Source organism: Grampus griseus (assembly GCF_964374135.1).
Source record: "Grampus griseus genome assembly, chromosome: 18".
Classification (NCBI taxonomy): Eukaryota; Metazoa; Chordata; class Mammalia; order Artiodactyla; family Delphinidae; genus Grampus; species Grampus griseus.
In genome coordinates, this window is record NC_139012.1 from 28,039,952 (window position 1) to 28,328,309 (window position 288,358).

General features: G+C 39.1%; 2 protein-coding genes across 3 annotated transcripts; both read right to left on the reverse strand.

The window, feature by feature from the left end:
* Window positions 1–25,243: 25,243 nt before the first annotated feature.
* Window positions 25,244–85,575, reverse strand: SLAIN1 (SLAIN motif family member 1; the record flags this gene model as incomplete). Of its 2 annotated transcripts, XM_082675909.1 has the most annotated exons (8): window positions 25,244–26,244; window positions 27,462–27,744; window positions 38,622–38,777; window positions 43,194–43,535; window positions 46,169–46,318; window positions 47,557–47,706; window positions 71,093–71,232; window positions 84,962–85,575. In XM_082675909.1, the coding sequence occupies 8 exons, from the start codon at window positions 85,573–85,575 to the stop codon at window positions 26,169–26,171; spliced, it is 1,911 nt and encodes a 636-aa protein (XP_082532035.1). In that variant the 3' UTR covers window positions 25,244–26,168. The 2 variants fall into 2 exon arrangements, with proteins under 2 accessions (XP_082532035.1, XP_082532036.1); XM_082675910.1 differs by lacking the exon at window positions 47,557–47,706.
* A 24,191-nt stretch (window positions 85,576–109,766) lies between these two features.
* SCEL (sciellin) lies at window positions 109,767–240,732 on the reverse strand. Its single transcript, XM_082675543.1, has 29 exons — window positions 240,594–240,732; window positions 225,006–225,123; window positions 217,365–217,424; window positions 213,787–213,855; window positions 208,543–208,611; window positions 207,571–207,609; window positions 206,468–206,548; window positions 197,113–197,178; window positions 180,805–180,885; window positions 178,480–178,545; window positions 176,649–176,708; window positions 165,571–165,615; window positions 164,090–164,149; window positions 157,013–157,072; window positions 155,781–155,840; window positions 151,582–151,641; window positions 149,901–149,960; window positions 147,330–147,380; window positions 146,327–146,389; window positions 142,639–142,698; window positions 142,433–142,492; window positions 142,235–142,291; window positions 127,644–127,706; window positions 122,692–122,784; window positions 121,895–121,966; window positions 120,016–120,090; window positions 115,959–116,067; window positions 113,599–113,701; window positions 109,767–112,138 (listed from the first exon to the last, which is right to left on the reverse strand). Exons 2-29 carry the CDS (start codon window positions 225,119–225,121, stop codon window positions 112,122–112,124), a joined length of 1,875 nt encoding a protein of 624 aa, XP_082531669.1. The 5' UTR covers window positions 225,122–225,123; window positions 240,594–240,732; the 3' UTR covers window positions 109,767–112,121.
* Between the last annotated feature and the right edge of the window lie 47,626 nt (window positions 240,733–288,358).

Genomic DNA, 288,358 nt, shown 5'->3' on the forward strand with positions numbered 1-288,358 from the left:
CTTAGTTCTCCAGTTGATTTTGTAGTTCTTCCTTGTTCATTTCTTCTTTTTGGTTTTCCTTTTGTAGTTTGATGGTTTTCTTTTATATTTTGCTTGAGTTCCTCTTTTGTAGTTTTTGCAGATCTATTTTTTGTTTTGTTTTGTGGTTACACTGGTTTTCAAGTATGTTAACCCATGACTATATCTACTTGCTTTAGACAGTTTGTCAAACAAGTTCAAACACATTCTAAAATATCTACATTATTTTTTACTCCCCTCTCCCATATTCTGTGATTTTGATGTCCTATTTTACATCTCCATGTTTATCTTTTTGCTACTAATTGTAGTCATAATCACTTTTACAAAATATTTTGATTTTTTATTCTATGTACTGGCTTATTTACGTGATCTTCTGTCCTTTTATATATTTGCCTTTTCTACTGATTTTCCCCTTTAGTATAGATTTTTATTTCTTTTCTACTTAAAGAAATATTGAAAGGTCTTCTCTAGGTGAGGTTTAGTATTGCTGTATTCTTTTAGTTTTTGCTTGTCTGAGAAATTCTTTAACTTTCTTTCTATTCTAAATGACAACATTGCTGGGTAGAATATCCGAGGTTGCAGGTTTTTCCCTTTCAGGACTTTGAATATATTATGCCACTCCACTCCAACCTACAGAGTTCCTGTAGAGAAAATCAGCTGACTTGCCTTATGGGTGTTCCCTTGTAACTGACTCTTTATTTTTCTTTTGCTGCCTTTGGAATCCTCTGTTTACCTTTAATTTTTGCCATTTTAATTATGATACATCTTGGTGAGGGTCTGTTTCAGTTCATCTTGTTTGGGACCCTCTGTGCTTCCTGTACCTGATATCTGTTTTCTTCTTTTAGTTTGGGAAGTATTCAGCCATAATTTCTTATATATTTTCAATCCCCTTCTCTCTTTCTTCTTATGGAACCCCTATTATGCACAGGTTGGCACACTTTATATTAGCCCACAGATCTTGTATGTTGTGTTCATTTTTTAAAATTTGTCTTTCTGTCTGCTGTTCTCATTGGGTGATTTCTATATTCTATCTTCCAGATCACTTATTCACTTTTCTACATAGTCTGCTATTCATTGCTTTTAGATTGGTTTTTATCTTGGCAATTGAGTTGTCTAATTTTGATTAGTTCCTTTTTATAGTTTATAGTTCCTTGTTACAGTGATATGCATTTCTATCAATAATCTTTCTTAATTCCTTCAGCATTTTTATTAACCTCCTTTTGAACTCATGGTCTAGTACACTAGAGAGGTCTGTTTCATTCTTCTTTCAGGGGATTTCTCTTATTCTTTTAATTGGTAGTGGTTCCTCTGCTTTTTCATTTTACTTAGATTTCTCTGTCTCTATGAATTTAGGAAAAATGGTTGTCTACTGTGGTCTTGAAGGGCTGTTTTTATGTGGGCGGTTTCCTTGTATACTGTGTAAGTCCAATATTTTTGGTGTGAGGGCTGTTTTTGGTATGGATGCCTGCCATGTCTTCCCTCAGAGTGTGCTGGCCATTTTCCCCTGATGGTTGTGTGGTTGGTGCTGTAGTGTCCAGAAACTACACTGGTTGTTAGGTGGGGCCTCCTCTTTGTTCCATGGCTGTCACAGCCTTGTTGGGGGGTTGGGTCTGCTCCCCAGTTGTTGGAGTAAAACCCTGAGGGTCAGGCTTAATAAGACTCAATTGCCCTTAGGTGTGTGCTCCGTCCCCAAGGAGGTGAGCACTGAAGCAAGTGAGGCCCATGTGGTCATGGTGAACATATGTGCCACCTGTGCAGGTGTCTGCAGTTTTGCCCAGAAGCAGCCCAAGGTTGTGTTCCTTCCCCCTTGTGTTTGTCCCAGACCTAGTTCTAGGCTGGTGGTTGGGGTCCTGGTGTTGTGGCTGCAGTAATCGAGGTGGTTGTGCTGCTGCCACCTGGGACCTGGGCTGCCTCTATGGTAAGCCTCTCCCGGGACCTGTCTGCCCCATGTCCAGCTCCAAGCTGTGGTGTAATGTGAGCAGTACTGGAGCGCTCCCACTGGGAAAGGAACCACTGTGTACTCCTCCCCAGGGGCTGTCCACCAGGGACGTGTGATTCTGTGATGGCACCTGCCACCAAGAGTGTGTGCTAACAAAGTACGCCACTGTCAGACCCTCCCCCACTGTGGGAGTGCTGATAATGGGCTCAGATATCAGCCCTGTGCCCTGCTGTGTGCATGCTGACAACGGGGCTCCATCAGAGGACCTGTGCCCTGCCCTGTGCTATGCTGGTAATAGGGCTCCAATGGTGAACCTATGCCCCATACCATGCGAGCTAACAATGGCAGCCTGGACCACACTCCAGGCTCTCCAGGCTGTCTCCACACACCTTGACTGGGTCCTCTCCCAGGGTCCCTCTGCCTGAGTTAGCACCTAGCTGCTACACATACTAGCAGCCCCATCCAGCACATGTTTTGGGCTGGAAATTATGGCAAGGGGGCAGCCATCAGCACTGGTTTCACTCTGTCCTGATCCTTTTTTTTTCTTCTTGCTTCTCTGACTGGGTAATTTCTAATGCCCTATCCTCCATACTGCTAATTATTTCTTCTGCATGTTGAATCTACTTTTGAAGCTCTCTATTGAGTCTTCAATTATTGTATTCAACTCTAAGATTTCTGTTTGCTTCTTTTTTATGCTTGCTATTTTCTTGTCAAACTTTTCATTTTGTTCATGCATTGTGTTTTTTTTTATTGTTCGCTAAACTTAGGAGGATTATTCTGAATTCTTTGTATAAAACTTTATAGATCTCCATTTTGTTAGGGTGAGTTATGAGAGCTTTATTAGTTTCTTTTAGTGTTGTCATATTTACCTGATTTTTTTGTGATCCTTGATTTCTTACACTGGTATCTGTACTTGAGTAATTGGTCTCCTCTTCTATACTTTACAGGTTTGCTTTGGTAGAGACAGATTTTCACCAGTCAGCTCAGTTTGGGTTTCTGGATATGTCTGTTGGTAATGTCTTTGGGCAAGTTGCACCTGATATTATGGTCTATTTTTGAGCAAGGCATATGTTCAAGCTCTGAGGATGGAGCTTGGGGGTGTGCCTCTGGCTGACTACAGTGAGATAGGACTTTGACCTTGGTTTCCTACCCAAGGGAGGCTGTAGGATGGTCTCTGCAGTTGCCCAGATTCTCTGGGTAGGCTTACTAAGTGCTTGGGAATGGATACCATATTCAGTCATAGATGGGACTGTCTATAAATTAACTTACCTGCCCTGGAAAGGCAGCACCGCCAACCCAGCACTCATACAGCTCATTGTCTGGGGACTTGAGTCAGGCCAGAGTGTACACAGAATTCCCTGATCACCAGATTTGCTCTGCAGATGGGAGAAATCATAGGCTATGCTCTCTATTCAAGTACCACTAAACAAAGGGCTATTAAATGGGCTAAACAGCTTCACATGTGCTTTGGTTAGGTTCCCTAGTTAGACAGGCTGAAGGCTGTATTCAGTGATATGAGTGTGGCTACAAAATCGATTTCCCTGCCTGGGTGCATGGGGAGAAGCAGTTCTAAAGCTGGTAAAGATCTTTGTTTGTTGTCTTAATTCAAGCCAACCTGCACCCAAAGTTCCCTGGCCAAACAGGGCCACGGGCTTTACTTTGCAGACTATTGGCTCTGCCTGTCCTTCTATAGGCTCCAGTACCACTGGGTCCCACAGCTTCCAGAAGTTGTCACCAGCCCTTCTGGTCAGATGGGGCTGGAAGATACTCTCCATAGTGAGTGGAGCTTTGTCTCAGCTGTCTTGCCAGGACAGGAAGGGGAGGGGCAGCTCCAGGCTACTCTCAGTTTCCCAAACATACTCTCCTATTGGGAAGAGTCAGGAGCTGCCCTCAGTCTTGGCTGTAAATTAATCTCCCTGCCCGTGTGTAGCATGGAAACCCTCCACACTCCATACTGGCTTTGCTCTGGGGGCAGTCAGCTCTGCTCACCCACCTCTTGGTTGGAGCACCATTGTGCCACACAGCTTCCAGAAGTTGTTGTCAGCCCTTCTGGGGCCAGAAGACAGTCTCTACAGCAGGTGGGGCTGTGAATCCATTCCTTGCACAGGAATGGGCAAACCTGACTCTAGGGCCAGCAAACGTCTTCATTTGAGTATGCAAATCAGACAGATCTGCACCCCACCAAGTTCTGTAATCAGAGTGGATCCCTGACTTGGTTCTACTGGTAAGCAAAGCCACTGGTTGTGATTATGACTTTGACACTGCCGGTATGAACTTGGTCTGCCAAGATTCATATGCTGGTTGTTGAAAGTCCCTCCCCCGTCTCTACTAAAGTCAGTTTCCCAGTGGTCCTACAGATTCCCCTGCAGTCCCTTTGGAGTGAGATGAGAGTAGTAGCTCCCACAAATAGACCCCAGTGCTGATGGGGCCCATTGTCAGGAATGACTTATTTCACCATCTTGGTGAGGTTTGTGAATATTTCATTGAGGATTTTGGCATCTATATTCACCAGGGATGTTGACCTGTAATTTTATTTTCCTGTGACATCCTTGTCTGGTTTTGGTATTAGGGTAATGCTGGCCTCGTGAATTTGGAAGAGTTCCCTCCTCTTCTATTTTTTGGAAGAGTTAAGAAGGATTAACCTTAATTCTTCTTTGAATGTTAGGTAGAATTCACCAGTGAAGCCATCTGGTCCTGGACTTTTGTTTGAGGGGTTTTTGATTCTGATTTGACCTCCCTACCCGTAATTTGTCTGTTCAGATTTTCTATTTCTTCTATTTCAGGCTTGGTATGTTGTGTATTTCTAGAAAATTTTCTGTTTCTTCTAGGTTGTCAAATTTGTTGGCATATAATCGTTCATAGTAGTCTCTTATGATCCTTTGTATTTCTGTGGTGTAAATTGTAATACTACTCTTTCATTCCTTATTTGTTTGAATCTTTCCTTTTTTTTCATGGTGAATCTAGCTAAAGGTTCATCAATTTTGTTTATTTTTTCAAAGAGCCAGCTCTTAGTTTCATTGATATTTACTATTGCCTTGTTAGTCTTTATTATTTGTTTATTTATTTATTTATTTATGGCTGCACTGGGTCTTCGTTACTGCACACAGGCTTTCTCTAGTTGCGGTGAGCAGGGGCTACTCTTGGTGGCTATGTGTGGGCTTCTCATTGCGGTGGCGTCTCTTTTTGCAGAGCACAGGCTCTAGGCTCATGGGCTTCAGTAGTTGTGGCATGCGGGCTCGGTAGTTGTGGCTCACAGGCTCTAGAGCGCAGACTCAGTAGTTGTGGCACATGGGCTTAGTTGCTCTGCGGCATGTGGGAGCTTCCCAGACCAGGGCTCAAACTCGTGTCCCCTGCATTGGCCAGCAGATTCTTAACCACTGTGCCGCCAGGAAAGTCCTGTCTTGTTCGTCTTTATTTCACTTATTTCTGCTCTAATCTTTGTTACTTCCTTCCTTTTAATAACTTTGGGTTTCGTTTATTCTTTTAGTTCCTTAAGGTGTAAAGTTAGGATGTTTATTTGAGACTTTCTTGTTTCTTGAGGTAATCACTCATCACTATGAACTTCCCTGTTAAAAATGCTTTAGTTGCATTGCATACATCTTGATATTTCATATTTTTATTTTCATTTGTTTCAAAGTATTCTTTTTATAGCTTTTTTTTTTTTTTCTGGGGCCACACTGTGTGGCATGCAGGATCTTAGTTCCCCAACAAGGGATCAAACCCATTCCCCTGCAGTGGAAGCTCAGAGCCTTAACCACTGGACAACCAGGGAAGCCCCTTCAAAGTATTCTTTTATTTCTGTTCAGTTTCTAAAATGTGTCCATCTCAATGTACCTTCTTATCTTTTTTTTTATTGAGGTATAGTTGATTTACAATATTAAATTAGTTTCAGGTGTACAACATAGTGATTCAAAATTTGTATAGATTATACTACAAAGTTATTATAAAATACTGTCTATATTCCCTGTGCTCTACAATAGGTCCTTGTAGCTTATTTATTTTATACATAGTAGTTTGTACCTGGTATACCCTTACCACTATACACCCCTTCCCTATCTCTAGTTTGTTTATATTTGAGTCTGTTATATTCATTTGTTTTGTTATATTCATTTGTTTGTTTAATTTTTTAGATTCCACATACCAGTGACTGAGTTATTCCACTAAGCATAATACCCTCCAGGTCCATCAATGTTGATGGAAATAGCAAAATTTCATGCTTTCTGATGGCTGAGTTATATTCCATTGTGTACATATATTGGGTTGTCCAAAAAGTTCATTTGGGTTTTTCTGTAAGAGCATACGAAAAACCCAAATGAACTTGGTGGACAGCCCAATATATATATGACTTTATCTACTCATCTGTTGATGGACTCTTAGGTTGCTTCCATATCTTAGCTATTGTAAATAATGCTACTATAAACATTGGAGTCCATGTATCTTTTTTTTGTGTGTGTGTGTGGTACACGGGCCTCCCACTGTTGTGGCCTCTCCCGTTGCGGAGCACAGTCTCTGGACGCGCAGGTTCAGTGGCCATGGCTCATGGGCCCAGCCGCTCTGCAGCATGTGGGATCTTCCCAGACCGGGGCACGAACCCGCATCCCCTGCATTGGCAGGTGGACTCTCAACCACTGCACCACCAGGGAAGCCCCCATGTTTCTTTTTGAATTAGTTATTTCATTTTCTTCAGAGACATGCACAGGAATGGAATTGCTGGATCATAAAATAGTTTTATTTATACTTTTTGAGGAACCTCCACACTGTTTTCCATAATGGCTGCACTAATTTACATTCCCACCAACATTGTACAAGGGTTCCCTTTTCTCCACATCCTTGCAAACATTTGTTATTTGTGGTATTTTTGACGACAGCCATTCTGACAGGTGTGAGGCAATATCTCATTTTGGTTTTGATTTGTGTTTCTCTGATTAATGTTGAGCATCTTTTCATGTGCCTGTTGGCCATCTGTATGTCTTTCTTGGGAAAATATCCATTCAGGTCTTCTGCCCATTTTTTTAATCGTTTTTTTTTTTATATTGACTTATTTGAGCTGTTTATATACTTTGGATATTAACCCCTTATTGGTCATATCACTTGCAAATATTTTCTCCCATTCCATAGGTTATCTTCTGGTTTGTTGAAGGTTTCCTTTGTTGTGAAAAAGCTTTTAACTTCAATTAGGTCAAATTTGTTTATTTTTAATTTTGTTTCTTTTGCCTTAGGAGACAGATCCAGAAAAATATTGCTACAATTTATGTCAAGGAGTGTTCTGCCTAGGTTTCCTTCTAGGAGTTTTGTGGTTTCAGCTCTTATGTTTAGGTCTTTAATCCATCTAGAATGTGTTCTGTATTTGGTGTGAGAAAATGTTCTAACTTCATTCTTTTACATGTAACTGTCTAGTTTTCCCAGAACCATTTATTGACAAGACTGGCTTTTCCCCATTGTATATCCTTGCCTCCTTTGTCATAGAGTAATTGACTGTAAGTGTGTGAGTTTATTTCTGGGATCTCTATTCCATTCCATTGATTTCTGTGTCTGTTTTTGTGCCACTACCATACTCTTTTGATTGCTGTAGCTTTGTAGTATAGTCTGAAATCAGGGAGCATGATACTTCCAGTTCTGTTCTTTCTTAAGATTGTTTTGGCAATTTGGGGTCTTTTGTGTCTCCATACAAATTTTAACATTATTTGTTCTAGTCCTTTGAAAAATACCATTGCTATTTTGAGAGAGATTGCACTGAATCTGTAGATTGCCTTGGGTATTATGGTCATTTTAACTATGTTAATTCTTCTAATCCATGAACATTGTCTATCTTTCCATCTGTATGTGTCATCATCAATTTCTTTCATCAGTGTCTTATAGTTTTCCAAGTACAGGTCTTTCACATCCTTAGATTTATTCCTAGGTATTTTATTCTTTATGATGTGATTGTAAATGAGATTGTTTCCTTAATTTCTCTTCTGATAGTTCATTATTAGTGTATAGAAATGTAATAGATTTCTGTATATTAATTTTGTATCCTGCAGTCTTACCTAACTCACTGAGGAGCTCTAGTAGCTTTTTGGTGGTGTCTTTAAGATTTTCTATGTATAGCATTGTGTCATATGCAGGCAGTTTTACTTCTTCCTTTCCAATATAGATTCCTTTTATTTCCTTTTCTTGTCTGATTGCTGTGGCTAGGACTTCCAATAATATGTTGCATAAAAGTAGCAAGAGTAGGCATTCTTGTCTTTTTCCTGATCTTAGAGAAAATGCTTTTAGTTTTTTACCACTGAGAATAATGTTAGCTGTGGGCTTATCATATATGGTATTTATTATATTGAGGTATGTTTCCTCTATACCCACTTTGTGGAAAGTTTTTATCATAAATGGATATTGAATTTCATCACAAACTTCTTCTTCTATTGAGATGATCATATGATTTTTATTCAGTTTGTTAATGTGGTGTATCATATTGATTGATTTATGAATATTGAACTATCCTTGCATCCCTAAGTAAATCTCACTTGATCATGGTGTATGATCCTTTTTATATATTCATTGAATTCTGTTTGTTAATATTTTGTTGAGGAGTTTTGCATCTATATTCATCAGATATATTAGCCTGTAACTAACTTTATTTATTTATTTATTTTGTAGTGTCTTTGTCTGATTTTGGTATCAGGGTAATGGTGAACTTGTAGAATAAACTTGGGAGTATTCCCTCCTCTTCAGTTTTTATAATAGTTTGAGAAGGATACGTATTAGCTATTCTTTGGTAGAAGTCCCCTGTGAAGCCATTAGGTCCTAGAATTTGTTTGCTGAGAGTTTATTACTAATTCAATTTCACTGCTAGTGATTGGTCTTTTCAGATGGTGAATTTCTTCCTGGTTCAGTCTCAGAAGATTGTTTATAGAAATTTGTTCATTTTTTCCTATGTTTTCCAATTTGTTGGCATATAACTCTCCATAGTATCCTCTTCTGATTTTTTTTGGGGGGGGGTATCTCTGTGATATTGGTTGTTATTTCTTCTCTTTCATTTCTTATTTTGTTTATTTGGGTCATCTTTTTTCCTTCATGAGCCTGGCTAAACGCACATCACTTTTGTTTATCTTTTCAAACGCACATCAATTTTGTTTATCTTTTAAAAAAACAGCTCTTGATTTCATTGATTTTTTTCTATTGTGTTTTTTTCTCTATTTTATTTATTTCCTCTCTGATCATTATTATTTCCTTCCTTCCGCTGATTCTTCTTTTTCTAATTACTAGATGGTAAGTTAGGTTGTTTGAGATTTTTCTTGTTTCTTGAGGTAAGCCTGTCTCACTATTTACCTCCCTCTTAGAACTGGTTTTGCTGCATCCCATAAATTTTGGAAAGTTTTTTTTTTTTTCTTATTTTTCTTGAGGTATTTTCTGATTTTCATTTTGATTTCTTCATTGATGCATTGGTTGTTTAGTAGCATGTTGTTTATTCTCCACTTGTGTCTTTGCAATTTTTCTTCCTGTAATTCTAGTTTTATATCATTGTGGTTGGGAAAAAATGCATGATATAATTTCTGTCCTCTTAAATTTGTTGAGACTTGTTTTGTGTCTAGCATTTGATCTACCCTGGAGTACATTCCATGTGGACTTGAAAATAATGTTTTCTTCTGTCTTTGGATGGAATGTCCTGTAGATATTAAGTCCAAATGGTCTAATGTGTTATTTAAGACTACTGTTTCCTTATTGATTTTCTCTCTGGATGATCTGTCCATTGATTAAGTGGGGTGTTAAAGTCCCTTAGTAATATTGTATTATTGTAAATTTCTCTCTTTATGTCAGATAGTATTTGCTTTGGATATTTAGGTGCTCTTGTATTAGGTGCATATATGTCAATGAGTGTTATATCCTCTTCTTGTATTGAAACATTTATCATTGTATAATACCCTCCTTTGTCTTTTGTTGTAGATCTTGTCTGTTTTGTCTGGTGTAAGTATTCCTACCTCAGCTTTCTTGTCATTTCCATTTGCATGAAATATCTTTTTCCATCTTCTCACTGTCAGTCTGTGTATCTTTAGCTCTAAAGGGAGTTTCTTGTAACCAACACATAGATGGATCTTTTTTTAAATCCAGTCAGCCACCGTATATCTTTTTTTTTTTTGGCTTTTTTTAAATATAGTTGATCTAGTTGATTTACAATGTTGTGTTAGTTTCAGGTACCCAGCAAAGTGAATCAGTTGACCCCACAACTTTTGATTAGAGAATTTAGTCTATTGACTTTTCAACTAGTTTTTGGTAGGTATGTACTTATTGCCATTGTGTTACTTTTCTGCTGGTTTTTGTAGTTCTTCTGGTTTTTTTCTTCTTTATTTAGCTTCTTCCCTTATGGTTTGATGATTTTCTTTAGTGGTATGCTTGTGTTCCTTTCTCTCTAGTTTTTGTGTATCTATTATAGGTTTTTGATTTGTGGTTACCATGGGTTCATATATGTTGACCTATGTCTGTTTGTTTTAAACTGACAGTCACTTAAGTTCAAACACTTTCTCCGTTTTTTATGCCCCTCCCTCATGTGTTGTGTTTTCGATGTCATATTTTACATCTTCATGTTTATCCCTTCACTGTTTTTTGTAGTTATAATTGATTTTACAATTTTTTTCTTTCAGTCTTCATACTAGTTTATTTAAGTGGTTTATCTACAGCCTTTACTATACATCTGCCTTTACTAGTGGTCTTTTTCCTTCCCTATACTTACTTCTGTTGTGGCCTTTTCTTTTCTACTTAAAGAAGCTCCTTTAACATTTATTTTAGGGTAGGTTTAGTATTGATGAACTCTTTTAGTTTGGGGTTGCCTGAGAAGTTCTTTATCTCTCCTTGAATTCTAAATGATATTCTTTCTGGGTAGAGTATCGTAGGTTGCAGGCTTTTCCCTTTCAGCAGTTTAAATATATTGTGCCACTCTCTTCTGGCCTACAAAGTTTCTTCAGAGAAATCAGCTGATAGCTTTATGGAGATTCCCTTGTATGTGATTCTTTGTTTTTTTCTTAATGCCTGTTTCTTAATCTTTAACTTTTGCCATTTTAATTATGATATGTTTTGGTGTGGGTCTGTTTTGCTTCATCTTATTTGGGACTCTCTGTGCTGCCTGGAACTGGATATGTTTCCTTCTTCAGATTTAGGAAGTTTTCAGCCATAACTTCATCAAATACATTTTTGCTTCTTTTCTTTCTCTCTTCTCCTTCTGAGACCCCTATAATGAGAATGTTGGTACACTTTGATGTTGCCTTAGAGGTCCATAAACTGTTCTCATTTTTTAAATTTCTTTTTTCTCTTTGCTGTTCTGATTGGGTGATTTCCATTATTCTGTCTTCCAGATCACTTTGGCCTTCTTCTGTATCACCTAGTCTGCTGTTAATTCCTTCTAGTGTGTTTTTTTAATTTCAGTTATTGTATTCTTCATTCTGGTTACTTATATTTTCTAGATCCTTGTTAAAATTCTCACTGTGTTCATGTATTCTTTTCTGTAATTCAATTAGCATTCTTGGTAGTAATGCTTTGAACTCTTTTTCTGGTAAATTATCTATTTCTGTTTATTAGTGTTTTTTTTCAGGTGTTTTCCCTTGTTCTTTCATTTGAAATAAATCCCTCTGTCTTCTCATTTTGCTTAACTTTTTGTCTCCTTTCTCTGACTCATGAAGTGGTGTCCTTGTGTGGGACCATTCCTATTTAGTCTGCATGTGCCCAGTGGCTTCAGTGTGAGCTGGACCTTCTCCTCTGCTCAGTGACCAATAATGCCCTACTGGGGGGCAGTGTTTGGTTTGAACTTGCTGGAACAGAAGCCCTGAGTGTTGGGACCAATCTGGCTCTGTGCCCTTTATGTGTGTGGTCTGTCCCCTCCTAGCATTGGCACCTTTCCCTCAGAGGAGAGCAGTGCTGGAGCAGAGGGGCAGCAGTAGGTGCTTAGTATGGGTTGAGGTATGGGCTGTGGTGGTCCTGGCACCAGAGTCCCAGACTTCTCTTGCACCCTTGCCTTCTTGGGTGCTAGCAATGGCTGCCATTGCTCTGTTCAAATGCTGTTCTGGGTCCAAGCCAGTTCTGTCACAACCTCACATTCCTCTCAGTTGCATCAGCCCTCACCCTAGTGTGGAGCTGGGCCATGGAGCAAGAGGGGTGAGAGCAGGTGCTTGGAGTGGGTCAGGGCACAGGCTGTGTTAATCCCAGCACCAGTCAGTGTCCCTGACCCCTCTTGATCTGTTGTCTCCTTAGGTGCCGGCAATGGTCACCCTTGCCCCATTCAGATGTTCTGGGTCAAATTTGGCTCTGTTCCTCATAACCATTCACTCCTCTCAGCCACAGCAGCCCTTATCCTAGTGCAGAGCTGCACCATGGAATGAGAGCGGTCGGGGGTGAACTCGGCTCGGGTTGGGGCACCTGCCGGGGTTGCAGGAAACTGGTCAGAGGCCTGGGCAGTTTCAATCTGCTTCCTCCACCTTGTTTTGGGAGTGAGCAAGTGTGTTTGTACTCTTCACAAGTGGAGTCTAGGTTTCTATGGCCTCACCATCAGTCCCACTCTTTTTTAAACCAGCTAAGGGGACTTGATTTCCCAGTGTCAGATCCAAGGGCTGGGGTGCCCAATAGGTGGCTCGCACTACTCCCCAAGAAGTATCTCCACACCCATGGAATTCCCCTCTACTCTGTGTTCCATCCCAGGGGTGCAGATCCCAACCTGATCACATCTCTTCCCTTCCTACCCAATTCCATGTGGATTTTTCTTACAGCCTTCTTTTTTTTTTTTTTTTTTATTTTCGGTACGTGGGCCTCTCACTGTTGTGGTCTCTCCCATTGTGGAGCAACAGGCTCCGGACGCGCAGGCTCAGCGGTCATGGCTCACGGGCACAGCTGCTCCGCGGCATGTGGGATCCTCTCAGACTGGGGCACAAACCTGTGTCCCCTGCATCGGCAGGTGGACTCGCAACCACTGCGCCACCAGGGAAGCCCCAGCCTTCTTTGTATAAGAGTCTTTCTGCCAGTCTCCAGTTTGTTTTCAGTGAGAATTGCTCTATATGTAGAAATATTTTTGATGTGTTCATGGGAAGAGGTTAGCTCTGTGTCCTCCTACTCCATCTTTATCCCTGTCCTGTGTCCTTCAATTCTGAATGTCAGCTTTGCTGGGTATTCTCGGTTGGAAGGTTAAGTGAGTGTCATGATATATTCAGTGTCTTCTAAAATGCTGCTGATAGTCTTATGGAGGTTCCCTTGTATATAACAAGTTATTTTTCTCTGGCTGGTTTTAAGATTCTTTCCTTGTCTTTAACTTTAGACATTTTAATCATAATATGTCTTGACGTGGGCCTTTTGGGGTCATCTGATTTGGAACTCTATGGCTGTCCTGGATCTGAATGTCTATTTCCCTCAGTCATTATTTTTTCAAGTATGTTTTCTGCCCCTTTGTCTCTTCCTTCTCCCTGTGGGACCCCTTTAATGTGAATGGTGGTCTGCTTGATGTTGTCCCTTAAGCTATCTTCACCTTTCTTTTTTTTTTTTTTCTTTTTTAGCTTCTCTAATTGCTGAGTTCCACTGCCCTGTCTTCAGGTTCACTGATCCTTTCTTTGCGTCGTCATCTAGTCTGCTTTTGAGCCCCTTTAGTGTATTTTTCAGTGCAGTTATTGTATTCTTCAGTTCTATGACTATTTGGTACCTGTGTTTTCTGTCTCTTTGAAGTTTTCACTGGGTCCCTCCATTCTTCAAAGTTCAGTGAGAATCTTTACGATTGTTTTTTTTAACTCTTGATCAGGTATCTCACTTACCTCCATTTCCTTAAGGACTTTTTCTGAGGCTTTACCTTGTTCTGTGTTTAAAAACTATTCCTCTGTTTCTTCGTTTTGCTTGACTGTGTTTGTTTCTGTGCATTAGATAAAACAGCCATCTCTTCCAGTCTTGAAAGAATGGCCTTGTATAGGAGAGGAAACTTTTTGCTCAACCCTGCCCTAGCTCTAGGTTGTCACTCAAACCTTTGTGATTGTCCAAGCCGCCTATTTTATTTTTAGCAGCTCCCAGTAGTTATGGGTCATCAATGTCCCAAAGAAGAGGATCTAAGTTAGGACCTCAGTTCAAGCTGATTGAAAGCTAGACCCTCAGGCAGCAGCTTTTAAAGTATGGAAATATATACAGTTCTCTGGGATCACAAGCGTTAAGTCCTACTGGCCACCAGAGCCTGGTGACCTAGAAGTGTCCCCTGGGGGCAGCCACAAGAACCAGGGTGCCAGAGGAATGTACAAGCTCCTTACTGGAGATACTGGCAAGCTGAAGTAAGGCAGAGGAGGAGTGCAAAGATGCTTTCCATCAGCCTTTATTTCCTGAGTACCTCAGTAGGCTGTTTGATATGTGCCTGCACCTCATACCAAAGCTCCAGGACGAACAAATAAGCCTCTTTCACAGAAAGACTGGGGGTGTATTTCACTTGCCTGTGTAGTGCCCTGAGGGTGGTAACTGGCCAAGAACTATGTCTCTGATTGTTACAGTCCCATGGGATCCAGGAATGCAAGCCCTCCAGCCAGCAGAGCTAGGTGATCAAGGGCATCCCCTAGGTGGCATCCATAAAAGCTGTGGCACCAGACCTAAAAACCAGGGCACCAGGCACGTGTAAAATCTTCCCTCTGGAAGATACTGGCACTCTGGAGCACAGTAGAGGGAAGAGTGTGAAGATGGTACCCAACAGCCTCCTTCCCCAGAGAATACCCCAGCAGGCCCCCAAATGTGTGTTAAATTAGATGCCTGCCCCTCAAGCTGATGATTTAAGATAAGCAAATAAGCCTCTTTCACGCAAGGTCTGTGCACCTCTCGGCCAGCTGCTCTCACACTGCTTCCTGGGGCAAGTCAGTCTGAGCACGTGAGCCCTTTAAGAGCCACTTCTCAGTGCACTGTAGCCTTTTGGGTCTCGTGGACATAAGCCCCATTGGTTTTCAAAACTGGTATTTCGGGGGGTTTTCTCTGAAGTCCAGGTCTTAAGAGTATGGGTGCCCAATGTAGAGTTCAAACCTTTTTTTCCTCAGAGAGAAGCTCCCCAGCCACTGCTGACCACCATCCTCCTTTCTGTCTCGATGTATGTGACTAATCTAGGCATCTCATATAAGTAGAATCATACAGTATTTGTCCTTTTATGTCTGGCTTATTTCACTTAGTATAATGACCTCAAAGTTTATCCATGTTGTAGAATGTGTCAGAATTACCTTTCTTTTTAAGGCTGAATTCCACTGTATGGAATTTTATTTATCTCCAGATGACCACTTGGGTTGCTTTCACTTTTTGGCTATTGTGAATAAAGGTGCTATGAACATGGGTATACAAATAACCTGATCGAGTCCCTGCTTTCACTTCTTTTGGGAATATACCTAGAGGTGGCATTGCTGGATGTATGATAATTTTATTTTTAATTTTTGGAGGAACCTCCATAATGTTTTCCATAGCAGCTGCACCATTTTACATTCCCATCAGCAGTGCGTAAGAGTTCCAATTTCCCCACATCCTTGCCAACACTTGTTTCATTTTGTGTTGTTTTTATTTATTTTATAAAAGCCATCCTAATGGATGTGAAGTGCTATCTCATAGCTTTGATTTTCATTTCCCTAATGATTAGTGATGTTGAGCATCTTTTCGTGTGGAAGAGGCTCCAGAAGAAAAATGTCTTCAGGGAAAATGAAGAAAAAATGGGATTAATAGATGCCTGATAGATTTGACTATGTGGGAGAAAAGTATTTACAGAGCTCTGTGGACTATAAAACACTTAGCCACAGGTTCGAAGAACTCTAAGAAATTTTTGTTTTAAATGAAGCAGTTGTTAACTCCAGGAAAATATAATATATGAAGTCAATAAATATTGTTTAGATTAAAAACTTGTTTAATTATATTGGGAAAATGGAGGGAAGATGCGAAAGAGCGCTGGTAGCTGTGAGCAGTGTTCACCAATGTTCCCAAATCTCTTCCACTTCTTGGACTCAGAATAGCATGTTTCATGCTTCCTGTGCAGCTAGAGAGGCCGTGCGGGCAGCTCTGGTCATATTCTGAGGAGATGGCACGTGCCCCTCTCAGTGTGGAGCACTGAAGTCTTGGTCTCTGGTTCTCAGTTCTCTCTCCCTGCTGTGATGAGCTCTGGCGCCCCCTGTTGACATGGCCGTGTTATAAGAAGGGGCAGAGTGACTACCTTTGTAGCAAAACCCTCCTCTGACTCCATTGGACCCTAGAGTGCACAGGAGTAGTCTGAGATGTGGGGATTCTTTGCTACTGCAAGATAATCTACGTCAGGGGCTAGGAAACTTTCTGTAAGGTGTCACAAAGTTAATATTTTAGGCGTTGCCACACATAATCTGTTACACACGCTCTTGTTTTTTTAAACAACTCTAAAAATGTAAAAATCATTATTAGCTCATAAGCTGTATGAAGATTGTACGAAGATGGGCTGTGGGCCAGGTTTGGTAGTTTTCAGACCCTGATCTAGATGACTGTAGTGGGTACCGACCGCAGATCGGCTGGGTCTTTGATGCTGGGGAAGACAGCTATGTCGCCCAACACAGAAGGCCAGGAAGTCTGGGGACTTAACACCCACTGACTGATGGGAGCTGGTGAATAAATATCTCAGCTCTGTGTGGGAGACCCTAAGGAGTGTGTTCACACTATTTCCTAGAATATCCTTATGGGCTTAAGTTCCAGCAACGGGCCAAATAAATCCCCTTTAGTGCTTGCTTTCCCGGTTCTTCCCTGATTCCACTCACCTACAGCATGTCCTGTACCTCCCAGTTAAACTGCTGACTTTTGTCTAGAATCCGCCTCTGGGGAAAGTCAAATGAATATATCTAACCCTAGTAGCACAGCTATTAGTGCAGGCATGTAGTGCTTCTGTGCCACAGGCTTAAGAGTCAAGCAGTGAAAGATGAGGAAATGGCATCGGAGTGAGAAAAGTGGTGACCCGTGTCTTGCCCATGTTACGGCAACACATCTGTGATAGCTTCTTGGCTAGGAGGCTGTGGAGAGCGGACCACAGCCCTCACTTGCCTCTAATCATTGGATGCTATGTTCCCTAAAGTGAATCTGCCAAGTGCATGTGCTAAATTGGCTTAGCTCTGTTTAAAGTCTTTTTAGTAAGTGACCAAGCCCTGCCTATCAGCTTCTCCACGTCTCCCATGTCTTTCCCTTCCGGTCTGTCCGATGTCCACGGGGCAAATACAGTCGTCTCCCGGGTGGATGTGAATATGGTGCTCCGTTGCGGGAAGCTCCCTATACTGCAGAGGACAGAAAGCTAAAACCCTCAAACCTCAGGCTTTCTTGCTGCGAGAATTCCAGATGCAGTCAGGGGCCCACTGATCAGATGCTCTTGCAGGGAAGGGTGACAGTTCGGGAACGTCTGACATTTTGTGGGCAAGCTGTGGAGGCACTGGCTTTATTCTGTGGCAGCGTTAGCAGAAGTCCCTTATCTGGTCACTACTTTCATGTGTGGGACACATGGGGACCCCTGTGGTCCATCTGCCTTTTGTTGGTACAGACCTGGAGGGCATGGTGACACAGCCTGGATGCAGCGTCCTGGTCTCTGCAAGGGCAGCGTGTTAGTGGAGCTAAGGGTTCCGGGGCAGCTTCTCATTCCCCTCTGCCCCATCTCTGGCAACGTTAGCCCATCTTCTGGTCTGCGATGCTGTGTGACGAGCTGTTCTCAGAGGCCTATCCTGGGCTGGCCCACCTGTCTTGCCAATTGTCTTATAGGCACTAATTTCTTCCATCAAATCCCTTCTGCTTCAACACAGCTAGGGTAGTTTGTGCCTCGCACTGAACCGGGGCTAACACGGTCTGAGATGGCATTCTTGCCTTCCAGTCTTCCCTTGGAGAGAGCCCGCATCCCCGCCCTGTTCTTACTTTGCATGGGCTAGAAGGCCCTCCCCACATTAGCTCCGGCCCACGCCTTCAGCTTAGTTCCCTCCGGCACTCCCTTGCACCCTGCAGGCAGCTGAAAGAAACAGTTCACCAGATTGGCCATGCAAGTTAACACCTGTTCCTTGCACACTCCGTTTCCTCGCACATCTTGCCCCCTCTACCAGGAACGCCCACCCCAGCTTTGTGCTTGCTTCCACCCTTGGCTCTCTTTAGTCCTTTCTCCATAGACCATGAGTTTTAACTTCACATTTATTCAAGTTATCTTTTGGTTCAAAGCCAGGGTCCAAATCCCAGCTCTGGCCCCTAATAGCTCTGTGACCGTGGGCAAGTTGTTTAACCTCTCTGTTCCTGAGTTTCCTCATTTTCAAAATGGGGATAATAGAAAGACAGATACCATATGAGCTCACATATATGTGGAATCTAAAAACCAACCACAAAAATGAGCTCACAGATACAGAGAACAAACTGGTGGTTACCAGGGGCGTGGCGGGGGGAGTGGGTAAAATGGGGTCAAAGGGTACAAGTTTCCAGGTATAACATAAATCCTGGGGATGTAGAAGAAATAAATGGGGATGATAACAGTGCTTCCTTCCGTGGGCGTTTTAGCTGCGCTTAGATTTGTTTTGTCTGTCTGGCAGCTCTTCATCACAGGGCCACAAACTACCTACCGAAGTGCTGACCTCTTCCCTGTGAGTCGGCCTGCGTGTGCAGACCGGCTGATCCAAGGCCAAGTCCCCCACCCACTTCTTATCCAGTTCTCACACACCCAAGCAATATTCCCCCTGCCCTAAATCACCCTAGGACCAAGTACTAGGCAACTGAAGACCACCCCTATAGCTCGAAGCCCCCTGGAATTATTCAGATCAGCCAATCCTAGACTGTTTACTCTGCCTTGCGTTGCCTTTCCTGCAGAAACCCCAGCAAAGGCTCTGGCCTAGACTTCCACCTCCTGACCAAAACCTGCCTCTGTGTGCTGTGACCTGCCCCTTCCTTTCAGGAAACATGAGTAATAAAAGTCTTCTTTCAGTGGCATCGACCTCTTGATGTCATCACTCAGTCACTTCCACAAATTAAAATCCCACAGGTGTAATTTTAGAACAATAAGATCGTGTGAGGATTAAATTAGTAAAAACTTCTAAAGAACTTAGTTGAGTGTCCGGCACATAGGAAGAGAAGCATGAGTGTTAGTGTTACTATTAATAAACAGCTTCCCATTGAACTTGGAATAAAATTCAAAGCCCTTCCTTACTTGAGGTTCCACGGGCTCATGCCCCTCCCTCTCCCGTGGTCCTGGGACCTGTGCAGTGGCACGTAGGCCTGTGCTCAGAAGGGCCCTGTGATTTGGTTTAATGCTGGACTGTTGCCATCCTGAAATTCTTAGTATGTTCTCAAAGTTCATTTCGTACTGGACCCCACAAAGCGTGGAGCCAGCTGAGCCACCAGCACACTAAGATCCAGCCCCACCAGCCTTCTTTTGGCCCTTTATACACTCCGAATTCTTCCCTCTCTCTACCTGAAATAATCTGTCCCTTTCTCTTCGTTTGATGAATTCCCATACATCCTCAGCTTAAATGTCCTCTTCTCAGACAGGCCTTTCTGGAGCATCCTTGCCCCCCCTGCTCCCATCCCGTTATTCTGTATCTTAGCTCCTTGCTTCTTCCTTTATAGGAAGGACATGGCATTTGTTAGATGTGAACCTGTCTCTCTTACTAGAATCAAGAATGTCACTTCCATGAAGGTAGAACCACATCTGACTTGTTGGCTGTGATATCCTCTGTGTTTAGCACAAAGCCTGACTAATAGTAGGCTCTCAATATTTGTTGGATGAGTGAACGCGGGACCTGCTTTAAGATCAAATTGCTGACCTCACCAAAGCTGATCATTCCCTTGGTCCCATCACCACTCTTTCTCTAAACGTCTTTTAGCACAGTGTTGCACTGTTTACATGGCTAATTCTGATTTCTCTAAATTTTAGACAGCCCAAAAATCTATATATGGTCATTTCTCCCTAATCCCTGGCTGAATCATGAATTTAAGGATTAGATGTAGGGAGATTTGGGGCTCCTTCTGTTACCTACAAGGATGATAAAGGTAGATTATTCTTTGACAGGTTAAGGATGCAAATTGTCATTTCTCGGGTAACCACTAAAAGAATAGCAAAGGAGGATTAGGGTATAATTTTCAAACTAATAGGAGAGAAAAGCAGAATTAAAAAAAACAATCTAAAGGAAGACAAAAATGGGGGGAAAAGGAACAGATGTAACAAACGAAGCTCATAAGAAGGTGGTAGATTTATATCTAAATATGTCAGTAATTATTTTATATACAATGGCTTAAATGATCAAGTTCAAGGGCAAAGATTTTCATACTAGGTTTAAAAAACCCTGAACTGTATGTTGTTTAACACAAGAATAAAATTTGAAAGCAAAGGTTTAAAAATATGTATCATATAAACACTAAAAGAAATATGTAGCTATTTAATATCTGAAAAATAGATTTTTTAAGACATTAAAAAGAAAGATAAAGAAGACTAGTTCCATGATAACAGGTTCACTTTGCCAGGAAGATAAAAGATATTTAAATATGTATACACCAAATCATGTGGCCTAAAAAGACAACACAAAATTTGATAGAACTACGAAGAGTAGAGGAGTGTATAGATAAGCCACCAATAAAGCAGGAGGTTTAATCATGCTTTTGGAAGCAGAATAAACACAACATCAGATTTTAAAAACATGACTTGACTGGACTCCAGGCCCCAGTGGCTTTACCAGTGAGATTTATCACATATTTAAGGGAGAAATAACTCCAATATTACATAAATCCTCCCAGCTAGAAAAACACATAGCACTCCCCAATTCATTTTATGAGACTAATACTGTCTTCATTCCAAAACCTAATAGGGACAGTTTGAGAAAGAAAAATTATAAACCAATTTTATTCAAAAATTGGACAAAACTCCTAAATAAAATATTAGTAAATGAAATCAATCTATTTTAGAAAGGAGTAATGCAACATGACCAAATTGGATTTATCTCAATAATTCAAGATTGAGTCAACATTAGAAAAATCCATTATAAAGTCAGCATATTAACAGATTAAATGAGATAGTCTTATTTTAATAGATGCAGAAAGTTTGTTTAAAATTCATTCTTTTATGATAAAATACTGTTAGCAAATTTGAAACCTAATGGTAAGAAAAGAGAAAGCTTTCCTTTTGAATTAGCAAAGAGATAGATATCTATTCTCATTTATATTTACTACTGCATTGAAGACCATAGGCAAGAAAAAGATATAGGAAAGAAAGAAATCTAACATTCATACATTTTGACTGTGTATATAAAGATTCTAAGTATAAATTAACATAACTAACATAAATTTAAGGTGGTTGAATAAAACATTTGAAATGAAATTTTAAAAATATCATAAGTATCACATAGCATAAAAAAGTATCACATACCTAGAAATTAATCTTGCAAAAGGCATTTCAGTCCTCTGGGAAGAACTTGCACAATTTTATTGAGAGAGATTAAAGAATACCTCAATCAATAAAAGAAGAGGTAGACCATGTTCATGGATTTTTAAGACTCAGTATGTAAACAGTCAATTTCCAACATATTGAATTATAAATTCAATGCAATCCAATCAAAATTCCAACAGGATGTTTTTCTGCCTAGTTTGTTTAAAAATACATGTGGAAATGCAAAGGGACAAGAATATCCATGACACACTTGAAGGAAAAGATAGTAAAACTACTCTATTTAGCAAAATGTAATTATAAGTCTATAGAGATTAAAACAGTATGGTTCTGGTACAGGAATAGACAGTTCTGAAATAGACACACACACACACAAAGACATCTGATTATGACAAAGAACAGTGAGGTAAGGACAAAGTTTTCAGTAAGTGTTACTAGGACAACTATAAATCCACATGAACAATATAAAATATAGGTGAAAAGCAAAATAATAAAACGTTGAGAATACAGGAGATTATATTCACGATTCCAGGGTCAGGAAATACTCTTTAAACAAGACACAAAACGGCTAATCTTTAAAAAAATGGTAAATATGTACTATGTTAAAATTAATAATTCTATCAGAATACCTCATTAAAAGAATTAAAAGGTAAGCTACACAGTGTGAAGATATAGTTTTAACACATATAACTGACAAAAGGTTTGTAGCAGACTATATAAATAACTATTACAAATCAGTAAGGAAACCCCAATAGAAAAATGGACAAAAGACCTGAACAGGAACCCATAAAAGATGATACGCAAATGTTCAATAAACAAATGCAAAGGTATTCTATCTCACTACAACCAAGGAAATGAAAATTAAGACCATGAGACACAACTAGATACCCACAGACTTAAAAGTTAAAGATGTTTTAACAATACCAAATATGTGTAGTAACAGGAATTCTCATAGCCTCCTGGCAAACATGTACAGTAGTAATACAACTAATGGGAAATTAGATTGCATTATCTGGTAAAGTGGTTGGCAGTGTTTTGCAGGCAGCTTCTAGGATGGCCCCAATGACCTTTGTCTCCTGGTATTAACATTTTTGTGTAATCCCCTCCCCTTAAATGAGGGCTGGACATAGTGACTTGCTTCCAATGAATAAAACATGGCAAAAACGATGGGCTGTCACTTCTAAAAATTAAGTTACAACAGAAAAATTTCCAGCTTTCTGGCTCACGCGCTCTCGCACGCTCTCTCTCTCTCTCTCTCTCTCTCTCTCTCTCTCTCTCGTGCTCATTCTGATGAAGCAAGCCACTATGTTGTAAGCTGCCCAAGGAGAGGTCCATGTGGCAAGAAAGCAATGGTACCTTCTAGTCAATAGCACAAAAGGAAATGAATCGTCCCAACAATCACGTGAATGATCTTGGAAGCAGATTCTTCCCTAGTTGAGTCTCAGGATGACTGCAGCCTTGTGAGAAACCCTGAGCCAGAGGACCCAGCTAGGCTGTGGCCAGGTTCCAGACCCACAGAAACTGAGATAATGTTTTAAGCCACTTAGTTTTGTAGTAACTTGTTATGCAGCAATAGCTAACTAATACAAATGTCAGCCAGGGAAGACTGTCTGTGTTAACTCAGCACCATAGCTCCCTTTCATGTTGCAGAACTAAGCATCTCAGGATCCCTTTTCCTGTATGAGTCCTGGTTTGTTACAGTCTGAGGAATGCACATGAGATACAGGGCGTAACTTTTTTTTTTTGGAATGTGTCACATGGCTTATGCGATCCTAGTTCCCTGACCAGGGATCGAACCCAGGCCCCGGCAGTGAAAGCACCGAGTCCTAGCCACTGGACTGCCAGGGAACTCCCTAGAGAGCATAACTGAGCTCAGCCAGAATCATGGTTTTCCAGCCTACTCCACCCACAGCTTCCCCGTCTCTGTTGGAGGAACTCCATCCTTTTAGTTGCCAGCCCAAAACACCTGGAGTTTTTCTTTTGGTCTCTAACACAGTATATCCAATCCATAAAGAAATCCTGATAGCTGTAGTTTTAGAAGACAGCCTGAATCTGACCATTTCTATCTCCTCCATTGCTATCCTGTCACCTTCACGGCATCTTCATTTCTTAAGAGTCTAGTCTCACCAAATGCGAGTGATGCTTTTAAAAAGTCAAATCATAAACTCTGCTGCTCAAAACCATGAATAGCTCCCATTTCCAGAGTAAAATCAAAGCCTTATTGTGGCCCACATGCCCTACGTGATCTTTCCCTGTCTCCCTTCGGACCTCATCTCTACTGCTTCCCTCCTTGTTCCCTCTGCTTGCAGCCACAATGGCCTCCTTGCTCTTCCTCAAACACCCCAGGCACGCTCTGCCCTAAGCCGTTGCCTAGGCTGCTCCCTCCTTTCCAGCAGCTTTCCTCAAAGGGGGCTCTGTAAATCACCTAGATGGCTGATTCAATAGGTGTGGGGTGAGCCTGAGGAGCTGAATTTTCTAGTAAGTTTCCAAGAGATGCTGCTGCTGCTGATGTGCGGACCATACCCTAGGGCATCTCTTGATGCAATATATTAAATTCTCTCCTATGCATCTAGAATAAATGTTACTACCATCCTGGGGAGAACTGTGAAAATAATCGCCAACACCATTTTGTCTTTGTTCAGGTGTCACCTTCTTAGTGAGATCTACCCAGATGATCCTACTTAATACTGTGATCTCTCCCCATCTCCATTTTCTCACCTCCTCCCTTACTTTCATCCCTTTTCTTTTTTCTGCCATAGCACTTAAGACCTGTACTGTGATTTACTTACTTGTATGTGGTTTACTGTTGCTCTACTAACTAGAATGTAAATTCCAAGATACAGGGATCTTTGGTTTTTATTCCAAGGGCTGAACAGACTTTTTTGAATATAAATGAAATACTTGATTTGCAAATGAGTTGAATCCTTTCACCTTCTCAGAATATAAACTCATTTTTAAAAAATGTACTAACTGAACTACATATGTTCATAGGAAGAGCACAGTCGTGGCAAAAACAGACTTTTGAGATCAGATACACCTGGATTCAAAAGTCAGCTTCACTATTTACTAGCTAGATGTTTACACTAGGTTAATGTCACATCCCTTGGGCTCAGGGTCTTTACTTTTTAAATGGTGGTAATAGGAGGTGATTGTTAAAAATTAGACAAATATATAAAAAATTTCTAGCACAGTCACTAGCAAAGTGACTAAGAAAGTGCTTGTCACTAACAAAGTGCTCAATAAGTATCACTTCTCCTTTGATACCTCACCTCCTCTAGCCCACATTTCATTTAAAGGACAGGCTAATTAAAAGCCAGTCTTTTAGTTCCCCATGGAACTATGTAGAAAGGCACATTTCTTAAAAATAAAAATCCCTAATGACCTTCAGGAGAACTCTGTTTTAAAACTTAACATTGACACCTTTTACCTAACCTTTCCATAGCAACTTGAGGTGAAAAGTTTTCCAGTGTACATCAACTATAGTGTAGACTAATGATAATACTTCTGACACTGGGAAAAGAAATACTTCAAGTTCAACCCCCCCAAAATATTGGAATCTCCACTGACAGTATTCATCCACAAATGGGTTTCTGGGCAAGAGGCTCCTTGGGTTCTAGTGACCATCCTAAGTGGTACCGAAACCCCACTGCAGAACTAAAACCTCACATCTCTTCTCCCAAGCATTTTAGAGAGAGAGAATTGTTTACAAATGTGAACATTCTGCCTACCCGCCTCAGGTATAAATGCTCTGTACGAGAGCATAACAACAATGACAATACTTTCACAGTCGTGGTGAAACGGAGGCGTGGTATTCGTACTGTTTATGCTGCACATTCATGCGTGACCTGATACTGCTGAAATAGTCTTTATTTCTGAACATTCCAAAACAGCAGTGTACACAGTAACAAATATGAAGTCATATACCATAAGAAAGCATTCATTAGTGCAAATGGATTTTGTAAAAGGTCTATCAAAAAGATTTATTTGCTTTAAAATGCGTTCATTTCCAGAAGCATTATTAATAAAATGTTACAGTTTCATCTTCTGTAAAAGTATTGAAAATCAATTGTAGTACAGTAGCAAACATTGCAGGTATTAAGTGCAATGAGCTTGTGATGCCATTATAAATGGGAAACCCACGTATGACAATAAATTAACAATGAAAACAACAAGACCATCTCACTCTGTTGTCTGGCTGGCTCAGTGTTCAATGCTTCAGATTACATTGTGCTCATTCAACATAATTTTATGTCTCTCAAATTGTTATGATGGATTTTTGCTGATATATCCCTAGAGCTAAAAAAATAGTACCTTACCACAAAAATATTTTTATGGCACAAAATTTAAGTTGTTCCACAGTGGTTCACGTAGGTGTAAAAAGAAATAGGCACAAAAAATAAAATTCCTGTAAACTATAAAAAAGTGAATTTCAAAGCATACGTTATAGAACCTGGTTGTAAAGATGCAGTGTATTAAAATACAGAACATGTAATGGGAAGATGTTTAGAACATGTAAGTAAATTGAACAAGTTACTTTAAGAAACTCAGATGGCAAAGAAAGCATTATGGATACATCTCAATTCTCTCAAAAAGGATTCAGGTACATATCAGTTCTACAAAAACTTCCTAGCTCTAAGTGTCACAATACTGCAACCATGGATTTGTGAACGCTGCAGTATCTCAGGCAAATATTTAAGTGCAATAATTAGTCTCTGGTGATTGGTCCATTGAAAAACAATGCAGTAAATATGTTAAAACGCAGAAGGGAAAGAATATCCCGACACCCGCTGTTACCCAGCCAGCTAGGTAACACGACCCTCATTTCCACTTCTTTCCAGCTGTTCAAACGTACATAGAACTGCATCAGTAGCAACCATCTCTCCAGTTTCCATCCCTCAGAGTGCTGAGTGAAGACAGAGGCTTTGGAGGCTGAAGGAAACTATAAAGGAATGAAAAAAGGACACGGCTTGTAAGTAATCCCACGAGTCCCATCACTTACTTTGATCTACTCTCCGCCACTCCAGCAGTGACAACGTGCTGGCACCTTCCCAAGTGTGCCTTGTATTTCTGGGCCTTCAACATGCTCATCTGATGGAAAGCCCAGTTCTCGGCACGTTGCCACGCATGTTGTATGTGCACAAGCAGATTTGCAACCTAAGCGGAAAATGATCAATACCCTTAGTGTATAAAGAATATTTTAAAATCAGAAACAGATAAACTCAGGAGAAAAATGGCCCAAAAACATAAGTGGTTACTTCACTGAATACAAATTGAAAATTTCTTCATGTTATTCTGTCTTACAAATAATCAAAGATTTGCCTATTATATTGGCTGAGAATTTGAAAAGAATGATAATACCCAATGTTTGCCTAAGTTTGTGGAAACAGACCCTCTCATTGTCTGGCAGTGACAGCCCTTCCAAGAGGTTAGTTTGAAGACATATATCTAAGGATAAATGGACTGTCCACAATGACCTACATATATCAAATTATGTGATTCTATTCAGTCACAACTGCAACACAGCCTGGCATTGAACAAACATGCACCAAAATGATTTCTACCTGGAGAGTAGGATTATTTACTTTTCTGTGTTTGTTTTACAATAGTTTCTGAATTTATTTTTGATCTGAGCACCTATTTATCGGAAAGGAAAAACTATTTATAGCTACCCGATGCATAAAGAAAAATTACTTGTTCTCACATCCTGCCTCTTCTACTCTGTCCTCAACTTGCTTTTATGGAATTGTTTTTAACCATAAGACACTCCAGGAGATCCAGTTCAAGAAGGGCACGTCACAACCATAAGATCATTGAACAGGTGCCCTGCAAGCAGGCTGGAATGTTGAAAGAAAAAAAAAAATTCTACCTGGAACATACCAAACTTACACCAACATAAGCTAATAAAGCCCCAGTTAAATATCACTAAGATGCTTTTAAAATCACGACTGTTGGGGGAGGGTGTGTATGTGCCTAACGACATTTTTGCCCATTTTGATTACAAATTGATTAAAAAGGTATTAAACGCAGAGGCAGGAGGTCACGAGTCAGGCCAGAAGGCGCAGAGTGACCTCCCAGGGTTAGACAAAGGCAAAGTCAGGATGGTTCCCAGAGCAGTTTCTAAGTGCAGACTGCACATGAACGAGCAAAGGTTCTTACCTTCTGACAGGCTGTGCAATTTTGCTTCGAGGCAGGTTACTCCCGTTTATTGCCAATGAAGGTCTTGGGAGTGCGCTGCGGCCCACTATCCCAGAAGCTGCAGCTTTGTTGGGGGCAGGGATCCCCGTGTTGGAGTATAACTGTAAGCCGTTGGATAAAGGCATGTTACTGCTGCCTTGAACGGTTGGACTCACGTAGGCTGTGGCTTTAAGAGGCTGCCGGACAGACACTGGGAAATGTCCCACGCTGTGGATTCTGTGTTGAAGCTGCCCCGGTGACGGAACTAGAAGAACAAAGGACGCTCACGTGAGAGAACGCCTACCACTATGTACACGTGTGTTATGTTCAAAGCAGCTGATACTGTTGAAAGGGTTTTACATGTATAGAAATTTATCTACATATATGCATGTAGATAAATGAAACACGAGTTCCAGACTGCATTTAGTATTGGAAAATTCTACTTCGTGACAAGCGTCTCCTTCTCTGTCAATCAGCAGCAACATTTTTGAGTGCCTGACTATATTTAGAAGCCAGCTGGAACAACAACCTTCTTTCCTTTAACAAATTTGAGCATCTCTGAGTTCTCACAGGATTTCTTCCTTGCTTGCTTGCTTGCTTGCTTGCAAGACATTAGGATTTCTTGATGGTTGCACCGGGGATGGTTTCATGAGGATAAAACAGGGGACAGGGCTTCCCTGGTGGCACAGTGGTTGAGAGTCCGCCTGCCGATGCAGGGGACACGGGTTCGTGCCCCGGTCCGGGAAGATCCCACATGCCGCGGAGCGGTTGTGCCCATGAGCCATGGCCGATGAGCCTGCGCATCCAGAGCCTGTGCTCCGCAACAGGAGATGCCACAACAGTGAGAGGCCCACGTACCACAAAAAGAAAAAAACAAGGGGACAATTTAATAGCATTAATTATAGAAGGGTAGACAGGTGGCATTGGTAGGCACAAACAGCTTATTACAGACTTTTTTTTTTTTTTTTTTTGCAGTACACGGGCCTCTCACTGTTGTGGCCTCTCCCGTGGCGGAGCACAGGCTCTGGACGCACAGACTCAGCGGCCATGGCTCACGGGCCCAGCCACTCCGCAGCATGTGGGATCTTCCCGGACCGGGGCACGAACCCATGTCCCCTGATCGGCAGGCAGACTCTCAACCGCTGCGCCACCAGGGAAGCCCATACAGACATATTTCTTAAATAATTTTCATCATGACATTTATCTCATAGGGTTGGTGGGAAGACTAAATGAGTTAATCCACATAAAGCCTTACAATGGCTGAGTAACCACTCAGCAAGTACTACCTTGATAACAGCAGCAGAATCTGTGAAATGAAGGGAGCTCTCTGGGTAAGAACCCTTAAGAACTTTATCAATATACTGGCCCATCATTGTGCACTATTTCACATTAAAAAACAATGAACTGTTTGGCAGAAATTTTAAAATTTTATAAATCCTTTTCTCCAAGGAAAAAACTGAATCACAAATTTAACATAAACTTATACATACAACATTACCTGTTGTTTACTAACCACTCTAGCCTCTGCTGCCTAGTACACCTGTGATGCGGTTAACACAAACAGACCCTGTTTTCTAAAACAGTTTAACTGATTTTGAACTTAAGCACAGAATATACAACAGATATCTCTGATAAAAAGTGAGGAGAAAGACAAAAAAGTCTGTTTTTTTTAATATCTCTTGAAAGTATTTCCTTAAATTAGCTTTGTTCAAGTATACATTAGTGAAATCTATATGTAGGAATGCTGATGTATGTGTATGGTAGCCAAAAAATTCGATGAAAAGTGAGGTCTCTAAGATTCTGCTATAGTTCTGTTTCCATCAAGCTTTAGGGACACAGTAAACTTGTGTTGGCTGGCAAATCATCTCTAAGATCCTTTCCAACCAATTCTGCAATTCCTTAATTTAGTAGCATCTAACTGTGAATGTTCCAACATATTGGCTTATCAACTGTAACAAACATACCCCACTACTGCAAGATGTTAATAACAGAGGAAACTGGAGGAGGGGAAGGGGGACATGCGGGGATATATGGGAACTCTGTACTTCTTGCTCAATTTTTTTGTAAACCTCAAACTGCTCAAAAACAAAGTCTTAATTTTTTAAAAAAACTCAACAGGTGAATTCGGCCCAATTTCTTCTGAAACACAATATACATAAAGTACCTAAACGTTAAGCCTAGAGCAGAATGAAATTCTGAAGTGAACACATGCGTGTAACCATATCCACAACAAGACGTGAAACACTGCCAGCACCACAGCAGGCTCTCACATACCCTCTCCCAGGCAGCACTCCCCCAAAGTCACTGTTATTTGCACTTTTATCACCACAGACTAGTTATTCCTATGTTGAACTTCATGGAAATGGAATTATATAGTATGTTCTCTTCTTTGGCTCAATATTATGTTTTTGAGATTCATCCATATTTGCATTGCTATGGGTATTCCATTGAATGAATGTCAAAATCCATTCTTCTGATGATGAAAAGCTTGGTTATTTCTAAGTTTGGGGTTTTATGAACATTCTTGAATATGCGTTGGTGTTCAGATGCATTATGTTATGGGTATATTCCAAATTTATAACTATTAGGATAAATGAAGTTATTAGCAAAGCTGCTGAATACAACATCAAAATACACAAATCAACTGTATTTCTAAACACCAGCCAACTAGTAGAAACTAAAATTTGAAAAAGATACTATTTATAAAAAACATTTTAAAGGCCTGTGTCCTTGCCACTGAGCCACAGCCACCCCTGCCGCCACAGAGGACCCTCCTAAACTAGTAGATACAATTCAAGACTGAGTGAAAGATCAAGTGGCAACAAAATCTGAACTTGCCGTGTGGATGAAAGGCTCTTGGTGCTGCAGCCAGGAATCAGTGCTGTGCCTCTGAGGTGGGAGAGCCAACTTCAGGACACTGGTCCACAAGAGACCTCCCAGCTCCACATAATATCAAACAGCGAAATCTCCCAGATATCTCCATCTCAACACCAGCACCCAGCTTCACTCAACGACCAGCAAGCTACAGTGCTGGACACCCTATGCCAAACAACTAGCAAAACAGGAACACAACCCCAGCCATTAACACAGAGACTGCCTAAAATCATAAGTCCACAGACACCCCAAAACACACCACCAGACGTAGACCTGCCCACCAGAGAGACAAGATCCAGCCTAATCCACCAGAACACAGGCACTAGTCCCCTCCACCAGGAAGCCTACACAACCCACTGAACCAACCTTAGCCACTGGGGACAGACACCAAAAACAATGGGAACTATGAACCTGCAGCCTGTGAAAAGGAAACACCAAACACAGTAAGATAAGCAAAATGAGAAGACAGAGAAACACACAGCAGATGAAGGAGCAATATAAAAACCCACCAGACCTAACAAATGAAGAGGAAACAGGCAGTCTACCTGAAAAAGAATTCAGAATAATGATAGTAAAGATGATCCAAAATCTTGGAAATAGAATAGACAAAATGCAAGAAACATTTAACAAAGACCTAGAAGAACTAAAGATGAAACAAACAACGATGAACAACACAATAAATGAAATGAAAAATTCTCTACATGGGATCAATAGCAGAATAACTGAGACAGAAGAACAGATAAGTGACCTGGAAGATAAAATAGTGGAAATAACTACTGCAGCTCAGAGACCTCTGGGACAACATTAAACGCACCAACATTCGAATTATAGGGGTTCCAGAAGAAGAAGAGGAAAAGAAAGGGACTGAGAAAATATTTGAAGAGATTATAGTTGAAAACTTCCCTAATATGGGAAAGGAAATAGTTAATCAAGTCCAGGAAGCACAGAGAGTCCCATACAGGATAAATCCAAGGAGAAATACACCAAGACACATATTAATCAAACTGTAAAAAATTAAATACAAAGAAAGCATATTAAAAGCAGCAAGGGAGAAACAACAAATAACACACAAGGGAATCCCCATAAGGTTAACAGCTGATCTTTCAGCAGAAACTCTGCAAGCCAGAAGGGAGTGGCAGGACATATTTAAAGTGATGAAGGAGAAAAACCTGCAACCAAGATTACTCTACCCAGCAAGCATCTCATTCAGATTTGATGGAGAAATTAAAACCTTTACAGACAAGCAAAAGCTGAGAGAGTTCAGCACCACCAAACCAGCTTTACAACAAATGCTAAAAGAACTTCTCTAGGCAAGAAACACAAGAGAAGGAAAAGACCTACAATAACAAACCCAAAACAATTTAGAAAAAGGGAATAGGAACATACATATCGATAATTACCTTAAATGTAAATGGACTAAATGCTCCCACCAAAAGACACAGATTGGCTGAATGGATACAAAAACAAGACCCATATATATGCTGTCTACAAGAGACCCACTTCAGACCTAGAGACACATACAGACTGAAAGTAAGGGGATGGAAAAAGATATTCCATGCAAATGGAAACCAAAAGAAAGCTGGAGTAGCAATTCCCATATCAGACAAAATAGACTTTAAAATAAAGACTATTAGAAGAGACAAAGAAGGACACTACATAATGATCAAGGGATTGATCCAAGAAGAAGATATAACAATTGTAAATATTTATGCACCCAACATAGGAGCACCTCAATACCTAAGGCAAATACTAACAGCCATAAAAGGGGAAATCAACAGTAACACATTCATAGTAGGGGACTTAACACCCCACTTTCACCAATGGACAGATCATCCAAAATGAAAATAAATAAGGAAACACAAGCTTTAAATGATACATTAAACAAGATGGACTTAATTGATATTTATAGGACACTCCATCCAAAAACAACAGAATACACATTTTTCTCAAGTGCTCATGGAACATTCTCCAGGATAGATCATATCTTGGGGCACAAATCAAGCCTTGGTATATTTAAGAAAACTGAAATTGTATCAAGTATCTTTTCCGACCACAACTCTACGAGACTAGATATCAATTACAGGAAAAGATCTGTAAAAAAATACAAACACATGGAGGCTAAACAATACACTACTTAATAACGAAGTGATCACTGAAGAGATCAAAGAGGAAATTAAAAAATACCTAGAAACAAATGACAATGGAGACACGACGACCCAAAACCTATGGGATGCAGCAAAAGCAGTTCTAAGAAGGAAGTTTATAGCAATACAAGCTCACCTTAAGAAACAGGAAACATCTCGAATAAACAACCTAACCTTGCACCTAAAGCAATTAGAGAAAGAAGAGCAAAAAATGCCCAAAATTAGCAGAAGGAAAGAAATCATAAAAATCAGATCAGAAATAAATGAGAAAGAAATGAAGGAAACGATAGCAAAGATCAATAAAACTAAAAGCGGGTTCTTTGAGAAGATAAACAAAATAGATAAACCATTAGCCGGACTCATCAAGAAAAAAAGCGAGAAGACTCAAATCAATAGAATTAGAAATGAAAAAGGAGAAGTAACAACTGACACTGTAGAAATACAAAGGATCATGAGAGATTACTACAAGCAACTCTATGCCAATAAAATGGACAACCTGGAAGAAATGGACGAATTCTTAGAAATGCACAACCTGCCAAGACTGAATCAGGAAGAAAGAGAAAATATGAACAGACCAATCACAAGCACTGAAATGGAAACTGCGATTAAAAATTTTCCAACAAAGAAAAGCCCAGGACCAGATGGCTTCACAGGCGAATTCTATCAAACATTTAGAGAAGAGCTAACACCTATCCTTCTCAAACTCTTCCAAAATACAGCAGAGGGAGGAACACTCCCAAATACATTCTACGAGGCCACCATCACCTTGATACCAAAACCAGACAAGGATGTCACAAAGAAAGAAAACTACGGGCCAATATCACTGATGAACATAGATGCAAAAATCCTCAACAAAATACTAGCAAACAGAATCCAACAGCACATTAAAAGGATCATACACCATGATCAAGTGGTGTATGATCCTTTTAATACACCACTTGCACTACTCCAGGAATGCAAGGATTCTTCAATATACGCAAATCTATCAATGTGATAAACCATATTAACAAATTGAAGGAGAAAAACCATATGATCATCTCAATAGATGCAGAGAAAGCTTTTGACAAAATTCAACACCATTTATGATAAAAACCCTGCAGAAAGTAGGCATAGAGGGAACTTTCCTCAACATAATAAAGGCCATATATGACAAACCCACAGCCAACATCATCCTCAATGGTGAAAAACTGAAAGTATTTCCACTAAGATCAGGAACAAGACAAGGTTGCCCACTCTCACCACTCTTATTCAACATAGTTTTGGAAGTTTTAGCCACAGCAATCAGAGAAGAAAAGGAAATAAAAGGAATCCAGATCGGAAAAGAAGAAGTAAAGCTGTCACTGTTTGCAGATGACATGATACTATACATAGAGAATCCTAAAGATGCTACCAGAAAACTACTAGAGCTAATCAATGAATTTGGTAAAGCAGCCAGAAACAAAATTAATGCACAGAAATCTCTGGCATTCCTATACACTAATGATGAAAAATCTGAAAGTGAAATCAAGAAAACACTCCCATTTACCACTGCAACAAAAAGAATAAAATATCTAGGAATAAACCTACCTAAGGAGACAAAAGACCTGTATGCAGAAAATTATAAGACACTGATGAAAGAAATTAAAGATGATACAAATAGATGGAGAGATATACCATGTTCTTGGATTGGAAGAATCAACATTGTGAAAATGACTCTACTACCCAAAGCAATCTACAGATTCAATGCAATCCCTATCAAACTACCACTGGCATTTTTCACAGAACAAAAAACTTCACAATTTGTATGGAAACACAAAAGACCCCGAATAGCCAAAGCAATCTTGAGAACGAAAAATGGAGCTGGGGAGGAATCAGGCTCCCTGACTTCAGACTATATTACAAAGCTACAGTAATCAAGACAGTATGGTAGTGGCACAAACACAGAAATGTAGATCAATGGAACAGGATAGAAAGCCCAGAGATAAACCCACGCACATATGGTCACCTTATCTTTGATAAAGGAGGCAGGAATGTACAGTGGAGAAAGGACAGACCTCTTCAATAAGTGGTGCTGGGAAAACTGGACAGGTACATGTAAAAGTATGAGATTAGATCACTCCCTAACACCATACACAAAAATAAGCTCAAAATGGATTAAAGACCTAAATGTAAGGCCAGAAACTATCAAACTCTTAGAGGAAAACATAGGCAGAACACTCTATGACAAAATTCACAGCAAGTTCCTTTTTGACCCACCTCCTAGAGAAATGGAAATAAAAACAAAAATAAACAAATGGGGCCTAATGAAACTTCAAAGCTTTTGCACAGCAAAGGAAACCATAAACAAGACCAAAAGACAACCCTCAGAATGGGAGAAAATATTTGCAAATGAAGCAACTGACAAAGGATTAATTTCCAAAATTTACAAGCAGCTCATGCAGCTCAATAAGAAAAAAACAAACAACGCAATCTAAAAATGGGCAGAAGACCTAAATAGACATTTCTCCAAAGAAGATATACAGACTGCCAAGAAACACATGAAAGAATGCTCAACTTCATTAATCATTAGAGAAATGCAAATCAAAACTACAATGAGATATCATCTCACACCAGTCAGAATGGCCATCAACAAAAAATCTAGAAACAATAAATGCTGGAGAGGGTGTGGAGAAAAGGGAACACTCTTGCACTGTTGGTGGGAATGTGAATTGGTACAGCCACTATGGAGAACAGTATGGAGGTTCCGTAAAAAACTACAAATAGAACTTCCATATGACCCAGCAATCCCACTACTGGGCATATACCCTGAGAAAACCATAATTCAAAAAGACTCATGTACCAAAATGTTCATTGCAGCTCTATTTACAACAGCCCAGAGATGGAAACAACCTAAGTGCCCATCATCGGATGAATGGATAAAGAAGATGTGGCACATATATACAATGGAATATTAGCCATAAAAAGAAACGAAATTGAGCTATTTGTCATGAGGTGGATAGACCTAGAGTCTGTCATACAGAGTGAAGTAAGTCAGAAAGAGAGAGACAAATACTGTAAGCTAACACATATATATGGAATTTAAGAAAAAAAATATGTCATGAAGAACCTAGGGGTAAGACAGGAATAAAGACACAGACCTACTAGAGAACGGACCTGAGGATCTGGGGAGGGGGAAGGGTGAGCTGTGACAAAGCGAGAGAGAGGCATGGACATATATACACTACCAAACATAAGGTAGATAGCTAGTGGGAAGCAGCCGCATAGCACAGGGAGATCAGCTTGGTGCTTTGTGACCGCCTGGAGGGGTGGGATAGGGAGGGTGGGAGGGAGGGAGACGCAAGAGGGAAGAGATATGGGAACATATGTATATGTATAATTGATTCACTTTGTTATAAAGCAGAAACTAACACACTATTGTAAAGCAATTATACCCCAATAAAGATGTTAAAAAAATTTTTTTTAAATAAAATACTTAGGAATAAATTATAGATGTATTAACCTCTATATAGAAAGCTATAGAACTTTGACAAGATGATCTAAATAAATGAAAGAATGTTCCATGTTAACGCATTAGAAAACTAATATTTTTAAGATACCAATTCTAAAATTTATCTACAGATTCAATAAAATTTCAAAATCATTTGAAATGAAATTATTCATGAAGATACTCCCATTAATTCTCCTACACACAAGATAGATAACCACCCTTGAGTTTAAAAAAATAACAAAGAGAAACTAGTTAAGATCAATAGACAGAATCCTAATTTTACAAATGAGAAAACAAGAATCAGAAAGGATATGGAGCTTTCCCATGAACTTATGATTAAGAAAAGACCCAGGGACTTCCCTGGTGGCACAGTGGTTAAGAATCTGCCTGCCAATGCAGGGGACACAGGTTCGAGCCCTGGTCCAGGAAGATCCCACATGCCGCAGAGCAGCTAAGCCCGTGCGCTACAACTACTGAGCCTGCACTCTAGAGCCCTCAAGCCACAACTACTGAGCTCGCATGCCACAACTACTGAAGCCCGCGTGCCTAGAGCCCGTGTTCTGCAACGAAAGAAGCCACCACAGTGAGAGGCCCGCGCACTGGAAGGAAGAGTAGCTCCCGCTCACTGCAGCTAGAGAAAGCCCGTGCACGGCAACAAAGACCCAAAGCAGCCAAAAATAAATAAAATAAAATAAATTAAAAACAAAAACACCCAAACTCAAGTATTTGACTGCTAACCCAGTGTCTTCCTTCTATATCAGGCTGCCTCTCCAACTTTCTGTATCCTACCTTTGTTAACTCCAGAAAGTAGAATGGCCCAGAACTAGGAATCTTCATGATACACACTTAGAATGTACAAAGAATATTCTCTTACAATGCTTAGGAATAAAAGTCAATGAGAGCAGAGTCCTGAGATCTGAAACAAGTTCATGACTGACCTCCTCTTACACATGAACATTGTTCTCAGGTTTTTTTGTTTTCTCTCATTATTATGCTTGACTTACAATGGTTTTTCTATTTTCTTCACTTCTCTTGTGTATCAATTGCAATTCTTTTATAAAGAAGAATTTCCCCTCTTCTCCATTTATTTTATTCAATTAAGTATGGACCCACAGTTAAATAACCTATGGGTTATAATCCTTTAATATAAATATTTATTCTGCGGCTCAAACTGTCCCAGATTTGGTCTCTGGGAGTTTCTTCAAGTTGTTTCCTATATCCTTTTGACATGTTCCCGTCATTTCTTAAGCACTTCCGTCAAAACCTGCCATGGTTTGTAGTGTATGTTCTATTCTATTTTGGGTTACGTGCATTTTTCTGGCACTCGAATCGTGCTATTAACCCACACTGAATTAGAGTTCACAAAAACTCCTAATCATTACCCTATTTACTACCATCACAACTGTATTTTCCCTTCTATGCTTATACTATTGACTTTTGTACTGAAGTGTAGAATTTTTATCTCAGTTAAATTTCATCATGATATATTTGGCCAATTGTCCTAACCTCCTGACATAAAATTAGTAGTCTTCTCAGTTTCTCACCATTAGTTCACAGGTTGTCTTCTCTGTCTTTAAACAAGCCATTAATTCAAATATTAACAGATCAAGCCCTAAGATACAGCCCTATGGCATTCATTTATACATTCGTTCAAACATTTACTGAGAGTTCAATGTACCCGGCAGCATGCCAGGTGCTGGGGACAGAAAATCAGATGCACTATGGTCCAAGCCCAGAGGGAGCCAGTAGGCTAGTATGGAAGACGACATAATGACAGTAAAGTGTAACACTTTACTGAATGACAGAGGTAGGCACCAAAAATCTAACCCATTCTAGACATGTGTTGGAGGTACACAGGGTAGTCTGTTAGGGCCACCAGGGAGTCTTCTGGGTGCAGACTTAAGACATCTGGCTGATGGCGCTTGGCCACACACTGAACACACTTCAGGCCTCCCGGGTTTGGGCATATCAATACTGGGACTGTGACCTTGGATCTGCCACCCAGGGGTCAGCCTCAGACTTAACCCCAACTACCCCTACAGACAGCATGAGTAGGAGGTGGGGGGGCGCCCTGGAGCCAGCACATCCCCACACAAAGCGAACACACACACACACACACACACACACACTAGATTTTACTTTCACCGTGCTGCTCATCACTGGGTAAACTGTACAGAGGATGAATGACACACTGTGGGGCAAACTGAAATGAAGTAGATGGATCCTACTTTAGACACACTAAAATAGAACTTCATTTGCCAGGGGAAAGCTCTGGACTGGTGAAAAATAAGACCAAAGTAACAGCTAGACAGAGTAAGTGTGCTTTCCTCAAAGTAAATAGATCAAGTACACAGCTAAAAAGAGGCAGATCTGCAAAGAAAACATTTTTGTATGATGAGTAAACAAATCAATCACCATTTAGTGCTTCTACTGCTATCCCTGGGTATAAAGGATTGCATATAATTTACTAATTATTAATTGGTGACATAGGCACCAGTGAAAATACCACTCAATTATCATGGTGAAAGACAAAAAAGTGTCACAAGGAGAAAAGTTTCCTGTAGTGTTCTTAAGAGAAAGAAAGAAATGAAATAGTAAGATTTTCCTAATGGTGTTACAACTAATTAAAATTACATATAAAAATACTGTCATACTTACTACAAGACTGTATTCTTGAAATTCCATTTGCAGCTCCATGCAAGCTTGAGTCAAAACTCTGACTATTCCGCACGGTGACTGGAGAACTACCATTGCTACTAACAGCGGTTGTACTTGGCATCCGAGCTAGATTAGGCATACTTCTTCGGAGCTTATCTAGAAAGGAATTTTACTAAGTTAAAAATCACAACTTTTATGCCAATTAAAACACTAGCTTTCAAAATTAAATACAAATAGAAATTATATTTTGTTCAATGACAAACAGAAATTATCACGTGTGTTATGAACTCTAGCAAGCTAATTAATTATCCCCAGTAGAGACAAACACACTCCATGTCTCCAGAAAGGTTCCACCAAAGAGACTGCTAAAGTAAAGCACTTGTTCTATAAAAAGAGGGAGGAGTTAGGTAATCAATTAGCTGTTTGTTTCTATACAATAAGTGGATAAAACTGAATCGAAGTGAGGATAGAAAATAATCTTACAGTTTAAAAGGAAAAAAAAAAGCTAGGAATTGTTACGTGTTAATAATAATAAAAAAACCTAGAAGTGTCAAACCAGCAATTACTGAATCTTTTGCTAGCATATCAAAAGAGGAAGAAATTCTTAAAATTCTAACTTGAGATGTTTTGACATATCCACTCATCACATCAACATGACCACATTAACTTCTGGAAAGTTTTAAGGGGCATGAGTACACCACCAAACCTTTGGAGACTTGAACAAATGCTTCCCTTTCTTTTTCCTTGCTGAGAACATCTTCCGCCACTAAGGGGCAGCAGAGAGTCAGTCACGCACAGACCTCAGTGCTGCTGAGATTTGAATTCAGCCACAAGAGGGCAACTCTACAATGTAGACAGTTTTCTCTTTAATACACACCCCGCCAAAACTAAAGTACACATATCAGGTCACTCAAGCTCAGAAAACACAGGATACATCTGAATACTCAGTAAAAACCCATTCAATTACAAAACCAGATTCATTTTTCTCCCCTTCACACACAGCTCCTTCTGCATCACTTAGATCCCTTGATTATAGCCCTACTCATCAAGTCACCTAATCCAAAAAGCGGCGGAATCTTCCAAATCTCACCTCCCTTCTTCACCTTCAACTCCCAAGTCCTCTCAATTCTGCCTCATAAATATTTAACAAATCTCCCACTACCACCTAGTTTAGACCTCATTATTTGTCATCCACATTTTCACAAAATTTTCCTCTTAACTGGTCTCTGTACACCCTGTCTTGTTCCTCCCCATCTTCCATACAGCCAGTGACTTCTAGCCAGCCACTTGCTAAAAACCCTCCAGTCACTGTCCCTCCCCTTCCTCTGAAAGCCCAAGCTCCTGGACTGAGACAAGATCCTTCTAAGATACAGGCTCTGCAGCCATCTCTAGACTCATCTCCTGCTGCCCTCGCCACACAGCCTACTTGCCAACCACAGTGGAGAACGGAATTTCCAAATACTTCACACTCTCTTGTACCCGTGAGCGTGCTGGTCCTTTCACTTGGACACCCTTCCCCACTTTGTGGAAGGAATGAATGAATGAACGAGTATTTCCTGTGTATATATACTATACAGTGTGTTAGACAAGGGAGTTCCCGACTCTCAGTTGGGGTTATAGTCTAGACCATTGTTTCTCTATCTTTTCTTCTGCTATCAATCTTTAGGAATCCTTTAAGGAATAAAGGCAGCAGCCAGCTACCCACCAAACATCTAAATCTAGCCTTGCAGTAAGTACAGGGTTCAGGGGAGGTCCCCAGGCTAACACTGATTACACCATGCCACTGATAACCCCTGCCATAGCCTAAAAATCACAGTTAGCAAATGTTCTGCAAGCTTTAAGCACTTATCATACCTGGCAAATTATTCAAATACAGTAGCCCTACCCTGCCCCACCTTATGGGCAGGGGATACGTTCCAAGACCCTCAGCGGGTGCCTGTAGCTGCCCATAGTACAGAACCTTATATATACGATGTTCTTCCTATACAGGTGCTGACAGGCAGGAAGCACACACAGCGTGGATACACAGGACAAAGGGATGATTCACGTCCCAGGTGGGACAGAGCAGGAAGGCACAAGATTTCCTCATACTACTCACGACAATGCACAGTTTAAAACTTACGAATTGTTTATTTCTGTAATTTTCCATTTAACATTTTCAGACTGCAGTTGGCCATGGGTAACTGAAGTCACAGGTAAGAGTGGACTGCTAGGGGCTTCCCTGGTGGCGCAGTGGTTGAGAGTCCGCCTGCCGATGCAGGGGACACGGGTTCGTGCCCCGGTCCGGGAAGATCCCACATGCCGCGGAGCGGCTGGACTGGTGAGCTGTGGCCGCTGAGCCTGTGCGTCCGGAGCCTGTGCTCCGCAATGGGAGAGGCTGCAACAGTGGGAGGCCCGCGTACCACCAAAAAAAAAAAAAAAAAAAAAGAGTGGACTGCTGTCTGCTCCTTTTAATCCTATGATCCCCAGAAATATACCAAGAACTTTCAAGAGCCATCCCTTTGGAAACCAGGCAATGTAGGAGCTATGGAAGTAGGAAATATTAACACACACTTCTATTTATAATTATTTTCTTTTATCCATATTATTTTAATAATTTAGAAAAATATTTGAGAGATTGGTTTCAAAGTTACGCCTCTCATTCCACAATTTTGTTCAAATAATCCTCTGGTAACAAATGAAGGCTCAGATATCTGAGCCACATTAATAAAAGTTTAAAAAAACAGTGGGGCTGGGGAGACCACCTTTACTTTTTCAGCACTTTGAACTTTTCCAGCGTTTTTATTCCAGGCAATGGAATGGTCATTATTTCATTTATTCCTTATGACAAACTTAGGTTAAAGGATTACATGTTACATAAAGGAGAGTGTACCAGATGATCTGATGTCCAATTATACCTAAGTTTTCTAAGAAAGGGATGTTATTTGTTTACATTTTGTAGCCAAATAAGTGAGAGCTCAGAGGCATGAGAAGCCTGGGAAAGGTGTAAGTGGTAGGCCAGGAGGGGAACTCAGCTCGTACTGGCCTTCAGAGCCTGTGTACTCAGCCATTAAATTGATTAGTCAGAAGTCCAATCCAGAGAACTGCTGTTGTATTCCATTTTCCTTTACGTGTGCAGACCAGACCTTTTAGAGAAATAAAACTACCACAGTCAGACACCAGGCTGAGAAATATTTCCACTCTCCTAACAGGAACCATCATAACACAGATTTAGGGACACCTAACCCTTTTCATAATGGTGTTGCATATAAGTTAACACCACTTTTCTAAGGTAGGACAATGATCCCATTGACAGCTAATCAAGATGCAGAGGGAGCATCTGCTTGACAGGCAGGATGTGATGCTCTAAGACACTTGACAAAAAAAGCCTTTGCAGAAACAACTCTGTGCCCTCTCCCGCAGTTTTAATGATGCTGTAATTTTCGTTAAGCACATAAAATACTGTCTTCGATATTATGGGCTTTAATAAATTACTCACTAGTGGCAGTCACTTTACCTGCCACTGTTTTCTGTTAAATTTGAAATCTGAAGGTATTAAAAAAGAGAGACTATAAAACCTTAAATATTTTCAAATGGTCTCTCAATTAGCATGAATAATACAAGTGCAGAGGAAGAAAAAGTAAACACTAAGTACATGATAGCAGGTGATGACTAGTATGATTTGTATTTGGCCTTGCAATATTTTTAAATAATTTGTTGGATCATTTCTGGGCCCAGGTTTGAGAAATGCTGCTGTATAATAATTAACAGCTATAACTCTATAAATATCGTTGGTTTCTCCACACTCTACAGGATTTGTGTGTGAGGGTCAGACGGATCATCAGTGCAAAAACATACCAGGCTTAGAATATCACATGATTATTCTCCCTATAGTTCTTGTAAGTCAAGATCTATAACTCCTGGGAGTGGGGAAGGAAGATAAATGATGAAGAGGGAAATAGAAAAAATTACAAAAAAAGAACGACACATATTCCAACCCACCGTGCTGCCATCAGGACAAATCAACTTGCCGTTACCACGCCAAACATCAGCTTCCATAGCCCCACTGCTGCACAGATCTTAATTCTAGATGTCAGGACACCAGAGGGAAAGACACATCCCAAACTTCCCCTAAATCTCGATGTGCACAGCAGCATCCTCTCCAAGCACCACGGTCCACACTTCCCATCCATCACTGTGGGCTAGGAGCAGGCCGTCAGAGATGGGGGGTCTTAAGAAAGATGAGAGAAGATGCGGCTCCGTGCCTCCGACTCCATGGAACTAGGAACTCCTCAACTTCCACAGCCCTGCTCTCCTACAGCTTTACCAGCCACAACACGAAGATACTCCCCCATTTTTGACTCAGTCTGGTACCTCACAACGGTTTTCCTGAAGCTATAAATCTGGGACACATAATCAGAAGCTGGTCAATTATAGATTTAAATGTACACCAACCAAACTGATAAGGTCTTAAGGATGTACTTAATAAGTCTTGGAAACATTTACCAGTTATTAATATTGACCTTGAAACCATTTCTTGACCACGTATGAAAGATCCAAGCACATCGAACACCAACGGCGCGTACAACTTACCTCCGTTGGTCCTATTTGGTTGCTGATCTGGAGTTTGGGCTTGAGGTGAATAATACTGTTGCTGCTGGTAATTATTCGAAGGAAAATACTGGGACCCGGGGCTCCTCCTACACTCCCGAATGCTGGAGAAAGTCTGTGAATGGGGGATTCCTCTTTGGAAAGGTGAGCATCTTGGAAGACGAGGCTGAGGTGGTGGCAGGTGATCAAATTCCTCCTCGTCCTCCAGGCTGAATCGATCGTATTCTTGATCACTGCATGTCCCTTTTTTTCCTGAATTCAGTGACACACTGGAACTAGGTCTCGACACAGATGCTGAAGTAGAAGCATAATCTTGCCTGAGACCTACGGAACAACAGGGACTGGTATTTTATCTTACAAGGCATTTCAATCTGGCTTAATTATTAAGTTCCAATTCATCAAATATTTGAGGAAAATTTGTGTCAAGCAAGTGATTCAAGTGGAGACCCACTATCTTGTTCTTAGTTTATTAAATCCCAAGAAAACAGACAAGCTTACCTACCAAACAGACAGCTAATACTGGACTATTCTGTTCTGGAAAAAGATTGCCCCAATTCCAGTGAAGATGAAATATACCGCTACAGTTCATCTATCAGTATCTGTCGATTTCCCCGAGCCATTCCTTCTGGAATCTGGAGAGATACTTAGGAAGGCTACTTAGGAGACACTATTCATCATCATCTGGAAGTTTCTCGTTATCTCGTTGCCAACCCACACCTTTTTTTTTTTTTTTTTTTTTTGCAGTACGCAGGCCTCTTCACCGTTGTGGCCTCTCCCATTGCGGAGCACAGGCTCCGGACGCGCAGGCTCAGAGGCCATGGCTCACGGGCACAGCCGCTCCGCGGCATGTGGGATCCTCCCGGACCGGAGCACGAACCCGTGTCCCCTGCATCAGCAGGCAGACTCTCAACCACCGTGCCACCAGGGAAGCCCAACTCACAACTTTTTTTTAAAGTAGTCTATGCCTGACTGACTGCTTAACTTCCGAGACTGACATCCAATCTTTCAGCCATACGTTTTTTTAGAAAGAGTTACTGTTACTGTACTGTTACTAAATAACAACATAAAATAATCGTTTTTCCTCTCAAAATGTATCTTATTAAATCTTGCATAAGCATTACAATCTTTCTCATAGTAGCCTTGCCCAATTCTGAAAGCAGGAAATTGTTATGCTTAAATGATACTTGGCTGTTTCTACTTATGTTGGCCTCAGAAGATAATTCCAAAATAAGCTTAGCCCAGGTCTGTGATCTACATCTTCTTTTGCCTTTTGATACCATTAATAACCTTGAAGTAGTTCACTCTCAGATTAACTGTTGTAACCTTATTGCAGAACCAATAACTCAATGTTATTGGAAATAACATTTCCAATTATCTCTCCTGCAATAATTATGTATCTTGAAAAGTACAATTTTTATGGAAGTATAGTTGACTTAAAATGTTTTGTTAATTTCTGCTGTACAGCAGTTATTCAGTTATACATATATATATATACACATAATTTTTTATATTCTTTTCCATTATGGTTTGTCTCAGGATACTAAATATAGTTCCCTGTGCTATACAGTAGAACCTTGTTGTTTAACCATTCTATATATAATAATTTGCATCTGAGAATGCATTAATGCATGTTTAATTGAATTTTTATTAAGATAAGTACACACTCACATGCAGTTCTGGGAATAATAGAGATCTTTTGTGTACTCTGTCCAGTTTCCCTTGATGGTATCATTTTGCAAAATCATAGAATAATAGGACAACTATGATATCGCCACTTATATAAACCCATCTGATTTAGATTCTCCAGTATTACTTTTATATGTGTACATGTGTTAGTATTAAATTCTATACAATTTTATCACCTGTAGGATCATATAGCTATCACCACAGTCAAAAACAGAGCAGCTCCCTAAATCCCTCATGTTGCACTTTTATAACCACATCTACCTCCCTCCTGAGAGCCCACGCCATATCCCCAAGCCCCGGCAACCACTAATCTGTCCTCCATTTCTAAAATGTTGTCATTCCAAAATGTTATATAAATGGAATTATACAGTATGAAATCTCCTGAGATCATCTTTTTCACTCAGCATAATTCCCTGGAGATTCATCCAAGGTGGTAATGTCTATCAAAATTTATTCTTTTTTCTTGCTGAGTAGTACTCCACAGTATGGAGGTACCCCCAGCTTAATTAACCACTCACCTACTGAAGGACATCTGAGCTCATTCTGGTTTTTGGCTATTATTATAAATAAAGTGCTATGAACATTCATATACAGGTTTCTGTGTTTCTGAACACAAGTTTCCATTGCCCTGGGATAAATGCCCAAGAATACAATGTGCTGGGTCTTATGGAAACCGCATGTTTAGTTCTCTGAGAAACTGGCAAACTGTTTCCACAGTGGCTACACTGGTGATGTTTTACATCAATGTATTTTGCCCAGAGTATGTGCTAATATTTTACAATGGTCATGAGACTGTGAGAAGCATTTAATTGCGCCACCTACAAAGTAGGATGGGAGGAGAGAACAAATAGAATTGTTTGCCCATTACCTGGGGAGAAATCCCTGAAACCTCCCCACCCCCTTAGAGTTCAAGTAGAAGCCTCTAGTTTAAAACGTTTTCTAGTTTAAAAAGAGGAACCGGGGCTTTCCTGGTGGCGCAGTGGTTGAGAATCTGCCTGCCAATGCAGGGGACACGGGTTCGAGCCCTGGTCTGGAAAGATCCCACATGCCGCGGAGCAACTGGGCCCGTGAGCCACAACTACTGAGCCTGCGCGTCTGGAGCCTGTGCTCTGCAACAAGAGAGGCTGCGACAGTGAGAGGCCCACGCACCGCAATGAAGAGTGGCCCCCGCTCGCCGCAACTAGAGAAAGCCCTCGCACAGAAACGAAGACCCAACACAGCCAAAAATAAATAAATTAATTAATTTAAAAAAAAAAAAAAGAGGAACCTACTTTCTTCTTGCAGACGAGCCATGATCTGAACATCAGTGAGGTCCTGTAACTTATATCCCATGGAGATAGAATCATCCTCCAGCTCTGAAGTACTCAGCTCACTGTCTATGGATGACTGGGGACTGAGAGGGGAGCCCCTGGATGTGTAACCTAAAAACAAGGGAAACGTGTTTGTTACTTAGTCTAAAGAACTGCTATCTGCATGTGCTTTACAGTTCACATATCAACAGTCAGCACTTCAAGGCATTCTCCAATCAAAAGGCACAGAGTGGCTGAATGGATTAAAAAAAAAAAACAAGACCCATCTATATTTTTCCTGTTTTCATTAAGTCACCAAAAAACAACCAACACACCACTATGACAGGAGAACGGCAAGACAGTATGCACCTCTTCACGTGTTCATAATTCATATATACAAAACCACTTGTTTTGTTTTCTCAAATTCAGTTTTCATAATTCAAAAATCCACTCTGTGCTGTACACTAAAAAAAATTGTTGAAAAGGTAGATTTCAGTAGATTTCATGTTATATGTTTTTTTTACCACCGTAAGACAAGAAAAATCAATAATGCTAAATCTGCATCCCATTAGCTTAGGTATATATCTAAAGGCATGGTATAAGAATACATATCCTGCACACTTTCAATGCAGAATCAGACATGCTTGTCTCTGGTAGTAATGGAGTATATATTTGAAACTAAATTTTAATCTGGTCCATTTTTTAAACAGGTACAAACAGCAGTGCTATACATGGATAAGAATATCACACATAAACGGCACACGTCCATACAGGGAAGCACATACAAAACCTTCATAATTTAGAACCGTCACAGGAGACTTGTAGTCACTCATGAAAGTGAGAAAGTAATGGCTGGAGATAGGAGAACCAAGGAAGAAAGGGCTGAAGGGAGAAAACTATAGGGATGGAATCACCAATGCTGAGACAACTATGAGACCGTCATCTCATAAAAAGCTACTATGACTATTCTTTCTACACAGCCCTGACTTAATAAAAAGCACCAACAATTTTTTAAACAGCAAGATATAATAAAAGTCTGATAATCTTCAATCATAATGAAAATCATAAAGACCTTTATTTTGTTCAACATTTAATTTTAAAAGCACATTATGCATTTGGAAACACATAATTATATATATATGCATTTGATAGAGTGAAGGCTGCCTACTGTACACAATTGAGAGCAGATTAATGACGTTAAAGTACAAATTAACCCTCGCCTTTGTCATTACCCAAAGTAAGCGTGCAGCAGACTCCCCATTGTGATAAGTAAGATTACCCCCAAGCTTTTCAATGAAAGGTGGATATTTAAGCTGTGTTTAGTGACTGATTTACAAAGCAAGCCGCTAGACGAGAAGTTGAAATATTACCTGTTCTTTCAGGTGTTAGTATTGCTTTATTTGAGGTTTTAGAGAAGCTGGGAGTATTAATGCCATTGCTATAAGGGCTGAGTCTTGCCACAGGGCTATAAGGAAAAGCCAGTGAGACATTTGAAGGGAAGAGACTCCGCCATCGGCTAGCTGTCACAGAAGCAGAAAATAAACAGCAGCGGTTAGCTATACAGAAGCAGACGTTGACTTGTCAGAGGGAGAAAGGGAAGAGGTTAACAAAATGAAGAGACAAAGCAACTTTTCATTCTTAACTGGCTCTCACTTATCTAAGGGAAAACATATGTAAAAGCGGGCTATTTGTGAAGCAGGGCCCTATTTCTACCTTCATTAAGAACCATTCAATCAGTGCCACCTTGATTACAGTCAGTATGTCTATATAACAGTGAAAAGTTGTTTTTAATTTCCTCATTACGAATATTTTCTATTTCTGCACAAAAATTTAACTGTTTTAATAATATAAAATGTTAATGTCAAAAGAAAAACTCAAGGAAACTTATCTTTAGAATTATGGGAAATAGTTCTTAATATTAACTGTTCATAGTCCTATTTTTTTCCCTACGTTTTATTTTCAACCCATTTAATATTAATAAATGTTGACCAAAGAATTATTATGGAAACTTGTTCTTGGATTATGGAAGAAACTTAAAACGACTACTGTATCTTACTGCATCTCTGCTTGAGTCCAAAACAAGCTTTATGGAAAAATGATCTACAAAAATCACAGAAGGGTATATATACACCAAAACTTAGTGATAGTTATTTCAGGTGGCAGGCATAGAGGTAACTGATAATCTGCTGGATTTTTTCTTTATAAAAAATGTTTTCCACATTTTCTGCATTGAACATGTGTTATTTAGGTAACTTTTAATGGTAGGATTATACCTATTATTAATTTAATACTATAAAATAAGGAACAAAAAGGAATTTTACCTGCATTGGCAGATGATCTAATTGCACATTATCTCTCCTGTCCTAATTAACATATTTCCCTCCTCCAGAATTACCAGCCCCTTGGATCTTGGGATATAAAAAGACCCTAAATTGTAAACAAAACAAAACAAAACAAAACTTCAAGTCACACCTAAAATCACTTCCTCTCTCTTCATGGCATACAAATTACTGTGCTGTCAAAATCCACTTTTCTAAAAAGCAATGTACTAAAGCAGGACAGGAGGGAATAGATGAAAAGTATAAATTAGGTTAAGTTTCACTTTGAGCAATAACTTCGTTACGTTTGCTGGAAATTCGACAAAACTTGAAGAAACAAGTATAAAAGGAACTGCTTTGAAATGCACTCCCAGGACACTTTTAATGAGAGATGCTAATGAGCAAATAGCTAAAAAGTGTTCAAAGATGGGCAGTGGGGTTGGAGAGGAAGAAACTGTGGGCTGTGGGCAGGCAAAAAAGTAACAAGCTCCAATCCTGAGACTGGTAAGGTAAGGTCCTTGCATATTAGCACCACGGTTATTTATAAGAGCAAATGTTTCCTGTTACTTCAGCAAGAATTCTTGAGAAACAGCACCATCCCATTCAAACAACTACTGAAGAAATAACCTTTTCCTTACGCAGATGGAAGAACTAGTTGAGGAAACTACATTCACAGTGATTCTGCTTTCAGAATCCACAAGTTTCACGAAGGGGTCACTGCCAGGAAGCCTCGTTCCTAGTTGACACCAGTCACGTCACTTATCCAACATGCAATTCCCAATCTGTGCCAGAGCAGAGACGTGCAGAGCTGGCACTCCCTTCCCTAAACCACCAGATATGTAAACCCGATCCCAAAACACACTGAGAAGTAGGGGTTAATATGCAACACACACCAGGTAGCTCTTCTCACATCTTCAATCTCTATAACTCAAAGTTTCTCATTAAAAATTCTATATTAAAAAAAAAAACCAATAGTTCTTTGTGACAGCTGACTTGCTTAACAGTTGACGTTATGTTACACCAATATGATCACTCGCCAGGCAAATTACAGTGACTGCGTGTTCTCACCCACAGATGCAGGCGACAACACATCACCACTAACGAGCATTCATTACTCTGCACAATAACTACTGTGACCCGGGCCTCCCAACACGATGGCACAGCGACTGTGGCTATGACAGCAAGATCCCAACGAAGAACACAATTAGCATCTATTGCAAGAAAGAATGCTTTGCATTGTCCTTTGGCATGGAGGCTTTTAAGAAGAGGGAGGAGAATTATTGCAGAGGCAAGCTAACAAAATAACGATGTTATATTAGTGCCCGAGGTTGTGGTGGAGAAGGAGAGTGGAGGGGAGCGGAAGCCACCGCATCCTAGTTATTCTTCAGTGTGTAGCTAAAGAATTGTAAGAACTGCAACAGGAAGCATTTCCTTAGAGGATAAAAACAAACACAAAGAACTTTTCATAGGGCAATTTTGTTTTTTCCATTTAATTAATTTAATGGACTTTCTGTATACACGAGGATGTCAAATTTTTTGAGAGGCTTGATGATGATCAAAATGACGCTAAGAAAGGAGCAAGACAGCTTCTGATAAAGGAGAAAATGGGTGATGAACTTCTGAACAGCTAAGCTTTCCTATCCTCCTACTCTAAAGTTCTATCGGTAAGTACAGGGCTTCTCCAACTTGGATCAAACGTATCATACTTGGCAGGGCTTTCATTCCCAAATACCTAAGTTAAACTCTCTCCCAGAACACTTCTGTCTGCACACTCTCTGTGGTCCTACTGCCACTTCCTTCATCAAGACCTCGCCATCTCTCACTAGATTATCGCAATCTATTCTTCAGCCAAGTTCCGGCCACCAACACTGCCCTCAGAAAGCTTGCTCTGAGCATCGCTACCAAGCTTGTGTTGGTCATTGATTATTTTAACTGTGTTGCTCTCTTCCTTTCTAAAGTAGCACAGTGGCTTTTCACCCAATACTAGATCTCAGGGACTCCAGATCACCTCACTAGGACCCTTACCCAATGCCCTATACCTCACTTCCCACATCTAGAGTGTTTCTAAAGCTTCCTTGTTAAGAATACAATTGGTATTGGTTAAACTTTCGACTTTGCCACCTTCTGTCTGGTAAGCATTTTCTATTGAAATTAATGTGACAAAGTACTAAGTTGTGGACAGATACCTCATCTTTCGGCAAGAAACTAGTTTGAGTGTCCAATGGTCTACTAGGTTATTTTTTTTGTACACCTTCAAAGTTGTCTAACTTAAAAAATAAATAACACTATATCTGTGAAGCTATTTTTTGTACATTAGGCAAAGTATAACCCCCCTGCAAAAATCAATTTGATAAATGCTCCAGTGATGATAATATCAAGAAAAATCATAAAGGATAGGTAATGGGATAGGTTTAAGAAAGAATCTAATTTTTTAAAATTTTCCACACTAAAAATTATTCCTAACAAAAAAGTTCCCAGAAACCATGACCCTCCTCCCATGCCTTGATCATCTTTGCCTACACTCATAGTATATATAGTAAATATTCAAATTTTTGTTGAATATATATATCCATGCATATAATCAAAATCTAATTTAAGAATGCAGTATGGCTTAATTCACATAAAATGAAAAAGAGTAACTGATCTAATATGTAAACCTTAGTGATAATCCTCAAAAGGACAGTACTGCATCTACCTAAGAGTTCAAAATAAAGCAACACTCTATTCTGGAAATAATCATTTTCACACTTTCCCCTTGTTATAGACAGAGCCAGTTGAGTACCCAATACAATGTCTGGCACATAGTATATAATCGATAAATGTTGAATGTGGTCAAAATCTTGGCAGGTTCACTAATACTCCCCTATTTCAAACCATTCTACCATTCCTACCTTGACATCTAAATGATTTTGCCAAATTTCTTAAACTTAATATAACTATAATTTAGTATATCTTTGAAGACAAAGGTGAGTCTAGACACTTCAGCCTAGCTTGAGGCCCAGTGAAGAAATATACCTGTAGCAGCACTTCGTTAATACTTCCCAGTAACCGCTAAATTGTTGAACTTTATGTGTGTGAATCTTCTGGTTTCGAGCTAAATGATTTTATATCACTAACGGCCAGGTCCTGTGCGGAGTAACTGATGCATCCGGAGTAAACAGGCTTCAGCCTAGATGAGCTAGTTCCTACAATGCACAGTTAAAGTGAAGGATTGTGCCAGGAACACTAGTTGGCAGTAAACCGTGCAAGAAGGCTACAAAGCTTCCTCAAATTCTTGAGATGCCAACATTTCTTAAAATCAAAGAAACCATATACAAAAGAGCTGAAAGTGTGTTCAGTGGAATTTCTGTACACCCCACTATCAGCGTAGCATCTGAGTTGGGTGAGTCCTGGACTCTTACTCTGTCTAGTGGCTTCTACCAGTACAGACACACTTCTAACCAGGTGCTGTGGTCTGATTTTTTTGTGTCCCCCTAACATTCATACGTTGAAATGCTAAACCCCAAAGATGATGGTATTAGTAGGTGCGGCCTTTGGGAGGTGCTTAAGTCCTGGGGGTGGAGCCCTGAATGGGAGTAGTGCCTTATAAAGAGGCTCCAGAGAGATGTGCCATGTGAAGATACAGGGAGGAATCTGCAACCTGGAGAGGGCCTTCACCAGACCACGCTAGCACCTGACCTCGGATGTCCGGCCACCAGAGTTGTGAGCAATAAATTTCTGCCATGTACAAGCCACCCAGTCTGTGGTATTCTGTTACAGAGCAGCCTGAACAGACTAAGGCATGGGAAGTTATCCTAAAAACAAGCCCTACTCTACTTCTCCCATCTTTTTTCTTTCTTTCTTTCTCATCCAAGAATAAGACTTTAAAAGTCAAAACTGCAGTTTGCAGAGCCCATGGCTCACTAATTTCCCACATCCTGTTACTTGTCTCTCTCACAAAGCAGGTGATCTGGAACACCACTCCAGAAGGTTGGAATGATCCCAGCAGTGTGAGGAAATCAGTCTAAAGCAGCCCTAGAAATGTTTTCTTTCTGCAGTTTTTAATAAGCCTGATGAAAACTCATTGACAGCAAATCTGAGTTCTGTTTTACTAAAATTCACAGAACTGCCTTCTACATTAAGTCATATTTTTGCATCTCCTTGCTCGTGGCTCTTCTCAGCTACCCAAATTTATATTCTCCATCATTCCCTAAACCAGGAGCTGCTTGAGGCCAACTATCTGTGTACTCCTGAGCCAAAAAAAAAAAAAAAGTCTAGTGCTCCAGAATAATTCAGACACCAACATTTACAGACCACACCCAGAGTCCGTCCTTTATTCAACATTTACCAACAGATACCAAAAAAATAAAGGTCCGTCTCCTGGAGCGATCTCTTCCATAGGTACACACAGCACAGAGTTCTTTTCCTGCTCAATTCCCAGTCATTCTGGGAAATCTGCCTGGCCCCTATGCTCCCACCTGCTTTTCTAAAATTCATTTTTCTATTCATTTGAGTAGGCACCCACCATGGTGGCTCTCCAGTGCCAGATGCTACAGATACTGAGCTGTGTAAAATATGGTTACTGTTCTCCCGTCCTTCCCACTTCAATTTCTAAAGACCAGTAGTGCAAAAGACAGGCAAGTAACAAGAGTACAAGCGCCATGACAGCACCATGAAGTGCACGCAAAGTGAGGAAAATGGTCACCTTTGAGGGAATCTAAAGACTTCACCAGAAGACATGATGTTTAACATGGCCCTTGAAGGTTGAGGAGCTTATCTCCCAGGGTACAATGCCATTCTACATATTCATTCTGGATAACACATGTGAAGTCATGGAGGCGTGAACAAGCAGGGCATATTCAGGGAATGGCTGACGTTAGGACTGAAGCATAGGGTATATGTGGAGAAGTGTTAGGGCTGGAGAGCTTGGGAGGATCCGTTTCTGCACTGTCATGTATAAGTAGAGGCTTTAATATTCAAGTACTGTCTTGACTTTGAGAAGGAGAAAGTCATGATCAGATATGTATTTTCTGACGACATATAGAATGATGGACTAATTGGGTAGAGATTGATGATTGGGGGACCAGTTAGGAGGCTTCACAGTGCAGCTGGTGAGACACCACAAGGTACCAAACTAAAGTACTGGCAGAACATTTGGTGAAAACACGTTAAGCCACATCTGAGCTGAAGTGGAAATATCTGGTGAGCCAATGAACACAGGGAGTGGACAAAAGGAGTAAGGCAAAGCTGACACCATGGATTCTAAGACACAGATGCCATCCGCTAAGACGGGAAACATGAGATAAGCATGCTTAAGAAAAAAATGAATTAAATTCGAGATACTTGTAGGACATGCCTATGTGCTCGTGTCCAGTAAGGAGTCAGAATTCAGGAAAGAGGGCAAGAGACAAAGAGATCAGGGTACATCAACAAGTAAGTGTTAGATGAAACCGCAGGCATGAGTGAAATCACCCAAGCAGAATATAAAGAAGGAAAAGAGAAGAGGCCTAAGGAAGGAACGTTTAAGAGTGGGTATGGGGAGGATCAGTGGAGGTGGCGGGAGATGAAGGTGGGTTTTGTGGCCTCTTACCTGTAGATCAGAAGGCAATAAACATGCTGAGAAGGCAGAGGCTGGAATAGAGAACCTGGCAAGTATTAACAGTAATGACCAGCCCACCACTAAGACAAGCACAGATTATTACCTAGGTGAGTCTGGAGAGCATATCTCCGTGATGATACTAATCTCAACAGGCAAGCCTAAACAAAACACCTGAAGATGTTAGCAAGTGTCCTTTTTATGATTCTCTAAAGGGCATTTATGTCCTACTGGTTTAGGTTTAGATAGCTGAAGTGTGGTGGCCATATTACTCACGGAAATGTCAAAGTGACACCACCTGTGTCATAAATAAGGGGAAAAAAAGCCCTAGTGATTGAAGGTTATTTGCCACTGGGGAATTTTAGAGATCTAGGGTAAGATCTTGGTAAGAAGAGTTAGATGTGGGTCTGGAAGGGCTAGGTGGCTGTATTCAATGCCTATGAAAGTCAGAGATGAAAGTCACAGCAACAGGCCAACACAAGAGTTGGCAAACATTTTCTGTAAAGGGCCAGGCAGTGAACATTTTAGGCTTTGTTGTCATATGGTCTCTGCTGCCACCACTCAACTCCGCCAACTCTGCCATCACAGCATTAAAGCAACCACAGACAATACCTGCATGAATGAATATGGCTATGCCCCAACAAAACTTTATTTATATATATACCAAGAGCTGAATATCATAGAAATTATGGGTCATGAAATATTACTGTTCTTTAATTTTTTTCAACCGTTTAAAAATGTGAAAGAGGCCATATAAGAACAGGCAGAAGGCCAGGTATGGCCATAACTTGCCAACCCTTGGACTACTATACATACAGGTTTTGTAATATTCCCTCTGATAAATGCACAGGATTCTATTGCAAGGGTATGTCAAGGGTTAAGACATAACGATAGCCAATAGCATTCTTCTCTACTGTCACTTTTCATAACATACTGTAATAAAGACCAACAAAAGACTAAAAAGACATTGGACACCAGAGTTCCAGTCTCCATCCTGCCACATGCTAGTTCTCAGATCTGGGGCAGATCAATGTAACATCCTTGTGTTGCAGCGTTCTCATCGGAAGAGAAGGTATGTTTGTCAGAGGGTAATAAGCAGGGCTGTGGCGAGTATAAGACAAAAGTTTACACCATGTATTCACAAACTACAAAGCTTTTTTTTTTTTTTTTTTGCGGTACGCGGGCCTCTCACTGTTGTGGCCTCTCCCGTTGCGGAGCACAGGCTCCGGACGCGCAGGCTCAGCGGCCATGGCTCACGGGCCCAGCCGCTCCGCGGCATGTGGGATCTTCCCGGACGGGGGCACGAACCCGTGTCCCCTGCATCGGCAGGCGGACTCTCAACCACTGCGCCACCAGGGAAGCCCCAAAGCATTTTTTAAGGAAAACTAGTGAAAAGTTACAGCAAGTTGGGGCAAAAACGTCTTCTAAATTCTGACGGAAAATGTTCTGGAAGCTAGGTGGGAGAAAGGAGAGTGCAGAAATGATCCGCTCTTCCACTCTTCCTAATACTCAGGCCGTTTAACCTGCCTTCTCAAAATGACGGGCATGCTTTTTACGTTCTAGCTCATCTAGACAATTTCACAGGCTTAATCTTTCCTCAGCTGTTAGCAACTCAGAAGCAAAGTACTGAACCTTGAACTTTCAACAGTTTGACCAGGATGGGTCAACAGTTCTCACTTATTTACCCAAAGGCTATCTCAGAGGAAACAAACGTCCCAAATGACACATTTTTAAGAAATATGGTTTCTTCAAAACCACAAGCTTCTAAGTCATATCTCTGAGTCTTAAACAATGATGTTCTTTACCACAGAGTCCCGGAAAGTAAAGGAAAAGGAAGCAAGGAGAGATTAACAATCATTCAATTCTTCCGCTTTTATTCTTTCTTTTATACAACAGGTAGGCAGGCAGGCCTCAGTTCCAAGCCAAATGATTAGAGGAATTCAACTACGTGGCCCTTTACTAACACCAGGTACAGAGTGGTTTAGGATCAGCGAAGGACAGGCGACATCAGCTCTTTTAATACTTTCTGTTCTCCTTATATTGGCAGGAAGCTGTATCCAGACCACAGCATTTTGCTCTAAGCCCACAAACCACCGGGGCAGGAAGAACTCCATTTTCACAAACCATCCTCTCCAGAATAAACTTCCTAGGTGATTATGTTACAGCTTTACATACCTACAGCCTACAGAAATGCTTGGACTAAGCTTAAACGGGGGAATTAAGAACCCTAGGAAAGACAGTATTTTATTGGTTCACTCTTACAAACTCTGACTGCACAGACTGAGGTAAAGGTTTTCTGGAATAAGTTCACAGGAAGTAATAAGCACTGCTGACTTGGCTCCAACCCGCGCCAGCCCCCTGAAGTAGTAACATATGGTTTGCAGCTTATCTGATCCACTATTTTTACTGGGTGAACCTGAGCAGCATTAATTTCTCCACAGCTCTCCCCGGCCTGATAAATAAGCATATGGGATCTAGGAGGTCCTTCTACTGCTCTGAAACAGGTGGTCATACTGCTCTTTCCAGACATACAAAAAGTAAAGAGGATTCAACTATTATGCACACGCCAGTGCACTGATATAAGGAGAAAGGCTAAAGAACTAGCAGATGAGGGCCTTAATTGGTGTAACTGGTATTCTTAGGGGCTTCTTTTTTTTTTTTCTTTTTTCTTTTTTTTGCAGTACGCAGGCCTCTCACTGCTGCGGCCTCTCCCGTCGCGGAGCACAGGCTCCAGACGCGCAGGCTCAGCGGCCATGGCTCACGGGCCCAGCTGCTCCGCGGCATGTGGGATCTTCCCGGACCGGGACATGAACCTGCGTCCCCTGCATTGGCAGGCGGACTCTCAACCACTGCGCCACCAGGGAAGCCCTCTTAGGAGCTATTTAATCAGAGTAAGTTACTCATCACCCCCAAGTCTCTCAATCTTCAAATTACAGCTAGAAAAACCTACTAAGTTAATTTGAATCTTTTCCCACAGGTTCAGTCCATTCAACCTACAATGACAAATGTAATGATTTAAAATTATATGTTTTATATATATATGATACATATACACCTATGATCCCGGAACATTGTAGATACTCAGTATTTAAACTTCCAGTTATATTCAAAATGTAATAATTTATAAAAACATGACTTACATACCACCTTCAAAAAACATCTAATAAAACAGTTCATTTACGCATATAAATAATACCTAGAGCTAATCAAGAAAGTCACTTTCAATATTAGGATTAAGTTTAATATATTAGGTTTGAAAGTAACTAAAAGATGGTGTATACCCTCAATGATTGGCATATAAATGTTTAATATTTGTTGAACGAGAGTTACAAAATTTCACCACGAAGGAGTGTTACTTGATAACATTTATTCCACAGGGATCAGAGTTTTATAATTATTCTTGATCTGAATTTCATCGTTAAAGTAATCTAGCTGGTTAAAGTATCTCATCATCATGAGTAAGGCACTAGACCTTTTCTACTTCTCAGACCCTAACCAGTCCCGAGACCACACGCCGAATGCTCTTCTCTCCCAGCCACTACTGGATCCTTCTCCGGTCTTCTCTAACCAGGACAATGGTCTAAAAGTAAAGCTGGAAAATGAGACTTGGGAAGGGAAATTCTGTGGACTGTCCACTTGTTTCCACTTAATCACTGGTCAAAACTGAAGATAAGCTGTCAGCTTTAGGCACACATGGACCAAATCCAGTGTTATCCGGGACTGGAGTGACCTCTATGACTTCACAAGTCACCATCGTCATCAGACTTCCCATCTGCAATTAACAGGGGAGGTTAAAAATAAATCTAACTTCAGTAGTAATTAGACTTCAAAGGCATGTTTAAAAATTCCCTTGTACAGAAGTCATTTCTCCCTTGGGCCTGACTGCTATGGCTTACAGCAAATTTAAGGACAGTGAAAATGGCCACAGAACGTGAGAAGAGGGCCCATGTGAAAGTAATAATGTAACCTGCAAAGAACAAGGGAAAAGAGTGACCTAAGAATCTGTCAACCATGCGATGTTGTCATGCGGATTGCAGACGGCTGCTCTCAAGTTAGACTACAGCCACAACGCAAGCCGTGACAGCCGGCTGGAACAACTTCCACGTTCGACACGGCAATAATGAGAGAAGGAAGATGCTACAGAATCCAATTCTATGAAGAAATAGGCTAGACGATCTTGACCTTTGAATATAGTGGCTTCCCCCCAGCGAACTCTAAGGATAGACTAGATCACCAATAAGAGTCCCCCTGCCCTTGAACATGTACAGTGTGGTAAGAATCCAAGCCCAGTAGGCTAACAGAAAGCACTAGAAGCTCCTGAATAGAAGAGTGATGGAAATGGAATTTGAACCATCCTTCCTTTTAGCATCTCCTGCGCTAGGGTACTCTTCTGCCAGTAAGGGACACAATGTGTGTGGCCTACATTCCAGTGGCAGAAAAGGCCTCTGACCTACCAGTCTTGAGTGGTAGTAGAAAGTAAACATACCAATATAAATAGCTTTGACAAAGCAAAAACTTTTTTTGGCCCTAAAACTAACCACTTCCATGATTTTATTAAAATACCTGCACGTAGAAGAACATTCAAATACACATAAAGGTTATAACAACCAGATCCATTTGGCAGGAGTTTTGCTTTGGAATTTGGGGACAATTATATAATTCGTATAAAAGCGCAACTTTAAGTAGACAAACCAGCACCAGCTTGTTGGTGCCTGACTCCCCGTGGTGAACAGGTTAGACATTTCGTGCATGCTCCCCCTCTCGTACCTTCCACCTCGGTTTGACGGTTCTATCTGGACACTGTCAAGGTTTATTGTATTTTCGTTCTGTGCAATAGCTGTGCTTCGGACAAGCTTTAAGGTGATCACTGGATGTCAAGCCACATAAACGTGGCATTTCAGTGTTTTGGTGTAGTAAGTACAATTAACTGGAGAACTGAGCATTGTGAAAGGACAGCAGCCGAGAAAAGTAACTGGACTAGACCCCAACAACTAGGGGAAGGACATCGTAAGCCCTCAGAGTCAAATCACTTTCTTATTGTATCTTTCTTGGTTTCTCCTAGGTCATCTTGGTGACCTAGGGTTTGTAGATCTCATGGATCTCTCTCCTGGTACTTTTCCCGCCATTAAACTAGGGTGCATAAAGTAAAATTTTCTAAATCTTTGCAGATCCAAAACCCTCTCCCACTTGTCTCCACAATTTACTATTTGCCTGGGTACGAAATCACAGTTTGAAAATAACTTCCCCTCAAAACTTTAAAGACAATATTGCCCATCTAGCATCCAATATTACTTATGAAATATCTGAGGTCTGTTACTGTTGTAGATAACCTATTTCTTCCTTTGAACATTTTTAGGATATTATCCTAAGCCCTGGAAAATCTGAATTAAACCAGGATGTCTAGGTGTAGGTCACTTTTCATCTATCCCAGTTCATGCTGAGGGCGTGTCTTTCTTCAGCTCAAAGAGATCTTCTTCCGTAATTAACTGATTCTTTCTTCCTCTAAACTATCTGTTCCAGCTTCTAAAACTTAAAGATCAGAGGTTGCAGATCTGTCCTCCAAGTGCCCTAACTTCTCTCAATTTTCTCTCTTTTGGGGCAATTCCTTTGTCTAATTCAGATAAGCAGCTTGGTTCTTAGCCCTGTCCATTTTTATTTCAGTGCTTCCAAGAAATTAAAAATGACTAAAAGTAGTAATCATTTGACTACTGCTCTTCCTAGCAATCTGTTCTTGTTTTAAAATTGTATTACTACTCTCTTGAATCTGAGCACACTGAGCTCTCTATTCCCCTAGTTACTTCTTTCCTACAAAGTCAGCTGACCTTTTTATTTTGTTCATGCTATTAGTTTTCTCAAAAAGCAAGTGAGACTTGGTTGCTGGTTCGTATTTATGAATAAAGGCTAAGTTCATCTGAATACAGGTAACTGGCGTTGAGTTTCTTTTGCACCAGTGTAGGTATTACACCAACAGGCCTCTAAGGAAACTAACAACAGACAGTATGTAAACAGGTGGATTATTTCATAAGCAAGTTCTCCATACGTGCCTGGACATGCAGCAGTAGAGTGGCTGAGATCCCAACAGCACAAAGGAAGGAGGTCTCTATCTTAGGGTGGAAGGTAGCAGGCTTCCAAAGTTCATCTAATACTCCTCCCACTCTCTGCTCAGTCTAATGTGGATACCTGAAGTCACCTCGAGCTCTGCTTCTCAATCAGATCTCTCTGCCATCTTTAAAGATAGGTATCTGGGGGCTTCCCTGGTGGCGCAGCGGTTGAGAGTCCGCCTGCCAATGCAGGGGACACGGGTTCGTGCCCTGGTCCGGGAAGATCCCATATGCCGCGGAGCGGCTGGGCCCGTGAGCCATGGCCGCTGAGCCTGCGCGTCCGGAGCCTGTGCTCTGCAACGGGAGCGGCCACAGCAGTGAGAGGCCCGCGTACCACAAAAAAATAAAAAAAATAAAAATAAAAATAAAAATAGGTATCTGGTTTGACCCTGAAGATTAGACATCCCCACCACTTGCAGTCATCATCTTTAGCACATGCCAGCAACTCCTACTGCTAGAGTATCCTTTTCCTGATCCCACTTTCCTTATTTAAAAATGCTATGAAAATGGAAAATCACACACGATTACACTGCATGTGCATATATACACATGTATATGAATACACAGGCACGCACACTAAAACCTGAATTTCAAAAACTGATACTTTTACACACACACCCCGTTCACTGAAATATATCTTACAAGTGGAAAAATATTAAACTCACAGGTACAAAATGACAAGAGCTCCAAAATTCAAACACATGAAACTTGTCATTATATAAAAGTATAAAGCTCCATGTATTATAAATAAATGAGACTATCAAAGCCTTATTATTTTCAAAGTAAATTAAGCACCATGAAGTTTGGCCACATTTTAAACTACTGCTTCCCATAGGCGGTCACGCAAGAAATTCAGGATATTAATGAGAGAAGCAGGAGAAAACATTTCCAAGTCTAACTAAGTTAAAGAATCATCCTAAAAAATGCTAAAGCCCAACTGCAACATCCCAAAGAATTTCTAAAATCACTATTTCAACTCTCCAAATTTTGCCAGATTTCAAAAAAGGGTCAGTCTTGTAAGACAACCCTGTAGCTTTCCTGTCCAAAGTCATGTCACTCCTTTGCTTAAAACTATTCAAAGGTTTCCCAACCATCTCAATAGAAAGTCCAGAGTCCTTAACTCTAGTTTCCTTTAGAATCACTCAGCTCAGGTTTTCTCCCTGCCAGTGGTCTGCCAGTTGGTCTCACTTCACGAGTCTCCTCCCATCTCAGGGCCTTTCCACATGCTGCTCCTATGGTCTGAGCTGCTCCCCTGCCCTCCTCTGCTACAGAGTTACCTGCTGAACTTTTGCTGACTCTTCAATATGTCACATCCTCAGGAAAGCATTTCCTGGCCATACCCCTCAGACTCAGGTCCATGAACATCATCATGCTTGTTTTAAGGGAAAGGAAGAAAAAAGAACAAGAGCTGCCATCTGTGTCATCTGTTCCCTGTACTAGACTGCTTGCTCCAAAGGCCAGATGCTGAGTTCATCTTGCCACTGTACCCTTAGTCCTTAGCACTGAGCGCTAGCAAGTGCTCAATACACATTTACTTCATGGTTTAGCATCTGAATCATCTCTCTGGTCAAGGCCCAGTGTCTCAGGAAAGGTTGTCTACAAATTCTTGCAGAAATTGACTGTTTGGTAGAGGTCCCAAGAAACAGGTAAAATAAAATTTTACTGCCATAAAGGCAAGTGTAATCAATCATCAGAGTAGTGTGAAAGCAGGAAACAACTGCTTTGGGAGAATCTCTATCATTTCTTCTCATTGGGGTGGGTAACAAAATAGCATGCCAATTATGTGTTCATTATAACAAACATTATGCACTATCATAAGTTATTGCTTATTTTGATAAACACCTTTCTAATCATGGTGGAAATGCAAAAGAAAAAACAAATAGAAACACATGCATAATTGGCAAAAGAAAGGAAAGGACAATTGTTTAGGAATATCTGGCAAATACATATCTATGTTTGTTGGCTATAATGGTATAGAAACTGTGAATTTCATGGGAACACAATCCCTAATTATGTGTTACTTTACTGTACTCAACACCATTCCTAATAATGAAGCAAATACACTGATGCTATTCGGAGCCTAAGAGCAAAGCAAGGATGTGATGGAAGCACACAGACGTGATGTATCTTCAACTTCCAGCGCACAGAGATAATAGCAAATGTCAAGAAACCCTGTTTCTGCACAAAAATTTCAGTGTGATTCCAGATTACTTTTCCAATGAGAAAGGGAATCCTTTACAGAGCTTACCTAAAATGAACCGCACAGACTAAGTTTTAATTTTGTGTTCCAAATGTGACAGAGCACCTCAAGACTGGAAACACGAGCTGGCGGAGATAGCATCTTGGGCCCCGCAAGGAGAGACTGGGCAGGCTCCAGGAGACAAGACACTCGATAAGCTTCTTAATGTCTCAGTTCAATCTGTGTGGCTTTTGCAAATGAAAAAGGCCACCTTCAGAGCCCTGGGTTAGTCGACAACTTTCTTCTTCATTGGCTAAATTTAGAGAGAAACACTCCATCATAACAACTGAGACAAGAATGGGAACTGGTGTCATATGAAGATAAGAGAAAAACTCAGCTAAGAGGTAACAGCTATTCACATTTGCTTAGTATATAATCCCAGAGGAAATGAGAGATGGTCCCAGGGAAACATGACCCAAGATAGCTAAGTGTGCAGAGCTACACTATTGGTGCAAACTATACCCACACTCCTCAAATGTGACCTGTCCTGATTCAATAGTTATGGACATTCAAGAATCTTAAGGCAAGATAAGCTTTTATTAACTGGCCCCAAATTAACTGAGCCACATATTGGGTGTTTCAAATTACTTAGATAAGCTTTTGGATCATTATTTGGTTATCTAACATCCCAGCCTCATGACATGGACTTAACAAAAGAGTCTAGATTAGCCTTATTCCAATTTAGAATATCATGTGAGTTAATGCTACCCATGAAAGTTCTATGGGTATTTGTTATTTACATTCTAAAGGGGTGGAGGAAGTGGGGAAGAAGAAAGAAAAGCATGTCAGAAATGAAATATTAATACATATAGATCCGAGAAGCAGCAGGAGAAAAAGAATAGACCACAGAGGTCCTCTTGAATTTTCTACTATTCTTGAATAAACTACACTCATAAAACTTCAATTTGAGATCCCTAACTCTACCAAGTATCTTTATTTATAGGGAGAGAAAACAGACCCACTCCCCCAAAGAAAAAAATACTCTTCGCTTTCTATAAATAGCCGAACTAAGAGGATTCCCTGTATTTTTTTGGGTTCAATCTCTGAATAAAGAACTGTGTATTAGGAACGTGTCCCTGTATTTACATGACACTTCACGTTTTTCAGACTAATTTCACATTCAGCATTTCCTGAAATCTTTGTAACAGCCCTGTGAAATCTGTTAAACGTCCCCACTCATAAGCAAGACATTGGAAACAAGTGATGTGCTCTTAACCAGAGTCAAGTAGGGCTGAGGCACTAGATCTAACTACTAGATCAAAAACCCTTCCCCCATGGGGCTTCCCTGGTGGCGCAGTGGTTGAGAATCTGCCTGCCAATGCAGGGGACACGGGTTCGAGCCCTGGTCTGGGAAGATCCCACATGCCGTGGAGCAACTGGGCCCGTGAGCCACAACTACTGAGCCTGCGCGTCTGGAGCCTGTGCTCCGCAACAAGAGAGGCCGCGACAGTGAGAGGCCCGCGCACCGCGATGAAGAGTGGCCCCCGCTTGCCACAACTAGAGAAAGCCCTCGCACAGAAACAAAGACCCAACACAGCCAAAAAGAATAAATTAATTAACTAAAAAAAAAAACCCTTCCTCCAAATTCATTCATTCAACTATCAGCATTTAACGCCTACCAGGTGACATTCCAGGCACTGGGAGGGTGACAGCAGGGAACGAAACAGACTCAAATCTCTATCCTCAGAGCTAACACTGTAATGAATATGACTACATAATTATTTTGTGTGTGGCTTTGGCTAACCGGATGCCATTTACAACACCAAATGTTCAATTAGTTTCTTTGCTCTAAGGAATTTAAATGTACTCAAATTAATACATCACAGAAACCAACCATTCAGAGCTTAAAACTTAGTAATAAGCACTGGCAATTCAAAAGGAAACTGAGGTACAGGTCCCCCTAGCCTCAGATGCTTAATCTATGTGAAAAAAAGGGATACACATGTTAAAAATTCAATTAAAAGATGTTCACAAAACAGGGTGCTTCCAAATGTAACATAACAAACATTGTTAGGAGCATTTTCAAAAAGGAAAAACCAACCAAGAAAAAGAGGAAATATTAGTTTAGGCTTTCTGAATTTTATACGAATAGATTGTAGATTTAGAAGTACTGAAAGATTTAACTTTCAGCAATTAGTTATTTTATTTCTATCATTACTTTCTGTACATTATCCAAAAAAGTCATTTATGTTATTCCAATATATTAGGAAAGAGACTGAATATTTAAGCCTTTATTATGTCTCCTTCACAAACATCGTTATTTAACCCCTTATAGCAACTCTATAAAATAAACGTAAATGTAGAAGAGGCTGAGAAAGCTTAAGTAACTTGCCTTGCTGACTACTTGATACATAAGACTTTACAAATTATACAATTTGAATAGTAAGACCAGTTTGGAAAAGGGAAAAATAAGTTTCAGGAGCCACAATAAAGTTGCAATTAATTTAATTAATATTCAGTTAAAATATTAGTTAATATTTTAATTAAAGTCAATTTATATTCCCTATGAGAATATAAGAGTATTGGATACATATTGATCATCTGTAATATATATACCCTACACCAAAAATAATTATCCTATTGTATTTTGAGTGCACTTAACCAATTAGCAAAATTATAGCTGTGACAACAAAGGTTTTCTTTTAGCAATATCTTACAAGCAGTCATAATGTGGGTGCTCACTCCCTATAAAATTAAATCATATAAAACATTTCTTTTCCATCATTTTCTTCAGAAAAACAAACCTTCTTCAAAGGGCAAGATCTTAATAAGCCTGTTCTCACAACCTCAAGGCAAGACTTGAACACCTCCCATATATTCTCCCAAAATCTACCAAGTTTTGTAATCTAGAACCAGGGTCACAAAGTTGTCAGATACGAATGAAGGTTATTAGAGGACCCTCCCAAATCGAGAAGGTAGGCAACAAGAAGAGAGTTAGGCCCTTCAAGAAGTTATAATCCAAACGAGCTCGTTAGCAACTACACAATTAGAGACAATTCTAAGAGAAATGCTACTCCGTGTACCTGCAGAAACAGAGGTTGACAAACCCTTACTCAGATGTGCTCGGGGATGTGTGGGCCTTAAGCAGAGAAGACAGCTAATTTGCAACTGAGAAAATAGCACAGGCTAAGTTCCTAGGGTATAAGAGGGAATGAGAAAGAAGAGATGTAAGACCAAGGGGCCCAAGGGGACATAAGGCCCAGCCACTAGATAGACTCTGGCTCCTCATAACTATGGCCCTCTTCACATGTTCTCAGGGAATTCATCTTTAATTGCTGAGCAATTTTCTTCCCCAAAACATCAGGGTCAGGAAATAAAAACCAAATATCTAAAATACTTGTTCTCTAATAAGCAGCATCTTATCTGAAGTTGCAGGCTGACGTTAAAGAACATTTACCTATCCCTTGGTAAAAGAGAGAGAGAGAGAGAGAGAGAGACAGAGAGGATAACTTTACCTTTCTTCAAAGCTCATCTCTAACTGCTCCTTTTCATGGCAGTGGATGGTCTAACTGAACAGTCTTGGGTGGGGGAATGGCTGGGAGAAGCATGTACAACCACTAATCATTTTGCAACAAAATGCAGTAAGGTAAGTAAAAACCAATTATTTTAAAGTAAACATGCTTGTGAATGGAAAAGCAATGCTGCAAGTTGATACTTCAAGTGACGCCAGTCTTTCTTCTGAAAGAAAGAGATGGCTGGTAAGGAAAGTGGTGCAAAGACTTCACCCCATCTTGAAATATTCAAAAGCAAAACTGAAATTATAACAGTAGTAATTGTGACATTGGGTTCATAAAGAATTAAACAAAAATTCATTTATTTTAGCAACAGTGTCTAATACATGTCAGGTTCCCTTCTGCAGCTGGTGTGATCAACAAAAAAAAGTCCCTGTCCTTGGGCAATTTATATTCAAATGAAGACACAACCCTGGTCTCAAAGAAAATGCTCAATGATGTCTGTTACTTGAAGATGCTGATTGTTCCAGAGAAATGAAGTCTAAACAAAAACAAAATACTTTATTAGGGAGTTACTTGAAACTTCTAAAATACGTGACACACATTATTCCAATTAAACATTTATGCTATATAATGAATAAACTTTAAGTTAAAACTGTAATTAGGGGCTTCCCTGGTGGCGCAGTGGTTGGGGGTCCGCCTGCCAATGCAGGGGGCGCGGGTTCATGCCCCGGTCCGGGGGGATCCTGCGTGCTGTGGGGCGGCTGGGCCTGTGGGCCGTGGCCACTGGGTCTGCACGTCCGGAGCTTGTGCTCCGCGGCAGGAGAGGCCACGGCAGTGGGAGGCCCGCGTACCGCAAAAAAAACCAAAAGAAACTGTAATTAACTGATACCAGTTAATTAGCTGTCACTGACAAAGAATCCCTTAACTGGAATCCAGTAAGAATTCTTTGCTATAGAGGACTAACTATGATTTCTTCTCTCATTTCTACAAAACCACACTAGAATGACAGCTAACTCAGGTCTTCTAAACCTACATGGAATATCAAACAGGAGAGGAGATACTATCAGACTAAGAAGAGTCATTTTATTTAGAAATGAAAAAACAGATAAACATTAGGTGATGGACCCAGTTGGGTTTTGATATTCTCTGCTCTGAGGGTCCACAGTGGGAATAGGTGAACAAAGACCTGGAAAAGCTCTGAAACTGATGGTACAGACACCACAGAGGGTAGGGAGTTCTATGGTGAAACGAACACAAGATGACTGCTGCAAAGTCTATGGGAAGAGTACCAAAACCCTTGGGCTCCCTCCCCAGCCCAAGCAGCTGCTCCTCTCGTGCTTTACCAAAGACAGATTTCATCACTTAAACTGAAGCAGAAAGCTGCTAGATTTAAGATATCTCACACATACAAGGGTATCTTACAAAAAACAGAAGGATTAAGTGAAAGTTTGCAAACTACATGGTAAACTCAATGAGGGCAGGGACTGTTTTGGTTACTGCTGGATCCCCGTTACCTACCATGGTTCCTGACACATAGCAGGTACTTAATAAATATGCAGCAAGAGTTTAGCAGACGAGTTTTTTAATCTCCAAGAAAGCAGAATGTTCAAAAAAAAATCAAGAATAAACAAAAGAAGAGAAAAATATAAAATGTGAACATCAATCCAGGAAATTCAGCATCTGACTAAAAGGAGTACCTAGAAAGAAAGAATAGAGAGAACTGGAGGGGAGGGGTGGTTACAAAGAAATAATGCATGAAATTTTGCAGAGCTAAAGTTTCCAGGCTGGAAGTACCCACTGTCTAACACACACACACACACACAAATGCAATTTCAAAATACCAGGAAGAAAAGATTCTAAAATATCCAGTGTATTTTACGCAGAAAGATCAAAAATGAGAATGGTACAGGATTTCAACAGCAATCCTCAAGCTAAAATATAATGCAACACTGCCTTCTAAACTCTGCTGGAAATGGTTTCTAAACTAGAATTCTACATGTAGCCCGAAGAACAATCAAGTGTAAGAGCAAAGGTACGATAAAGACATTTTCAGACATATGACGTTCTCACCACTGACCTCCCACATATCCTCTTTCCACTTCTACTCCCCACAAAAAGCAACAGGAGAACGTATTCTGCTAAACTAGGGAATAAGGAAAAGGAAGTCTCTGCATTTAGGACACGAGCGATACAATGCAGAAGACAGGATGCGGAATTCCTAGGATGAGAGCAAAAAGGCCATGACAGCTGCGCACAGGCCTACAGAGAACAAGGTACGACTGCAGTAAGAATAGAAGGCACTACCAGGAGGAATGGTTAAACTAAATAAATAAAAACCCTTGGTGGGTGTCTATGTCTAACCATACTGAGGATGTTTCATTTGGAGAGTCTAAGGGTAAATTAATGACAAGGATCAAGAAAAATGTCTTTTTACAATTAACTCAAGGAAAAGCATAGTTAAATGAAAAAAGAAACATAATGACAAAATACTGCATGGCTTCGATGTGAGTCTTGCTATCATAATCCATACTGATGTATCCTAAAATTGGTAAAAAGCTACATGACGGAATATGCGGAGAAAAAGTATAGTGGGGGGAGGAAGTTAAAAATGAAACCTTCACCACCCAAAGTAGAAAGCCAACCGGTAATGATTAAAATTGATAACTCAGGCAATAGCCATACAAGCCTGGAATTTATAAAGGGAGGGTAGACAAACAAAACCAGAACAAATAGTTTTTGTTAAGTAACTGCATCTGGGTAATAAAATGGGCATGAGAGAATGGGGTAGGAATTTGCCCTTTTCCTTATAATGTCTGTAAGACTAATGCTTGCTAAACTATAGATGTACTGCTTTATAAAACATGTTAAGTTTCAAAAAAATTTTTTTCACCCATTGAACAACCTATTCTAATCCATTACTTCTTATCTCAGAATGGGATTATGGATTATGGATCTTTGGAACAAAAGCATTTAGCCTCACAGCAAAAGAGGATTTAGATTTACATACAAATTTAGTAAAAGACTAATTTTGAATTTGAAACGCTAGTTCTCTGCTCTAACTCTTTTATATTAAATTTAAATAAATTACACTATGAATAAAACTGCAATTCATGTCCTCATGACCTCACAGTTTTGCTTTAGCCCCTTGCCAATGAAAGGAAAATTAGGCACTTAGTCTAGAATCTCAAAAGCAACCACCAACTATGATTATTTTTAAATTACATTTATGTTACATTGCGTTAAAGTAACATAGCCTCTCCTCTATTTTTTAAACCAACCTTGTATGTAGATCTACCTTGTGTGCAAATGAACTATAAAGCAGGGGTCAGCAAACCTATGACCTGAGTGGCCCAAATCCAACCTGCCCCTGTTTTTATAATACCCACCAACTATGAATATTTTAACCACTTTCAAAAAAAGGTAAAAACCAAAATTAAAAATAGGAATATATTTCTTGACACATGAAAAAAAAAGTCACATGAAATTCAAATCTCTGTCCACAGATAAAGATTTACTGGCACACGGCCTTGTTCATTAATGTTTGCATCTATGGCTGCTTTCTAGTGATGGCAGAGATTGGATGGCCCACAAAGCCTAAAATATTTACTATCTGATCCCTTTCATATTGTTGACCCTTGAACTAAAGGATTCTAATTCCATTTGAATTTTATTTTTATTTTATTTCAAATGAAATTGAGCAAAATTCATATATAAAAATATACATATAAAAAGTCCTTGAATCAGAGGTATTTGAATAAGAAAACTTAGGGATGGCCTACACAACCTTTGAAAGAGAAAATAACGGTCTGCTTAGGGCCACTCAGGGAAATGGGCCCAGAAACAGGACCAGAGTCTTGGCTCTGAGATGGCTGTCCTCTTAGACATGCATCTGTCACCAAAGTTTTAACCCTAGTATGCCTCTGTTCCTACTCCACTCTTCAACTTGCTATTACTACATCACTTATTTCATTTTAGTTAAAATGCTAATAAAACACGCTAATTTTTAGTTTGGCCTTCCCCACATATTTAAAACAGATTTCTGTTCATATTTACTGTTGACTGTGTCAATAAAGCAGGATGGAATACTGGTTAAGGACAGTCTCTGGTGTCAGGGAGACCCAGGCCCTGGCTCTGCTCTCAAGGACCACTCTGCCCTCATAATCCTCTCAACTTCTCTAAACTTCACTTTTCTCACCTTTAAAAGTGAGTGTAGTACCTACCTCAGATGAGCAGTTAGAACACAATGAAAAATGTCAAGAACTTAATGTTCTGACTGTCAGAATTAAGAGCTCGAGAAACGGTTCCTATTACACTTTGTCTTGTCATGTCCAAGTATTTGATAAGCATTCATTACCCTTGAAGAGTTTCATAGGCAGTGTTCTCAAACCTCAGTGTGCATAAGAATCACACTGGTGACCTTGCCAATGCAGATTCCCTTAGCCCTACTCTCAGCTACCCTGATTCTTTCATCTGGAGGGTTAAGGTTAACCCTTAACCCCATTTTCGAGCTCAAGTGTGATTTGGATGCGAGTGATCCATGGAGTAAAGTGTACCTAGATAATGAAACCGATACCAAGAGGTTAAGAGACAAGCAAAAGCCTAAATAATTACAGCCTTAAGTACTAGTCTACTTTATCAAAATAGCAAGGAGCTGAGTACTACTCATTCCTTTTGCTTTTTTTTTCCCCTGCTACAACTATCCTAATTATTATTATTTTTTTTTACTTAAACTTATGTTGGGCTCCATAATTAAATGTTACATACAATATGAAGATTATCTCCTAGTTTGTAAAGGTTAGGACTTCCAGTTATACATCCAAATAAACAGTTAGGGAAGGCAAAAGGTCAGTGCCCAGGTCCCAGTGGAATCCCAGTTCACTATCTTGGAATTCAGCGACACAACCTTGTAACCATCCCCAGAGAATGTAAAACTGGCCCATTTTATGTATTGGTACATTCATAAACAGAAAGAAAAAATAGAAAAATAATATGTATTCCTACAACACTAAAAGAAGCTGAAAATCTGGCTAAAAACAAGCACAAATCTAAATATATTCTATACCGAGAAACCCTGATGTGTAAACATATGAAGTGAATCACATGCAACAGCTGCACCTTAGGGTAAAGTTTTTCAATTAAGTGTCTATTCCAAAACCAGCAACAAAACAGTGGACAGTGGCAGGAGTTTGAGGATGCAGGTGTACGGGTTCGCGGTTACCTTGCTCCAGTCTAAAGCACAGGGAACGCCTTGCTGCTTCCATCTCCGGAGTCGGATTATCTAGGACATGTCTACACCACTGCAAAGGGCTCAGGGATTTCTCTGATGACGGGAATGTCTTTGAAGAGCCAACGTATAACCTTAAAAAAAGAAATCTACATTATAGGGATTATATAGCTACATAGAGATTACCTCGCTTGTACTTGAGAAAACAACATGTATTTAACAGTTTCTATCAAAACAGAACTCACATTTGATTACTTCAAACACCAAAATCATTTTTAACAGATAAATACCCCCGGTAGAATATGACACATTCTGTAGCTTGGTGGCAAGGAGGACTTCAAAAAACTATGGAACAATGTCTCAGAGAGTCAAAGATCTGGGGCTTTGGCTACTGAACTGACCTGGGGCACCGTGATGATCTGATCAGCTCACTTATATTTCTAGAAGTGAACATTTTCATCTCTCTTTGACAACAGAATCTTATGTGAACTTGGGCTAATATACATAAACATGATGTGGCAAACAAGGCAAGTCTTATTTGCATTTAACAAAAGTAAGTCTAAAAACAAGTCAGCTGTTTGATTTTCTCAACCCTTAAATAATCAGATATTTCCTGTCTTAAATCTATACCAAATTTGATATGTGCTTCTTTCTCATTAAAGCCAAACAGCTTTCAAAGATATGTTTTAGGAAGAGTTCACTTTCAGCATCTTCACCATTGCACAATAGTTGGCAGGATTCAAAATAACCACCCTGGGGCACTACAAGTCATAACAAAGGTTTTCTCTCATTGATGTACTGTTTTAAGGTAGGTTTTAGAATATTTTCAGTGATAGGGTTATACAAAAAGATTTACCTTGAGAATTAACCAACAGTTGACAGAAAAAAGAAAGAAAATTATAATCACAGGCTCTAGTAACTGACCTTGCTATATAAAGCTTTATTCTAATTACAAATCTCATTAAAGTAATACTACTTCAAGCAAAGTTACCATAATTCTAAGGGGCAGGTATTCTTGAACTAACATACTTCATTATTCACTTTTACTGTTATCGTCCAGCCCACCACCTATTCGAGTAATCTATCCCAGAGGGCTGGGGAATGTAGTATTTAGCAAATTATTCTTATAGTTCGGGGTTGGCAAGCTTTTTCTATAAGGGCCAGCTAGTAAACATACAGGCTTTGTGGCCACATAGTCTCTGTCATAACTACTCAACTCTGCCTCTGCAGCCCCAAAGTTATCACCGACGATAAATAATAAGTACGGCTGTGTTCCTATAAACTTTATTTATAGATACTGAAAGTCGAATTTCCCATAATTTTCACGTGTCAAAATAGCATTCTTTTGATTTTTTCAATCATTTAAAAATGTAAAAATCTAAGCTGATCAGCTACATAAACCAGGCAGTGGGCCCAATATGCCCACAAGACACAGTTTGCTGACTCCTGTCAGGAGATGAAGATTCTAAAATCTCTCTCCTAATCAACTTGACAGTAATCCTAATATGTCATTCTTCCCTTAGAGTGTGGACAACACTCTAAGAGAGTATGTTGGTTAGTTAAAAATTCTTATTCCTAGGTCCCACCCTGGCCTACTGTGTCAAGATTATCACCAATCTATGTAGATCCTTCCCTTTTGCCCTTCCTTGCTGTCAGACCTCTGCACTGTTACTGTGTAGCTCTCTCTAGACCCCTGTCCAGGACTGGGTAGCTCACTCTAGACCCCCAACTAAAGGTTAGTCTAAGCCAGTTGTTCTCAATCTTTGACGTATTAAAATCTCTCAGAGGATTTGTTAAAACACAAATTGCTAACACCTGATTGCAGGCAGCTCTAACCTACCTGATTCAGTAGGTTTCGGGTAAGACCAAACAATGTGAATGTCTAACAAGTTCCCAGGTGATGCTGATACTGCTACGTGGAGACCACGCCTTGAGAGGCATGCACTGTGCTGAGCCAACGGTGCCAGTTCCATTAATCCCATTTGCCCAATGACTGGTTTAGGCACAAGCCTTGGACACAGTCCTAGACAATAAAAACTGAGGGGAAATATTCTGATGGGCATGTGAGCAAGTTTCTCCTCATGTTTAAAGGGGTCACGAAAGACCCAATTATATGTTGCCTACAACATGGGTACTTTAAATATACACACACGGGTTAAAAGTAAAAGGACAGACCATTGCAAAGACAAATGAGCAAAACCTACCCACAAAGAAAACCCCAGGCCTAGAAGGTTTCACTACCAAATTCTACCAGATATTTAAAGAAGAATACCAATCTTCACGAATTCTTCCAAAAAAATAGAAGAGGAGGGAGCACATCGCAACATGGTCTATGAGACCAATATAGCTATGAAACCTGATACCCAAACCAGACACAGACATTACAAGGTAAGAAACTAAATACCAACACCCCTCATGAACACAGAAGCAAAAGGTCTAAATGTTTTAGCAAATTTGGTGCGACCATATATAAAAGGGATACTTCGTCATTACCAAGTGAGGTTTATCCCAGGGATGAGAGGTTGCCTTAACATTCAAATACCAGTGTAACTTATCACATATACTAAAATAGAAACACCATATGATAATCTCAATATACAAAGAAAAAAAACATATGACATCCATTCCTGATAAAAACTCTCAGCAAATTAAAAAAGGGAGGAAACATCCTCAATCTTATTAAAGGCATCTACAAAAAAGGATCCTTAACAGTGAAAGACTGAACACTTTTCCCCTGTCAAGAGCAATACAAGGCCTGCAGGTTTTAGCTAGCACAATCAGGCAATAAAAACATTTGGATTGAAAAGAAACAACTCTGTCTTTATTCACAGAAGACATGATTGTCTATGTAAAAAAATCGTCTATGTATAAAGGAATATACAAAAAAAGATACTAGAATGAGTTTAGCAGCAAGACTGTAGGATACCAAATCAAAGTACAAAAGTATTTCTATATTAGCAACAACCAGTATTTTTGAAATTTCACTTCCCATTTACAACAGTATAAGAAAAACCATAAGATGCCTAAGGATAATTCTGACAAAAGATGTCAAAAACCTGTACACTGAAAACTACAAAACATTCTGAGAGAAATTTAAAGAGAAACGGACCATGTACATGGGTCAGAAAACTAAATATTGTTAAGATGTCAATTTCCCTAAATTGATCTATTTAACAAAATTCCAACCAAAATCTCAGCATGCTTTTTGTAGAACGTAAAAGCTAAAATTCATATGGAAATGCAAAGATCCTAGAATAGCCAAAACAATGAAGTTGGAGAGCTACCGCTAACTGATTAAGACTTATTCCAAAGCTACAGTAATAAAGACAATTTAGGATGGCATGAAAATAAATAGATCAATGAAAAACAATAGATGGTCCAGATACAGAAATACTAACATGTGGAATACTGATTTTTTTGACAAAGTACAGAGACAATTCAATGAAGAAAAGATAGTCTTTTGAACAAACGGTGCTGGAACAAATGGATACACATATACAAAAAGTGAACCTTGATCCATACTTTACACACTATCCAAAGTGAACTCAAAACAGATCACAAAAATATGAAACCTAAACTGTAAAACTTTTAGAAGAAACTACAGATGAAAAACTTTGTGTCCTTGGGTTGGCAGTATTTCTTAGATACATATTTTTAGACTCAAAGCATGATCCATAAAAGAAAAAAAATGTACCAACTGGACTTCATCGAAACTAAAAGCCTTGCTCTTTGAAAGACTGTTAAGAGAATAAATGACAAACCATGGATTGGGAGAAAATATTTGCAAATCATTTATCTGATAAAGAAACTTATAAGTGGAATATATAAGAAATTCTGCAAACTTAATAAGCAACCCAGTTTTAAAAAACTGGTAAAAGATTTAAACAGATAGTTCACCAAAGATGAACTATGGATGGTAAACAGGTGTATGAAAAGAGGCTAATCATTAGCCATTCGGGAAATGCAAACTAGAACGCCAGCGAGATACTATCACACAGCTGTTAGAATGCCTGGATTAGCCATAGCAAGCCTTCCGGACGACATCGTGCAACTGAAACTCCTAAACTGCCAGCAGAAACGTAAAATGCACAACCACTTTGGAAACGATTTTGGCAGCTTCTTTAAAAATTAACGTACACCTACTTTCTGTTACAGCCACTCAAAAGTCATGACGTATTTACCTGAAAGACACAAATGCCATGTGTCTATGCAAAGACTTACCTGTAATAGTCCGAAACTGAAAACAACTGAAATGTTCATGAAAAGATGAATGGATAAAACAAACGATCGTTGTGTCCTTACAATCTAAAACCTTCACGATAAAAAGAAATGAACTACTGATTCATGTAACAACAGAGGTGGATTTCAAAATAATTATCTTGATTGAAAGAAGCCAGACCAAACCAAACCAATGAAAAAGAGTACCTACTATATGATTTCACTGATACAAAAGTATAGAAAACACAAACTAATCTAGATTGACAGAAAACAGATCAGTGGGTGCCTGAGCTGGACGTAGGCAGGATCAGGACAGGAGGAGATACAAGGGGCCACAAGGAAGCTTAAAGCATTGGGCCATCTCCACTACCTTGACTGTGATGATGGTTTTATGGGTTATACATGGGCCCAAATCTATCAAACAGTACATTTTAAATATTTGCAATTTATATTGCACTTATACCGTAATGAAGCTTTACGAAAAACTCACAAGACAGTAAGCAACTGACTTCCCGCCCTTCAGTGAGCCTGGAGCTGCCATCCACCAGGCAGCTGAATCACAGAAGCAGGTGCCACAGCCCTGACAGAAAGGAGCCACAACACTAGGCAACTGTGCAACCTCCTTATCTTTCAGCTTCTTTTAAATTAATACATTTTCCTCACTGTTTAATACACACACAGGTTCATGCACTCTCTGAGCATCTGCTTGTTTGCAAACCTCTCTCAGCTGCCATGTGAAGCACTGCTCTGCCCATCACCTCCAGCATCCCATGGGATGACCGCTGCTTTCTCCTGCCGCTAGGAACCTCCACCAAGCAGCTTGCCTGGGGATTTCACACACTCCCACCAGTTTGGGGGTTTTTCTGGTAGAGCGTTTTGCTTTCTGCTTGCAGGGAACCCCTCAGGAAGATGTCCTTAATCTATTAGGGCCTAAGTAATATGGTTCTCTCGTTTGACCACGCAGCCTCACAGCACATTCAAAAGCAGCTTCCCAGAGGAACATGTAATGGCTCTGGGACCCACTCTGCCATATTCACGTACAGGGACTTCTCTCTTTTCTCCTCCGCTGTCCACGTGCTATCTGCTACTGTGGCTCACCCCGACCCTGCAGTTCACAGAATATGGGGGTGATCATGCGACTGAAAGCAGGGAATTCGGCTGAAAGCCTGCGTGAGGAATAGGTGGGACCCCAGATCGCCTCCTCTACTCCACACTGCCCATCCCACCACCCCTCCTCTGCCACAATCTAGGACCAGAGGCTTACTACTGACACGTGCATAAGGCTGACCCAGAGAAGCTCTGACTTCAGGCACACAGAACTCAGCTGAAAGACAGATGAAGTACCCGCACTGAACCAGAGAGGCCGACCAAAAGTCTACTTGCTGAATGGTTAGCACCCTAGCCCCATTTTCCCCTTTACATTCCGAGAATCGACTGCCTTAACTCCTATCTCCCAGAAGGTTTATGTCTGGAGACACAGATGAACCCAAGAGAAGACCTAAAGATACTGAAACCTGAGCTGGCCACCCACCCAATCTCTGGTAAAGTCTACCAGCCAGAGTTCCACCCATGCAGAGGCCTTAGATCAACTTCGATATCGCCTTTGGGTATGAACAGACAACCCACGACACCAGATATCTGGAATAATCCTTTTAAATAAAACCCTGAGACTAAAAGTATTGATAGAAGGGAAAAAAGAACTGAGGAGGAAAAACAATGCAGGGAACAGATGAAAAATCCAAGACAATTATAACTGATACCATCTGAGAGAAAATGTTGTATTCACAAGACAAAAACAGGATATTTAAATGGGACAGCTTCTTCTTTCTTGGCAAGTGAAACAATTAAACTGTTATAGAAGAAACAAAAAATTCAATAAGTGAGTTTGGAAGATCAAGCTGAAGAAGTCTTCCAGGAAGGAGCAAAACACAGACAAAGATTAACAACCAGAAGAGAGGGATAAGAAAATTAAATGACTGTACCAGCAGGCCTCCATCTCATTATTATAAGTTCTAAAACACACATGAAAGTGAAGAGAAAGTTATTTGTTTTAAAGGCAAAAAATTTTCCAAAGTTGAAGGCAGGCCACCAGGTTCTAGAGTGAGGCACCCACAAATGCTCAGTGCAACAAACAGACAGGTCCATACAAGGTACAACATGACATTTAAGAACCCTAGGGATAAAGAAAGAAACCTAAAGAAAAAGTCACAAATGCCCTCTAACAGGGAAAAATAACTTAGACTTTTATACCCAGACCAACCATGAATCTTGTATGAGGATAGAATAAGGACATTTTCAAATACACAGGATTTCAAAGTGTACTTCTCATCCATGTCCCCTTTCTCAGAAAGCTAACTGAGGCTGCATCCCACCCACAAGAATAAATGAAATTCCAAGACAAAGGATTTATGAAATAGGAGATCCAATATTGGCAAGAAACCCGAAGGAATTCCCATGGTAACAGCATTGTGCATCCAGCCTAAGGAGCGACAGTAAAGACTGGAGCAATGGGATTAAGCATTCTAGAACGGATGGCAGGACAAAACAAATTTTTAAAAACAGATTTAAGAGATTATCAAATACGTTTGACCTTCTTGAGAGATGTTATGGCTCCAGTATTTACAGAGATAATTAGTAATAAGGGATTAAAGAAAGTGAAGGGGGAAGAGAGAGGCCATTATTGACTCTTGGAGGAACAAGGAGATTAGAGAAAACAAATGTAACATACAATTAACAGGACTCAGCTAATAACAGTGATAACCATGACACAGGTCATTACGATGATTTAAGAGAAAAGTTATAAAAACCATTACGAGAAGGGAAAGAAGATATGGTAGCTGGAGGATGAAGGGAAGAGGCCTTAGTCCTCATTTTCCAAAACAAGTCTATATCTGTTTAAGATCATGTAGTATAAAGACTGTTTAGAAATAAAGAACAAAAGAAACTGCCAAAGGAGTATAAAGTAATATCTATGTGGAGGACTCAGAGGCAGGAAAGAGTTGGGAGAACTGCTGCTTTCTGTAGTAAGCCTTGGTATAGAAGAGTTTTTGAACCATTTACATCCTACTTATTGTATTACCTTGATAGAACTTTGGAAGTACTAAGCAAATATGTGGAATTAAGATAGAAGGGATCATTTTTAAAGTCAGTCTCCAAACAATGTTCCCAGGATAGTTTTGAGCCTACTACTTCTCTGGGTAGGCCTAGAACTGGATTTAAAGAGAGAAAAAGGGCAGTGAGTTATGAAGATCACGTAGCTACAAACTCCCTGAGTATAACATGTCTCCAAAATTAGATTAGCAAGGTAAAACCTGTATTTCTCCTAAATGGCTCTTATCTTCTAAAAAGTCATAAAAATCACCTCTTTCATTGTCATTACAATGCCAGCAACATTTACAATATCCTAGTTTGCCATTGTTAATACACATACCTCCTACTAACTGCTCTTTCAACTTCTACCTTTCGTTGACAATATATTAGAATATGGCAAGAATATGTGAAAAGCCTTAGTCTAAAACTTGAGAAGCCTTCAAATAGAAAAGCTATCATTTAAAATGTCACACTTTAATTTTCCTTCACTTCTCTTCAAAACTTCCAAAAGCACATGACTAGAAACTATTGTCCTTCTCACAGAATCTTTTCTTTTTCATACACTTCATTTTCTGGACCCCCTGACTGCATACACGCACTAACACTGGGAGGCTGGAAATAATACAAAGTCCATCATAATAACCCTGAATGCTTCAAATGAAGTATTTCAAAATGTCTAGAAAAATATCTTGGTTATTCTCAACGTTTGGTTCTAAAGCCATCCTTCTGCAGATAATTCAAAAATAATTACAGTAAGTCCCCTACATACGAATGAGTTCCATTCCAACAGCACGTTCATAGGTCCAATTTGTTCGTAAGTCCAACAAAGTTAGCCTCCGTTCCCAACTAACACAATCGGCTATATAGTACTGTACTGTAATAGCTTTATAATACTTTTCACACAAATAATACATAAAAAACAAACAAAAAATAAAGAAAACATTTGAAAAGTACTGTACAGTACCAGCCACATCACTGCCGCTTTTACGCTTGCTTCTGGACATCCTGGGATTGATTGAAATAAAGATGCTGTACTATTGGACTCTATATAGTATTGTACAGTAAAGTACACAAAAGCACAACCACTTGTAGAGGATGCATGCACATGACAAGGTACACCAGACAAGTGAACTAACTTACGCGATTGGACATGTGAACACACATTCCCATCTTTGAAAGTTCACAACTTTGTTTCGTTTGTAGGGTACTTACTGTACATGTATATCATAGACCTGTCACTGAAAAGTAATGTGTCAATTTTCAAACAAGCCATTTTAAGAGTCTTAAATCACCATAAGTTTTATTTTAAGGAAAGGTAAAACACCAGCACTGATTAGCACAATCAATCAATCTTAGTCAGCTTAGATTCACTAGCATCTGCTAGGGTCAAGCTGGTTAGCCACTGCAAAAGAAACTTACCCCCAATAAGCTATTTAAAAGGATACATTAAGTCTAAATTTTAGTTACTGAAGGTCCCATAGCAGACTCTTCCCCCTCCCTCCACATTTATATCTAAACTCTATTTCAGTGTCTCACTGCAGTGTTTCAAATTTACTCATTTGAAAGACACATCAGCATAGGCTTCAGTCAACTCCACTTGCTCCTAGAAAACACTGTGCATTTTCGATCAGTACTGTCAGAAAGTGAAGCACCCTCTGGTCTTTCCACTGAAAATCAATTATGCAAAAAAACAGCCTAGGTGGTCTAATTTAGCTGTGCCATATGTATAGTACAAGGTGTTCAACAGCTCTGATGAAAAATTGGCAATGACTTTAGCCAGCTGTCCAGGGTCTTGGTGTTACACATGGAAGATGAATATCTCATTCATTAAATTTTCCTTAATTTGTAGATATCACCATTTTCCCCTTGTATCATTAAGAAATTTTCTCCTAGAATGGCCTGGACTAATATATACACTACCAAACGGAAAACAGATAGCTAGTGGGAAGCAGCCACATAGCACAGGAAAATCAGCTCGGTGCTGGTGCTTTGTGACCACCTAGAGGGGTGGGATAGGGAGGGTGGGAGGGAGGCAATATGGGGATATATGTATACGTATAGCTGATTCACTTTGTTATAGAGCAGAAACTAACACACCATTGTAAAGCAATTATACTCCAATAAAGATGTTTAAAAAAAAAAAGAACATTTCTCCTGTCCTTTCCAGTTGGGCAAGTTAAAGTCCCTGCCACATCTCTTTTAAAAATAAATGCCTCCTTTTACAGCTGTATTTTATACCAGTTGGCATGTTTTAATCTTGGCATTGTCTGAATACAGACTCGTCTTCTGGTTGAGGTGAGCAGGTTCTGACCTACCCCGGCACTACACTATCTTCAGGGAGCCGTGCTCTTCTACCTGTTTTCTCCAAGTCCGTTTTGCTTTGAACAGTACAAACTGGAGTTATTCTAACTTTAGCCATAATGCACAAATGCATTAACTATTTCAACCCAGGACATATACACATAAAACTGAAATAAGTTTAATCAAGACACATTTGTATTATAAGATACAATGTACTCTGGTCCTGATTTTATATTCCACTGAACTTCATAAAAAAATAATACTGAGTCAGTCCACTAAACTGACTTTATAACCTATTAATGGGTCACAACCATGCTTGGAGGAAAAAACATCAATGGTTGCAAACACTTCTGAATCCATATAAATAAGTCTAAATTTTAGTCAATTCTTTCAGTAAATAACTGAAGAAGTTTACATAAGTTATTTCTCCTTGGCACTTAACACTGAAATTAGGGAGCTGAAATAGGTCACAGAAAGGTCTAGTATGCAGTTAATGATTTACTGCTCCCATTGCCACTTCATACCAATCTGGTTCCCTCTCCTTGTACCCTGGTTCTTCTTAGCCTAGTGCTTCTCAGCCTGGTAACACTGGGACAGAGACCTTCAAAACATCCTTCTGTACAGACTGGCAAATCATCCAGTCACACCATGTGCCACGTATGCATCAGGACTTTAGCGCTTCTGAACTTTTTTAATTTGCTCCTGGTACTCGGTTTCTCCCCTGTACTTTCTGGCCTATGGTCTCCTGGAGAGCTAAGGCTGTCAAATTAGTAGTAAGATAATGGAAGAACTGATACAGCAGGATGTGAAGTTTACTATGGGATTATAATAATTGGACTTAAGATTCTGAAACCACAGTCAACTTTAATTTTCTGAGACACTGAATTTTAGCAGCACTGTGCTAATATAACCAGATTGTATTAAGGCAAAATTACATACTTTAAATTCAACTAAGATAAATATTTGAAGAAATAAGACAATTGTTTTGTTTCAAAGCTTTTCATCAAAACAAAAAGCAGAATACATCATTCTTCTTGCATCAAAGTTTTTTTTTCAATAAACAGAAGAAACTTACAGGTTAAATTATTGTTTGGAAAAAAGGCCTATGAGACCTGACTGATCATTCACTAACTAATGAACTATCATCAAGCAAATACTCTTCTATTATTCACTTTTTTCTTTCGCACATAACTCTTGAGCCAAGTGCTGTCCAGGCTATACATTCTAAGATTGTATTAGATAAAACAGACTTACATGAAAGAACTTCTAAAATATTCAATGATTAACCTACATTTGTGAACTTCCTTTCCTAAGGATCTGACATTTTAGCAGGAAGTGCTATTCTAAATAAATTATTAATTTTGTTTAACCCATTAGGATGAAATCATGATAAAAATGTATGAAAAATTGTAGGTAATACAGTTAAAGTAACATTATTAAGGACCAAGTTACTGTTAAGGATGATGCAACTGTTATAGGGAAACAAAGATGTCCAAGATGTGTCCAATGAAAGGTAAGTGTAAAAAAACTGATGTGGATATATTTGCATATTGATTTGTATAACTATGTTTTTACCTTGAAGGATCTACAGAAGGTTAACAGGGTTCACTCTGAGTCACAGTAGTAAATTGAGGACAAGACGGAAGACTTTTGTGACTTTACAAATTTATAAATAATTTAAAATAATCAGGTACATATTATCCACTTTATAAAGTTTTAAAAAATTATAAATAATTTATAAATTTATAAATAATTTAAAACAATCAGGTACATATTATCCACTTCAGTTGTTTCTTAATAAACAGGGAAGATAAAAATAAGTAGCCTTCCTGCAAACATTATCAGGGAAGCCAAATGAAAAGCACTCTATTGACGACAGCGTCAGGCAGGGACACGCGGTTTGCAGTGATGAAGGAACATCAGAAGGCTCTGCAAGCATTAACAAGTGGGTTTAGCTTTGAAAATTAAACCCTGTTGACTGGTGATGAACAAACAGGCCAGTACGGCAATACAAATATATCTCAATGTATAAAAATGTTCTGATAGAAAGTTTTCTATAAATCAGGTGACCTTACAAAAATTTTAAGTCCATCCCACTAAGATTAATGATCCCTCCCTGTTTTTCCACCTGGGATTCTAACCCTGGCTTTGTTTTGAGGAAGATACTGTATAAACAGTGTGCCATTTGTCTACAGAAACATCTGTAAGGTGTCAAGGCATTGATTTAGTCATTCACAGATATACCTGATGAGTGAAATTAGTAGAACCTGCTGCAAATCAAACCTGGTTAGATTTGCTTCAAACCATCTGAAGCGCTACTAGGCTAATCTCACCAAGTAGGTGATTTCTTTTAGTTATTTTAATGATGTTTTAACAAAAAATAACTACAAAAGGAAAGCCTAAGATACCAAAGTACTAGCAACAGTTGGAGGATAACTAAATATGGTAGAAGTCCATTTAATAAAAGAAAATATTACAATTATATTCACTGTGTATGTACTAGCACAAATCTAATATAAAATAGTGAATCATGATAAATTTTAAAGTGCTAATAGCTTTAAAGCACAGGATTGATCCTCAGCCAAAATACAGCAAGTTTCCTTCTATTACTTACGTACATATCTCCAGAAAAGGCCAAGTGGGGACTAAATCTAAAATAATTTGAAAGTGGCATAAGGGCTTACAGTTATTAGTAACAACCTAAGCACCATCATGAGAGCATTTTCTGGTACCATATTCAGGCTGAATCTGAGATTACAACACAGCCTGGACTTTACAAAAATAAAGGTGCAGCTTCTAATGAATGGCTTAAAGTTCCAGAAAGTGGCGAGTTGTTTTGATTTTTACAACCTGAGTTACCTGCCCAGTTGCCAAAAAGTACTAAGCAGAAGGATGACTATGCCTTATTATAGCTCCCTGTATTTTGATTCTCAGAATCAAACCAATTAATGTACTTTACAGTTAGAGTTCTCAACATAAAAAAGTGCAAGAGAAAAGGACCACCACAGTTCCTAATGGGAAACCAGCAAGGTTCTCCATCTCCCATTCCCTCCTGAGCAATCACTCAACATAAACACAAAGAAAGTGAGGAAGATCCAGCTTGGAAAACAGGAAGAGGACCTAAGATTAAAAGAACTACAATTACTCTTCATGCTACTGCTACGTACAGGTGAATGCTGTTCATTGTCCCTGCGTGAACCTAAGTCCCACCTGATTTGAAGCTTCTATTCATCTGACCACATCACACTACCTCTAACGACTGAGGAAAACATGCGAACCAACCAAAAGAAGTCATGAAGTGACTGCTACCCTATGAGCAAGCACCATTAAAAACAAATAAAGGAATCAGAACACCCCTCTTCCCTCCCCCCCCCGCAAGGTACTCACTGAAGGAAAGCAGACAGAGCTAACCAGATTTCAACTGAATAAATGCTGCCAGCCTCAAGTTTTCTGATAACCAACTTCAAGTTTCTAAAAAATAAAAAAAAAGTTTCTCTAATCTCACTTTTCTTCAATCACCAGTTTAATTTTTTAAATTAAAGCAAGTTCCTTGGGTGCTAGGTAACAGAGTGCCTTCAAGCTGCTCACTCCATTCCCCGAAAAGCCTTCATTTTTTTTTTACGCCGTTACTGATGGGAAAGCCAGTGAGGTCAGCACACTGGAAAAAGCGAGCCTGTTTCTGAAGTGAGAAGCTATCAAAGAAGATGCAGCGAATGAGGACAAACCACTGAACAACTCAAACAGTAAGAACGAATCTCTTAAGGAGAGATTCATCACTCCTCCATGCATCACTAGGCGCCCTGGGGTGCCGAGGAGGTAGGGACAGCACGCAAATCCAGTCCGGCCTTGGTTTGGGAGGACAAAACAGTAACAGTCGCAGATGGAGGCCAACCCCTACCCATCCCCCGTCACTCCCAAAAAAGACTGAGGAAAAAGAACACGACTGAGTGACAAAAAGACAAGATAGCATGGATTTTGCAGTTAATGCTAACGAGGAGCGTGGCACCCAATCATCAGCAAAGACGACAACACAGGAGAGGAAAAGGACCAGTTCATCCCCAGATAGGTCGGCCTGAGCTGTAACAAAATAGGTTTCCACCCCGGTGAACAGCCTCCGCTCATCGCCCGGCTCGGCACCTGCCAGGTCACCCCGTCTGGGGGCAGTGGCCGAGGTCCCCCTCTTCCTTCCAGCCCTCGCCCTCCCCGGGCGTCGCAGGCGAGGGCCCCAAGGGAGGGAGCAGAGCTCGGCAATACCAGGTGCAGTCGTCCTCGTCCCGCCAGGCGGCCACGCTCTCCAGGTCCAGCGGCTCCACCTCGTCCAGCAGCGTGGGGGGCGGCGAGGGCGGCGCGGCGGCGGCCCCGGGAGGTGTCCCCGTGCCCCCCGGCTCCGGGCCGCAGCCGCCCCCGCCGAAGAAGCCCGCCGCCGGCTTGAAGTAGACGAAGGGCGCCTCGGGGGGCTGCGCCAGGCTGCAGAGCAGGGAAGGCGCCGGGCCGGGCAGGCAGTAGGTCCCCGGGAACGCGGGGCCAGAGCCACCGCTGCCGCCCCCGCCTCCGCCCCCAGCGCCCAACGCCAGCCCCAGCCCCAGTCCCCCCGAGGCGGCGGCAGCGGCGGCCGGGGGGCTCCGCGGAGCCAACGGGCTGCAGGCCCCAGCGGGGGGCGGCGCGGCGGGGGGCGGCGGCGGCAGCAGCAGCAGGTGCGGTGCGGCGGCCGCGCTGGCCGCCCGGCTCCGCAGCTGCTCGTTCTGCTTCTCTAGCTTGCGCACCAGCTCCTGCAGCTTCTTCACCTCCAGCTCCGCGTTCACCACCGGCCCGGAGCCCGCTCCGGAGCCGCCCCCCGCCGAGGCGCATTTCACCTGCTCCGCCATCATCGTGGTCCCCGAGGGCGCCGCGGCCGCCGGGGGTGGGGAGGGGCGGGGTACGCGCCGACGCGCCGGCTCCTCGGGCCGCGGGGAGGCTACAGTTCCTTCCCTGCCGCCCCGGCCCGGGGGGCCGACTACGCTGGGGCAGAGACCGAGGCGGCTGTTCGCATCAGCACCGGGCCGCTGCCTCTCGCCGAGGCAGCCGCCGCCGCGCTGCTCTGCACATGCTCAGAGCCTCCCTCCAGTCCCTTGGGCGCTGCTGCGGCTCCGGGTTTTAGCCGCGGCCCCCGGGCGGGGCGGGGCGCGGGCGCCGGGTGGGCGGGGCGGGGGTATCGGACCAGCCGGGGGGCGAGGCGTTCCCGAGGGGCGGGGCCGGGAGCGCGGGCTGGGGTCCGGGGGCCACCGCCCCCGGCCGCGCTACCCAATCCCAGGTGCCTGATTGGACCTGGCCCGAACTTTCCCGCCACCGGCACTTCCTCCCGCCGCGGGGGAGGGAGCGAACTGAGCTGACTTCGGAGCTAGGGGCGGGGTTCTAGAAAAAGCAGCCGCAGCAGGTGCCTGCGCTGCAGGAGGGCAGCGTTTGCTCGCCGGTTCGCTACCTTACAAGAGCACTTGGACTTAACCGTGTCGTCTACCAGCCGCTAGCTAGTTAAACCTATAGAAAACCAAAGGACCGGGAAACGGTATCTTAAGAACCAAAAAGTAAAAACGTGGAACGGAAAGGCTTTGAGGAGATGCTATTAATCCCTTGAGTGGTAATACAAAAACAAAATGGTGGGAGAGAAGAGGCCGAGGAGAAAGAAAATCTCCCTCTCACTAAGAGGGGGGAGAGTGGCCTTCCCCCCACTAAAGAGCCAGGTGTTCAGTTTTTTCTAAAACTGTCCGGTTTGAACTATTGTATTACCACCAATGTTTGCCGCAATAAAAGAAAAACATTTTTATACTATATACATTCATTAAACAAAAGATCTTTGAGCACCTAACTCTGTGGCAGATACCATTCGAAGAGCTGGCCATGCATTCAAGTGAACAAAACAGGCAAAAGTCATTACGGGAGAAACATGAGTAAAGTTGAATGGTGTTCCATCTGTTAAATAATTTACAAGCTATTAGGTCAGACTTGCTGGCGTGAGGTTGGGGAAGAAAAAGAGAAAACCTCAGAGCTCGACCCCAATACCCCGAATCGCACCTGCAAACTTGCCTTTTCTTACACCTTCTGGAAATTATTGGTAGATCTGCTTGTAAAAGCGGGGTGAGGGGTGGCTTAAGCAGAAGAATTGAGTCTTTTCATTCAATTGATACTGATGTAGCATTTTGGGGTGTTTAACACAGAGAAAAGTCTGAGATTTTATTATGAGAAACTTCCACACAACTGGTTCTCATCCTCAGATGATATACTATCTAGTGAAGGTCCCTGCTCTGGGACTTTACATACCAATCTTTGTGTCAATGTACCACATCCCTCTGGAACTGGTTATTGTATCCGTTGGTTTTAGATACAGCTCTGTGGCTTCCTGCTCAGAAACACTTGTGTCTTGTCAGTTGTCAATCTATATCTCCAACTTCTGTGTGTAGGGTGAGTGATCTGCATTTAACTAGCTTGGTGAGATCTTCCGTAAATTGGATAAATATGTGTGATAACTACCCTGAGCCTTCCTATCTGGTGTCCCAGCTTGCTAGACCACCACCTAACCACCTGTATCACCCATCACCTTTCCAAGTTTCAGTCTATCTTCTAGATATACTGGTTATTACTAAAACCTGGAGAAGTGGAGTAATACTACTGAAAGTCCTAAGTAAAGAATCTATTGAAGGATTTTCCGCATGCTCAGTGGCAGATGTGGGTAGCAGTATCCCTGCAACACAAAGAAAGGGAGACAACAGACACAATGAGAACAAAGAGCTGCTGGGTTCCACATTAGCAAAAGAAATCGGGAATAGGCACAGAAGAGCGAAGACAACAAGAATTAAGATGTAAAGAAAAGCAGTCATTTTACTGCGAAATTTATAATAAACATCCTTCTTCTCCTCCGTTTACTCAGTATGGTCTATAGAATACATTCAAGCAACCAGTAGTCAAGCCTTAGAACTGTGTTTTCTAAGTAACAATTAGTATTGTAAAAAATCTTTGTTGTTTCAAAAGAGAGCATTCACTGAAATTTAGACCTAGCAAAGAGGTGAAACATTTTGTCCTAAATTTCTATTCTGTGTTCTTCTTCTGAAAAGACAAATTTGTCCTCTTCCTAACTGTTTTTAACCTGTGAAAGGATTCACGTCTAGAGAAATTTTATATCATCTCTTTCTTTTCTATGTCAGCACCTCTTTTTTCCCCTTCCGTGAATTACATATGTACACACAACAGAAACCCTCAAAATGTACCCTGATTTTAAGTTGTTATCCCCAGGATGCCTGTCTCTTTAACACATAATTAAAGAGGTTGATGGTGTCAAGGTTTCAATTAAGCAGTCTTGATTTTTTATTTTGATGCAAATTTGTAAGCTTTGTGTTTTGAAAGAAATTGCATGCATAGCTTCTCAATTTTAAAATATTTTTGCTTTAAATGAAATACATGAGGTGATTTCAGAGGTTTACAAAGAAGATATGGAAAATAAAAATGTATGTCTCATTAAAAAATTTATGCTTTAAGGATACATTTGAAACACCATAAATTGATGAGAAATATCCATATATCACACATACAAAATCAGATAAAGAAATACATATTTCTCTGGTGCCCCTCATTCCTTACACTCCAGAACTATGGTCGCTGGGTCACTCTAGTGAATTTCAAGAGAGAAAGTAATTGATTTGTATTTTTCGCATATACCTCTAATAGTATCTATGGACGTCAAATTGATCCATCCACAAAATTGGAAAGACAGCATAGTTTCTTCCTGAGTTTGTAAATCTAATTCTCCAAGGAAATCTAGGAACAATCTGTTATTATCCCAGTTTTACAGTTAAGCTAACAAGGTTAGGTTACTTGCCCAAGTTCAGTCTTGAAAATGACAATAATTCTTAGCACAGTTTCTCATGGCCCAACCACTCTTCTCTTTATCCCTTTGTCTTAGAGTGAAATTCCTCTTAAGAGTAAGCCCCATATGTTTTAAATGCAGATTTTCCATCACTGCAATAGACATACCCTAATATGACCACTACCTTCATTCAAGTTGATAGATCCAATTACCACAAAAAGAAAAAATCACTAGTGTGTTAAACTAGGATCAAAGATCCCCAGCTCTGTTTCCAAATTCATTCAGAGGAACCACAGCGTTTGTTTTTGTTTGTTTGGCTTTGTTTTTGTTTTGTTTTGGGTTTTGTTTTTTCCTTTGGCCTCTTAGTTTAGATTCCTGTTTATCCATACAGAATACTTGTCTTGAATACTGTGGATCCCCACTACCTTTGTCCAGTGCCCAGCAAGTGTCTAGCACATAGCAAAAACACATTGAAATGATTTTTAAAATACATGGATAAATAAATCCCAAGTTCTAGCTGAAATTTAGACAAGAACCTAATCAGTTACTTCTATAAGCCTCATTTGTCATATGGTAACAACATGGGAGGATTAGAAGGCTTTTTGCAGACTCCATAATAATTCACATCTGACCCAATTAAAAGCTATAAGAATACTTGCTGCATTAATGTGTGGATTTTAGTGTCAGGGAATAATGCAAAGAGAAAACAAAAATATATGAAGCCAGAATTTATGTAAATAATTCCCTGTGTGGGTTGCTCCGTTCAAACCCCACCCAGCTCTACTCGAATTCATGCCAACAACCCATGTAATTATGCCCTGTAAAGGCACATATAGGAGTAGTTATAATAATAATAATAATAATTCTGCTGACTTGGCGAGGTATCCTTGTCAGAACCCTTTTTAACAAACACTTATTACATGTCTATTATGTTCGTCACAATGCTAGATGGCTTTTTAAAAGTAAGACAATTTCTCCACCACGAAGACCTTATCTAGTCGGAGAAAAAAGCATATAAACAGTTGATTATCGTTCAAGACATTGTGCTAAGTGTCATGACGAAAATACAAGTCAACAGCTTAGGGAGTGCCCAAGAAGGAACAATTAATTCTGGCTAAAAATTTTCGGAGGGGCTCCCCTGGTGGCGCAGTGGTTGAGAGTCCGCCTGCCGATGCAGGAGACGCGGGTTCGTGCCCCGCTACGGGAGGATCCCACATACTGTGGAGCGGCTGGGCCCGTGAGCCATGGCCGCTGAGCCTACGCGTCCGGAGCCTGTGCTCCGCAACGGGAGAGGCCACAGCAGTGAGAGGCCCGCGTACCGCAAAAAAAAAAAAAAAAAAAAAAAAAAAATTTCGGAGGACTTCGTATAGAAAGTGTATATTAGGGGCTTCCCTGGTAGTGCAGTGGTTAAGAATCCACCTGCCAATGCAGGGAACATGGGTTCGAGCCCTGGTCCGGGAAGATCCCACATGGCGCAGAGCAACTAAGCCCGTGCACCACAACTACTGAGCCTGTGCTCTAGAGCCCGTGAGCCACAACTGCTGAGCCTGCACGCCACAACTACTGAAACCCACGTGCCTAGAGCCCGTGCTCCGCAACAAGAGAAGCCACTGCAATGAGAAGCCGGCACAGCACAACGAAGAGTAGCCCCCGCTCGCCACAACTAGAGAAAACCTGTGCACAGCAATGAAGACCCAATGCAGCCAAAAATAAATTAATTAATTTTAAAAAATGGTTCAAATAGTAAATTTTTAAAAAAAGTACATTATTTCATTTGGTTCTCCTTATCAAGCTATGAGGCATTGGGGCGAGTATTGTGATATTCATTTATCAGACAGAATATAGGATGTATCAAAGCAACGATAGAACTAGGATACCGCACCCAGCTCTAATTCCTAGTCAATACTGTTTACTCCTGTGGTCAATTTGTTTTGTTTTATGAATCGGTCACACATGTGCCATGCTCATTAAAATGAAACTTTAAAAATTTACCTTAATAATAGCTATTGGTGCTTATTAAGTGCCAGCAACTGTTCTATGCCCTTTACTTGTATTAACACATTTAATCATCAAACAGCCCTTTGAGGTAGTTTCTATAATTACTCCTGTTTTATAAATGAGGAAACTGAGGCATAGGAAGTCACACAATCTGCCCAAAGTTACCTAGCCAGGAAGTGGCAGAGGCAGGAATTGAAAGCTAGGCAGCCCCAGCTCATTCATTGCAGTATCTCTTTTCTGATCTTGGGCAGCACCTAGCAAAATACCCTGCTCTGGTCTTAACGGTTTATCAATAAAAACTATTGACTTATGCAAACTCAATAGCCAAGAATGCCTTGAACAAAGTCTGATTCATTAACAAGCAAATATTACTGGAACTTAAAAAGTTACCAAGCACAGATCAGAAAACAGTAGGTTTCCAAGATCAACAAAGTTGCTGGTGCTGGTACAACATTTCTGACAGTACAAAGGCTATTCATTCAATGCTTATTTCTGCACAGATGACGAAACAGCGTAAACTATCACTGCTTTGTTTTGTATTTCTAGCCATTTGGATTCTTCAAATGTCAATACCACTCTTAAGAATACTCAGAAGGAACCAAGTCACAGCCTATGTTGGATCTAAACAGATCCCATGATGATCTTGGATGTATTTAAAATTTCAAAAGTATAAAAATAAATTTTTTTGAAGTTCAGAAACTTATTTCAAAATCTGAAACTTTTTAAACTAGAACAAATAGACATTTTTGAACAAGTTGCTCTTTTTGAAAGAAAGCATGTAAGATTACTTAAACGTTGAAAAAAATAACATACTTAAACCTTGAAAAATAAGCATCTTTACAATTTTCCGCCAATTTTTTAACTTTATAAGAGAAAAATGAATCTGGTATGACGAGTCTTGCTGGCAAAAATTGGTACTTTATATTACCATCACACTGGATGTCTACTCTAGAGCTTTTGAAAGCCTTTGGAGTTCGAACAATCTATTTTCTTGTTTTCCTCAAATGTTTCTCTCATCATAAAAGTCAGTGTGGTAGAGTTTTTCTTTCATTCAAAAGAGCTCTTTTTTCTTTGATAATTTCCAGAGCTCTTACAAAAATCTTCCTTGCAAAAAATTGCGATCACACTGAAGTGTTACAAACCAGTTAGAAATCATTTGAAAGTCTGACACAGCAGGGTTAGAAGTCCTCCTATCACAGTGGGTCATTTTAGTTCTCCGACTTACTCCCATAGCTGCAAGGACATGATGGGAATCTAAGTAAAAGGCAGTGGAAGGCAGCTCACAGGAAATAGTGCAGCATTCTCTCAGGCAAATCATCACATTCTAGAAATTATAAGCCAGCCTCAAAGAAGTTGCAGCAGGTTTACTCAAAACAAACGTCCAGTGAGTGCCTAACCATGGTCTGTGCACATAATGAGCTTTCAGAAAATAGTAATGATTATATCATAACGGGGTTATCTGTGTTTCAACTATACTATTTTGCTCATCCTAGATCCTGCACAGAGACAATGATTATAATCATGTGACTGAAGGACTGTGTCACTAAGATTACAGATATGTTCTTACTTCTTATCTTCAGGAATATTTTTTGTTTGTTCAGTTTCAGAAAGGAAGTGTAGATTAACAGAAAATACTTTATTAAAGGCATGGTTGCCTTCATCAAAACAAAATGTAAAAAATCTCAGAGGTGAATTTACTCTGAGAACTAAAGAATAGCAAATGGGTAGGATGGGGGAAATTAACTACTGGACAGTTTTCCAGCTTTATAACCAGTTTAAAGCCTCTGTTTTCAGACTCCAGGCTTTATTTGACAGTAATTGTAAGCACTTTTTATTAGTCCATGGAAAACACTTGTCTGAAAGCTCCCACATGCTACTAAAAACCTGGGAACAGAGAAAACAACAAACAATAAAACATAATTTTAAAAGATCAGGTTCAGTAGGTGATGAGACCAACAGATTACAAACGCAGCTTCAAAGAAGAAAGACCTAAACTAATTCAGCTTGTAGAAGACAGAAATCCAGAGAATAACTGTGGAAACCTAACTTGAGATGGTGGCAGCCTGTCCCTAGGATGCTGTTGCATTGTACATGTGGACACACAGGAAGAGAGCCAGGGTGGGGGTCAGAAGACTGTCATCCTTACTCAGGTACCTGGGCTAAGGTAGGCTCCATCTCCATGCTTCTATCATTGCCAAGGTAAGAACAAAGGACCTGGACAACTGCATACTAGCTCATAAAGCTCCTGCGTGAAAGTGGCAAAAATTCCTTCTACTCACACTTCATTGACCAAAGCAAGTCACGTGGTTACATATAACTTCAAAGCAATAGGAGTATGCAGCGGAGAACTGGAAGTACAGCACTGCCTACTACAATATACTTTATGTAAATGTTTCCTGCTACTAAATAAAATGAAGGCTAAGATTTACCTTAAATATTTTGGCTGATTCCCTTAAATTTTGGAATCTCCTGCTTTTGTGGTTGTTTGGCTAGAAATTGATTGAGATTATGTCTTGAGTTCATTTGTCATTTAAAAATACAACAACTTTAGGGCTTCCCTGGTGGCGCAGTGGTTGAGAGTCCGCCTGCCGATGCAGGGGACACGGGTTCGTGCCCCGATCCGGGAGGATCCCACATGCCGCGGAGCGGCTGGGCCCGTGAGCCATGGACGATGAGCCTGCGCGTCCGGAGCCTGTGCTCCGCAATGGGAGAGGCCACAACAGTGAGAAACCCGCGTACCGCCAAAAAAGTAAAATAAATAAAATAAAAAAATAAAAATAAAACTATAGTTTGAATATATATATACAATACTTTTCATCATCTTTTACTATTGATTTCTAATTTAATGACATTGTGATTAGAGATCATGGTCTATATAAATCTGATTCATTGACTTTTTAAATTGAAATATGATTGACATATAAGATTATATTAGTTTCAGGTGTTCAACAAAATGATTCAACGTTTGTATGTATTGTGAAATGATCACCACAATAAATCTAGCTAACATCCATCACCACACATATTTACAAATTTTTTTCTTGTGATGAGAACTTTTACGATCTATTCTCTTAGCAACTTTCAAATATATGTCATGATATTTTAAACTACAGTCATCGTGCTGAATGTTATGTCCCCATGACTTACTTATTTTATAAATGGAAGTTTGTGCCTTTTGACCACCTGCACCCGTTTCGTGCACCCTCCCCACACCTTCCCCCCTCTTCTAGAAACCACCAATCTGCTCTCTGTATCTGTGAATTCATTTTTTAAATTTTTTTGTGTGTTTTGTTTTTAGATTCTACATATAAGTGAGATTATACAGTATTTGCCTTTTTCTGTCTGAGTTATTGATTCATTGAAATTTGATGAGACTTCTTCTGTATCCTAGGACACTGCCAATATTTGGAAATATTCCATGTGTACTTGAATAATATGTGTAATTCTATTTGTTAGGTGCAAGATACACATTACATAATTTATCTAAACTTCTAATATTTATAAAAATATAAAATGTATGTATATTTGAAATCAAGTTGCTTATGTTATTCAAATCTTCTATAGTCTTACTAGCTCATCTATCAGTTACAGTTTGAAAAGTGTTTAAATGTCCTATCTTGATATTGTATACATAAACATATATATTTGTTGTGTTGTATATTTTATGCACACATGTTCAGTTCATGATTTATATCTTCTTTGTGGATAATTCAATTTATTATTGTGTAACGTTTCCTTCATCCTTTGTAATGCTTTTTTGCCCTAAGATATATTTCACTTAACATTAATAATATTAATAATGCTATACCAGCTTTCTTTCAAGTAGTATTTTCATTTTTCACTGCACGGCCTGTGGGATCTTAGTTCCCCAACCAGGGATGGAACCCGTGCCCCCTGAGGAAGCGTGGAGTCTTAACCACTGGACTGCCAGGGAAGCCCCTTAGGTAGTATTTTTTTTTTTTTTTTTTTTTTTTTTTTTGTGATACGCGGGCGTCTCACTGCTGTGGCCTCTCCCGTTGCGGAGCACAGGCTCCGGACGCGCAGGCCCAGTGGCCATGGCTCACAGGTCTAGCCACTCCGCAGCATGTGGGATCTTCCCAGACCGGGGCACAAAACCGTGTCCCCTGCATCGGCAGGCGGACTCTCAATCACTGCACCACCAGGGAAGCCCGTGTTTCCTTCTTCTTAAATATGGAATTTTGCCTGTTTTGTTTTATTTTTCAATAAGAGTCCGTGGGAAAATGTCTTCCTTCATCCTTGAATGAGCTTTAACTTGATATAAAATCCTGGATAGATAGATTTTCTCTAAGAGCTTTGAAGATAAAATTTTATTTCTTCTGGTACCTACTGGTAATAAGTCTAACTGTAGGCCTTCTGGTCTTTTCTCTATGAGTAGATTTTAAAAATATCTTTGTGTTTTGCTCTTTTATTTTAATGTGTCTAGTTGTGCATTTACCTTTAATTATCTGGAGTATATTTTCAGTCTGATAGCTTACGTCATCAACTCTAAAAATTTTCAGGTTTTATCTTTCTGACTGTTACTTCTACCTTTTCTCCTCTTCTCTTCTGGGATTCTGTGTGTGTGTGTGTGTGTGTGTGTGTTCATTCATTTATTCACTCGTTCATTGATTTTTAATTATCTCCTTATCAATCTATTTCCATATCTCTTAACTGTTCTTTCAGAAAATGTTTTCTCTTTGCCTTTCGCTATATTCCGGGTGAATGCCTTAGTATTACCTCCCATTTCATTCATATTACTTTGATCACTCCAGGTTAGAGTTTGTCCAGTTTACTAAGTTTTAAAAAGCATCTTTTTGCATAATTTCTCACTTCTTTGAAATGATGCTATTCCTTTTTTGCATGTCTTTGATAACTCTAGATATACTTATCTTAAAGTTTTTTTTTAAGGCGGCACATTTATTTTTGTTTTGTCTAGAATGATTTCATTTCCCAATATTTGATTTTACTTGGTGTCTTTATTTTGTTAATTTTCTTTTTTGGTTTTGAGGTCCACCTTGAGTTGGTGCTACTTTTCTTTTTCTCTCTCTTCCTCCTTTCTATTAAGAGGTTTTGTGATTGCCTCAGCTCAGCCCCTAGGACCTGTGTTTCAAAACCTGGTCTTCTCTTGATGCTTAGGGTTCTTATTCGACCATGATATTGGGAAGAGGTTAAAGTCAGATGATATGCTGGCTAGACTTGGTCACCAAGGTTGAGTCTGTCCTGGTGTCTGCCTTGGCACTCAGACTCTTACAAGCTATAGCTCTGGGCAGCAAACAGCAGCACTTTTTTTTTTATTCTTCCCAGGATGGAAAGAGGGAGGAAAGTGTCTTGACACTGCACCCTACTTCTCTGTGGTCCTGGGGAGTTGTATCCCCGCTGTCTGCATGCTTGCTGGTGAGAATGGCAGTCCTGTGACTTCAGACTCGCATTTCTCTTCAGTTCCTGGTTTATACATTTTTTTTTTTAGATTTATTTATTTATTTGGTTGCACCGGGTCTTAGTTGCAGCAGGCAGGCTCTTTAGTTGCAGCACGCATGTGGGATCTAGTTCCCCGACCAGGGATCGAACTGGGCCCCCTGCATTGGGAACACGGAGTCTTAACCACTACACCACCAGGGAAGTCCCAAGACTTATTCTTTTATTTTAATTAATTTATTTAATTTATTTATTTTTGGCTGCGCAGGGTCTGTTGCTGCGCGCAGGCTTTCTCTAGTTGTGGTGAGCGGGCGCTACTCTTCATTGCTGTGGCTTCTCTTGTTGCGGAGCACGGGCTCTAGGTGCACAGGCTTCAGTAGTTGCGGCATGCAGGCTCAATAGTTGTGGCGCACGGGCTCTAGAGCACAGGCTCAGTAGTTGTGGCGCGCGGGCTTAGTTGCTCCGCAGCATGTGGGATCTTCCCGGACCAGGGCTCAAACCCGTGTCCCCTGCATTGGCAGGCGGATTCTTAACCAGTGTGCCACCGGGGAAGCCCTATACATTTTTTATAATATTTTTTCTCCCACTGTTGTTTGCTTGGATGTGGAGTTTGTCGGTGGCTCAAAGTGTGAACTTTGAATGTCATTTTGATAAGAGGGCTACACTCTTTTATCATCTGCTTTAAAAAAATCCCCCAACTCAACAGTGCATCCTAACCCCACTCTGGCTGCACGGGGTAGACGTGTGGCCGCGGACTTCCTCTCTCTGCGCGTTCCAGCTCCCATCAGCCGCGGGCGCGGCGCACGGCACCCCATTCAACCAGCGCAGCCCATCCCTGAGCAAAACATAAGCAGAAGCTGCAGTGATTTTAAACTTCTCTCTCTTATGTAAGGACTGAACGGTAAATTACATAAACCATTTTCTCGTAAAAATAAAGATGAAAAATGTTCATATTCATTGAGGTACAGTGATAGGATTTCTTGTACCAACTGGGCAGTGGAGGCAGCTCACCTCTCTGCTACTGCCTCCTAGAAGTCTTTAGTCTCCTAACTCTATTTTCCACATCCTGGTCATCAGCCAGGGAAAGCTGATAAAATGAGGCATTGCCTTACTAAAAAAACAAAAACAAAACAAACAGAAAAACCCACCACCACCAACAAAAACAAACCACTGTTTACTATGGGTTGTAATAGATTTTGAAAACTAGGATAAATGATACTTTAAAAATAAACATCTCAGAATCATACTTGTGATGTTTTTCACCCCCTTTTTGGGAAAGAGTGGAATGGAGATGATGAGGGAGGTTTCATTTAGATTTGTTTTAAATTTTAAAAAGCTGTTCTTTTAAATTTACCATCTGTTACTTCAGTGCTTGCAAGTGGCTATGGTAAGTGTTCGGGGCTACCAGACTGAACCATGGTATAATCCGGTATGGCTTGACCCCTACTGGGCCTTTCTCGTGGAGGGAGACCAACTTATTGTGAGTCTTGTCACATTACAAGAGAGTTTCTTTGCAAATATGTTAGCCTTCTGGTTAATGCACAGCAAAGATAAGAATTAGTTATAGCAACTACGGTACTAATTCTGTGAAGAAAATTCTATCATTCTCCTGAGAGAAACTTCTATACATACCCCAGTACATCAACATTTTTACACAGATCTTAAATAACACCAAGTAAATATGCTTAAGGCGTGCAATTAGTCTTTGCTAAGAAAGAATGATTCATACTGTCAGTTTTCAGTTGCCATCCCTTTCCTAGAGATAATTTTATTTGAGTTGAAGAAATTACTAGAAATATATTGTTGATAGTGGTGTTGATATAGCTATCTGGAGACTGTGATGTGTGTGCTATGATATGGTATATGGGAGAAAGGAGATATTCACTAAGATGAACGAGTTTAACCTTATAACCCTGAATTCAATTAGAATATCAGTGAAGACTTATTTATATTTTTTAGTGAAAAAAAAATTTTTCTTTAGCACTGTGCACTGAAATTGCCTAGAGATATTGACCGACCCAATAGCAATGAGTTACCCGAGTTCCTAGAATTTGGTCTTTAAATACCATTTTCCAGAAAAAGAGATCTGGGTCCTTGAAAAAGGAGGCTGATCGTAGGTCTAAGGTAGGAAATGTACTAGATAAGTTTGAAACTTCTTATCCAAGGCTAGTAGGATTGTGTGAAAAAGACTCAGGAGCCAACTTGAATAAGCTCCCACTGTCTGAAGGTTAGATGACCTAAGTGTCAATAAGAACAATAATTGCCATGGATTGAAACACATCAAATATGTTTAAATCCACGAGTTCAAAATGATATTTAAATACATAGATCATCTTTGGAGAATACTAGGGCTTTGAGTTATTATTTTGGAAACTGGTAAATAAAGGATAAAATCTTTATCCTGCCTTTTCTCTAAATATTCAGAGTAACCAAATTATGGATGAGAGAAAGTGTTTTTTATACATGTATTCAGGTTAATAAATGAAAAAGGGAAAGTAGAATGAAAACATCACGTTTTGAAATCCCCAATAAATTGTTAATACCACCAAATGAAAGACAGTATGTGCTTCTGATGAAAGTACCCAATATCACTTATTAAGTAGTCTTCATATATACACACATACACATACACATACCATCACCACCACCACCACCAAACCTGAATTTAACCACATGTGAAGACAGAGAAATAGAAGGGCCAAAAACATGTCTAAAACAAGACAAAACAAAAATATGAACTGTAGGAAACTTTACGAGACAAGTGACTCAGCTTCTCTTTCTCCCCATTCTCTTCCTCCTCCTTCTTCAACAACAACAAAACTGCAAGAGGAAAAAAGAGATGGAGAAAAAATTCTATAGATTAAGAGTCAAGAGCATATTAATCCAATGCAAGGGACAGAGCTTTTGTAATCGTGATTCAAACAAACTTAGAGAACATTTATAGTATAATTTGGGAAATGGGAGCACTGCCTGGATATTTGAGTAGATTCAAGAATTGCAGCTGATTAGGGAGATACATTGATAATATTGTGTCATGTTTTAAAATTGTAAACATAGTAAATTGCTGTATTGAACCAGTCTCCTGAGGCTGGAGGTAAGTGGGAGTCAGGTGGGGATGGAGGGGTTGGAGGGGTCATGGAGGTGGGAAAGGAAAGTCTGTTGTCTCCTTTTGCCAAAAGAATAAACTGTAACTTGTATTTCAGATTTGGTTTTAATTCACCCTGAAGCATGTGTGTGAGCAGTTTAACAAATGAATCGATGATACTCTTAAGGTACATAGATAGTGGGAAAAGTTTCTAGCTCATTTTTCTCTACTATATATAAAGAAAGTGTATTGAAACTTCATAACAGATTCAAGCATCTCCATATATATTACAATTGACAGAATAGAAGTCTCACTACCTAATAAAAGAGTTAAAAAATATATATGCCTGCATTTTAGTATTTTGTGTTTTTTAAATTTGGTAGAATCCTAAGATTTTTTCCCTTTTCCTCCCTAAATTAATTATCCAATATTGAGCTAGAAGACAACCATAAGAATAAAGAATAATAAAGAAAGAAAAAGGAAATTTTGAAGCTGAATATTTTGATACTTACATAAACAATTTTTCCCCCTATGGTACATATTTCCTTTACCACAACAAAGTATCATGGAATGACGCACTTCAGCAGTAATTCCTATAGTATTTCTTGAATGACTTTGCCTCCACTTAAAATTGTTGAAAGTTTTCCTAGGTTGTGAGATCTCTGAGAAGGTAACATATTTGATCCAGAAACACATATATGTGAAATGCCTGAAACACAGTTGATGCCTGGTGACTGGAAGTTATAATTATTATGTCAGAAAAAAATAATATTAGCATACGCGTTGATTGTCCCCATTTCCCTGCCTGTCAAAGAAAATCTGCATTGGTGAGCTCAGTTTTCTACCTCTTCCCACATCCTAAAAAAGGATGGATAATTTTGTGCTGAATTTAAGGCTAAATTAATCTGCTGAACAATGTGATAAGAAAGAAGAGAGAGAAAAGGAGGAGGGCAATATTAGGTAGGCTGGGAGTTTAAGAGGGGTTTTTTTGGGGGGGAAGTAGGGTTGGGGATGAGGGAAGAGGAATTTAATAAAAGCGAATGTGGAGTATGTATTTGGATCCTCTTGAATGTCCTTTAAGAGTCACTAGTAAATGATGGAATTCTTCTTAATTACATTTCAAGAGTTGAACTACACTTCTTGAATAAATGCAGCACTGTTATGGGACTGAACCCTGAGTATCTCTGGATTTACAAGGTTTACAGTATTATTTACTTAAAAGATGAGTAGTAAAGGATTAACAGTGCCCAAAGAGAAGTTTGTCCTTTTCCTTCAACTCCTGGGAGATCCCTGGAATGTCCTGCCTGCTAAGTGTGTTTTTGTTTGCCTGGGGGCCTTGGGCCACTCCAGATATTCTATCTGAACTCTGTGATTTATGGTGAAGGCTTTGGGCCACACAGTATCATCTCTACCTGGGGAGAGGCAGGGTTGGGGGCTATAGACTAAGGTCAACTATGTGAGCAGTCAACCAAGTCTACCTGACTGAACCCCCATAAAAACTCTTGACACCAAGGATGAGATGAGCTTCTCTGGTTGTCACAGCTTAGTGTGTCTTGTCACACCTAATTGCTGGGAGAAACAGGCATGGGCCACACAAATTCATTGGGAGAGGACAGTTGAAGACTGGTGCTTGGCGTTTCCTGGACACTGTCCTATGTGCTTCCTCCCTTGGCTGGTATTAATCTGTATCCTTTCACAAAAATAAACCATAACCATAAGTAGGACAGCTCTGGGAGTCCTTCTAGTGAATTATCAAGCTGGACGGTTGTCTTAGAGACCTCTTGAACTTATGATTGGCATCAGGAGTCTTGGGGACTCACAAACTTGGCAGAAGTGCATGGTGAAATAATATTTCTACACACAAATGCAAAGTGAAAGAATTTATGGAAAATCCTAAAAGTGAAAAAGGGAACTACATTTAGAAGGGAACAAGTCTAAAACTGTAGACCAATAAGCTATACTTCCAGAAGAAATAAAATACATATTCAAAACAGCAAACTATGGAAAATAAAGCTTTTAAAGGAGTAAATCCTAATCTAACTTTTTTTTACAATAGTGATAAATCTAGTAAATTGGGGACATATAATGGGTATAATACATATCAACTTTAGTAAAATTGTGATTTGGTCTCAAGGTTTGACCCTTTAAAGCATCTCATGTTAAATGGGATCCAAAAGGGCTGTTAAACTCATCTAATTCAAGTGACAAGTGACATGTGCACAGTACAAAAAAATAACTCATGGGCTTCCCTGGTGATGCAGTGGTTGAGAGTCCGCCTGCCGATGCAGGGGACGCGGGTTCGTGCCCCGGTCCGGGAGGATCCCACATGCCGCGGAGCGGCTGGGCCCGTGAGCCATGGTCGCTGAGCCTGCACGTCCGGAGCCTGTGCTCTGCAACGGGAGAGGCCACAGCAGTGAGAGGCCCGCGTACTGCAAAAAAATAATAATAATAAAATAAAAAAAACACAAACAAACAAACAACACTAATGAAAGAGGAAAGCTATACAAATGCAAGCTAGGACAGAATGTGTTTTGCAAATGTATGGCATAAATTGATCCAGAATCATAAAAACCACAAGTTAAGTAGGAGTTAGTAATGTGTCATTGTAATTCTAAAAGTTAATAAAATACTGAATTATCTAAATAAGAGAATGGCATATGAAGCTTAGTCTGTCACTGTGTTCTATTCTGGTGAGATCATTTTTAGATTATTGCATTCATTTTTAAACCCCATGGTTAGTGAAAGAGACTTCAGCATTTTGGGTTCCAATCCTAGCTTTGCCACTGACAGACTGGATCTATAATGGAAGTGTTCAGGAACTGAGGTCCTCAGTTCTCCTCAATTCCAGATCCTGTTAATTGAGAGTATTGGGTCAGAAACACACTTAAATGGCCACATAGATCTAAAATCCTTAGTTCATCAAGAAAAGACGTTATTAAAAGGGATGGGTGTTGGGAGGTCCAAATCACAATGTCTTTGTATACAAGGACATATAGGAGACCCTGAGGTACCATCATCCACTGATAAGCTCTCACAGGGGACAAGTCAGGCGCCTGAGTTCACAGGGCTCTACAGATGCCAAGACTGCAACCTGCTCCCACAATCCATTTCTCTATCTTCCTTTAGTAACAGAAACCTCGACATGGGTTAGCAGGTGTCTGGCTAGGAGATACATGTCACAACCTCCCTGCAGTTAAGTGTGGCCAGTTGAATATGAGCAACAGGAGTGGAGGCAGATTCTTCATCACATCCTTTCTTTTACTCTTCCTTCAGGCAGGGGCACAGTTATGAGAGCCAACTTTGATCATGAGATGCTAGAGGATGGCAGTACAATACGCTTTAGATAATTTCGTGGACAGAGCCTCCTTCTGTTGTGCTATGAGAAAGAGAAAAAGAATCTTTTCCTGTTCCAGTCACTGTATTTTATAGATGCTTTGTTACAGCCACCTCGTTGTGTCCTAACTTATCTAGAAACTGGTACTGGAAATAGGATGCTATCCAATAAAAGCCTAAAACAAGTATAAGGAATGAGGAAATGTTGCAGGCAGGAAATCTGATGACTCTTGTTATGCCATGGCCAAACATTTGGCAAAGTTCTTGCTTATTTTAGCTCCGGAACCCATGATTCTAGGAGGAGAGATTGAGAAAACTCAGGATGTTAGTATGTGTTTGCTGCTCCTTACTGCATTGAACAAGATACGATGAGAGAGATGAAGCAAGGCGTCCATTAGCCAGTCTGCAAGCATAAATGCTTAGGCATTGCACTTCTGTCCTGACTGAGACCTGCAATCTAAGTTGCCTGGGAGTCCAGTGATTGAGGGCTTAATCAAGCTAGAAAAGCCAACTGCAACTTTATGATGAAGAGCAGGAGATAGTAATGTTTCTCAGAAGCTGTACCGGGCCTGCCATTGAATGCTCTTCCTCAGACAATGGGAATCAACTCAACTGCAAAGATCATTTAGTTGAAGGAGAAAGGAACAGCCAAGCACAGAGGCCAGTAAATAAAAGAGGGGAAGCGGCAGATGAAAGAACTATGACCACCCGAGGCCTTTGCTAATGTTAATTTCATATGGAACTAACTAGAAGCTAATAGACTGAAGCATATTAAGTTTTTGAGCAAATTGGTCTGCTGAAAAACAAAACACAAACCAGGCTTACAGAAGTCTATGACAGTTTTCCATGCCCCTTCCCCAGTTTGCCATGCCCCTTCCCACCCTGAAGCAACCCTGGGTCCCCAGATCCATACCTCCAATGTCCACTTCAGATGTGACCATGGTGGACAGTGAACAAGAGGGTGCCTCCCAGAGAACAGACCGGATGAAATCAAGGATCCTAATACCAGAGGGGACTTTCCATAACTGATGCCCAGCAAACGTTGTTCACTGCCATGGACCACTCACTGGTCCCATTCTTCCCTTTTCTCAATGAGAGTTTTACCTGTGATTACCTCGTTCCTACTCCACAATTGTGTATTGGCTGGTTGGGGGATAGATCATGCCCTTTCTGTTTACGGGTCCCTGCACTGGAGGGGGTTGCATCAGGACCTGACAGAGGACACAGAGTCAACCAGAATTCCTGGCCTCTGAGCTGGATGAGTGATCAAATGGGATTTCAGGATGTACCCCTTTGAGGGGTGTGCTCTGTGTATGGGAACAAAGGTGCGCTTGGATAATTGAGCAGGAAGCCAGGAGAGATTTGTAATGGATACTAGTTTTATTCTGGCTTCTTCCTTTATTAATAGAAACCCTTCAGATTTAATTGGCACTCATGGCTAGAGATTACAGTTCATCCTCCTGTGCAATCCACCTAGCCAGGAGTCCCAATTTATTTCAAAAGGGATGCAAGTAGGAGTGTTTTGTGACAGTTTTGTGCCACATCTTTAAAAAAAAAAGGAAGGTGGTTGTCTCCACTCTCCCTTCCATGGAGCTGGAAGGTGGAAACAATGCTGGTGAGCCTGCTTTGATCCTGGAGTAAAAGCAGCCCCTTAGGGCATGGCAGAGTAACAGGACAGAGGAGTCAGCAACCCTGGATTAGAGCTGCTCTGCTCACCTTTTCTGGACCACAACCTAACCCAGGGCTGTCATGTGGAAGAGGAAGAAATTTCCATGTGTTTGGAACCCTTGTCTTTCTGGATTTCATTGTTTTGAAGCTTAGTCTGTATTCTAACCCCATATCTATCATTTGACGATGTTTACATGCCCAGCATTAGTGAGCTATAGTAGGGTTTTAATAACTTATTAAAAAATAGTGTACTTTAGAGTTGTTTTAGACTTACTGTAAAATTGTGAAGATAATACAGAGTTCCCATACATCTCGCACAGAGTTTCACCTATTATTAACATCCTACCTTAGCATGGTAGCTTTGTCACAGTTCAGAATCAATTATAAACTAAAGCCTTAGATATGAGGGTGATCTGGCTGCGACATCTGTCACCCTATTGATCGCCAGGATTGATGTGGCTGATCTTGCTGGCTAGGAAGGTGACCTCCCTCCCTCATTGCTCCATATGTGTCCCTCCCAAAACTGCCCACTTGGTCGGCCTTCCCCGATAGAGGAGGACCGTTCTTGGGTCAAGGGTCTACTAATTGCTGTGCTCCCCTGCTAGAACCTGCACACAAGATCTCAAGGTCCATTTGTAGGAGAATGTAGGGTAGACAAACTTCCAGGACTCCAGACACATCCTAATGAGCCTGCATGTGGCAGTCTGCCTTTCTTTAAAAAAAAACAAGAAGGAAAGAAAGAAAGGAAAAGCAACACTAGAGCCTATATTTTATTCAGAATTCTTTAGTTTTGACTTAAGGTCCTTTTTTGGTTCCAGGATCTCATCCAGGAACCATTTAGTTGTCATGTCTCAGGCTCTTTTTTTGCTGTGATGGTGTCTCGGACTTTTAAATTTTTGATGCCTTTGTTAGTTTTGAGGAGTATTGTCTCCTCAATGAAGATGTGTGCTTTTCTCATGATTAGACTGGAGTTCTGGGTTTTGGGGAAGAAGGTTACAGAGATATTGTGCTATTTTTATCACATCCTATCAAGTACATGCTAGTAATACCATTAATTACTATTGACGTTAATCTTGATTACCTTTCTGAGGTAGTGTTTGTCAGGTCCCTCCTCCATAAAGTTACTCTTTTTTTCCTCATCCCATACTGTGGTCTGGAAGATATGCACTATGTAGCCCACACACAGGAAGTGAAGAGTTATGTTCTACCTCCTTGAGGATGGAGTAGCTATATAAATTATTTGGAATTCTGCATGGGACATTTGTGTCTCCTCCATTATTTATTTTTTCAAATGTTTATTGATGCCAGCACAGACTCACAAATCTTTATTTTATACTTTGGGTTATAATTCAATGCTAAATTATTTATTTAGTTGCTCAAATACCAGCTTTGGCCATTGGGAGCGCTTTCAATTGACACTTATGTCCCTTTGACTTATCCACATCATTTGTGTGTACATATGTGTGTGCATGTATATGTTTGAGCACTTCCTTATTTCCTGGCACTATAAGATGCTCCGGGTTCATCTTCTCTACATCCTGCCCCAGCCCTAGAACCAGCCATTTCTCCAAGGAGTCTTGGTCACTTTTATTGGAGAATCGTATTAAAAAATCAAGATCTGGATTCATTGCTTCTAGGCTCTGTCAGCTGACAGAGCAAGAAAATATATGTGTGTATACTAACACATGTAAATGCACATACCTTTAGATATTTCTATGTGTAACCATCTGTATCTATATTAAACTAAACACGAAATCATACTGATGTCTCTAACTCAGTCATTACCACAGGGACCATACCTGTCTCTTCCCCTCCTTATCTGTAACCTCCCACTCCAACGGTGAGAAATGTGGCTCCCACCAACCACTGTCTATTTACTGAATTACTCAATTCCAGTGTATACGTATGTATAGTGGTTTCAGAATTGTTAACCTGTACTCCATGAAAAACAACTTGGTCAACTAGAGTACAGTGACCTGTACAGTTGCTGTGTCTTTAGTCTTACACACTCCATTCATTTCCAAAGTTACCGTTCACTCATTTTCAGAGCTACTAAGGTCATCCCCTTTTCCCCTCACCCCCTTTACTGAGACTGTTTCATACATTTGCAATACCATTGGATCCTTTTGCAACACTCTGCATTCCATTCTGGGATCCCTTGCCTAAATGAGATTTAAAATTTGCATATATTAAGGTTCATTCTTTGTACTGCTAAGTTCTGTGGGTTTTGACAAGTGCATAGTGTCATGTATTCACCATTGCAATATACAGTATAGTTCGAGTGCACTAAAAAAATTCCCCATGTTGGGCTTCCCTGGTGGCGCAGTGGTTGAGAGTCTGCCTGCCGATGCAGGGGACACGGGTTCGTGCCTCGGTCTGGGAAGATCCCACATGCCGCGGAGCGGCTAGGCCCGTGAGCCATGGCCGCTGAGCCTGCGCGTCCGGAGCCTGTGCTCCGCAACGGGAGAGGCCGCAACGGTGAGAGGCCTGCGTACCGCAAAAAAAAAAAAAAAAAAATTCCCCATGCTTCACCTATTCAGCTCTTCATCTCCCCAGGCCCACTCCTCCTGAAGCCCCAGCAATCACTAACCTACTTACCGTCTCCATGGTTTTGCCTTTTCCAGAATGTCACATAGTATGGAGCAGCCCTTTGCAGACTGGCTTTTTTCATTTAGCAATATGCATTTAAGAAGCATCCACGTTTCCGCAGATTTGATAGTTCATTCATTTTCATTGCTGAATATTACTCCATTGTATGGATGTACCACAGTTTTGTCAAGACATTTGTTTATTGAAGGGCATCTTGGTTTCTTCCAGTTTTTGATGATTATAAATAGAACTGCTATAAACATTTACATGCAGCTTTTTGTATGGACGTAAGTTTTCAAATTAGTTGGGTAAAAACTTAGGAGCACAATTGCTGAATTATGTGAAAGAATATGTTAAGCATTGTAAGAAACTGCCAAACTGTCTTCCAAAGTGGCTGCACCATTTTGCATTCCCACCATCAATGAATGAGAGTTCCTGATGCTCTGCATCCTTGCCAGCAATTGGCATGCTCAGTTTTTAGTTTTACGCCATTCTAATGGGCATAAAGTAGTACCTTATCCATGTTTGAATTTGCATTTCCTTAATGAAAAGTGATGTTGAGTATCTTTCATATGTTTATTTGCCATCTTCTTTGGTTAGGTGTCTGTTTAGATCTTTTGCCCATTTTTTAAAATAAGTTTTTTGTTTCCTTATTGTTTCGTTTTAAGAGTTCTTTGGTATGGAGGACAAATTCTTTATCAGATATCTACTTTGCAAATATTTTCTCCCAGTCTGTGGCTTATCTTTTCATTCTCTTAACAGTGCCTTTCACAGAGCAGAAGTTTTTAATTTTAATAAAGCTGACTGAAATTTCTTTTATAGATTGTGCTTTTGATGTTACATCCAAAAACTCTTCACCATGTTTAAGGTCATGTTGTTTTTCTCCTACTTTTTCTTCTGGAAGTTTTATGGTTTTGCATTTTACATTTAAGTCTGTGACCCATTTTGAGTTAATTTTTGTAAAAGATGTAAGTCTGGGTCTAGGTACTTTTTTTTCTTTTTTGCATATGGGTGTCCAATTATCTCAGCACCATTTGTTGAAAAGACTATTCTTTCTCCATTGAATTGTCTTCATGCTTTTGTCAAAAATCAGTAGACTCTATTTGTCTCAAAATAATTTTAATCTGTTCATGAAACCAACAGTTGTCAATAATATTTTAATGACACAAATTTAAAAGGCATAAATGAATTTTATGAAATGCCACCATTCATTTGATAATCTATATTTTTAATAATCCATTATGAAACAACCATGGCCTGTATCTTGCCTGCTTCTTCAACCTCATCGCTTTGTGTTCACTAATTCCAGCCTCCTGGCAATCTTTCTGTGATCTCTTTAAATCACATCAAAGCTGCACTTGCCTTAGGGACTAAACACTTTCTTGTGGGAGACTTTCAATCCAGTTTGCCTTTATGGGCCTGAAGGGTCCTTGAAGTTCATGATCTTTCCTTTTCTCCTGGGAAAGGAGATAAAATTAACAAATTGTGCCTGTCAAGAAAGTTATATCAATATCTAAATGTTCCTTTCCACCAGATACATTATTCATATTGCAACAAAGGACAAGAACATGTAACATTCATAAAATTCCTGTGGGAAGTCTCTTCTAGATCTGAAATTATGTAGCCTAATTGTTTACTGTTTCTATTTGGAAAACAGAAAGGAATTTGATCCTGAGTGCTGCCTCAAATGAGGCGAGGAAACGTCATGCCTGGTCCATTGTTTCTACTTCAGGTGAACGCTGGTTCAGAACCACCTTTGACAAAGTCACTCCTTTATCGAAGTGAGCAACTTCAGCCTGAGGACCAGGACAAAGTAGCCATTTGCTGTAACCCACCCGTTGGCAGAGAGCTGAAAGCTATCTAGGTAATATCTGAATATTGTTTTGCGTGAGGAATAGAGGAAGCTTAAAAATGCTTTGACTATTCTCTGTCTCTTGGCATCTGTGAACTTCTATCTCGTGTTTAAGAGAAGCACGGACACATTTAGTCCAGAAAGTGGTCTGATTTTGGCTGATCCTAAAACGTCTCCTCCTGGAGTGCTTTTCCCCAGCCTGGTTCCTTCTCATCATTCAGCTCTTATTTGAAATATCATCTGACAACATTATTTTTAAATACTACCCCTTGACCTAGTCGCTGCACTTTATTTCCTTCCTGGTCTTATTTACTTTCAGAAATTATTGTGTTTATTTATTTTTTGTCTTTCAAACTGTGCCTCCACCCTTCCTTTAGAATTTAAGTTCCATGAGGGCAGGAGCCTTGGTTATTTTTGTTATCACTCAGATCTGGAACACAGTTTCTCAATGAAGATTTTTAAATTATTGTATAACAGAACAAATGAATGAGTGAATGAATGAGTGACAGTAGATTATGAACAATGCATTTTTTCCTACAGAGTCTAGAATGATTGGGCATTTCAATGTATTAATGAGAAGAATGTTTCAAAGAGGCAATGAAGTTAAAATATCTTTCCCAGATGACATTTATAAGGCAATGATAATGATCAGTTTCCTCTCTTCTAGTGAAAAAACGGAAACTATTACCTAACTCAGGAGACATCTGAACATTTCAGTACTATCTCAGAAGCCATACGTCTCAAATGGCAGGACAAAGATCCAGTAAACACGATCCAGAATTCACTTTGTGTTGTGACAAAGTTAACATGCAATTCTGCAGCACATTCAAAACATTCACCAACTCTTAGGCATCTAACAAAAGAGATAATCTAAGAATGGGGTAAGCAGCAGGAATAGATTCATAGATTCTTGCAGTGTTTGCACTGGTGGGTACAATAGCAAGCCAATGTTCTCAATCCCACCTTTTAAGTAGCGGGAAATTGACCCATGAGGGAAATGGCCTATCCAAGTTAATACAGATATTTATGGGTGCCTCTGGGAACTGTTGAGTGCTATGGAATAGGTGGAATGCTAAAAACAATTTATTTACATTGTACCAAATAACCAGTATATTCAGTAGTAACAACTACAACAACAAAAAAATCAACATCATCATGGTAAGTTTGCCTCTACGTAGACCAAACGGTCACTTGTTTTGGTAGAGCTCTGAATCAAGCTGAATAGGAAAATGTTCCAAACACTCATGATTTTCTACCATAATAAACAAGTCAGAGAATGCCCCAGCAGTGAGAACTGGACTGTCTCATCACTCCTATCTAATTATAGGAGTGATTGCAATCAAACAATTAAGGATGCATAGATTACTTCTTGAATAAATTTTTATTTCTTGGCCTTAGTAAAAGAAAAAAGGTTTTTAACAAATTCTATTTCCAAGATTACTAGATATATCTTTGTTTTGCTTTTTGGAAGGATACTCTCATAGTGGAGCGATAAATTATTTTTTAGAGACATCTCTTCATTTGTAATAGAATTCAGGGCCTGGTATTCTGAGATTTAGGCAGTTGTGTCCAGGAAAAGTATGCCAATCATAGCATAATTAGTTAGTTGCAAAAAAAGAAAAAATGAGATCTTACGAACTGTTTTAGGAATCTGTCATTCCTATGGTGCAAGTAATCCCAGACATGATGAGGCGGACTTGGTAAATCAGAAGCCCTTCTCTCTCCACTCTGTATTTATTCCATTTTTACAACAGCTTTTGGTTTAATTTAATACATTATTGTAGAAGAAAGGGTCCATTAAACAGCTACAGAAAAGTGAGAATTACGTTCCTTTTAGGTTTTTTTTTAAATTAAGCATTCAACAGTAGAATCCTTTAAAAATGATATTCAAATGATTTTTAATTACCACAAAGGCATTGAGATGTTAATATACTTTATATAAAAGAGAGGGATACTATTTCATTCGTCCTTTCCTGCCACAAATTCCAACTCTAAGAAAATTATTTCTTTTGATCCAGTCTGATAGCATGTAATAAGAGAACAATAAAACATATGGCTCAATTACCACCGCTTCTCATCAAGCATGAATTAATGAATATCAAATTATTATTAATTGTTTTTTCTGGCTCCCTCTCCATAGGACAATGATTACACATTTCTGTATTTTAATAAGCATTAGTGTTTAACACTTTGTGGACCAGTGTCTAAGAGGAACAGATGCTTGAAATCATTATACAGAAGAATAACTCTACATTTATCAACATTTAGAAAATACATGATTATCTTTTAATCTCCCTAGTTTGTCAGTTTTTTACAACTGCCTTAAACTCCCTTAGAATTCCACCCTCTCTCAATGTTCCATATGCTTTCTTTTGAGAAGCAATTGCTATGTGCATATAAAGTAGTTTATAAGTGCAATGTCTCAATTTTAATAATAATAATAGTTCCTCACAAGATTACTGAATTTTCAATTCCTTAAGAAAAAGCTCTTTAAAAATCAAAGTTATAGATTGAGCAGTTAAAAAATTACTTTAAGCAGCATGGCACAGAATATAATAAATTATGATCATATAACTGACATATCAATGTCAGTGAGTAATATTTATAGACACTGTACAAGAAGATTCTGTATAACTGACAGTTCATTTATTTTTATAAGCCATCTGTAAATATAAAGTGCTATGTAATAGGAATAGATACAGCATGCGAAAGAACATGTCTTTGTAGTCCATAACTTTCATTATTTCTCATAGATAATTTATGAATCCAGATTTTGAAATGCATGCAAAGAAAACCTGACAAATTACGTAAACACCATGTCATATGATTTTACCCATTACCCATAAATGCAGGTCTTTCTGTTTTTAAAACACATTCTATAAAACTTGTATCAGTGATAAACTGAAGGATGATACCAAGGTTAAATTGTTCAGATATCCTATCTAGTTCAATAGGCCTAACAAACACAGATTCAGGTATGTTTCTAAAGAGCAAACAAAAACTTGCTTTAGAATCTGATAATTTTGGAGCAGAAAGCGACCTTAGAAATCATTTTGTCCATTGGCCCTCATGTTACAGATAATAGCACAGAAATCTGAAAGGTTTAAGTGATTTTCTGAGGTCCATACAACTTTATACGTTAACATCTTTCTGCCAAACTTTATCTTTCTGCCAAAATTTCTATCAACATTACTTTTGTACATAAATGAAACATATCTTGCTCCCATGACAGTTTTATCAAGACTTCAATAATGTCTGTAAATCCAAATTCTTAGGGAAACAAAGGTGAGAAGATGGTAAATTTGTCTATAATGGAAACCGTGACACACAGCCTAATACTGAGCAGAGATGGACCTGGTGAAGGCTGGCAATGCTCACTGCCATCAGAAGCATGCTTCCTTTGACACTGGGTGCTAGAACCACTTGAATTTTTGATCTCTAAATCTAACCAGATACCAGATGGTTCCCTTTATGTATGTGACCTTAGTGGAGGCAATTAGATTATTTATGCAATAGCAGAGTTGTTAATTCTATACCAGAGTCAATCTTCGGTGTAAAAGCTTTTCTAGATTATATGTTCTTACAATAAAAATTTTAACTCCTTAGTGAATGCTTTCATCTTGATTTTCATGTGCCAGAATTACTGAATCCACTTTGCTGAAAAATTTAAAGAAAATAAGTTAGATATACAAATTCAGTACAAAAATAAGACTATAACTAAAGTTTTAAAAATAAATAATTACTCATCAAGGGGGTAGTGGTGGGTTAAGCATTTTACTTTCACCTCCTACTGCACTCATCACTGTGGCATGGCTTTTCGTCATACCGTGAATACAAAGTACCAATGCCCTGTGCTCATATTTATGACATGCCTGAGAGTCATGTCTTGACAACTTAAATATACTATAAAAATGCACACCGGGAAGAAAACACAAAGACTTCTGAGTGTTTTGGTAACCACATCTCCTAAACCGTATCATGGACTCCCGGGACTGAAAGTTTCAGAGCTGCACCATGCACATCAAGGCCCCTTGATGTAACAATGGATCCTGATAAGGCTGCTTGATTAGGGAAAAAAAAAAGAAATATGAGAACTGGCTGGGGAAAGCAGAAAATAGAAGGCCAAGTATGAATATAATTAGCTTTGTTCTTGTCATTGATTCTGCAGCCTGATGGAACATGGCTTTCTGAATATTTTTCAGAGTATTTTCCAGATGTAGCCTCTCAGTACCTCATTAATATCACACACTTGTCTTTAAATTCCATATTTTGGATCCCGTGTAAAAATCGCAAATGCTCCTTTTTCATTCACCACCAGCAGGCAACTTGCCTTTCACACAGTGCTGTTGACCAGCTCCCCAATATCATCATGGTTATTCTACCTACTTACTATTGAAGCAAAAATTAAATGTTGATACTAGCTTTACAATGAAGTTTCATAGGATTTTATATTGCTAGCTTACTGTGCACTGTACACATCTTTTAAATCAACTTTTACAGCTTTCATGCTAAGCTTATTGAAAATATGAGTTAAAAAGGCAGACCCTTAATGTTTCTTCTCACAAAATTTATGCTAATTAGGTATCCAAATTATAGTAAAGTTGGTCTTAAAGGTAAAAAAAAATACTCAAATGTTATATGCAATATAGAATTCCACACCATTAACTCTAAATTTTCCGTTTAAAAATAACATTAATATAGAATTGTACACCATTAACTCTAAATTTTCTGTTTAAAAATAACATTAAAAGGCATTTAGTATAATAACCAAATTACGTTTTAAAAAAGTATATTCCAGTGCAAATGTAAAGGTCATTCACAGAAGTGCACTTCAACTCCACCGATCAGTAGAGCAAAGAAAATCTGTTTTTGTTAGGAAAAAATGGAAAATTTCCTAAAATAAATGACTTTTGCTTAGTTGTATCTATGTCTGGTCTGACATCAGAAGAAAATATAAATGTTGACTGATTTTTATACCATAAAGTGAAATGCCACCATGTTATCTGCAGCTGAATTTTTACTATAATTAAGAAAATACTTTTTAGTTTTGAGATCTTTCATCAATATTAAAAGTTCATTAATGTTAGTGATGGTTCCTTACAGAGCTTAACACTTACCTACAACTTGAGAGTAGCAAGATTCACAATGTATTGTCTGTTTATAAATCCAAACACTGTCACCGGCTTGTAGGTTTTCCAAAGGTTGTTTGCATATTTCACACTAAACAGAATGCATAAAGTTTACATTATATATGAAGTTTAGATTCTTGGCGTAACAGGATTAAAAAAAAAAAACAAAAAAAACTTTTGGGGGCTTCCCTGGTGGCGCAGTGGTTGAGAGTCTGCCTGCCGATGCAGGGCACACGGGTTCGTGCCCCGGTCCGGGAGGATCCCACATGCCGCAGAGCGGCTGGGCCCGTGAGCCATGGCCGCTGAGCCTGCGCGTCCGGAGCCTGTGCTCCGGAAAGGGAGACGCCACAACAGTGAGAGGCCCGCGTACCGCAAAACAAAACAAAAAAAACAAACAAAACTTTTACTTTATTCAGTACCATCCTTCATAGCAACACTCAGATGAAGCCTCAAGAGAACCCAGAGGGAAAATAAGAGTATACTTACTTGTCTGTGATCCACACACAGAACTTTTCAAATAAATCCTCTCATAAATCTCTCTACTATGGAGGTGTGCATTTCAGGGCATATATACCACTGAAGTCTCTACGTAACTCACAACAGAGTAGATATACATTTTCAGAAATTGGTTATGCCAAAGACAAGATCACCACTGGATATCACAAACAAAAACACAAAGTGCATTTATTGTTTGCTTACTAAGGGAGAGCTATGCTGTCCGGGTATAGTGTCATTGAGCAAAACGAACTTCTGATCCTATGCAGGGTTTAGGGGGAAGTTTGTTTCAAGTTGTGTTGGTTAAAGAGGAAGGAAAGGGTTGACATCTGCCTTAGACCTGTGCTCACTGGAGCAAGTTCACTGCCAACTGGCTGACTTTCAAGTTCACTGACGCAAATTGTCATAGATCAGTTTGACATGTTTAAGCCAGTTCAGATGGTTCTCTACTATTATGGCTATAGAATAATCTGTCTTTTCCTAGGAGTGTGGGGACATTTTTATTCTCAGTAGTATTTTATAATTAAATTGAAAATGGAAATAAATCATCCAAAATATAATAAATGGAAATTATTCCTATTTACCAAAAGCAATAATCAGGAGAATTTTCTTCTTTTAAAAAATTTCTGCATAATAATTTTAAATGAGGAGCTATAGACTAACTTTTGTTTCGTTGAGTAAACTTAATAATTAAAAGGAAATTTTACTGTCATAATTAAATAATTATGAAATTTTCAGATGACATTTTATATAGAATTCTATATATGATGGCCTTTTGGATTTTATTTGCTCAAAATGATGCATCATATTTCTTCTTGCTTTGTGTCACTTTCTGAAGCTAATTTAAGGAGAAGCAATCAATTGTCAAAGTATTACATCTACTTAACTGAATTAGATAATTTGTATCAGTCATAGAATATCAGCACTAGAAGGGACCCATAGATTTAGGCTGTGGTTCTTAAACTGGCTGCCTGTTAGATCTATCTAAGGAGATTGTAAAAATACCAATGCCCAGCAGTCATCTCTAAGATTCTTGATGTAATTGAGGCTGGTCCCAAGCATTCTATTTTTCTCCTAATCTCCTCAGACAATTATAATATGCATCCAGGGTTGGAAACCACTGGTCTAATCAGCTACTTCATTTTACAGATGAGGAAACTGAGGCTAAGCTAATTTAGATGATGTCCAAAGTCACATGGCCTCAATTAGTGTCAGTTAGAACTCCAGCTCAAGTCTTCAGGTTCCTAGTTAAGTGCTCACCCAGTTACACCAAAATCTATATTGTTGACCTACGGAATGTTTTTGTGAAAAGTAAAAGAAATAGCATATAAAAACACAAACTGTGACGCATTCTACTATGTACGCTTTATTATTATACTAAGCCACATTTAATTAGAATTAATCATGCTCTCAAAAGCAGACTGAGTTTCAACTATTGTTAAGCCCATTGGTCCTAATTTCATAATGTAAGGAGATGCTAGCTTTCTTCTCAACAATTTCTTTGCCTTTTCAGATTTCATTATATATTTTACGCAATGCATGATTTATGAAAATGCTGCAAAAACTTTTCTAAAGAGAAAAAGTGTTTATCTTTTTACAGATTTCAATCTGTAGGGTAAGAGTTATAAATGTGTCAATAATCAACTTTTAAGCCTAAAGCCAAGAGAGTAATTATAAACCTTGGAGGTTTAGGCTGTAGAACTCTGAGAAATGTTTAAATAGTGCATTATTAATGTGCATGACAGTGTTTCTGAAAGCTTTAACTTCATCTCATATATTTCATTAAATAATTATCTTTATTCCAATCATTATGCAATTTTATATTGAGTTAAATGCAATAAACATAGCCTTACCTTGAAGCAAGTGGAATGGCAGCAAATTTGTAATTCATTTAAAATCATCTTAGCTTCTGTGCCCAAGGGTTTTCGACAGTAAGTGCACATATCCATTTCAATGACAGACCTATAGAGATGTAAGCAATTAAAAATAAATTTGTCATGATGCAAAAGACAGATGTATTCCCCATAAAGTCGTATGGAAATGATATGTTAATTGTGTTGATACTGTAGTAAATTGTGTAAAAATCAAGGAAAGCTGAGGATTTACTTATCCTAGGATAGCAGGATAAGTGATTGATTCTTCTAGTTATTTCAAAATGATATCAAAGAATTAACATGAAGGAAAGTCTCAGATTATTAATTCATTAGCAATCAAAAGTGCATCTGGGCAGGACAAAGATGTTCACAGTTTTCTAACTGAACTAGGTCATAAGTACCCCTTGAAGCTAGAAGAGGGTTTTGAATTATTAATGTACTTATATCATAGAAAATTTATGCTGCAGATTAATATAAAAATTTAACTCTCAAAACATTCAATAGGACAAAAATAGAAATCCATTCAAGAATGTGTTGGTGAATTCACAAATGATGGATAACCTAGATTCTAGGGTCTAGAGTCACTAAAACGCTCCCCTAGGCCACTTCTCTTGGTGTCATTGTAAGACTCAGAATATTGGGGGCCCTTTCATGACAAAAATTATCCAATATGATATAATCTCACTACAAATTTGATGGGGAAAAAAGAGCTTTGCTATTTACTTTGGAAAAATAATGTTCAATAATAAATAAATGATCAGTAAGTCCAAAAGACCTTGGGTCACGCCAGAGTCTTAAGAAAGACCAATAACTACTTGATTCTTTTCCATTTGGAAGGTCTTAGGACAGTCTTAATTAGCACCTTGCAGAGTTTACTAGTCTCAGGGTGTTAGCAAACAAGCCTGAAATTTCCAAAGTAGGATACATACCGGGGTGGTGAAATAAAAATAGCTAATATTTGGGCTTCCCTGGTGGCACAGTGGTTGAGAGTCCGCCTGCCGATGCAGGGGACACGGGTTCGTGCCCCGGTCCGGGAAGATCCCACATGCCGCGGAGCGGCTGGGCCTGTGAGCCATGGCCGCTAAGCCTGTGCGTCCGGAGGCTGTGCTCCACAATGGGAGAGGCCACAACAGTGAGAGGCCCACGTACCACACACACACACACAAAAATAGCTAATACTTAATAGTGCTAATATACTTAATATGTGCAGTGCATTTTCCACGCACTTTGCTTTCCACGCACTATCAACTCGTTTATTCTTCATAACATCTCTGAGAAGCAGGTACTCTTATTTTTATCATTATTTTACAGAAGAGAAAGTTGAGGCACAGAAGGGTAAGTCATGCAGCCAGTGAGTGGCAGAGGCGGGATCTGAATGAAGGCAGAGCGGCCACAGAGCCCTATGCTACCTCTGGGCCTGCTTGTGAGATTGACTGGGCTCGCTGGGTTAGAAAGAACTAGTCATGCCCAGAAACCACAATCGATCCTGTCATCGAGTGCAGGACTAGAAGCAGAGAGGAGGGAAAGTTGAGGGGAGGAGGGGGTAAGAGAGGAAAGGGATTGGAGTAGATAAACCTTGTTTCATTTTATACTCTCAGTCATTCTAGTAATCTCTTCTTCCCTTATGTACATAAATAAATATTTCCCTCTTTCAATGATCTCTCTAGGTACTTGCTTACATATTCCGGGCAAATAGTTCCCTATGCATTTTTCACATATATGCATACGTAGGTACCCACACACTTAAATTTCCCATGTTAGACTGTAAGCACTTCCAGAGTAAAAACTGACACTCTCTAGCATTCTTCCATTCCAGAGACACTGAGACAGGAGCTGGGAATATAAAGAAGAGTGAGAGAGTCTCCTCCAATGAGAAGCCTTCTTTCCACTAGGGTAGCCAGGTGTGTGATTGGATGGTCACCACATATTTATGGATGTGTGACAAGAGTTAGCAGAACACAGCCAGTGGAGCAGCTTATCCCTGGGGTGAAGCAGGAAAGGCTTGTCAGCATAAGTGCCATCTGAATTAAAGCTTGAGGGTGAAGGAGCTCTCAAGGGGAGCTCAGTGAGGTGGGGAGGGGCGTGATGGAGGGGTTCCAAGCAGAGTGAACAGGATGTACCAAGGTGCCACACAATGAGGGGGGCTGGAGTGATTGAACATCAGTCAATATTCAGCAGGATCAGATTCTGAAGGCCCATAAATCATGTACAGAGGAATTTGGTATTTACCTTGTAAAGGGGCACTGGTCACGTTATGGGACTGATGTGCTTAGGTAAGAACTGTGGGGATGCAGCTAATTTCACACAATGATCAACAGAAAAAGTTTGCTGGACTAACCAGTTTTAACGGAGAATTGACTTTTGCTCTGATGACTGAAAAAATTTCAAGGATCACTTGAGGAACAGGAGTGAAATTCTTCACTTCGAGAGCAACACTTTAATGTAGAATGCTTTTCTTCCTTAACAATAAAAATATGAGCCCAGGGAAAGCTCTGGTGTTGGTGTTATCCTTATTAAGATGATACTTAGTCAGGAATTCTCTGGTGTTCCAGTGGCTAGGACTCCATGCTCTTACTGCCAGGGACCTGGGTTTGATCCCTGGTCATGGAACAAAGCTGTGCCTTGTGACCAAAAAAAAAAAAAAAAAGATCATACTTAGTCAAAGATCTTTTCAGAGCGTTATGAAAAACATAGCTCTGGTGTTTTGGTTATCTAAGCAGTACTTGTGGTGCTCCTATAGTCACATCAAAGGGGTGTGACTTAAAGGCAAGACACTAAGAAGAGCCTTGGTAATAGAAGATATTAACAAAAGTGACAAAAAGAGGATGTAATTCTGATGCCTGGCCCACCTATGTTTCCCTTAGTAAATGGAACATAGGTTTGTTTATTCAGGAATAATTTATTGAGTATCTGTTAGGTGCCAAGGACGGCGTTACAAGCTGAGGCTGTGCATAAAAATAAGATATGGGGGCTTCCCTGGTGGCGCAGTGGTTGAGAGTTCGCCTGCCGATGGAGAGGACACGGGTTCGTGCCCCAGTCCGGGAAGATCCCACATGCCGCGGAGTGGCTGGGCCCGTGAGCCATGGCCGCTGAGCCTGCGCGTCCGGAGCCTGTGCTCCGCAACAGGAGAGGCCACAGCGGTGAGAGGCCCGCGTACAGCAAAAAAAAAAAAAAAAAAAAAAAAATGATATGTCGTGACCCTCAGTGAGCCATATTTCCACCCCATGCAATAGAGAAATACCTTCCATAGAATACCGGACATTTGTATTAAGCTGGTTTCCAGTGGTTGGACTGAAATGCTAATTATTTTTATTTCCTCCGCTGGAAGTCTGCAGGCCACAGTCTCAGGAGTGTCACCTATTTATCCGACTGAGCATAAAATGGTAAAAGAGAGTAATCAAGAGCAAAAGCCTGAGGTCAGTTTACCGGCACTAAATTGATGCTCACCCTAACCTCCTTCCTGGGAACTGAGCATGGGCCCTAGTGGGTCACAGCGGCACATCCACGCAGCTGTTTGTAAGGTGAGCTGGCTTTGGAAAACCGCAAGGAGGGAGGGCTGAGGGCACCGTCTAGGGATGCAATGAAGCCTAGATGCTAATAATGTGGCAGTACTGGGGACTCCTGGGATCACCAACAGCAGAGACACTTGCCTGGGAGGCAGCTGTAAGGCACAGAAAGCTCTACTGGAATAAAGTACATCAAAATCAAAGAACAACAGCCAGGAAGTCAAGGAGCAAATTCCTAGATGCAGAGGTTGCTGTTCTTTGTTCCACTCATACAATCACCAATATAACCGCTGTCAGGAATGTCATCTCCAAGTTCAATGGACTACAAGAATGTGTACATATATATTTCAGTGCTATATACATAATGAAGATATGTAAATATATATTATATATAAATACATATACGCATACATAATAAAATGTATATTTATAAAGTATGTACACACATATATTATCTATAATATATAAAAATACATATGTTTATATGTGTGTGTATATACTTTTATGTATGGAAATACAGACATACTCACCTATCTGAAGTCGAATAAATGGTTTGTATGTATTTTTCAGAGATACTCTCCTGATATCTATCCTTTGGTGATTTACTAGAAACAAACACATATGGACATGTGAGAATTGGGCTGTTCCCCTAATATTGAAGTATATACCTCTATGCAGGCAAGGAAGCACACACACACCCACTCACACAGCCTCATTATTATTATTCTTTGGGATGTTACAAGCCAGGACAATGTACTGACTTTTTTTTTTAAATCTGGAGAAGTATTGATATGCAAGAAACCTCCAAGTTGACATAAGTTGACATATTCACCAAGATAAATAAAGAATGGGGCAAGGAGAGTGCAAGAACAAGTGTAAGCAGGAAAAGCAGTTATTGTTTTTCATGAGGTTTATACTTGCACCTCCCTTATTTTTACTAAAAGAAAGCTATCTGTAGCCTCACATAAAGAATATACACAAAGCACGAGCCAGTGCAGGCAAATATAGACAGACACCATTCACGTAGAGAAACACTCCTGAACTTTTAGAGAAAGCTTTGGAAGTTTTTATATTTGCTTGAAAACATCCAGGAATCATTTAGAATGAAAGCAAAAATATTGTAACTTTTAAAAGTCCTCTTTGTTCCTTTTCTGCTCCAGTTTGTAAACGTCACTTTCTCCTGGAGACAAATGAAGTTTGCAGTGCACTAACCAGCTGACTGTCCATAACTGCTTCCCCAGTACCTACACTACCTGGGAGCATATTAGGACCAGAAGCAATATGTTACTATTATTTCATACAGTGATAGCCCTCACTTGGGATTTTTTAATGAGAAATCCTTCTCTCCCTCCAAACTGCCCGTAGGCAGACTGCTGTTAGAAATAGAATCTACTTTACGGAACACATAGCCCACAATGCTAAATAAAAGTTCGCACATATTTATGCCTGATACATATAAAATTATTCCCATTTTATTGGTCAGAAAATTGAGACTTGAATTGAGACAGAAAACTGAAGTTAAGTAGTTTTGCTGAGGCCACATAGTCAGTAAATGACAAACTAAGATTCAATCCCAACTCTGATTCTAGGGCCTCTGGTCTAATACATACTGCACTGTCGGTGTAGATTTTAGGGAGAATTGGATTAAGCAGCAAAATCAAAGTTGAGGTTGCATTTTACAAGGTAACTTACTTTGGGGTTTGAGGAATCCCTTTTGGGGGGAAGGTTGCTCAAATCGAACACACCTCGAATTTCTGGGAGCCCCGCCCCCATACTCTGCTCTCTGGCCTCTTTGAAATGGGCGATGATTGACACACGCGTGTGTATATCCACATCTGAATGCCCCACCATTACCCTACAACACAATTAGGCCAACTCTTGTTTTTATACTCTGCAAAATCGAATGACTTGTGAATCCCTGACCTTGTGTGACATTTTCCTCAACATCCATCACATCAAGCAGCAGATTTTGTGGGCCAGAGCTTATTTACTAAAAGTTATACCCCTTATTTCAGATTAGAGGTAAACAACAGTCGATAGAACCATTTAATTAAAGTGTGACTCCAAATTAGCATAGCAATACTTGTGTAATTTTATAAAGCTTATTATGGGCATGTATGTTTATGTGACAACTTTCAAATAACTATCCTATTATGTATACACGTGCTATATTAAAATATTTTTTAGTCCATTCAATGAAATTGTATGATTATTTGACAACTACTTAATAGTGGAAAGATTATAAAGAATTATATATTTATTTATATAAAGAACTTGATATACTCTTAAACGTTCTGCTATTTGAAAAAAGCAAGCATACCCTAAAATAATGGCATTCCTTCTTAAACACAGAGTATTTCAAAATTATAAAATATACATAGCAAAATACTTCAAATAAATTTCCAGTACCTATTCTCCGCATACGTCCTTGTGTACACAACAGTATCCTTTGGTCCTGCATGCCTGGTTTCAGCATTGGAGCTGCAATACAAACCATTTTACTTCATGTTTAAAGTTTGTTTACAGGATAATCAAATTCACAAGGCAATTATCCAATCCAATGAAAACAATAATGCTCATATAGTCTTTCTAAACTATTACCTTTAAAATACGAATGTTAAAGTGGTATCAATCCATTTCTGCAAAATTTATTTATGTCTCCCATTTTGTCTTAACTTCCAGAAGTACCTTGGCCTACTTCCAGAATACTATTATGAAAATCGGTCACTCAATAAGTCTGTTGTAGAGCACGATGATTATTTTGAATATTCCTGTAACATGTTTTAGTGTCTATTTCTCTGATGTCCCATTCATATTTCCAAACCATTGCTTTCCCCACAAATCTCAAGCAAAAAGTGGATCTTAATTAACAATCATGATAACATCTGATTTAATGAAACCTTTAAATCTACTTAAAGAATGTCAATGCCAATGTCTCAATCATGCTTTTTTAAAAAAATATAGACTTTTTAAGGAAAAATCACAGTTTACACTCATTATTCATAATTGACAACTTACCAGTGACCAAGTTGTTTACTCAACACCTTTGTATAAGCCTGCTTAGCCACTGGTAAAATTAAAAATTTCTGCATTTCAAAGGAAGGATCAGGTTGTATGTGGATGTTTTCTTTAAAACACAGAAGGAGAAAAAAAAAAAAACAGAAGGAGAATAGTCCTGTCAGTTGTTTTATAATTGACCACAGTACCTGAGCGTCTTCGGTGCTTCATAAGAGTAGGCAGTGGTTCTAGAAGATGGGCTGATTAAAGCCTCAGTAGACCCACTAACTTGGCCATCTTGCCTGAGAAAGCAAATGCAAATATTTGGCACTTAAAATCAAGGCCACATAGAAGGTTTTTGTTTTATTAAAATTCTGTTCAATGAACTTTTAAAAATATACAGTGAACCTCTTTCTTGTTTGCCTGTTTTCTGCACAGATACACAAATAGAATACATGTACGACTTTACTCCTCCACAGAGACCACTATCTTACCTTTAGGAATCATCTACAGGCATGTGTCACATTATCTAACACTAAGACAGAATACTTTTTTATCAAGGGTAGGAACCATCTGAAATTGGTTCCAGTAATATTTTCACAGCAGCAGTGCCATCTTAGAAAGTTTTTCATGTACAACATATCTGACAGTTTATCAGTTTAATGAAAATTATCCAGGGGTTCCTCTGAGAAATTCCAGTTTCCATTTTGCTTTTAATGTAAAACAGTACTTTGAAGATTGCAAAAGAACTTTGACCTAGATTTCTGCTAATCTAAAAATGTCACTATACTTAACAAAGTGCAGGCATATTTGCTTTTTCCTATGAGACAGAGGAAAATTTTAATGCAGGAGTAGTGAAAGCTTTAGCTCTTTTTCCTCCCCTGTGTTAGTAAACTCTGATATAGGAGAGACATAAAGACCAAGAGGAGGATTTAGATCTTGATCATGATTTATCATTCTTGACTGGCCTGTTCCTTCCATTTCCAGGTAGCTCTTAAAGAAGAAGAAAACATCTGTTCACATAGTATCAACTCTGGCATACGGAAAACCATCTTCTAGTTTTAAGACAGATATTTCACAAAACAGATGTTTTACAGCTGAGTTAAAATGACGCTAAGTAATGAGAAAGTAGAAGATTTTCTAATACAATCATTAGAATATGTCATTCCAGAAAAATGAAACTAGCTGTGAATTGTTTGGAAATATTCAAATCATATAGTATATAATACAAAACCCAATTTTAGCAAATAGTTTCAAAGGACAAAGGTTGTCAATGAGTGTGAAATGTGTCTGTATTGTCCTCAGAAAGATAAAATCAAATATCACCAATTTGCAAAATCTGCAGATAGGAAAGTGAAATAATTTGTAAACAGTTCTGATAAGGATTGAACTGTGTCCTGCCAAAATTCTTAAGTTGAATTTAGTTTAATTGGTTTGGCGTATGGCTTGGGCATTTGCAGTCTTTTAAACCTCTCCAGTAAGTCTCACATACAAGTCAAGATTGAGAACCACTACCTTAGAGGCAGCCTGACATCTTACCCAAAAGAGCACTGGTTCTCAAAGTGTGGGCCCTGGATTAGCAGGTGAGTCTGATGTAAATAAAATGTGGGAACCAGTGCAATAGAGAACTCTCCACCAAACTATTCCTTAGATGCCTTGAATAATATTCCTAAAGAAGAACTTATGACTGACAATGTTTTTTGCTTGATGGCTTTATTGTTAAGACGTTACCCTTCATTGAAACAAATTGCTGAATTGTAACTTGCAATCAACGGTCACAATTTTGTTTCTTAATTAAATAACTCCATAAACTATAAAACCAAATATTGTGTTGGAACTTACAAAATTCCAAATGGAATTACACTTGAGAAAATGTTTTCTGCAGTGGAAAATTTAACTATCTAGAACCTTCATACACTGCTAGTGAGAACATCAAATGGTACAGCTGATTTAAAAAACTGTCTGGAAGTTCTTCAAATGGAGTTACTGTAGGATTCAACAATTTCACTCCCTAGGTATTTACCCAAGAGAAATAAACACACTCTACACAAAAACTTATATATGAATGTTTATAGCGGCATTGTTCATAAGAGTGAATTACAAGCCAACAGTGGAGACAATCCAAATGCCCATCAATTGATAAATAGATAAACAAAATGTAGTACATTCACACAGTAGACTATCATTTGGCAATAAAAAGAAATGGAATACTGAGACATGCTACAACATGGGTGAACCTTGAAAACATTATTCCAAGTGAAAAAAGCCAGTCACAAAGGACCACATATTTTATGATTCCATTTATATGAAATGTCCGGAATAGGAAATTTAAAGAGCCAGAAAGTAGCTTAGTAGTCGTCCAGAGCTAAGGGGTTGGGGAAAAATGATGTGTGACTGCTACTGGGCATTGGGTTTCTTTTTGAGGTGATGAAAATGTTGTAAAAGTGATTGTAATGATGGTTGTACAACTCTGTGAATATACTAATCAGAAAGCATGTATCTATGTGGACATCCAATTACTATACAAAGTGAATACATTCATAAAGTAAATAAAGTAAATCAAGTGTCAGTTTAACAGATTGGCCTATGACTCTTATTTAGATTTCCATTGTCCTATTTGACTTAACATTGGCAACTTGACTTTAAACAGCATAAAATAATTTCAACTGATAAATACCCATGTCACTGCAAACTTTATAAATCTCTTTTGCATGAAGACTAAAAGCTTAGTAAGAGTTTACCATTTTGAACTGTTGTATGTGATAGGGTTTACTTCTATAAAACTATCAAGGTTTTGGGCTCTTGTAAAAATTACAGGTTTTAAATATACAAAAAAAAGTCTTATTGGTACCAAAGGTGATAGTGGAGTGGGGGGGCAGGAGATAAATTAGGACTTTGGGATTAACACATACACAGTACTATATATAAAATAGATAATCAACAAGGACCTACTATATAGCACAGGGAAGTCTACTCAATATCCTATAATATCTATAATGGAAAAGAATCTGAAAAAGAGTATATTTTATATATATATATATACATATAACTGAGTCACTTTTCTGTACACTTGAAACTAACACAGCATTGTACAATAACTATACTTCAATAAAAATAAATAAAATTTAAAAATAGCAGAATTCTCCTGTGGAAAAATAAAGAGAGGACTTGAGGCCAGGATACCTCTCTAATTTACGAACTTTCTGCACCTGATCAAGTCTCTTACTCTCTGACCCTCAATTTTCTTTCTGTTAAATTTTTACCCATTTTGAGAGTCAAGTAAACTTTCTTTTCTGTAGCCAAAATTATATGGGTGCAAAATTGGGCCCAGAGATTTCTTTTTTCCACTTTTTTTTTTTCCACGTGAGAACTTTTATTACAGTTGTTCTTTCAGGGCTGGGGCAGTATCTACATTTTCCATTTAATTTGGAGACAGATCCTGTACAGGATTTGGATAGAACTGAAGAAGAATGAATAACATCTGAACACAGAACTCAGGGATGAGCAGATGATTTTGCAGTGGTGGTTAAGGCCTCCAGACATAGTAACTGACTGTGATGATCACCATCCCGCTGGAGAGACGGGGTGCATTTGTGAATGTACGTGTGATTGTTGGGTTATGTTAGGAAAGAGGCACAGATGAAATTGCAGGAAAGTAAAGGAGAGTGTGTGCACGTTACAGCCACGGTGTTTTCCATCCCACAGCCTCTTCTACACAGATGGCCACAACCACACCGCCTTGCTGAAGGAGGCCAGACCTTGGAAAGCTAGAGGAAGGTGAAGTTACGAGGAAGGAGAGGCAGCTAAAGTTCTTGGTTATCAAACAGCTACAGAGCAGAGAATAAGGAAACCAATAGGTAGAGGGAAGAGCAGGAGAAAAATAGGCAGCAAAGAATAGGCAACAAAGGCAACAAAAATAGGCAACAAAGAACTGACAATGACCAAGAACTAAGGTTAATGTCTGGGGATTCCTGATGGAATGTCCTCTGGTCAAGAATGAACAACCTTCCAGTGCAGGCCTCCGTGAAGCCTGGCCATGCTACCATTCCTGTCCTTGAATTTCCATTCCCTCATTAATCTTTCCAATAAAACCCTGTTTCATGAGAAAGCCTAACTCAAACTGAAACACCTCTCAAGTCATATTCAGTGAAAAGTTCCTTAATTATACCTCCTCATTTACTTGTCATTTTTTAATCTGGATCATTTCCAAATAATATTTGAATGAGCTTGGTTAATTGTAAGCCCAATACTGTTCCCAAAATAGTGGATCCTACTGAAAATGTATCCTCCCTCATTCTATCAGAGGCTTGCTTGGGATCACAAAAAGAGAAGGCAGAGGATGATTTGGGGAATTAAGGGAACAGAAAGAAACTACCTACCTCCTATATGCAAGAGCCTTTAAGAGATATGAAAAACAGACCAAATATTGAGCCAGCTCTTTTCCTACTTTTCTACTCTCTTCAATTGATATCAACAATATCATTTCTTTACATAAACTTTTTTTTTTTCTTTTAAACAGAAAAGGCAGCTGTATCTTAGGAAGGTTAAAAATAGAAACTTATTGCTTCTAGGGTCCTCCCATGTGTTGGGAGAAGAATTGCTAAACATGGAAGACTTTTAAAATTCTTTCCTAATTTAAACAATCTGTAACAACAATGAAGTATAGCTTCTATCCTAACCTTCGTTGTAAAAGAAACAAAGTACAACAGTTTTAAAGCTGGTATTCTCTGTGATGTAAAGAAATTCCAAAATTAGGTCCTGTTTTGCGGCTGTGATGAATTTGTGCATTCTTTTAGCACTACGTATCCAAGGAAGAGATTCCCAGAGTGCTTTCTGCACCGCTGAAAACCTACCAAGCAACAGTAAGTAAAAATAAATCTTCACAGCCCATGTGCAGAGCACTGAATTTCCATGATGCCTTTTACAGTAAGCCATTGAACAGCAGGCCCTTAGTCAGAAATTCCAACAGAATTCAAATTTTGCTAACTTTTTTCCAAATCAGTTATTAAGTACCCTGTATATTGTTTTTCATATTCATATGGTGTTTATATTTAAATATCACAGTACAGTTCAACTTCTCAGAAAATCTTTCAAGGTTATAATAATTTATGAAGGCTCATATGGAATTCATAAGAAAAATGTAAATTATAATAAGCCTTACCTTTCATTTTTACTCTTAGACATACTGGAATTTACTTCAATTAAATTTTCTAGGTCCTGGTCTCTATAGGAAAAAAAATATTTTATATATATATATATATATATATATATATATGATGTAATTACATACAATTTTAGGAAATAAACATTAGAATAAAAAATTTTTAGATCAGTACAAAAATTTAAACATAGTCATTTGTGGTCTTTAAGAATATGGACATTGAAAATCTGACATCGAACCATATGTCCTATGCAACTCTAGTATGAGCATGGATTACGTTGTGAGAGAGAAATAAAGAACTAATTTTTTGGAAGGTTTGAGAAATCTGGTCTGAAAAGAAACAACTGATTGATATTCACATTCGGCTAACTTTGAATGAATACTTACTTTGCATCACAAAGTACTAACTTGTGTATTTCCACGTGGGTTATCTCATTCAGATCTCACAAAATCTTGCAGGACAGCATATGGGGCTCAGAACGGCTAAGTGAATTTTCCAAGGTCAATTGACTAATTTGTAAAAGAGTCAAGGCTTGAGGCTGAGCCACCTGCCCATCTGAAATCAACTCTTAAATATTTAATTAGAGCCTTCATTCCAGCTTTTTGCATGACAGAAATATGAGAAGTCAACCCCAAATTTGAATAAACAATTCATAATGTGGAGGATAAATGGGACAATTACATTCTTAAATCATGGGCTACAATAATGATTTGACACACCTTCATGAGATACAATATTCTCTGGTATGTTATATATATATATATTAATTATTTATATATTTGCTATTACGCTGGTAGTTCTTAATTTTTTTCCATGAGTTTGGAAAAGCCTTGTCACCAATGCTATTGGTTAGCAGGATGGTTTAGGAGTCAGAGCAAGGCCATTTCTTCTCCTACTTTCTTGGGCAAGTTAGTCAACCTTTCTAAGCTTCCTTTTGTAAACTAGGATAATAATATCTAATTTCATAAGGTTGCAGTGAGAATAAATGAGTTAATGTAAGTAAAATTTATAGGCACAATGACTACAGTTGTGACTGAACTGAGTAAGAATAAATAAGTGATAATTAACAGAAGTGTAGTGACACAGCACTAGGCACTATGGATTCCAGAATTCTGAGGGACTATATTTTCATTTTTATTTCTGCCCTAACTTTCACATCTTTAGAGTTAACTCCTGTTTTCATAAATCTCCCTTTTCCAGTCCTGAATAGCAGATTTCAAGTAAGGTTCTTTTACAGAGAATCAGTGTAGGGACTCTGACTCACAAAATTAATATTGATAAGGATGAATAATAACATAAAAGTCCTCATATTTATGTGGGATGAGATTTAATACTCCTTTTATATAACATCCAAGCCATCAATAAGTGATAAATATGCTAATTAAGCAGCATTCCATAGCTACACTTAAACCTCACATTTAAAATACTAGCTGCGGGCCTGGGAGATCAGGAGGCAGGCAGGAGGGGCCCTCCAGGAGGAGCGGGAGAGGAGTGGAGGTTCATTGCCACACCCACTCAGTCCTGGGGAGGCTGCTGAGCTCCTAGGCCATCCCCTGCCCTCCAAAGCCCCCTCCAGGCTGCGTGGGTCTTTGGGGGCATAGGACGGAGGCTGGGGAGATCAAGAGAGGCAGGAGGGAGGGGCCCTCCGAGGCTGGAGGAGGAGGAGAGGAGAGGAGGGCATTTGCCCCTCCTACTCAAGCTCAGGAAGCCTGCTGGGCTCCCAGGTGAGGCCCCCTGCCCTCTGAGACCAGGGGTGGGGGGCATGCCTGGGCCCCTTCTGTTCCTTGAGCCTAAGCCTCACCCACCACAGCCCCCAGGGCCTTTTCCAGCCCTGTGGGTCCTGAGCATTGGCCCTGCCCACCATCCAAACCTTGCCCTTGCTTAGGCCCTGCCCTCCATAGCCAAGGCCTTTTTTTTTTTTTTCTTTTCCCCCCTCCTCTTTTTTACTATTGTGGTACTGATGTACCTTCTGGTTGTTGATTCAACTATCTTTTTATTTTATATTCTCCTAACATATCTGTTAGTTTCCTAGTCTAATGTTATTTTTTACTCTGTTTTTTTCTTTATTTTTTGCTGCCCCAGGTGGCTTGTGGGGTCTTGGTTCACAAGCCCAGGGCCAAAGCTCCTGCAGTGGGAGCTCTGAGTCCAAACCACTGGACTAACAGAGAAAGACCCCAGGGAATATTCACTGGAGTAAGGTCTCACAGAGTTCTGCATCTCAGCACCAAGACCCAGCTCTAGCCAATAGCCTACAAACTCCAGTGTTGGAAGCCTCAGGCTAAACAACCAGTAAGACAGGAACACAATCCTACTCAAAAAAAAAAAAAGAAAAGAAAAGAGAGACAGTAAAAAAATATGCCACAGATGAAAGAAAAAGGTATAAACCTACAAGACCAAATAAATGAAGAGGAAATAGGCAATCTACCTGAAAAAGAATTCAGAGTAATGATATTAAAGATGATCCAGAGTCTCAGAAATAGAATGGAGGCATGGATTGAGAAAATATGAGAAATGTTTAACAAAGATCTAGAGAACTAAAGAACAAACAAACAGAGATGAACAACACAATAACTGCAATGAAAAATACACTAGAAGGAATCAATAACAGAATAACTGAGGCAGAAGAATGAATAAGTGAGCTGGAAGACAAAATGGTGGAAATAACTGCCGAGGAGCAGAATACAGAAAAAAGAATGAAAAGAATTGAAGACAATCTCAGAGACCTCTGGGACAACACTAAATGCACCAACATTCAAATTATAGGGGTCCCAGAAGAAGAAAAGAAAAAGAAAGGGTCTGAGAAAATATTTGAAGAGATTAGAGTTGAAAACTTCCCTAACATGGGAAAGGAAATAGTCACCCAAGTCAGGAAGCACAGAGAGTCCCAGACAGGATAAACCCTAGGAAAAACACACCAAGACACATATTAATCAAACTAACAAAAATTAAATTCAAAGAAAAATATTAAAAGCAGCAAGGGAAAAGCAACAAATAACATACAAAGGAATCCCCATAAAGTTATCAGCTGATTTTTCAGCAGAAACTCTGCAGGCCAGAAGGGAGTGGCAGGATATACTTAAAGTGATGAAAGAGCAAAACCTACAACCAAGATTACTCTACCCAGCAAGGATCACATTCAGATTCGATGGAGAAATCACAAGTTTTTCAGACAAGCAAAGGCTAAGAGAATTCAGCACCACCAGACAAGCTTTACAACAAATGCTAAAGGAACTTCTCTAGGTGGGAAACACAGCAGAAGAAAAAGACCCCCAAAAACAAACTCAAAACAATTAAGAAAATGGTAATAGGAACATACATATTGATAATAACCTTGAATGTAAATGGATTAAATGCCCCAACCAAAGGAGAGAGACTGGCTGAATAGATACAAAAACAAGACCCATATATATGCTGTCTATAATAGACCCACTTCAGACCTAGGGACACATACAAACTGAAAGTGAGGGGATGGAAAAAGATATTCCATGCAAATGGAAATCAAAAGAAAACTGGAGTAGCAATACTCGTATCAGATAAAATAGACTTTAAGATAAAGGCTGTTACAAGAGATAAGGAGGGACACTACATAATGATCAAAGGATCAATCCAAGAAGAAGATATAACAATTATAAATGTTTATGAACACAAAATAGGAGCACCTCAATACATAAGGCAAATTCTAACAACCATGAAAGGAGGAATCAACAGTAACACAATAATAGTAGGGGACTTTAACACTCCACTTACGCCAATGGACAGATCATCCAAACAGAAAATAAATAAGGAAACACAAGCTTTAAATGACACAATAGACCAGACAGACCTAATTGATATTTAGAGAACATTCCACCCAAAAGTGTCAGATTACACTTTCTCTCAGTTGCTGATAGATAGATAGATAGATAGATCACATCTTGGGTCACAAATCAAGCCTTAGAAAACTTAAGAAAACTGAAATCGTATCAAGCATCTTTTCTGACCACAGTGCTTTGAGACTGGAAATCAATTACAGGAAAAAAACTGTAAATAACACAAATACATGGAGGCTAAACAGTGCGTTACTAAATAATCAAGAGATCACTGAAGAAATCAAAGAAGAAATCAAATAATACATAGAAACAAATGACAACGAAAACACAATGACCCAAAACCTATGGGACACAGCAAAAGCAGTTCTAAGAGGGAAGTTTATAACAATACAATCTCACCTCAAGAAACAAGAAAAATCCCATAAACAATATAAGCCTACACTTAAAAGAGAAAGAAGAACAAAGAAAACCCAAAGTCAGTACAAGGAAAGAAATCATAAAGATCAGAGCAGAAATAAATGAAATAGAAACGAAGAAAACAATAGCAAAGATCAATAAAACTAAAAGCTGGTTCTTTGAGAAGATAAACAAAATTGATAAACCCTTAGCCAGACTCAACAAGAAAAAAAGGGAGAAGACTCAGATCAACAGAATTAGAAATGAAATAGAAGTATCAACTGACACTGCAGAAATACAAAGGATCATGAGAGATTACTACAAACAACTATATGCCGATAAAATGGACAACCTGGAAGAAATGGACAAATTCTTGGAAAGGTACAATTTTCCAAGACTGAACCAGGAAGAATTAGAAAATATAAACAGACCTATCACAAGTAATGAAATTGAAACCATAATTAAAAATCTTACAACAAACAAAAGTTCAGGACCAGATGGCTTCACAGGTGAATTCTATCAAACATTTAGAGAAGAGCTAACACCCATCCTTCTCAAACTCTTCCAAAAAATTGCAGAGGGAGAAACACTCCCAAATTCATTCTACAAAGCCACAATCACCCTGATACCAAAACCAGAAAAAGATATCACAAAAAAGGAAAATTATACACCAATATCACTGATGAACATAGATGCAAAAATCCTGAACAAAATACTAGCAAACAGAATCCAATAGCACATTAAAAGGATCATACACCATGATCAAGTGGGATTTATCCCAGGGATGCAAGGATTCTTCAGTATACGCAAATCAGTCAATGTGATACACCACATTTACAAATTAAGGAATAAAAACCAAATGATCATCTCAATAGATGCAGAAAAAGCTTTTGACGAAATTCAACACCGATTTATGATAAAAGCTCTCCAGAAAATGGGTATAGAGGGAACTTACCTAAACATAATAAAGGCCGTATATGACAAAGCCACAGCAAGCATCATACTCAATGGTGAAAAACTGAAAGGATTTCCATAAGATCAGGAACAAGACAAGGATGTCCATTCTCGCCACTTTTACTCAACATAGTTTTGGAAGTCCTAGCCACAGCAATCAGAGAGGAAAAAGAAATAAAAGGAATACAAATTGGAAAAGAAGAAGTAAAATTGTCACTGTTTGTTGATGGTATGATACCATACGTAGAAAATCCTAAAGATGCCACCAAAAAACTACTAGAACTAATCAATGAATTCGGTAAGGTTGCAGGATACAAAATTAATGCACAGACATCTCAGGCATTCCTATACACCAACAACGAAAAATCAGAAAGAGAATTTAAGGAAACACTCCCATTTACCATTGCAAGAAAAAGAATAAAATACCTAGGAATAAACCTGCCTAAGGAGACAAAAGACCTGTATGCAGAAAACTATAAGACACTGATGAAAGAAATTAAAGATGATACAAACAGATGGAGAGATATACCATGTTCTTAAATGGGAAGAATCAACAATGAGAAAATGACTATACTACCCAAAGCAATCTACAGATTCAATGCAATCCCTATGAAATGACCAATGGCATTCTTCACAGAACTAGAACAAAAAATTTCACAATTTGTATGGAAACACAAAAGACCCTGAATAGCCAAAGTAATCTTGAGAAAGAAAAGCAGAGTTGGAGGAATCAGGGTCCCCGACTTCAAACTATACCACAAACCTACAGTAATCAAGACAATATGGTACTGGCACAAAAACAGAAATATAGATCAATGGAACAGGATAGAAAGCCCAGAGATAAACCCACACACATATGGTCACCTACTTTATGACAAAGGAGGCACGAATATATGATGGAGAAAAGACAGCATCTTCAATAGTGGTGTTGGGAAAACTGGACAGTTACATGTAAAAGAATGAAATTAGAACACTACCTAACACCATATACAAAAATAAACTCCAAATGGATTAAAGACTTAAATGTAAGACCAGACACTATAAAAATCTTAGAGGAAAACATAGGAAAAACACCCTTTGACATAAACCACAGCAAGATCTTTTTTGACCCACCTCCTAGAGTAATGGAAATAAAAACAAAAATAAACAAATGGGACTTAATTAAACTTAAAAGCTTTTGCACAGCAAAGGAAACCATAACAAGACAAAAATACAACCCACAGAATGGGAGAAAATATGAGCAAATGAAACAACAGACAAAGGATTAGTCTCTAAAATATACAAACAGCTAATGGAGCTCATTATCAAAAACCCAAACAATCCAGTTAAAAAAATGGGCAGAAGACCTAAATAGACATTTCACCAGGAAGACATACAAATGGCCAAGAGGCATATGAAAAGATGCTCAACATCACTAATTATTAGAGAAATGCAAATCAAAAGTACAATGAGGTATCACCTCTACCTGTCAGAATGGCCATTATCAAAAAATCTAGAAACAGTAAATGCTGGAGAGGGTGTGGAGAAAAGGCAACTCTCTGCACTGTTGGTGGGAATGTAAATTGATACAATCACTATGGAAAACAGTATGGAGGTTCCTTAAAAAACTAAAAATAGAACTACCATATGACCCAGCAATCCCACTACTAGGCGTATACCTTGAGAAAACCATAATTCAAAAAGAGTCATGTACCACAGTATTCATTGCAGCACTATTTTCAATAGCCAAGACATGGAAGCAACCTAAGTGTCCATCGACAGATGAACGGGTAAAGAAGATGTGGCTCATATATACATTGGAATATTACTCAGCCATAAAAAGAAACGAAATTGAGTTATTTGTAGTGAGGTGGGTGGACCTAGAGTCTGTCATACAGAGTGAAGTAAGTCAGAAAGAGAAAAACAAATACTGTATGCTAACACATATATATGGAATCTAAAAAAAAAAAATTGGTATCGATGAACCTAGTTGCAGGGCAGGAATAAAGAGGTAGACATAGAGAATGGACTTGAGGACATGGGGTGGGAGGGTGAAGCTGGGGCAAAGTGAGAGTAACATCAACATATATATACTACCGAATGTAAAATAGTTGGCTGGTGGGAAGCAGCAGCATAGCACAGGAAGATCAGCTCGGTGCTTTGTGTCCATCTATAGGGGTGGGATAGGGAAGATTGGAGGGAGACACAAGAGGGAGGGGATATGGGGACATGTGTATGCATATGGTTGATTCGCTTTGTTGTGCAACAGAAACTAACACAGTATTGTGAAGCAGCTGTACTCCAATAAAGATCTATTAAAAACAAAACAAAATAAAATAAAATACTAGCTGCACATCTTTTAAAATGTAGAAATTAGTTAAATTATTTTTTAATGTGAGTTATAGTAGAAAATATGCCCATTAATATATGTAAAAAGTACAGGATTTCAGAAGTAGCTTAGAAGTATCAAAATCATTTGATTCTGCAGTCTGAATGATGTAAAATTCAAAACTGACTTCTTCAACAGAACTGCTAGAACTGTGTGAGGAGACCTCCCAGATCGCATCTTTCAAATCTAGAAACAGAGACAGCAGGCTTTGCATTCACCTAACCCGTGATGGTCCTTCCCTATTACTAGAGTCACCTTCTTGACCTCAGGGGTTACCATACTATCTTAATAGCCTGAGCATTAAATGATCCTCCCCGTAACATTTTAAAATACAATAGTACTTTACCAAATACTTGGGGATAATGGAATAAAAATTAAGTGGATTATCATGATATTCCATAATCCAGTTTCCCAGGAATGCCAAACAGGGACGGTTGGCAATGGCAAACAGTGAGAGATCACCAGGAAATGTGAATTTTGGGGAATTAGAATTCTGTCCCAGGAAGTGATTCTCCCTCCAAAGCTAACCTTGGATGAACTGAGTGACATTTTTTAAGGAAGCTGGTGCTTTTCATTATGACTTGAGAGTAAAATCACATTACCATGCCTAACATGGCCTTGCACACAGTAGCTGCTCCGAAAATACTTGTGGCCTTAAATTAATTTAAATTCTCTTTTTTCCCCTTCTCTGGTAGAAATCTATGCTACCTTACCCAGCTCTGGGAAAAGACCTGAAAGGGACCCCAAGGAAAAGATATTAGACCCTGAACCTTTATCAGTCAGCTTCGGCCACATCTAGGTACAGAGTGTGCACAATAACCTCTCAGAAAAAGTTCAGAAGAGACGGTGATGGACATTTCACCTCCATTTGCGTCAATCACCTAGAACCTGCCTTATTTCACCCCTGAATTGCACATATTTCTTTCCTTTTTTTCACACAGCTCCCAACCAAGGCTTTGTTTCCTTATTTTGGGACATTTCCTTAGGGGTTGAATTTTGCCCTCCCACCAAATTTCTACGTTGAAGTCCTAACGCCAGAAAAAATCGAGTTCAAATGAAGTCATTAGGGTGGGCCCTAATCCAATATGATTGGTAGCTTTATAAGAAGAGGAAATTTAGGCTCAGATACACACACAGATGGATAACAATGTGAAGACAGAGGGTAAAGATAGCCCTCTACCAGCCAAGGAGAGAGGCCTGGAATAGATCCTTCCCTCTGGACCTTCAGAAGGAGCCAACCCTACTGACATACTGATCTTGGATTTCTAGCTTCCAGACGGTGAGAAAATTAATTTCTCTTTTAAGCCACCCAGGCTGTGGTTCTTGTTATGGCAGCCCTAGCAACCAAATACACATTTGCTTCTGCCCTCATGACGTGGTTATGTTTAGTTTCTCAGCCTGATGCTGGATGCCCTCACCTGCTCTGACACTTTCCACTCCTGGCTGCTGCAGATACTGCATCTTTGATCTGCCTATACCACCCCACCTCCTCAAGCCCAGTACCCAAGTCTTTTGGACCCTAGCTATTGTGAAGGAGAGCAGAAATGGATTTAGATCTAAGCAGGGAGGAGAAACCAGAATCCTGCAAATCCAACCACTGTAGGTAGATAACTCAAAACTGGAACGTATGCTTGTCTTCAAAGAAGCACACTCCCAAAGGGATATAATTGTGAATCATTGAGTAAACCATGTTATTAGGGGGTTCATAGAATTTTTGCTGTTTTTATTAAACAGTGCCACACATCAAGTTTGGTAGAATGGATTATAAGATTTTATTCTGAATATTTTATACTAATATTTAAAGCAAAATTAAAAGTTCCAGATCATGAAAAGTACAAAATGTGGATTTACTCTGGTTGTTCACCCTGATTGATGTCATCAGCTAGATTTGGAGATCCAATAAAAGAAGTTCAGATTGCCCATAAACTTCCCAAGTTGAAGAATGTAAAAATAAATTTTTATTCTTTAATTAAGACTACATCTATCTTATCGTGTCTTTTACACTGTGGTAGAAGATGAAGAGCTGTGAGTCAAAGTGTGAAAAATAGATTTTTATAGAAGCCCAGCCAAACGCTGCAGGGTCAAACAAAGGCTTGATTCCAAACCTTTTCTGTGGCAGTTCAGTGGAAGACCTTATAATTTTGTGATTTTATGAGCAGTTGGAATTAACTTCAAGAAAAACCACCAGTTCTCTGTGGATACAGAGAGAAATGCTAAAAAGAAATTTTGTTAACCATAGCAACTGAAAATGCTTTTCTTTACATAGACTACACAATGTTTGGGAGAAGATATGAGTTATCTGTTATGTAGAGTCATAGCACACATTTTGAATATGAACATTTATCTATGTTATAATCATGTAAATTATTTTCTACTGCCCCATTAAGGAATATAATACTCCCTTGCAGAGCAGATTAAAGAAAAAAATAGAGATTCTGGGGACCAAGGCTTATTATGTCTCTTATAACACAACTTTTCCTAGGATATGCTCTACATGAAAGAAAGTTATCAGCTCACTCCCAACTTCTCTTCCTCTCTTATGAAGGTGTGGGAGGTATTTATCAAATGCTGCAATATGTTTCTCTCTCTCCGGCTCACTTACATCGTTTTTGCAGAGTATCAAACACATTTGCAAAATCAAAAACCTCCATATAGAAAATTTACTATGGTACTTCTTTTATGCCAAGAACTAAAACTAAGGCTTTAAGCTTTAGTTCAAAGGAATATTTATCTCTCTGAAGGGAGTGTAGAATACAGTGAGATAACTGCTATAATTCTTCAACTCCACTGAATTTGCAAAATGGTCCCAGCTTTACATATTTTCATAATTTGTTCAATGAGGGAGTCTTAAAGATTTTATATTAAAGAAATTAACAGGTCCATAGAGAAAATGATCAATTTAGGTATTTTAAATATAAGATATGACCAAGAATTTCAGTGGCTCTAATTCACCATGGTTCATTGAGATTATGTTTCAAAATAGGGTTTTTGGCTTAAGCAAGGAGACAAGTCATAGGATATCAGATCCCTCCAGTCTAGTTTCACTCATGGGGCTCAGAGTGTTAGAGTTATAAGGCAATGGGCTTTGTCTAGTTGGATGATCACAGGTCTTGATTAGTTTTGAAATTTAGTTTGTAACTCAGAGAATATTTATTAAGCACCTAATACGTGCCAAGCATTGTGCCATGAATTGTAGATAAAGACATGAGCAAGAGAGATCCAATCTTTGCCCTTAAAAAATCCAATAGTGGATGAGAGATTATTAAATAATAATGCCAAGAGACAAATACCATAGGACAGAAGAACAGAGAGCTTGAGAACATCCAGAATGACCTGATGCAGAAGTGATGGGTCAGGTTGGGCTTCCCAGAGCCTGAGTAAAAGACACCTAAGCTGACACCTAAAGGATAAGTAGCAGTTAACCATGCAGCAGCGATGACAGAGGAGCGAGGCGTGCTCATGTCAGGGGGTGTGTGGGTGGGCTTTGCTTGTGGGTGGAGCATAAGGAATGGGGCTGGGGAGGCCTGTGGAGGCAACATCATGGCGAGCTTTGGAAACCAGGTTAAGGGGTACACTGTTGTCCAGTGGCAATGTGAAGCCACTGGAGGATTTCATCAGAGGAAGGACAGGATCAGATTTGTGTTTTAAGAAGATCACTCTACAGCATGGCAGACAGATTGAAGGGCAGAAGGTACCAGAGACAGCAGAGGGACCAGTGAGGAGACTTAACAGTAAGCTGGGCCATAGTAGCAGTTGGGATGATGAAATGTCTCGGTTCCTGAGATCACTAGGAGAAGCATCCAGAGTGACCTACTGATTATGGGGAATGAAGCAATGGAAAGAGTCAAGGTTACCTCCCACCTCCAGCGCTCTGTCTTGAGCAGAAGTATGAGAAATATTCAATAGGAAGATAGGAAGGAAACTTCTTATTGGGATATTAACAAGGTATGTCTTAGCAAATAGGAAGCCCTTATAAAGATGGCCGTATAATACTACAAATAGTTCAGAATATTTTTTCTGCTTTAGATGAAGGTTGCCTTTTCTAACTGTAAAGACCTGTATCACTAGATGTTTTTCAATCTTTACGTGGGAGCAGCAGTTTATAGGCTACCAATAATTGAATATCCCCCTTTAATGTTGGTTCATGAAAATGTGAAACTGTCATTGCTAAAATTCACAGTTTCTCCCTGAATAAATGAAAATTCTGTACACATCTGCATTTGCTCAAGTTGTTGTGTTCCTAGAAAGAGCTCAGGGACACCTGCTTACATTCTGATCCATGACTGAAATTTATTCCACCCCTAACTGTGAATTAAATATACAGCTGCTGGAAATGTCAGCAAAGTCACATAAAAGGAACTCTGATTCACTGCTGTTATACTATTAAATAATCAGTGCTCCTGTCACATTGAATTGGATGTAAAAGTGCCTTGTGGCTGTTATTCCTACTGGGAGTCATGTTAAAATGCCCCCTCTCTTTACCCATTAAAATCAAGTGGGCCACATAAATACATTGCAGATACAGGTGACTGAACATATTGAATGAAGTCACTTTTTTCAAATAGGCAGCTTAGTCTTTCCTGTTTGTTCTGCAGTAATTCTTGAACATCCTGGCTGATTATCATCAAATCTGGTGTAACTACTAAAGAATAGTCAGACATCACTTAGGTTAGATTTGTGGATCAAGCTGCCATCTGATATACAGAACAAACGAGTGGTTACCAGTGGGGAGAGGCAAGGGGGAGAGGGGCAACATAGGGGTAGGCAATTGAGAGGTACAAACCATTAGGTATACAATAAGCTACAAGGATATATTCTATGATATGGAGAATATGGCAAATAGTTTGTAATAACTATAAGTGGAGTATAACCTTTAAAATTGTGAATCACTATATCATATACCTGTAATTTATATCATATTATACATCAACTATACCTCAATAAAAAGTTTAAAAATAAATCCTTAGAAAAGGCTGCCATCTGAAAACAACATGATGGTCAATATTTTTAAATTTCTTTTTTATAGTAATCCTATCTGTATAAGGAAAATGTCCTCTTCTTATAGATACTTTGTTAGGAGTTGCTGAAATACAAATTACTTTTATGAAATTAGCCTCTTCTAATAAACAAAAGGCAAAACTCTTATGAGAAAGTTACCATTATATGTCAACATAGTGCATTTGCAGAAGGAGGAAGGGAAGGAGGCAAAAGTCAGAAGAAGGGGAAAGGGAGGAGGGAGAGGAGGAAGGAGGGAACAGGAGTGGGGGAGAGAGAGAGACAGACAGAGGGCGCTACAGTTTATGGAAACAGCCGCTAAGGGAGAAGTTGGCTACAGTAGCCACTGTTAGTTATTCCATACGTACTTGTTAAACCTAACCACTTCCAACATGGGTTGGGAACCTCCTAAAACTGTTACTAATAAAAATAAAAATCTGCCCCTACCAGTACACTCTGAAGAAATGCTTCTACTTATCAAAGATATTTCCATACGCTTACCAGTGGCAAGGTCGGCACCAAAAGTCCGCTATTATTTCAGTTATTAGAAAATCTCTATAAGACAAATCTTCCTCTCCTCTCTGTCATTTCCACAATAATTTTCTAGAAAAAAAGTGTATCTAATTGTAGTCCTTTAACTGCAGGGGTGGGAGGGGAATTAGAAAGGAAGGGACTGTTAGGAGAATAAAGGACAGAAAGAAGGGGTAAATCTGAGGGTTTTTTGCTCCCGATCTTTTGTTCTTCCAGTAGTGACATCAGAAGGACTTGGGTTTAGATCCAGGATGTGTTTTCTTTCTTGAGAAGTTTATTTTATATCTTTGAGCTATAGTTTCTTCTTCTATAGAATAGCATGCGTGAATATATTTCTCATGGGGCTGGTTGTTGTGAGGATTAAATGTATATAAATTGCCAGGCACACCAGAGGTGTTCAATAAATACTGCTCTCTAATTAGCAATTGCTCTTCAATTGCCTTGGTACCTTCCTACCTCAGACACCCCAACACCTTGTGATAAAAACACACAAACAGAAAAGGCAAATTAAAACACTAGGATTGACATATATACACTCCCATGTGTAAAACAGATAGCTAGTGGGAGCATGCTATAAAGCACAGGAAGCTCAGCTCGGTTCTCTGTGACAACCTACATGGGTGGGATGGGGGGGAGGGGTGGGAGGGAGGTCCAAGAGGGAAGGGATATAGGTATACAGACAGCTGACTCACTTCATTGTACAGCAGAAACTAACACAACATTGTAAAGCAATTATACTCCAAAAAAAAAAAAAAAAACCACTAATGTAGAAAACAAAAAGCCATAAGATTTAGGCCGATGAGCATGTCACACTATCCTCTTTCTCCCTGTGGCTTCAAAGCACTTTTCCATATGTTAATTTGCTTTCTTCACCCCAGAATTTTGAGACTTTAATTCCCAGCTATATATTTATTATGGCAAAATTTCAGGTCAGCAGAACAATCTGGGCTTCTCATACAACGCACTCTGGTGCATTATCAATAAGCTCTTTTGGTGAAAGATATGACATAAAGATAGTGAATTATAAGATATTTACAAAACTCAAAATGGAAGTTCAAGGTTAAAATCTGCTGGAATATTTTGTGAGCCCACATGAGCTGTGGATCTGTAATTTTGAAGACTGAATATCCTTTCCAATGCTCCAATGCTCTGTAGGCATCTGTGTAAACCACCGATTTGGTCCAGCTTCTCCAAAATATGTTTTCCTCTTATTTAATTTCACTCATTTTTCATATCAGTCCTGATACTCTATCTCCTATAGGCAACAAACCCTAACTTGTCTTCGTGAAAATTAGAAGTACAAAACTGAGTCCAAAAGAGTGCAATTGGTTCCAGAAGAGTGTAGCATATTCTCGGCGGACAGGAAACACATGGGTTATAAATGTGTGCTCATTTGAACACTCAAGAAAAACGAAAGCCTTCTTTTAGAAAAAGAGAAGAAAGAAAGCAAGAAAGCGAGCAAGAAAGGAAATTCCTAACCTAGAACCTTGAGTTCTTTTTTAAATGCATGTCAAGATAGTTAGGCAAAGTCATTTACCGCTTAGTATTTCTGAGAGGTGAAGGTTTCACTTCAATAAGATTGTCCAAAGCTTGGCTGTTCAAAAGAGAAAAAAATAAACTCCAATTAGTGATAGGTTGTTTTGTTTGTGCTAGGTCTATAAAGCAATATAATAAATCTACTCCACTCAGGGGCAACAGACATGAGAATGTGAAATGACTGTTTTTATTTGATTACCTTTGATTGCTTCTGATTACTTCAGGATTCACTTTGATGAGGTTATTGAGATCCTGGTTTCTTTAAAAAGAAAAATAAAAAGCAAGCAGGTTAATTATAAATAAATTCTTTTGGTAAGATCATTAAGGTTATAAATGTGCTTGAAATAATTGTAAAACAAAACATTCTTCCTACCCAAAGCACAAAAATTAATACAGTTCTATTACCTTTGGTTGTTGGAGAGAGTTTCAGGATTCACTTTGATGAGCTTATCAAGATCTTGATTTCTTCAAATGGAAAAAAAAATTAAAGCAGCTTGTGTTAGAGATAATGTAGGTTTAAGGTGGCTGGAATTGGAAGAAGGGATTAGCTAGTTTATCATTTAGTATAAGACATATTGGTTTGGCATAGAACCCCCTTGAAATAAATTATCAAACCAATCCAGGGAGGACTAATTATGTTGGATCAGGAGAAGAATTACTCTGACTTCACACACTTATTGTCAGAGCCCATCTACAAGGGCACACTAACTCAGAGTTCACAGCAAACATCTCATGATTGACCACTTTTACTCTGGAATGTTTTAACAGTATGACGATACAGACTGATTCTAAGGTCCTTGATATTTTAAAAATCATATTCACCAGCTAAATATACCATTTTTTAAAAAAATAAGAAACTCCCAAACTAGGATTATACTTAACATAAGTCTTGGCAAAGAGAGTTCCAGTAATCCATCAAAATTGTGACTTTTCTTTCCTCTACCATGACTTAAAAAGCTGAAATCATGGTAAATTAGGGACATACTCTGATAACTGTCCACTTCCTAGTTGAAACCCTATCAGTTTCTTTCCTCAGTCGGAGAACAGTATTTCCTCCCACCTGGTTTGCTATCACTCATTGCCTCTGTATAATACTTTGCTTCTAAGGGCTGGAAAGTAGTGATTTTTCAACGTGTTCCTCTAAACTGCTTTATAATATTTATTCACAGAAGAGCCCACAGTAGCAAGAAATCTTGGGATTGATAACACCTGCTTTCAGTAAATTTTGGCAGCTACCTGCCTGTACCTTCTTCCCCCCAAAAGTCCTTTTCCCTTATATAAAAATAAAGTATGGTTTACTCTTCAAAAAGACTGATGCAAGGTTAGGAACTGAAGGAGAGCCACTTAGAGGTTAGTCATCAAAGTCTGAGAAAAAGGTCTGCATTTCCTTCCCCAACCCCTAAGCCTTTCCATAGAATTTGCTTCCCAGCTCATGGCTTCACTGAGTTTGATCTCTTCATCCTTGTTCTCAGAACTCCACAGTAGACAGAAAGCCCCTAAATGAATGTTTACTGTTTTGAATTATCTTCAATAGTAATATTATCAATTAAAGATAATCAACTGGTATCTACAAACACTATCAAAGAAATGATAAACATATGACAACTATCCAAAATAAAATTTTCTTGTATAAATTGATTACAACAACCTGTTATAAAGTTAAATTGTGCCTGAAAGACGATCTTTAAAATGAGGATAATTTCATACATTAAAAGAAAAAAAGTACAAAAAATAAAACTTTGTAGAGGAAATAATATGTCAAAGTCCACAACCTTTTAATACATAAAATCAATCACAATATTTTAGTGTAACTACATATAATATTCACCAACCAGCATAATTAGGAGTAAGCTGCATAAAAAAATGCAAACACAAACATGAGAACTCCCGTTTTTACTGTTCTGCTCAGTACAGAAAACTTGGTTCATTCCAAACCTTAGAACTGTGCTATTCAAACTACTACATCATAGAGCTCATTAAAAAATACAATTTACATCACAGCCCAATACTTTCTGTTTTCAGTCAGACAGACAGACACACACACATAATAAAACATAAATTTCACAAAATAAGACACCCACTACGTAAGAACTCTCATGTTTTCTGCTCTACTTCACTCTAGCTAACCGGGAAAAAATGCTGACTGCCGCTCACTAAATTAATTACAAGACCATTTAATGGGATGTGACCCACAATTTGAGAAACACTAGCTTAGAAAACATATATATAAACGCGTGCTATGTTTTACCACTTCTCTTAAAAAGACGACACCTTGGGTCAATAAAGCAAGGATCTCAGTAATAGTCCTGAATTGCCTTGACTGATAGCATCATGCAACTTAATGAATTGAAAACTTACAGACGCTTTTTTCAGACCCTGGATCCTACAAACACAGGAATCTTATATCTAAATTTTATCCAGGAAAAATGTAACGTTTTTCCTACTCAAGTTACTGCTTTCATTTATTTTGCTTTAAGGATATAGGGATACATTGAAATATTTAGCTATTATTATTTTCATGTAGTTCAAAAGTTGTAAAGTGTTTTGCGGTCATTGGCACAAATTTGTGCCATTGTCACTTCAAAGACTGTGAAGTAATATTTCAAGTGACCCTATGAAAGTAGTAGAGAACATCTCCAGGCTGTCCCATGGCAGGAGCAAAGGTCCTAGCTTTATAGTTTCCACTATTTCCTGAGGTACTGAATCAACTTTCACCTATTTTAAGATCAAAGTCTCCATGCTGTGATTTAAAGACCAGGAGTTGGGCTGGGAGTTGGAAGAACTCACAGAAGATTATGAGACTTTTGCCCCGAATACTTCAGTGTTCTCATTTGTAAAATTGGGAGATTGGATTTGTTCATCTCTAAGCCTCTGCCCATCTCTAACATCTTCTACCCCTAGGAATCTATGAATGTGAATTTTACTGCCTGTCGTGTTTATTAGCTATTTCATGTCTCCTTTTCTTTTTAAATGCAACTCACTGACAATACATTCTATATTCAGCAAGCAGTACATAAGCGTCCCAAAATGTAATATATTAAATTGACAACCTAGTATTGTCTTGGAGTCCCATCTCTTTGCCCCCAATACATAATTAGCTTTAAACTATGATAATTGCTTGCTATTAATAAGATTGAGTATGTCTACTGAATTCTCTTTTTGGCATCCACGGCCTATAATTATACCTAATGTGCACCTAATGATACCTAGCTGTAAGCTTCAAACCCAGTAGGTGCTCAGTAATTATTCACCGCCTAACAGATCACAGAACTACTATTCGTCTTCCACTAGTTTTCTCTGTGACACTGGTCACATCACTTAACCTTTCTGAGTCTTAATTTCCTCTTCTGTAAATAGAATCGGTTTGACTGGAACAGTGGTTTGCAAGTGTTCATAGTAACTGGGCTATGAGTTTTCTGAGGTTCCTTCCTTCCATCTCCAAAATTTTGCAATTTTTGTACATACCAGTTAAACTCAAAAAAGTGAAATCATAAAAACATTCTTAAATATATACATAATATATAAGTACATACATATAATAGTAGTGTATAATGATATAAAAATCTTCATATAACCAGAGACAAAAAGTGAATTTCATTTTCATCATTGTAGATACTACTTAAAGAATTATCAAATTTTAGATCCATTACTTTGCTGCGAGCAGCAAACCATCTAAGAAATAATGAACCTCATAAAATTTCCACCGACTACTAGAAAACACCCTCTGAAAACGAGGTGAATGGTATTGCTTACAACTAATGAGGTGTCCAGCTCTTTTCAAAAAATTAACTATCATTCATAAATTTAACCAAATCCAGAGACAAAGGTATTAACATCAATACTACAAAACATGAACAGGGCATAGACTAGCTATGTTTCTACCCAAATCACTCCCTTCAATTGCTTTACTTGAGCTGCCTTTCTTTTTATTAGCAAATAGATATCTAAGTTTTCAGGGACATATAAAAATTGTGATGACTTTTCAAGATTTATATTCAGTTTGCCCATAGAATGATTACAAGTCATTTATATTCAAATTGTACTTAGTTAGGGAGAAACAAAGCAAAGTAAATAAATCACATCCTTCTCTTACCCGGCTGTGTTTTTGACAGCTTTGGGGCTTACGTTAATAAGTTCATCAAGATCTTGTTCACTGCTAAAATAAAATAAAATAAAAGGTCAAATTCAGCTGGAAATCAGAAACAATGGCTGGCATTGTTTCTTCTGATGCTTGTGAATCATTCCATGGGATCCTAGACAAAAAGTGATAAATTTACCGAGTTTCTACTTTATATATATTAGTTATATTAGTTATCTTTTTTAAATCCTCAAAACAACTGAGTTAAATATTACCATTCTCTCTTTATAAATAAATTGAGTTTCATAGAAATTAAGACCCTCTTTGGGCCAGATACCTAAGAAATGACTGAGGGTGAACTAGGATTGAAACCATAGCTGGACCCCAAACCACATGCTCCCTTCTGCTAACATCCTTCCTCTCTCTATTCACAATAATTTCTTACATCTGCACAACGCTTTTCACCAACATTATCATCATAATAATCTTGAGAGGTAGCTTGGAGTTACTCTGTCACGTTTTTCTTAACTTTTGCTCCAGTGAATGATGGGTCTTAACTTTTCAAGAAGACAGGAGTATAATCAAAATCATGTAGAAATATTCTAATCAAGTATTAGAATGTTATGTCACCAATTTTCTGAAGAGTCATTTAATTTTTATTAATCCTTGGGTTTGTGAAAGAGAAGAAAGCCAATATTCTTTGGTTTATTCAGTTTTATGAACTTATAGTTTATTTACTATAAACTTGCAGTAATAACCTACTTATGCTACTGTTGTGTCCAGTGAATTTCTCAAATAGTCATTAAACAGAATTTGCTTCAGTATTACAATTTGAACAAAATTATAATGTAATAAATTGAAGCAACACAATAAAAGAAAAAATCTATCTACCATTATTACACACAACAAATCAATTTGTTCTCATTTTTTTCATGTCCCCTTTCAAATGTCCTTAGCCAAATAATCTTATTCTGGGGCATAAATTGAAGACTTGCTCACGAGTCTTCAATAATCTTACCTTTTTTTTGCTGAGGGAGTCACTTTGATAAGATGGTTCAGATCCTGGTTCCTAAAAAATGTTGTAAATTTCAATAAGGGGGTAAAATCAAGTCAAATCAATTACAATTTGTACATTTTTTTTCAATCTTAATATTGAATCAAGTGATTGTTGTTAATTCAAAACTTCATCTTGAGTTCTTTTTTAGCCCTCTGTAAAAGCAGGTGGCTACTATCAATTCATTTCTTACACAACTACATATATATGAAAATTTAATTTAGTTTTATTCTTATTTCTTTTAAGACAACCTCAAATTTAAATTGCTCGTAAACTCCTTGTTTTCCAAGAATATTTTTGAAGATTGTAATGAACAAGAGAAAAATTTAAGCTGTTGGTCATTTGCACGTGTTCCTTGCTTCCCTCCCCTCGAAACAAAACAAAACAAAAACCTGGGATTTTTTAAAAAAGAGGCTATTTCCTGATTCTAAGGTATGGAGGTAATATACATAATATTAATATGTAACATTCAGGCTACTCCAAGATATTAATCAGTTCAGAATCATGCTTCATGCAATGCTAAGTCAGAACAAGGAAGACTTCAGATTATATAACTTGCTTTTATTCTAAACAAATAGGCAATAATAGCTCTAAAGAGACATTTCTGTTATCGTACTGGGCCTTCATACCAACTCTAACACCAGAAGGCCTGAACAAGATGCCTAATTTGATATACCTTATTATTGGACAATTTGTTATACATCCTGAAAAGAAAAAAGACTGGAAAGGCTTATATCCCTGAACTAATCTTTAGCATTAACCTATAAACTAATTTTATCATGTACAAATCCTTCCATGTAAATTATTGCATTCTATTATATTGAACTATATGAAATTGTCCTCTTGTGGATCAAAAATTATTGAATGTCACAATTTCATAAAATCCAACCTAACAGATAATTTCTTTGGTATCTTCTTTGAACTAGGCATTGAGTGGTGCAATGAGGATCCAACAATGAAGAAAAACAGTAACAGTAATAATAATACCAATAGATAATATCTAATAAGTACTTGAGGAATAAGTGCTTCATAAGCTTGATAGCATATAATTTTTCTGGTAATTCATGAAGAAGGTAATTCTTACAATCCCCACTTTACAGATAAAGAAGCTGAGGCTTAAAGGAGTTTAAACTATGTGTCCAAGATTATACAGATAATAAGTATTCTCTGAACTCAAAAATTTCACTACCAAGTAGAAGAGATGGACACATGACCTAATGCAATACATGGCAAAGGGTGGGGACTGAAACGAGGCTCGCACACTGCACGGGAAAGGTCATATCATTAAGGCCATCTTCACTTTACAAACTAAGTCATCTTGGAAGAGGGACAAGGGATAGCTGTCTTTCATTGACTCTTTTATCTGTAACATGAAGTATTACATGGTCTCTGGATTCAGTACCTGACCCTCAGACAGTGGCAATGCGTTATGTTCTTATTTAGTGAACAAAATCTAAGGACAATTTAGCACTAAATAATCAGATAAAAGAATGATAAAATCTTTGGTCCAACCATAAAGTGAATAAAACAAGATATGCAAGGGAGGCTTTGTTTCAGAAGCTGTTCCAAGTACATTCAGAGTTGATCCTCTTCACTCACCCACATGAAACACTGTTTAGTCCAGGAGTCAGCAAACTATGGTCCTCAGGCTAAATTCAGCCTGTAGTCTTGTTATATAAGTAAAGTTTTATTGGAACACAGCCATGCCCATTCCTTTACAATGTATTATCAATGGTTGCTAGTTGACTAGTTAAAATAGAGACTGTTTTGGTCCCCCAAACCTGAAATATTTACTACCTAGCTCTTTAAGCAAAAGTTTCTGACTCCTGATCTAGTCTAATAAACTTTATATGATATCTACCTACTGTAAAAATAGAATTCCTATACACCAAGTAAGATAGAATATCTGTCAGAAAGGAAATATATACCTTGGTATCTTTTATATTTAACTCGCATTCAAACTAGCATAACAATATATATTTATAGATTCGTGATTTTTTTTACATCTCTGTTTACTCAACATGATGTACCTTAAAGAAAATTCTCTCTATAAAAGACAAATGTCATTCTTTGTATTCTTTATTATTTCAATAAACTAAGTATAATTTTAAAAAATAACCTCCCAACTTTAGGAATTGTTTGAGTGTAAACATAAGAGAAGAGGCAAAAAATGATGAAGGATAAAGGAAGGAGAATTTTCTTCACATGAAGACCTTCTCTTAGGCTGCTTATGTCTAAGAAATTGTATGGGGAAGATACTTCATCCCAGGAGGAAACTCGATTCATTTTGAGGAAATCCCAAACATGGAACACAAATCCCACACTGATAAGAGATTATTCCCATATTTTAAGGAATTCCTCCACAAATATCCACAACCAGGGAGCCCTGAATAAGGACTTGAAGACTAGGTTTCTGACATAGAGGTATTGATTTTGGGTCCCATTATTGGCTGTCTCTGTGATGGGACAATGAGTTTTATCATATTTTCGAGGTTGAATAGAAGAAAATGGAGAAAGAAGTTCCATAAACCTTACCCTTGGTTAGTTCTGTTTATTTCTGGAGCCACTTTGATGAGATTGTCAAGACTTTGGCCCCTTTAAAACATGGAAGAAATGATCAGAGAAATGGTCAACTTACATCAAGTGGTTTCAAATATTTATTAAAATGGAGAAACATTTTTATTATAGAAATATTTTACTATAAAATGTTTATTAAAATAGAGATCATCTCAAGGGGTTGGAGTTTTTCAGTGTTGACTCTGAAAAAATATATTTGGACCTAACTATAACTGCATAGAAATAATAAACAATAATTAATGGTTTCAGAAAATTCATGATGTGCCAGGCACTGTTCTAAGTGATTTACGTGATTTATATGATTTAATCCTCAGATCAGTCCAATGAAATAGTATTAAAAAATTAATAAGCAGGGCTTCCCTGGTGGCGCAGTGGTTGAGAGTCCGCCTGCCGATGCAGGGGACACGGGTTCGTGCCCCGGTCCGGGAGGATCCCACATGCCACGGAGTGGCTGGGCCCGTGAGCCGTGGCCGCGGAACCTGCGCGTCCGGAGCCTGTGCTCCGCAACGCGAGAGGCCACAACAGTGACAGGCCCGCGTACCGCAAAACAAACAAACAAAACCCAAAAAAGGTCATGGGGGTTCCATGGTTTTTCTTGAACTACCATGGATACTATAGCAGTGTCAGTCTGCTGAAATGATGATTTAATAACGTTTTTAAGCATTGGTTAATGTGAAACAAAAAAAGAGGTGTGTATTCAATCTTGCCCTTGCACACTTTTTCCTGTTCTTGGGTTCACTTTGATGAGGTTACTGAGGTCTTTGGAACTTTAAACAAAAGAGCAAACAAAAACATAATAAGTAAAAATGGAATTAAGTCAACTAAGTACTTTGAAGGATATATGTACTCAAGATGAATTTTGTGATTAGGTTTTGAGAGAAATCAATGCCAGTCTATGCCCTTCATTTAAAAGAGTAAACATTTTTGGGCTTCCCTGGTGGCGCAGTGGTTGAGAGTCCGCCTGCCGATGCAGGGGACACGGGTTTGTGCCCCAGTCCGGGAGGATCCCACGTACTGTGGAGCGGCTGGGCCCGTGAGCCACGGCCGCTGGGCCTGCGCTTCCGGAACCTGTGCTCCGCAATGGGAGAGGCCACAACAGTGAGAGGCCCGCGTAGCACAAAAAAAAAAAAAAAAAAAGAGTAAAAATTTTGACCTCCATACAAATCATTGGTATACTAGCTCAGTTTCCCATTTACAGTCAAAATAAAACCATAAAATTAGGGCAAGATTGAGTTAAAAAGATCAATTCTGGAACTATTTGCCAAAAACTCTCACCTGGCCAGCCCCTTTCAGTATTCTACATAATCCTATAGCTATAATTAAACTATATTTTGTTAATAATTTCCATTTGTAGTGCCTTCTTGCGTTAAAGGGATTTTATATCCATTATTGCACTTGATCCTTAATAATCAAATGACAAAGGTGGAACAGACATTATGATCCTCATTTTATAACTAAAGAAGCCTCAGCTCAGTGTTCGAGGGACTTGCTCCAAGGCACCCAGCCAGTAAGTAATGGAACTCAGACTTTCTGACTCCACAGATTTTCCAGCATAGCTTCTCTAATGAGAGCCACAAACTGATGCAGAATTTGATGCACAAATTGATGGGAAGGAAGAAAGATATGATATAATCCTCACCCTGGGTTACTTCTGTTCACTTCAGGGGTCACTTTGATGAGATTGTCAAGGCTCTGGCCCCTTAAAAGCATAGAAAACGTGATGAGGTTAATGATAGACTAGAACCAAGATGATAAAACTATTCATTAAAACTCAGGAACAGTATAAACACTCACTGAGATCATGCCAAAGAGCTGAAGATTGTTAAAGGTACGCAGAAGTATGTAGGGATTTATATATCTCTGAAACACATTGAGACTCAGTGAGACAATATTTTAATCTTGGAGCCATTAGGGCCACTAGCAAATACTGAACTAGGACTCTATTTTGATTCATTGAATGCTATGCTCTTAGCCTTTTCCAGGTGCACTAAACATATTTTGTAATAGTCTGTATACACATTTCATGGAACATTCCACAAGACACAACTCTACCTATCAACTTCCAACATGCTGTGGAACTTCTGAACTTTGGAGAAGTTTTGTAAAATTGACACTCATTAGCAGATTTTCTATTTAAACACTGGATTTAGATAAGTATACCAATTTGTTAAAGTCCACGATATACAAATCTGGTATCTGCTGCTGGTACTTATAACTGTGTGTTAAAACTACAAATTTTGACTAGTTGTGTTGGCAATAAATAATAGGAAGATTAAAATCTATAAAGTTCTGAAATGTAAGCTATATTTACTATAATATAAAACTCCGTGTAGTCAGTGAAAACACGTCAGTAATTTATGATTACCCTTTAGTATATCTGCTTCTGATTTTAATGGAATTTTGCTTTTCCTATTGCTTCTACATGTGTTTTCCACATTCACAGTGCCAGCCAAAGTGCCTCTGATCTACAGAGGATACCACATGGGTAAAGAACGTCCACAGAAGGCACTTTTACACTCTGGATCCCCATGCCCTGTGGCCCTGCTAAGATTGATCATGAAATCTCTGAGGTTGCATCAGTGCAACATCAAAGGTATAGATATTTGGAAGCAGCTAGACGTTGACTCAAGTTTTTACTTGTATGCAGATGTCTGAGAATGTGTACATCCCTGCTAAAAGCAGCAATAAAAAATTTGATCCTTTTTCATGCAAATAATGAAATTATTAACCCTGAAAGAGACAACCATTCTACACCAATACCCTTTGCTGATTTTTTTAACCCCTTGTTGCCTGAATGAAATATGTGGAATTTGAATGCTAGTGACTGAGAAAAAAAATTCCCAGGATTCTGCTTCTAGATTTGAGTACTCAAAAAGAAACTCCATAACATTAAGCACTGCAACTCCTCTCTTGTAATATTTGTATTGGTTGTGTTGTCAAGACCTTGATCTCTTTAAATATATTAAATAGGGCACATATCAGTATAAGGTTTCCTAAATTTTAAAGTTCATATAGTCAATAAAGAAGAGTGTGCTATTTAATGTAGTAATGTAAAATAATATTTTGAGCTCAACTGTGGGAAGCAATGCCTCATAGTGTATACGTCTTCAATATTTATGCATTCTTTCTATCCACAAATAGTTATGGAAAGCCTACTATGGGCCCCAAGTTATGGGATAGCTGTGAACAATACAGACGGGCTTAGCCCTCAAGAAGCTTCCATTCTAACTTGATGAGTGGCAGGCAATATGCAGTCAAACGTGTAAATGAATGCCACATTTCCAGATAATAATATATGCTATGAAGAAAGTAAAAAAGAGTGCCTGGTGCCTGCAATGCTGGGGTTGAAGGAGGGGGTGGTGACTTAATTATATTCAATGGTCAGAAACGATCTCTTTGAGAACGTGACAATATGGGAATAGAGCTTCCCAAAGTGGGAATAGCATACACAGAAGTGTTAAGGCAGAAGTGAGCCTGGAATAGAAAAAAGATCAGTTTGGCTGGACTTTACTGAACACGTGAAAGGCCATCGCTAAAGTTTAGAACTTTATTCTACCTGAAATAAGAGAACATTGAAAGTTTTTTATAAGGGAGGGAGATGATCTTATTTTACTTTTAAGAGATCTACAGAATTTAATTATGCTTGGTAAAGGAAAAAAAAAAAAAGATGACTACTGTCCCTAAAAGGTCCCAGGAAGCACACACATACACAACCATGAACATAGGTAGTCATATACACACAAAAGCACACGTATATACTCACACATATATTTAGGCACACACAAGCATGTGTACACATGTACACAATCAAACACACATTTTCACTTGTTTGCACAGACACACACCCGTATGCACTCACACATGTAGGCATACATGCATGAATGCACACACAAGCATACACACATGAATGCACACATTTGCACGTGTGTCTACACATGTGTACACATAGGCACACACACGCACACCCCAACCTATGAAAAACAATAGGTGATGATTTGAAATACTCTTTTTAATAAAAATTAGAAAGGAAAAACATGAATTTTTCTTGGACAGTCAAAGTAAGTTAAATATTTGAACAGAATCTAAATTATTAAGAAAACACAATTCACGTGAATCTTTATCATTGCTAAAACTATTTGTATCTACTATGTGCCAGGCATGACAGTATTATGATCCCTATTTTGTAGATGAGTAAACTGAAGCATGGGGACACAGCTAGCAAGTGACAGAGCCAGAATTTGAACCCGGGTCTTTTAGACTCCCTGCTCCCAACCTCAAGTTACCTCCCTGAAATACCCAGGTAACCAAGGAAGTCAGTGCTCTCTTCTCAGTCTGTCGGTTGCAAAACTGTACACGTCTGCAACTCATAGGGTCACTGGGCCTGCAACCACACTGCTGCTGAGAACAGGACGGCCTGACAGCACACACCAGCTTTCAGCCAGCCAGGCTCTGCTGACAGGGCCTGCAGGCATCAGTGACACATTTTAGAATCAATGCATAATAACACGTACTGAGTGAATGGAATGGAAAGGAGTTCAAAAGAAACCACATGGAATTATTTGGTATACTTTTCAGCAACACATCAACAAGCTCAGTTTCAGATATGTTCCATCTGTTTTTTAAAAAATAAAAAAAGAAGCAAGAGGACATAAGCTTTCCAGATTTACTTGACAATTCATGGGTAGGGTAATTCGTTTACAAGGTACACTTTGTTAAGCTCTTCATCTTTAAACATACACTGCACTATATACACATACCCACACTACACACAAACACAGTACACATGTACACACACAGTTTGTACATAAACACATCCACACACACACTACTTACACTCCCACAGACATAGACTTGTTTATATATGCTATTTATGCAAACATACACACACACTACTTATACATACACACATACGTTTATATATATATATATATATATATATATATATATATATATATGCATTGTGATGGTTAATTTCATGTGTCAGTTTGACTGGGCCACAGAGTGCCCAGATATTTGGTCAAATATTATTCCAGGTGTGTCTGTGAGTGTTTTGGGATGAGATTAACATGTGAATCTGTAGACTGAGTAAAGCAGATGGCCGTCCTTAACATGGGTGGGCCATAGCCAAGCAGCTGAAAGACTGAATAGAACCAAATGCTGAGTTAAGAAGAGACTTTGCCTGCCTGACTGCTTGACCTAAGACCTTGTTCTCTTGCCCTTGGACTGGAACTTAACCATGGGCTCTCTTGGTCCTCAGGCCTTCAAACTTGAACTGGAACTACTATTGTCTCTCTTGGGTCTCCAGCTTGCCAACGATGGGTCTTGAGACTTCTCAGCCTCCAGAAGGGCATGTGCCAATTCCTTATAATAAATCTCTCTCTCTCTCTCTCTCTCTCTCTCTCTATTCTATTGTTCTGTTTCTCTGGAGAACCCTGATTAATACACACACATACACTTATACCAACACACTTATACATATACACTAATATATACACACATTTATACGTAACACACTATTTACACATGCACATACACATACAGACTCACACACACACACACACACACATACACTTACACACAAAGAAATAAATAGTAGAGGAGGGTAGTCAAATTCTCATTTAATTTCTCAAAATCTACCTTATAGCAAATGTCACCTGAGAATAAAACGCAAGAGGTCACTCTGTGTATCACTCATATAGAATTGCTTAATATGACGTATGTGGAAAAAAAGAGTTCAGTTCGGTTTGAATTTCAATTTGCTCTCCTGAATGCAAGCACTCAGAATTCCAATGTGTTTATAAATGCCAAAGGAGAAATAAAAAGCTTTAAATTACTTACCCCTTGATATTTTTATTTGTTTCAGGATTCTCTTTAATAAGCCCATTGAGGTCTTCTTTCCTTTGAATAAGGAAATGAGTTTTAATGAATGTCATTAAAATAAAACACTGATCAAGTGAACAATGATTGGCAAAATTAAGAAGTGGTAAGTATACACGTTCTCTATCAATGTAATTTTTAAAGCTCTAAATGCAAATGAAAATTCTTCTCTTACTTCTTGAGCTGAAGACCATTTAAGTTTCCTAATTTACCAACAAGAAACATATGATGTTTTTGTTTCATTCTCAAAATGCATAAGTGTACATGAAACTTGTTATTTAACAAAATCAGCTTTGCCCTCAGATACATCTTGTTAGAACACCCCAGATGGGTGACACTGAAGTAATGCTGAGTTAGATAAAGTTCTATACTGGATCCAGATAGAATGTAAATTTCCATCTAACAAATCAGATATAATTGCCTATTCTGTTTTTAAATAATAAGAATAATGTAAAAGATGATAATAGTTTAACAATATGAAAAATAATTTTAAAAATATATGTCTTCATATAAACGCAACCATTCCCCCTTTTAAAATATAATTAGATTATGGTGAATTATAAGAGCAAGAAAAAATACCTTACATGGTAGGAAAATTAATGACACTTCTTGGGGAGACACATGTCACCTCCATTAAAATGAACTGAGTAATACCAAAAGGGGTATAGCTCGAACCCAAAGTGGGCAGTGGAGGATGGCAGAGGTATCGTGATTAAGTACTGCTGCCTTGTCAACATAGTCCTGAAGAAGAGAAGTGGTGGGATGTTCTTCCTCCCAGTGTGTGTATCTGCCCAGCCCCTCCCCTGGGCTGCCTTCTGAGACCACCATGCTCAAAGAAGTTGATTTTCAGTAGTTTTAGTCAACACTCACTCTTGGCTATCATTGTCATTTTGGAGATCCACTTTTAAAATATTGTCAAGATTGTGCTTTCTTTAGATCCAAAGAAATTCAATTCAGTAACTCACCCCTAAAACCAAATCAAAATCTGGGAGAAAAGGCAACTTACTATTAAACATTGGAGCAATTCTTCAAAAATAAGCAATTTTATTGGGAGCAAGGAGGAAAGGTCATGTGGCCTATCATTATTATCCGATTCCATGCCAGTAAAACACATTTCTAAAGTTAAAATGCCAAATCATTTTATCTTATTGTCACTTACAGAAATCAGATTTAAAGATACTAATCAGTCTTACGCAGTGGTGTTTTCACTTTCTTTGGGATTCACTTTGATAACATTATCAAGGTCTTCACCTCTTAAAAAAAAATTAGATCAGTTTCAAAGTATTCCCACAGTATTTTTTATATACACATTCCATATTATTGATGATTAATTCAAGCTTTTGGAGAAGATTATTATAATGGTATTAAATTCATTTTTGTTATGAAAGTTACCTATCAATAATATAGTTAAGTTACTTTCTTGTTTTTGTCAGTCCTTTGATTAACTTAATAAGACTTCCAAGGCCTTGGTTTCTTTATAACATTTGAGGGGGCAGGGAGAGCACAGCAACAGAGAGAGAAAGAGAGATTCAACAGTAGATTTTTCACAACAGCAGTAAGACATTATCAGTACCTGAAACATCAGAAGTCTTTAGAAATATTTAATTCAAGTGGCTCTTCTCATGCCAAATGCTGATATGCTAACTATCCTACAGTGAGGACCCAACCATTACTCGGTTATGATTAAATCAATTTGATTAAATCAATTTATTTAAATCAATTTAAACGTAGACATTCCCCCCCACATCTCAGCTTTTGCTTTCTTTGTCCTTTGAGGGTGGGTTGGTGAGAAACTAACTTTAATACATGTGTTGAGATATTGTCTTCCTTGAACATGAAAATCATTCACATCAAGGGTGGAAATCAGATGATCAACATTTTAAATCTAAACATTCTGAAGATTTAGACAAATCATTTTAAATAAAAAGTAACCTGGGAAAGGTAGAAATAACTCTTTGATGACACCAGTACTTTATGTGACTTGACCACAACCAATAAAACTTTCACACGCCCAATAGCTTAAAACAATTAGGGAATATGAAAGCTAATCTCTCTAAATCCCCTGGTTCAATGCCATTTTCATCTGTCTCTGTCTTTCACTGTGATAAGACTGCTGACATTTGAGGTTCCTTCTGCGTAAGGAAGAAGGAAGGGAGACAGGCAGGGAAGAAGGAAAAGAAACTGTGGGCTCTCCCTACCACACCAAACAGACCCATCTTTTCTGCATCAAAGCCCAGCTGCTATCAAGTTATACCAGCTTACAAACCCCTTCTCTTTTCTCCTCCTTCCTAGCCCACACGATTGACTTGTGTTGTTCATCCCACTTTTCCTAATTTCCACCACTTGTATGGAACTTTCCAAACTTCAGTTATTTATTTATCTTTTAATTAATTAATTAATATTATTTTTAACATCTTTATTGGAGTATAACTGCTTTACAATGGTGTGTTAGTTTCTGCTTTATAACAAAGTGAATCCTATACATATACATATTTCCCCATATCTCCTCCCTCTGGCGTCTCCCTCCCACCCTCCCTATCCCACCCCTCTAGGTGGTCACAAAGCACAGAGCTAATCTCCCTGTACTATGCATCTGCTTCCCACTAGCTATCTATTTTACATTTGTTAGTATATATAAATCCATGCCACTCTCTCACTTCATCCCACCTTACCCTTCCCCCTCCCCGTGTCCTCAAGTCCATTCTCTACGTCTGCGTTTTTATTCCTGTCCTGTCCCTAGGTTCTTCAGAATAATTTTTTTGTTTTCTTTTTAGATTCCATTTATATATGTTAGCATACGATATTTATTTTTCTCTTTCTGACTTACTTCACTCAGTATGACAGTCTCTAGGTCCATCTACCTCATTACAAATAACTCAATTTCGTTTCTTTTTATGGCCGAGTAATATGCCATTGTATATATGTGCCACATCTTCTTTATCCATTCATCTGTCAATGAACACTTAGGTTGTTTCCATGTCCTGGCTATTGTAAATAGAGCTGCAATTAATATTGTATAGTACATGTCTCTTTTTCAATTATGGTTTTCTCAAGATATATGCCCAGTAGTGGGATTGCTGGGTCGTATGGTAGTTCTATTTTTAGTTTTTTAAGGAATGTCCATACTGTTCTCCATAATGGCTGTATCAATTTACATTCTCACCAACAGTGCACGAGGGCTCCCTTTTCTCCACACCCTCTCCTGCATTTATTGTTTGTAGATTTTGTGATGATGCCCATTCTGACTGGTGTGAGGTGATACCTCATTATAGTTTTGATTTGCATTTCTCTAATGATTAGTGATGTTGAGCATCCTTTCATGAGTTTGTTGGCAATCTGTATATCTTCTTTGGAGAAATGTCTGTTTAGGTCTTCTGCCCATTTATGGAGTGGGTTGTTTGTTTTTTAGATACTGAGCTGCATGAGCTACTTGTATATTTTGGAGATTAATCCTTTGTCCGTTGCTTCATTTGCAAATATTTTCTCCCATTCTGAGGGCTGTCTTTTCATCTTGTTTATAGTTTCCTTTGCTTTGCAAAAGCTTTTAAGTTTCATTAAGTCCCATTTGTTTATTTTTGTTTTTATTTCCGTTTCTCTAGGAGGTGGGTCAAAAAGGATCTTGCTGTGGTTTACGTCATAGAGTGTTCTGCCTGTGTTTTCCTCTGAGATTTTGATAGTGTCTGGCCTTAAATTTAGATTTTTAATCCAATTTGAGTTTATTTTTGTGTACGGTGTGTTCTAATTTCATTCTTTTACATGTAGCTGTCCAGTTTTCCCTGCACCACTTATTGAAGAGGCTGCCTTTTCTCCATTGCATACTCTTGCTTCCTTTATCAAAGATAAGGTGACCATATGTGCGTGGGTTTATCTCTGGGCCTTCTATCCTGTTCCATTGATCTATATTTCTGTTTTTGTGTCAGTACTATACTGTCTTCATTACTGTACCTTTGCATTATAGTCTGAAGTCAGGGAGCCTGATTCCTCCAGCTCTATTTTTCTTTCTCAAGATTGCTTTGGCTATTCGGAGTCTTTTGAGTTTCCATACACATTGTGAAATTTTTTGTTCTAGTTCTGTGAAAACTGCCATTGGTAGTTTGATAGGGATTGCACTGAATCTGTAGATTGCTTTGGGTAGTATAGTCATTTTCACAATGTTGATTCTTCCAATCCAAGAACATGGTATATCTCTCCATCTGTTTGTATCATCTTTAATTTCTTTCATCAGAGTCTTATAGTTTTCTACATACAGGTCTTTTGTCTCCTTAGGTAGGTTTATTCCTAGGTATTTTATTCTTTTTTGTTGCAGTGGTAAATGGGAGTGTTTCCTTAATTTCCCTTTCAGATTTTTCATCATTAGTGTATAGGAATGAAAGAGATTTCTGTGCATTAAGTTTGTATCCTGCTACTTTACCAAATTCATTGATTAGCTCTAGTAGTTTTTCTGGCAGCATCTTTACAATTCTCTATCTAAAGTATCATGTCATCTGCAAACAGTGACAGTTTTACTTCTTCTTTCCTGATTTGGATTCCTTTTTATTATTTTTTCTTCTCTGATTGTTATGGCTAAAACTTCCAAAACTATGTTGAATAAGAGTGGTGAGAGTGGGCAACCTTGTCTTATTCCTGATCTTAGTGGAAATGGTTTCATTTTTTTACCATTGAGAACAATGTTGGCTGTGGGTTTGTCATATATGGCCTTTATTATGTTGAGGTAAGTTCCCTCTATGCCTACTTTCTGTAGGGTTTTTATCATAAATGGGTGTTGAATTTTGTCAAAATCTTTCTCTGCATCTATTGAGATGATCATAGATGATCATCTTTTCTCCTTCAATTTGTTAATATGGCGTATCACATTTATTGATTTCTGTATGTTGAAGAATTCTTGCATTCCTGATCATGGTGTATGATCCTTTTAATGTGCTGTTGGATTCTGTTTGCTAGTATTTTGTTGAGGATTTTTGCATCTATGCTCATCAGTGATATTGGCCTGTAGTTTTCTTTTTTTTGTTGGAAGATTTTTAATCACAGTCTCAATTTCAGTGCTGTGATTGGTCTGTTTATATTTTATTTCTTCCTGGTTCGGTCTTGGAAGGTTGTGCTTTTCTAAGAATTTGTTGATTTCTTCCAGGTTGTCCATTTTATGGCATATAGTTGCTTGTAGTAATCTATCATATTCCTTTGTATTTCTGCAGTGTCAGTTGTTACTTTTTCTTTTTCATTTCTAATTCTGTTGATTTGAGTCTTCTCCCTTTTTTTGTTGATGAGTCTGGCTAATGGTTTATCAATTTTGTTTATCTTCTCAAAGAACCAGCTTTTAGTTTTATTGATCTTTGCTATCATTTCCTTAATTTGTTTTTTATTTATTTCTCATCTGATCTTTATGATTTCCTTCTTTCTGCTAACTTTGGGTTTTCTTTTGTTCTTCTTTCTCTAATTGCTTTAGGTGTAAGGTTAGGTTTTTTATTTGAGATGTTTCTTGTTTTTTGAGGTAGGATTGTATTGCTATAAACTTCCCTCATAGAACTGCTTTTGCTGCATACCATAGGTTTTGGGTCATCGTTTTCTCATTGCCATTTGTTTCTAGGTATTTTTGGATTTCCTCTTTGATTTCTTCAGTAATCTCTTGGTTATTAAGTGGTGTATTGTTTAGCCTCCATGTGTTTGTATTTTTTTACAGTTTTTTTCCTGTAATTGATATCTAGTCTCATAGCATTGTTGTCAGAAAAGATACTTGATACGATTTCAGTTTTTTTAAATTTACCAAGGCTTGATCTATCCTGGAGAGTGTTCCATGAGCACTTGAGAAGAAAGTGTATTCAGTTGTTTTTGGATGGAATGTCCTATAAATATCAATTAAGTCCATCTTGTTTAATGCATCATTTAAAGCTTGTGTTTCCTTATTTATTTTCATTTTGGATGATCTGTCCATTGGTGAAAGTGGGGTGTTAAGTCCCCTACTATGATTGTGTTACTGTTGATTTCCTCTTTTATGGTTGTTAGCGTTTGCCTTATGTATTGAGGTGCTCCTATGTTGGGTGCATAAATATTTACAATTGTTATATCTTCTTCTTGAATTGATCCCTTGATCATTATGTAGTGTCCTTCTTTGTCTTTTGTAATAGTCTTTATTTTAAAGTCTATTTTGCCTGCTATAAGAATTGCCACTCCAGCTTTCTTTTGATTTCCGTTTGCACGGAGTATCATTTTCATCCCCTCTTTAGTCTGTATGTGTCCCTAGGTCTGAAATGGGTCTGTTGTAGACAGCATATATACGGGTCTTGTTTTTGTATCCATTCAGCCAGTCTATGTCTTTTGGTTGGAGCATTTAAACCATTTACATTTTAGGTAATTATCAATATGTATGCTCCTATTACCATTTTCTTAATTGTTTTGGGTTTGTTATTTTAGGTGTTTTCCTTCTCTTGTGTTTCCTGCCTAGAGAAGTTCCTTTAGTATTTGTTGTAAAGCTGGTTTGGTGGTGTGAATTCTCTTAGCTTTTGCTTGTCTGTGAAGGTTTTAATTTCTCCATTGAATCTGAATGAGATCCTTGATCGGTAGAGTAATCTTGGTTGTAGGTTTTTCCCTTTCATCACTTTAAATGTGTCCTGCCACACCCTTCTGGCTTGCAGATTTTCTGCTGAAAGATCAGCTGTTTACCTTATGGGGATTCCCTTGTATAATATTTGTTGTTTTTCCCTTGCTGCTTTTAATATTTTTTCTTTGTATTTAATTTTTAATAGTTTGATTAATATGTGTGTTGGCATGTTTCTCTTTGGATTTATCCTGTATGAGACTCTCTGTGCTTCCTGGATTTGATTGACTATTTCCTTTCCCATATTAGGGAAGTTTTCAACTATAATGTCTTTAAATATTTTCTTAGTCCCTCTCTTCTTTTCTTCTTCTGGGATCCCTATAATTTGAATGTTGGTGCGTTTAATGCTGTCCCAGAGGTCTCTGAGACTGTCCTCAATTCTTTTCATTCTTTTTTCTTTATTCTGCTCTGTGGTAGTTATTTCCACTATTTTATCTTCCAGGTCACTTATCTGTTCCTCTGCCCCAGCTATTCTGCTATTTATTCCTTCTAGAGGATGTTTAATTTCATTTTCCAAAGTTCATTTCTTAAAAAACCTGAAATCTCATCTTTTCCTGTAAAACTCATATAGCCACTTACAGAGAACTGACTGCTTTCCACTTCATCTGTTCCCCATTTGGAAAAAAAAAATCACCTGTAATAATGTTTGCACATTCACATTATAGTAATATGTTGGTAATAAGTGTTCAGTGTCTGAATGGAGTTTGTGATTGCCCCCACTTTTCGTTATATAGACTTTGTTGTGTTCTACATCAGAGAGGGTTAAGAAGGCATACTGCAGAGTTTGACTTGGAATGCTAGAATACCCATCTGTGCACAGCTTGGCACAGATCAATGGTTTTTAAAGATAACCAGGACAATAGAAATAATCATCATGGTAGGAAAAGGCAAATCTAATGACACACTGAATACAAGATAAACAGCCAATCTGGAGAAAAAGCAGTAGAGACCTCAGAAATCTTTATCCTTTGTCATTCTTGATTGTTCTGGGATTTTCTTTAATGAAACTGTCAAAAGTTTGATTTCTTTCAACATGAAAAATAATGTCAGTAGTAATTCATTTTCTAGTATATCAGTGTCAGTCTAAAACTATAAGTTAACCTCTTTAAATGCTCTTTAAATTAATGGTTACTGATCATTAATTAATCTTTTTTATGATACAAAATAAATAAAAGCATGGCTTTTGACCTTGAGATGTTTACAAGTATATCTGAGTGATATACATATGAAGTGACTCAATCAAGATTCCAACTGAAAAATGCCTCAGTCCCTTAGAAAGACTTCAGTGGTGAGGGGCTATGCTCCCAGTATCAATATGTCCTATAGTGAACATATTTAGTTCATAAACCAGCCTACTGTTCACTACTTGTAACAGTCAGTTTGATTTCTTTCACTTTTAGATGTAAAAGGGAACTTAGAGACCATCTAGATCATACCCTTCATTTTATGGACTGAGGAAACAGAGGTCTCCAGAGGTTAAGCTACTTGTCCAGGGTCACCCAGATTGATGTTGGTGGCAGAGCCAGCACCAAGACACCGACCCATCTCCTGACCCTGATAAAGTGCCTCTTCCACCAGCCTGTCTGACTTTTGTCTTGAGCAGGGGGTCTCCCCAGGAAATGGCATACAGTTTAGGACTCAATCAAAGAAGCCTGTATGAGTCTCAATCAAATCTTACCCTTTGCCATCTTTGTCTGTCTGGGTATTCACAACAATGAGATTTTCAAGGCTTTTGGGTCTATAAAACACAAAGAAATTCAAATAAAAGACTGCATATTGAAATAAAATTGTGTGGTATCTTGAAAGGTCAGATACAGTAAAAATTTTTCATGAATTGCTCATTTACTCTTACTGAATAGAGCAGCAGAAATCCTTCTGGGCAATCATGTCTGAACTAAATTTACAATACTGAGTGCACTGCCCCATCTGCTAGGACATTTTTATGCCAGAGGACATAACTCCCTTCCAGCTAATAATGTCTGAAAGAATAAAACAAGCAATCTGGGAGATAATATTTTCAGGTTAGAGACAGACACACTTACATTTTCTCTGTTGGCTCTGCCTTAAGATTTGCTCTAAAGAGACCATCAATACCCTTATTTCTTTAAATGTATTGAACAAAGAGTCTCATCAGTGCTAATAATGGATACTTAACTCATAAAAACATAGATAAGTTTATACCTAAGACAGGAAAAATAGCTGGTTAGGAAAGATGAGCTACAATTCTTGAAATCACTTTATTCCAAACAGGTATCTTCCTAGACTCAAAATTTAAATTGCAGTGGACCTTAAAGAAAAGAAAAGATACAGACTGGGGATCTACAAGCTGTAATAGGTTCATGGATGTGTTGTTTGGGTTCATGGAGTGTTTTTGTTTTTTATGTGGACCAATATTTACAAAGCTGGCCATTACATGTAGACACCTGGAGTTTCAGGATCTCCTGAAAGTGTCCTGCAATTTTAGGCTCAAATTCTCACGTGGCAACATCAGCTGGAGCTGAGAAACAGCTGGGCTCTCCCGGTCAGGGCGCTCCCTCTACAATACAGAGCCAGCTCCCTTCACTCATCTATCCCTGCCTGGTCCCAGTAGGCCATGAAGTCTGATTCTTAATCTAATACCTCCTCTCTTTATAGATAAGAAAACGGACATTTGCTTTGTTTCTTCTTCACTTTGGTCCCTGCCCGTTTTGTATGTTAGTGTGCCAAGTAACAGAGAGAGAACTAAAATTGCACAGACCTCTAACACAAACCTCAATTAATATGATCTTTAAGTTATGCAATTACAAATGACTCACAATAAGGAGATAATGTTAACTAAGAAGATGAGTGGTTTTTGTAGTGGTTCAACTACAAGCATTCAGTGACCAAACCAAATTGTTTACATACTAATATATTAGCATTCAGGAAGAGAAATGTGGTTATTTTTATAACTGCCTTACTAAACACTGGTGTGTGAAAATCAAAGACACTTCAATATTAGTGTCTTTAAATTGTAATAACCATTTATAACAATGATGAAACGATTTCTGCAAGCTTTTTATTCAAGATTTGTAGGACGCTTTTGACTAGCCCAGTATATGGGTCCTCATGCTCAAATACTGAAAAATAACAAAGCAAATTCAGTAATAAAGCGAAAAAATAGATGTTTTAAAATCTTACCTATTCAAGCTTTTGTTCATTTTGTTGAGATTACCTAAGTCTTCACTTTGGGGAGAGAAAAGAATATCTTACATTAGTAAAATCCTGGGGCAGATTCAGCTTAAAACAACTATTTCTGAGTTCTCTGAAGTTCAATGTACGTCCCACATTTATCATCCACGAAAATTCTCTCTATCTCTCAAAGCTCTCCTCAAACACCCCTTTCGCCAAGAAATCTTTCCCAGTCCTTTAACTGAGTAGAGTCCCCTACATTTTTGGAAGCCTTGCAGCGTTTTGGATTTTTGTATCTCCTTTACGGTACCTACATTGCTATACTTTGTAATATAGTAATCATACACTTGTCTCATGTTAATGTCCTTGCTTCTACCGATACTAGTGTACATAGAGACACAGACACACACACACACACACACACACACAGACACACACACACACCACTTAAAATTTCGAAATGTATTTTATATTGGATCCTCTTCAGTGTTTAATACGGGGTTTTTCACACAGTAGATGCCTTAATACAGGTTTTACTTGAATCAACAAATTCAGGTATGTTGACTAATTATAGATTCTATCTTTGCATAATGTACTTGCACAAAGCAGCTTTTGGAAAACACTCATTTATCAGTAAGTCTGGCTTCTCTCTTGAACTCTACTCTCCCTTATTCCAGTTCAGCTACACTTGCTCTCCTGTTTCCATACTTGAAAACTGTAAAGACTCTACTGACTGCTTCTTCAGAAGCTACTTGTTTAAGCTAACCCCCTGGATTCTGGAATATTCCTTAGAACCACAGGAGCTCAGCCTTCTCCCCAAGGAAGGCAGCCGCAGTGGTTTTTCATTCCTGTTTGCTCCTCACAATATATCCTCTCCTCAACCCTTCTATCCACCCACTTCACCCCCATTTCTCTTGCCTTCCCCGCCCAGTTTTCCAGTTCACAAGTCTTGGTTTTCCCTTCTTCCTGCTCTAGCCTCACATATTTTTCACACTTCCTGAATGTTCCTCTTTCTTCTCAAGTCATCATTGATGTTGACCAGGAGGCCATGAGGCCAAGTAACTTGGTAGTTAGACATTCAGGTTCCCAAGTTAGGGATACCTGGATTCTAGTCAGGTAGTTATTAGTTGGTGACTCTGGGTGAGTTACCTAACCTCTTGCTCCCTCAATTATTTTCATCTGTAAAATAAGAATACTAATTGTACCTACCTCAAAAAAGAACCAATAAATTAATGAATAGAAAGTGATTAGGATTATACCTGGCATGTCATAAACTCTCAATTTAATTTTGGCAATTATAGTAAACAGTTTCCAGTCATATTAATTTTTTCATTTAAAAATGCTCATTATATTTATTTTTTAAACTGAATTTAGAGGCACCAAGACTTTGGCTCAGCCTTAGAGAGCTATGGTCGTTGAGTCAGTAATGTGCTTAGAAGATGCCTGGCATAGCAGATAACCAGAATAACTACTGAAACAGCTCTCTCAGGAATCTGAAAAACTCATTCAATCAACAGCCATCACAGAGATGAATCGTTTCACGTAATATTGCATATTCAATGGAAGAACTGAAGGCTGAGAATAAATATAGAAATGTGAAAGTTGCTGACCCTGACCAAAAATGGATTAACGTTCTATCCTTGTGTGAGACAAACACTACCCAGTGCCCTGACACAATGCTGCATTGTCATTTCTTATTTGAAATTCTACCTTCCAACACTGAGGCTACAAATCTGTTCCATGTCCCCAAGGGAAAGAGCAAACTCTGTAAATTTTAGCCCTAGACCTTTCTGACTGGTGAGTCACAATGATGAGATCAGGATTTGGGCTTCCACGAGAAAATTAACATAAATCATGAGAAGACACTCTGTGGGAAATTAAGTGAAATGGGGGCTGCACTCTGAACAAAGGAGTTGAGTTTTCAAAATGGCCTTAAATTGATGAAAGCTTTGGATATTAAATTTCACCACTGCATTTACAATAAATTAAATGCTCTTAGTCAGATAGGAGTAAGAGTTCATTTTTCAAAGGAGTATTACAAAGCAACTAAGATAAATACAGCTATGTCTCATCCCTCTAGACAGTCCACAGTAACGATTCTCAGCTATCGATGCAAAAGACATTTCCCCTGGCCCACGTCAAAGCAACAGCTTCTCCCCATGAAGAACGTATCTGGCTGTGGAATTCGTGCATCCTGGTGAGGGAGAGGGGACAGGAAAGTTAAACTAACTGCAGCTCTCACTGTTTTTGTTGGACTTGTGCCAAACCATAAGTGCCCTTCAGCATCGCTCACCTATCTCTCCCTTAAACACCCACCAAAAATCTATCCAGTCCAAAAAACTGTCCAATCCCTATTAAAAATAAAATATTACCTCAAACAAAAATAATTAAATAAAATTAGAGATCTAGGCACTTAGACAACAAGGAAATGAAAACATTCAGGATAATTTCGACTATCTCTGTCTGGATCTAGAGCTACTACTTTGTCCATGAGTTTGCAGCAAAGAGCTAAGTGTCACTTCTGTTTCTTCTCTTCAGTTCTTTGACTGAGACTGCAATCCTTAATAACATTCTTAGCACTGCTAAATTCCATTAAACAAGGAAAAATTTTGTAGGCACAGGATTTAAACTATGGAATGTTTATACTCAGGGTTTTCTCACTGCTCATCATTGTTTTACCATTATCTACTATATAAACACTTCTACTTTGCACAAAACATTGTGTCAGACTTTGCAGATGACAGATGGTAGGACAAAAAATCTGCTCTAAGAGATTAAAGAGATAATAAAGATGAGACATTTACATAAATACCACGAAACTATACCAAATATGATTAGTTGTTATATAATATGAATAATGGAGCTGTAATAGCTTAGAGAGGCAGAAGTCACATCTCACTGGATCACTCAGGGAAGACTTCACAGAGGAGGTGGTATGTGATCTGGATCTTGAAAAATGGGTAGGACTTGGATGGATGGATATGGTGGCCTTGAGGTTGGAAAAGGCCACCATGTGGATGGAATGGTATAAAGAAAGGCAGAGGCTCTGGAAACTACAGAAAGAAAGTGATTAAATTTGGTACTGCATGTAGGATGTAATGTAAGGGTGAAGTCAGAAATTGCTAAAGAATGTTAGGTTGGAGGCAGGTTATCAAGGCATTGAATGAGGTTATACATAATTGAATACATAATTGAACAGGCAATGGGGAGCCAGGTGGAGTGATTTTTCCAGCAGAATCGTAGAAAGAAAACTCTGGCAGTGATGGGTAGTAATGGTCTACTGGGGGGAGAGATGAGGAGTGTAAGTCAATCTGGATACCTATTCTGATAACCTGTGATGGAACCAATGATGGTCTGAACTGGGGTGAGGTCGTGGGGGTGTGCAGGGCATTTTAGACATTTAATCCATATGTGCCTAATACTACACAAAGGGGTCAAGACATGAAAGAATCAAAAATGATTCCGGGGGGGACCTTTAAGATGGCGGAGGAGTAAGATGTGGAGATCACCTTCCTCCCCACATATACAACAAAAATGCATCTACTTGTGGAACAACTCCTACAGAACACCTACTGAACGCTGGCAGAAGACCTCGGACCTCCCAAAAGACAAGAAACTCCCCACGTACCTGGGTAGGGCAAAAGAAAAAACAGAGACAAAAGGATAGGGACGGGACCTGCACCAGTGAGAGGAAGCTGTGAAGGAGAAAGGTTTCCACACACTAGGAAGCCCCTTCACTGGTGGACACGGAGGGTGGGCGAGGGGGCAGGGGGCGGGAAGCTTCGGAACCACGGAGGAGAGCGCAGCCACATTGGTGCTGAGGGTAAACCGGAGAGATTCCCGCACAGAGGATCAGTGCCGACCAGCACTCACCAGCCTGAGAGGCTTGTCTGCTCCCCCGACGGAGCGGACGGGGGCTGGGAGCTGAGGCTCGGGCTTCGGAGGTCGGATCCCAGGGAGAGGACTGGGGTTGGCAGCGTGAACACAGCCTGAAGGGGGCTAGTGCACCACGGCTAGCCGGGAGGGAGTCTGGGAAAAAATCTGGACCTACTGAAGACGCAAGAGACTTTTCTTGCCTCTTTGTTTCCTGGTGCGCGAGGAGAAGGGATTAAGAGCGCCGCTTAAAGGAGCTCCAGAGACGGGTGCGAGCCGCCGTGATCAGCGTGGACCCCAGAGACAGGCATGAGACGCCAAGGCTGCTGCTGCCGCTACCAAGAAGCCTGTGTGAAAGCACAGGTCACTCTCCACACCTCCCCTCCCGGGACCCCGTGCAGCCCGCCACTGCCAGAGTCCCGGGATCCAGGGACAACTCCCCCGGAAGAACGCATGGCGCGCCTCACGCTGGTGCAACGTCACGCCGGCCTCTGCCGCTGCAGGCCAGCCCCGCACTCCGTACCCCTCCCTCCCCCCGGCCTGAGTGAGCCAGAGCCCCCGAATCAGCTGCTCCTTTAACCCTGTCCTGTCTGAGCGAAGAACAGATGCCCTCAGGCGACCTACACGCAGAGGCGGGGCCAAATCCAAAGCTGAACCCCAGGAGCTGTGCAAACAAAGAAGAGAAAGGGAAATCTCTCCCAGCAGCCTTAGGAGCAGTGGATTAAATCTCCACAGTCAACCTGATGTACCTGCATCTGTGGAATACCTGAATAGACAACGAATCATCCCAAATTGAGAAGGTGGACATTGGGAGCAACTGTAGACTTGGGGTTTGCTTTCTTCATCTAATTTTTTTCTGTTTTTATGCTTACTATAATTGGTAGATTTGTTTATTGATTTGGTTGCTCTCTTCCTTTATTTTATATATATAAAATATATATATTTTTCCTTTTTCTCTTTTTGTGAGTGTGTATATGTATGCTTCTTTGTGTGATTTTCTCTGTATAGGTTTTCTTTTACCATTTGTCCTAGGGTTCTATCTGTCCTTTTTTTTTTTTTAATATAGTTTTTAGTGCTCGTTATCATTGATGGAATTGTTTATTGGTTTGGTTGCTCATTTCTTTTCTTTTTTTATTACTTTTAATTTTTTTACTTTAATAATTAATTTTTTTAAAATTTTAATTATTTTCTTTCTTTTTTTTTCCTCCGTTTTCTTCTGAGCTGTGTGGCTGACAGGGTCTTGATGCTCCGGCCGGGTGTCAGGCCTGAGCCTCTGAGGTGGGAGAGCCGAGTTCAGGACATTGGTCCACCAGAGACCTCCTGGCCCCACGTAATATCAATCAGGGAGAGCTCTCCCAGAGACCTCCATCTCAATGCTAAGACCCGGCTCCACTCAACAACCAGTGCTGGATGCCCCATGCCAAACAACTAGCAAGACAGGAAAATAACCCCACCCGTTAGCAGAGAGCCTGCCTAAAATCATACTAAGTTCACAGACACCCCAAAACACACCACCGGACACGTTCCTGCCCACCAGAAAGACAAGATCCAGCCTCATCCACCAGAACACAGGCACAAGTCCCCTGCACCAGGAATCCTACACAACCCACTGAACCAACCTTACCCACTGAGGGCAGACACCAAAAACAACGGGAACTATGAACCTGCAGCCTGTATAAAGAAGACCCCAAACATAGTAAGTTAAGCAAAATGAGAAGACAGAGAAATACACAACAGATGAAGGAGCAAGGTAAAAACCCAACAGACCAAACAAATGAAGAGGAAATAGGCAGTCTACCTGAAAAAGAATTCAGAGTAATGATAGTAAACATGATCCAAAATCTTGGAAATAGAGGGAGAAAATGCAAGAAACATTTAACAAGGACCTAGAAGAACTAAAGAGCAAACAAACAATGAGGAACAACACAATAGATGAAATTAAAAATTCTCTGGAAAGAATCAATAGCAGAATAACCGGGGCAGAGGAACGGATAAGTGACCTGGAAGATAAAATAGTGGAAATAACTACAGCAGAGCAGAATAAAGAAAAAAGAATGAAAAGAATTGAGGACAGGCTCAGAGACCTCTGGGACAACATTAAACACACCGGCATTTGAATTATAGGGGTCCCAGAAGAAGAAGAGAAAAAGAAAGGGACTGAGAAAATATTTGAAGAGATTATAGTTGAAAACTTCCATAATATGGGAAAGGAAGTAGTCAAGTCCAGGAAGAGCAGAGAGTCCCATACAGGAAAAATCCAAGGAGAAACACACCAAGGCACATGTTAATCAAATTATCAAAAATTAAATACAAAGAACAAATACTAAAAGCAGCAAGGGAAAAACAACAAATATTATACAAGGGAATCCCCATAAGGTAAACAGCTGATCTTTCAGCAGAAAATCTGCAAGCCAGAAGGGTGTGGCAGGACATATTTAAAGTGATGAAAGGGAAAAACCTAAAATCAAGATTACTCTACCCACCAAGGATCTCATTCAGATTCGACTGAGAAATTAAAACCTTTATAGACAAGCAAAAGCTAAGAGAATTCTGCACCACCAAACCAGCTTTACAACAAATACTAAAGGAACTTCTCTAGGCAGGAAACACAAGAGAAGGAAAACACCTAAAATAACAAACCCAAAACAATTAAGAAAATGGTAATAGGAACATACATATCGATAATTGCCTTAAAGGTAAATGGAATAAATGCTCCAACCAAAAGACATAGACTGGCTGAATGGATGCAAAAACAAGACCTGTATATATGCTGTTTACAAGAGACCCACTTCAGATGTAGGGACACATACAGACTGAAAGTGAGGGGATAGAAAAAGATATTCCATGCAAATGGAAATCAAAAGAAAGCTGGAGTAGCAATTCTCTTATCAGACAAAAAAACCTTTGAAATATAGACTATACTATTACAAGAGACAAGGGATCAATCCAAGAAGAAAATATAACAATTGTAAATATTTATGCACCCAACATAGGAGCACCTCAATACATAAGGCAAAGACTAACAGCCATAAAAGGGGAAATTGCCAGTAATGCAATAATATTAGGGGACTTTAACACCCCACTTTCACCAATGGACAGATCATCCAAAATGAAAATAAATAAGGAAACACAAGCTTTAAATGATACATTAAACAAGATGGACTTAATTGATATTTATAGCACATTGCATCCAAAAACAACAGAATACTCTTTATTCTCAAGTGCTCATGGAACATTCTCCAGGATAGATCATATCTTGGGTCACAATCAAGCCTTGGTAAATTTAACAAAACTGAAATCGTATCAAGTATCCTTTCTGACCAAAACGCTATGAGATTAGAAATCAGTTACAGGGGGGAAAAAGAGTAAAAAACACAAACACATGAAGGCTAAACAATACGTTACTAAATAACCAAGAGATCACTGAAGGAATCAAAGAGGAAATCAGAAAGTACCTAGAGACAAATGACAATGAAAACATGACAACCCAAAACGTATGGGATGCAGCAAAAGCAGTTCTATGAGGGAAGTTTATAGCAATACAATCCTACCTCAAAAAACAAGAAACATTTCAAATAAATAACCTAAACTTACACCTAAAGCAATTAGAGAAAGAAGAACAAAATAAATCCAAAGTTAGCAGAAGGAAAGAAATCATAAAGATCAGATCAGAAATAAATGAAAAGGAAATGAAGAAAATGATAGCAAAGATCAATAAAACTAAAAAGCTGGTTCTTTGAGAAGATAAACAAAATTGATAAACCATCAGCCATATGCATCAAGAAAAAAAGGGAGAAGACTCAATCAACAGAATTAGAAATGAAAAAGAAAAAGTAACAACTGACACTGCAGAAATACAAAAGATCATGAGAGATTACTACAAGCAACTATATGCCAATAAAATGCACAACCTGGAAGAAATGGACACATTCTTAGAAAAGCACAACTTTCCGAGACTGAACCAGGAAGAAATAGAAAATATAAACAGACCAATCACAAGCACTGAAATTGAGACTGTAATTAAAAATCTTCCAACAACAAAAAAAAGCCTAGGACCAGATGGTTTCACAGGCGAATTCTATCAAACACTTCGAGAAGAGCTAACACCTATCCTTCTCAAACTCTTCCAAAATATAGCAGAGGGAGGAACACTCCCAAACTCATTCTATGAGGACACTGTCACCCTGATACCAAGACCAGACAAAGATGTTACAAACAAAAAGAAAACTACAGGCCAATATCACTGATGAGCATAGATGCAAAGATCCTCAACAAAAGACTAGCAAATAGAATCCAACAGCACATTAAAAGGATCATACACCATGATCAGGTGGGGTTTATTTAAGGAATGCAAGAATTCTTCAACATATGCAAATCAATCAATGTGATAATCCATATTAACAAATTGAAGGAGAAAAAACATATGATCATCTCAATAGATGCAGAAAAAGCTTTTGACAAAATTCAACACCCATTTATGATAAAAATCCTCCAGAAGGTAGGCATAGAGGGAACTTACCTCAACATAATAAAGGCCATATATGACAAACCCACACCCAACATCATTCTCAATGGTGAAAAACTGAAAGCATTTTCCGTAAGATCAGGAACAAGACAGGTTGCCCACTCTCACCACTATTATTCAACATTGTTTTGGAAGTTTTAGCCACAGGAATCAGAGAAGAAAAAGAAATAGAAGGAATCCAAACAGGAAAAGAGGAAGTAAAACTGTCACTGTTTGTTGATGACATGGTACTATACACAGAGAATCCGAAAGATGCTACGAGAAAACTACTAGAGCTAATCAATCAATGTGGTCAAGTAGCAGGATACAAAATTAATGCACAGAAATCTCTTTCATTCCTATACACTAATGATGAAAAATCTGAAAGAGAAATTAAGGAAACACTCTCATTCACCATTGCAACAAAAAGAATAAAATACCTAGGAATAAACCTACCTAAGGAGACCAAAGACCTGTATGTAGGAAACTATAAGACTCCGATGAAAGAAATTAAAGATGATGCAAACAGATGGAGAGATATACCATGTTCTTGGATTGGAAGAATCAACGTTGTGAAAATGACTCTACTACCCAAAGCAATCTACAGATTCAATGCAATCCCTATCAAACTACCAATGGCATTTTTTACAGAACTAGAACTAAAAAGTTCACAATGTGTATGGAAACATAAAAGACCCCAAATAGCCAAAGCAATCTTGAGAAAGAAAAACAGAGCTGGAGGAATCAGGCTCCCTGACTTCAAACTATACTACAAAGCTACAGTAATGAAGACAGTATAGTATTGGCACAAAAACAGAAATATAGATCAGTGGAACAGGATAGAAGGCCCAGAGATAAACCCACGCACATATGGTCACCTTATCTTTGATAAAGGAGGCAAGAATACACAATGGAGAAAAGGCAGCCTCTTTAATAAGTGGTTCTGGGAAAACTGGACAGCTACATGAAAAGAATGAAATTAGAACACTCCCTAACACCGTACACAAAAATAAACTCAAAATGGATTAACGACCTAAATGTAAGGCCAGACAATATAGAACTCTTAGAGGAAAACAGGAGGAACACTCTATGACATAAAACACAGCAAGATCCTTTTTGATCCACCTCCTTGAGAAATGGAAATTAAAACAAAAATAAACAAATGGGACTTAATTAAACTTAAAAGTTTTTGCACAGCAAAGGAAACCATAAACAAGATGAAAATACAACCCTCAGAATGGGAGAAAATATTTGCAAATGAAGCAACTGACAGAGGATTAATCTCCAAAATATACAAGCAGCTCATGCAGCTCAATATCAGAAAACAAACAACAGAATCCAAAAATGGGCAGAAGACCTGAATGAACATTTCTCCAAAGAAGATATACAGATCGCCAACAAACACATGAAAGGATGCTCAACATCACTAATCATTAGAGAAATGCAAATCAATACTACAATGAGGTGTCACCTCATTGTGATATCTCAGAATGGCCATCATCACAAAATTTACAAACAATAAATGCTGGAGAGGGTGTGGAGAAAAGGGAACCCTCTTGCACTATTGGTGGGAATGTAAATTGATACAGCCACTATGGAGAACAGTATGGAAGTTCTTTAAAAACCTAAATATAGAACTACCATATGACCCAGCAATCCCTCTACTGGGCATACACCTTGAGAAAACCATAATTCAAAAAGAGTCATGTACCACAATGTTCATTGCAGCTCTATTTACAATAGTCAGGACATGGAAACAACCTAAGTGTACATGAACTGATGAATGGATAAAGAAGATGTGGCACATACATACAATGGAATATTACTCAGCCTTAAAAAGAAACAAATGTGTAGTGAGGTGAATGGACCTAGAGACTGTCATACAGAGTGAAGTAAGTCAGAAAGAGAAAAACAAATACTGTATGCTAACACATATGTATGGAATCTAAAAAAAAAAAAAAAAGGTACTGAAGTACCTAGGGGCAGAATAGTAATAGAGACATAGACATAGAGAACGGACTTGAGGACACGGGGCGGGGGAAGGGTAAGCTGGGACAAAGTGAGAGAGTGGCATGGACATACATACACTACCAAATGTAAAATAGCTAGCTAGTTGGAAGTAGCCGCATAGCACAGGGAGATCAGCTCGGTGCTTTGTGACCTCCTAGAGGGGTGGGATAGGGAGGGTGGGAGGGAGGATGATGCAAGAGGGAGGAGATATGGGGATATATGTATACATATAGCTGATTCACTTTGTTATACAGCAGAAACTAACACACCATTGTAAAGTAATTATACGCCAATAATGATGTTAAAAAAAAAAAATGGTTCCAGAAAGGTGATCTTGCCTAAATGAGAGAAGGCAGGAAATAGCACATTTGGGGAGGAAGGTGAAAATAGCCTAGGACATTCTAAATGGGGGTGCTGGGGAGACAGATAAATAAGGATCTGGGTCAGCAACATAAATACAGGACTCAGGGTTTGGAATAAGGTCACCATCATGGACAACTATGGTGACCAGGATGAGCACTACTCACCAGAAGAGAAAGCAGAGGATGAAGAGTGTCCATAAATGTTAGTACCACCCATTTCTAATTACCACGCTAATCTAGAGAGCCTGAGTCTTTCTTCTTTGAAATTATATGTGATAAACAGCATTTGAAACAAAAAGAGAAGAAAAATGCAAGTTCAAAAGCTCTTGAGCTCTTACCCCTTGTCAGCTTTCTGAAATGAAGTGGCCACTTTGACGATGTTTTCAAGATCCTGACCCCTTCAAACAAACAAACTCAAGTCAATGAAGGAGCTAAAATGTCTGATCTGTGTTCAGTGAAGAAAGCAAAACTCCAAGTGTTATCAGGAGTTACTGAGTTTAACTGAATAACAAAATAGTCTGTCATGTCAGCTCACGGCATTCACACACACACACACACACACCAGTCACTCCACTTGGGCATTGGCTCTGCCATCTACTGCTCACTGAAATAACTGCAGTTTCTCCTAAAGACTGATATTGGTTGTACACAATTTATATACTTAAAAGGATATGGATAAACTGGGAGATTGGTATTGACATATACACATTACTATATATAAAATAGATAACTAATAAGAACCTGCTGTATAGCACAGTGAACTCTACTCAATACTCTGTAATGGCCTATATGGGAAAAGAATCTAAAAAAAAAAGGGTGGATATTAAAAAAAAAAAAAGGATATGGAAAAAAAATTCAATTAACTGCAAAAGTAAACACAGAAACATGTTCCGAAGTTTTTCTACCAACCAAGGAGCATTAAGCAACATATTCAGATGATCAATTAGTCCCTTATATGAGGTGAAAGTATCTGTCTTCTTATGTTTCCAAAGGGAAAGAAAGTACATTTAAAACTGTAGCTGAGCTTGAATCCCCTCTGGTCTCCCTAGGTCATGAAAAGGAATAATTAGGGAAATCCTTACAGCTTTACCTGTAATTAAGACCTGTGCTTCATAAATGATATCTTAGAAAGTTAATAGGGTTCCACGAAGATAGAATTTTGTAGTCAAGTAAATTTGGGAAACATAACCGACTTTTAGAGATTTGGAATATGTATAAGCACACTGAAGGTTCTGGGAAGTTCATGATAGAGAGCTCTATTCCATTGTGTTTCCTAAACATGTAAGCCATTAAATGCTTCTTTCACAAAACATTCATTGACATCTTGTGGCACATGGGACATAGTTTGGGAAAGATAGAGATAGAGCTGTACCTTAAGGTACTAAGTACAGGGTACTCTCCCCAAAGGTAAGATACCTGTGTGATGCATGCCTGAGAGTCAAGGGAGATAATAAAGAAAATAAAAATATGTAAGTTTGGCACTTTGGAAAATGTGTTTCAGTCAAAAAAAATTGTCTAAAAAAATTGGCTTATTATAATGGTTAAGATGGTAAATTATGTTAGGTTTTTAACCATAATAAAAAAATTGGTTTATCATATTGATAGATCTATAAAATAACATTGTTCAAAAACTAATTTTAAAAATAGTGTTTTTCAAATAAATAAATAAATATCCAAAACAAGTACTAAATTGGATGGGATGTTCAAGACAACAGGCGTAAACCAGCACTGTCAGGGGGAAACCTTGCTCAAAAGCATCAGTGCAATTTGTAAGCCTTTTTCTGATGGTGCAGGTGAAGCTGAATATGATCTTGTCATACAGCCAGTTCTAGGCAAAGCTTTTGCAGATGTTCAATCAAATAACTATATTTCCACCTATTCACTTACACGTCAACAACAGCGGTTTTCCTGTCTTAAGGGGTTTAATCTTATTCTGTTATCATGTTCAGACAATTTTGGTTGCTCATAATGTAATGCTTAGAATAGAAATAAAAGTAATAAAATTCTGTAGGTACATATAAAAACATTTATTACCCACTATTGAAGTCAGCTGGAAAACTGATTTGTCTATTTTATTATTAATTTTAGGTATGTTTGTGTTCCAACAAAGCATACTTTATCATATCTACAATTACACAGATATAGATATATAGATATAGACCACTATACCTTATATTTCTTTCAGCAGATCTGCTGGTTTCTGTATATGCACTTGGTTTAGGTGGACATATCTGCCTATATTTTTCAAGTTAAAGATAATGTCTGTTAGGTAAGAAAACACTTCTCTGTTAGATTTAATTTATGAGAAAACATTTACATTCAAAGAGATGAAAGTGTGTTTGAACAATACCACTACTGGAGATAAAAATCTTCTAAATATGTTCATGTTCATTTTATTTTAGTTTCCAGTCATCAATAAAGAATTTTTACACTTATCTCTATTAGATAATGATACAATATTTAAAAATAATAAGAATCAGGGCTTCCCTGGTGGCTCAGTGGTTAAGAGTCCGCCTGCCAATGCAGGGGACACGGGTTCCAGCCCTGGTCCGGGAAGATCCCACATGCCGCGGAGCAGCTGAGCCCGTGCGCCACAGCTACTGAAGCCCGCGCCCTGGAGCCCGTGAGCCACAACTGCTGAGCCCGCATGCCACAACTGTTGAGGCCCACGTGCCTAGAGCCCGTGCTCTGCAACGGGAGAGGCCACCTCAGTGAGAAGCCTGTGCACTGCAAAGAAGACCCAACGCAGCCAAAAATAAATAAATAAAATAAAAAATAATAAGAAGAAGAATCATTTTTTGTTAGGTATCAGATTTTTTTCTCAAAGACTTATCCCATTTGAATACTATCAAGAAATATGTTTTCTCAGATAAGATGGTAAAGACTTTCATATTTCCAGTACACCCACCACATTGAGAAAGACCACACTGAGTTGTTAGAATTAAATTTTACAGTACTAGGTTCTGTTACAATTTGTGATATAAGACTTTTCTCTGCTGTTTTTCTAAGTATCTGATTGGCCTACTTATACATTCTTGCTTGTTCTCAAGAAATTATATTCAACTATTTTTTTGTACTCCTGAGGACATGTGTTAATTACATAGGAAACACTTCCCTTTCATATTCTTTCATTAAAGTCATCTTGCTGTGATTAAAGTAATCAGGGTTTTAACATGCAAGTTGTCCTCATTTTATATTTAAGATCATTTGTGGAAGAAATAAATTAGAGTAGTAAAAATGGATTAGACCAGTTCCCACGGAATCTAGCTTCTTTTGAATCTGTACAAGGTCACTGCTCTAGAGTCCTGAGTTTTAGTTTAGAATTTAGGTGGTACTAACACCAACTTTTTTTAGCCCCCTAAAAAATCTTATTCAAATTAAGATTTAATTGTTCAGTACTATCAGAGTAAAAGGAAAAATAATGTAAGATAGAAAGCCTGAGAAGTTATTTTTAAGAGTATAATTATAACCGTTGCACAAATTAAAAATTATAAATCTGGCCTATATTTTAATTAATTCAATGAAGAAGTATTCTCTTAACATTAAAAAAAAGTATCTTCTCCTCCCAAGGACAAAATTTCAAAGGTACTGTGAAATTTCACTGAATAGAAATTCAGACCTGGGTTTTTAACTCTTAGGTTGAATGCCTAAAGCTACACAGCCCTGCCACCCAATCAGCATTTTCTGGCTGAAGTTACCCCCTTAATAAAGAATAGTTCTCAAATTGTCTTACATGTTGTCAAAAGAATCACCATCAAAAAGTAAAAATACAAAAGAATCAAAGGCAGGCCATTAAGCAAATCTAATGTATTCAGTCTTCATTGAGATACCATTTTTTAAATCTCTCAATAATAATGGAAATGTGCCATGTAGGTCTTGAAAAACAGTTCGATACGATATGATTAAACTGTTTAACAGGAACACATGGGAAGATGTTCAGATCTCTGAATTTGTTTTTTTTTTTTTTTTTTTTGCGGTACGCGGGCCTCTCACTGCTGTGGCCTCTCCCGTTGTGGAGCACAGGCTCCGGACGTGCAGGCCCAGCGGCCATGGCTCACGGGCCCTGAATTTGTTTTTAAGTATTAATTATAGAGCACTGGAGATTCAAAGTAGAAAAGCAAGTCTGTCTTTTTTTCTTGGTTCGGAGACAAGTTAATTAGAACATTTTTTCAAATTTTGTGATAGTTTTGAAATAAATTACAAATGTCTCAATTAAAATAAGACTAAAGAACTACCCACTTCCTGGACATGACTACTGTTTAGTTTCTATATTGAAAGTACTTCCATAAGACAAGTAATGGCCATAAGTATCCAACGACAAACATAAATACACGTTTGTGTGGGCAAATAGAATTAGAAAATCTTTCCAAGTGCTTCTTCAGTGAATATGCACACAAAACATACCCATGATTTGCACAAAACAAGTCACAATTCATTTGCTTTCATTTCCCTTGAACTTCATTTTGCAAGAAATTCTGGAGTGCTAGGTCTTACCTGTTATCCCGCCTCAGCTGGTTAGGAGATGAAACAGGAGAACTGGGCTTTGGAGGTATTGGAGGGTGAACAGTTGGTTCCCTTTAGAACAGAAACAGCAGTTCATTTCACCATGGAAACACGTAAATTTTAGCATCTATTCACCAAATGCATTTATTGTCTATATGGAAATAGCTCATGCATCTTACAACCCTTGTGCATGAGCTACCTGAAAGGCCAGGATCTTTGGAGCTCTAAACTTTAAATAAGTCAAATTACAGGTATTTTAAAAGTTCATTTAATCAGATTTTTGGAAACCCTGTCCTCCCCAACTATAGTTTGAAACATAATGTGTTCTTTAAACAGCTTAATATTTTACTAGACTGTCTCACTCAAGTTGTGACATTTTGGGTCAGCAGTGCACAGCATAGTAAATGGTTCTTGGGCATTAACATATAAGCTTCTTTAGGAATTATGCCAACTATCGAGCTGCTACGGAAACAGCAAGAAAGGTTTTTAATTGCACAGACCTCAAGGTGAAGTTGATTTGAAGCTCTTAACTAAATCTGACTTAAATATTGTCAGCACAGGCCAGTTTGATGCTGGCAAAGCTTACACACACGGTCAGCCTAAACTTTCCAACAAAGTGCCAAGGCAGCCTCTGAGCCGGCATGATTTGATCACCCAGGAACTAGAGCAGGCAATTATGGGCATATATGGGATGCAGTCAGAACTTTATCTAGGGCATGTCACCCCCCCACCCTGAAACTCCCACCTCAGTGGTTCCCCATTATCCTCAAGATAAATTCCATGAAAGTATCCCTGTGATCTAGAATCTCTGTACCCCTCTGGCTTCTGCAGCACCTTAGGGAGCAGGTAGGCTCTGGGGTCAGGCTGCCTGAATTGCCAGCTGTGTGACAATGGCCTAAACTGATTCCATTTCTTCATTTGTAATAACTCTTACAATAGGATTGTTGGGGTGTTGTCAGGCCTGAATGAAATCATGATTTTATCTAACACATTTATTGGTAGCTTTCTATGCACATGGCACTCTACAAAGTGGGTAATTCCCCTGTTCTCAAAAGGCTTTCAATACACAAATAAATATATGACAGATGAAGAAGAGTACTAAGAAGAAAATAAAACAGAGTAAGAGAATATAGAGTGATGGTGTGGGAACACCTGTCTGTGATGTGAAATTTGAGCCAAGACCTGAAGGAAGTGATAAAATGAGCCACGAGGATATCGGAGGAAGAGCATATAAATATGGGCATCATCAGGTTCGAGATGGCATCTAACCCTTGAAACTGGATGAGATCACCAAGGAAGTCAGTGCAGGTAGAGATGAAAAGAGGGCCAAGCACGGACCCCTGATCCTTGCAATGTCCAGACATCAAGAATATGAGAAGGAAACAGTAAAAGAGTCTGAAAAGAAGTAGTCAAGGAGAAAAGAAGAGAAATATGAGGGTGTGGTTCCGGGAAGTCAAGTGAGACAAGTGTTTCAAGAAGCATTTGATCTGTCAAGTTGCATTTGGCCATGCCAAATGCTACGGACCGAGCAAATAAAACAAGAGTGGGGAGTTACCATGGTGTTGGCAATACGGTGGTCATTGTTAACCCTGATAAGAGCAGTTTTGATGGAGCAGTGGTGAAAAAACCTTCTAGGAGTGGATGTAAGGCAAAATGGGAGGCAGAGGCATTGATGTAGGTACTTCTTTTGAGGCATTTTGCAGTGAAGAGGGAAGAGAAAAATGGGAAGCTACCTGAAGGTTGATAGGTCAAGGAAGGTTACTAGAGTATGTAGATATGTTGATGGGAATGATACAGTTAAGACAGTAAATTTGATGGTGCAGGAGAGTAAGCAGAAAATTGCTAGACTTGGGAAACCAGGAGACCTAGGGCACAAGGAGGGGGAGGTTGGTCTTGGATGGAAGCACAGAGAGCTCACTCATTTGATCCTCACTTCAATCCCAGAGATAAGTATTCTGCTTCTTTCTATTTTACAGATGAAAAGACTGAGGCACAGAAAGTGAAAATAAATAACCCATGATGATACAGCTGTTAAGGGGCAGAGTGAGAAATCCAAACCAGGAAGTCTGGCTCCATAAGCCCTCCCCCAGCAGTGCTGCCTTTCAAGGACTCTTTGGGCAACACCAATGGCTTAGTTGAGGTTAAGGCTCATGGAATTAAAATAACTAAAATAAAAATAATTTTCTTTTGCCATGTTCAGCTGCTTTAGGAGCAGGAATGGACTAAACAGAGAGTTGGATTTAACGAAGTTTCTAATTCAGCCAAGAAAGTGGAACAAAGAATGATGACAAGGGAAGGGGTATGCAAGGAAGTGATTACAGCGAGGGAACGTGGGATCTGAGACGGACATGGAGGGAACTGAGGATATGAGGGGAGAGGAGCTGTTGAAAGATGGTAGAATCAATGGATTGGTGGTTGTGGTGGGGCTGGAGAACTGGAATCAGAGGACTAGCGGGACTGAGCTGGATAGAGTAGATAAAGCGTGAGTAGATAGAAAATGGAAGCCAGAAAGGGAAAGCTTTGAAATTGAAGTTTTGTAGTGTGTGTGGTTACTTACAAGGGCAAGATCTACCGGGGGCTGGGGTAGGACAATGGACAAGATCATTGGAGAGAAGATCAAGAGAGTGAAAGGCCAGGATGGGGAAGGATCCACTATATGGATTTGGGAATCAGCAGGCATTATGACAGGAGGGGTGTTTGTGGGAGACGATGAAACCAGTGCCAAAGTCTCCACGGAGTGAGGGTGAGTGGCTCAGAGACCTTCGGATGACTCCAGTGAGGAAGAGAAGCTCATGATGGCGTGGCTTCAAAGAGGATGAGGAGTTTTAGGGAGGAGGGAGTTAAACTTGATAGGAACTAGCAATATGGAGCAAACAGGATCCCGCCTCTTCCTCCAGACCCTGTGATACATGGGATTAGAAGAAAAGCAGCCCTCACTGAGAGACGAGCCTGAAAAGGAGCAAGTTTTGATGATACTGAATGATGTATCCAGGAAGGTTCAGTGAACAGGTTTGAGGGGTTGGGATGTTGTTAGGTTGGGTCATGTTCAGCGATGCACAGAGCTCTGTGGGGATGGTCCAGGTGACAAGAAATGATCTGATTGGAGTTCCCATGGGGATCCATGGCCACAGGGATGGGGGACATGAAGGAATTAGTCCTGAAGCTTTCTGGCAGTGTGGTAGTGAGTTCCTGGGTGATGGGCAGTGGCGAAGCAGACACAGAGCCTGGTGGGTCTTCTGGTTCTTGTGTTGATGGTGGCTTTGAAGCCAGCAGGAGGGCATGCAAAGCATTAGAGCAACTCCTGGCTCAGTTTAAGTGCTGTGGCTGTTGTGCTCGTCCCATACAAACCCAGCGCTGTAGCTGGGCCAAACCACTTGCACTTCCTAAACCCATCTCACCACAACAGCACATTCTTTCTTCTCTTGGGCATACCTCCTTCTCCCTTTCACCTGGATACTCGCCTTACCCTTCAGACTCTATCTTGGGGATTACTGTCTGTAGTGGTACCCAACGCTGTGGTGAATACATTTCTACGTCTTCCCATAGCACACCTTCTTCACAACTCATACCATGCTGTTCTGAATTACACAGAATTTTTTTGTTTCCACCCTGCCTGGACTGAAAGCCCTAAAAGGATAGTTATATCCCAAGTACTAGGATTATATATGATGTTGGTGCCCAAGAAAGATGTGTTGAACGGTGGAGGGATTGGCTGAAATTCTATTTGGTAAGGAGGAAAATGGGTACTGAAGAGTGGCCTAAAACTTTAAAAATTGTTCAAGTTTAGCTGTCCCACAGAAGTCCATTGTTGATTCCACTACCTAATACCTAGTAGGTGCTGGGCACTAAGATGAGTTATTGAGTAACATGATATGCCTGGAAAAAAATAATTTACAGGATAATAGTTGCCCCATTCTAACCTAATGCTAGATTTTACAATTAGATATTATTTTATTTATATTGATTACCATCATCTTCCCTTCTCAAAACATATCCCTGCATTGGGAATAAATTAATGTCACTCAAGTGATAATGTGTGTTTCATGTATCTGTGTCGATTAGCTGATTATATGCTTCTCTTCCAGGGATAGAGGAAAGGGTAAGAAGGTGGTCAGTCCCATCTATTAATGACAAGGCACTGGATATCTGAAAACAGGCAGGAGAGCAGTAACAAGAAGGAAGGGAGGATTACAAAAAAGAAGACAAGGGATGGTGCCCAACTTTGCTTATGCCAGAATCACATTGATAAAAAGCTAAATTTCTTCCATGTAAAGTGGCTAAGCCCTCAAAGAGGTGGATAAATATTGACTGTGTCTGAGAGTCAAAGATGAGTAGAGAAGATCTGGGTGCACAGGAAAGAGATGGCTTGGGGAAAGAAAAGCTAGGCGTGCAGTTGTGAAGGCCAGGAAAAGCAGAGGAGCGTATTTATTTCTGAGGGCGATGCATTTACACGCCTGTTGGCCTGGGCCAGGGCAAGTCCACCCTGAGGGCAATCCACCTCAAAGGAGCTTTCATTTGCATCTCTCCAGTGACAGCCACAGATGACAGAACCCCGGCCCTGGGGACAATGAGAGGAGTCATTCATGCCGTGCCAGGAGCTCGAGGCCATGCCAAGCAGGGGCATTAGAATGTGAGAGCGAGGCAGGAAGCTGTGGCCCGGAATGTTTTGAAGAGACAAAAACGAGAGACATTCATGTGGAATGATCCTGTTTGAACACCACTTTGAGACACACTGTTTAAGCTTGGATGAGTCGACCCTGGTTCTCCCCTCTGTCTTTCCCTCAACCCCATAAGACATTTGCAGGGTCAATGACACCACACTCGTGGCTATAATTGTAAAGAATAATTTTCAGGAATCAAAAGGCAGCTTTCCCCAGTAACATGTGAAAACTTGCAGATTGTAGCCCAAAGGCCAGAGCTAATAGAAATAACACTGTCAACTTGTTTATATTTCCTCATTTTAATATGCTGCTGCAAAGATCACTTTTTGCATTATGGCTTTTTTGGAAAACATGCTTGGCTCTGTTACTTCTGTTCCAGATTGACTTTGAGAAGAACATTTCTATTACTCAGCACAGGTCAAAGTTGAAAGAATAACTGACTCTAAGAGTTGATGGTGAGTTTTCTTTTCACTTTCCATCATGCTTAGCTTTTGTGTCCCATAAATAGAATTTTTATTCCAACAATGGCAAAGGAGAGGGAAATTATATTTTTTGAGTAACATGCCAACTTGGCCAAGTTCTCACATACTTTATTTTATTCAATGCACACATCTATCCTGTGGAGTGTATATGTTTGTTTTTTTTTTTTTTTTCACTGAGTCTTAAAACAAGGTGAGTAATTTGCCCTGGATCACACTGCTAGTGACTCAGCCAAGGTTTTAATCTAGACTTTCTCATGTCAAATCCCATGCTTTTCCCTCTATCACACTGTATCAAACCAATACTCTTCCAGGTATGACCACTGAAAATCTAAGAACAATAGGTTGTCCTGCATTATTTCCTTGCCCAAGACAGCATCAGTTCAAAAAGCACTTATTCCACAACTGCCCTAGTTATAATGTTAGGACACAGAACAACGTATGAGGCAAAGTTGGGCATTCAAAGACTAGAAAAGGTGTGGTGTGGTCCATGGTCTCAAAGAGCTTACAGATGCAAGGCATTCTAAAGATTCAAAAGAATCTTTAGATTCTTTGCTCAAAAGAATGATTGCTGTAACAATGTCTTACTTTCAGTGGCCAAGGACCATTTCAATGAGCCACACCACAACAATGGAGCATTCAGTGGGCTAAAATTCCAGACACCTAGGTTTTAGACTAGTTTTGCCACTAACTTTGATTTCATCCTCTCTGAAGAATCTGCTTCTTCATTTACAAAAGAATGAGACTGGTCCAGATCTGTGGCTGGTAAACCACTGCATGACCATGGGAAGGCAGAGTGATTGCAAGGAATCCTCAGTTCCACAGAGCCCTGAGGACTTGCTGTGGATTAAGTACCTTGAACATTCATATACTGCACTTTCTAAATGTGTGTAGATTCAGTTGTGGTTAATAAAATGTAAATTAGTATAATTTAGGTTGGATCTATAAGAGCTCAAATAAACTTTAGCTGTCAATAGACACAGAGGGACAGAAATTTTCAAGCATTGCAGAATCCATAGCAGCACATTCTGAATTAGCTTTCTCCTCATTCTATTCAAACAAGACTTTTCAAAAATAATAAACCTTGACTCAGGTTAATGTTCTAATTACTTTGAATGTCTATAATGTGTATTCTAGGGATTCAGATAAGATTTTTAAATCACTATACTTTGACATTTTACTGAGAGTATTAGACTCCTAATTTTTACATGACAGATTCTAGTTAATACAAGAAGGTTTTTGTTTAGATAGGTTTTGTTGAGATAGAAATAAATATATAGTATGATTTAATTTAACATAGTATGATTTAATTTAGGGTGACAGCAAACTTTGTAGAAGGTTTGGTACCAATAGAGTTAAAAATGTTGCAGCATAATTAGAAAAGCTACATTTTACCGTTTATAGCTACAGACAGAAAAATATAATTGTAGTGCAAGGTTGCCATAGCAACCCACTTCTCAATCAGGATTTTTTTCCTCCTTCAAATCTACCAATCAGCTAAGTGGAAGTGAAAACCACTGAAAGAGAAGAGGTTGAAACAAATATGGATGGGAAATTATGAAAGTATGTAGCAAGCATTTAACAATATGATAATTTCCTACGTGTGTTTCCACTATTTTAATTTTATCACATATTATATAGTTTCTTTTCTGTCTTTGGAAATGACTACAGAAAAAAACACATTGGTTTTTTGGTAGTGGTGATGGCTTCACTGTTGCTCCTGAATCATTAGAATGGGTAACATCATAAACATTCATATTGTCTGTTAAACAACTACCTAAACTGGGTTTCAGTGAGTTTCTTAAATGAGCTTCGTATGCCATTTAAGCACTGCATCTCTAAGTCACCTAAATACAGAATCAGAAGCACTTGAATGTACCATGAATTGAATACCGATATTGAAAGGTGGGTTCTGAAATCAGAAGCAACATCAATATCACCTTCCTAGAAATGCTGTGCCTATGTTTTATTGTGATTTGACTGAGCATCTCTCATGAATGGCACCTATCATCCACGCCATTGGCTCAAGCCCTGGCAAATGTTATCACTCTTTTGAAAGACTCAAAGATGAGAAAAAGTTTAAGAACTTGAAAAATTAAGACACACACTAGTGCTTGCTGACAATCTGCTTTGTGTCAGGCTTTCTGATAAATCTTAAAATGAAAAAAGTGGGAAAGGAAAAACTTTCACTGGCTCTGACCTTCTAAATTTCTGTACTGATGACATGTATATTTTCTTTTATACATATTTCAGAATCTTTAGTACACAGAGCTCAAATTACATAAAAGCAAAGCATTAACTCTTAAAATAGAAGCAATCTTCTGAAAAGGTACCTAAGCTTATCACAAATTACAAATATCTACCCATAATGTCTTACACAAAAAGGCATTTTTCTACATGGCATTGAATTTGTAATTACTGGATTTACTGCTATCACTAAACATAACTGATCATGGATGAGTGCAGAGAATGCCTCTTAGACAGGAATCCCATAGTTCTACACACACGAGTAGACGCAAGCATGTGTGAGCTCGCATGCGCACACACGCTCAGAGCCCGTGCTCTCTGGCGTTAGAACCTTTGCCACTCCTCTCCTTTCTGCTCGGAGTGGCTCCATCCCCACCTCGCCTCTGCACCTGGCTTACTCTTATTTCATTCTTTAAGGTTTACCTCAGGCATGTCCTCTTTTGACCCCACTGTACCCCAAACACATCCTCTATTGCCTCCCTCTCCATGCTCCATATTCTGTGGCTATGTCAACCTCAGTGTTTATCATCCCCCAGGACCCGCTCTCAGTCAGGGCCTGCCTTCATGGGTGACACTCCTCTCTCAAAATGACTCCCTGACAGACTCTGAGTTTCTTGAAATAGGGACTGGATCTTACTCATTTTTGTATTCCTGCCCTCTAGCAAAGTCCTTTGCTAGCACATAGTCAGGGCTCAACAAATGTTTTGGAAAGAGAGAGAAAGAGGGATGTTTAAACAGTCATTATATCTTAAACACAGAGAATAAAGCCTAATGACAAAGAGACAATAACAGGTCGAGGGAAACTCCTTATCTTGTAAATACTAAGATGTATTGGGCTTCCCTGGTGGTGCAGTGGTTAAGAATCCGCCTGCCAATGCAGGGGACACGGGTTTGAGCCCTGGCCCGGGAAGATCCCACATGCCACAGAACAACTAAGCCCGTGCAACACAACTACTGGAGGCCATGCACCTAGAGTCCGTGCTCTGCAACAAGAGTAGCCACTGCAATGAGAAGCCGGCAAACCGCAACGAAGAGTAGCCCCCGCTCACTGCTACTAGAGAAAGCATGCGTGCAGCAACGAAGACCAACACAGCCAAAAATAAATAAATAGATTTTTTTAAAAGAACCTATTAAGATGTATTAAAATTAATCAATCAATATGTACTTATTGACAAATTACTATGGGTAAATTTATTGATGGGTCAAAGGGTTATAAGATGATGCCATCTAGTTGATGAGTATGCCCCCAAAAAGTAATGTTTCAAGGTAATGCACAATTAATTGCCAAGTGAGGGTTGCAGACAATAAACTAACATTCTGAGTTCAAAGGATTAAAAACAACCTTTTGGCCTGAGAAAGCTGTGTGGAGGAATTAAGATTCAGACCAGACTCTGAAGGATGGGCTGGTTTTGGATGGTAGAATGCGCCCACCTCCTCTACCTTCACCCTGCCTACCTCTCATCACACCTCACCTTAACCACGTAATTGCACTAGTTATTTTCCGGCTTCTCCTCTACCATTGGATGTGTAGAAACATCATGCTTCAACTTTCATTTTCTTCTCATTTAGTATTTTCTCCATAGGTAACCTCTCTTTGAATGTACTACATTTAAAATCTTTGGAATCATTCCCAAATCTGGATCTCAGGCACCAACCTCTCACCTGAACACCTCTCCCGTTTTTCACTGCTTGGAAATTAACCTCCACAAATACATCCTTTTAGTATCCCAGACCACTTGCTCAAACAAATGCACATTCATTCAGCTTCTTAAAACCAATTGTGTGCTCCCAATTCTGCTCCCATTTCTTCCTACCTCGGTTGGTGGCATCATTATGCTTAAAATCACCCTGGGCTTGAAAACCTGGCATTGTGTAACTCCTCTGCTTCCCCCAAATCCCACACCTTTTTCAGAACCTTTCTCCTGAATCCTCTGTTAAAAGCTCTCCCTACCACATCAGAGCTCCCAGAAAATGTTGATGCTTTTCTCATGATCACATAGCTGATCTTGTGTTATGGTTACCTGTGCATCCATGTTATCAACTTTTGGAGCTATAAAATCCTCCAAGCCGCTGCTGCCTTCAGAGTTCTCTGACTCAGGAACTGCCTACCATGCTGCTGAGCGTTGACACCTAGACATGTAGGCTCCCTCTGTGATCCTTCTCTCTCTCAGGAGTTCCCTTGCCCTCCTCCCCTTTTGGGTTACGGCCCCTGTGCTGTTATCTTTGGAAGGTTTCATGCTGGGAATGACTCCCTCTCCATGCAAACCTGTCAAAGCACTTAGTTTGCTACTGCCCACCCCCAAGTGGTCATATCTTTTTCTTTGATCAGCACCGTGAAGTTCCTGGAATTCACTACAATGACTATTGAATAAGGGGAGTAAGCGAGACAGTTTTGGTGTTTTAAGTGTGGATGATTGAATGTTTATTTTGTTTTGACACAAGAAAATAATTTTATTTTAAAAGGTAGCATATAATACCTCCCAAAGAGTGGATATGTCATTGTGTATGGTTGTGAGGATGAGATTCTCTGAGGATAGCCTGGGACAGCAAAAGACAACTAAACTACCAGGCATAAGTAATTAATAAGAATTTAGGGGGTGGGGGTTAGAGGGGAAAGAAGAAGAAAGGAAGGTGAAAAAGAGAAAAAGAGAGATGGAAGAAAGAAGAAGGGGGGCTGCTAAGCAAAATAGCAACAGGGTCAGGCTTGTAGAGAAATGTCAACCAATGAGAAATGGTCAATTACAGGAGTGGCCAAAGAACTTACAAACAGGAATTTCTAAAACTACGTTTTACATCGTTTGGTCTGGGCTTTTACAATGTATTGCTACTCCCATCATCCCATATCTTTATTTAAACGTTAATGCAAATAGTATTTGGACAAATCAAGGAAAAGAAGCTGCCATCCTCAATGTCTGAGTTAATGTGGAGAAGAGAGAACAGAACAGAGAACAGTCAGAAGTGCCACTTTGAAGAGAGTTCAGATCAAAACATGGGCCCAAGGACACAGTGCCCTGGATGGGGGAGAAGACAGCACAACGGGCAGAGGAAACCTTATATGCTAAGGGTCTGTAGAAGGTGGGAGTATAGCACATTTAACACAGATTAAGTGACTGGAACAGAGGGCAAGGGGGAATGACGAGGGATGGAAGGGAAGTAAGGACAGGCAGTTAATGCTAAGGATTTGGGTCTTTATTCTAAGAACAATGAAGAGTTGTATTTTTATTTAGGAGGGTGATATGTTCCAATTATCCTTCTAAAAATATCAGTCTGGCAACTGTGTAGGCAAGAGATTAGGGGAATGGATATCAGGGTGAATAAAGGGAGAATATTTAGGTAGCTATTGTTGTAGTTCAGGGGAGATATGATGATATAAATGGAGAGAGGTATGTAATTCAAGAGGCATTTGGGAGGTAAATTGACAGGATTTGCTGATGGATTGGATACTGGTGGTTAAGGGAAGAAAGGTATAAAAAAGACTTCAAGATTTCAAGGACATCAATTGACTAGAGGATAGTGTTATTGAGATAGAGGACAAGGTTAGTGAAGAGAATTATGAATTTCGTTTTGAACCTGTTGAGTCTGCAATACTTTTGGGATATTTAAGTGAAGGTGTCAAGTAGGCAGTTGACTAACCAAAGGTAACTCAGAGACAAGGTGTGGAGTGGATATAAACAAAGGAGTCAGGAGCATACAAGTGGCCACTGAAGCCATGGGCATGGATGACTTGTCAAAAGGCAGACACTGAACAAGAAGAGAAGAGGGATATTAAGTCTTTAGGAACATCAACATTTAAGGGCTTGGTAGAGGATGGTGAAGTAGCAAAGGCAGCTGAGATAAAATGGCTAGAGAAATGTAGGCACACCTCAGAGATATTGTGGGTTCAATTCCAGATCACTTCAATAAAGTGAATATCGCAATAAAGCAAGTCACAACTAGTTTTTTGATTTCCCAACACATGTCAAAGGTATGTTTATACTACACTGTAGTCTATTAAGTGTGCAATAGCATTATGTCTAAAAAAATGATGTACACACCTTAATTAAAAATACTGTATTGCTAAAAAATGCTAGCTATCATCTGAGCCTTCAGCATGTCACAATCTTTTTGTAACAGCAACATCAAAGATCATTGATCATGGATCACCATGATAAATACAATAACAAAAAAGTTTGAAATATTGTGAGAATTATCAAAATGTGACACAGAGACATGAAGTGAGCAAATGCTTTTGGAAAAATGGCACTAATGCACAGGGTCCCCACAAAACTTCAATTTGTAAAAAACAGTATCTGTAAAGCACCATAAAGCAAAGTGAAATTAAACAAGGTATGCCTGTAAACAACAACAACAAACAACAACAAGAAAAAACCCAAGAGTGTGTTGGGGTTGGTGGGAGGAGGATGGTTTCAAAAGACAATGAGAGACAAGATTTTTAAAGGCATGAATAGCCAGTGGCACTTTTTGAAAGGTCAGTTAGTCATAGGGATGGATATGTCAACAAGAATGTATCAGCAAGGTCATTAGTGACCTTGAGGAGAGTTGTTTCCATGAGCTAATGGTAGGAACCAGAAGATGAAGGTGGCCAGTGTCATCAACTCTTCTGAGAAATTTGGCTGTGATGGAGAGACAGGGTGCCAGCTAAACAGATTTATAAGGTTAGGCTATTAATTTTTAGAGGCTATTTTTTAAGATGAAAGGGATTTGAACATGGAAGGGGGGGGAACAGTGAAGCAGGGGTTTGATCATATAGGTAGGAGAGACAGATCAATGTAATGAGGAACAAAAATTATAACGCTAAAAGATTGATTCAGTCCCGATTAAAACGAAAAGAAATGGCATTTGAAAAGAAGATTTCAGAGGAAGTAATCTTGTTGACACAGGTTGGTCATTCAAAACACTATATTGATGGTTTCCCTTCACAATAAGAGAAGGAAGAGACGATCAGAGAACACTTACATCCAATGACCAAGGAGCATGAAATCAGCTAGAAAAAGTTTTATTTAAGCTCAGAACTTTATCTGCTATGTCTTACTATCATGAATTACAGCTTCTCTCTTTAATCTTGTTTTATCAAAAAGGGAGCAAGAGGCTTTCAAAGGTATTTGACTTTTAACTCCAAAATTTTGTTTGATCTCCCAGATCTTAACCCTCTTATTGCAAGACTAATGTATTTCATACATAAAATGATACTTGTTTTAAGAAATTGCTTTTTTTGGGTGGGGTATAAATTGGGAGATTGGGATTGACATATATACACTAATACGTATAAAATAGGTAACTAATTAAAAAAATCCAATTTAAAAATTTGAAAAAAAAATCTTAACCACAATTATTTTCATTTTTATAAATCCCTCTATCTTTTGTCCCAAGCTTCCATATTTTTATATTACTGTATTTGTGATATGCATTTAATTTTAATTGTTTTTTCTTTTTAAAATTATAACATCATAATTCTCCAAGTTTTTATGTAGTTTATATAATATAATTTCATAATACTTATTTTACCTTCTTATAATTCAATTATGTTTCCTGCCCAACCTTTCTAGTAGTGAATTTTATAAGTTTACTACCAACTCAATGAAGTCAAAATGCATTTTATTTGTTGCTCAATCATTAAAAAAATTGCTTTTTTTTTCTTTAGCTATAACATATGGTTATTTTAGAAAATTAAATATGCTCATTTAAGCTCTAGTTGAACTCACCAACCTTATGTTAATTATATAGAGAGAATTACACATAGATATAGTTCTAGATGTAGATGTAGAAATACATATAGACATAAACACAGACTTACAGAGTCATAGGTATAGATATACATATAAATATAGATAACAGTGTGATATCATGGGTTCTTCTGTTGATAAAAAAGCTTAAGACCCTTTGGGTACAGCTTATATCATGCCTGTAATAGATTTTAATCCAAACACAACTAAGTTTGGTTCTTCCACACTATGTAAGTCAAGAAAGGAACAACTGAGGGATGGATGGGATGCTCCATGGTATCAAAGATCATGGAGAGGTCAAGGGGGAACAAAGTTCGGGAAAATGACCCATTCCTGTAATGATTGGCAATGGGTGTGTAGGAGAAAATGAAATCTCTGGGAAAGATTAGGTGATGGAAAAAATGAAGGTTCACAAAACGAAGAACAGAAATGAGAGTGAGAGTGTTGGTATTAAGGGGAAATTCTTTTGCATAAGATAGGAGGGGAGAGGAAGGGAGAAGTAGACCAGTGAATAAGCAAAGGTTGAAGGGAAATAAGCTTAGCATTGAGCTATTAGTGAGTATTAAAAATCGTAGTCGTTCATGATTATCTGTTTTTGACCTATTTTCATTTTCTTTTTGTTCTTCTGGGAACAAAGATCTCTCTTTGAAGACTGTGCTTCCTTTCATCATTTAATAATTGCTTCTATTTTTCAGTTTTTACTAAAAAGGCTATTTCTCAGCCCTGAGAATGCACTGACATTAAAGGTGAGAAACAGAAATTGTACTTTGAGCTCTTCCAAAGAAAAGCACTTTAGAAATCAAAGGCATTGCTATAGTGTTATTATTCTCTCCTTCCCCTGAAAGCTTGGCATGACATTAGCTCAGATCCTTGAAGAGAAGTCTTTCAGTCTAGCCATTATATTAATAATCTGTGACTCTGAGAAAGGAATGGATATCTAAATTCACCGACCTTATCCAATAATCTTCCCTCTCCCTTAGTTCCGGTGCTAGGGATCTGATCCAAGAATCAGAAATAGGAGCATTGTAACTTATTTTATCTTCCATGTAAATCACATCCAGCTATGAATAAATCTGAAGGGCATATAGCCAAGCACTATCAGTTCTGTGCAAACAGAAATCCACAGCTGAATGGGCATTGAACACATGAGATGTTAGCTCATGAATAATCCTTTTGTATCTTTACAAAGTTATATAAACAGTTGCTTATTATGATGATGATTTACATTAATAATGGAATAATAAATAGAAGATAAAAATAACAAGTTATTTTGGAAATAAGTGATAAATATTTCTTGGAAATAAGTGATAAATATTTCTAAGTGTCAGTTACTGTCTATCAAGAAAAAACTGGTTGGATCTTAAAGTATTATCTTACAATAGTAACTAGCAAAACCCATAGTTAATATTTTCCCACTTAGATAGCTCCATGAAAGGTATCACTCATGGAGAAATAGCTAAACACAGCCTGAGGAGAAAGGAGGTTTTAAACTAGAAATATAATCCACATTTGGCAATTCATATAATTGTAAATCACCCATAGATGAACAGGTTTTAAAAGAAAATATTTTAAAAGGTGAATGTAATTCCAAGTTGTGATTGTTCAACATGTTCAATAATTTTATATATGTTATACACATATAATAAATACATATGTACACACACATACATGCAGATGCAGCCAGAAGTATGAACAAGACAACTTGAGCTCTTTGTGTCTATTAGACAACTAAAATTTATTTATGTCCTTCCAGATTCAACTTAAATTTTAAGACATTTATTTCCAAATATTCCTATTATTTAGAATACTCCTATTCCAAATATTCCTATTATTTGGAAATAAAAGAGACATTAAAACCCTGTGCAACAGATGAAAACTTCTGGAAATAAAACAATATCGTATGAAACAAGCACACTGTTTCATAACTCTTTTCCAATTGTTGAACTGGGACAATAAAGCCCATTTAAACATGGAAATATTTGGTGAAGATACTCTAGGGGTTGATGACATAAAAACAATTTTGGATACCCTAAAGCAAAACCAGCTTGGAGACCTATTTTCCTTCGAGTGTTAGTGATGACATAGATTATGGGAGTCCTACACTTGTGTCTACTTCTTTGAAGGCTCAAACGCAGGCTCTGTGTTTTGTTCACTGATATCTCCCAAGATCCTAGAACAATATCTGGCATACAGTAATCACTTATTAAATATTTATTAAGTTAAATAGTTGTTGACATTCCCAGCATGGAAATTGTAGAACAAGGTGTCCTCCTCATGCCCTGTAATTTTACCTGTAACTATTGCTCTCAACAATAACAAAAAAGTAAAAAAAAGCAAAACAAAACAAAAACAAACAAACAAAAATCCCCCACTTATCTGTCACTTAAAGTTTACGAAGAACTTGCCATACCTATTCCCATCCAGATATCTGGGCTTGTCATAGCCAAAAATCGCTGTGCACCAGGAGCCCACACTGGAGTGCCACCACCTAGTGTTTGTTCTCTCCTCTGCTACCCTTATGGATTGAATTATGTCCTCTCCAAATTCATGTGTTGGAGCCCTAACCCTCAGTGCCTCAGAATGTGACCTAATTTGGAAATAGGGTCATTGCAGACGTAAGTAGTTAAGTCAGGATGAGATCATACCAGAGGTGGTTGGGCCCCATATCCGATATGACTGGTGTCGTTGTAAGAAAGTGAAATTTGGACACAGACACGCACACAGGGAGAACACCACGTAAAGATGAAGGCAGAGATTGGGATGGTGCTTACACAAACTAGGGAACGCCAGAGATTGCTAGGAAAACACCAGAAGCCAGGAGAAAGGGTGGAACAGATCCCCTCTCACAACCCTCAGAAGGAACCCTGCTGACACCTTGATCTTGGACTTCTAGCCTCCAGAACTGTAAGACAATAAATTTCTTTTAAGCTACTCACTTTATGGTACTTTGTTAAAGCAATCCTTAGCAAACTAAAAATACAGGCACTTACTCCTCAAAGCTTGTCAGATTTCCTACCAGGGCCACTTGTATCCTGACCTCACTTTCACTGGGCACTGTCTTATTCAGTTCTCAGAGTTCACAAAATTGCCCCCAGTTTATTCCAAAGCATCCACAATTATACGTTGTCAATATCTAACAGATTCTTCCATCACATGACATCTCAATTACCTTTGACACCTTTCACTTACCTTGTGCTCGCTCCTGTGCTTGGGGCGGTCTTATAACCTGGAGGGGGCGGTGGAAACCAGGACTGTCTGTTAAGAAATGGCATCAATTATAAACATGGAAAGGCTTGACCCCACCCACATGTCTACCAGGAAAAGCTGAAAATAAATTGACAGTTAAAAAGGCAATAAGATGACTTTCCTACAAGGTCTTGGAAATAAAATGAAAACTACGCACTTCCTGCCATAGGAAGTAACTGTCTATATTCCAGGCTATTTGGAATATAGTAAACCCCTTTTCCCATTTCCAAGTAAAACACTTTTCGCATTTCCTTTGACACTAAACAATGTAGACATTTCTTTAAAAAGAAATCTGGGGGAGGGGCTTCAAGATGGTGGAAGAGTAAGACACGGAGATCACCTTCCTCCCCACAACTACATCAGAAATACATCTACACGTGGAACAACTCCTACAGAACACCTACTGAACGCTGGCAGAAGACCTCAGACCTCCCAAAAGGCAAGAAAGTCCCCACATACCTGGGTAGGGCAAAAGAGAAAGGAAAAAACAGAGACAAAATAATAGGCACGGGACCTGCACCAGTGGGAGGGAGCTGTGAAGGAGGAAAGGTTTCCACACACTAGGAGCCCCTTCACTGGCAGAGATGGGGGGTGGCAGAAGGGGAAGGCTTCGGATCCGTGGAGGAGAGCGCAGCAACAGGGGTGTGGAGGGCAAAGTGGAGAGATTCCCGCACAGAGGATCGGTGCCAACCAGCACTCACCAGCCCAAGAGGCTTATATGCTCACCCACCAGGGCGGGCGGGGCTGCGATCTGAGGCTCGGGCTTCTGTTGGATCCCAGGGAGAGGACTGGGGTTGGCTGCGTGATCACAGCCTGCAGGGGGTTAGTGCCCCACGGCTAGCCGAAAGGGAGTCCGGGAAAAAGTCTGGAGCTGCCGAAGAGGCAAGAGACTTTTTCTTGCCTCTTCAGTTCCTGGTGCGCGAGGAAAGGGGATTCAGAGCGCCGCTTAAAGGAGCTCCAGAGACGGGCACAAGCCGCGGCTAAAAGCGCGGACCCCAGAGACGGGCATGAGACTCTAAGGCTGCTGCTGCCATCACCAAGAAGCCTGTGTGCGAGCACAGGTCACTATCCACACCCTCCTTCCGGGGAGCCTGTGCAGCCCGCCACTGCCAGCGTCCCGTGATCCAGGGACAACTTCCCTGGGAGAACACATGGTGTGCCTCGGGCTGGTGCGATGTCACACCGGCCTCTGCCACGCAGGCTCTCCCCGTATTCGGTACCTCTCCCTCCCCCCACGGCCTGAGTGAGCCAGAGCCCCCTAATTAGATGCCACCTTAACCCCATCCTCTCTGAGTAAGGAGCAGGCACCCTCAGGCGACCTACACGCAGGGGCAGGCTGAAATCCAAAGCTGAACCACAGGAGCTGTGCAAGCAAAGAAGAGAAAGGGAGATCCCTCCCAGAAGCCTCAGGAGCAGCAGATTAAAGCTCCACAATCAACTTGATGTACCTTGCAACTGTGGAATACCTGAATAGACAACGAATCATCCCAAATTGAAGAGGCTGACTTTGGGAACAATGATATATATACATTTTTTCCCTTTTTCTATTTTTCCCTGTGGATGACAGGGTCTTCGTGCTCTGACTGGGCATCAGGTCTGTGCCTCTGAGGTGGGAGAGCCAAGTTCAGGACACTGGTCCACCAGAGACCCCCCAGCTCCATGTAATATCAAAAAGCAAAAATCTCCCAGAAAACTCCATCTCAACACCAAGACCCAGCTCCACTCAACGACCAGCAAGCTCCAGTGCTGGACACCCATTGCCAAACAACTAGCAAGACAGGAACACAACCCCATCCATTAGTACAGAGGCTGCCTAAAATCATAATAAGGTCACAGACACTCCAAAACACAACACCAGATGCGGACCTGCCCACCAGAAAGACAAGATCCAGCCACATCCACCAGAACACAGGCACTAGTCCACTCCAACAGGAAACGTACACAACCCACTGAACCAACCTTAGCCACTTGGAGCAGACATGAAAAACAATGGGAACTACGAACCTGTAGCCTGCGAAAAGGAGACCCCAAACACAGTAAGTTAAGCAAAATGAGAAGACAGAGAAGCACACAGCAGATGAAGGAGTAAGGTAAAAACCCACCACACAAAACAAATGAACAGGAAATAGGCAGTCCAACTGAAAAAGAATTCAGAATAATTATAGTAAAGATGATCCAAAATCTTGGAAATAGAATGGAGAAATTACAAGAAACATTTAACAAGGGCCTAGAAGAACCAAAGAGCAAACAAACAATGATGAACAACATAATAAATGAAATTAAAAATTCTCTAGAAGGAATCAATAAAAGAATAACTGAGGCAGAAGAATGGATAAGTGACCTGGAAGATAAAATAGTGGAAATAACTACTGCAGAGCAGAATAAAGAAAAAAGAATGAAAAGAATTGAGGACAGTCTCAGAGACCTCTGGGACAACATTAAATGCACCAACATTTGAATTATAGGGGTTCCAGAAGAAGAAGAGAAAAAGAAAGGGACTGAGAAAATATTTAAAGACATTATAGTTGAAAGCTTCCTTAATATGGGAAAGGAAAGGGTTAATCAAGTCCAGGAAGTGCAGAGAATCCCATACAGGATAAATCCAAGGAGAAACATGCCAAGACACATATTAATCAAATTATCAAAAATTAAATACGAAGAAAAAATATTAAAAGCAGCAAGGGAAAAACAACAAATAACATACAAGAGAATCCCCATAAGGTTAACAGCTGATCTTTCAGCTGCAAGCCAGAAGGGTGTGACAGGACATATTTAAAGTGATGAAAGGGAAAAACCAAGATTACCCTACACAGCAAGATCTCATTCAGATTCGATGGAGAAATTAAAACCTTTAAAGACAAGCAAAAGCTAAGAGAATTCAGCACCACCAAACCAGCTTTACAACAAAAGCTAAAGGAACTTCTCTAGGCAGGAAACAAAAGAGAAGGAAAATTTTTACCTACAATAAAAACCAAAAACAATTAAGAAAATGTTTATAGGAACACACATATCGATAATTACCTTAAATGTAAGTGGTTTAAATGCTCCAACCAAAAGACATAGACTGGCTGAATGGATACAATAACAAGACCGGTATAGATGCTGTCTACAAGAAACCCACTTCAAACTTAGGGATACATACAAACTGAAAGTGAGGGGATGGAAAAAGATATTCCATGCAAATGGAAATCAAAAGAAAGCTGGAATAGCAGTTCTCATAGCAGACAAAATAGACTTTAAAATAAAGACTATTACAAGAGACAAAGAAGAACACTACATAATGATCAAGGGATCAATCCAAGAAGAAGATATAACAATTGTAAATATTTATGCACCCAACATAGGAGCACCTCAATACATAAGGCAAATGCTAACAGCCACAAAAGGAGAAATCGACAGTAACACAATCATAGTAGGGGACTTAACACCCCACTTTCACCAATGGACAGATCATCCAAAATGAAAATAAATAAGGAAACACAAGCTTTAAATGATACATTAAACAAGATGGTCTTAATTGTTATTTATAGGACATTCCATCCAAAAACAACAGAATACACTTTCTTCTCAAGTGCTCATGGAACATTCTCCAGGACAGATCAAACTTGGGTCACAAATCAAGCCTTGGTAGATTTAAGAAAATTGAAATCGTATCAATTATCTTTTCCAACCACAATGCTATGGGACTAGATATCAATTACAGGAACAAATTTGTAAAACATACAAATACATGGAGGGTAAACAATACACTATTAAATAACCAAGAGATCACTAAAGAAATCAACGAGGATACCAGAAAATATCTAGAAACAAGTGACAATGAAAACACAGCGACCCAAAACCTATAGGATGCAGCAAAAGCAGTTCTAAGAAGGGAGTTTATAGCAATACAATCCTACCTTAAGAAACAAGAAACATCTCAAATAAACAACCTAACCGTACACTTAAACCAATTAGAGAAAGAAGAACAAAAAAACCCCAAAGTTAGCAGAAGGAAAGAAGTCATAAAGATCAGATGAGAAATAAATGAAAAAGAAATGAGGGAAACAGTAGCAAAGATCAATAAAACTAAAAGCTGATTCTTTGAGAAGACAAACAAAATTGATAACCTATTAGCCAGACTCATCAAGGAAAAAAGGGAGAAGACTCAAATCAACAGAATTAGAAATGAAAAAGGAGAAGTAACAACTGACACTGCAGAAATACAAAGGATCATGAGACATTACTACAAGCAACTATATGCCAATAAAATGGACAACCTGGAAGAAATGGACACATTCTTAGAAAAGCACAGCCTTCCGAGACTGAACCAGGAAGAAATAGAATATATAAACAGACCAGTCACAAGCACTGAAATTGAAACTGTGATTAAAAATCTTCCAACAAACAAAAGCCCAGGACCAGATGGCTTCACAGGCGAATTCTGTCAAACATTTAGAGAAGAGCTAACACCTATCCTTCTCAAACTCTTCCAATATATAGCAGAGGGAGAAACACTCCCAAAGTCATTCTACGAGGCTACCATCACCCTGATACCAAAACAACACAAAGATGTCACAAAGAAAGAAAACTACAGGTCAATATCACTGAGGAACATAGGTGCAAATATCCTCAACAAAATACTCACAAATAGAACGCAACAGCACATTAAAAGGATCATACACCGTGATCAGGTGGGGTTTATTCCAGGAATGCAAGGATTCTTCAATACATGAAAATCAATCAGTGTGATACACCATATTAATAAACTGAAGAATAAAATCCATATGATCATGATCATCTCAATAGAGGCAGAAAAAGCTTTCAACAAAATTCAACACCCATTTATGATAAAAAGCCTCCAGAAAGTAGGCATGGAGGAAACTTACCTCAACATAATAAAGGCCATATATGACAAACACACAGCCAACATCTCCTCAATGGTGAAAAACTGAAACCATTTCCACTAAGATCAGGAATAAGACAAGGTTGTCCACTCTCACCACTATTATTCAACATATTTTTGGAAGTTTTAGCCACAGCAATCAGAGAAGAAAAAGAAATAAAAGGAATTCAAATCAGAAAAGAAGAAGTAAAGCAGTCACTGTTTGCAGATGACATGATACTATACATAGAGATGCTACCAGAAAAGTACTAGAGCTAATCAATGAATTTGGTAAAGTAGCAGGATACAAAATTAATGCACAGAAATCTCTTGCATTCTTATACACTAATGATGAAAAATCTGAAAGTGAAATTAAGGAAACACTCTCATTTACCATTGCAACAAAAAGAATAGAATACCTAGGAATAAACCTACCTAAGGAGACAAAAGACCTGTATGTAGAAAAGTATAAGACACTGATGAAAGAAATTAAAGATGATACAAACAGATGGAGAGATATACCATGTTCCTGGACTGGAAGAATGAACATTGTGAAAATGACTATACTACCCAAAGCAATCTACAGATTCAATGCAATCCCTATCAAACTACCAATGGCATTTTTCAGACCTAGAACAAACCTAGAACAAAAAATTTCACAATCTGTATGGAAACACAAAAGACTGCGAATAGTCAAAGCAAACTTGAGAAAGAAAAACAGAACTGGAGCAATCAGGCTCCCTGTTTTCAGACTATACTACAAAGCTACAGTAATCAACACAGTATGGTACCGGCACAAAAACAGAAATGTAAATCAATGGAACAGGATAGAAAGCCCAGAGATAAACCCACGCACCTATGGTCACCTAATTTTTGGTAAAGGAGGCAAGAATTTACAATGGAGAAAAGACAGCCTCTTCAATAAGTGGTGTTGGGAAAACTGGACAGCTACATGTAAAAGAATGAAATTAGAACACTCCCTAACACCATACACAAAAATAAACTCAAAATGGATTAAAGACCTAAATGTAAGGCCAGACACTATCAAACTCTTAGAGGAAAACATAGGCAGAACACTTTATGACATAAATCACAGCAAGATCCTTTTTGACCCACCTCCTAGAGAAATGGAAATTAAAACAAAAATAAACAAATGGGACCTAATGAAACTTAAAAGCTTTCGCACAGCAAAGGAAACCATAAACAAGACCAAAAGACAACCCTCAGAATGGGAGAACATATTTGCCAATGAAGCAACTGACAAAGGATTAATCTCCAAAATTTACAACCAGCTCATGCAGCTCAACATCAAAAATACAAAGAACCCAATCAAAAATGGGCAGAAGACCTAAATAGACATCTCTCCAAAGAAGATATACAGATTGCCAACAAACACATGAAAGAATGCTCAACATCATTAATCATTAGAGAAATGCAAATCAAAACTACAATGAGATATCATCTCACACCTGTCAGAATGGCCATGATCAAAAAATGTACAAACAATACATGCTGGAGAGGGTGTGGAGAAAAGGGAACCCTCTTGCACTGTTGGTGGGAATGTAAATTGATACAGCCACTGTGAGAACAGTATGGAGGTTTGTCAAAAAAGTAAAAATAGGACTACCATATGACCCAGAAATCCCACTAGACATATACCCTGAGAAAATCATAATTCAAAAAGAGTCATGTACCACAATGTTCATTGCAGCTCTGTTTACAATAGCCAGGACATGGAAGCAACCTAAGTGTCCATCGACAGATTAATGGATAAAGAAGATGTGGCACATACATACAATGGAATATTACGCAGCCATAAAAAGAAATGAAATTGTGTTATTTGTAGTGAGGTGGATGGACCTAGAGTCAGTCATACAGAGTGAAGTAAGTCAGAAAGAGAAAAACATATACTGTATTGTAACACATATATATGGAATCAAAAAAAAATGGTCATGAAGAACCTATGGGCAGGATGGGAATAAAGATGCAGACCTACTAGAGAATGAACTTGAGGACATAGGGAGGGGGAAGGGTAAGCTGGGACAATGTGAGAGAGTGGCATGGACATGTATACACTACCCATTGTAAATCCTATAGCTAGTGGGAAGCAGCCGCATAGCACAGGGAGATCAGCCTGGTGTCTTGTCACCACCTAGAGGGGTGGGATAGGTATGGTGGGAGGGAGGGAGATGCAAGAGCGAATAGATATGGGAACATATGTATATGTATAGCTGATTCACTTTGTTATAAAGCAGAAACAAACACACCATTGTAAATCAATTATACTCCAATAAAGATGTTAAAAAAAAAGTCTGAAGGAAATCTGGAAAATAACTCTTGTTGAATCTAGATGGTAAGCTCATGGTTGCTTATCATCAAAACACCTCTCTCTGTTTTTATTTTTCTGCATTTCTAAAACATTTCATAATAAAAATAACAACAATCTTGTGCTCTACTCAAAATACAGTTTTAAAGAAAGACTGTATGATAGGAAACTCTGACAAGTAAGAATATTGAAAATATAAATCAACACCACAGCAATGCTAACCTCAATTTTATATAGATGCATATATATTTATGTGTGTGTGTGTATATATACACACACATATATATCCAATTAGAAAGGTGTCTTCACATTACCAGGACATAATTTTAATTGGTAGAGATAGCTAAGGACTGTCAAAAAGACTAAGTTAAGGATCAAAAATGAAGCTGTTCAGAGGAGAGTAATATAGCCTAGAGAAGGAAAGTAAGGGATAAGGACAGGAGACTCCTTTAAATTCTTGACGCTGATCTATTCTCTGAGGTATCACAGGACTGAACTAAGGTGGGATGGGAGTAAATCAAAGCAGATTTCAGCTCATTGCAATCCCTGAGAGCTAGTCAAGGCATATCACAAAAGTGAGAGTCATATTGCTGGCTTCAGTTGTCCTGAATTATGCCTAATGTGTCAGAGGAACGATTCTTGCACTGGGTAGGAGACTGAACTAACTGACCTTAAATTTCCCTTCCAACCTTTCTTAACAGACACAGAATTGGGGGGGGATGTGAAATTTGGGTCTAAGAGAAAGGTGGTCGTATTTTCTGAGACTGTAGATACAACGAAAATTCCGACTGCAGGAGAAAATAGAATCAGCCATTTCTCTCCAGGAGGACTATAGCAGCACCATGACCGTCAGACAGCCCATCAACAAACACTGAGCAGCTACCCTATACCAGGCATAGTCCTAGGAGCAGGCAAAGAAAATAAGAAAATTTCAAAAGCACTGAGGTTCACGAATGCTTGTTTTCCATTTGCATCATGATTCACTGGCACAGTGTTCTCTTCAACATGCAAAAATCACTTCCGCCATCACATTTTGTCACATGGAGAATATTGCACCACCAAAGTCTAGCTCCTCTTCATGCCTACTAGATAAATGGAACTTAGCACAGGCAAAAATGCGAGGCCACGCAGGGGAAGCTGAAAGAGGAATGACCACAAGAACGCAGACTGGGGCCTCAAGACGTGGCCTTTGACTCTGTACTTGGAAGTAGCACAATGCACAGAGCAGAGGAGGCATCCAAGATTCAGGCTGGTTTCAGGAGCATGGTGACACTTGGCCACACTGCAGTTATTACACACAGGGCAGGAATTCCCTGTAGTAGGACTCTGTTAAAATGTATAACCTGAAGTACCTTGCTCTTTAATATCTGAGCTCCATCATCAAAACATTACCTAGTTATTCAAGACCCTAAGAGAGCATACTTGAAAAAGAGATCAGATTTGTGGTTACCAGAGGCAGGGGTATCAGGTCGATTGGAGGAAGGTGGGCAAAAGGTACAAACTTACCTTTTTGGGTTTTTTGCCCTTTAGACCAATTTATTTTATATCCATTTAAAATATCATTCAACAAAGGACAATAGCGTTATAAGATAAATAAGTTCTAGGGATGCAAAGTATAACATGATGACTATAGTCAACACTCCTGTATGATACATAGGAAAGTTGTTAAGAGAATAGATCTTAAGAGTTCTCATCAAAAGGAGAATTTTTTTTTCTTTTTATTGACATAAGGATGTTATATGAGATGATAGGTGGATATCAATTAAACCTATTGGGGTGATCATAATATATGTAAATCAAACGATCACACTGTACACCTTAAACATACACAGTGCTGTATGTCAGTTATTTCTCAATAAAATTGGCGGGAAAAAGCTGGCATATTTGAAAGGGAGATTGTGGGTGGTAGGGAAAGGACTGAGGTTTGAGGACAGGAGTAGCTAGCAGGCACTGGACCCCTGAGAAGGGGAGGAGGGAATAATGAGGAAGGGCAGAGCAACTTCTGGACGCTCCCTGGGCGCCTTTGTGGATGTTTTAGTTCAGAAATTAATAAAGAATAATCCCTTACAGAACTGCAGCAAGAGGTAGTCCCAACGAGCCCATCATACCTCTTTTTCTTTACAGGAGTAGTAGCAGAGTTGGAAGCTGGGGTGTTGGTGGCATTTGCACTGAACAAACCTCCAGGTTGCCTGTTTCATCACAAGAACAAACAATGATCACATTTCTGAAACTTTTCCACTCTACCCCACCTTTGAAAGGTCTTATAATCTACTCATATTCCCACCTGCTCTGAATCCATCACAAAATATTTCACTTGAGCATGAAAGAGCAACAAGAGAAAAAGTTCTTCCTTAGTTTACTATTTTACAAATTGCCAGGCTATCATACAAATAATTAAAATCGAAGGAATTGAATGAAGAAGTCATTCATTATATGACATGGTGTGTCTGAAACCCAGACCAATCAATTCCAATGTCCTATGGATTCCTACATATATTTTTTGATCCTGTATATGTTGTGACTAACAGAATCATATTGAAATTTTTTGCATTAAAAGCATTAGTTTAAGAAAACATTTAAAAATCACACCACTTTAAATCTCTATTTAGCATTTATTAATATATGCAGACCCTCAAAAAAAAATGGAGGTCACTCAGGCCTTTTTCAACTACTGGAGGTGCAGTCCAGTGTGAAAATTACTTTATTTGTAAATACAAATTTAAAAACCAACTAAGTTTTCAAAAATCTACCTAGTTTGGTAGTTTATTACAACCATTGTTAGTACAGGGAAAATGTATTTTGTCTACATAGATTGTTACCAAAGCCATGATTTCATGACTAAGTTGTATTGTAGATACGATGGGTGTTTTGGGAGCAAGTGAAATGTGCAAGAAGAAAGAGTTGCCATAGGGATAGGGAAAAAATTAAAAGGTTCTAGATTTTAAAAAAAGAAAAGAAAAAAAAGAATGACTTAAGCTTTGGTGTTTGGTTAGAGGAGAAGTCCTTCTGTGTAAAAGTCCAGACAGAAAACACTTGCAATTTTGTAGAGCATTTCAATATTTCTACTATTCAACTCTGCCAAAGCTATGGGGGCATGGCTAAACTACAATGAAACTTTGGTCTGAGGGCAGTATATCCTGATTTTTCTTGAACACATAGGAAGAAATACACTTTATCCTTAAAATGTAATGTCAGTTAGAAAAGTACATACATCTTTGTCTCTTCCGGTGAGCGAAACGTGGACATGTTTCTGGTAAGAAAAAAAGAAGGCAAAGTTTGAGCAGCAACAAAGAATGAATTCTTGCATCAATTTGCAATTGTCCATGAACTTAGAGTTATTATTATTAAAAGTTAACATTATTTGCGAGAAAGAAAAAGAAAGCATCAGTATTTGAATAAATTTGAAAAGTTGATCTCATGATTTTTTTACCTTTTGTGTATTAGATTCCAAAAGAAATTTTTTTTCTTTAGAAAATTCATTATCTTTTAAGCCCCGTGTTTTTGTTTGCTGGGTTCAGTAATTTTCTTTAACAATAGGAATGTAAAATTGATGTTTACATGTATTTCATAATCTTGCCACCAGGATAACTTAAACAGAAACATAAATGTGGTAAGAATGATGGCCTGAAGCAATGAACTCTCTTGATTCTGAAGCCAGAAGTAAGACTTTACTTTTCTTTAACCATGAGCAGGAGTAAAGTTTTTATGCCAGAATTATTTGTGTGAAAAAAAAATAGAGAATGGGGCTTCCCTGGTGGCACAGTGGTTGAGAATCTGCCTGCTAATGCAGGGGACACGGGTTCGAGCCCTGGTCTGGGAGGATCCCACATGCCGCGGAGCAACTAGGCCCGTGAGCCACAACTACTGAGCCTGCGCGTCTGAAGCCTGTGCTCCGCAACAGGAGAGGCCCGCGCACCGCGATGAAGAGTGGCCCCCGCTCGCCGCAACTAGAGAAAGCCCTTGCACAGAAACGAAGACCCAACACAGCAAAAATAAATAAATTAATTAATAAACTGCTACCCCCAACATCTAAAAAACAAACAAACAAAAAAATAGAGGATGAGAATTTACAGAAAGATATTAAGCAGGATTGAAGAATCCTACTTAATATCAAGTAAATAAGTAACGCTTAGAAAAATATTGTATTACTTGAGCCTTTCCCAAAGTTAGTAGATACTGTTACCTATTGGTTACTCGGTTATCCAGGGTATTGGCCTTATATGTTTTGGCAGCATCATTTCTGTCTGAGATCCTTTATAAAGAAATAAGACAAAAGTCTGGATGAACATTTAGATTATTAAACTCCTTTCAGATCTCGTTCTTGCTATAATCACTTCACAACAGAAACTTTCTCTGGTAAAAACAATTGCTTTTCAGGTGTTACATGTTAGAAAATTTTGCAATTAACAAAAAAGCTACTTACAACAAAATCTATTTATGAGGCTATTTTGATACAGTTTGCAACTTTTAAAGTTTATGTTTTTCAACTAGCCTTTCTGACTCATTTGAGCATTTAACTCATTAACTATTTCATATTCATTATTGTTTAATAATATATCTAGCCAATGACAGTACTTCCTATGTCGCTACAAGGAATCAATGGAAGACTTAAGCAATTTTTAAAAAATGTTTTGTGGCATAGACAATGCTATATGCTTGTCAAACTCTTTATTTTCCTTCTGAGCACACAGGAAGACCATATTTCCCAATCTTCATTACAATTAAATTGGGACCATATGATTGCATTCTAAACTAAAGAACGTGGGCAGAAATATTATTCATGACTCGCAAACCCATCATAAAACCTCTTGTGTGATCCTCCTTGCTCTTTCTTCCCCTTCTGCTATGGCTTTGATGCCCATGGGTTGAAGATGGCAGCATTAAAACCTAGGAAAGAACCTAGGTCCCTGAGTCATTCCATGGAACAGGGTCGTCCCCTAATTTTCCAGCCAATCCCTTTGGACTCTGAGGGGAGTGAGCAGTAATCTTCTATCGGGCTAACCGACCAAGATTTGGAGGCAGGAGAAGGAACTTGTTACAAGAGTTGCTCTACCCTGGCAAACTTGTTTACACTGACTAACACATTTTGTTAATAGGCCCTGCGGACCATCAGAGGTTTTAAACCCTCTAAACTGAGGTCTCCACAAGGAGGGTAGTTCTGGAAAAGGTGTGTTTGTCTGTCCTTTGGGTCATAAGACAAACTAGGAATCCTGTAGTCTGCATGCCAGTGGTGGGATCTCACAACTGCAACCCCTGTTCTGTCCCTTCCGCCAGGAAGAACACATCAGATAGGAAAGCTCTTCCTGAGATGTGGGGCTGTCTTCTGGAGCACCCTGCAGGCTTGCACAAAGCTAGGATGTGGCAAAATCAGGCTCCAGAAAACAAAAGATCAGCAAGATTCTTCTGTTGATCCCATACTATGGGTCTACTATAACTTCCTCTAAACTTTCACTTCTATCATCCACTTTAGTACAGGGCTTTATAAACTGTTCCTGGGAAGAAGGACACTAACCTTGCCTTGTTCTAAAAAAAAAAAAAACATTCATGATAGAAAAATATGGCTTAATTGTCATAGCTTTAAAATGATTTCAATTCCTAGATGTCACTTTGACATGTGCAACTAAAACATTGGGTAAATAACCCTAATTGTTAAAATTCCACGAGTCAACCCCAAATAGTTTCTGTTTATGGTATGTAATGCCACAAACTGATAACTCTTGAATGTAAAAAGGAAGAAAGGTTGGAATCCTCCAGAGCTCCATATTCTCAATAGACTGTTCACAATACAGGTATTGTCTTGTACAGAATGAATCCAAGTATTAAAAACTCATGATGAGGGCTTCCCTGGTGGCGCAGTGTTGAGAGTCCGCCTGCCGATGCAGGGGACACGGGTTCGTTCCCCGGTCCGGGAAGATCCCACATGCAGCAGAGTGGCTGGGCCCATGAGCCGTGGCTGCTGGGCCTGCGCGTCCGGAGCCTGTGCTCCACAACGGGAGAGGCCACGACAGTGAGAGGCCCGTGTACCGCAAAAAAAAAAAAAAAAACTCATGATGATCTCTCAGGTGATCATTAGGCCAAAGACTATAAGTAAATTCCCTGTACTAATTGCTACTGAGCCTCTGATGTGTTTATAGTTAAAGAGCTCTGCAGTAAACCACTGTGAATACCATAAGATGTCAGGTAATCCTAAATCTTAAATGTTCTGTGGAAACTACTCAGCGTTTATAGCTGTCTGTGAGATCCTCATATAAGATAAAAATAATCTTGGGAAATTGCTACTCTGGTACAGGGAAAATGACAATCTGTCTAAAGAAAACAGAGCGTTAATTTCAAACACCTTCAAGGTTTAAATAAAGGAGAGTTCTGAGGTTACAATTAAATGAAGTTAATCAAAATTCTACTTTGTTGATCTATGTGGGCAATACTGCATGTAATAATAAAAATAGCTACCTACTACTCTTTGCCACTCATCTTATACAATTTCCTCTACTCTTCAGAACATCCCTACAAGGTAGGTGTAGTTATTTTCGCTTTATAGATGAAGAAATGGAGTCTCAGAGAAGGTGTGTGGCTTTCTCTTGGCCACACAGCCGGGAAGTAGTCTATCTCCAAAGTCTTCCCAGTAGGTCCCAATGTCGTACACCTGGTTCTGTAGTGTAATTGTTCCAACACTCATGATCAACATGTCTTTCTCCAGTTGCTATTTTTCACCTCCACTATCTCTTTCACTCCACTAGGGGAATCAGTGTATAAACAATATTGGAGAGCTCTAAACCATCATTCCAATGCATTCATCAATTTCTTATTACTTAGGGAGATTAACTTTGTACTTCTCTTAGAAACTAATTTTCTGCCAAGTTGTGATATGAGATTAATAGGAGTCAGTCTCAGAGACAGGAAATACCTAAACAATATAACTAGCAGCAGGATCCAACCAAAGGAAAAGTAACACTTCCATAACCGAACACTAGAGGGCTCCTTAACCTAGGTTTTCCAAATTAGTCAAGAAACCACCTTCAGGGTTTGCCCCATAGTGTATGCATGTACACAATTATTAACTTATATTTCTTTAGAACACTTCATATTTTTACCAACAGATGTATATTTTAAAAGGGAACTCTTCAAATGTAAAGTCAGTACTTTTCTCCTAGTCATTTATTATATGCGTTAGTATTGAAATGGCACACATACACACCTGATACATTTGATCATCTAACTCCCAAAATTATTTCACCTCTTGCACTTGGAGTGGCCTGCATGATAGGAGTCTGACTCCTGTTATGAGGACTTGCCTTTCTTTACAGACTCCTGTGTTCTCTCCCTCACATCTGTTCCCACACTTACAGAGATGTAGCTCACTCTTGGGAGACAGACACTACCTGCGGAAGGACCTGACCAGGATACTTCTTCCAAACATGAGCCGCTAAACCTCTGTGTAAATAAGGCAGGGAGTCTCTGGCCTCATTTTCTAGTTTACAAAATGAAGGTTTGGGCTAGGTTGGTGGCTCTGAATTTTGGCTGCACATCAGAATCACTTCCTAAGCTTTAAAAAATGTCCGAGTCCTACCTCAGACTAATTAAATTAGAATTTGGGGGATGACAGCTGGTGGGACCAAGTCATCAGCAGAGTTAAAAAGCTCTCTAGGTAATTCTGATTTGTCGCTGAGGCTGAGAATGACTCAGTTAGCTTGCCTGTGAGGCCTGCTCTAGTGTATCGCTAAGTTCCAAGGCTCTATCTTGACTGGCCTGAGAAAAGCTTTCAGACACACAGCCTACAAAGGCTTAGGTCTCCCACATATTCACCTTTCTTGAGACATAATTATCTCACTTGCAATTACATTCCTAGAAGTAGGGTTTCCGTCCTCAATTCGCAGTGTAATAGGACAGCCTGCAAGGCGGAGGTGAATGGGCAGAGGTACTATGACTCCTCTCCCAAACTGATTTTTGAATTACAAGAGAGAAGTCACCTCCTTAGGGATACCAGGGCTAATCAGCTATTCGGGAGATTGACTTAAAAAGCTATGAAGAAGCTGCCGTTGTTCCAAGGCTGCTGGTTTTCAAGGTTACCATGGAGCTGGGAAGAGGAATAGGTGAATAGGAAGCTTTAAAATGTGGCAATTCGTGCCGTTCTTACTGACAGCCAACTCTTTTTCTTGAATAGACACTTAGCAAATTGTTTCAAGCCTTTGGTTAATTTCCAGAGTTCGGAAAAAGTTGATTTTGACAGTTTTTTCCAGTGTTAATACTTTTCTGGAGGAGTGGATTTTTGGAGGTCCTTACTCTGCCATTTGGAAGTACTTCTCTCTTATTTGCAGAGTTCTTTATAAACTCTGGATACAAGTGTGTGTGTGTGTGTGTGTGTGTGTGTGTGTTTATCGGATCTATGATTTGCAAATATTTTCTCCTTGTCTTTGGCTTGATGTTTATCTCTTAACAGTATCTTTCAAAAAGTAGAGACTATTAAGTTTGATGGATTTCAATAAAGCAAATAAATTATTATTTTAAAAAAGCTATGAAGAGTGCAGAAGTGCATGCATTTGCTGTATTAATTGGCACAGGCATGGTGTGAATATAGAATCTATTAGATGCCATAGGTTTCAGCATATGTGCTTCAATTGTAGCGGGTGGCATGTTTGTCTCCAAAAGCAGCACATCTTTAGCTACAGGGAGTGGCTTCAACTATAAATGGCCTCAGGTATTCACTATGTCTAGATTCCAAATAACATGTTAACTTTGTTCTTTACTTATGCCTAATAAGCACCTCTACCAAATATAAAATTAAAATGTGACTTGTAGCATTTACACTTCAACTTGAATAGATATTCCTCAATTTTCTATATAGGGATGAGCCCTTCTTTTCCCTCTGTCTAAGACTGAGCCAATAACAGGCCCAGCCAATGACTCATTCCACAGCCATATGGTGACTCCACTGCCGAAAGAGTAGTTTCACTTTCTAAAGTAAAGAGCTAATGTCTTTATCCTAGAGCAGATCAAAACTACTGTATTATTAAAAGGTATAGTCTCTCCATAAGGTAATTATACAGAAACTGCTGTTTCTCTGCCTCTGGGATGGAAAGTCCAAAGTTAGAACAAGAACTGGCTACTCACACACAAAAAAACTATATTCTCCATTTAAAGTGGAACAGACCACATGCAGTGCTCACCCCACCTATATTCAAACCGGTTTCTTCGGAATTTTTCCTATTGATCTACTGCTAGCAATATTTTAGGAAAATGGCATATCAAGTCAAGATTTTGTGAGTTTTGAAGAAGAAGATAATTCAATCTTTATAGTCCTTCTGACCCTGGAGATAAAATATCATGGTTCAAAACTTACTTTGGTAAACATTTAAATGTCTCATGCTTTATAAGAAACTGGATTTAACATATGTTATGCATTCCGCTTGCGTGGTTCAAAACACCTTACCTGTCCAAAGTGTCACCAGATCTGTGCCAACTGATTGTGGCTTTTGGCTCATCCCTCTCGTTTGTTTTCCTGTAGCAAAAAATAATTATAGAAAGATCAAATAAATTACAAAAAATAGTTATAAAACATCATGGATTTGGTAAAATTTTGTCCTATTCGGGTAGGAGATGTACATGTTACAGACTTGGAGTACCGAAATCTTCCCAGGCTTTGACTTGGGTAGGATAAAATATAGCAAACCCTATTCTCCATGCTAATAAAAGAATTCTTCTCTAGGTCCAATTATTCTAATTACAATGTAACACATTCAAATTGGTGATAAGGATATGTAAAACAAGAAGCACAACATGCAAAATGGTTAATAACTAATATGTAGTGTTTTCAATGTTGTTGATTTTTATGTAATAGGAACTCAGTCCCTTATAATCAGCTATATTTTGTTTGCAGAGTTTCAGCAGAGCCATAAGCCAACACAACAGCTATGTACAAGTTGCTTCATTATAAGTTCAGCACCGTGGACAGGGTTGAGAGAAGAGACCTTGCTGGCAGAAAAGAGGGAGGGAGAGAGAAGAAAAAAAGGAAAAGAGAGAAACAGGAGACACTGGAAAGAAATGAAAAGAAGACAGTGGGGGAATAGAGAAAGGATGGATGGGAAGGATAGGAGAAGAGAGGGGAGACTGGGAGAAAAAGAGAGAGAAGAGACAGAGGCAGAGAGTTAAGACGGACAGATAAGTAGAAAAAAAAAGGGAGTGGGGGAGAAGACAAGAAAATAAGGGAAATGAAGATAGAAGGCCCAATAGTAGGAACGATGATCACCAAAGCAGTGGAGCTATCTTGATCAGACTGATCAATCAGCAAAAAAAAAAAAGCCTGTTTAATGCTTTATATAACCTTGTGATACAGGGAAAGCAAGCTCTTTGGAGAATTATACCATGATTTACAGTTTGCATTTCAAAGCATCACCTGAAGCTGACAGACCAAACATATTGAATCAGAAAAAGTACTAAAACAGTATACTATTTAACATGTAATTTTTAACTTGATATAGTATATCTTTATTAAGCAAATATTTGGAGGTAAACGATATACTGTGCTGATGACTGTGAGTGAGGAAGTCGAGAATGAATTATCTGTAACCCCTACACACACAGAGCTAGAGGGACAAATCAGACATACGTCCAGGTGCAACAAGTGGTCAGTGTCGTAGAAAAGGTTCAGGTCAAGTGCAAGGAAGTTTGAAGCTGAGAAAGCTTATTTGTGGAGGTGGGGATCACAGAAGGCTTTCGGGATGAGGTGCAGGTCAAGGTGGATCTTGGAGAATAAACAGACATGAACAAACAGAGGTAGAAGGAATAGTGTCGGTTAAAGCAAGAAGAAGGTTAAAAAATGCCTAATGCAATTCCCCGCATTTTTAAAGAAACTCAGAGTGAAATCATAGTGTGGTTCACCAGCAGGTGTGATACATGAGTGCAGGTAGGTGCTGCAGGGCCATCTGACCCCCTTCCAGAAAACAGCCCCTTTTACAGATGTTATTGTTGTATGTCTCATTAGTAGATTTATTCTTCCAGGCACTTATCACCACATGACATATTATATTGTGTTTGTTTATTTTCAGTCTCTCCCTCCTCCACCTTCAACTAGGAAGCAAGTTCTATGAAAGCGGGGATTTTGTTTTGTCCCCAGACTTTAGAATAGGGACTGGCTCACATAGGGCATCTCCACAGGTACTATTTTTGCCTTCTGCCTCAAGGGACATGTTTTAATGATCGGGCAGAGGAAGGACAGTAAAATGTCCTAGTTTGTGCACACGATGAAGCTTGTTTTCTAGGGTGATGAGACTATTATTTATTTTCCTTTTCCTTTATTTTCAGTCTCTGCTCGTGTGGAACTCTTGGACATATCATTGCTTCCGCTGGAAGCGCCTCTTAATGACCACGTCCTCAGTGAGGTCTCCCACTCATTCAGGCAAAGTTAGCCACTCCCTCTGCTCCTTCCCATAGCACCGGCACACACTTCCACAAGCACTTTCCATGGTAAATTTGAGTATTTGTGCTTATGTATTCATCTTTTTCCATGAAATGTGAGTTCCTTAAGGTCAAGGCTGGTGTCTTATGCATCTTTGTGTTCCCAGCACCTGGCACAATGTCAGCACACACTGGTGCTCCAACGTGGTATTGGGTGAACATCAAAGTGGACACAGCCTCTTCAAAAGGGTAGAAAAGTGTCACATGGGCATCCATTTGAGCAAATGTGAGGAGATAAATAACCTACACTACCTTTTAGGAAGATGTCATTTGAGACGCAAGTCAAGGGGTCAAAGGGGAAACGTCTCAGGCTTGCAGATTTTTGTTACTTAGGATAAAAGCTCGATGTGCTTTAGCCAAAATGCTGTCCAGTAACAGGAAGGGTTCAGGTAACCAACAGAGTTTAAAATATAAAGTAAGCATAGACGGCATTAAGGTCCCGTTATTCTGAAACACACTAAGAGCACGAAGCTTAGTCTGCCTGGTCACACTTCACAACAAGTAGGCTTGTTCTTTAATAGTTGCAGAGAAAGGCAAATAAAATGGAGGGGGCATTTTTCACCGGTGTCTGGATTCAGATGATTAGGTTCCCTTTGTTTGGTGAGTTGAGGGCCAACAGAGAACACGGATGTAAGCTTCGAAATCATGACGACCAAGGAGAGGGCATGGAGAGAGCCTGCCCAATCACAGAACAGTCAATTGGATGAGCCAAGGCTGGAAACCCAAAAACCAACCAGACACTTTGTGTAGAGGGGGGTAAACTCAGGACTCTGAGAACACATCAAAATTATGAACAATTTTTAAATGGTTCAGAAAAATTCACAGATAAAAATTCCAAAATAGACATATTCAAAGTGTCTACTTAACTTTTTAAAGTCCCCACCATGAAAGACAATCACTAAGTATGTCTTGGTGGAAGACACTGGCTACTGGACCAGATAAAACTTGTGTCTGAGAAATAGTTAAGTTCTTCTGATGGGTGTGGGTGTTTGTATGTGTGTGACTATAAATGTACTTTAGTAAGAATATTATCTATTTATTTCATCAATATTAGATTATTTATTTACATCATTGTGCTTACGAGTTTTGTTTGAATTTTCCTACTAATTTGCATTTGTCAGTCTATTTGCCATTGAGTGTCATTTAATGGTTTTCCACAAGCCTAGGAGTTTTTGAAAAGAAATGCACTGTCCCATAAAGCAAGTGAACTTAGCTGTTGTTCTGCTTTTAGGGTTCCTTTCTCTAAGGCTCAGAAATATCCTATGTTTCTGTGGCAGCCCCTTCCCTTTCCTGTCAGGAGGGGCACCTTGGTAGGGTAGGCAGTGGATTGATTATTCTACACCTCCAAGCCGTATTCTGGAAGCATAAAGCTGGAAAAGCACAGTTTGCCCTGTAAACACCCCTGATGATATCACAGATTCTCCTTCATGTGCCCAGGATGTCAGCGAAAGCCTGAAGCTAGCTACAAATATTCAGCCTGTCTTGAACAAGTCTACTCTCAAAAATGACTGTCTTTGTGTTTCTGCTAATGAATAACTCATCTGAAACACCCACCTGTCTGAGGCATCATGGGAGTTACGTCTATGGCGTACCACCTTACCATAATTTTCATATCTTCAGAGAAAGAACAAAATCAAGTCACATGAGAAGTTATCACAGTATTTAGTAAGCATTAAATAAGGCAGACATGAAAGAGCTCACAATGTTTGGCAAGGTTAATTCATTTTACTTTGGGTGTAAAAACACAACTATGCATTTATTTTAACCAGCCACCACCTGAAAGAGCATGGTGAAAAGAAAAAAGTTTGTCACTACAAACAATCATTATTCCAATTTACCCCATGAGATTTCCATGTGATTCAACAATGGCATGAGTGTTTGTTATTTGGCTTTTTGGTTTTGGGTTTTCTTCAGCAGTGTGGGAACATGCGGCCATCTACTTTGCATATATTAGAAAAGTCCTTTTCTGCAGGAAGGCAAACGTTTTTTCAAACGTGTTTTAAATTTAATTAAGCCCAGGCTAGAGGATCTTTGGTGGGGCTATTGGAGGACTCTGGGAGGGCTCATGACAAAGACTGCTTCCCAGACCTTCTGCTGTCACTGTCCTAGTTCCCATGGTGAGCCACAGCTGCCCCCCACCTCTGCAGGAGACCAACACTAGCAGGGTCTGGATGTTCTGGTCAGGTGTCGGCCTGAGCCTCTGAAATGGGAGAGCTGACGTCAGGACACTGGTACACCAGAGACCTCCCGGCCCCTCGTAATATCAATTGGCGAGAGTTCTCCCAGAGATCTCCATCTCAACGCTAAGACTCAGGTCCAATCAATGACCACCAAGCTCCAGTGCTGGACATCCCATGCCAAACAACGAGCAAGACAGGAACACAACCCCACCTATTAGCAGAGAGGCTGCCTAAATCATAGTAACTTCACAGACACCAAAAAACATACCACCAGATGTGGTCCTGTCCACCAGAAAGAAAAGATCCAGCCTCATCCATCAGAATACAGGCAACCATCCCCTGCACCACGAAGCCTACACAACACATTGAACCAAACTTACCCACTGGGGGCAGACACCAAAAACAACAGGAACTAGGAACCTGCAGCCTGTGAAAAGGAGACCCTAAACACAGTAAGTTAAGCAAAATGAGAAGACAGAGAAATATGCAGCAGATGAAGGAGAAAGGTAAAAACCCACCAGACCAAACAAATGAAGAGGAAATAGGCAGTCTACCTGAAAAATAATTCAGAGTAATGATAGTAAAGATGATCCAAAATCTTGGAAATAGAATGGACAAAATACAACAAATGTTTAACAAGGACCTAGAAGAACTAAAGAGCAAACAAAAAATGACAAACAACACAATAAATGAAAGTTAAAATTCTCTAGAAGGAATCAATAGCAGAATAAATGAGGCAGAAGAACGGATAAGTGACCTGGAACATAAAATAGTGGAAATAACTACTGCAGAGCAGAATAAAGAAAAAAGAATGAAAAGAATTGAGGACAGTCTCAGAGACCTCTGGGACAACATTAAATGCACCAATGTTCGAATTATAGGGGTCCCAGAAGAAGAGAAAAATAAAGGGTCTGAGAAAATATTTGAAGAGATTATAGTTGAAAACTTCCCTAATATGGGAAAGGAAATAGTTAATCAAGTCCAGGAAGTGCAGAGTCCCATATAGGATAAATCCTAGGAGAAAGCCACCAAGACACATATGAATCAATCAAAAATTAAACAAAAGAAAAAATATTAAAGGCAGAAAAGGTAAAGCAACAAATAACATAAAAGGGAATCCCCATAAGGTTAACAGCTGATCTTCCAGCAGAAACTCTGCAACCCAGAAGGGTGTGGCAGGACATATTTAAAGTGATGAAAGGGAAAAACCTACAACCAAGTTTACTCTACCCAGCAGGATCTCATTCAGATTCGATGGAGAAATTAAAACCTTTACAGACAAGCAAAAGCTAAGAGAGCTCAGCACCACCAAACCAGCTTTACAACAAATGCTAAAGGAACTTCTCTAGGCATGAAACACAAGAGAAGGAAAAGACCTACAATAACAAACCCAAAACAATTATGAAAATGGTAATAGGAACATACATATTGATAATTACCTTAAATGTAAATGGATAAAATGCTCCAACCAAAAGACATAGACTGGCTGAATGGATACAAAAACAAGACCCATATATATGCTGTCTACAAGAGACCCACTTCAGACCTAGGGACACATACAGAATGAAAGTGAGGGCATGGAAAAAGATATTCCATGCAAATGGAAATCAAAAGAAAGCTGGAGTAACAATTTTCATAGTAGGCAAAATAGACTTTAAAATAAAATCTATTACAAGAGACAAAGAAGGACACTACATGACGATCAAGGGATCGATCCAAGAAGAAGATATAACAATTGTAAATATTTATGCACCCAACATAGGAACACCTCAATACATAAGGCAAATGCTAACAGCCATAAAAGGGGAAATCGACAGCAACACAATCATAGTAGGGGACTTTAACACCCCACTTTGCCAATGGACAGATCATCCAAAATGAAAATAAATAAGAAAACACAAGCTTTAAATGACACATTAGACAAGATGGACTTAATTGATATTTTTAGGACATTCCATCCAAAAACAACAGAATACAATTTCTTCTCAAGTGCTCATGGATCATTCTCCAGGATAGATCATATCTTGGGTCACAAATCAAGCCTTGGTAAGTTTAAGAAAATTGAAATCCCATCAAGAATCAGTTCTGAGCACAATGCTATAAGACTAGAGATCACTTACAGGAAAAAAACTGTAAAATATACAAACACATGGAGGCTAAACACTACACTACTAATTAACCAAGAGATCACTGAAGAAATCAAATAGGAAATAAAAAAATACCTTGAAACAAATGACAACAAAAACACAATGAACCAAAATCTATGGGATGCAGCAAAAGGAGTTGTAAGAGGGATGTTTATAGCAATACAATCCTACCTCAAGAAACAAGAAACATCTCAAATAAACAACCTAACCTTACACCTAAAACAATTAGAGAAAGAAGAACAAAACAAACCCAAAGTTAGCAGAAGGAAAGAAATCATAGAGAGCAGATCAGAAATAAATGAAAAAGAAATGAAGAAAACAATAGCAAAGATCAATAAAACTAAAAGCTGGTTCTTTGAGAAGATAAACAAAATTGATAAGCCATTAACCAGACTCATCAAGAAAAAAAGGGAGAAGATTCAAGAAACAGAATTAGGAATGAGAACAACTGACACTGCAGAAATACAAAGGATCATGAGAGATTACTATAAGCAACTCTATGCCAATAAAATGGACAACCTGGAAGAGATGGACAAATTCCTAGAAAAGGACAACCTTCCAAGACTGAACCAGGAAGAAATAGAATATATAAACAGACCAATCACAAGCACTGATATTGAAACTGTGATTTAAAATCTTCCAAAAAAAAAAGCCCAGGACCAGATGGCTTCACAGGCGAATTCTATCAAACATTTCAAGAAGAGCTAACACCTATCCTTCTCAAACTCTTCCAAAATATAGCAGAGGGAGGAACACTCCCAAACTCATTCTATGAGGCCACCATCACCCTGATACCAAGACCAGACAAAGATGTCACAAGAAAAGGAAAACTACAGGCCAATATCACTGATGAATATAGATGCAAAAATCCTCAACAAAATACTAGCAAACAGAATCCAACAGCACATTAAAAGGATCATACACCATGATCAAGTGGGGTTTATCCCAGGAATGCAAGGATTCTTCAATATATGCAAATCAATCAATGTGATAAACAATATTAACAAATTAAAGGAGGCAAGAGTATACAATGGAGAAAAGACAGCCTCTTCAATAAGTGGTGCTGGGAAAACTGGACAGCTACATGTAAAAGAATGAAATTAGAACACTCCCTAACACCATACATAAAAATAAACTCAAAATGGATTAAAGACCTAAATGTAAGGCCAGACACTATAAAATTCTTAGAAGTAAACAGGCAGAACACTCTATGACATAAATCACAGCAAGATCCTTTTTGACCCACCTCCTAGAGAGAGGGAAATAAAAATAAAGAAATGGGACCTAATGAAACTTAGAAGTTTTCACACAGCAAAGGAAGCCGTAAACAAGATGAAAAGACAACCCTCAGAATGGGAGAAAATATTTTCAAACAAAGCAACGAACAAAGGATTAATCTCCAAAATTTACAAGCAGCCCATGCAGCTCAATATCAAAAAAGCAAACAACCTAATCCAAAAATGGGCAGAAGACCTAAATAGACATTTCTCCAGAGAAGATATACAGATTGCCAACAAACACATGGAAGGATGCTCAACATCACTAATCATTAGAGAAATGCAAATCAAAACTACAATGTGTTATCACCTCAAACCGGTCAGAATGGGCATCATCACAAAATCTACAAACAATAAATGCTGGAGAGAGTGTGGATAAAAGGGAGCCCTCTTGCACTGTTGGTGGGAATGTAAATTGATACAGCCACTCTGGAAAACAGTATGGAGGTTACTTAAAAAACTAAAAATAGAACTACCATACAACCCAGCAATCCCATACTGGGCATATACCCTGAGAAAACCATAATTCAAAAAGAGTCATGTACCACAATGTTCATTGCAGCTCTATTTACAATAGCAAGGACATGGAAGCAACCTAAGTATCCATCGGCAGATGAATGGATAAAGAAGATGTGGCACATATATACAATGGAATATTACTCAGCCATGAAAAGAAATGAAATTGAGTTATTCGTAGTGAGGTGGATGGACCTAGAGTCAGTCATACAGAGTGAAGTAAATCTGAAAGAGAAAAACAAATACAGCTTGCTAACACATACATATGGAATCTAAAAAAAAAAAATGGTCATGAAGAACCTATGGACAGGACAGGAATAAAGACGTAGACCTACTAGAGAACGGACTTGAGGACATGGGGATGGGAAGGGTAAGCTGGGACGAAGTGAGAGAGTGGCATGGACGTACATACACTACCAAATGCAAAATAGATAGCTAGTGGGAAGCAGCCGCATAGCACAGGGAGATTAGTGCGGTGCTTTGTGACCACCTAGAGCGGCGGGATAGGGAGGGTGGGAGGGAGATGCAAGAGGGAGGGGATATGGGGATGTATGTATACTTATAGCTGATTCACTTTGTGATACAGCAGAAACTAACACACCACTGTAAAGAAATTATACTCCAATAAAGTTATTAAATTTAATTAAGCCCATTATATCTGAAATTTTTCCACTTGTTGGTCTTGACAGTTTCCCTTGACAAAATGTAGGAAAATAAGTACCAATATTTGTGGTTAAGAAGGTTGATTTTTCACAGATTTAGCCTATTTTTGAACCATGAGATTATATACTTTGCTCTGTTTGGTCCTTAAAATAACCCTATAAATTAGGCAGGGGATACACTTATATCCAGTTCACAGATGAGAAAATTGATCAGGGATTCTGTGGCTTTCCTAAGGCTAAAAAGTTAGCAAGTGACAAGAGTTATCTTTTTATTCCAAACTTTCCCTTTTCCTACTGGTCAACCCTTCAATAGAACTTCATACATAAGATCTTGAAGCTATGTCTTCCTTACTTTGTATAGTGGACCTGAAAGTGCAGGCAATTTTAGGAAATGTCAAAACATGTAGTAGAGACTTTGGCCTTGAGCCAAAGCAGAGAATAAGTATCAGAACCTTTCCATGTCAACCCAACCAAACCTGAAATATCACATTTCTCCTGGTTCTGATTACTCAACACTCTGGAACCACTTACAGTAAAGCTATAAAAGAACTGCAGTAGATAATTAAAGAAAGATGAGCAGTGAAACTGAAACAATTCCAGCGAATATATACCCTCGAAGATGCCAAGAGAACTTCTCCATCTCCCTGGGATCCCCTCCCTAAACTTGTGGGAGAGTAGCAGACACCAGACGCATTTCTGCCTGAAGAAAAATACATAGCACGTAGCCCACTACTGGGCCAGCAGGCGTGGGGAAAGCATCAGAGCCAATTTCCCCTTCACTCAGCAGCTGTCATGCCAGCCAAGCTGGCTTCCTTGGGCCTTTTTAAGGAAGCATGTCTGGCAGAAAACCATCACTTCTACTGACTATAAATTGTCTTAGCCACCTAAATTGTCTTCTACTGACTATAAATTGTCTTAGCCATCTAAATTGTCTATTGCCCCACATCTGTGCAAATTTGTGCAACCCAAAATTTGTGATCTACCTTTGATATCATTCTACCACCATGGAAAAATAGAAATGTCATATTAGCTTCCAACAGAAGCAGTAAATGTTGCTTTATAGAAGGAAATGATTGTTTTCTAAGAATGCTAGCTCCAAAACTTAGTGTGAGTCTCCAAATAACCCTATAGCTCCTTAAAATAATAAAATTTAATAACAGAATTTAATAGACATTTTTGTTTAACCGTTACAAGTACACTCCTCAAACAACCATGTATGGACAGTTTAGTAGAAAGCTTAGAGGAATTATCCTGTAATGCAGGGATTCCCTACTTCAGTGCTGTTGACATTATGGGTTTGATAATTTTTCGTTGTGAGGTGTGTCCTCTGCCTGGTAGGTTGTTTAGTGGCATTTCTGGTTTCTACTGACTAGATGTCAGGAGTACCCCCCAATTTTGACATTTAAAAATGTCTCCTGACCTTGCCAAACATCCCCTGGGAACAAAATTGTCCCTGACTGAGAACCATTGGTGTAATGGGAAGATAATGGGTCATGTTACTTTCAGCTCCAACTCTTAATAGCTGTGTGCTCTTGAACAAGTTACCTAACTTCTCTGAGCCTCAGATTCCTCCTCTGTAAAAATGAGGATGTAATACCTACCTCATGTGATTGCTATGAGATTTAGTGATGCTTTATACGTAAAGTACCTAGTATCTAGCCGGACACATAAGAGGGAATCAAAGACATATGCATATGCGTATGTATGTATATACATATATATACACAATTTATAATAAATATATATGGGCTGGACAAATGCCTATTATAAATCTATGTTGGCAATGAGGTGATATGCTTAGGTTAATAGTCTTCAGATCTTTAAACATACAGCTAATAGAAACAATGCTTAAAGCAGAAAATACTTTCGTGATGGTTAAGTGTTTTCTCTTACAAAGTGATACTGCCTTTACCACCTTTCCCTACCTAGAGGTATACGACCAGTGGGGACTAAAATGAGTTGAGAATTGATCAGTTTTACTTGCACATAAGGAAATTTTAGATAAATTATTATTAAATTTGTAAACTTGGAATCATACTTGTGTTTGTTTCAACTGACATCAGGCACCAGGAATCTCGTTACCATGGATTAAATATTACCTTTTTGGAAATTGGAATGTCTTTTTTTTTTTTTTTCAGATTATCAAGTAGGCACCAATGTCTATGCTATTTATAACAGCGAAATCCTACTTTTTTCTCACTAATTACTCATATTCTTTTAGGTATGTGAATATTAACAATGGTAGAGATATTCTTAAAAATCTGATGTAACGAATTTATGCTTACTAAATCTTACCAAACATGAGGCCAAGCAACAAAGTGTTTTAGAAGGAATGTATCCAATTTCCACATCGCCATTAGTTTCCCAAATGGAGAATGGCTCTTTCTACTCACCCACCCACCCACGCTCTTACTTTTCTTCTTCAGGACGTTCCTTTATCCAGCTGTTATCCTGTAAGAGAGTCCTTCTTTTGTTCACATTGTGAAAACCCTGTTGCTTCAGTGTAGTCCCCTGACTGGTACTCTTCATATCTATCAACAGAAAAATGAAACAACAAGAGATGTAGTTGCATGGAGTTGAGTGTGTGTTTATTACTTGGAAATCTTGAGAGGAGCATCTGATTGGCCAGCATCACTCTTCTAGGCTGGCAAATCCAGTACTGTTTCAAAGTAAGATGCACCGGCAAGAAAGAACAAATCCCACACCCCATCATCAAAGATAACTTATAAAACTGCTCAGGTGCCAACTGAAATTGCTCGTGCACACCATGAAGCCCTGCCCCACACCTGGGAGTGTAGAACCACAGGCCTGGGAAAAACCAATACCGGGTTTAGTGGGTTGGCCATTTTGCTCAAAAAGAAATGTGCCTCAGAAGGACACACGAGACTGTTTTAGAAGTACCTAGTGAACAACAGTAAGTCCTGATGCTTCTGATTATAAATAACTTAATTCTTTGATCTCACGGGAGCCAAAAGCACAGAAGGTCACACACACTTGATTTTTAAAAGAAATTTTTGAATTGCAATTAGATGAGTAAGATCTATAGCACTCTTACTTTTTTCTTAAGCCTAACTTCGGCCATGTTAATTAAATTAGATGGTTGCTTCTAAGAATTTCATAGCTACATGGAAAAAAAAAGACCTGTGCGTTGTTTTTCTCCTATTTTTAAGTTCTCTGAGTAAGGGAAACATCATCTACATTACCATTTCCTGTGGGAGATGTTTTTCTCAAGGTAAAATTGGACATGCTGCCTTCTAGTAAGGATCTAAAAGAAAAATGGGGATGGGGAAAACACAGTAATGACTCGACAAAGAATCAACAAGGGACTCATTCATTGCTAACGAGACACATTTTTCAATGACATTGGTGGTCACATAATCTGGTATAATGAATACATGATATGAAGTGACCCCTAAGAACCTGAGAGTTCATCTATTCCAATGCACTTATTTTACAGATGAGGAAACTGAAGCCAGGAGTACTTAGTGTCCCCTGTGTTATAGGACAAGCAATCGGCTGAATCAGGCCATCAATTAACTCATTTATTCAATGAAAAAATATGCATTGAGTGCTTGACACTGAGCCAGGAGCTGGAGACACAAAAAGATAAGTAAGACAAGTATCAGGTCAGGTCAACAGGGAGACGGAGACATGGAGTTTACAGCACAATATGCAGAAGGGCTCATCAGCTCCTTCTTTGGGGAAGCCAAAGTGAACCCAGGCAACTGATATGTGTTTAGAAGGGAAGCAGCCAGAGCACGGAAATCACAGATCTTGGGAAGCAGGGGTGGTTTTAGGTAATCCCTGTGTGCGAAAGCCCTAAGATTCTCAGCTGTGATGAACTGCTAATGCCAAGCTGCTAAGGGACTGAGGTGATTCTCATTCCCAGTTTGCCTGGGATGATGGTGTGTTCAGGGCCGCATTATGACATTGAGTCTTAGGCACTTTTGCTTTCAATGGCCTCTTCCTTCACACACAAGCACATGCACACACATGCATACACATACAAAATTAAAAATTATATTTTATGACTGTGTTGGTATAATGATGAATAACAATCCAGGCTGGCTTTCTTAATACATATTCATTATTGTTATAGTATTCGTTTTTTCTTCTGCTGTTAAAAGGAATTAAAATTAGGACCCTTTTGTGGGCCCCTAAAAGGGGTCCCAGGTGTGGCCTTTTCTGCTTAACAGATAAGTCAGCCCTGAGATTCCCTGAATGTGAGACCTGCAGTTTTTAAACTGGAAAAGTCCTGGGCAAACAGGACTGGGCTGGTCACCCTAGGTGGGGCATTATGTTTTTTGCAGATTTCATCCCACCAGACAGTGTATGGAATGTTGGAGGGGCCCTCCATCTCAAGTCAGAAGCAAGCCCTAGGTCCAGCTTTATGACATCAAAGTTCTGCGATTGAACCACTTAATCTCTGTAAAATGGGCTAATGAAACCTGCCATCTACTTCATAAGGTTGTGATGATCAAATGAATAATGTACACAAAAATCACTTTGTTAAACTATAAATGCTCTTGAGACTTACAGCTGTATCATCAGACAACAGTTTATAGGTACAACGTGGAGATTCTAAAGCCCCCATCTCCCACCCTCTGGTCCAAAAGTATCTCCTATGGACTTGCCATAGGACTTGAAGTGGTAAAGATGCATTCCTCTGGATCAAGGCATGGTTTCCCTAGGATCTTCATTTAGAATATCAATGCTCCTAGAGTCGGTGAGAAGTGGCAGCTGCTGGTGACTTTACCAGTCTGGTGCTCGGCACTATGGGCTCACGGCTGCACCTCATCTGGGGAATTGCCCTTACTGGTGGGGCTGCCAGTTACACACCCTCCTTATCCACTGAACCTGCAGCCAGCAACTGAGTGCCCTGGAACGTCGAGCCAGTCCTGCAGGTGACTGGTGCTTCAGCACTCACCGTGGCAGAAGCTAGGCTAGCAGGGGGCGCATCGCTGCTCAGCTCCTTCCCTTCCTCCCCTCCCTGCTTCCCTTTCTCCTTTCTTCTGAGTGAATACCCTTCATACGTCACAGGCACCCAAAGTCCTCCCAGGCACTGCTTCTAGGGGACCCAACCTAAGACTAACAACCAGCCTAAGACCAGCCGCTGTTCGCTCCGCTGAGTCTGAAGGTCTTAGTGAAATTAGAAAGACCTGCATGTAAAGTGGGCTATTTACTGACTGTGTCACCTTGGGGATGCTACAGTTCAGCTCCCTTATCTGTAAAATGAATTGGGACTGTTTTGAGGATCAAGTTCGATGACATATGTAAAGTGTCTGATTATTGCCCAACACAGAGTAAGTGCTCAATAATTCTTAACATCATGCTCCTATCACCTTGGAAAGCGTTAAGCGTAAAGATGAGATGTGGTCAGGTGTGGGAAGGAGATGGAACAGCCTTGCATTTGGGTCCTGGGCACGCAGGGATTGTGGGGTGGCCACTGTCTCACTGTATTTGGAGGCCCCTAAAACTCTGGCAGAAATGGGAGGAAAAGAGGCATGCAAACTTCAATCTGAACTACTTGTTCACTTCACCTCAGTCTGGCCTTGATTCTCTGGGTTCTTGGCTAACCTACTTCCTGTTTCTAACTGGGCTCTGATAAACTCTTTTCCTGAACGGGTAAAGACCTGGAAGGTTCGTAGCTGATTGAACTGGGATTCTGAGGTGGGCAGGATGCTGAGTGTATATCTGGTGATACACTTGCAGAGATTGCAAGCTCAGTCGTGAAACACAGGGAAGGGTCAATGGAGAAAAGTCGTTTTGCCATTATCTGCTTATTTGTCTCTCACAAAAGACCGAGTGTCCTGTGAGCCAGACTTAAGACTGTCCCTTCTCTGTTTCCAGTGTGTGGGACAGAGTAGATGCCCCCTAGGTGCTTACTATGTGCTGAATTAGGTCCCTCTCAAAAATCCTAACACCCCAGAACCTCAGAATGGGACTATAGTTGGAAGCGAGGCTTTCAAAGAAGTGATTAAGTTAAAATGAGGCCTTTAGGGTGAGGTCTAATGCCATCTGTCCCATGACCTTATAAGAAGAGGAATTTGGACACACAGAGACACCAGGGATATGTCTGCATAGAGGAAAGGACATGAGAGGACACAGAGAGAAAGAAGGTGCCCATCTGCTAACTGAGGAGAGAGGCCTTAGGAGAAAACAAAACTCATGACACCTTGATCTTAGACTTCCAGCCTCCAGGCCTATGAGACAACAAATTTCTGTTACTGAAGTCAATCAGCCCGTGGTCCTTTGCTTTGGCAGCCCTAGCAAACTAATAGAGTGCTTATGGGAAAAGTGGTTTAAACATTTCTAAAATAGCTAAGTCATTCAAAGAGCTGTGTGTTACCCTGTCTCTGACCTGTGCCCTTTGTGTCTTTAATTGCCCTACTGCCCGGGGCAACTGCCAATTGCCATAGTACCTGCTCTCAACTGGATACCTCACAGGCATTATCTCATCCTCACATAAACTCTGCACAGCAGCTATTACCTCCACCTCTCAGATAAGACACCTGACTGAAGCTCAGGGAGAGGATGTAACCTGCCAAAGTGGCAACAAGCAGAATCTGGCTTCTAAATCAAAGCCAACTCGTTCCTCCACAGCCAGCAGTAATGTTTGTCATGAGTCACTGCAAGATGAGACCGGTAACCTGGCATTAGAGTGAAAGAGGGAAGGTACACAGCAGGGCCTGCCTGACTCGACATCTCTGGAAGTCCCATGAGCTCTGCCCTGACTGCCTGGCAGCAGGAGAACCAGGACAACTTCTCAAGGAATGATTGCAGCAGACAAACCCTCACAGAGCAGCCTTCTCTGTGTATTTCCTGATATTTTCCTGCTTATAAACGTATGTCCAAACAAAAAGGTATACACGAATGGTCATAGCAGCATTATTCAAAATAGCCTAAAAGTGGAAACCAACCTAATGTCCATCAGTGGATGAATGGATACACAACATGTGGCAGATCCATACAATGGAATATTACTTGGCAATAAATAAGAACGAAGCACTGATACATATTACAACACGGATGAAGCTTGAAACATGCTAAGTGAAAGAAGCCAGACATAAAAGATGACATATTTAGGATTCTATATGGATGTTGTCTTTTAGATTTTCCTTGGTATCCTCAATACTCCTGCCCCTTTAGGCTCTGTTGGGTAAGGAGGAGAGCTCAGACATTAATAATACCTTAGATGATTTTATAGTAATTATAATATATCTCATTTCATTTCCAAGGCTATGTTCTAAGAGTATAATCCCTACTTAGCAGAGACATGGCTCGAGAAGCTGCTGAGTGGAAAGTTGGGACTCCATCTGAGGCTTTCCAGCTCAAGGCTCATCGTCTTTTCCTCTCTGCCAGGGACTCCCAGATTGATAGCACTTCCTGCAGTTGTAGAGAGAAAAGCAGGTATCTCTTCTTTACCTTATACTTAGGGCTGGCTCTAATCAGATCCAGCACCCTGCTAAAGGGTGCGATATTTTCATGCCTTTGGTAGCCGGGTATTCTCCAGAAGGAGTCATAAGATAAGACATCCAAACAAGCTCAGGGCCCTTACCGCTTTCTCCCTGCCAATAACTAGCCTCAGGTATCCTATAAACACCTCACTGGCTCCACCCCAGTGTCTCTGGGATACTTTCTAGGCATAGTTGCCAGTGAACTCACTTGCTTTCTCTGGGACACCCAAGCTTTATCTCGTTGCCTCTTTCATGAAAGTCCCTGGGAAGAACCAGGCTTTTTGTGTTTCACCCTTTCCATCTCTGAAAGTAGGCTGCCAGGCAGAAGGTAAGAGCAGCCATCTTTGGACCATGAACTAACCTCGGGACTAAAGTCACACACTAAGAATGGCAGAGCAGGAAGTTAGGAGGAGCCTGGCTCCTCATGGAGCTGCCAAATAGCCTCAAATAGCTGCCAGAAAGTTGAGATGATCTATCTCTTAACTTTTGGCAAGAGGAAAATAAACCTAGTTTCTTCATGAGATTACTCTTTCATATTTTTGTTACTCAAGCTTAATGCTCTTCCTACCTGTTACAAGATCATCGTGGAGCAAACAGAAGGTCTAAAAGCCCATGGTGGTCTACAAAATATACTAGTGATTTTTTATTAGTAAAACACTATTTCTTGCAACATGTCTGTGTGTTCAATGTTCCTAGCAAGAAGGATCATGTGTTTAGTTCCTACTATTGTTTCACATCGTGCCACAGATTACTGCTCATTAGCTTATTTAATCCTTCCAGATGAGTATTATTAACTCTAATTATAGGAATTCAAAACTCAGATTAAATAACCTGGCTAAGGTCACACAGGGAGTGACAGTCAGGAACTGCAATTAGGTCTATATGACTGCAATGCCAGGGTCTTTTCAGCAAACGATACTACATGTTGGTCAAAGTACCATGTGATATAGCCAACTCCAGATATGCAGGGAAAACCCCGGGAGTTCTGAGAGATGGAAGATAATGGGAGAGGAGCTGGAAGGAGCTGCAGTAATAAACAGCTGCTCCATCACCCCTGGGCAGCTCCGTCTCGAGCCTCACCCCTCCCGTGGCCACACTGAAGCGATGAGTGGCCTGGCACTACTCCTACCGGACTCCTCTGGATCTATCTCCCTACTAGATGGCTTGATAATGTTTTATACTCTTTCCTAGCTCCATGCTGTCCACTGGCATGAGGTAACTGAGACAGCAGAATATAATGTATTCTATTTTCAAATGATAATAGTTTAATAAGTATGCAGGAGTTTTATTTTTTTTAATGAAAATGACTAATAGTGTAGGAAAATAAAAATTTTTCACCAAATCTACAGGTTTCACTTCCATCTCCTGCGCAACCTCCCTCAGCACCACCTGCTCCTTTCTCTTTCTTAAGACCCATTGGCCATGTCACCCTAACCACCTCCATATGTCAGCCCATTTGGTGGCCCCAGAACCATTTCTAGAAACTCCAATCTAAGACATTTAAGGTGCAAGCCCCACTCTCATCAACCTGTAATTCCACCAAAATTTTACTGCAGTGGAACACTTGCCATCCTGACCAGAATATAAACCAACTTTTTTTATATATGGATATTTTCTATACTGCTAATAAAAATGGATCAGGGGCTTCCTTGGTGGCGCAGTGGTTGAGGGTCCGCCTGCCGATGCAGGGGACGCAGGTTCGTGCCCTGGTCCGGGAAGATCCCACATGCTGCGGAGCAGCTGGGTCCGTGAGCCATGGCTGCTGAGCCTGCACGTCCGGAGCCTGTGCTCCGCAACGGGAGAGGCCACAACAGTGAGAGGCCCGCATACCGCAAAAAAAAAAAAAAAAAAAAATCAACAATATATGTCCCTGTGAATAATGCTCTTGTTAAAATATACCCTTCTGTAGAGTGGATGAGAGATTAGAAACCTTTCAAATTGGTAATGTCATGAAATACATGCAGCAAAATCTCAGTTTTATATTATTTTTTAAAGAAATTACTTATTTCAGGGACTGAGGTTATCCTCAGTTTCATATCTACTCAACACCCAAATAATGACACTTTAATAGCTTCGGTTCAGCCAATTAGATTTATTTCTAAGTGCTGTCCTTCAGTTTCCTTCCAATCAAGTTTTAAACTTCTCACGAGAAAGATGAAACTCTCATCTGGTCTCCTCAAAATGTTGTTACCGGTACATATACCAAATAATGGCAGACACCAGCAACTGTATTTTTTTCCAGCAACTATATATATTTTTTTTTCTTTTTTTTTTTTTTGTGGTACGCGGGCCTCTCACTGTTTTGGCCTCTCCCGTTGCGGAGCACAGGCTCCGGACGCGCAGGCTCAGCGGCCATGGCTCACAGGCCCAGCTGCTACGTGGCATGTGGGATCTTCCCAGACCGGGGCACGAACCCGTGTCCCCTGCATCGGCAGGCGGACTCTCAACCACTGCGCCACCAGGGAAGCCCAGCAATTATATTTTAAATGTATAATACTGTAAGGAAAGATGTATAAAAAGATATGTCCCTATTATGCTGGGAACTACAAAAACCTTTCCCTTTTAAAGCCCCAAATTCGTAAGTTGAAAACTCTGATGTGAAATCATGATGTCAGAAGTCAGTATAGAAACAGGAAAAAAAAAAAACCTTTTCAACTTCTGGCCCCTCTTTCATTTCCTCTTTGTGGCCAACCACCAGAAAGTGCTAGTTTTTACCCAATGCCTACAGCTTCTGCCCAAAGACATGTCTTTAGGTTTAAGATGAAATTACTCTCTTTAAATTCTGAAATACAAAACCAGTCAAGTTTCATGGTTTTCTTTGGATGCATTTGAAACTATCAAACATCTCCTATTTCTTAAATGTATCCCTGTTCAGATCCTCTTCATCTCCCTATGCCTTTCTCAATTTCTGTTTTGAATAACAGCACTTCCCCAAGAGCATTTAGGTCCATTAGGTAATCTTCTGCTCCCCTAGCCAGTCAGCCCCAGCGCTTCCTGTCCCAACTAAGCTGCAGTCTTCTCCATCTTTTGGGTCCTCTTGACAAAAAGACTTTGTGGACCTTGTTTATCTATTTTATTTTTTACAAGGTCCTATGTTTAGCACATGGAACTATATTCAATATGCTGTAATAAACCATAATGGAAAAGAATATGAAAAAGAATATGTATATATGTATGTGTGTGTGTGTGTGTGTGTGTGTGTGTGTGTGTATAACTGAATCACTTTGCTGTATACCAGAAACTAACACAACATTGTAAATCAACTATACTTCAATAAAAATTAAAAAAAAAGAAAAAGGACTTTGTGGATCTCACTCTTCCCCTTCCCATCCAAGGACAAAATGCTTCTCAACTTACCTAATAAGTGCTACATATTACCACTCGCTGCTAACTCTCCTTAAGAAAGATTGTGTGAGCAAAGAAACTGGAATGAGGTGGTGCAGAGATGAAAGAGAATAGGAAGAGTAAGACAGAAGAGAAAAAAATGCAGAGCAGAAAATAGGATAACAAAATAGAGGATGAGAGAAAAAAGAAAGAAACCAGCGAAAAGAATTCACTGCTGGTATTTGGTCGTGTGATAGTGTTAGCCATATTGAGCTTAGATTTTGCATGTATTATCACATTTAAGACCCACATAATGCCTTAAGGCTGATACTATGATTATCCTCCTTCTATACCTAAGTGAAACTTTATAATGAATGATTTCAATGAAGTCAGAGTCCTTTTTCAGAAGGTAGGGCAGGAGTTGGAAATGTGGACAGTGGGTAAAATTAGTTCTTTCTGGAAAGAGGTTTTAGGATGAGTAGTTTGCCTAAGGCTACACAGCCAGTGAACAGTTGGGATTCCAGCCCAAATCGACCTGACCTCAAAGTTCCTGTCCCAGAAGCCCAGGAAACAAAAAGGGTTCAACAGGTAGAAAGTTACCAGGTTAAAAGAAAGGGTGAGAAGAATGACATTTCCTTTGCAATAGAAATCTGTGATGGACCTCAACCAAGAGTGAGATTTGGAGCAGACTTTCTCTGATCATTTTACCAAAGTATCATGAGATCAGCACAGAGTGATAGTTGGATACTTTAATGGCTCCAAAATCTCCCAATTAATTTATGAAGCTTCTAATAGACTTATCTAAATTGATATCTTTATGGAAAAGACCAAATATGAATAGTTACCTAAGAGAAACCTCTATAGTGATAGAAAGTATAAAAAAGCAAACATAGAATAAGGAAATAAATACAGCAAAAATGTCTAGAATGACATATGTAGCTTGGTGGTATTCACTTTCGTATATGAAAAAGTCTTCATGGTTCAATAATACCTACTAGTACTTGTTTCCCAGAAATCACTGGTAACGGAAAAAATTCTAGAAACTGAAAAAGGACAAATGCTATTAAACCATTTTCAACAGAAGAATAAGAGAGGCTCTATAATCACAAGTCAATACACAGCAGCATTATCTTCTGTAAGGTAAATACAACAAACCACCAAACAATTAATTATCACCTAAAAGAACATGAAATATTACGTAAGGATAAAATAAACAGGGCCTCACAAAGTGTAAACGTTAACAAATGCATTTAAATTAATGGACTATTTTTAGCCTTCATACACAGTGTATAAGGAAATCCAATACTTATTGGGCTGGGAAAGACTCACTTATCCTGCTGTGATGGTTAGAAATTTGCTATTTCTTTAGTCACACAGCCTCCCAGTCTCCACTTAGCATTAGAAAACTTGTTTACTGATTTAGTAAACTTGTTTACTAAACAGTTTAGAATATAGCACAAATAAAATCTTGTGGCCAGACAGTTGTCTATATGCTATGAATTTTGAGTCCGATAACCGTCGACCATAAAATGTTCTTACTGTTTGTTCTCGGTTTTAGCATGAGCCCTCACTTGCCCTTGTTTCCACCACCAATCTTTTCTGCAGAATGATAGATAATGTCAAGTTTTAGCATGAAGAGTTGTACTCTCTGGGACAATGATCAATTTCATTTTATTAAAGACACTGGTCTAATATTCATTAATAAAAATGCTATGTAATAAAAATTACCTATTGCTTGAACCTCTTATGGACTATTTTTAGTTCTAGCTGAAAACATTTGCTAAATGAGTAAAAGCCCAAATTTTGACCACAGATTATGAACTAAAACTCTGTTACCTTAAGTTATCATATTTCATATTTGCTGCAGCTCATGTCATGTCACTCTTTGTCCCAATTTTACACAGTAAAATCTTTCTCCTTATATTATGCTCAATAGAAAATGTGAAAAATATAGAAAGCACAAAGAAGGAAAAACTCAGATACCTTTCATCAATCACTGTTATTTTCTTCCAGGGTTGTTTATTATTATTATTATCGTTAATATTATGCCTATTAGAGCCTACTGATACACATTTTTCAATGCCATTTAAAAATATTTGAATAATTATTTCTTTTGCAACTATGAAATATTTCATCTTATGGGCCTATCTATCAGTATAACATAATTCCTTGGTTTTTTCCAACGAAACCACATCCTAATTATTTTCATCCATCTCTGACGGATCCTTAGAAGTGAAATTACTTGCCAAGGGGTATAACTTCTAAAATGTTCTTGGTCTCTATCGTCAAATCTATTTCCATAAACCTTATACCAGTTTATAATCCACCAGCAGCTTACGAATGTCCACACATTGGCCAGCATTTAGAATTATCATTTATTTGTCTCTTTAATGATTTAATAGATGAAAGTGGAATCATTTTGGCTCAAATGCATATTTTTATAATTTTATTGGTTATTTTATTTCTTATTTTGTGAATTATCCATTGATTAATATTATGGATGTCTTATTGTTTTCTTACTTTCTTTATATATCAGAAATATTTATTTTTACTCTCCCAGTTTTCACTTAGCGTCTGACTCTGATTTTTTTTTTGATCAGCAGCTTCCAATTTTGTAATTCTCTTCTTTCCCCTTATTAATTCTTTCACTCCTTAGAAATCCATGTAGACCATCCATGAAACTTCTTTCTGACCTCAAAATCCAAGCAATCACCAAGTCCTACAACTCTGCTCCTACATCACTCTTGATTGTCTTTCTGTCCATATTCAAACTACCAATTCAAGCTGCCATAATCTGCTTACTATTTTAACAGCTTCCTACCTATATTCCCAAGCTCTAGATTTACTCTCCCAATCCATTCTCAAGAGTGTCAAAGTAGTCACCACCTTGCTTAAAACTCTTCAATGGCTCTTCATTTCTGTCAGGATAAAATCCAAATTGTTATCAAAACTTATAAGTCCATACCCGCCTGCCTCCTTTCTCCCCACTCCCCATGCCTCACTCAAACTCTAGCTTCAGCTAGACTAAGTCATTCCAATTCCTGAGGGCTCCAACCTTTTCATCACCTTTAGGCTGTTGCTCACTCTACGCTTTATGCCTAAAGCATTCTTCTTTCTGAGTCTCCTCTCACCCTTACTCTCCTTTCAGGAAAGACTTACATGCATTTTTCAGGTCACTCATTACATATCCTCCTGGATGCATTCAGTGATACCATCACAACCTGTCTTCACCTCCACCTCCCCAGGCTGAGCCCTATGAAGTGTTCAGATAGCAAAGAGTACCTCTCTGTAACAATGGTACAATACAAACTGCCTTTTGTGTGGCTGAAGTTTTTTTCCATCCCCAACACACACACAGACACATCGTAAATCTTGAGGGTTGTAACCAAGACCGTCTTCTCTACAGTTGTATTTCCAAATATTATTATTATATCTGGCACATAATAAGCTCTAGAGGAACATTTGTTGGACAAATGAGATTAATAAATATTTACATGTTTTCTTCTAAGTTTAAAAAATGTATTTTGTTGTTACATGGAAACTCTAATCCATATGGATTTACTTTAGTAATGGTGGAATTCCTTTCCCATTGATATATGATTTTTCCTTTGTCACATAAAGAAATCTTATATATTCTAGAATGTGCTTCATGGCTGTCTCTTCTGTTCCATAGATCCGCCTTTAGTTTCTTGCAATAGAAACAAACTATTTTAGTTATTGTCTTTTTCTAATACATTTTAATATCTAATGAAAGCACCCTTCATTAATTTCTCTTGTAGAAATTCTATCAGCTATTCTAACTTATTCATTTCTTTAAGATAAACTTTAAAATTATTTTCTCTGGTTTCAAAACAAATATTCTATAAGAACTTTTGATTGGAATTGCATTAATACTACAAAATAGATTGGGAAAAGCTGACATTGATGATATTCAATCTGTCCATCTAGGAATAGTATTCAAAGAAGCTTTTACTCAAGAAAGTCTTTAGGTCTTATAGTAAACGTCTGTGATTTTCTTAATCTAGGTCCCACAGTTTTCTTATGGAAATTTTCTTCTTGATTTTTGACATCTCTTTGCACTATTGTAAAAGAAATGGTAACATATGTCATATTATGTTATTATATATATACGTATAATTCAGTAGGAATCCTAAATTTTCTTTTTATTTGCTGGTTCTGTGAGATAAGTATGATCATACAAGTGACATTTGGTCAAATTGGGGGTCATAATTATATCCAAGTCTATCTGGATTCCAGCCTCCTATAGTTTTTTCTATATGGATTCCTTTCAAATATTTACCTAATGACAAAAGGGAGAACACTGGGGAGGAGGGCAGAGGAGGGTAGGCTGTAGGGGGGCAGTTTTCTCTGAAATATTTAAAATTAACTCTCAGTGTAGAGGTACCATGCATATCCTGTGGCTTCTGAGCATTCTCTGGAATACTGCCACAGTCTCCTGGGATGTGTATATTTTAGTTAAAAAAGCATGGTCTATATAGTTCATTACTTTCTCCCAGAAGGTTCCATACAAAGGAAACAATCACATTTTAGGTCAGGGAAACTTGGGTCTAGAAACACAGAATGAATTATTTAGATGCTTAGAGCTCTCAAGTATACAATTACAATGAGTATTCAGAACTAAAAGTAAGCCAGTTGTTGTTTAATGGATACCTATAAAAAGCACTCTTCCAATTAATCATCACAATAAAAGGATGATTCATATCCTTAAAAATTTAGCAACCAACATAAAATGCAAATCTAATAAATGTAGCTGTCATTTGACAAAGCATGCATTTGAGGAAGGGCCTTTCCCAAATTCTTAAATCACATGGATTTTTACAATGGTAAACTAGAAACCCTTAAGAAATATATTTGATAAAGACTTTTGATTAAAAAGTAAAGTTCAAGCAACTGCAGACAAATATCCAGTAATTAATACATAAAACCCTTATTTCAAAGTTCTCAGCAAGAGAAAAGGAAACATGATCAACAAATAGCCTAGGAACAGGATAATGTCAGAAGACAAACTGTGTGGGACCAACAAAGCTTTCCCCTGGACCACTGGCTGGCCAAGGATTCTATCACATCACTCTTAAAGAATGCTTAGAGTTAACGCCCGAATCATAGGGACACTATCAGTTAAATCACGTTTGCTTAAGTTGACTGCCTAGTGAATTATATGCAGCTCATTCCACAGTCTGAGTTTCGTTGTTCAAAACATCTCCTCTTTGCTTTGTTTGCAAAGTCTCCAGGAAAATGAATCACTAGCTGTTTCAGTCAACATTCCAGTGGATAGAGGAGACAGCCAGTAAGCAGCCCCTATGGACTGGTAGCTGAGGTGAGGCTGTCTCCGATTGAATGTCTCACACCCTACAATCTACAACTTACACACACACCACCTCGCCTTCCTACAAAGGGGCTGACTGCTCCTGAGGTTAAAAACTAGGAATATAATAAATAACAAGACTGACTCCACAAACTACAAATTTAAAATGTATCTCTTCATGTCATAGTCATTCTATACGCACTGTAATAACATTCTCAAGTATTACTGGATAAGGAAATTCTTATTTCGGGATCATTTCTAGTTCTTTTGTAAAGCCAGAGGGAACCTCATTTATTGCTACCACATGTTTTATGTGAAAGAAATTTGAAAAATCATTGAGAAAATTCAGTAAAAGACCAAAATCAGGTGATCTAGCTCCTCATCTGGTTCTATCATCCTGGCAAGTTGCTTAACGTGTATATGTTTTGTTGTCCTCACCTAGAAAATTAGTGAGTTAGACTAGATAAGTCTATGCTCCATTCTAACTGAAAATTTAGGTCAGCTGAATCTAACCTAAATTTTAACCCTTTTAATCTACATGTAGCTAAAAGTTTAACAAAAATCCTGGCCTTTTATCTGCATTCTCTGTCTACCTGACATTTAGAATCAAGCAAATGTTTTACTAAAAATTTTACTGATGTAATACCACAGATTTCTCAAATTGATTTTCCCAATACTTTAATTCTGGAATACAGCAAATATCAGAAGACCATTTCTGCATTATAAACTGTGGAAAAGAAAGCTGGTTTTAAATTTGATCACATTTTATGACAAGTAAAATTATAATCCACAAATGGTATAATTTAGCTTTCTGATTACTATAAATGTTTGAAAGCCAAATTATTATAAAATTCCTCAGTAACCTTTGGGAACTGAGCTCTAAAAGCCTCCGAGACAGCACATGACCTGCTCAGCAATGGGAAGCAATGAAAGCTCTAGAATTGAAAGCAGAGCCAGGTACACCGTGGGAAGCGCCTTTCTGGAGGACAGAGAGCGCTGGTTGCAAGTGTGAGTAGCTCCTGGGTTCGATTCCCACAGCTCTGCATCTCAGATGCAAATGGTAGAGAAAAAACACAGGTCAGACAAGTCAGCTTAGCTATTAATCATAAAGGAAAGCCTGCTTAAAATAACTTTTCTGTTCTTATCAAAGGGCTTCCAAAACTGGATTTTCAGGACTAGGATATGAATAGAGGTGGAAAATTGCCCCCCTGTACATTAATCAATATGTAGGTTAGAACTCAGGATATAACATTGCAAAGTTGGCCAAATGCACACGCATCCCTGTGGGAAACTGCGCACCCTCAGTTAGCCCTGCCCTGCTTTACTCCTTGGTATATTCACTCAAGAAACATGATTTTCTTATTTGGGGAAGATAGGGTGGAGGACTGGGCATCTCTCTCTCACAGCTCAGTGACTTGCAATGCTTTCAGCAGGGAAGAAAAACAAAGAGACTTCTTATCTATAAAAGAGTAGAGTTCACCATTTCAGTAAAGGCATCATCTGTGAAGACAGGGAGCTCCTTTTAAAAATGTTTTTATAGTCACTTGAGAAAGTAGATCGGTGAGTGCTGGTCTCTCGATTTAAAGAATTTGCTATCCTTATGTGTGACCAGATTCACCAGCTGACATCTCCTACGTGGAAACTCAAATAGGCTTTCATTTCTCTGCTGCCCGGAAATGTGTAAAGTTGTGGAGAATTTAAAAGCAATGCCATCTAAAATCACAACAAGGAGCAGCAGAACTGTTGACAAGTAGAACAGTCCATTGGAAGCTGTTAAAATTTCACTGGAAAAAAGACAGAGAGTAAGTTCTAATTTTAATCACTTGCAAAGAAAACAGGGAAAGTTATGCAATAAAGCAGAGATATTTACATTTGCAAATATAATTCAACTTACCTTTCTTGAGCAGATAAACCGGGACTTTTTGTCTAAACAGCCTGCAGTGATTCCCTAGGTGGATCCAGCTGAAACTAATGGGTACCTGGAGTTTACTGAGTGCAGTTTCCACCTCCACCTGCCTGTGTTAATGAACAGATCAGAGGCTTCTCCCTCAGTGGCTGAGTCACACAGGGAGGAGATGGGTGGTGTAAAAGAGGGTGTCAACTTGTACAAATACCAATTCAATTAAAACAGCTCACTCATGGACCTGCTGTCTTTGGTGAATTCTTTGTGTAATTTATGGCCTTGGTAGACCAAAAATATGTACTCCTGTTATCACCCTTTTAATTGACATCAACAATACCCACAACTCTATCCCTCACGAGGTGCCACAGTATCCAACCTATTTTGGGTTCTCTTTTAAAAAACAAAACACAAAACTTAAGGTAGGAGGAATCTCTATCTGCCCGTGGTACCTGGAAGGCTGGGGTCCAGATACACACACAGGAAATGTACTGCTGGTAGGGATCAAGATCCTTAGGAAAGAAAAGTCCTTTGGAGCCCTGAGATCAGGAAATATGAAAGGAATCTATTACACAAATTCTACACATGGAATTCTGGTAAAACTATCAAAGGAAAAGTACATCCTGAAATATAAGAATTTTGAGCTTTTTGTGATTTCATCACCTATAAAAATGTGAAAAGGATGCTGGAAACTTCTTTCACATCTGAGGGCAGCAGTAGACTCCAGTGTCAACATCTGCTTCTGGTGAGGAAGGAACAGTGCAGAAGAGCCACGCTAGGTGCAGGTTCCTATTACAGGTTCTGAAATGTAACTTCCGTGGCAGCCAGGGAGGCTTTAAAGAAGCTTAGTGAATCTGGAACATTGCTGAGAGGAGTGAGTCATTAGAATTTCCTGCGTCATCTTTATTCATCTGTCACACCAATAATTAACCAAATCCTCCCCATTTCAAGATAGCTCCTGAAAAACCACAGTCCAGCTGAGCTATAGTCACAGAAGGGACTATAAGAAGATGTAGAAAAATTCAGATTAGAGGGTTCAGGCAATTGCAGGATGCAGTCATGGATTGGGACAACCCTTTCTTAATGTGCCCTTATTCTGGGCTGAGGAATTTGAAAATCTAAAATGGAAAATGTTCTCTAAAAGTAATGTATATATATATATATATATATATATATATATATATGTTTATTCAATGCTTTCATAGAATTATATGTGTACAAGATATTTTAGAAATACGTTTTAAATTTCTGTGATGCCCATAAATGTCGGTTGGACTGAGGTTGGATATTAATATTACAGATGAGAAAGTTGAAAAACCAAGATGTGACTTGTCTCATCTCAAAAAATAAGTAAATTAGAAGTATTATATTCAGGATCATTCAGCATTCATTTAGCTGAATGAAGGGCTAAAATAGTTTCAGAGCTAGCTTGTAGGGACAAGTAGTAACTTATATTAAACATATTATAGAAGGCTTAAATGTATGTTTTCATCCTTCATAAAATATAGAACCAGAAAAAAATTTTCTACTTTGCAATGAAGAAAAATATACTGCCCAAAATACATTTAAACCTTTTGAGCTTCCAAACAATTATTTCTGCATGGAATTGAGGGTTTCTTTTATTTTATATACTGGAACCCAAACCACTAAGCCACGTCAGTGTCTTTCCATTTAGAACTAAATCTTTGATTCAAGAAAGGGCTAATTCTAAACACTTGGGCAAAATTCAGACCTCCTCATTGCTGAACAGACATTCAGCCAAAAGACTGCTGAAAATTAAGAATCTCAGAGTTCAAAGAGGTCAATCAAGAATGTGCATGGGGGTGGAGGTGGCCAAATAGGTTTGGCCTTAGTTTCACTCAGGCCTGGAGCTGGGGAGCCTTGAGCACGCTTAGAATAACTTGGCTTTACCACGCCTATTTCACTGGGAGTGGCGGAGTTCTTGAGGTCTCTCTAGAATGTAAGCTCCTAGGCTGTGATGGCGAATGTTTTTTTTTGTTTTTTTGTTTTTTTGTTTTTTTGCGGTACGCGGGCCTCTCACTGTTGTGGCCTCTCCCGTTGCGGAGCACAGGCTCCGGACGCGCAGGCTCAGTGGCCATGGCTCACGGGCCCAGCCGCTCCGCGGCATGTGGGATCTTCCCAGACTAGGGCACGAACCCGTGTCCCCTGCATCGGCAGGCGGACTCTCAACCACTGCGCCACCAGGGAAGCCCGATGGCGAATGTTTTATCGTGGGTGCCAATGCCGACTGCTTGACGCTGGCTGCCTGGGGGGACATGATGAGGTTTGTAAGGCAACTTTGAACTTGCACAGGAGAGAGCCACGATTGATTAGCAATGTGTGCCACAGGCCTCAGATCGGGGGAGGGTTTGCTGAACCTATCTCCCCAAACAGGACAGTGCTTTTTCTCTGTGTTGTATCCAGTGAAACAACCAGCCAGAAACGAGCACTTATTACCACATAATAATGAAAACAGCAAATACTTATATAGCACTGTTCATGTGCCAGGCATTGTTCTAAGAACTTGTCATACATTCATTTAAGAATTGCTATTAAAAGACTGTTACTTCCTGTTATACAGTCTGAATGTTTGTGTTCCCTCAAGACTGTTATGTGAAATCCTAACCTGCAAAGAAAGATGATGGTGTTGGGAAGTGGGGCCTTTGGGAAGTGCTTAGGTCATGAGTGTGGAGCCTTCATAAATGGGATTATTGTTCTTATAAAAGAGCCCCCTCCCCCGAGCTTTCTAGCTCTTTCCGCCACGTAAGGACACAGTGAGAAGACGCAGGCTATGAACCAGGAAGAGGAGCCTCACCCAACCATGCTGGCAGCCTCATCTCAGACTTCCCAGCCTCCAGAACAGGGAGAACCAAATTCCTGTTGTTTATAAATTGCCTTGTCTGTGTAATTTTGTTATAGCAGCCTAAACAGACTAAGATACCTCCTCATCCCAGAGAGATTCAAAAAGTGATGCTGAAAATGCAAAAAAATACAAACAGGACAAATCAGCATCTCAAAGCTCTCTAATCTGTCATGCAGGGACTTTGAGAGGTTGAAAGATAGAGGGCTCCCCACTTTTCTCCCAGATGGAGAAAATAAATGTTATGTACATGTTGAAACAAAAGCGGTAACAGTAGAGTGTTAATTACAGAACCAATTTCTCTTTGTCTGGGAGTAGACAGATGCCAGAATTAATGAGTTATTGCCTTACTGCCAGTGCTGCAAGAGCGGGTGCGTTGCTTAATACGCACTGATGGTGCCAGCATGATGCAGACCCACAGAGAGCCCAGGAGAGACCCCACGGGAGCCTGTGTTCCATCATCTCTGCAGATCCACTATTCACTATGAGCAATCACTTCATCCTCAGGTCCACGTCTTTCTTGCTGCAGGGAGATGGATGAGATCAGCCTCTTTACCACGTGGACAGGCCGCAGTGAAGAGATCAGGACTCCATACCTGCACTCTATAGACAATTTCATGAGGAACCAGGAGGGCTCAGCCCTGAGTTCCTGAGGCTTTCTGACTCTTCTTCATGCTCCAACAGGCAACTACCCTTGCCCAGAGAAACCAGAAGAGATTAGGCAAGGCTGATGATGAGTATAATGATGCTGATAAAAGCAACAATGACAGTAGTTTAAGTGTGGGCCAGTCATTGCTTAGTGCTTTATGTATGTTGTTTCATTTAATCCTCACAAAAACCTTACACTATAGGAACCATAGGAACTGCTGTTAGGTCATGATAGAGAGCAGAAAACAAAAGCCTAAGATCACACATTTGGGAATTAGACATGTCCAGAATTCCAGTATAGGCAGGCTGACTGCAGAGCCCACATTCTTGGATATGAAGGTCCACTGTCTCTCCAAAGTGCCAGAAAGGAGATAGGCACTTTACCCAAGAAACCATGGCTGGATTACAGGGTGCGCTAAATTTACAGCAGGTCTGAGCCCTGAATAACAGGTGACAGAAAAGTACAATGGCTTTTAGCAGGAAATGTGTATATATACGCATGTATGTAGGCGCTTGTATCACTCATAGCATCAAAAATAATAAACCACAGCCCACATGCGTTAGATCAAAATATCAGACAGGAGAATGGCCAGCAGTTGCTACAGAATCTAGGTCCTTTATTGATGGTGTAAATCTAGCTCACCAGTTTTCTTTTCTTTTTTCCTTTCAAATAGACTACTTTTAGAGCAGTTTTAGGGTCACAGCAAAATTGAGAGGAAGGTACAGGAAAAAAACATATACCACCTTCCCCCAGATACACAGCTTCCCCTATTTATCAACATCCCTCACCAGTGTGGTACCTTTTTTATAATCGATGAACCTATACTGACACATCATCATCATTCAAAGTCTGTAATTTACGTTAGCACATCACTCTTGGTGCCAAACATTTTATGGGTTTTGATGAACGTATAATGACATGTAGCCACCATTACTATCATACAGAATAGTTTCACTGCCCTAAAAATCCTCTGTTCTCAACCTAATCATCCCTCCTTCCCCACAAGCCCTGGAAACCACTGACCATTTTGCCGTCTACGTCAGTGGTCCCCAATCTCTTTGGCACCAGGGACTGGCTTGGTGGAAGAAAATCTGTCCACAGACCAGGATGGGGGGTGGCTCAGGCAGTAATGCCAGCAATGGGGGAGCAGCAGAGGAAGCTTTGCTTGCTCACCTGCCGCCTGCCTCTGGCTGCGCAGCCAGGTTCCTAATGGGCCGTGGAGCGGTACCAGAGGTTGGGGACCCCTGGTGTACGTGGTTTTGCCTTTTTAAAAATGTCATATAGGGGCTTCCCTAGCAGTCCAGTGGTCCGGCGGTTAAGACTTCACCTTCCAATGCAGGGGGTGCAGGTTCGGTTCCTGGTCGGGGAGCTAAGATCCCACATGCCTCATGGCAAAAAACCAAAACATAAAACAGAAGCAATATTGTAACAAAATTCAATAAAGACCTTAAAAATGGTCCACATCAGGCTGCATGTACTGTATGTGGAGCAGTGTACAGTGAAGCAGAGGCAGAGCGGCTCCGCGAGCTCCTCTCTCTCCACTTTCCCATAGAGAACCCCTGACTGGCCACTGAGGGCGAGCCACAAACATGCCCTCACGCCCGGCGAGCCCGTGAAGTCACTATCATATGACAAAGGCTTTGCTGCAATTCATCTTCCACCCTGTGTACTTTCCATTTACCTTCCTGGCCGTGTGGATGAAAGGTTCTTGGTGCTACAGCCAGGAGTCAGTGCTGTGCCTCTGACGTGGGAGAGCCAACTTCAGGACATTGCTACACAAGAGACCTCCCAGCTCCACGTAATATCAAACGATGAAAATCTCCCAGAGATCTCCATCTCGCTACCAACACCCAGCTACACTCAACGACCAGCAAGCTACAGTGCTGGACACCCTATGCCAAACAACTAGCAAGACTGAAACACAAACCCACCCATTAGCAGAGAGGCTGCCTAAAATCATAATAAGCCCACAGACACTCCAAAACACACCACCAGACGTGGACCTGCCCACCAGAAAGACAAGATCCAGCCTCATCCACTAGAACATGGGCACTAGTCCCCTCCACCAGGAAGCCTACACAACCCACTGAACCAACTTTAGCTGCTTGGGACAGACACCAAAAACAACGGGAACTATGAACCTGCAGCCTGCAAAAAGGAGACCCCGAACACAGTAAGATATGCAAAATGATAAGACAGAAAAGCACACAGCAGATGAAGGAGCAAGATAAAAACCCACCAGACCTAACAAATGAAGAAGAAATAGGCAGTCTACCTGAAAAAGAATTCATAATAATGATAGTAAAGATGATCCAAAATCTTGGAAATAGAAGAGAGAAAATGCAAGAAACATTTAACAAGGACCTAGAAGAACTAAAGATGAAACAAGCAACAATGAACAACACAATAAACGAAATTAAAAATACTCTAGAAGGGATCAATAGCAGAAAAACAGAATCAGAAGAACGGATAAGTGACCTGGAAGATAAAATAGTGGAAATAACTACTGCAGAGCAGAAAAAAGAAAAAAGAATGAAAAGAACTGAGGACAGTCTCAGAGACCTCTGGGACAACATTAAATGCACCAACATTCGAATTATAGGGGTTCCAGAAGAAGAAGAGAAAAAGAGGGACTGAGAAAATATTTGAAGAGATTATAGTTGAAAACTTCCCTAATATGGGAAAGGAAATAGTTAATCAAGTCCAGGAAGCACAGAGAGCCCCATACAGGATAAATCCAAGGAGAAACACACCAAGACACATATTAATCAAACTGTCAAAAATTAAATACAAAGAAAACATATTAAAAGCAGCAAGGGAAAAACAACAAATAACACACAAGGGAATCCCCATAAGGTTAACAGCTGATCTTAAAGCAGAAACCCTGTAAGCCACAAGGGACTGGCAGGACATATTTAAAGTGATGAAGGAGAAAAATCTACAACCAAGATTACGCTACCCAGCAAGGATCTCATTCAGATTTGATGGAGAAATTAAAACCTTTACAGACAAGCAAAAGCTGAGAGAGTTCAGCACCACCAAACCAGATTTACAATAAATGCTAAAGGATCTTCTCTAGGCAAGAAACATAAGAGAAGGAAAAGACCTATAATAACAAACACAAAACAATTAAGAAAATGTTTATAGGAACATACATATCGATAATTACCTTAAATGTAAATGGATTAAATGCTCCCACCAAAAGACACAGACTAGCTGAATGGATACAAAAACAAGACCCCTATATATGCTGTCTACAAGAGACCCACTTCAGACCTAGAGACACATACAGACTGAAAGTGAGGGGATGGAAAAAGTTATTCCATGCAAATGGAAACCAAAAGAAAGCTGGAGTAGCAATTCTCATATCAGACAAAATAGACTTTAAAATAAAGAGTATTAGAAGAGACAAAGAAGAACACTACATAATGATCAAGGGATCGATACAAGAAGAAGATATAACAATTGTAAATATTTATGCACCCAACATAGGAGCACCTCAATACATAAGGCAAATACTAACAGCCCTAAAAGGGGAAATCGACAGTAATACATTCATAGTAGGGGACTTTAAAACCCCACTTTCACCAATGGACAGATCATCCAAAATGAAAATAAATAAGGAAACACAAGCTTTAAATGATATATTAAATATGAATGGACTTAATTGATATTTATAGGACATTCCATCCAAAAACAACAGAATACATATTTTTCTTAAGTGCTCATGGAACATTCTCCAGGATAGATCATATCTTGGGTCACAAATCAAGCCTTGGTAAATTTAAGAAAAATGAAATTGTATCAAGTATCTTTTCCAACCACAATGCTATGAGACTAGATATCAATTACAGGAAAAGATCTGTAAAACATACAAACACATGGAGGCTAAACAATACACTACTTAATAACGAAGTGATCACTGAAGAAATCAAAGAGGAAATAAAAAAATACCTAGAAACAAATGACAATGGAGACACGATGACACAAAACCTATGGGATGCAGCAAAAGCAGTTCTAAAAGGGAAGTTTATAGCAATACAATCCTACTTAAGAAACAGGAAACATCTCGAATAAACAAACTAACATTGCACCTAAAGCAATTAGAGAAAGAAAAACAAAAAAAAAAAAACCCAAAGATAGCAGAAGGAAAGAAATCATAAAGATCAGATCAGAAATAAATGAAGGAAACTATAGCAAAGATCAATAAAACTAAAAGCTGGTTCTTTGAGAAAATAAACAAAATTGATAAACCATTAGCCAGACTCATCAAAAAAAAAAAAAGGGAGAAGACTCAAATTAATAGAATTAGAAATGAAAAAGGAGAAGTAACAACTGACACTGCAGAAATACAACAGATCATGAGAGATTACTACAAGCAACTCTATGCCAATAAAATGGACAACCTGGAAGAAATGGACAAATTCTTAGAAATGCACGACCTGCCAAGACTGAATCAGGAAGAAAAAGAAAATATGAACAGACCAATCACAACCACTGAAATTGAAACTGTGATTAAAAATCTTCCAACAAACAAAAGCCCAGGACCAGATGGCTTCACAGGCGAATTCTATCAAACATTTAAAAAAGAGTTAACACCTATCCTTCTCAAACTCTTCCAAAATATAGCAGAGGGAGGAACACTCCCAAACTCATTCTATGAGGCCACCATCACCCTGATACCAAAACCAGACAAGGAGGTCACAAAGAAAGAAAACTACAGGCCAATATCACTGATGAACATAGATGCAAAAATCCTCAACAAAATACTAGCAAACAGAATCCAACAGCACATTAAAAGGATCATACACCACGATCAAGTGGGGTGTATTCCAGGAATGCAAGGATTCTTCAATATAAGCAAATCAATCAATGTGATACACCATATTAACAAATTGAAGGAGAAAAACCATATGGTCATCTCAATAGATGCAGAGAAAGTTTTCGACAAAATTCAACACCCATTTATCATAAAAACCCTGCAGAAAGTAGGCATAGAGGGAACTTTCCTCAACATAATAAAGGCCATATATGACAAACCCACAGCCAACGTCTTCCTCATTGGTGAAAAACTGAAAACGTTTTCACTAAGATCAGGAACAAGACAAGGTTGTCCACTCTCACCACTCTTATTCAACATAGTTTTGGATGTTTTAGCCACAGCAATCAGAGAAGAAAAGGAAATAAAAGGAATCCAAAACAGAAAAGAAGTAAAGCTGTCACTGTTTGCAGATGATATGATACTATACATAGAGAATCCTAAAGACGCTACCAGAAAACTACTAGAGCTAATCAATGAATTTGGTAAAGTAGCAGGATACAAAATTAATGCACAGAAATCTCTTGCATTCTTATACACTAATGATGAAAAATCTGAAAGTGAAATCAAGAAAACACTCCCATTTACCATTGCAACAAAAAGAAAAAAATATCTAGGAATAAACCTACCTAAGGAGACAAAAGACCTGTATGCAGAAAATTATAAGACACTGATGAAAAAAATTAAAGATGATACAAATAGTTGGAGAGCTATACCATGCTCTTGGATTGGAAGAATCAACATTGTGAAAATGACTCTACTACCCAAAGCAATCTACAGATTCAATGCAATCACTATCAAACTACCAATGGCATTTTTCACAGAACTAAAACAAAAAATTTCACAATTTGTATGGAAACACAAAAGACCCTGAATAGCCAAAGCAGTCTTGAGAATGAAAAACGGAGCTGGAGGAATCAGGCTCCCTGACTTCAGACTATACTACAAAGCTACAGTAATCAAGACAGTATGGTAGTGGCACAAACACAGAAATATAGATCAATGGAACAGGATAGAAAGCCCAGAGATAAACCCACGCACATATGGTCACCTTATCTTTGATAAAGGAGGCAGGAATGTACAGTGGAGAAAGGACAGCCTCTTCCATAAGTGGTGCTGGGAAAACTGGACAGCTACATGTAAAAGTATGAGATTAGATCACTCCCTAACACCATACACAAAAATAAGCTCATAATGGATTAAAGACCTAAATGTAAGGCCAGACACCATCAAATTCTTAGAGGAAAACATAGGCAGAACACTCTATGACATAAATCACAGCAAGATCCTTTTTGACTCACCTCCTAGAGAAATGGAAATAAAAACAAAAATAAACAAATGGGACCTAATGAAACTGTAAAACCTTTGCACAGCAAAGGAAACCATAAACAAGACGAAAAGACAACCCTCAGAATGGGAGAAAATATTTGCAAATGAAGCAACTGACAAAGAATTAATCTCCAAAATTTACAACCAGCTCATGCAGCTCAATAACAAAAAACCAAACAACCCAATCCAAAAATGGGCAGAAGACCTAAACAGACATTTCTCCAAAGAAAATATACAGACTGCCAACAAACACATGAAAGATTTCTCCACATCATTAATCATCAGAGAAATGCGAATCAAAACTATAATGAGATATCATCTCACACCAGTGAGATGGCCATCATCAAAAAATCTATAAACAATAAATGCTGGAGAGGGTGTGGAGAAAAGGGAACACTCTTGCACTGCTGGTGTGAATGTGAACTGGTACAGCCACTATGGAGAACAGTATGGAAGTTCCTTAGAAAACTATAAACAGAACTACCATATGACCCAGCAATCCCACTACTGGGCATATACCCTGAGAAAACCATAATTCAAAAATAATCATGTACAAAAATGTTCATTGCAGCTCTATTTACAATAGCCAGGACATGGAAACTACCTAAGTGTCCATCATCGGATGAATGGATAAAGAAGATGTGGCACATATATACAGTGGAATATTAGCCATAAAAAGAAACGAAATTGAGCTATTTATAATGAGGTGGATGGACCTAGAGTCTTTCATACAGAGTGAAGTAAGTCAGAAGGAGAAAGACAAATACCGTATGCTAACACATATATATGGAATTTAAGAAAAAAAAATGTCATGAAGAACCTAGGGGTAAGACACGAATAAAGACACAGGCCTACTAGAGAATGGACTTGAGCATACTGGGAGGGGGAAGGGTAAGTTGTAACACAGTGAGAGAGTGGCATGGACATATATACACTACCAAACGTAAAACAGATAGCTAGTGGGAAGCAGCCGCATAGCACAGGGAGATCAGCTCTGTGCTTTGTGACCACCTAGAGGGGTGGGATAGGGAGGGTGGGAGGGAGGGAGAAGCAAGAGGGAAGAGATATGGGAACATATGTATATGTATAACTGATTCACTTTGTTATAAAGCAGAAACTAACACACCATTGTAAAGCAATTATACTCCAATATAGATGTAAAAAAAAAAGTGGTCCACATCAAAAATATCTTTAAAAAAAGTTTCATAGTTGGAATCATACAGTATGTAGCCTTTTCAGACTGGCTTCTTTCACTTAGTGATATGCATTTATGCTTCCTCCATATGTCTTTTCATGGCTTGATAGCTCATTTCTTTTTAACACTGAATAATGTTCCGTTGTCTGGATGTACCACAGTTTATTTAGCCATTCACCTAATAAAGGGCATCTTTGTTGCTCCTAAGTTTTGGCAACGATGAATAAAGCTGCTATAACCATCCATATGCAGTTTTCTTTTAAAAAAATTATTTACACAATGTTTTGAGCTAGTCATATATGTTCATTTTTCAGAAATTAAAAGTATAAGAAGGAATACAATGAAAAGTCTTTGTGTCCCACCAAACTTCAGTCTCCAAAAAAAGGGTAGTTATTAGTTTCTTCTGGGTCCTCCCAGAGCCATTTATACAAATACAAACAAAGGTAGGGTATAGATATTTCCTCTATTTTTATATAAACATTTGCATATTACACTACTGATTTTTTTTCCTTTAACATTATATCCTGAAGATCTTTCCACACTGTGTTTTTCACAGCTGCCTGGCATTCCATTATATGGGTATTCCATAATCTATTTCATCAATTCATTATTAATGGACATTTCTACCATTTCTAAGCTTTTGCTAACAAACAATGCTACAGTGAATAGCACTGCACATAAACATTTCGCACACATGTGTATATGTCAAATAAATTCTTAAGAGATGTAATTGCTGGATTCAAGGATTTATATATTTTAACTTTGGTAGATAAATATTACCAAATTGCCCTCTGTTATGAATTTACCAACTTATCACTCTAATTCTCTTTTGTCTTCTTCAGTCATTTGTTCATTTAACAAATATTAAGTACCTAATATGTTTCTAGTACTGTTTCAGTTCTAAAGGACAGAAAAATTAATGAGACCTAGTGATTGGTCTCCAGGAACTCACCATGTTTGGAGAGATAGACATTGAAGTAAATAGCTATAATATACCAGGATAAAGTAATACAGAGCAATTTTGTGGGTTTCAGATAGTGGAGAGACTAAAGAATTCCACCTGGACCTGGAAGATGTTGTTGACACTGAATTTTGAAGTTCGAGTGGATGATGATTAGGTGGTCAAGAGGGAGATGAATCATCCAACCACTCTGCCTTCCTAAATATTCTTCTTAACATCTTTCAGATTTCTGCTTATGAATATAATTTAGAGTTTGGCAATCTGAGGCATGGCTGGTTCAATTAATGAGAGATGGAGCAGAGATGTAATTGGGTAAGTAGGACTTGCCGCCAAACTCTCCTCAATAGTGCAAAAGTTGAGAAACCCCGATTGAAGGTTTTGCTACTTTCCTCCTCGTTGCTGTACCCACCAGAACCAGCCGTTTTGTAGCCCAGCAATACCAGTTCCTCTGGGCCAAGAGTGAGGTTTGGAGCAGACTTTCTATGATCACTTTACCAAACTATCAGAGATCAGCATAGAATGATCATTGGATATTTTAACTGCTCCAAAATCTTCCAATACTTTATCAAGCTTCTAATATACTTATGTGAATATCTTTATGGAAAAAGCCTTACTTTAAAACCCAGATTGTTATTTCATAATTTCGTGATCATCATTTCTGATTTTCTTCAATTCACTGTCAACCTTTCCGTTTTACATCAGTCTCTCCATAGCCAAATATTTCATGGTATTACATCTCAAGCAACCCCTTGCAATCAGGGGCCTGTATATTTAGCTTTATTCTAAACATGTAGCACAGTTCTGACTCACAGTAGCACTCAGTATTGTTGATTGCATGTTGGAATAATAATCATAAACAATAAGAGTGCATATACAAGGGGTATTCACTGTTTGCCAAAAATCTGGTTTATCCGTTTTATAAACCTGATTTTCTTAGCAGATTTTTCTATCTCTGGCTGGACTATAGACTATATAATAGGCTGAACTAAAGGCTATATTATTGGCTCTTCAATTCACCTACAGGCTACAGCATGCACTGTTCTCTTAAAACAGGAGAACATTTCTCCGCATCTTGTAGAGACTGCTCAAATCGTAATTACCAGAGCTGCACTTATTACCCAAGGTTGAAACCTTCATTGTCATTGCCTCCTCCTTTCCTCTCTCCATTCCACATCCTCATCCAATTAAATGGTGACTGGCCCATCACTCTCAAGTCTACCTCCTAATTCAGTCCAACCTTCCCTGTCCACTGGACTCCCATTGCCCCTGCGTTGATTGGGAACCTCATCATCTTGAGGGAAAACTATTTCCATCACCTGATAACTGGTCTCTTCATTGTTCAAATATGTCCCTTGCTGAGTCAGTCAGCCTCTTTCAGGTTGTAAAGATCAGAGATAAGCTCCAGAAACCTTAGTTGATGCGAGCGTACTAACACTTAAACAGGGAAGAGCCACAGTACCCAACTAACACTTAAACAGGGAAGAGCCACAGTACCCAAAATGATGTTATTTAGAAATCTACACAAAGCAAATGTATGTAGATTTCTAAGTATCATCATTTTGGGTACTGTGGCTCTCCCCTCTTTAACTGTTAGTACGTTGCCATCGACTGAGGTTTCCGGAGCTTAAAACTCTACTCAATACTCTGCAATGACCTATACGGGAAAAGAATATAAAAAAGAGTGGATATATGTGTATGTATAACTGATTCACTTTGCTGTATAGCAGAAACTAACACAACATGGTAAATCAACTATACTCCAATAAAATTTTTTTAAAATAATAAATCTACAGTTCATTACAGGAAAAAGATGCACTGGTAGAAACCACATTAAAGTAAAGATAATCATCACAGCTAAAGGCTGTCTCAGTAAAGGGTCAGCAAAGCCACTTGTAAGCTCAGTTGTCCTCCCTCTGCAAGGGTCTTTGCAGGATATACTTTCTCTTATATATCAAAAACGACTGATGTGTGAATGGGTCACCCAAATGGAATCTCAGTTGGAATTTCTTATACCCTGCTGGTTACATAAGGTATTCCTTCTATGTGACCTGGGGTTCTGGGGTCTCACCAGGTACAAATCATCAGTCTCACTGTTATCAATAAACAATGTTGATTAGCTGGTTCAAACCAACCTGAAATTCTTAGGGCACAGGGTTACAAAGCAATGCTATTAATCAGTATGTTTCAGATCAGTGCTGTGCATGCTTATTTCTTATTTTAGTAGAATAATCAGGCTAATTCCAGGCCTGCTGGAACTAATCCTCACAGCACAGGAGGTTTAGTATAAAGTTTCAGGGGGCTATAAGGAAGACAGGATAGAGAGTCAGCACCCTTTCTTAGAAATTAAATGATATTCCCTACTGGCTAACTTTGCAAAACAACACTAGTTGTCCAGTGCAACCCTGGGCACCCAATAGCAACTGTATGAGTCTCCCTTCCATGACTCAGTCCCACTTCCTCTGATTCTCTTCCTGCTTCTTCATTCTACCACGTTATCAATTTATCACAGTCTCTGCATGTATCAGTTTAAATCCTCTGGGAGACATCTGCTTGAGTTGGTCAGCCACCATGCCATGCTGTGTTCCTATAGGTAGAGCTCTTGCACCAGGCCATCCTGTGGCTTCTGGTAAGCCAGATGAGATCAGTTTTGCACAGACACCTACCCCATCTCAATCAGCTGTGACCAAAGCAATATCACTGCACGGAACAAGGCACTGCTCCCCTAGGCCTTGTAACTGCTCGGAAGTGGGCTACAGGCGGAGCACGCAGCAAGTCAGAACTTTCTCCCCAGTAAAGATACATCATCCCTTTATGTTATTTTTCTAGAACAGATGAAATCATGTCACTCTCCAGCTTCAAACCCATCATAAGTTCCCCATGTCCCATCATTTGAATTAATACCTTAGATTCATATAAGACGGTGTTGTCCAATGCAGCAGCCACTAGCCATGTGTGGTTATTTAAATTTAAATTAATCAAATTAAATAAAATTTAAAATTAGGTTCTTCAGTTGCACTAGCCACATTTGAAGTACCATATTGGCCCGGGAAAATAGCACAAGCAGAAAGTTGGTCTAGATACCTTTTTTAAGTGACTTTCAGCTATTCCAGGCTCCTCTCCCAACACTTGCCTCCATGCACCCTAAGCTCTAACCTCATCAAAATCCTTGCTTTTGCCCAAACATACTGTATATATCAGGCCTTTAACATTTGCCCTAATTCCATTGCTGTGACCAGAAATATCCTTGCTTCTTGTGTATCTGGTAATGTTTATTCACCTTTAAAGGCCCAGCAAATACCTAACCGGCTCTGTGAAGATTTTCCTACCATCCCACTCCCTAAACACAGGCAGGCTCCCTCTTTCTCTCTGCTCCAAGGGAACTCTGTATATGCCTTCATTACAGTACTTAAACACATTATATGATAAACTACGTGTACCCAGCATACCACATACACCCCTAGGAGACCTCAGTAGCAGAGGCAGTATGGCTTAGTGCTTAAGAGCACAGTCTCAGGTGTCAGATAGACTCTGCCAACGACTACTTGTGTAACCTGGTGCTAGTCATTTAGCTCCTTTTGTCTCAGTTTCCTCATTTGTACAGTGTTCAGTGTAGCATTCCGTAATTCCCTTCTCTTAGATGACAACTTGCTCTTGTATTTGATTGGCTTGGCATTTCTCTCTTTTTGTCCTCATTGTTCTTCTCTTTCCTCAGTATCCCATATCCATCATGGCAGAGTTTCATTTCTTTTTTTAAATCTATTTTATCTTTCCTCTAATAATTTACTATTGTATTAGTTTCCTATTGCTGCTATAACAAATTACCACAAATTTAGTGGCTTAAAAACAACATAATTTATTACTTTCCAGTTCTGGAGATCAGAAGTCTAAAGTCCGTGTGTTAGCAGGGTTGGTTCCTTTTGGAGTATAAAAGGGAAGAATCCATGTCCACCTTTTTCAGATTCTAGAGGCTGCCTGCACGCCTTGGTTCACGACTCCTTCTTTGCATCATTCTAACCTCTTGCTCTGTCATTCCATCTCCTATGTCTGACTCTGACCCTCTGTCTCTATTTCATAAGGACCCATGATTACATTGATCCCACCCAGATAATCTAGAATAATCTCCCCATCTCAAGACCCTTAATTTAATCATATCGGCAAAGTTCCTTTTGCCATGCAAGGTAATATATTCACAGGCTCCGGGGATTAGAACGTGGATGTCTTTGCAGGAACATTATTCAGTCTACCACAACTATCATATTTTTGCAATTTCTCAAAGTTCTCTATAATTTCATATATTTTTACAATTTTAAAAAACTAAAAATTTTATTCAGCAAACAAAAGTTCAAATGCATACAGTTATTTGATTTAGTAAATAAATACCCAAAAATCTATACTCTTAAAAATAGGTGACATCTTTAGGATTGCATCGAAAATTTTATATTTAAAAATTTTGTAAACAAATGCCAGAAACACATGCAATTTTTTAAACAGTCATTTTCTACGTTCCACTCATGAGTAACATAAACAATGTTAACTTAGGCATGTTTTCAAATGATCACTAGATGCTTGAGTATTGGCTGCAACGATCATGTGAAATCTGTTCCCAGCTGAATCTTTGAGAAAAACATGTGTAAGCTGTATATATTACCTATGCAAACACACATACATACCTCCCTATATTCATATTTACACACATATGATTCATATACTATAGTTGTACATGCAGCTCACATATATTAGATTTATAAATGTATAGCACTTATATATTAGGTTTATGCATATTTACACTCACACACATACACGTCAATAACTCTACCTGTGTTTGTCTTTCCTATTAGAATGAAGGGTCTTGAGGGTAGGAGCCCAAGCTTATTTATCTTTGAATCCTTAGTGTCCACAGTGAGCCTGGCCTAGACAGTTTTTAGTGATTGTTTCTTAACTGAATATATTTGCATTGCCATGTGACACCTGGGAAAATGGAATAGAAGCTGCCTGAGAAAAAAATGAAATCCCCAGACCCTCTTTCCTCCTGGGTCTTCCTTCTCAGTAACTCAGCCTTCAATAGGCTAGACTACAGAAATGTGGTTCAAACTGCCTTCCTCAGTCATGCTTATGTTTCTGTTGCTATTTTCCTCTTACACATTCTCATTGAGTCTCTCAAACCACGTGGTTTTCCCAAATTGTGTCCTTGCTCCCTCCCTACACACAATATCTGAAAGACCTCCACTTACCATACTTCAGCCTCTCCTACTCACGTCCTCCTCCTCTCCTTCCTCCTCACAATTCAGCTTTCAATTATCTCCCACTTCCTTGACTGTACATAACCAAAGGATAAATCCTGCAGAAAAGAGCAGAGAATCCTAGAAAAAATTTAATTTCCAAATATTTTTGTAAACTAGTGGGTTATCTACCACTGAAACAAAATTTTTGATAGTGTAAATGATGTCCCTAGAAAACAGTGATTCTCAAATATTTTGGAATTGGTGCATCTTCTTATTGCTTTGATTTTACAGTATCCCCTGCCAACACCCCATTCTTCTCCTAACCCCAAGTCATTTAAATTAAAAGTTATTAAAAATAGTTGGTCTCAATAATTTGGGAATGTGTGTGTGTGTGAGGGAGAGAGAGAGAGAGAGAAGACTTGAGGTTTTAGGTGATTGAGAATACCATGAGGTAATTTGCTTTTTTTTTTTTTTTTTTAGTTTGAAAACCTCTATTTACTGAGGAATTTTTTTTAATTGAAACAATTCATAGATGTGAAAATCCTTATAGTTTTCAAGGCACTTTGTAGTTTACAAAACACTTTCATATCCATTATCTCAACCAATCATTTTGCAACCCTGTACATAAGTTGGAACTCTGATTTTATGCCTTCTCCATCATCCTCCCCATTTTACTCACTATATGTCCTTATACACCAAACATACTGGACCTCTCCTCATTCTCAGATCATGATTTATACTTGGACTCTTTCTTGTTCCATACCTTTGCTCAAGCTGTTCCCTCTGATCGGAATGCCCTCTTTTTCCTAGTCCCCCAAATCTACTTTTAAAAGTCCTATTCATTCATCAAGGCCTAACTTGAGCCCTTTCCCTTCCAAAATCCTCCCCAGTTCCTTTTAGCAAATGTCTACAGAGGACAACAGTAACTTTTACCTGTTTAGTATCCTTTCTTTCTTCTTATGGTATCAATAAACTTTGCCGAATGGTTTTAGTGGGAAAATAAATGCAATGCCCACTTTTCCCTCTCTATGCACTCCCAAGCTCTGTATCACCACTACACACAAGCACCAAAGTTGGACATGTGATCCAAGCCAAGCAAAAAGGCTCTCTACTGAGAATGCAAATTTGAGTCATAGGGCAGAAGGCTGTTCAGTTGTGAGCTCTTGAGTCTTCAGTTATTCCAGAAGCAGAATCTTAAAGATATTCTATTTATGTCTTTCCAAGACCTTGTCATTATCAACTCTTCCTTCCATTCTGAGAACCACCCAGTTTCCCTCAATAAATTTTCCATCTTATTGATTAAGGTTTCAGTTGTAAGCAAACAAGGAAATGGAACTGTTATAGTTTCTCAAATATTTCCGGAGTTCTTTCTTGGTCACCCTATTCTAATCCTCCCATTTCTGCTTTAGATAGAAGTTGTTGAGACATGCTCCTACCTCTCCCATTGAACTATATGCTCCTCACTATGGTCTGTATCTCCTTCATTTCTTACTACTGTCACTTACACACCTCCGTCCTCAAGAAATGTTAATTGAAGTTGAGAAAACATATATTTTCTTTAGATTGAAAACTGATTCGAATCCTTCTACATTACTTAGTTCCAAAAGAGAAAATTTCTCAAATGCTTGGGTTAATTGAATCTTAGGACTGGGAGAGACCAATAAGTTTGATAGTTGTGATTTGATTTTTTTAGTTTTTTTATTTTTAATAACGTTCACATTTCTTACTTTTTAAAAAACATCTTTATTGGAGTAAAATTGCTTTACCATGGTGTGTTAGTTTCCGCTTTATAACAAAGTGAATCAGCTATAAGTATACATATATCCCCATATCCCCTCCCTCTTGCGTCTCCCTCCCACCCCCCCATCCCACCCCTCCAGGTGGTCACCTCTAGGTGTTTTTTTATTTCATGCATTTCGCGGTCTTTTAAATTTGTTTTCCTGTTGGTTTGCTTTTTATTTTCCATTTTCTCTACTTAGTATTCAGTTCTTTCAGGAAGAAAGAAATTATATATGTGTATTCATTCAGATGTCTTCCATAAAAACAAATCTAGACTTTGTCAGTTCTACTAATAGACAAAGAAGAGTAAAGAAATTGAGGGAATTTTAAACTAACAAACCAACCAAATTCCCAAGGTAGGCTAAAAAGTAATCTAAAGACTTAATTAAATGCATTTTTATATGTAAAAGGCACAATGCTGACCTATGATTCCAAAGTTATTATCTGTTTAAATTATGACACTTACCAAAATAAAGTACATCTTATGAAACATTTCTTCTCAGTCAAGGGAAATTTCCAAGAAACCATCAGATTCTAGTTCACAAACCTTGCATTAGCAAATAAAATATGATACTTCTTGGCTTTAAGCACAGATAGAGACAAAGTCTTGATGAAGTCATCAAACAAAATAAAAATGTTATGACAGCTTTCACTCTTAATGTAACTGACACAACTCAGAATCAGCCCTCCTTATTGCTCTTGGTCTATTATGGCCAGAGGTCAGCCATCTTTTTCTTAAACAGCCAGATAGTAAGTCTTTTATTCTAGGCTTCGTGGGCCACATCCCAAATCTCAGCTCTGCTGTGGCAGCAGAAGGCAGCTGTAGACAATATGGCCAAGGAACAGGCATGGGCAGAATGGTCTGTAGCAGCCAGAACTGTCAGTGCTGGGCCCACCTCTGCTCCCTGCTAGCCAGCACTATGATAAAAGCATGCCTTTTCTTTTTCATCCTCTCCCTGTGGAGGGCGAATGCTAAATGCGAAAAAGATCATAAACGCTTAGTCAAAGCCTCATTTTCAACACAAGAATACTGAGGTTCTGAATGGTCAGGTGACTTGCCAAAGATCCAACAACTTCATTTACGTGGAAGTGAGACCAGGGCCCATTCAAAATAATGGAACACTTCCTGACAAGCTACTATGTCAGGTAAGCTTCGAAGCACTTACACCTTATCCGACTTCACCCTCGGAACAACTTTCTAAAGTACTATTATCATCTTCATTTCACAGATGAAGAAACTGAGATTCAGAGACGTTAAGCAACATGCTTGGAGTTTCACAGCAGACAGTGGTACGGGGAAGAGCCAGCGTTTTTAACCCTCTGCTCCTTGCTGCTGTTACTCCTGCTGCTGCAACACGCCCCCCACTCCATTTTCCACTGCATACTGTTCCATGATGCTCTCGAGAAGAAGCCATTTCATTTGAGTGCATGTATTTTCTGTCCTTGGAAGCCAACACCAGACTTGCCACCATCGCCTGTGACTCAAGCTGGTTAGGATTTTCTCCCCTCAGAAACACTCACACAACCAGACTTGCCTATCCAGTATAACTGTAATTCTGCAACACAGAAACAGGGAGTGGGCCTGACATTTACAGGCCCGTGGCCAAGCCCACGTAGAAAGGCTGAGAATGTCAGCGTTTGATCTTTGTTTGCACAATCCCAACTTGAGAAAACGCACATAAGTATCCCTCCTACTCTGTTAGAAGCCTGGAGCAGCTCTGGGGCTCATTTCCCTGTTCAGAGCCACTGGGAGTCCACGGAAGGCCCCCTGAAAACCCAGACTGGGGTTCCCTTTCATTTCACAGCGAAACTGTGTGAATCTCTCGGAAAGTTGGGCTTTCCTGGCACCCTAACATCACCCTAAGCATCGCCCACTTTGCCTACTTTGTTTTTCCAAAAGCCCTGTCAAACAAGTAGGTACCAAAAATGTAGGAAGGAATAAAGAGACATTCAATGCACACTTCTTTTCTGAATAAATGGATTTCCCTATGAACATTTGGCAAGTGTCACATCTAAAGCCTCCACCAAATAAAAGCCATCACAAGCTAAATGGCAAGATAGGAGCTGAAAAGAAAAGGTTTTATGAGTTGATGTGTTCGTGTTACAGAATCAAATATTCTTCATGTGTTCTCTGCATGAATGGAGGCCACTGTTCCTTATCCAGTTACTTAAGGAGAAGTTATATGGTCTACGTACTTTTATTTTCATCCCAGACTCTAGAAAGGGGCACATATAAAATGCATTATCCTCTGATGACTGAAACCTATAAGCATATACTCCCTCTCTGCCTTTCCTCCCAATCAAGCCCCATTTTGCCTCTGCTAAAATAGGTAGGTTCAAATGAAAAAACTAAATGGGAGGGAACTTCTGTCTTGCAGCAAGAGTAATTCCTAGTGGGTTTCTAATGAAGCTACTTGATAGTCTACTGTCCTTTACTCTTTCATCCAAATCCTTATTTCTCCAACAGTAAGGGAAAGCAAAACAAAACAGAGCACTGGGGTTAAACTGGTAAGGCAGCCCGTAGGAGTCTCCAGTGAAGTAAAAGACTGGAGTAGTAAAGCAATGGGTCATCTTATAAAAGAGCAGCATTAAACACCCTCCTCTCCCTTTCACTCACTCTGCAGAGTCCATGGCCGAGAGAAACAGTGTGGGGGGATGGGGGAGGGTGTTTTCTTTCAGGGACCTCCTGAGTTGACTACAAAGATTAGAAGGAAAGAAAGCCAACATATTTCACATAACTGTGTGATTTGGCAGCATGGCAGAGGCATATCAAGAAATGTTAAGAGTTATGTCATTGACGTCATTTAGTGAAGGTAACCAGAGTTACTTAAAAATAACAACAAAAAATTACCATGGAGAGGATCTCACTGAAGCACTTCAGATGTTTCTGGGCAAACGCCTAACCACAGAAGAAATTTCTAATGTTGCACATCAAATTCCCACTGCCATGTGAGTGGCTGAGCAGCTTCCTGTATCGCCCAGGAAAGGTATGCAGCCCACCCGTGTGCTGACCCACCCTTCGCCGCCAAATCTGACAAGGTCCCAGTAAATACATCTCAAAAGCAAGGACATTCTTTGCGGATTGTGCAGAGGAATTTGGCAGCTGTGTCTTCCTCATGAGGCACGGCATAAAGAACAAGTTCCTCAACCAGGGGCATGGGGTTAGCTACAGCCTCTCTAGAAGAAATCCTACTACTAAATTGTCTTTATCTAGAAGTCCACATTGACATTACAATGCCTGTAACCTTCTTCTGCTACTGATACTTTTAAAATATTAAAACATAACAAAACAAAACTTACCCTGGCAAATACTACTTGCACTGAACCAAGTGAAGAATGGAACTAATACAGGATACTATGCACAAATATCATTTCTACTTTTCTATTTTCTCCCCTTCTTCCTTCCATGGAATACCACTGAAACAGCTCCTGACATTCATGGTAGATTCTGGGAACCCAGTAAGGGAGACTCTAATAACTCATACATCCCAGGAGGGATGACAGGCCTCGGACCCAGAACCAGCCCTGCATAGGGTTCTTTTTCAGTCCCAAAGGGCACTGCGCATGCAGAGAAATACTAATATCCTTTTTACTATAACCTTGTTTCCACAGGCCACACCCATCATGGGAAAAGTCAAAGGCTTGAGAGGAATGAGGTTCCAGCTCCCACCTTTTTATCTCAAGGATTCCTACTAGACCCAACCTGAGGTCAGCATCTTGCTATTTTTGATGTGTGGCTCTGCTTGCTTTGGACAGAATACAATATTCGGTGGTAAAGGTTTTGTTATTCTGTTGGCTTGCAAAGAGGTAAAACTACTTCTCTGTTGGAGGGGAGGAATCTTATGCTGAGTGGGAGAATCAGGGGAGACTGCAGAGGTGAGCTGAGCTGTCACCCTGGGCTGAGGGCTGAGTCTCTTGTTGATTCTCAATGAGAGTCAATTTTCACGGCCCTGTGAATCATTTGTGAACTAGGCATGAACCTCCTGAAAGCCAGCATTGAGTGGGTGGAGCGCTGAAGGGTTTTTTGTTGTTGTTATTTTGTTTTTTGCAATAAGGAAGACTCTCTGACTTGTCCATGGGAAAGGATAGATGAAATAATAGGCCAGTTCCTTGAGGCCAGAAAGACAAACTAAAAAACAAGAAGGATGCTGGGAGAAAAACATCATACCAAATGTCTGTGGGATGTTATCAGCCCTTTGGGACTAAACCAGAGTTACCTCAGGACAGAAAGCTGTGCTGTCTGTGATCATTTCTTCTTGTGTGTGCTAGAGCAAGAATTGTTAATGAATAATGGTTTATAGCCTTTCCCTCTCCCCAGCCCCTATTAGAACATTTGGACTTTGCCCATTCAGCTGTACCCTCTACGGCCCATGTTTTCTAGGTCAATCTTGAGGAAAGTACTCATAGTCAAAGAAAAACTATACACCATAGGACCTGCACAAGATGGAAGAGAAGGAAATTGGTGTGTCTTAAAAGTCTACTGGATGGTGAGGAAGGTGGTGATCAAAAAGCAAGATGGCGGGGAGAAGGACTGTGAATTAGAGAGACAGAAATTGGAAGATAAGAGTGAGAGACTCGCTAGAATTGATGGGCACTAGAGAAGTACTATCCAAAGAAATTGATCTCATACCCCTACCAGGAAAAATGTATTTTGAGCACATACCACCTATATTGGCTTCTTTTTTTCACTTTTGTGTATCTTGTGTTGTGTGGATTATCTGTGGGTAACCCAGCACTATTCACCTTCCAAGATCTCTTATTCACAAGGGCTAGAAGACTAGGAACTACATTTCTCAGAATCCTTGTTAGCAGGGTTTTGCATTGTATTAGCCTGTGAGAGATACTCACATGAGCCTTGGAAGGGAGGAGAGAAGCAGAAACAAATCTATTGTTCCTGTGCCACCAGCAGGCTTTGGCAGATGGTTGATTAAAGATGTTTCCAGAAGCGGACTTCCCTGGTGGTGCAATGGTTAGGAATCCACCTGCCAATGCAGAGGACATGGGTTCGAGCCCGGGTCCAGGAAGATCTCACATGCTGCGGAGCAACTAAGCCCGTGTGCCACAACTACTGAGCCTGTTCTCTAGAGCCCGTGTGTCACAACTACTGAAGCCCATGCGCCTAGAGCCTGTGCTCTACAACAAGAGAAGCCACTGCAATGAGAAGCCCGGGCACAGCAACAAAGAGCAGCCCCCGCTCGCGGCAACTAGAGAAAGCCTATGAGCAGCAACAAAAGACACAACATAGCCAAAAATAAATAAATAAATTTATATATATATTTTTAAAAAAAGATGTTTCCAGAAGCTTCTGGTATTCCTCCTGTGAATTATTTCATTTCAGTGAACAGGTAGCTGAATCATGGTCAGCCATTTCCTGTAATTCCTGATTTCCTGAAAGCCACTAGCAGCTTTGCCTAAGCTTAATCCTCCCAGCCTTTCTGTTTCCTTAGCTGAAATTTAACAGACACATACGCCTTATAAAGCATAACATACATAAGAGAAATAAAAAAAGAGTAACATAAATACTATTTTAATTATTTTATAAATAAATTTAAAACTTTTTTCAATAAAAATATTAGTCTGTAATTCTTTTCAATTAATTGGCATATAATTTGAATGTCTGGATCTACACTTATTTTATTTCAATATTTAGTTTTAATAGCTATAAGAACTAAAAAAAGATAGGTCACAAAAATATATAGGTTATTAAGGAAGATGCACCTGATTAGCCACACTTACTACATTGTGATATGCAAGAAAATTATGATATGCAGAAAATTATGAAACTTTCTGAAAGGATGCTAAATAATACCTAAATAAAATGGAGACAGATCTTGTGTTCTCGGGTAGGAAGATTTAATATTATAAAGACAGTAATTCACCCCCAAATAGGCTATAGATTTAATGTAGTTCCAATCAAAACATCAACAGAGCTCTCCATGGAAGTCAGTGAGTTGATTGTAGAGCTTCTCAATACATAGATGAAGGAGACTACCCAAGAACTTTCTGAAAAAGAAGGCTGTCGTGGGGTGCAGAACTTGTCTCACCAGATATAAGAACTTGTTATAGAGCTGAAGTGATTAATCCAGTGTTGTATAGGAATAGATAAATTGATTAATTGATTAACTGGACAAATACCAAAGAAGGAAACCCACACAAATGTTTAACTTTGATATACAACAGAGTTGTATGTATTAAGTCACCCATTCTGCAGTCCTTTTTTATGGCAGCCCAGCTAACTAATACAGTCTCCAGACCAGACTCTCTACTTCGCCCCTCTCCTCCATATTTCCAGGTTTGCATGAGAGCACAGTACAGCCCAAAACACGCTAGCACCTTCAGCAGAATGACTTCCGTGTAGCTACTTTGGCATCATTACAGAAAAAAGAAAACTGATAAACATTACTGAATTCTAAACTCTCTCAGCAAATACTCTTCTGATCTTATGATTCAAGATTAAGTGTCACATGATTGCCACAAATGTGTGACTCAATCCTGCGTTTTGCTCTTTTGGGGGATTATCACATATTAGCGTTTATTTTATTGACAACATTCCACATGCCTGCCATTATTATTAGCTAACTAATATTCCTTTAGGTTCATGAAATCTATAAAGTGGCCAACATGAAAAGGTTATGCTGCTGTTACCAGAAATGGTTGCCAGAGAAATGCTGTGAATCATAGGACTACAAGAGGACCAACCTGGAAACCATCCTTCCCATCAAAGCCAGTCCATCTAGGCTGCTACTCTCTTCCATTCAAAGCTGAGAGAAACTAAGAGCAGAACATCGAGGCAGCTAAGCAAAAGGGACAGGCAGCCCCAGAGCACAGCTGTACGGCTGTACTCAGAATGAGACAGGTCATTCTCCAAGTAATGAGTAACTGGCACAAGAATTTGGCTGAGGACCTTAGAGCAAATGGACTTCAACTTAATGTAGGGGATCAAGATCACTGTCCTAAAGAGGCAGAGAGAGTGAATCCTTTGCCCTGATAGAAAACATGATCCACGTGTCAGAGCAACACAAGTTTGCTCCCTGAGCAGTATTTTCTGTGTCTTCCCAGTTGTCAGGCCCAGGAGCATGGCCGCTACTCCACAGTTAGAAAACCAGGAGGCTCAGGAAGAGCAGTTTCCACCATGAAAGCACAACTTAGGAGCTGGCTAGACAGAACTCAGTTTCAATGGGCTGGCCACTGAGAACAGTCCAGAAAATCTTCTCAGCCTTGTAACTGCCAGGGGGGTGCACAATGCAGAAGGAAACTAGGTAATTCCAATAGGGTCTGCCTTAGCACAACTATGAGAGTTTATTTTAAAGTTGGCTCAAAGATCACTCATTGAGGGCTTCCCTGGTGGCGCAGTGGTTGAGAGTCCGCCTGCCGATGCAGGGGACGTGGGTTCGTGCCCCGGTACGGGAGGATTCCACATGCTGCGGAGCAGCTGGGCCTGTGAGCCATGGCCAGTGAGCCTGCGCGTCCGGAGCCTCTGCTCTGCAACGGCAGTGAGAGGCCCGCGTACCGCAAAAAGATGACTCATTGAAAGCCAAAATAAGATATAATTTCTACCTTTAAAGACCTTCAAATTTATTACAACTCCTAAAAAACAAAAGCAAATGATCAAAAACAACAAAAAACCTTTGCCAATATTTAGGTCAGCTTCTTGGGTGATAAATTAATTGACTGTGCTGGGTGTGTTTTAAAGCTCACAATAATATAGGCCCTCTGTTTCTTTAGTTGAGTTTCTCTAGATTTGAAACTTGCTATTTTTTAATTAATAGACTTTATTTTTTAGAGAGGTTTTAGTTTTACAGAAAAATTAGGCAAAAAATACAGTGTTCCTATATACCCCCCTTTCCTCCTCCTGGGTCTCCTCTATCACTAACCTCTTGCATTAGTGTGGTACATTTGCTACAGTTGACGAGCTAATATTGATTATTATTAACTAAAGTCCATAGTTTACATTAGGGTACACTCTTTGTGTTGTACCACTCTGTGGATTTGGACAAATGCATAATGTCTTACATCTACCATTACACATCAGAAAGAATAGTTTCACTCTCCTGAAAATCCCCTGTGCACCACCTCTTTACTCTCCCTCTCCTGGCCAAACCCCTGGCAACCATTGATTTTTTTACTTTCCCTACAGTTTTGCCTCTTTCAGAGTGGCATATAGCTGGAATCATAGTATATAACCTTTTCAAACTGGCTTCTTTCACTTAACAATATGCATTTAAGGTGCAACTGCCTGTTTTTCTTTATGGGGTGGTGAAAAAATGAAAAGAATAAAGAGAACACAGTCAATTTTAAAAGAAATACTAGTGCTTTGCCAATAATTCTCTCTCTCTCTCCCTCACACACACACACACACACACACACACACACACACACACCGGTCCTTAGCTTCGGTGACCCTTCCCTTTATAGGCTCTGAATGCTGAGACTGCCTTCATTTATTAAATGTTATAGAACTTTTAATATTAGATATATTTCTGACCTCGTTTAACCCATCAGTAAGAAAGTAGGTTCAGAAGCAATTTCATTGGCACATTCAACAATGAGCATGAGCACAGGAAACAGGAAGGAAGGGATGTCGGATTTCTGAGTGATGCTTCATCTTCTCAAGCATACAATACACTGCAGAACCCAACTGATCTTCAGAAAAGAGCAAAGGGCCAGTAAGTTGGAAAGAATTTTCATGCACAGAAAAAACATTTAAAAACCTTAACACCCAAGTAGTCACAAAGTATATTTGAACTTTTACTATGTGTCAGGCCATTTGCTAGACATGAAAGGCAGAATGGCATGAAAGAAAGAAAAACTTAATTTCATAGTCTTTAGCCTCAGAGAGTTCTCTCAGCTAGTAAGTGGTAGAGAATTTCAGCTTCAGTCTTGTGTACTTCCAAAACTCATGCACCTTAGTCATGGCATGCGGGGTCTTTAGTTGAAGCATGTGGGATCTTTAGTTGTGGCATGCAAACTCTTAGTTGCAGCATGTGTGATCTAGTTCCCTGACCAGGGATCGAACCGGGACCCCCTGTATTGGGAGTGTGGACTCAGCCACTGGACTGCAACTAAAAGATCCCGCGTGCCACAACTAAGACCCTGCGCAGCCAAATAAACAACTAAATATTTTAAAAAAACAACCTCATGCACTTGGCTGCTATATTTTTACATTAAGAATTAGCTTATCTTGAATACTTCCATCTTAAATTTTGGGTTTATACTCAAGTGATAGTTGAAGATACTAAATTATTGCCTTTCATACTTGTCCTTTCATGTAAAAAGTGAAGGTGGTGGTAATGGGTAAGAGAATTGAAATATATTTATGTAAAATAAAATATTTATTGTTATTTGATTTTATTTTTAAAGTCTCACTTCACTGAGTTCTGCACAAATGAGTTAACCAAAATTTTGCAGTGTTCAGATTGTTTTATGGTTGTCTCAACATAACAACCAACATTTTTCATGGGAAGGCAATAATTTGGATATTATTTTTCTAACTGATGCCAAAATTTCAAGTTACCCAATTTTTTCCCTAAATTGCCAAGATAATTTGGAACGGTGAGCAGCCTCAGCATAGCTTTCAGGGATATCAGATTAAATATTACCCAGAGCAAAAGGTGGGGCTCCAGAAGAACTAGAACAAAAGCCATGCCAAAACAGATAAACACACACCCTCCCTGAAGATTATTGCCAAGTGTCTTTAAGATAAGGCCAATGAAAACTTCTCATCCAGGTTTACTTCATCTTAATCTCCCCTGTTCTAACTCTAAATACCCAGGATGCTGCTTACAGCACCACAGTTCTACCTTGACCTTTAGAAACATATTAGTGGACTGACTGGCTGAAATCTGAGGGATGCCATTTTATTGTTTCACCTGATTTTATCATCTGCTGGAGAAGGGGCAAGGAGAATGAAGTTGAGGCATCTGGCCATATATGTGAGACCACAAAAGGTGAGGGTTTGACAAGCTCGCAGTGTGTCTGAGTGTTTCCCTGCTGGCCTGCCCAGAACCTTCTTTACTGAGAAGAGGACAAATGTATCCCTGACTGGTTGTCACGCCTAGATTCTCTGATTGATGGACCTGTCATTGTGGGAAGTTGTCCAGTCTAAACTGTGAAATCATCAAACCCTAGAAAAACTACAAAAATATTGTTTGGCCTCCTGCCAAAAGGAATATTAAGTGGCTCTGAATCACAGTTACAGAGCACCAGCCCAGAGTAACCGCAAAGCATAGTCTTCCTCATTTAGAATACCAACAAGTTAGTAATTCTCCCCACAAAGTACTAGCTCTTGCTATGGTACTGATCATTTTTCTCTTTTTTAAGACAGGGGGAAAGACAGACATCTATTACCTCAGTTGCTCAAGAATGATCAGAAATAAGAAGGATAGTTGTCTTTGGGTCAAAAATGGAGTACTTGATGTCTGGAATCCAAATATTAATCCAATTCCCCTTTTAAAAACTTACTATAAAGTTATAGCATTATAAAGTGAAAATTTGACTGTATTAAGGCTATAAAGTAATTTGATTTTATTAACCTATAAGATAAAAATTGTTCCAACTTGAGCTTAATATCTGCACATCATTATAATTTGTAGCATTACCAGTTTCAGACAAAATACCAGCACCAGGTAGAAGATGTAGAAACAAACATAATCCTATGTTTGATCTCTTGAAACGTGAGTATTAGCAGGAAAACAGGTGTTCAGTAGTTGGTGAGTTAGGGAAATAGAGGGAATTCAAGACTATTGTCCAGGGACTTCCCTGGTGGCGCAGTGGTTAAGAATCTGCCTGCCAATGCAGGAGACAGGGGCTCAGTCACACATCTGGGAAGGTCCCACATGCCGCGGGGCAACTAGGCCTGTGAGCCACAACTACTGAGCCCGCACACCACAACTACTGAAGCCTGCGCACCCTAGCCAGCACACTGCAACTACTGAGCTCTTGTGCTGCAACTACTGAAGCCTGCACACCTAGAGCCCATGCTCCACAACAAGACAAACCACCGCAATGAGAAGCCCATGCACTGCAACGAAGAGTAGCCTCTGCTCGCCACAACTAGAGAAAGCCCATGAGCAACAACAAAGACCTAACACAGCCAAAAATAAAATTAAATTTAAAAATAATTAAATAAATAAAATACCAACAGGAGAAAAAAAGTAACTTTCAAAAACAAAGACTATGGTCCACACATCAACCTAAAAGTGGCAATACCACCTAAATTTAAAAGAAACCATGGAAGTCCATCTTCCCAATTCCTTTTTTTTTTTTTAATATCCTTATTGGAGTATAATTGCTTTACAATGGTGTGTTAGTTTCTGTTTTATAACAAAGTGAATCAGTTATACATATACATATATCCCCATATCTCTTCCCTCTTGCGTCTCCCTCCCTCCCACCCTCCCTATCCCATTCCTCTAGGTGGTCACAAAGCACCGAGCTGATCTCCCTGTGCTATGTGGCTGCTTCCCACTAGCTATCTATTTTACATTTGGAAGTGTATATACGTCCATGCCACTCTCTCACTTTGCCCCAGCTTATCCTTCCCCCTCCCCATGTCCTCGAGTCCATTCTCTTATTAGGTCTGCATCTTTATTCCCATCTTGCCCCTAGGTTCTTCATGACTTTTTTTTTTTTTTTTTTTTAGATTCCATATATATGTGTTAGCATACGGTATTTGTTTTTCTCTTTCTGACTTACTTCTCTCTGTATGACAGACTCTATGTCCATCCACCTCACTAGAAATAACTCAATTTCATTTCTTTTGTTATGGCTGAGTAATATTCCATTGTATATATGTGCCACATCTTCTTTATCCATTCATCTGTCGATGGACACATAGGTTGCTTCCATGTCCTCGCTATTGTAAATAGAGCTGCAATGAACATTGTGGTACATGAATCTTTTTGAATTATGGTTTTCTCAGGGTATATGCCCAGTAGTGGGATTGCTGGGTCATATGGTAGTTCTATTTTTAGTTTTCTAAGGAACCTCCATACTGTTCTCCATAGTAGCTGTATCAAGTTACATTCCCACCAACAGTGCAAGAGGGGTCCCTTTTCTCCACACCCTCTCCAGCATTTATTGTTTGTAGATTTTTTGATAATGGCCATTCTGACCGGTGTGAGGTGATATCTCATTGTAGTTTTGCATTTCTCTAATAATTAGTGATGTTGAGCATTCTTTCAATTATTTGTTGGCCACCTGTATAACTTCTTTGGAGAAATGTCTATGTAGGTCTTCTGCCCATTTTTGGATTGGGTTGTTTTTTTTTTAATATTGAACTGCATGAGTGGTTCATATATTTTGGAGATTAATCCTTTGTCCGTTGATTTGTTTGCAAATATTTTCGCCCATTCTGAGGGTTGTCTTTTTGTCTGGTTTATGGTTTCCTTTGCTGTACAAAAGCTTTGAAGTTTCATTAGGTCCCATTGGTTTATTTTTGTTTTTATTTCCATTACTTTAGGAGGTGGATCAAAAGGGATCTTGCTGTGATTTATGGCATAGAGTGTTCTGCCTATGTTTTCCTCTAAGAGTTTGATAGTGTCTGGTGTTACATTTAGGTCTTTAATCCATTTTGAGTTTATTTTTGTGTACGGTGTTAGGGAGTGTTCTAATTTCATTCTTTTACATGTAGCTGTCCGGTTTTCCCAGCACCATTTATTGAAGAGGCTGTCTTTTCTCCATTGTATATCCTTGCCTCCTTTGCCATAGATTAGTTGACCATAGGTGAGTCAGTTTATCTCTGGGCTTTCTATCTTGTTCCATTGATCTATGTTTCTGTTTTTGTGCCAGTACCATATTGTCTTGATTACTGTAGCTTTGTAGTATAGTCTGAAGTCAGGGAGTCTGATTCCTCCTGCTGTTTTTTTCCCTCAAGACTGCTTTGGCTATTCGGGTCTTTTGTGTCTCCAAGCAAATTTTAAGACTTTTTGTTCTAGTTCCGTAAAAAATGCCATTGGTAATTCGATAGAGATTGCATTGAATCTGTAGATTACTTTGGGTGGTATAGTCATTTTCACAATATTGATTCTTCCAATCCAAGAACATGGTATATCTCTTCATCTGTTGGTATCATCTTTAATTTCTTTCATCAGTGTCTTATAGTTTTCTGCATACAGGTCTTTTGTCTCCCTAGGTAGGTTTATTCCTAGGTATTTCATTCTTTTTGTTGCAGTGGTAAATGGGAGTGTTTCCTTAATTTCTCTTTCAGATTTTTCATCATTAGTGTATAGGAATGCAAGAGATTTCTGTGCATTAATTTTGTATCCTGCAAGTTTACCAAATTCATTGATTAGCTCTAGTAGTTTTCTGGTGGCATCTTTAGGATTCTCTATGTATAGTATCACGTCATCTGCAAACAGTGACAGTTTTACTTCTTCTTTTCGAATTCATATTCCTTTTATTTCTTTTTCTTCTCTGATTGCCGTGGCTAGGACTTCCAAAACTATGTTGAATAATAGTGGTGAGAGTGGACATCCTTGTCTTGTTCCTGATCTTAGAGGAAATGCTTTCAATTTTTCACCATTGAGAATGATGTTTGCTGTGGGTTTGTCGTATATGGCCTTTATTATGTTGAGGTATGTTCCCCCTATGCCCACTTTCTGGAGAGTTTTTATCATAAATTGGTGTTGAATTTTGTCAGAAGCTTTTTCTGCATCTATTGAGATGATCATATGGTTTTTATTTTTCAATTTGTTAATATGGTTTACCACATTGTTTGATTTACATATATTGAAGAATCCTTGCATCCCTGGGATAAATCCCACTTGATCATGGTGTATGATCCTTTTAGTGTGTTGTTGGATTCTGTTTGCTAGTATTTTGTAGAGGATTTTTGCATCTATATTCATTAGTGATATTCGTCTGTAATTTTCTTTTTTTTGTAGTATCTTTGTTTGGTTTTCGCATCAGGGTGACGGTGGCCTCATAGAATGAGTTTGGGATTGTTCCTTCCTCTGCAATATTTTGGAAGAGTTTGAGAAGGATGGGTGTTAGCTCTTCTCTAAATATTTGATAGAATTCACCTGTGAAGCCATCTGGTCCTGGACTTTTGTTTGTTGGAAGATTTTTAATCACAGTTTCAATGTCATTACTTGTGATTGTTCTGTGCGTATTTTTTATTTCTTCCTGGTTCAGTCTTGGAAGGTTATGCCTTTCTAAGAATTTGTCCATTTCTTCCAGGTTGTCCATTTTGTTGGCCTAGAGTTGCTTGTAGTAGTCTCTTAGGATGCTTTGTATTTCTGCGGTGTTTGTTGTAACTTCTCCTTTTTCATTTCTAATTTTATTTATTTGAGTCCTCTCCCACTTTTTCTTGATGAGTCTGGCTAATGGTTTATCAACTTTGTTTATCTTGTCAAAGAACCAGCTTTTAATTTTATTGATCCTTGCTATTGTTTTCTGTGTTTCTATTTCATTTATTTCTGCTCTAATCTTTAAGATTTCTTCTGCTAACTTTGGGTTTTGTTTGTTCTTCTTTCTCTAGTTCCTTTAGGTGTAAGTTTAGGCTGTTTATTTGAGATTTTTCTTGTTTCTTGAGGTAGGCTTGTATAGCTATAAACTTCCCTCTTAGAACTGCTTTTGCTGCATCCCATAGGTTTTGGATTGTCGTGTTTTCATTGTCATTTGTCTTGGGTATTTTCTGATTTCCTCTTTGATTTCTTCAGTGATCTCTTGGTTATTTAGTAACATATTGTTTAGCCTCCATGTGTTTGTGTTTTTTACGTTTTTTTCCCTGTAATTCATTTCTAATCTCATATCGTTGTGGTCAGAAAAGATGCTTGATATGATTTTAATTTTCTTAAAGTTACTGTGGCTTGATTTGTGACCCAAGATGTGATGTATCCTGGAGAATGTTCCATGCACACTTGAGAAGAAAGTGTAATCTGCTTTTTCTGGATGGAATGTCCTATAAATATCAATTAAATCTATCTGGTCTATTGTGTCATTTAAAGCTTCTGTTTCCTTATTTATTTTCATTTTGGATGATCTGTCCATTGGTGTAAGTGAGGTGTTAAATTCCCCCACTATTATTGTGTTACTGTTGATTTCCCCTTTTATAGCTGTTAGCAGTAGTCTTATGTATTGAGGTGCTCCTATGTTGGATGCATATATATTTATATATATCTTCTTTGTTATATCTTCTTCTTGGATTGATCCCTTGATCATTATGTAGTGTTCTTCTTTGTCTCTTGTAACATTCTTTTTTTTTAAGTCTATTTTATCTGATATGAGTATTGCTACTCCAGCTTTCTTTTGATTTCCATTTGCATGGAATATCTTTTTTCATCCCCTCACTTTCAGTCTGTATGTGTCCCTAGGTCTGAAGTGGGTCTCTTGTAGACAGCATATAGATTTGTCTTATTTTTGTATCCATTCAGCAAGCCTGTGTCTTTTGGTTGGAGCATTTAATCCATGCACGTTTAGCGTAATTACCAATATGTGTGTTCCTATGACCATTTTCTTGATTGTTTTGGGTTTGTTTTTGTAGGTCCTTTTCTTCTCTTGTGTTTCCCACTTAGAAAAGTTCCTTTAGCATTTGTTGTAGAGCTGGTTTGGTGGTGCTGAATTCTCTTAGCTTTTGCTTGTCTGTAAAGCTTTTGATTTCTCCATCGAATCTGAATGAGATCCTTGCCAGGTAGAGTAATCTTGATTGTAGGTTCTTCCCTGTCATCATTTTAGGTATATAATGCCACTCCCTTCTGGCTTGTAGAGTTTCTGCTGAGAAATCAGCTGTTAACCTTATGGGAGTTCCCTTGTGTGTTATTTGTCGTTTTTCCCTTGCTGCTTTCAATAATTTTTCTTTGTCTTTAATTTTGGCCAATTCGATTACTATGTGTCTTGGCGTGTTTCTCCTTGGGTTTATCCTGTATGGGACTCTCTGTGCTTCCTGGACTTGGGTGGCTATCTCCTTTCCCATGTTAGGCTAGTTTTCGACTATAATCTCTTCAAATGTTTTCTTGGATCCTTTCTCTCTCTCTTCTCCCTCTGGGACACCTATAATGCGAATGTTGTTGCATTTAATGTTGTCCCAGAGGTCTCTTAGACCGTCTTCATTTCTTTTCATTCTTTTTTCTTTATTCTGTTCCACAGCAGTGAATTCCACCATTCTGTCTTCCAGGTCACTTATCCATTCTTCTGTCTCAGTTATTCTGCTATTGATTCCTTCTAGTGTAGTTCTCATTTCAGTTATTGTGTTATCCATCTCTGTTTGCTTGTCCTTTAATTCTTCTAGGTCTTTGTTAAACATTTCATGCATCTTCTCCATCTTTGCCTCCATTCTTTTTCCGAGGTCCTGGATCATCTTCACTATCATTATTCTGAATTCTTTTTCTGGAAGTTTGCCTATCTCCACTTCATTTAGTTGTTTTTCTGGGGTTTTATCTTGTTCCTTCATCTGGTACATAGCCCTCTGCCTTTTCATCTTGTCTATCTTTCTGTGAATGTGGTTTTTGTTCCACAGGTTGCAGGATTGTAGTTCTTCTTGCTTCTGCTGTCTGCCCTCTGGTGGATGAGGCTGTCTAAGAGGCTTGTGCAAGTTCCCTAATGGGAGGGACAGCTGGTGGGTAGAGCTGACTGTTGCTCTGGTGGGCAGAGCTCAGTAAAACTTTAATCCACTTGAGTGCTGATGCATGGGGCTGGGTTCCCTCCCTGTTGGTTTTTTGGCCTGAGGGAACCCAACACTGCAGCCTACCTGCGCTCTTTGGTGGGGCTAATGGCAGACTCTGGGAGGGCTCACGCCAAGGAGTACTTCCCAGAACTTCTGCTGCCAGTGTCCTTGTCCCCACAGTGAGCCACAGCCACCGCCTGCCTCTGCAGGAGACCCTCTAACACTAGCAGGTAGGTCTGGTTCAGTCTCCCCTGGGGTCACTGCTCCTTCCCCTGGGTTCTGATGCACACACCACTTTGTGTGTTCCCTCCAAGAGTGGAGTCTCTGTTTCCCCCAGTCCTATACCAATTCCTTTTTAATTGAACAAATTCCTTTGAGTTGGATATCTTCCTAGAAAAATCCCCCTGCACTTTTCACTTTGGGCACTAGAGAGAGACAAAGTAAGAAAAATTATGAGGTCTAATTAAGCAATTAAAAACACTTCATTTTATTCATGCATTCTTCTGCTACTTTAGGAGAAAAAAAAGTTTGCATATAGTGGCCTAGCTTCAAAGTATACTGGTTTGGATTTTATTTCACAATATTTCAATCCTACCTCTCAGGAATAAATCTACAGCTGAACCTCAGAAGATCCATTAACTCCCATGAAGGCAGAAAAAAAAAGTGAAGCTGTAAGTCAGGTTCGAGAAGGTTTGAGAATAACAAGCTTATTATTAAAGACCTACTTAAATTCTTTTCAGGAAATTACTTCCCAAATTACATGTAGTAGCACATTTTCCACTGTTATTAAGAACAGGAGGGAACAACCCATTTCTGACTTTGGCTTTCAAGTACACCAATAGGAAGGTCAAGGCTTTCAGAAACAAAAGAGAAAGAAGTATTACAATTTAGTGCATACACTTCATCACCATCTTCCCATAAAGAAAATGTGTCTGGGATTTTCACTGTTGATAATAACAAGTGTCATTAAGCCCTTTGGGGAGTTCCCAGGCTTGAACTCTTCCATCTGCTGTCCACCTCCATCTTCAAATGGAGCAAAATTTCAGGTGAAGGAAGGCTCATCTTCTAAGTGCTACCCTAGTGATCAGTTATAATCATGTTTTACATATGGAATAATTTTAGAATTAGTTTGATATTGAGATATAATGATAATGTTTGAGCTTGAACTTGTAACTGGCCTCTTCCAAACAAACTTTAAACATTGGGTACCAGTAAATTTACTCAAAGTAATTGGTGAAGTAATACTTGATTTTTAAATGTATACATGTAATGTGTGTGTATTATAGTTAAGAGCCAGCCATTGTTAGAATAGAAAAAACAAAGTGATAAATGCCAATTTTTTTACGTATTTGAATAATCTTTGTGAAAACCAAATATATGTACTTTAAGTGCTGGTGCACATTTGGTTTTTATTTGCAGGGCTGAATGAGTATAAAGTTAGTCAGTCTTTTCTGGGTCCTTAAAATCTGGGGGAGTATAAGTTCAATAGTGTTTGATGCCTCTAAATTGTTCCATATAGTAATAGAATGACCTTGAAAAAGTAGTATTACACTTGTGTTTTATTTATCCCTGAGTTTCAAAACTTAACAGCTCTCATAAATCCTATGGATGATGATGATAATAATAATAATAACAATGGCAGCATTTTTTAATCTTTTTATCTTCAAGTTTAGTGTTTTGTGATGCTCAGATAAAAGTTGTAGAAATGCAGGGAGCCATGCGTTATGGAAATTTGCCTGAAACAGAAAGGGAAAGTGAATGTCATAATAAAATCTTGCAAACACATTTACAGTTTGCAGTTATTTCTAGAATGTAAGCTCCATGAGACTAGTGGCTGCCATTGCCTTGCCAGTATGGTGTCCCTGGTCACTAGGGCAGTGCTGAGTACATGCAGGGCACTCAGTCTTGGTTGAATCAATACAACTTGGGTTTGAGCAATGAAAATTGAAAATTTTGTCTTCATCTTAAAAACTGAAATCAACAGGAGAGTTTAAATTGCATAAATTCTAAATATTCTGACTCACATATAGGCTAACCTGAGCTAGGCGCTCAGGGTTCCTTAGGAAATGTACTGATCACACAGAGCCTTGCATCTGACACCAAAGCTGTGACAGTCATTGACAGATGAAATGGGGAAATAACCATTTAATATTATGCTCATTATAGATGAGAAAACTGATTTACTCAGAGGTAAGTTGGTGGAGACGGAACTTAATCTCCATCTCTCTGAACCCAAGGTTTGTAGGCTTTACTTCTATTCCAGCTCAAGCCAAGATGAGGGGCAAAGTATGGGGAATAGTAATTTAAACAGTGATTTTACTTTCTCACTAAAGCCAAGACAAGAGGTCATGACTGATGAAAGGGAGAGAAGGCAGAATTAGGGAACACACAATTTTTAACAAATTGGTTGAAACAGATAGTGAAGTGCATCACTCTGGTATAACTACTTCTAAAATGTAAATGAAATGGATGATGATAAATATTCTTCACCACAATGCCTCTGGGGATTTTGCAGCAGCATGGGTGGACCTAGAGAATATCATACTAAGTGAAGTAAGTCAGATAGAGAAAGAAAAATATTATATATCATTTATGTGTGGAATCTAAAAAATAATACAAATGAATCTATATACAAAACAGAAACAAACTCACAGACATAGAAGACAAAATTATGGTTACCAAAGGGGAAAACAGGGGAGAGGGATAAGTTAGGACTATTGGATTAACAAATACAAACTACTATACATAAAATAGATAAGCAACAAGGATTTACTATATAGAACAGGGAATTGTATTCAGTATCTTGTAATAACCTGCAATGGAAAATAGTCTGAAAAAAATATATATATATATAACTGAATCACTTTGCTGTATACCTGAAACTAACACAATACTGTGAATCAACTATACTTCAATTTAAAAAAAGAAAGAAAGCAGATTCTAAGTCAGCTGGCTTGGGGTGGGGTTGAAGACTCAGCATTTCTAAAGTCTTGGAGGATGCAGATCTATGGGTCCACAGACTGCTCTGTGCATGGCAAAGCTTTACCTGATACCTGTTTGAAATACCAGGTAAGAACTATATCTCTCTGCTTTGTCAAATGAAGCAAGACCTTTTCAGGTTTCACCAGCTTGAAACAGGTATGGTAATAGCCAGTTGTACCAGAAATCAAAGCAATCACAACAGGCTTAAAGCAAGATTTTGGAGATTAGAATTGGGGTTTAGATGGAATAATAATTATGCAACTATTCCAGAACACCTCCTTCCAGTTTCTTTATTGAACCTGGTGTATTCCCTCAACTTCTCACCACTCATAAAACTAGAATATAAACACCACAGTATTGGAGTTTAGTACAGTATAATGGTAGAACATGCTAAGAATCATGGTATTTCCAAGGGATCAGATTTGTGGTTATCAGAGGTAGGGGTTCAGAGGAGAAGGAATTGGAGGAATTGGAGGAAGGAACTGGAGGAAGGTGGTCAAAATGTACGAAGTTCCAGTTACAAGATAAATTAGTACCAGGGATGTCATGTACAACATGATAACTATAGTTAACACTCCTTAATGTTACATATGAAAGTTAAGAGAGTAGATCCTAAGAGTTCTCATCACAAGAAAAAAATTTTTTTTCTTTTATTTCTTTGTATCTATATGAGATTATGGATGTTAAATTTATTGTGGTAATGGTTTCATAATATATATAAGTCAAATCATTATGCTGTACACTTTAAACTTATACAGAGGTGTATGTCAATTATATCTCGATAAAACTTGGGTGGGGGAGAATTATGATTTTCCATGTCATCTTAGAGTGCGATGAAGGATCATACTATTTTTTAAATTTTAATGTGTGGTTCCCCACCTGCTCATTTTAAAGACAGCGATGAAGTTACAGTGGGATCTTTCCTGTTTTTTTAATCTGATATTTATTAAGGGCATGCAATGGCTAGATAGTATACTAAATATTTAAATGAATTATTTCCTTTCTCTACACAATAATTGCATAAGTACTACTATTATATCCATTTTAGAGGTGAGAAAACTGAGGTTTGAGGAGATAATGCAGGTTTCCAAAGTAACATAGCTGGCTACTGAAAGAGTCAGGATTCCCTGAGATCTGCCAGAATGCAAAGCCAAAGCTCTTATTCACTATGCCCTGAGAAATCATTTTCTGAAAGAAAGGAGTACATTTTCTTTTGAATATTTGTAAAGAGAAAGTTAGAGGATTCTTTTCATAAGCCATTGTCAAGCCAAGAATGCATTTCTGGCTTGCTGGGGGAAGTGATGCTGCTTGTCCTGGTCTGGATCACCAATAATCTTAAGTGTACCTGATTTTCATTTACATGATGGTGGATTCTGGCAGTGTGCATGTTTGCTCCTGTGGGGAATTCTTTTACACTGTGCATCTCTCAGCTCCAAATTTAATGTGTAGCTGCAGCTACCCTAAGCAGTGTCCTCTCACTGCTAACTCTTCCATCTTGGCCTGTGTCTCTACAATGACAAGTATATAAGTACTTAGTTTTGTTTTGTTTTTACGTCATGCAAATAGGACTTTAGAATGAGTCATGAAGCCTTTCACTTTCCACTTGGATCATTAGGCATATGAAGACATAGGCTTTCTAGAAGGGGCTAGAATAAGGAAGCAGAAACCTATAGGATAAAGACACTCCACTGGGAAAAGCAGTCCAGAAAGCTCTGGGCAGTGCCCAGAAGCCCAGAGTGGCATAATGGTTCGGCAGTGAGTGTCTCAGCACCAGGCCCACAGTACTGGGAACTCTAGTGAACACAGAGCTGGATGTGGTTGACACTGGGGACAGATGCTGATATGACCTCGGAGAAAGGCTTAGGGCAACTGCCCGCCAAAGGAATGATGAGAATTTTGGCCCTACAGGACCCACTTAGTGAAGTTCAAGGCAAGGGCTTGTTTCTTTTTAAAAAAAGTCAAAGTTTAGAATCAAGTAAAGGTCTAAGAGGGAAAGTCACAGCATGTGACTTGATACTGAGCGTCCATGCCATTTCCCTAATTTTCTTCCCTAATTTTCTTCTAGCTCAGAATGAAATTAATCCTCAGTCAGGCACACATCTGATCCTGTGGGGAATCCACTATGGGAATTTAACAAATATGGGTTCAGGAAACCAAGCAGATCATTAAAATTATATCTTCTTTGCTTGAATTTCTAATTCACTGATTGAAATAGAAGAGCTTCTTTCACGATAATTAATTAAATACTATATTTTAAGAAACTGAGCAATTGGAGATGTCTCTGAAATACTCAGATGAACATTTAACTGCATGTTACATTGTATCTTATTTTACAGGTTGACTCATAGTCAGCCTAGACTAAGGATGGCAAAGGCTGCTGTTTGTCCCAAAATAACTGGTCTCCCTTCTTCCTGGGCACATCACTGTACAGAATAAAGCGTGTAGTTCAGTTTCCCTTACAGATAAGCGTAGCCCTGTGACTAAGTCTGGCCAATGGGATGTGAGTAGAATACTTTATGAAGCACCAGGAAGTGTCCTTAAATGATGGGAACATGCCCTTCTCCAATTCCTCACCCCCAGTGTCTGGGTGGGGACATGGTGGCATGACTTGAGAAATGGAGACCCTGGATGGAGGAACACGAAGATAGAAGCCTGGGTCCTTGACCACTTCAAGAAGCAGAGAGCCTGCCATCACAGCCATGGAATGCCTACATCCAGGCATTAATGGGAGAGAGAAATGAACTTTCTTTATTAAAGCACTTGAGTTTGATTGACAGTAGAAACCAAACCCAACTCTAAGTAATTCGCTTTGTTGCTGTCATCTCTGTAAAAGTCACATCAAGAAAAAAGTACTAATGCTAAGCTGTTACAGTGACTATCAACATATAAAATGGTAGAAATGAGGGGAAACCTGTGGGAAATCAGTTGTCAGATGATCTGTTTCAGCCATTTAACATTCTGCCTCACGGAATATACAAGTTGAGTGGTGAAATTAACATTCCCAGATTACTTCCCTCACTATTTCTCTGCGAAACTTCCACAGTCACCAGATTTTCTTACATAGACATAAGATAGACATTGAACAACCTGCATACTCCTATTGCTTAGTGCAAAAAGTTTTGTTACATTAGTGGAACTGAAAGAAGAAAATAACTGGGAACCAGAAAACTCCCCTACTGACAAACAAAAGCGTTACTGGACCATAAGATGAGAGAGAAAGTTTATACGAGAGAGAAAGTTTATACTAATCTCTCTTTGGCAGCCACAGTGGTAAAGGTGTTTTATCAGTGACTGGATGATTCTCTGAGAAGCTGTGAGAGAAGGAAAATTAATAATTGACACCCAGCACCCTTCTGGGTGGTCTCTTCATATTATTTTCTAACACTTGCACTATTTTCAGTGCAATGTTCTAATGATGTCTTTTGGGTGCTCCCTACACACACACACACATACACACACACACACACATCCTTACTAAGATATGACTCCATTTTCCATACCTTTTCTCTCATCTCATTAATATAATAGGAGTTGATACTTATACAGTTTTTTTATATATTTGCTCATTCAAACCTATGAAGTACGTGGTTACAAGGTACCCTTATTATCCCCACTTTAAAGATGAAAGTGTGGGTTGCTGACCTAGTAAATTTTGGAGCTGGAATCCAAACACAGGCAGTCTGGCTCAATGTGAATTTGTTCTACAAATATATCCCATTTCCTCAGGAATATTTGTGAAATGAAAATTGTTGGCATTTCTCAGATAATTACATCTTCCACAAAACGTCACTCCTTAGCCTAGCTAAAATGTGTCTTCTCAAGGAAAATCAATAATACAGAACTGATCAGTCTATTGGAAGAGTATTTTGGGAAGGAGGCTATTTGTATCACCCAAATCACTCTCTTTGGACACTCAACCAGTTCGTACAAGCTGGTCTTCTATCAGAATCCTATGTGTGGCTATGCTTGAGCTACTAACATACAATATGAACATGAGAAAGTAAGTTAATTTTGCAATTTAAAAAATGAGATTGGTAAGAGAGAGCCCTGCTATACCCGAGCCAATAATATATTCAAAACTTTTGAAGTGGTTTCCTTTTCTCTTTTATGAGGCCCAAGTTTTTGATCTAAGGAAACTTCTGGAATTTTATTATTTCCTGCTTAGTATTGAGCTGCTATTCTTCCATATCATTTATATTTCATTATTTTCTTCACTCTACCACTGATTTTTTTCCTCTGTGCTTCTAGCCTTTTGAATCTGAAAAATACAGACATTAAAAAAGATTTTTTATCTATTGTGATCATGACATACTTTATATTTCTGGGTTCTGATGCTGAGTCTTTCAGAAAGGCATTATCAACAGAAGCTACTCCTTGTAAAGTGGTATATTTATAACAATAATTGATATTTTACATTCTGTGATGTAGATTTTTTGGTCCCTGTTTGCAGATGGAGAAAGTGATGCTCAGGGAGATATCATGCATTTCCCAGGACTAACCAGAGGGTGAGGGCAGGAACCAGAACTCATTCAGATCTCCTGAATCCAAATTTTGTGCTCCTTCTGTAACACTGTGGTGTCATGCCTTTACTAGAATTAAAGGGTCTATGTTATAATGGTAAGATGAAGTCCATGAGTTATATCTTTAAGATTATAGAGTCAATGAAAATCATGATTCAATTTCTAAAAACTCACTAAAAATTCAAGCAATATTTCCATAAACACATTCACTTACATCTTTGGCCAATGCAAGTTTTATGGTGTCCATTGCCCATCCTCTCTTCTGTTGGAAACTGGAAAACTGATTGACCATACCTGGTGAGAGACAGCAGCCATATTGTGTTCATGGATTCCACCCCCATCCCCTGTACATGGGATTGGACCAGAGCAAGGCATTTGTCTGAAAGGCAGCCAATCCACTGGCCTGCTAGGAACCAATGCCAATGTGGCCCCGCTTAAAAAGATGAACCGAGCCAAAGAGATTCCTCCTTTGAGAATGTGGGACTGAGTTAGCAGCAGGGTCAGAGCTATCTTGTAGAAAGCATCAGGACAGCCATGACGGTTCACTGGCAAGCTGAAGTTCTGAGGAAATGAAAATCAAATGAATAAATAATAAGAGCCACCATTTATATGGTACTAACTATGTGTTGCATATCCTTAGTTTATTTACCCTATGAAGTTATTACTGTGGTTAACAATTCCCCCCCACCACCATTTTACTGATGAGAATACCAGGGCTCACAGGAATTAAGAAACTTGTCCAAGATCACATACTAGTGAGACTAGCTGGGAGAGCAAGACTGAAACCCAGGCCATGCGGCCTTGCACCCAAATTTGATTTCACATAAAGGCAGCTTAGTGTACAGACATAGAGAAGATAATAAATGGCAACACACATGCAAAGAGAAGCAGAAAGTCACAAGAGACAAAGACTTGGAAACAGGGGTGGAGAGAGAGCCTGTGATGCACAAGAGGCATCCAGCTCCCAGCTATATTTTACTCCTCTTCTCAGATTCCCATGAAATCCCTGATTATGTCCTTACATAGGACAGCTTAGTGCATCTGTTCCTTGTAAATGAGACGTTCCTAAATAAAATAATAGGACTCATTTCAGTACTTTGTAAATATAGTACCTAAAGGTACTAAAATTTATACTACTGTGTATTTCTTGTTTGAGGTAAAGAGAACCTGTGTAAAGCAAGTATATTGGTGCCATTTTTCCAACAGCATTTGCTCACTCTTTGGTAGTTCTTGCAATATTTCAAACTTTTTTATTATTATTATAGTTGTGTGGTGATCTGTGATCAGTGATCTTTGATGTTACCATTCTAACTGTTTGGAGGGCACCACGAACTGCACCCATATAAGACGGCAAACTTAATCGATAAATGTGTGTTCTGACTGCTCCATCGACCAGCCATTTCCCATCTCTCTCCCTCTCCTCAGGCATCCCTATTCCCTGAGACAAAACAACATTGAAATGAGGGCAATTGATAACCCTACCATGGCCTCTAATTGTTCAAGTGAAAGGAAGAGTTGCATGTCACTCACTTTAAATCAAAAGCTAGATGACTGGGCTTCCCTGGTGGCGCAGTGGTTAAGAATCCACTTGCCAATGCAGGGGACATGGGTTCGAGCCCTGGTCCAGGAAGATCCCACATGCTGTGGAGCAGCCCTTGTGCCACAACTACTGAGTCTGCGAGCCACAACTACTGAGCCCTCATGTCGCAACTACCGAAGCCCGTGAGCCTACAGCCCGTGCTCTGCAACAAGAGAAGCCACTGCAATGAGAAGCCCACGCATCACAACAAAGAGCAGCCCCTGCTCGCTGCAACTAGAGAAGGGCTGCGTGCAGCAACAAAGACCCAAGGCAGCCAAAAGTAAATAAATAAATTTATTTTTAAAAAATTGAAAAGAAAAAAAGCTAGATGATTAAGCTTAGTGAGGAAGGCATGTCAGAAGCCAAAATAGGACAAAAGCTAGGCCTTTTATGTCAGTTAGCCAAGTTGTGAAAGCAAAGGAAAAGTTCTTGAAGGAAATTAAATGTGCTACTCCAGTGAACACACAAATGATAAGAAACAGCCTATTGCTGATACAGAGAGAGTTTTAATGGCCTGGGTAGAAGGTCAAACCAGCCACAACATTCCCTTAAGCCAAAGCCTAATCCAGCGCAAGGCCCTAAGTGTTCAGATCTATGTAGACTGAGAGAGATGAGGAAGCTGCAGGAGGAAATGTGAAGCCAGCAAAGGTTGGTTCATGAGGTTTAAGGAAAGAAGTCATCTTCATAACATCAAATTGCAAGATGAAGCAGCAAGGGCTGGTGTAGAAGCTGCAGCGAGTTATCCAGAAGTGCTAGCTAAGATAACTAATGAAGATAATTAATGAAGATAATTAATGAAGATAATTAATGACTGATTTTCAATGTAGATGAAATACTCTTCTATCGGAAGAATATGCCATCTAGGACTTTCACAGCTAGAGGGGAGAAGTCAGCACCTGGCTTCAAAGCTTCCAAGGACAGGCTGACTCTCTTGTTAGGGACTAATGCAGCTGATGACTTGAAGTTGAAGCCAATGCTCATTTCCCATTCCGAAAATCCTAGGGCCCTTAGATTTATGATAAATCTACTCTGCTTGTGCTCTATAAATGGAAGAATAAAGTCTGGATGACAGCACATCTGTTTTCAACATGGTTTATTGAATATTTTAAGCCCACTGTTGAGAACGACTACTCAGAAGAAAAGATTCCTTTCAAAATACTACTGCTCAGTGACAAGGCACCTGGTCACCCAAGAGCTCTGATGGAGATGTACAATGAGATTAATGTTGTTTTCATGTCTGCTAACACAACATCCATTCTGTAGCCCAAGGATCAAGGAGTAATTTTTACTTTCAAGTCTTATTATTTAAGAAATACATTTCATAAGGCTACGGCTGCAATATATAGTGATTTCTCTGATGGATCTAGGCAAAATAAATTGAAAAGCTCCTGGAAAGGATTCACCATTCTAGATGCCATGAAGAACATTTCATGATTCATGGAAAGAGGTCAAAATATCCACATTTACGGGAGTTTGGAAGAAGTTGAGTCCAACCCTCATGGATGACTTTGAGGGGCTCAAGACTTCAGTGGAGGAAGTAACTGCAGATGTGGTGGAAATAGCAAGGAACTAGAATTAGAAGTGGAGCCTGAAGATGGGACTAAATTGCTGCCATCGCTGATAAAACTTTTTTTTTAATTTCCTTTTACTTAAAAAAATTTTTTTTAATTTGAGTATAGTTGCTTTACAATGTTGTGTTAGTTTCTACTGTACAGCAAAGTGAATCAGCCATACGTATACATATATCCCCTCTTTTTTGGATTTCCTTCCCATTTAGGTCACTATTAACACATATATATGGAATCTGAAAAAATGTGTATAGATGATCTTATTCGTGGATAAAACTTTAATGGCTGAGGAGAACTTCCTATGGATGAGCAAAGAAAGTGGTTTCTTGTGATGAAATCTACTTCTTGTGAAGATGCTGTGAAGACTGTTGAAATGACAACAAAGGATTTAGAATATTACATAAACTTAGTTGATAAAGCAGTGGCAGGGTTTGAGAGGATTGACTCCAATATTGAAAAAAGTTCTACTGTGGGTAAACTGCTATCAAACAGCATTGCATGTGACAGAGAGATTGTTCATGAAAGAGTCAATCAATGTGTATAGTTCATTGCTGTCTTATTTCAAGAAATTGCTGCAGACACCCCAACCTTCAGTAACCACCACCCTGACCATCCGCAGCCATCAGCATCGAGGCAAGATCCTCTACCAGCAAAAAGATTACAACTTGCTGAAGGCTCAGACGATGTTTAGTATTTTTTTAGCAATAAAGTATCTTTAAATTAAGGTATATACATGAGTTTCTTTAGACAAAGATATTGCACACTTAATAGACTACAGTAGAGTGTAGACTTTTATAAATTTTATATGTGCTGGGAAACCCCAAAATACATGTGATTTGCTTTATTGTGAACAAATAAAGCAATAATGGTCTAGAACCAAACCCACAATATCTCTGAGGTATGCCTGTACATATGCAAATTCACTAGGAAAAGTATTTTGAGAACCTAATAGATTCATGGCAAAGAGATAACTAGGCACTTCAAAAAACAAAACAGTACTTGTTATCAAATATTTGGGAAAGTGATCAACCTCATGAGTAATCAAACGATGCCAAAAGCAGTATGGAACTACTATAGTTCATCCAAAACTTTACCTCGTACAGAGGCTTTTAGGAAACCATACACAACTATGGGTACGGTGCTATGAAACCAGCACTTTCCCATATCGGGTCCCTTCCTGACAGGACCACGACCTGTATAATTCTTTTAGAAATAATTTGACGACCTGTACTTTGGTGGGTGTGGTGGATTGGTGCTCAGCAGCCACTCCTACCTCCTTCACTAAAATAGCTTCGTAACCTGCTAAACTGCCAAAGCCGGAAAACTGAAAATTCATTTTCCATATTCCCTTGTAGGTGTGATTCTAATATGATTTAAGTTGGTACAAGTCTACGCCCTTGGTAAGATTTGGAAAGCAGACATGAGGCAGTGGCCATCCTTGGCTGCTTTGGCATTTTTGTTTTTTTGATTTAAGTATAATTGACTTACAATGTTGTGTTAGTTTCAGGTGTACAGCACAGTGATTTAGTTATACATATATATATATATCTATTCTTTTTCAGATTCTTTTCCCTTATAGGTTATTACAAAATATTGAGTATAACTCCTTATGCTATACAGTAGGTCCTTGTTGGTTAGCTATTTTGTATATAGCAGTGTGTATATGTTAATCCCAACCTCCTAGTTTATCCCT

What these genes read in the sequence shown, in the direction of transcription:
- SCEL (XM_082675543.1), bottom strand. Translation starts at nt 225,121, where the DNA reads ATGAAGAGTACCAGTCAGGGGACTACACTGAAGCAACAGGGTTTTCAC. An exon ending in TCTAAGAGTAAAAATGAAAG is followed by an intron (nt 122,785 to 127,643) that starts GTAAGGCTTATT and finishes TTGCTTTCTCAG; the next exon opens with GCAAGATGGCCAAGTTAGTG. An exon ending in ATTTATTCGACTTCAGATAG is followed by an intron (nt 116,068 to 120,015) that starts GTGAGTATGTCT and finishes ACATCTCTATAG; the next exon opens with GTCTGTCATTGAAATGGATA.